Below are 268,316 nucleotides of genomic sequence, written 5' to 3'. Positions count from 1 at the left end.
ACACTTTTTTTCTCAGTGTGGTACAAATTTGCATTATGCGGCTCAAAGCGTTTAGATTTATGATTTTTGCCCAGAATATCATAGAGGCTTTTATTATAAAATTATAGGACATAATTGCCAACATTTGACAGGTTAGATCGCTGCAAGCTTGCAGCGATCTAACCTGTCTAATGTTGGCAATTATGTCCTATAATTTTATAATAAAATAAGCATTATCATTTTCATTCTGTGCATGTTAACCCATTATTCAATTAACAGCCCATGCAGATTTTCAAAATCTATGTTTCAAAAGTAAACTTTGGCACTGCAAAAATGGGGGATGGGGGTTATCAAAGCTTCTCGAAATTAAGCTCCAGACCGGTTATGCACTGCTTAAATGATCACAGAACAGTTATTTTCCAACAAGACCATGCCTGCTGACAACTAACATAAAAAGGGTTTTCATAAATAACTTAAACTGAGAGTGAAGTATGATGGCACTCATCTGCAATTCAAATGGAGATCAAACTCCCTTTCATCTCTGACTGAGGAGATGAGATTCTCACCTGAGAATAGAGATTCTGCCACATTCATTTACAATGGCCTAGATAAGGCAATGAAGCCACTCTTACTGTGGTGAAGTCATTATATGGGTATCCATATTCATGTGATGCACATATAAGGATTAAATGCATGGACATGGATGGAGGGTTTCAGGATGGTTTTCAGTAAAATGATAAATGCTGCTATACATTCACAGCAGGGGTAGTCGGAAAACTACACAAAGACAATAAGGAGAAAACAAATGTTTATTTAATCCGATTATCATGTTTTTATTAATGAATGTAGACTTTTATTCTAAAAATGTATCTTCTTAACTTTTATTAAAGGAAGAAACACTTTTCTCATAGTGTTTTGGAAATGTATCAATTAAATTGGTTGTATCTTTCATATTTCGCTTTTTCAAAAGAACCAAAACAGTGGCATCTAACAATTACACGTTTTCTACTGTTTGAGTAAAATGTAACAAACAAGTGTGCAATGAGAAAATTCCTGATGCTGTACAACAACAAAAAATCACACAAAAAAACAACAATATGAAATCATATTTATATTGGAGAACACTCAAGTTAAAAGAGTTAATAAAAGCGCATCAGTTAGGCATGGCATTTTTTGTGAGCATCTAAGTTCATAACTTGTGTTTGTCTGCACGCGACTCTAGATCTAAGTCAATCTTGCTGTCGCGTCTGGTTGAGTGTTGAAGGATTAAGAAAAGAGTCAAATCTTTTTGTTAATCTGGTGGTTTATAAAGAGAGAGGGGGAGAAATTACAATTCAGTCAATTTCCTGTCAGCAAATTTTATTTCAAGGAAGAAAAAACAACATTATAATTATCATCTGTGAACTAGTCAACCCAGACATGTAAACAATTTTACATTATTTTATTGTTATTCACATAATATTAATATTATTAATATTTGTTAAATACAATTTAAAATATAAATGTTAAATAATTTCAAATACATGTTTATATTACATGTTTAATTTAAATAAGCACATTTTATATGGATATGTTTTAATATGTGTGCATGTGCTGCAAAGCTAACTGAATTTTGAGAGTGGAAGAAAGACAACCTTAATACAAACACTTTGCATGACAGCCATATAAACAATATGTCCGTGGACTTTATACTGTGCAAACTGTAAATTCTATCCCCTAACCATAAACCTACCCATGACATTTCCATAAACATAATTTATAGCAATAGCCAATAATGCATTGTGTGTCAAAATAAATGTTTCTTTTATGCCAAAAATAATCATGATATTAATCATGCTGATTCGTTGATGATTACCTGTGAGATTAATTTACACCAACAGGTCACTGACATTAAAGCTACACTGTGTGATATTTTCCCCCATCTAGCGGTGCAAAGGTATATGACCATCCAGTGAATAATAGTTTCTGTTCCTCTCAATTCTGATTTAGTTTTAACTCCTACGGTGGCCGATTTTGTCCAAGATTAACATGGCAATCCCCCTCTTCACATTCGACACTGTGCCATCGAGTGTTAAAATGCAAAAGGCGAAGCTTGAATTTACAGGTATGTCCCTCTTTGGCTAATGTACTTTCAAGATGGAGGGGCAACATGGCGACCAGCATTCGAACCCCTCACCCGTATGTATTTTCAATGGCATATTATAAACTTACCAGAATACTTAATTACTTTAAAGAAGTAAATATACATTAATGATCACATATATTTTTGAAAGAACTATGTGTTTTTAGCTAAGAATAAACTAAAAAAGTTACAGTGTAGCTTTAAATAAATCTCATGTTCCATGAAGATATTTGGTACATTTCTTACAGTAAATATATATAAAAAATATATAATTTTTGCATTGCTAAGGACTTCATTTGGACAACTTTAAAGGCGATTTTCTCAATATTTATTATTCTTTCATAGGTTCACTCCAGAGGCTGTTAAGGAGCTCCGCATTACCACTGATTTGGCCTTGCGGGCTACTAAACACACTGCGCGTGCGGTGGGACGCTCGATGGCTGGATTAGTCGCGGCTGAACGCCATCTTTGGATGAACCTTACTGAGATTCGTGACAAGGAGAAGGTTTTCCTTTTCGACGCGCCTGTTTCTCAGGAGGGTTTTATTTGGCGAGGCCGTCAACACTGTGGTTGAGAAATTCAGAGCAGCCAAGTCTCAGTCAGCGGCTTTCAGGCAGTTTATGCCTAGGAGAAATAGGGAATCTTCTAGTACCTCTTCTTCTCAGCCCAGAGAGCGTCCCCCGTTTAAAAGAGAGTTTCTCTCCGAAAGTAGGAGTGACCAGAGTCATCTCCCACCTACCACGTTTTGGGGAGCTCGTGGTCAGCCCCTTTCCGCGACAGAGACCTCATCGGCGCCTGCAGATGAAGCGACCTGGCAGTAAGCCTGCCGCTCCCGCTTCGCCGATTCGTTCCTGACCCTCATTTATTCGGGGCTGGGTCAGACCACGCAAGCGTTTCTGCCCGCCCCCAGGGCGCTCTCCCCATCACACTCACCACCAGTGCGTCTCGAGGGGCGGGGTCGGCTCAACCTCTCACCACTCCCACACCAGGGAATGGAGACGCTTCAGGCTTTCTCCCCCTGAGCCCATCTAAGCCTATTTCCACCACCCGTATTTTCGGAGACACGGCCCGTTCTCTCCAGCAGGTGGCAGACCTTTCGTTTCCCATCAAGGTCATCGCAGCCTCCTCGCCGCATATGGACACAGTCGGTTCTCCGTTGCAGCCGGACGATCCCTCCACGGAGTCTCAGACTGGCAACCTAAGTTAGGTATGCCCACTACACCTCTCTACTCCTCTTCCTCTGTCTCAGTTCATCCAACAGTGGGAACGTCTTCCAGGTGTGTCACCCTGGGTACTTCGCACGATTCGACTGGGTTACACACTGCAGTTTTGCCGCAACCCCCCCTGTTTCAGTGGGGTCATCCATACTGTAGTGAACAGCGCCTCAGAGGCTTCTGTTCTACAGGAGGAGCTGTCCTCCCTCCTTCTCAAAGGAGCGATAGAGGAAGTCCCGCCAACAGATGTAGAGCGAGGATTTTTCAGCCGATACTTCTTGCTCCCCAAGAAAGACGGCGGTCTGCTGCCCATATTAGACCTCCAATGGCTGAATTTTTCCCTCCTCAGAGGGAGGTTCAAGATGTTGACGCTGAAGTCTATCATAGCCCAGATTCATGCAGGTGACTGGTTCGTGTCGATAGACCTGAAGGATGCAAATTTTCATATTCAGGTCGTTCAGTGACACAGGAAGTTCCTCGGGTTTGCCTTCGGAGAGAAGGTTTTCCAGTACAGGGTGTTCCCCTTCGGCCTTGCTCTGGCGCCAAGGACTTTCACGAAGTGTGTGGATGCTGCACTGGCCCCGCAGAGGCTCCAGGGCATCCGCATACTCAACTACCTGGACAACTGGCTCTTGTTATCCCAGTCTAGGGAGATGGTGATAGCTCACAGGGATTCTGTGCTTCATCTCGTCCGTTCCCTTGGCCTAAGAGTGAACACCGCCAAGAGTGTGTTCTTACCATACCAACAGACCACCTTTTTGGGGGTCTGTCTGGATTCATTTCTACCAGCAGAAAAGCTGGAGACCATCGCTAAAAAGCCAGAGCCCCCTCTACAAGGAAGCTTTACTCTTCCAAGTGGAAGGATTTACAGGCATGGTGTTTGGCCCACAATAGAAGTCCAGTCAACTGCCCTATTGGTTCAGTTCTGGAGTTTCTGCAGAATAAGTTTACAGCTGGGGCGGCGGCTACTACACTCAGAGTGTATGTAGTGGCTATCGCCGCTCATAGGGAGCTGGATGAGACAGCTTTGGAAAAGTATTCTTTAGTCTCATCCTTTATGAGAGGGGTTAAGCGCCTTAGGCCAGTTCGCTCCCCTGGTGTACCCTTGTGGGACCTATCTATCGTCCTGGAGGGTTTGACTAGTGCTCCCTTTGAGCCGTTGGAGTTAGCTCCTGAGCGGGTTCTGACTCTTAAGGTGGCTCTTTTATTGGCTCTAACTTCTTTGAAGTGAGTGGGGGACTTGCAAGCCCTCTCTGTTAGCGAGTCTTGCTTGGATTTTGCTCCCGGGGTATGTGCCCAAGGTTTTGTCCACATCCTTCTGCTCGCAGGTCACCATCCTCCATTCTTTTCACCCTCCGCCTTTTACGTCCCCGGAGGACGAGAGGTTGCATTTGCTCTACCCCCTTAGGGCATTTAAGCTGTATGTTGATTGTCGGGTGGTTGGAGGAAGTCTAACCAGTTGCTGGTGTGTTTCGGAGCCGGCCGCCGTGGGCTTGCCGCATCGAAGCAGAGAATTTCACACAGGGTGACGGAGGCTATCTCTTTACCTTATGAGGCATGCAGAGTTCCTTCACCTCTGGGCGTTAGAGCACACTCTACTAGGGGTGTGGCCTCTTCTCAGGCACTCTCCAAGAGGGCTCTCTTGGAGGACATTTGTGTTGCGGCAGGATGGAATAAGATGGCAATCTGTCCCCAAAAGATGGCAATATCCCAAATTCTTGTCCATGTCCACTTTTTGGAACAAACTAGTTTGTTTTTGTGAAATGTGGGGACATTCCATAGGCACAATATAAAAACTGTAGTTTCACTGCCCCTACCCCTAAACCTACCCATCACAGGAAACATTCTGCATTTTTACTTTCTCAAAAAGAAAAAAAGAAAAGAAAAAACTCACCCTGCATGATTTATAAGCCTTTTGAAAAATGGGGACATGGCCCATGTCCTCATATTTCACCCTCTCCATGTAATACGTCATACCCATATCATTATACACATTTGTGTCCTCATATTTCACGAAAACATGCCCACACACACACACACACACACACACACACACACACACACACACACACACACACACACACACACACACAGTTGCATTATAAGATGTTTAATATCACCAGATATTTTCAATCATTACATTCTTTCAAACCTACAGTGTAACAGAATGTATGCAGATAAAGCCAGTATAGCCATATGTGTATGTGATTTTAGGGGTTAAGTCTAGGAAACATTCTGGATTAGAATACACCATGTGACAGAGCACACAATCAGACTGATTCCAAGATGACATCTAAGATATAGGGATTTCCTTCAGATATTTCAGAGGATGCGTGACATTAACTGCTTGGTATACTGTTCTCTTTGGTGTGGTGCTTCTATCTGGCATTTTTTTGTAATCTTATAAATTCTAATTGTCACAATATATTATCTAATGAACTAGATTTGTTAGATGACCAAATTCCTTTTTAAATAAATCTTCAGCAAAGCAGCTTTAAGACTTTGCAAATCAGCCAAAGAGCAAAAATACTAAGTGGCAAAGAAGAACAGCTTATCTATCTGTCATATTGACATGATTTACAATATTGCCAAAGTGTGCCTAGTTTATTAACACATTACATCATTTAAATATATATTTTTTAAATGTATAAATGATAAATAAATATATTATTAAACGTTAGGTTATTTACAAAAAAATCTGTACTATACAGTTTGGCAATATTTTAAATGGCAGTAGTGCAGAAGATCTGTCTATCCAGAGAACTGAGATTTCACCAAAAGAAAGAAATGAAGGCAGCTGGCCTCTCTCTGTGAGAACATGGGTAGAGAATCTTTCTGACTGAAGTCCTGATGTCAAGCAATCTGAGACTTCAGCAAATCTCTCAACATCCCTCAGACTAAAAATAACCTCAAAATACATTAAAGCCACCAGCAACCCACTCACACCAAAGAGGTCAGATACGCAATACTGATCTTCACTGGCTGACATCTGTGTAAAAAACAAAAACAAAACAGAAAGCTGTTTGAATTAACTGATGTGATTGATGTAACTTTCCTCTTACTACTCTATAACCTGACAAATAAAATACCCAAAACGTTTAAGTCATTTTCTAATTAAAAGCGGACCAAATCTGTAATGCGTAATCTTTGTTGCTGAGATGTCTGAAATGTGATCTTGGCAAAAACACAGTGAGTTTTGTAGAAAAATCAAATGTCAAATCTAAGTCTGTTTATAAAATCCATCATCAGACACATCATTACGCATGTGATCAAAGACACAGTGAGGAAATCTAACTTATTTTTATTACACATGCTGTATGAAACTCTTACTTGTCTGGTTGGACTGTTGTAGCACTTTTTTTTGTGGCTTTACTACACAATTAAAACATTCCAGAACTAAAAACAACATCTTTTTTGAGTGTTTGTCTGGTTTTTGAGAAGGGAATCTGTGTCATTTCCTTCTCAAAAGAGGGAATGTACACTGTAAAAAAATATTTAAAATAAAAGTTACCTGGAAATTTTGAGTTCATCGAAATTAAAATTTTGAGTTACAGTTTTTTTTATTCGCTTTGGTACTATTTTCACAAGCAAGGTGTACATTTTTAAACTTATAGTACTACAGATCATCAAAAGGTCTTTTTTTTCTCCAAAAATGTCAGCATATTTTCAATTGTGTCAGTACAATACACAAAACCACAAAGTGTCCTTTTCACTACACATAAAAGTTTCATCTACATAAATGTTTCATTCACAGTAACCACCTTTCATGTCCCTGACAAAAGTCTTGTCGCTTATCTATTTTGTAGAAATACCTGATATTAACCTGACTTTTAATTAATCAATTGGTGTTAGAAATAGCTCATATGAAAAGCTAAAACCCTCCCAAATGATGTTTAATGCACTGAAATAAATAATTTTCACAGAAGAAATATTTATCATTTAATCAAGACGGAAAGGTCAAATTTTGGCAAGACAAAAGTTTTGTCGCCTATACAGAAATGTAACAAATTTACTGCAAATACAAAAATATGTCAGCAAATTAAGTTGTGGTGCTGTAAGATCCAAATTTAATATCTTGTATGACTTCCATGAGCTTGAAGGACTGCATCCATGCGGTTTGGCAAGGATGCATACAATTTATTGATGAAGTCATCAGGAATAGCTAAGAAAGCAGTCTTGCATGCCTCCCAGAGTTCATCAATATTCTTTGGTTTCGTCTTCCATGCGTCCTCTTTCATCCTACCCCACATATGCTCAATGATGTTCTGGTGACTGGGCTGGCCAATCCTGGAGCATCTTGATCTTCTTCGCCTTGAGGGACTTTGATGTGGAGATGGAAGTATGCGATGGAGCACCGTCCTGCTGCAGAATTTGGCCTTTTTTATGGTTGGGAATATAAGAGGTAGCTAAGATTTCTTGGTATTTTAGACTGTTGATGTTGCCTTCCACCCTGCAGATCTCTCGCACACCCCCATACTGGATGTAACCCCAGACCATGATTTTTCCGCCACCAAACTTCACTGTTTTCCGGGTGAATCTCGGATCCATTCAGGCTTCAGTAGGTCTCCTGCAATATTTGTGGTGACTGTGGTGTAATTCAACAGAAGAATCATCTGAAAATCCACCTTCTGCCACTTTTCCAGCTTCCATCCTTTTAGCAGGCTGTGGGCCTTGGCAAATGCCACACGGTTTTTCAATTGTCTTTTGTTTAGTGCAGGCTTCTGGGCACTGATTCGACCATGGAGGCCATTTCGAGACAGAATCCTACAAACTGTTCTGGTTGACACAGGGACTTCAGATGACCAGGTCTCGTGGAGCTCTGCTGCAGTGGAAAATTGGCTGGCCTTGGATTTTCGAGCCAACAAACGGTCCTCTCGAGCAGTTGTCTTGCGGGGTTTGCCTGACCTGGGCTTGTCAAAAACATCTCCAGTCTCTTCAAATCTTTTTTTAATCCTCTGTACTTGATGTTGAGACACATTGAAGGTGTCTGCCACATCAGCAGTGGATCTGTTCTTCAGCCTCTTGATAATCAAAACTTTAGTCTCAGGGTGAATCTTAGGCATGTTTGCAGAGGTCTAGTTGCAGTTGATGTGAAGGTCTAGCGTACTGGGGTTCTTTTTATACACACTTGAGACCTAATTGATCCATTATTAGTCACAGGTGAAGCTCATATGACAAGGCGACAACACTTATGTCTTTGCAAAAATTGACTCAATGGGCTTTACCAAGCTGTGAATATTAGAATACTTTTTGAAAGTTTAGTTTTTCACTGAAACATTATCACAAAAACTGGTGGGATTAAAATGAGCCATTTCTTGTAAAAAAATCTTGATTAGAAATATATTTCAGCGGCACTTTAGGTCAATTTGTACACAAGCGACAAGACTTTTGTCAGGGACTGTAAATCTCTTACAAACTTTTGATTTGCATCTCTTCTCATTCAGTTTAATACATTTATCTATTATTTAACCCAACTGATTGTAATGGTTAATCAGTGAATCATTTGGTACAAATATAAATTTCTTTAGATATTGATTCTATAGACGTATATAAGCCATATGGATATGCCATCCGATATGGATGACCATATAATTATTTTTACATTATAAGATATTTATTTTAGATTATAACCACTATGTTCAAAGTGTGTGTGTGTGTGACCTAGAAAACTCTATTGTGGGGACAAAATGTCCCTATAAAGATGGCAATAGGCCTATCCTAAATCCTTACTTGCGTAGACATTTTTGGCTCCCCATGAGAAAACAAGCTTATAGATATAAATGTTTTTTTTTTTTTCCCTATATGTATTCCTTGAAAGATAGTGAACCAGACATGTGAGTAAATGTGTGTGTGTGTGCAGAATAGAGTATAAGGGATGGATAAGACGGATGGAATCAAATACAGCATTTTACATTACAGTATATGCCATGTGATACTGTAAACAGATTACCATGGTAGAGGCTGCCACATTACTGTAACCCGCCCTTATAAAGTTCAGCTACTGTAGATTCAGTCATATGGCACAGTGGAAACATTTACTCTAGCAGCAAACTTTGCTCTATACCCTGGAACGAACCTCATAGCTGTGTCATAACTTTATCACACCTTTTGATAACACACTAAATAGATACTATTACAAACATTATGGATTAAATTTCATAAGTTAGGTAATGTAAGCATATTTTCTTATGTGGCATCTATAGCCTGTGTTACTGTAATTAATTCCACATCGAGTGTGATTTGAAACATTGCATTGTTTACAATGCATTGTTTACTTTTTACAGTGTACTGTAGGGGAGAGTGGGGTAAAATGAGCCATTTTTACGTATGTGGTCCTCAAGATAAGAGAAAATTAGGCAGACGTACAGTGAAAGTCTAAAGTAATTTCAGGGTGTTTGCTATCATTTTAAATGATCGGAAGGCATCTGTGATAAAGGGTTATAAAAATATGCCTTCTTATAAAAAAAAGTGCCAACTGGGACTATCAGAAAAGGATTTGGTTTACTTGCACATTGTTATATAAAAAAAAACTCAAGCTAAAAAAAAAAAATTACAAACAAAAATGTTTAATGTAATATTACATTATATTTTATACAATTTATAGATTTAACTTGTCACAATTCATCAGTGTGAGTGCCCGTGATCACCACCAGAGGGCACTCCACCCCGGACTGTCACTCCATCACAAACTACATTACCCATAATCCTAGGACTCATTAGCACTTACTGTTTACACCTGTGTCTCATCACCTCATTACCTCTGCCTATATATGCCTGGTTTTCTCTGTCATTCATTGTGAAGTCTTGTTTAGTGTCACAACTGCATTTCTGAGCGTTTCCCTGGTTTCATGTCTCTTGGTCTTTGATTTCTTGCCTTCTCTGTGGATTACCCTTTTGCCTCTGTCCCTTGTTTTGTTTGCCTGAATGAACTGCCTACCTGTGTATGACCTTTTGCCTGTTTTATGGACTACGACTTTGGATTACCCTTTAATAAATACTGCGCTTGGATCTTCAACCTTCTGTCTCAGAGCAGTTCGTTACAGAAGACTTCGCCACCATGGATCCAGCAGTATGTCTCGTCCGTCTATGCCAGGGAACTCACTCACTCGAGGACCACATCATAAACTTTCTGAGCATTGCAAACTTCACCAACCTCCCGGACTTTATGTTGATTGACTTTTTTTGCTATGGACTCAACAAACAGTTGCAAAGCAAACTCGTCCGTGATGGTCCTCGAGGGTCCCTGGCTGAGTTCCTTGATTATGCCCTTCAGGTAAGCGGCTCTGCTTTCACAGTGGGTGTCATGGAGGAGGATCGTGACTGCAGCTGTGTCCCAATTCAAGGGCTGCGTCCTCTGAAGGCTGTGTCCTTCGAAGTGCACGGCCGACGCGGCCTTCAAAGGACGCACCGAGACTTGTTTACAGTGGAAGGTATAGCGGATTGCGTCACCACGGCGCGACGAAGGCCGTCCCAATTCAAACGTCCTTCGAAGGCTCCTTCAAAATAACGCCTGCAAATGCGACCTTCTTTTCCCGTGAAACGAAGGATACTCGGATGGATGCTTCGCAGCCTTGCCAACCCCAGAATTCATTGCGCGCCGCGACGTCAGATTTTTTTTAAAAGAAAGCCAGATTACACATAAATGCAACGTAAGCATAGGGATTCAATTTACCCCAGTAGCTTTATCTAATGGTAAATAAATAAAAAATGCAATAAATATTCAAATGTCAACTAATATGTAACCAACATGCCAGTTTATGTAGTTTATACTCTTATGTACATAAATGGACGGAAGTGAACATCTTTAGTTGTTTTGTTGTTAGGCAGTTCAGTTTGTTACTGCTACTCTTCAACGGCAGCTGTCACAGTTGCTAAACATTACAAATGCTGCAACAAAATATATTTACTCTGTATTTGAGTTTAATCTTCATCTCAGAGGCAAATATTGTAGTTCAATAAAAAACTGACTTTTTATACATGGATATTAGATTTTGATATTGTTTTAAAAATATGAACATTATAGAATCCAAAAATAAAATGCACTAAAATATGTCTCAAGATCCGGGATAGGAACCATTGGTCCTGGAGGGCCGCTGTCCTGCAGAGTTCAGCTCATAGAACAGTTATGCATGTTAAAATATGTTATGGTTTGATTTTGAGGATGTAAGTTCATTTAATTTATTCATCACTCTTTCTGAAAACATCTAAGCGACATGGCAGCAGTCGACTGAGTCGGCACTGCAAACCTGTTGGACAGGTGGAAATATGCGCTGATCCCAGATGATGTCCCGCTGACAAAGGCTTTACCAGGGTCTCTATTGTGCAGCCCATCCAGGATCTCCACCCTGCTCAATAATAGTCTACATAAAACCCTTTCTTCCATTATTTTTTATGTACAGTTCATTTAACATTTTATTTAGTTTTTCCCATCTTAAACGTAACTTGTCTTGTAAATACTTGTAAACAAGTACTGTAAATAATTTTTTTTTAGAACAATTTATTGTTTCATTTACAAATTAATTGACATGACAAAAATAAATGTAGCCAACAGAATAATTGATTTCATTTACAAAACTTGCATGACAAATATGTAAACAATTTATTGGTTTCATTAAAAAAAATAATTTGCATTACAAAAATAAACAATGCAGAGAAATAACTTTTTATTTACAAATAAAAGCTGAAGTCCCTCTGAAATGGGCCTAGCGACACCCATGGTCCTCAGGGGTGAAGGCCATGAGGACAGGGGGGTTAGAATGCCTGTCCCAACACCTCATTCATGAGGACAAACCATGGCCAAGTTTTTCACTCCCTCACCTGTCCCAGGACACTTGCAATCCTAATGCAGAGAAAATAAACATTCCTGTTAAAAACAACAAACACAACAGCAATACATGTCAGAAAAGATGTGTCTATTAACTTGCATACATGTATTTTTTTTAGTTGTCCCAATTTTTTTTGTATACCTGCAAGGCAGGGGTGGAATTTTAAATATGATGCAGCTATACATTTTGTATGTATTATACATGTATACAAAATACTCCAGAAATCATATTTCTAGATACTCAAATTTGGTTAAAACATTTGTAGACACAGCTTTTATGATAGACTATTGTTATCAACTGGATAAGGAGGGGTATAAGTAAGGGATAATGTACATCCAGCCTGTTGTTATCGCAGAATAAACCCAGACAGAGTGATCAGTGTCAATCCACACTGGCCGGGTTTTTCGGCCGGGTAAATAAATACTAATTTGCTGCTCTTATTTTAATAAAGCTGTCTGTTAACTGCTCCATAAAACAAAACAAAATATTACATCAGTTCACCTAAGGATAAAGCCGCAGTGGTAACGCAGGCGTCAAGTTCACGTTAAGAAATAAAGACCCCAGGTTTTTAACACGTTTCGTTGGTTATTTGAGTAAATTAAAACACAATACTTACATTTATATTTGTATTCCTCTGCCGTGGGATGGGCTAGGCTGCGAAGAATCCGTTCTGGTTCTATCCTTCGCGTTCCGGGGAGATAGGGTTGCCAGGTCTCTGCAACAAAACTAACCCAAAACTCCCAATACAATTTTCTCCATTGAGCGGCCAAATTCTCCCCTGAATTTGTGCGTTTGGGGATGGTGGAGCGCCGAAATCGTACTTACAGGGTTGAAAATCAACCCGTGGAAATATTTTCTTTACCCGCAACAACAACATAAAAGTATCCCAATTCGGCGTGAAAACCGCGGACTTGGCAACACTGACGGCAGGCCGCATTAGAAGGCTCCTTCGAATTGGGACAGCCTCGTCGCTCTGCGGTGACGCAATCGGCCTTCAAATGCGGCCTTAGGAGGATGCAGCCCCCAAATTGGGACACAGCCTGCTTCACTGCATCCGTCGAGCCGCTGTCCTCTGACAAGATGGCCGCTGAGCCTGTGTCTTTGGACAAGTCAGCAGACCTTCCAGAGCCTGGTGTCGTCTCAGCAGACCTTCCAGAACCTGGTGTCGTCTCAGCAGACCTTCCAGAGCCTCGTGTCGTCTCAGCAGACCTTCCAGAGCCTCGTGTCGTCTCAGCAGACCTTCCAGAGCCTTGTGTCGTCTCAGCAGACCTTCCAGAGCCTTGTGTCGTCTCAGCAGACTTTACAGAGCCTCGTGTCGTCTCAGCAGACCTTCCAGAGCCTCGTGTCGTCTCCGCAGACCTTCCAGAGCCTGGAGTCGTCTCAGCAGATCTTCCAGAGCCTCGTGTCGTCTCAGCGGACCTTTCAGAGCCTGGTGTCGTCTCAGCGGACCTTCCAGAGCCTCATGTCAACTCAGCAGATCTTCCAGAACCTCCAGCCACTGACCAAAGTCCAGAGAGGGCTGCGACCCGTGCGCCGGTTCCAGAGAGGGTTCCGGTCCGTGCGCCGGTTCCAGAGAGGACTCCGCCTCCTGCGCCGGTTCCAGAGAGGACTCCGCCTCCTGCGCCGGTTCCAGAGAGGACTCCGCCTCCTGCGCCGGTTCCAGAGAGGACTCCGCCTCCTGCCCCGAGTCCAGAGAGGACTCCGCCTCCTGCCCCGAGTCCAGAGAGGACTCCGCCTCCTGCCCCGAGTCCAGAGAGGACTCCGCCTCCTGCCCCGAGTCCAGAGAGGACTCCGCCTCCTGCCCCGAGTCCAGAGAGGACTCCGCCTCCTGCCCCGAGTCCAGAGAGGACTCCGCCTCCTGCCCCGAGTCCAGAGAGGACTCCGCCTCCTGCCCCGAGTCCAGAGAGGACTCCGCCTCCTGCCCCGAGTCCAGAGAGGACTCTGGCTGGACCACCTGCTCTGCCGTGGGGGTCTTCAACCTCACCTGCGCTGCTGTGGTGGTCATCTGTGCCGCCGTATGGGTCTTCAACCTCACCTGCCCTGCTGTGGTGGTCATCTGCTCCGCCGTGGGAGTCTTCAAGACCGTCTGCTCTGTTGTGGTGGTCATCTGCTCCGCCGTGGGGGTCTTCAAGACCACCTGCGCTGCTGTGGTGGTCGTCTGCTCCGCCATGGGGGGCTTCAAGACCGTCTGCTCTACTGTGGTGGTTGTCTGCTCTGCCGTGGGGGTCTTCAAGACCGCCGGCTCCGCTCCGGTTGCCTGCGCCACCCTGGTCATCTGCCCGGTCTGCGCCACCCTGGTCATCTACGGGGCCAGCTCCATTCTGGCCTCCTGCTCTGCCTGAATCTCCAGGCTCTCTTCCACTACATGGGCCTGGCCCTCCATCCCGCCCCCATGTCTGCCTCCGCTCCACCTCCCTCCTGGACCATTTTAGGAGCGTCTGGAAGCCGCTCCTTTGAGGGGGGGCTATGTCACAATTCACCAGTGTGAGTGCCCGTGATCACCACCAGAGGGCACTCCACCCCGGACTGTCACTCCATCACAAACTACATTACCCATAATCCTAGGACTCATTAGCACTTACTGTTTACACCTGTGTCTCATCACCTCATTACCTCTGCCTATATATGCCTGGTTTTCTCTGTCATTCATTGCGAAGTCTTGTTTAGTGTCACAACTGCATTTCTGAGCGTTTCCCTGGTTTCATGTCTCTTGGTCTTTGATTTCTTGCCTTCTCTGTGGATTACCCTTTTGCCTCTGTCCCTTGTTTTGTTTGCCTGAATGAACTGCCTACCTGTGTATGACCTTTTGCCTGTTTTATGGACTACGACTTTGGATTACCCTTTAATAAATACTGCGCTTGGATCTTCAACCTTCTGTCTCAGAGCAGTTCGTTACATAACTAAACTTATTAAATTTAATAATAAGGGGGCTCACTTTGCCCCATTGCTGCCATTTTTGACAACCACTAGCTAGCCAAATCAGGCTAATATTTAGCTTAATGATTTGCATGGTTTTATATATTGCTAAATCCCCAATATGGATCATAAATATTTTTAGAACTGAACAAATTTGCTTTGATGTAACATTCATAGCCATTACAAGGCAAAAACTGTTTTTTAAAGTGAATGGGTGCCTTGCAGTCCTCTCATGTGCTTCTCTCTTTCACGTCGGTCAGAAATGATGGGTGGTTCCAAAATACATGGTCACATAAAAAAGTATGCCAGAGGAGGTGGATCAGCTTACCCACTGACTGATCTTACCCCTCTCCCTATATCTAAGTGGTGAGAAGACAATTTCAGAATAGCAAAACAGGAATCCAAATTACATATCGTAAAGCATAAACACACTAGAACTCCAACTTTGCTATACTGTTTTTCCTCTAAAACTCATGTTTAATCATCCCTTATTTCTGTGGCAATAGCTACAAAAAAAGAAAAAAAAGAAAAAGCATGAACATGTTGTGAAAGACAAAGAATCAAAATGAAGGGATTGAGTCTTAAGAGTGATAACAGCTTCTTCTCTCTGTCTCTAACACTCATTACACAAGCAGATAGTTCTCACAGCTCCGCAATTACGACTTCAGCTTTACAATTACTGCTAACAGCTGCCATCGTCTACAGCAAAACAACAAGCAAACAGACAAAAACAAGAGACAGATGGTATGTGGTACCCAGACTATTGAAAGGCAAGATATAAATAAAAAAAATTTTTTGTACATAAACATTTAAAATGACACACTGATTCAAATAAAATAAATAAATGTTGAGGCAAAAAATAAATACATAAAATATTCTAGATTCTTTATTTTCAGGCTTACATCAGAAATTGTCCTAAACTCTGTCTCCATCTTGTGGACATGTATTGGCCAAAAGTGATATCCGGAGGGGATATTTGTTTTTAATGACCTAGAAGATCATTTACGGATGATCTAATACACTTTATTATATGCATAAAACAAAAAACCCACAAGAAAACAATCAGTTATCAATATTGCTAATAATATTTATGTTTAATAATTTTGTTGGTCCTTTTTTAATCTGACAGATTTTTTACAGCAACAGACGCATGCTGTTTGTGTGTGTGTGTGTGTGTGTGTGTGTGTGTTTTCTATATAGGTGGGGACTTCAACCAGGGAATAAGCTTATAAATCGTACTTTATTCGTTTTTTTTTACACTACATATAATTAATATTATGAATACCCCACATCAAAAACACAATGCATGATATTTTCCCACCTCAGGCATTAAAGGCCTTTTAAAAAATTTCAGGGATTTGTGTGTGTGTGTGCGTTTTCCTTTCCAATTTAAACACCTTTTATACTCAACCCCATAAAAGACCAAATGAAATTGGTTTAAAAAGGCTTTAAATAAAAAAAAGTTTTATATTATTTTGCTTAAGGGGAAGACAGTAGCCTACGGTATATGACTATAATATGCCTCAATATAAATAAAAAGTATGATGCTACTTACCAACTTCTGCACCACGGTTAAAGAGACCGGAATTATGTAATTTCTTGTAAATTATGTCACACATGGGTGGAGTAAAAACTATTTTGTGCGGAGATGGTCAGGGCCATGATGACAAAATGCTCTACAATATAAATAAAACATTATTTTATTATAAAAAGGATTAAAATGCAATAATTATTTTTATTCATAATGAACGCACCAAAATATTGTGATTTACCATTTAGCTAATTTAGGTGAACCACCCCTTTAAAAAGTCCGAGGGACTGAAATATCACCGAATCCCTGGAATGAACAATTATTAGCCTACGTCTATGAAGAGTCCCCACGAAGATAGTAGACCAGACATTATTAGTGTGTGAAAACATACGACTCTAAATGTCTGGGAATTATATCGAACAGTTTGTGAAGTCAAAGGGGCAGAAAATGAAAATAGTTCCACATTTTATAACGAAATCCGTGACGTGCTGAAAGAGGGCGGGCAGGGAGTGTCTGTGGAGGACGCACACATTTCCGACAGCCCCTGTTGAAATTTACGGAGTCATTCAGGGTTAACATGTCTGGTTCATTTAAACGACTCGGTTCTTTTCAATGAACTGGTTCAAAACGGTTCGTTTGAGTCATACCTCTCGCGGAAGTTGTTTTTATTTTTATGTAAATTTGTCGTTAAATACAGTGTGCGAATTATCCTTTGACTTTCATAAGACGTCGGGTTTTTTAAGGACTTTTTATGTCAGGTAATTTTCACAGTGGGCCTACTTCTTTATTTTATTTTATTTTTCAGTTTTATTTATTTTATTTTATTAATTTACTTATTTATTTATTGTTGTTGATTGTTTTTTAATTCTGTAGCACTTTGCGATTTTGTTTAATATAAAGTGCATTATAAATAAAATTTATTATTATTATTATTGCAGTGACTAACAAACACTTTGAGAATCGGCTCAATCGAATCATTAAAAAGAATTGGTTCAAAAGAGCAATTCATTTGGAAACTGTACATCTTCGAGTTTTCCTCCCATTGCACAGTCAGTCTCACCATCCTTGATCCTGCATCTGTTCGCGTCTACACTCATTCACAGTTCAAAAAAGGTGGGTTTATGTTGTACTTAATTGACCATTTGCAACGCATGCATACTTTGCAATGTTTGCAACGTGTTAGTTGGTTAAAGATAAAGAAATATCATGTTTATCGGTACTCTCAGTAGGACTCTGCTTTGTCCCTCTGTCCTAGATCTGATGCCACGTCAATGGCGAAAATTATTACGGGTTTTAACTCCACCGTTGTGTTTCAGGGTTTATTATTTTTAAAACTTCATTTGACAGTGCAAGTTGCTTTAAAACTCTTTTCAAGAGTGTGGTCCCCAGATGAGACCCGTGTTCAAAGAACTTCAGTAGCTGGAAGGTGTGGCTGAGAATAATAAAGTTTTGCTCTTAAATTTACTGTTACCTATTTTAAAATACGTAAATGTTAGAATTCAGAGAAGCTTTATATTTAATGTCTCCAGTATGCAACATTAAAACAGCTCTTTGTGCTTTTAATCGCATAAATGCCTAGGAAGCGGTTCATATCCATCAGTGCGCTTGTGGCTCTTTCCTACTTTCTGGCCAATAAAACCACAAGAGAACATGATGTTCTGATGTCTAAAACTTAAATGTTAACCCATGCTGGTCCCCAAGTTTAGCATTATAGTCCAATACTTTAAATCCCACTGTTTAAATGTTTGTAACTTCAAAATACTATAAACGAAACAAGAGTAGTTATGATACTTGTTATTCAGTTGGTTTTTGATGTGCATTAAATAATGATTCATTCTGCGTTGATGTTTAACCTAAATATGTAAAACACCACAACCCCATGATAATACCTACATTTTAATAAGTTATCCAAATTGTGACCAACCATTCCTGATTTAGTTGGGGGGAAAAATGATTTATCATGTAATTAATTTACTCATGTTATTCCAGCTAAGGCCACTTCTTGTGGCCCATTTTGTTCACGCTCTTCTTAAACAATTGTTGATTTAAACTAATTGTTAGTTAACAAGTTAACCCTAAAATCGTGTGAAAATCTCTCCAGTCTATATTATGGTGCGAAACCATCATTAAAATTATTGTGTGTGTGAGCTTGCTTTAATAACTGTGATGTATACCTCTATTGCAAGGGGGCAGAATGGGAGCGAAGCTCAGTCGGAAGAAGAGTGAAGTAGGGATAGGAGCAGAGACAACAGGTCCAGCTGTAGAGGACACACCTGTGGCTGAGAATGCAGAGCAGAATTGTTCTGAAGTTGAGGTTCCAGACAGCAAGCCTGCAGAAGAGGCAGCAGCAGCGGAGAAGCCTACCTCTTCTACCAGTGTCCTGCAGACCATTACACAGGCTGTTGGAGAAACGGTCAATGTAGTCACTGAACAGATTGCTGCACCCGTGGAAGATGTTGTAAACAAAGGCATAGAAGCAGTGGAGTCCGCATTGGCATCCGTCAGCCTGATTGGAAAGGAACCCGGCACTCCAGGGCAAGAACCTGTAGCTGATCTTGATGCTTCTGAAGTTCTTCAAGAACCCAGCCTCTTGGATGACCTGCTGAAATCTCCAATCTCCGAAGGCCTCATTACTGGAGTCACAGTGGCAAGTGAAGACATGACCAATGAGATGGTGGAAGACAGAATTAGTAATCCTGTACCTGCCAAGAACAGGGATTTGTTGGAATGTCTGGATAAGGTGGAGACGCCCTCATTGGACCTCCTGGATTGTAAACTGACCCATGAATCCACAATTCCAAACTCGGATCCTTCATTCACTTTGGAAGATATGGGACAGAATGCAGTTGACAATGTCAACCTTATATAAATCACTACACTCACCTCTAGAAAACAGTAGTAGCTGGATGATCATTAGGTACAAGTATGTCAGAACAACATTCAAGAAATAAATGAACAAATCAATGTTTTTTTCCCCGCTGAGGATATAGCCATAAAACAGGGTGTGTCTCATTCAGATTTAAACTGGGGTATATATTTTATTTTGAATTTGTATCTTAGAAAAAAACTTTTATAATCAGAATAATTAAGTTGGCTGGACAAATCTTTATTTAGATGTTTGGTTTAAAAGGCCTTGATGTTTTAAGGTTTACAGACAGATGGTAAATTCAGAATTTTGCATAACCCTCTCATGTAGTTGAAAGTTACAAGCAATACCCCAGTACAGAATAAGGAAATGAGCCAGCTGCCACCTCAGATGTCTAACAAACTTTACTAATGTTATGCCTACCAATTTGTTGACAAGCAGCAAAGCCATCTGATATTTTTAGCAGAGGGAAATAATGTACATCAAACCAATGTTTGTAGTAATGGAAAATAAAGACTGTAACACATCACAAAAACGTTCTTCCTTGATGTCTTTATACTAGAAATGCATTTAATCAAATTTGTGGTATGCATTCATCTCTTCAAACATCTGAACACAACATCAAGATGAGTGCAGTCTGTGAAAATAAACTGACGCAACATTACCGCAATGCTGCTGAGTATAGACCAAACTCAGCATAGAAGTGTATGGAACTATCCCAAAGCACAGGAGTTTCCCGGGAAGTTTCTGGGAAGATAACATGCACTATCTCTCTCTTACACACTCATCTTAGAGTTTTCTCAGAGAAGCTTCTGGGGAGAGGGGCAACATTCTTTCCAGAGAAAAGTGGTCTCATGGGACACTTTTTTTTCTTTGAGGTTAACTTTCTGGCTCTCATCCTAAGAAACTTTAGTTTCATAAATAAACATCTGAGTTTTCTGTACTTAGCGTGTAACACAGTTTATGATTAAATATTAAGCTGCTTTTGCTTGCTGGACTATCAAGGAAATGCCATGCCTCATTATCCTTGTATAACAGAGCTTTGTTAACTTCAGCCATAACAGGATGAATACAGATGACATGGACACTGGGGAATCTAGTTGCACAATGTAAACTTTATACAAATATGTGACTTCTATGCAAATCAAGTGGATTTGACTGAAAACAAATAAACAGGTAACTGTTACCTATAACTTATTTTTCAAACAAACTGAATGGAAAAAATAAATGTATATGAAACAAAAAATGTCCATGTAATGCAAACAATGTTCAATTTTCTAATGCACCATCTTGTTGTATATTAAAATAAGGGCAAATCTATACAAGCCAACAACAAAAACATCCAATACATTACTCTATTCAAATAAGACATAAATAGTGAAAATTATTATATATCTAATGGCAGAAAATGACTTTTTGGGGTTTATCTGGTGATGTTTTTATACGTCTCCTGCAGACAGATCTACACCCTGTGCTTTGGCTTTCTGTCAGTAAGAGAGAGAGAGAGAGAGATACAAATCAGGATTCTAAAAGAGCACTATTGGGGAAATGAAACAGGAAGCATGAATATAATATTTGCACTTCTTCTCACAATATACAGGCTAGATAACTCCATAGCCCTGAAGGTACCAGCACTGCAATAAAACTACCATTACATGTATTTGGAATATTTATTTCACATAAGGTTATGTGACGATTATGTGTATGTGTTATGTGCAGTGTTGGGGTGTAACTAGTTACATCCAATTATTTACTTATGAAAGTAAAAAGACTAGGATATGTTGAATAATATTAATTATAGTTTGATGTGCACGGTGCCTCGTGCCATTTAAAGTCCATTTAGTAAAGCGATGCTATTTTGATGCTTTTGATTGTTTCTCTTGTTTATATTTCCAGGGCTATTTTTTACATTTGCATAATTGTTTGAATTTGCAGGTTAACCGTACCTGGAAATTTAGAAACATAATCAAATGTAATGTTACATTACTTTAATAAAGTAAAATAGTTACACTACTTATTACATTTTCAGTTTGCTAACTTGCAATCTGTAACCTATTACATTACCAAAGTAACCTTTACAACACTGGGAATTAAGCACCCCTCCCATTTCTTATTACTGTAATGCGAATCATCCTATTGAAAGCGAGGGTTTTCATTGATTAAAGTCATGCTAAAATAAATACAGTATAACAGTTTGTTTTGCATTACAGTAATAAGAATGAGGGTATTAATTTTGCATTGCACTAAAGAAGCTTAGGAATGCCACAATGCAAAACATTGTAATCATCCCAAAAGACTTCTTTATGCACAATATACCAATTTTTTTCTTTTCATTTTGGGGTAAAATATTATGTTAATGTTTCTCGAAAGGCTTAGTAAAATTGATATCATATGTTCCAGTATTCAGAAAACCAATCTTCACTATTTGCTCATGTCATGCCTGCATGTGATGGTACTTCTTGGCCAGGTCTACATTGTTACGTCTGGGCTGGAAGGGATACTTCCAGAGGATGGCGTTCCAGGAGTGACCAAACCTTTTCACACCCATTTCGAGGTAGCGCAACTCGTCAGCAGACCAGTTCTGCCTCTCTCTGTGTCTGCCAGAAGACTAAACGAGAAAACGATTACAAATTATGGAATAAATGTGGACTAAAGATGATCAGCATTATGCACAAATATGAACTTTGCCTGTTCATACAGTAACTGCTGTAAGAGCCTGGAGCCCTCCCCCGACAGCACGCCAAATACGCATAATCTTTACTCTATTTAATTTGATGTAAGTGTGAAATCTAGAAACATCTGAACTCGCTCTTGGCATGTAATCCGAGATGACAGTTAATTATCCAAGTATTGCCTTAATTTACACATCTTTCCCATCACTGCCTCTTCCCCCTCTCCTCTATAATTCACTAATAGGTAATTTAAACAAGTATTATACGGTAGTATACAGGTTTGGAATCATTTGAAACATCAAGCAAAAGGTAACAAAGATTTTAAGAGTTTAATAATATTTTGCTTATTGTGGTGGGTGTCCCCTGCCAATTGGTCGTTACCTCCTGTCCTCAATAAGGTGTAAATTACAGGCCTATAAGGCTTGATAAATGCAAATTCCCATTGTAAACTCATGTCTTTGTTATTTAAGAGATGTTGCAGGAGGGTCAGGGCATGATTCTGTAACCAGATCATGCATTATGTATCCTATTTCCTTGAGGACAGGTATGCATTTCCTACACTTTACTTCTGAGCATTTGATGTTATGTATCAATTATCTTTGAATTGATTATCTTTGAATTGATTATGTAATTGGCATGATACTTTTACCTCATTAATAATACATTGTTACATTGATTTAGTCAGGCTTACTCTGGAATTATTAAAGGGGTGGTAAAACACATTCTTTCGAAGGCCTGATTGTGTTTGTGGGGTGTACATGCTTCGTTTAAAAAAAAAAAAAAGCATTATTTTTCATATATTTTACCTTTATTCTACACTGCTTTGTCCCTTCTTGTAAAAACGGTCTGATGGTTTCAGGGTTCTATTAAGCCGGTCCCTCAAAAATATGCAGTGGGCTCAGATTGGTTAGCTGGCCCAGTGTGTGATTCGCTAACTGCCTAGTGCACGTGTTTTGGAAACCCCTTACCTTTACCGGACGTAAAGACTGCGGATCTATAGTGATCGCTACTGAATGGCACCTTTTGTATTTTTAGAACGATTAACTTATAGCCAAATATCTGTCGCAAGAAATATTAACCCAAAACGAACACTAAATATTGGCTTTACTATAGTACCCAAATCAAACACGGAAACATGTTTAGCATGCCTGTAGATAAACAAGCATGTAGATAAACAATACACAAAAGCTCTAATCAAAGAATAATTTTACACTAATTTCAAGTTCGCTGTTGAGATTTTTAAAAGTTTGTAACAATAGGTGTTTGTCGGATAACGTTAAGAGCATTTAACAAACTGGTTTGCAGAGCCAAACAGCGTTGTCATTTGTTTACTTCCTTGCTACAATGTACAATTAACAATATGAACTATTACAGGAAAACACATTGACGAAAAATCAATCATACTTACAGGTTGTGTCCATTTTTAAAGTTGGAACTGCTCCAACTTTCAGGACAAGCCATTGTTTGAATCCTGCATTGAACTCGCAAAGATTGTGGAAGTAAAATTCGCAGCACAGAGAGCAAGATTTGGGTAATAAATATGAGGGACAGAGTTAAAAATAAATTAACCATTGATCCCTAATTCCCCCATCCCTAGGAAGGCTGAACAAAATGGACCAGCAATCCGGATGATAATAACGTTTCGTCAGCATTGCGGCAACAACACTCCACAGCAATAAAAAATGGCCTCACCCCCCTTATTTAATATTCTCAGAGTAGGGGTTTATGTAAATATTGGGGCGGGTGATGTCAGCAACCCTGGAGGAAAAGGCTGTAGTTCCCTAACGGCCGTTTGCTGTAGTCCTTACAAATTGCCTTTGATTTAAACTTTGAATGTTGAAATTTTGCAGATGTTGTTTATGCTTAAACAATAACACAATTACACACTAGCTAAAGTTAGAAAAGTGAAATTATGTTTTACCACACCTTTAACTCTAGTAGATTACCTTAAATCAATAACACTGTAAAACTATGCTCAGATTAGTAGCGGACTAGAGCACAGTTCTGAGTGAAGCAGAGGGGCGCACCAGACTGATGTTTTAGAGCTCCAACTAACACATTGGCATCAGTTACGTATACTTAGACTGTAGAGGTTAGTAGACCAAATGGGTCTTCCGTTTAGAGCAACAAAAAGTGGTTTGACCAATCTAAATAGAGTGACCCTCAACTCCTGGTTACTGTAATATTATTCTCATTACATGTACATGGGAAACCACAACATGATTTAGTAAAGTTACAATTAGAGGAAGTTAAGTTGGTTTCTTGTTCATTGCCTCTTATTAGATATAGTATTGCATTAATTAAGTGGGTTCAGATCTAAGAGGACTGAAGAAAAAAGATTCTAGAATTATCAACGTGGAGCACGGGCATCTAGGATGTCAGTTAATCGCCTCTGTCTAATGACCAAGACTGATGGGTTATGTGATAGAGATTGTGATCCGGCGGGTGCGAGACTCAAAGTGTTATTGAGATCCGGATGAAGGGGTATCATTTCAATAAAGATTTATTAAAAACGTAGTTATATGATACAAATGACCAAATAACCAATGGGCATTCTAACCTAAATTTGAGGTCATGATAAAATGGAGTCAGATAAAAGTAAATTATAATTAAATTACTTTGCCCCACTGAAAAGACCGTATGCACAGAAACCTTAACCGGCTAATTGCAAGCCGTCATTGGGATGTTCGGGCGTATTTACTGCTTAGTAAATATTATAACTGTTTCAGTGGAATAGCAAGTTATGGAATTTAGCAGTTTCTTTGATTCTGCTCAGAATATTATGACAAAAATAAACCTATAGAATGTATGACCGCCAGAACATCTAAAATGGCATAGGATGTTCCAGGTTCAATGCAGGTTAAGTTAGTGTAAAATCATGGTATAATCCTTTCACCTAATTCTAACAGTACCATACATTTTTTGGGAGGCAGTATTCTGAGGATTTCTTCCGATGTCTGTGATCCATGTTCTTTTGCTTGTCTGGGCCTAAGAGAAAATAAAACAAGAATAATCAAGGCAGCAAATTGAATAATAGAACCAAAGCATTCAAAACGTGTCCATGCCGGCAAAAGCAATACAAATGGTAAGAATCGCACAGGACAGCAGGGAGGTATATTGATCTTTAGAATGATTTAACGGGCAGACTGTGAAACTGCACACAGTACTGAACCCTGAACTAGTAACCTGAAGAACAAATACATACTGTTCTTTAGCAGGACTATATCAGGACTACTTTCTATCACCATGAAGGACATTCGCCCCACCAACTCTTGAGAAGGACAAAACACTTTGTGTGTACTGTGTGCATTGGCAGACTGGAACACACTTATCTTTGTTAAAATTAAACATTGTGTGGACTTCAAAGTCATGATCCTGTTAGTGCAACAGAGTGTGTGCTTGTGTCTGGTCATATCCTTGTATCCCTAACGACTTTGTTCTGGGATACAGAACAGACTAGTCTCCATAGTAACAGCTCAATAACTAGAGATCAGAACCCCCAGGGAGCCATAATCTAGTTAGCCATCTTACCTACACATATGCTCCAACTATTCGTCTTTTTATTTCTCTCACACACATATACTCCTTTGTCTAAATAATAGTCAAAATCTTTATCATTTACTTGTTACATTTATGCATCAAGAAGACTATTAGTATAAATGAATAAAATACAAATTTAAAATAATAATACAATATAATTATATTTTACATTTAAAGGGGCTATATTTAAGAATTTTTATGTATGAATCACTTTTTTATTATCAATGTGAGCAGCTTGTAAAGAAAACTAAAAAAACAAGACTTTCCTAGACTTACTAGGTTATCTATAAAAGCCTGTGGACTGATTTTTATGTGAAGGACTTGGAACATTTATGAAGGAAAAAAGGGATGTGTGATTCCGAGATGAAAAAAAATGCTTATACAATGATCAGGATAATGCCGAAAGAGATATTCTTTATTGTAATGTTGATGTTTTAAAGAAAATAATCCCATAATTTACTCCCCCTCAAGCCATCCTATAGGTGTATATGAGCATTATATGGCAGCCCAAAATTTGAAGCCCAAAAAAGTGCATCCTTTCATTATAAAAGTAATCCATACGGCACCATACGACGCAATGTGTTTGTGTAGGAAAAATAACCATATTTAAAATTTTATAAAGTAAAACATCTAGCTTCTGTCAGACCAACTTCCATATTCAACCTACAAAGTAAGTATATCTTGCCTATGTTATACGTCGTGCCAATTATGCTCTTTTTCATAAGTTTTATATGGAAGGTAAATAATTTTTAATATAACTCATAATTCATCAATGTATAAGAAGAATGTTATATACACCTAGGATGGCTTGAGGGTGAATCATGGTGTAATTTTCATTTTTGGGTGATCTCTTTAATGCAAAGAAAAATGATTAATTCCAACTATATTTTGTTATTGAAAGGAAAGTGTGCAGCACACATTTACATTCATCTAAATGTCACATTTTAAAAATAAAATGTAAATTATCCATCAAGATCCTTCAAGGATGCACATAAAAAAATGTTTTAACTTAAATTTAATTTAAATAAACAGAAATTTCCAGCGGAAATAAACATGGCTCTTTAGAATACTTGAATCTGATTGGTCAATTGGAGCATTGTTTGGTAAAATACTTTTGCATAATGGCCGCTAAACTGTAAATTTGTTAATTTTTCATTGGGGTCCTGATCACTCTTTCCAGACTTGCGATATGACTGGATGATGGTACGTTACCATTTACTTGACAATTATAATGAGAACATCTCTAGAAAGTCAAGTGAGCAAGTTTTGAGGTTATGGGAAAGAAGCCACATAGGAACAACTGAACAGCACTCAGAGACCACAACTCGGCAATGGAAGGAATGGAATAAGTGAGACTGAGGGAAAAAGGACACAAAGGGAAAAACGAGAGTAAAGATGGAAATACATTTTAACAGAATAGACTAAAGTGGAAAGCACAGGAGAGTCTTGTGTTACAGAACAGAATCTTATTCAATATTACAACCCAGTTCTTTGCATGCACTCACAGCGTTTATCAAACTTTAGAGCAGTTTGCAGATGTTTATAGTGGCACAGATATTATGAATGCCCCACATCCCTTAACTCTAAATTCCACTGCCCTCTTCATCAAACTCAAAGTGACTGAGACACATCTACAGTAAGAACTACAATCCATTTTTATCCAGAACACTTATCTTACCATATGTTTCACATGGCCTTCTCAAAGGTGTGAGCCTAAAACCTAAAGAAAGAAACCGAATTACAGAGCAGAAAGGAAACACAAAACACACAAAAAAGGCCAATATACCATGTGTATGTAAAATATAAATAGATAATCAGAATAATAGGTATAAAAATATAAATTATAACATTTGTCGTTTTGGAAGAAAGCATCTGCTAAATTGATAAATATAACTAATGAGGGTGTGTTTTGTTCTCCAGGTCTTGTTCTATCAAAGCTACTTTCTAAACATTTTAGGTAGGTGCACATTCCTCCACAATCCCAAAGACATTGTGAAAGACGGACTCTTACATCTGTCTGATGGTGGCTGACTCAATCTGTATTTTTCCCTGTTGCTCCTCTTATTATCCCCATTAGTGGGTGTGCTTTGATCTCTGTTTTGGCCGTGTGTGCTGATGTGAGCATGTGTTAAAATGTGACTAGTCTTCTCTAACTGCTGGCTTCTCTTGAATCGATCCTCAGCCTCTTGTAGCACCAAGTGAAAGTCACACTGAAACCTGCAGCTACGCAACACACCGCCAAATGAACGACTGTCCATCTCATTCATATGTTTCACACAACCTGGGAGAGGGAAAAGGTGCATGTGTGTGAATGTGACAGCATGGATAAAATTAATATGATGCGAGACAAAAAGAGAGTACTAAAGAACCAGAAAGTGGCAGAATGTATTGCCTTTATTATCAAATGTGCCGTTTGCATTTATACACACGCACCTGCACAGCGTAGATTGCTGGGTTTAGTGGGAGAGGGCGGCTTCAGAAACCGGTTAATTTCTCTGTCTAACAGCTCAGAGCACAGAGACATTTCATCTGAAAGCAGCATAAATTAATTATCTAAAACATCAAATGAACAGCAAATAATAACTAATAATAACTTGATTACTAAAATAAATCTGTAGGAAATCTGTAGGTTTTCTGTGATTTAGCACAAAGAGAGCATGATGATTTACCATCTGAGAGAGTGTGCGTGCACTGGTTTCTCTTCATGGGATCAGGATGTCTGAAAATATCTGGGCTGAAACCCAAGAAAAATAAAACAGAGAGAGAAATGTCACTCCCTCAAGGAGGAAAAATTTACTGACTGTCTTGAAAAGTCATTTTTTTTTTTTTTTTTTTTTTTTTTTTCTTGAAAAGTCATTGACATGAAATGCTTTATGTGAATCTGGATTAAATGTGAGCATTCTAATCATGAATAAAACAACTAGGAATGAGGAAAGCAAGAATAAGTCATACTGTACTACATGTACCACATTTTCTGACCACAAGTTAACAAAATTTTTTTTAAAGATATTGATTTGAATGATTTAGTTAGTCAAATAACATGTAATGAAACAGTGTATCAACTAAAACCAATTAGCAAAACTCTAATTAATTTTACCCCTGTGTATCTCTGCCGTCCCTACTGCAGTGCTGGATACGTTTAGGATCTGAGTCTAAATTCATCATCTTTAATCTCTTCGCCACTCTGTCAGACTTCCTCTCCATGTCTCTCTTTTTCTCATCTCTCTCTCTCTTTGTCTGCTGGTTATCACTCCTCTCATTCTCTCTCATTTGTTCATGCACTCTTTCTTTGCCCCTTTCCCAGATAGAGCCTTCGAAGGGAATGACAGGACTCAAACACTCTTCAGAGCTGACACACTGCTGCTCACATACACAAACACACAATTTTTTGTTGTTAAAACTGCTGATCCAGAATGCTAAATACTATTTACACATTATTATTAGTTGTATGTGTATGTGATTCTCACCAAGCTCTCTTGGTTGTACAGTATTTCCTTTGTGATTGGATGTTCTCGGTTTCCTGCAGGAGTTGTGAGCAACTCATCACATACTCGATGGTAACCTTTGACCTTTCGCATCACAGAACCCTCCCACATTGCCTCATTACATTCCAGAGATGAGGCCGACCTCTGCATGCTGTGCTGCTGGCTTTCAATAGCTCGTTCCCACAGTTTCACACCCATCTGAGAATCGAGATACAAAATTAGGCTGAAAAAGTTAAGAGTAAGAATGCATTCATAGCACAATGTTCCTTTACTTTGAAATGTAAGCATGCTTGAGTAAAAATTTAAAAACTAAAGGGCTTTGTGGACTCTGAAATGCTCTTAGTCACATTTTGTATTTTGTGTCATAAGAATTGGTTAAAGCAATTTGGACAAAAGAATGGTCTTGTGATAAAGCTTAAAAAGGTATCTTAACAGATGCATCATCTTAACTTGGGCACACAATAGCCGTGCAAACTGGTGAAATTATATACATTCACAAATACCTTTTTCTCTAGATCCTGTATTCTATGGAGGATTTCTTCAGCTGACTGCCAGTGTCTCTCTATGTCAGATTCCTGCAGATCCATGTTGGACATGCCTGGGCCTAATGATTCAGCTAAGTGGGAAAGGAAAATAAATGTCAAATCCTTATGAACCAAAGTTTAAGAGAAGCAGGACATTAAAGACCCTCTGTGATAAAAATCAAGTTTTTAATGTTGTTTATATGTCTGTGTGATGTTACAAGGCAGTTGTCTTACTATGAGATGGCAAACAGGAACATAGTTTGTGTAACATTAGCAACCTTATTAGTGGCTTGATAACATAAACAAGCCAAAGGCTATTCTACTACTGTTATGTGTGGACTTTTATTCAAATTCTGAATGGATTATATTGCCTAGAACGCACGCAGACAGCTCCCCTTATAACCACTAAAAAGCTGTCACTCATCTAATTTTTGCAATCTCACAAAGTTTCATAATTTTCATTGAAGGTGTCTTCACTGCACAATGAATATCTTATTTACATTGTGTCTACACTTGTTAATGAGAGGATTCATGAGTGTGCAGAACTTGGTACTGAACAAAAACTGGTGTTTTGACTGGTGAGTGGATTCTGACTAATTTAAACACCCCGATTGGTCACTGCGTTTAAGAGATTACCAAAAATATCTGTTATTGGCTACATTGCTCACCGCTGCAAAAACAGTAAAGTAATAGTAAATAAAAACATTAGTCGTTCTCCAGAGCGCAAACACAAATATGTACAGGAGCATTCACCAAATCTGTTTAGTCAATATTATATTATGACAGTATCAACCGAGGGTGCTCTTGCTTTCATAGCTCCCTCAAACACCCCCACAGAACCGGACCTAATTATTTTTCCATCTCTACTAGCTAACTACAGCCATATAGTGTGAACATGTAAAAAAAACAAAAAAAAAAAAAAACTCACTGATTCTTTTGCAGGTGTGCAGAACGAACACAGCTGCCTTTCTGACCTCTTCATCACTGCCCTCAGTAAGCAGCGAAATCATAATTGGCAAACCTCCAGCCGACAACAACTGAGATTGATGCTCTACTGCATAGACAGAGAACAGACAGAATAATTACAACAATATACAAGATTTGCATTTCCCGAAGGAAATGGCAGTGCTTGAAAGGAGGCAAAACAAACTGCTATACACTGCTATAGTGGTGTCTTAACAAATACTGTCAGTGTAAGTTTAATTATTTGCAGTGTTAAAGAGTTAGTTCACCCAAAAATATTTGGTATTTGTTTATATTTAAATAACTGCTTTGCTTCAGAAGGCCTTTATTAACCTCTTGGAGTCATATGGATTACTTTTATGATGGATGAATGCATTTTTTGGGTCTTCAAAAATATATATATAATTCTAAAAGAAAGTTGTATACACCTAGGTTTGAGTGTACATTTTCATATCATTATTTCATATCATTTTTGGGTGAACTTAACTATAAGTATATACATAACAATAACTACGTTAGCATCAACACCAATGCACAATATTGTTCTGTTTATTCCAAGCACACACTACAGATTTGTCATCTGTCACTTTAAATGCTCAAGCTCTTTAAAGCAGGATACATTCTGATTGGCTGTTTTATTGGATATCTGGATGTGGGTAATGGGGAACAAGAGTACACAATATTAATTTACTAGTGTATACTACCGACATGGTAACAATAAAAAGCTGGTTTAAATTTGGCATTAGTTTGCCAAAAGTTGCTTAGTTTGCTTAAAGTTTAACCTTCAAGTGCATTGGGCTACACTGCAGAAATTTGTTGAGAATGATAATAAAGTAACAGGAATTTGAATCTGGAGTTCACTTTGCAAGCACTAATATACTGGAGCTTTGCTCATGCATGAGCTGAATGCAACCCTGATTCCCAATCTGCATACTGCCATATAGAACGGTAGATTAAGATTGGTCTATCACAAATTATAATATTATCATTATAGTAATTTAAAGGTTCCCAGACAGAGTTGTTTCTGATAAGTTATTGAAGTAGGCATCAGGGCAATCCCACACACAAGAGGTTTGATATGTTGTATGAATCATCAAAAAGCAATTTCATGACGTCCCAATGCCTGCTCTTACTACATACTTAAAAATACTTTTTAATTTTTTTGTTGCAAAGCATATTATTTTTGTACTCGTAGAAGAATGTATTTTACCCACACACTCACCACATGCATCCGTGAGGTGTCCAATCGTCAGCACCACGGCAAGCTGGTCTTGTTGGTCAAGGTTTGGGCTGGACAAAAGACACAACAGCCCTGGAATAACCCTCAACTCTGATAAAGAGGACACCAACTGCTCTGAGAAAGAAAGGGAAAATAGAGGAATCAGGAGGATTTAAAACAACCCAATATGGTTCTCTTGGGGTGTGCATGCATTACTCTTACCATTGTTGGAGATGCAGGCAGACAGTGTTTTAATGATAACCGTGGCCATCTTACAAGCAGCAGCATTGTGTGCCGACTGAGACAAAACTCTGCTAAGAGTGTCTGAGAGTGAATTCAGGCCTCCCACTGACACAAAATACTCCTGAGCACAAGCTGAAAAACACATATTCACATGAGATGGGAAAATTAGCACATACGGCGCCATTATGTGTTATTTTGTGCTCACAGTTGTTTGCCACAGTCATGCCAATGAATGAGCATATAGGCTGTGCCAGCTCGTTCCTAGGCAATGCCACTTCCTGCAGCCAGGTCTTCACCAGGGGAAACACATGCATACATATGTTCTGATTCTCCTCTGTCACAAACAAATACATTAAAATATTGTGAAATTGTTCATTTGCATGTATGCAGAAAAATCTCTCTCAATCTTCATAACCGTTTGGGGTTTCATGATGGTAAATGGGTAGAGAATGGATAGAGAACATAACCATACCATTCTGAGGGTTGTTGACACAGCCACAGAGAGCACTAGACACGGTGGCCCACAACTGCAGCTGCTCATAAGAGTCATTAGGATCTGGAAAACTATGCCTGAAAAGTGGCATAAGAAAGAAAAACTGAATTCTAGTCCTGTCGAGCAACTAAGGAGTATTTAAGTGAGTTTCCAGATGTTTATCTGGACTTCTGTGAATCACTTTAACAAACACTAGACAGTGTTTGAAATGTTCCTCTTCCACACCAAGTAGGGGAGTGTATTGCATTTTGTTTGGGAATGTTTTCATTTATCCAGGACATTGTCTTGGCGACTTAAAAGGATAGATCACCAAATATATGAAATACTCCCCCTCATTTTTTTCCAAACCTGCATTACTTTCTCTTATGAGGAACACAACATTAAATATATTGAAAAAACTTTTTTTTGTCCATACAAATTTTCATTATATTGATGGACCAAAAAAAAATCTTATGATGGTGAATAAATGTTGACAGGATTTATATTTTTGGCTAATCAATCCCCAGTTTACTTTCCATTGATGATGCTTTGCCATTCAGGATGGCTTCATTCTTGACATTTATTATTATCAACATATTGTGAAGTATTCTCCACAGGATTTTCCTCAATATAGGTGTTAATTGGTATAAAACTGTTTTAACATTATGCAGATGGCCTTCTACACTTCACTTATTACTTGTTCACAGTTTCGCTGTAATGCCATTCAGGCGATCATGTGACATCACAGATTTAAATGTAAAGGTATTAAAGATATGAAATAATGGCAGATAACAATGCATACCTAAACAAACTAAGCAAGGTTTCGATACACCTTGAGGTCTTAGCAAGAGTCTGTCCACATCCTGGAACACAAAACACAGATACACAAACCATTTGTGAACTGTCAACCTGTGAATGATGGTGAATCCATCATGGATTATGGTGAATCTTACTGTTGTTGGCAACCAATACAGACAGCATGTACACCGCTACTCTTTTCTCCGTAAGTGGCATTTTCTGTTCCAAATGCTGCGCTAAGTCACGAAATGTCTCCTCTCTGCACAGTATCTGTTTACAGCTCTCTGTAGGGAGAAAATCCATACAGTTAAATATTATATATAAATATATAATACTATATATATATATATATATATATATATATATATATATATATATATATATATATATATATATATATTGCTGGGGAAAAAATGTATTGTGATTAATCGTATCGAAAATAAAAGTTTGTATCTACTGTGTATATCTTTCGTATATAATATATACATATTTTTCTTAAATATATACATGTATGTGTTTATTTATATATACATAATAATTATACACAGCACACACACACACACACACACACACACACACACACACACATATATATATATATATATATATATATATACACAAACACACACACACTGCTACATACCTTGCAATTCAGCTAAGGATGCAAGTGTAAATAGAGCTGTCTCTTTAACTTGAGAGAATGTGCTAGACTTTGACAGGTTATAGATGAAGGAAATTCCTCCTATTTCTCTGAAGAACTCCACATACTGATCTGATACGGAGAAATCATTAAATACAATCAAAAGTGTTGTTAAAGCCAGATATTTTCATGTTTGTTTGAGGCAGGTCATATTTTTGTGTAAATCATACCATTTTGTTTGCAGATTGAGATGATAGTGAGAAGCGCTTGTTTCTGTGAGCCAGGCCATTTCATCTGGTATTTCAGACATTCCAGTAACAGACGCAAATCTGTCTTGGTTGCTAAAAACGTGAACACAGTTGAATAATTTAGCTTGCACAGCAAAATACAATAGATGGGTACTATGCAATAAAACACAATATAATATAAAAATATGTTGCCACTTACAGCATTTTAACAGAAAACAAACCATAGACGGTAACTAAAACATTTTACTAATAACCTCAAAAAAATTCATTAGTCATTAAAACATTAACGTTACATAATTATTTACAGATCAATAGTGCCCACAAGTATCCAATACATTTTATTTAGAAATGCATTTGTCAGCTGCATAGGGACTTGACTGCCTGAGATCTATCTATGTTATGTCATTGTGTTTGCTAATGTTGTTAATGAAAGTTATCATATTGTTTTATAAAATTAAACTTATATTCTGTTATGATATGATGCTGACCTTCCATTTTTCATTTTATTGGACTCCTCCTTTTCACCAGTGCGTTCAAGGTGTCACTATATATCCTGCAAAACAAATATAACAATGCAAAAAATACAAAAGTTGTTAGAATATGGTTAACATAAGAGTAAGTAAATAGTAATAAATAAAAGTAAAAAATATTTTTTCAACTTCACTGGACGCCACAATACGTACGTTACTTGAAGTGTTTTTGTCGCTTACATCATAACGTATCCACGGACGACGACCCTAAAGAATTTTTTATGTTTTATTAATGTTGATTAGTCTAGAGGGGTTAAAATCCTTCTGGTCACGCATTAATTTTACTTATTGATTAACGACATTTCAACGGAAGAAAATCATATTCCCGCTCTATGCTTTTTTTTAATCACGTGATTTGAGAAAACCACATAATTCATAAAATCGCATTGATTTATTTTTATATTATTTATTTTGGACGCATATGTATGTGTATATACGTTTAGTTATGAAAATACAGTGTTTAAAAACGAAAGAAAAAGAGTGAATCTGTGAAATTTTGAGAACACACAGGACTGTAGGGGGCGATGGGAGCTGCATTGTTGCAACCTGCTGCGATGGAACTGAAAACCAGAAGAAGATCTCTCGGAGAGCGGTGTCAGGTATGTCTTTTTGACTCAGCATTTCAATAATATAAGCTGCTCTTTGAGACAATTGTTTCTTTGACAGTTCCAGCATATGTATTAAATTACACAAATCTGCAGACAAACATAATTTAAATGTAAAAATAACCATCATATTTGCCGGCATGCTAGCTTGTAAAGCTAGTTTCACTGTAAAATCATGGTTTAGAAGTACACTGTGTTTATACGTAGGCCTATATAGATTTTATTTGGTGGATGTTAGATTTATAACATTACAGACATATCTATAGTTTTAAGGTCTTGCTTGATTTAAGAGTTGGAATAGTAACTGTGTTGTGTATTGATTTTCATAATCATTGTTGGTTACTTTACTGACGTGAGCCTGTAAAACCTCTATTTCTGCACCTATGCACAACGTATTGCTATTAATTTATTGTGATTTCAATTTAAAACTGTATGTTACCAAATACTGAGATCTCACATTGTGTTTTCCCAGATGCTGGTGTAGACTGCTTCAATCACTGCATCCAGGCAGTAATGTCTGGCTATTTGCATTCAAGACTTCTCTTTTACACTGGCGGACGACTTCTGTCCCGTTTCTCTGCAGCCGGCCAGCATGTTTTACCTGATACACTGTCTAGAACCTGTCTGTTCTCTTCCCAAGCCCAGAGCTTCTCCTCTCGTAGTGGTCGATCAGATGGAAGCTCAGGACAGGAAGGAGAGAACGCGCTGTGCACTCCAAGACATGAAATGAACTTCCAGTTGAGCCGGCTGCAGATCAATGCTATTTTGCGTGCTAACGAGCAGTCTGTTCGTATTCCAGAATTTGATGGCCGTGGTGGTCCTAGTCCAGTTCTGAGGTTTGAGAGTAACCAGCTCTCAGCCAACACTCCATTAGAGGACCGACGCAGCAGCGCCCACTGCTTGCAGACTCGTGGCATGCTTTTTGGTGTGTTTGATGGACATGGCGGACATGCGTGTGCTCAAGCGGTCAGCGAGCGCCTGCCTTATTACATTGCTGTTGCGATGATGGCAGAGTCTGTCCTGGAGGATCTAGAGGCCGCCATGGAAACCTTACGACCCGTGCCGCCCATCCTGCAGTGGTATAAGCACCATAATGACTACAACTACAGGGAGTCAGCAGCCCTCTACGTCAATCATTTGCGTGTTTACTGGCAGGAGCTTTTGGCAAGTGAAGAACACGGGGACGGCATGCGCCCTGCTGATGCTCTCAGCTATGCATTCCAGCGACTGGACACGGATCTTTCCCTTGAGGCACAAGTGCACCTCGCAAATGACTTGATGCGGAACACGGCCATCCAGGCCGCCTTCGCTGGTTGCACAGCTTGTGTGGCTTACATTGGACTAGGGGGTGTGCATGTTGCAAATGCAGGAGACTGCCGGGCAGTGTTGGGTGTCCAGGAGGATGACGGGAGCTGGAGCGCTCTTCCACTCACACAAGACCACAACGCTGCCAATGTAACCGAGCTCGAGCGGATATGGCAGCAGCACCCGCCCAGTGAACGGCAAACTGTAATCGTAGATGACAGGCTGCTCGGGGTTCTGATGCCACTGCGTGCGTTTGGTGATGTGCGCTTTAAGTGGAGTCGTGAGCTACAGCAGAGTGTTCTAGAGAATGAAGACTCAGATTTAGAAGCGTTGAATCTTTATCAGTATGCTCCACCTAATTATCTCACCCCACCTTACTTGGAGGCCACACCAGAAGTCACTTACCATAAGTTACGGCCACAGGACCGATTTTTGATTTTGGCTTCTGATGGTCTCTGGGACGAGATGAGCAATGATGAGGCAGTCAGGCTTGTGGCAGAACATATGACAGGTATTCATCTGCAGGCTCCGGTTTCAGCCAGCCAGCTCAACTTAGGACAAATGCAGCAGCTGCTGTTGCGGCGACGGGCCAGGGCAACACCCGCTTTGGATTTAAATGGAGCCACACACTTGATTCGCCATGCCCTGGGCACAAACGAGTATGGGGAGATGGACCAGGAGAGACTGGCAACCATGCTGGCTTTGCCTAGTGATTTAGCACGCATGTACCGTGATGACATCACTGCCACCGTGATTTACTTGAACCCAAACTTCAACAAAACTAATAACTAATAAAGAACAACATTAAAAATATATATATAAAATTTATATAATATAATATATAAATTCAGCTGTGAATTTTTTGAATGCATTTTTATGCATTTAAAAAATGTATCAGTGTCTACAGGGTGACTTTAATTTGAGTTTATGACATATTTTTGCATTTTGTTTTGGAAAAATATGAATGCAAACAAGGGTAGAATTCTGTGACTCATTTTAAACGAAACTAGGTTAAAAATGTGAAGGTACATTAGATAAAGTCTTTATCTGTCCATGTAGTTGAGGCACTAATCAAAAGCATCTCTGAAATTTAATGCTGTTTTCCTTATACCTCACATCTTTTTATGTCTCTGATTAGTGTAAATGTGTTCTTTTTAGGTTTTTTTTTTATATTTTATGTCTAAAATCTTTCATTATATCTGTTCAAGTAAGTGGTCTTTGAAGTGAATTTTTCACAACAGTAGAGTTGGAATAATAGAATTGTTGTGCAAGCCTGAAAATAACATGAATTTGCTTTATTTGTTTCTAGGATGTCATGGCTTATGATATGAAGACATTTTCACTTTGCACTTTGTAGTGAATGTAGGTTGTGTCAAAGTACCACAACAAAATTCTTGGCAATGGTTAAACTGATAATATTTAAAGTGCAAAGTATGAAGGTCATAGGGGCCAGTTTTATGGAAAGTTTTATTATACGTTACATTTTATGTCAACATTACATCTACTTGGAAGTGTATTTCAAAATCACTTTGCTTGAGAAATTTTTTTATTTGTGTTTTACATGGTTTATGTAGATTTATGAAGTAAAATGCACCATATTTTGTTATTTTTGTCTATTGTTATATTGACAGACTTCAGAGACTTACCTTTTGGAAATTTTGAAATGGGATAATATATTTTCACTGCATAATTTTGTCTTTGTATTTTTATGATATATTATTGTTATATTCAGCCTATCTGGTAATTAAAACATGTTTAATCCAAATTATCTCATTAATCTTTTGGTATTTCAGAATGGCACAAAGAAAGAAGCAACCACAGCCTCTTTAAGTCATGTTGTTGTGTCTGAGCATGGAAATATTGTGTTATGCCTGATAAGAACAAGGTTATTCAATAATATGCAAAAACACCTCAAAATGATTAATATAATCATTTACACTTTAGTGTAACTGACCAATTATATATATATATATATATATATATATATATATATATATATATATATACATATATAATTATTATTATTTGATTTTACTTATTGTTGTAATGCATGGCTGAATGTTGTCTTTGTAATTTTTGTGTGTAAAAGATATCAAAACAACAATAAAAATTTATTAAAAAATGAATATATAAAATATAAAGTAGTAGTAAAATATACATTTTACTCTACGTTATAAATTCTGTAGTTATTAGTATCTTGAAATGACATTTGAAGTCAGCTGTGTAGATTTTTATTTTTAATGAGATTGAGAATTAAGCTGAATGCTTAACCCAATGTATTGTTACATAACAACTAATAATAATAAATAATAATAGATTTTATTTATAACGCACTTTTCATTCCAAAGAATCTCAAAGTGCAAGAATCTCAAAGTGCAAAATCTAATGATAGACATGCATGATAATAGGTACATTTATGTAAGTATTATTGTTTAAATTTGCGCAAATATTATGTAAATACCGTAAATACCCAAGTACACCTGGCTGCAGCCTGCAGATCGAGGCGGGGCTGCATTTCATAACGCCGTTGATCATCTGGCCAGTGGCCACCGGAGGGCTCTGCGGAGCGACCTGAGCTGATGCTCTGCGCATGCGCGGAGCACCCGCGGAAATTCAAACGCTTGACTGACTTGAGCTCAGCTGACAGACGTTTGAAAACTCCACCAACTCTTGACACGGTTTTTTGTTTACTGAGGTAAGAGAAATATATTTTAGCAATAAAACCGACAAAAAATACTTAATATATTTAAATGCACACCATAGCTTTTACTTTTTACTACTCCGACCATTTTGGGTTTCGTATTTTCAACAATGTTCAACAACGATTGCTTGCTAGCAGTGCATTGGCCTTGTACACTCGCGATATATGAAAAACATATTTTCGATTTTTTTAGATTTATCCGTAATCGATTATGAACAGCAACTGTCGTAGTTTATTGTTGTTGGTATGAAGATTTGAAGTTAAACTAATAAATTGTTGTACAGGCGCTATGTAAACAAAGTTAGTAACGTAACACTTCTGAATTTTTCGAATTTCATATAAAAAAAACTTGCCTAGCTTTTAGATACAGCTGATTTATGAGTTTTGCCAATGTTGTTTTTAGGAATTCTCTTGGAGTTGCTCCATATATGTATATATTTTTGGGGGGCGGAAAGTTCTAAAGTATAATTTTACTTTTGTTAACTTTCGTTGAACTTAAAGCTGTTTTTCTACTGTCAGGTGAAAAGATGGAAAATCAGAAGAGACAAAGAGATCCACTGGAAGAAAACACTTCAACCTCTAGTGGTAAGACTAGTGTTAACCTCACACCTCCTTCACACTATACACACAAACTGGTCTAATGCCTACCTAGACAGCATTTTTGAGTATATTTATTTATTAATTGTTGAGACATCTAATTTGTCAGCTTGTTCATTCATTTGCAGCTTAGCTTTATTGTTTATATACACAGATTATGTGACATTGTCAGTTTAACCATTAGGCTACAAAATGTTTTTCAGAACTTGAAAATGTGTTGAAGAAAAGGCGGTTGGCAGCAGGGGGAGAGGAGAACCTGGACCCCACGAAATCCCCTGCCAGGACACGCTTGAGATTGGCAGAGCTAGAGGTGAAACCAGACACTCCAGCCATATCCTCCATCCGCTCCAGGGTCCAGCAACTCAGCCAGAGACGAGATGGTAAGATTTTAGATTTATCCTTTTGTAAAAACACTCTGCCAACTTACAAATACTTTAACTTTTACATTTTGTTTTCTTCAGTTTTTCATGTCAAACCCCATGTCTTTTAACTTGCAAGTTGATATTTCATTTCTAAATAATTTAGCTTGAAAATAGTTGATTTTGTTTTATACGTCTTATGTAGAATCATTAAGTAAAACGGTTTTTACTTCTTACATTTGTTATTTGTTCTGTTCAGCAGAAATTTGGGAATGGATACTATATTTAGAATGTTATTTTTTTATGATGCCAATCCTCTGATTATTAAAAGATGTTTAATCCAAATTATCTTTCTTGTTGATCTTTTGATATTTCAGAATGGCGCACAAAAAAAGCAAACAGTCATTGATCGTGTTAGTTGTTCTTTTCGATAATAGCATGTTTTCTATAAATCTAATATACATTCCTTTCTATAAATCTAACACTTAAGAACTGTATGGCCCTAAATTATTTTATTGAATAATTAAGTATTATAATGCTCTTTGTATTTTGAGTGCATAGACGCTATCTGTTTTAAAAGGAAATTTGCCCCACTACAAGACTATTTAAAGGAACTGCAAAATAATAAGTAAATAACAATTGTGGTGTGGAAATGGTGACCAGTTAAATCTACAAAATGCACTTTCCTTTAAATGTGAATTAAAATGTAAAATCTTGATCTAGGAAAAAAGTAAAAAAAATGCCAATGTTATTTATCAACTACCATTTGTTCTCTTTTTATAACGCATGCTCATTTTATTGCCTCATTGTGTTTAGAACTGTGCTGTTGATATGCTCTTAAGTATGTTTTGTAATATATTTTTTCAAAATTTAGTAATAATTTGTCCTTTTTCTGTTTGGTGAGGTGGGACTGGATTAGTCCAGCGCTGCCTGTCTGACCCCGGGTCTGAGGGTTGCACCGACGGCATGACCTCAGCAATCTGTCACATTGGTGAGTATTTTCTTACACACTGGCTTCATTTCAACTGCTTCTTCATTTACTGCATTATGTCAAAGATGCTCTTTATTTGTGGCTATATTTCTAAATGTGTATTTTTGTGAAAGGCGAGGGAGAGTTTAGCTCTCGCCTGCAACGCTTCAAAACTCCTACTCCTCTGAACAGCCCTGGTCGCTCCACCCCCTGCACACGCAATCTCTCCAGCTTTGTGCATGGCATCCAACAGCAGCTGAACGCTGCAGTGACACCCAGCAGTAAAGAGGCCTCCCGTATCCGCCAGGTAGATCTGTTCCACCCACCTTTTCTGACTATTCAACCCTTCAGAAACAAATCAGAAAAAAAGAGCAGGCTCTGTATCGTTTGTTACTAAGACCATCTCTCTCTTATGCAGGCACGTGAGGATGAGTTGCGTTTATTGAAGGTTCAGCCAGTGGCAGACAACATGTGGTTGAAGAGGAGTCTGTCTGACTCTTCCCTTACTGAGGTGAGCCAATCAGGTTATGATGTTTTTGTGCTCCTTGTAGAATCTTGTCTTGTTCTTGGGTATTTAGAAGTTTAGAACAAAAGTAAGTAATCTCCATTTTCCCAGAGGGCATCTCCATCTACATCCTCTCCCTGGGTTTACAGGAAAACTCGAAAACTCCAGTGGCCTCCATTACAGCCCGGGAGTGTGAGCATGTATTTGAGACATATCGTTGAAGTGTATTTGATTTTTCGGTTTCTATTTTAGTTGTTTTATCTTTCTTTTTTTCACCCTTGGTTTTGATATTCATCTTCATGTATTTGCTAATGGTCACTGGGGCAGAGGGATTTTTTGCACAAACTCACTTGGGGAGAGCAGAGTTTTGTGCTTTTACATTTCGCACTGTTTAATCTGTGAATCTAGGGTAAAACCTAGTGTCAACTTCTGTTTGTTCTTCAGGAAGAGCTAAAGGGAACTGAATTCAGCTCCTGTGAAGGTGACAGTAAGGTATTTGATGGAAGTCTGGACACCACACCTCCATGTACTGTGGACATCCGTTTCCCCAATGAAGAACTTTATACTTCAACAGGTAAATGTGTTTCCTAGAATTTGTTGGATTTAATTTAACCTACCATATTTGTCATATTTGCCACATTTATTTCTTTAACAGAAGCTGGGTCTTTGAGCACCTCCGCCCTAATTGACAAGATGTTTGAGGATGTCCTACAGCATGCAGAAAATGAAGATAAAGGAGAAGATGGAAATAAGGAAGAGGAGGTGGAAAAAGATGAGAACAATTCATCACAGACTGAAAAGGAAGACACAACAGAACTGGACACAGTTGAAATGGAAGACGAACCAGAACCGCTGACAGTCACATTAAATGAGGAGCATCTTGACCACAGTGAGATGTGTGAAGAGAGTGTAGAAACTCCTGATGCCAGTTCTGCAATGGATGAAGAGAAGGAGCTCCAGTCGGTTGACCATGGTGAAGGAGAAATGGAAGGGAAACAGGGGATTGCTCACATGGGTGCTGAAGACGACTTTCTAACCCTGCCGCCCAGCTGTATCCTCTCTCCTCTTAGCAAATCTGTGGAGGCTGTCGTCACACCACTGGTATACTGGCCTGGTTTCACATATTTTAATTGTTCATGTAGTGACAGCCAATGAATGGAATAGATTGCATTATGTTCTGTGTGTATTCAGTCTATTAATTTGGCTATATATTTTGTAGCCTATAAAACCCAAGATATTGTCAGTGTTTTCATCAATATGCCTTCTAGCATAATTAGGCCACTTTCCATATGAAATCCCTGGCAATGTTTTGCATCTTTTTTCCCTTGTGTAGATGAGAAATCCAAATATGCAGATACATGCCACTTACAGTTACAGTGTAAGAATGTATTAGATTATAGAGATATAAAAGCATTAGATGGTTGACGAGACCTTTTTTTATTGTTCCTACAGAAGATTGAAATCACTATGTCTGAGCCATCAGTCAAACCACCCTCACCTGAAGAAATGACAGCTAGTCCATCTGAAAATGTTCCACCTTTATACAGGTATGCCTTACTTGAAAGAAGAACCTAATTGTGTTAATCCAGCTTGGTTTTTAGAAATGGTAATGCATGATGCCTACTAGTTTTTCTTACATTATAATACACACCAATTTTCAGAAGTTTGCATTTGTAAGTTAAAAAAAATATCTTCTGCTCACCAGGGGTGCATTTATTTGAGAAGAAATCTGTCAGTCACTGGCATTTAACCTTTTAAATCACATACACATTACCTTATGATTGACAGTTTTTTTTCCTACTTATGATTGACAGCATTGACGCCTACCGCTTACAGAGGAAGATCCATCCTCCCTCTACTCAGAGCTTAACCCCTGGAGTTCAGAAGCAGGTTCAAGAGAAGACCTGTTCAAAAAAGCCCATCAATATCAAGGAGAGAATTAAGGTTTGAAAAGATAATTAATTAATTTCTCAACTTGTAGAGATATTTATTCTGGGGTATTTTAAGAGATTTCAAGCATGCAGGATTTGATGCAGGTGATTGTATTTGGTCCATTTAAGGCTTTAAATGAGGAGGCAGCCAAGTTGCAGACAATCATCACACAGACTCTGCAAGCTCTGAGCTGCTGCAGTGACGAGGAACATGGGAAGGGTTCCCAGCAGGAGGCTGAGGCTGAGAAACTTTTGCTTGTCTCTAGTAAGTACAGTAGTGGAAAAGCTTGAACCTTCTAGGGAACATTCTCTTATTTGTCTCTAATCCGTCCCCGTAATGCAGATGAGAAGCGAGCAGCTTTACTGGCAGAGGTCAGCAGGCTGAGAGAGGGTGAGTCTGGAGAACCAGAGTCTCAGAATGCAACTCCCCAGCCCTGCAGGGGCACTGTCAGCATCAGCAGCATCCAGCTGCCCCTCAAGGTGGAGTTTGTGTGCTCTGCTCGCACAGGTGAGTGTTAATGCATATTTATTAATGGGAGTAGTTGATTGCACAAGGTCAGTGTTTACATACAATTTGTTATTGCTGCTGTCTCTATAAAGGCCGTCCAACGCACTACTTCTTCGTTTTGATCCGTTATGGCCCATGTAACATTGTTGCGACACCTTTGGCTACAGCTGCAGATGCTCAAAATGGAGACACCATCTCATTTTCGACTTCCATCACACTGTGAGTGCATACATTACTCTGCTGCTTCTTTAAAAATATGTCAGTTTAAAATGGCCCTGTGTTTTTGGAAGAAGGCTTTTAAATAAAAGAGTAGTGATTTAAAATGGTTTTAATATTTGCTTCCACAGACAAGACATTCGCTCCAGTTTTGAGATTGATGTTGAGGTCTACAGTTTGGTAGGTACACCACATAAACGACCAAAAACGTTATTTTTAGGGCTGCAGCAATCAATTATTTTAGTAATTGATTCAATTTCAGCAATAATTTTCTTTTTTTGAAAAGGAAACAAATTAGTTGTTCATTTTCATCTTATTTTCTCTTTTATATTTAGTATTGCTCTTTAATAAAGAAAAAGTACTTCTTATCCGATTACACGATTAATCAGTAGCATGCACGTGCCACGAAAGTGGCTCCCTGAGGCATGAAAATTTCTCCCCATATTAAAGCTAGTTGTAACCATCTCTCTCTATCTGTGCTTGAATGAAAAAAATGGTCTCTATTTGCACTTTGGACACTGAGTACTTTAATTATGGTTATTGTTTGCACTTTATATGTATGATCAATTAGTAGGAAGGAGTTCAGTTAGGAGGTCAAAAGAAGCTCATGTGCAGTTCTAAGGTCTGAAGAGACAATCATACAGGAAAGAATACAGCACTGTTGTCTTTTACTGTATATGATAATTCATATTAAGAAAGTAGAAATTAAATGACATTCATTATAAGATGATTAGTTAAAACATTTGAATTGCAAACATTTGAAAAATATGTAAAAATCTCGTCTTGTCTCGTTCTCATGAACCCGATCTTGTGTCTTGTCTCGTGAGAAAAGGGTCTCGTCACACCCCTACTGAAAACTAAACCTGCATTAAATTGCCGTATTCAAAATTCAAATACAAATATATAAATAAAAAAGCATACTGTTTAAAAGGGTATACACAGTACAACCTAAACCTACAAGTAAGCAAGTACATTTTATTTATATAGCACATTTAATAAGTTAAATGTTAAGAAAAGTTAAGAGTTAAGAAAAAATACAGACTAAAACAATAAAGATAGAATAAATAAAAAAACAACAACATGAAAAACAATAAATAAATAAATCGAACAAGCAAACAGTCAGACAGAAGTATAATACTATTAAAATGCTAGAGAAAAAAGGTTTTCAATTTTGCTTTAAAAGTAGTAATGGAAGGTGCAAGATAGTGTTGTCAAAAGCATCAACCACGATACCAAATAGATACTGAAATGTTAAAAATGTGACGCTTTGAGCGCTGTTGAGCTGAAATCGTAAACACCTCTGACTGGTCAAACACGGCAGTGGTTTGAAAGAACACGAAAGGGTTTGAAAGGGTTTTGAAAGCAGGAGCGTTTGAAAGCACAAGCAAGCATCAACCAGTGGACAGGTAGGCTAAAAGACTCCTCCATTCAAACGCTCTTCCACCTCCATTCAAGCCTTGTCTGAAGATCTTAATGATCTCGATGACGACTGTGGAGTAAGAAGATCTTTAAGACCTTAAAGATAATAATAATGCCTAAACATTCTAAGCATTTATGTTGTGCAACTTTGAAGTTTTAGCTTCAGCTCAGGCATGACCTAAGCCTTTACTGTCTTCTGAAGGCTTTGTAGCTTTTGCAAGAAGCAAAAAATATTGGACAGGAAGAGGAACAAGAACAAGAGTAGAGATGCGTGGATACAGCACACGGAGGAGTAACCAAAGTGAGCGAGAGATGTTTGTATATTCCGATAAAGTAGTAGGCCTACATCGCACATACAGATCTATAGTTTGACTTTGAGCTAATAATTCATTAAAGTAACACAGTTTGTTTTATTAAGTTAAGAGCTATAAATATGATTAAAGTGTGAGTTTTAAATTAGGCAAATCAATGAAGCAGGAGTGGTGCACATCATGCGCACACAACAGTTACAGTTTGTTCTGCTATTTGTTGCGCTTCGCTTTGAGAACATTTGAATGGTGTATTTCGGAGAATTATATATCAAGTATATAAAGTCCATTACATTTTACATACACATCACAATGACAGTTATGCATGTGCAAACTCCATTAATGCTGATTGCTTTGTGTTTGGAGTTGCTCGTATCTCTTTAGCTGACCCATGAACTGTTGCAAATAAAACTGAAATGTTCAGCATCGCATCCTGAAGCTCAACTCACAGTCTTCATTTAAAGATAGCAAGACTTATATTACCAGTGTTGATGCCGCACTCTCACATTGCGGTCTTTGATCTTGAAATGAGCTGAAAACGAAAGTTGAATGACACGCATTGTTGGCTTTTTTACCGTTAAATGAGAGTTCCGCGTCTTTATTAAAATCAACACATTAATGATTTATCTCTCATCCACTTGCAATGTTTGGAATGTTTTTATTACATTAACTTCTTGACCCGCAGATATATAACCGCAATCCGCACATACTCTTGAGTCAATACAAAAAATGTATTTCTGCAACATTACCTTGTGTAGTTAAATGGACTAAACGAAGATGATCTAGTTTTCATTAAATTGAAAGGAAATAGCCTGTCCTGCAAACTCTTTTTGTTTTTGTTTTATTGTTTCTCCCTCAAGCTTTTGCTCAATTTTTTCTATTTTAGAATAGTTCATAATAAGTTGTTATTGTGCATGTGTATTTCTGTTTTATAGTCCAGTACTCAGAGTAGTACCTGCAGCGTTAATACTCAACAGTTCCGCAGCTCAACAAAGTCAAGGGTATGTACATTTTCACACATATTGAGCGAGCAGAGTGTTTTTATAATTTTATCTATGCATAGCTGCAACTATGTTTGTGTTTGTAGGTGACACCCAAGAAGATTCTCCACAGCATCACAGTATGTATCTCTCCATGATCTCCTCATGAAACATGTATTTTCTGTTATTGTTATAATGTTTATAAAATTACTCTTTTTGAATTCACATAATTTAATTCAAAGTTACAACTTCCATAAGAATACTTTCAAACACAATTCAGAAAATAATTCTGCTTATGTTTTGTGAATGAGGTACAATGTGTTTAAATTAGATATGTGCCAGTATCACTTTTCATGTTGTGATTAATTGCTGAAGCTTTTATCACGGTATACACAATGTTAAAATAAGTTTACAAAAAAGTGTTGTCATACTATAACAGGTTTAATAACTTTCTTATAACAAAAAGAACTGAACATTTTAAATGCAATAAAGCAAAACACAAAAATGTATAAAGTAAACAAATATTTAAAGATGTCATGAACTAGATTTTTAAAGAGGGTGCTTTTTGGCGCCTCCTGCTTTTTTCACGTCAGTTTGGGTGACTTGTGCAGATCCGAAGAGTTTTTTATTTGGGGGATTGGGAGGTGAAAATATAAACTGATTACAGTTTCACCAACAGTAATTCTGTATTGCCTCCACTAATCTCAAATGTCTGCAAAACAGGCGCCACCTGAGATTTGTTTACAAACGATTCCGCTGTGATTTGAAGCGAACACACAAATGTCTTCCCCACGTCATCTAGAACTTCATTAAAGTTCAACCACTCATTCCTAATATTAGGATCCGAAGGAAGCTTATGCAGCGACTGTGTTCTTTCACAACCAGGAATAGTGCAATATCTTGCTATCTTCTTCGCAGCTCCATGAGTCTGTGGGTGGGGCTACAGAATTAGACGCGCTGTATAGGCGGTGTTTCGTTGTTCGATGATGACGTAAAGATGCGCACAGAATGGTTTTCTGAGCCTGGTGTCTATAAAAAGTCCTTGACTAACAAGGATGTTTTCAGCTCTGAAACTTACAGAATTTTCTTATATTACGATGACCTTTTATATATCAAAAGCTCAAGGGAAAGTTGATTTCTCAATTCATCACCCCTTTAAAACAGATTAAACTGCAAAAGAATTATAAAAAACAATAGTAAACACTTTACAATAAGGGCCTCACAATTTAAAGAATTAACAAAGAGCGAATAGCTCATTTTTTACAAGTTATTCTTTTTTGATAACATTAGTTAAAAAAGCAACTGTTAGTGTTAGCTCAGGTAAATTAAACAATAGTTACAACTTTTGGTTTTATTAATGTGCTGCTCATGTATACGTGTATACTCTTACGTGTTCATTTTAAATGGTTGTGGGTAAAGCATTATTAAAATGCATACTAAAAATCCGAGCAATTCTTAATCATTATTCACAGTATTTTGAAATGCCCACGATAATATAGTGCATGTTCACTTCTGTGATCAATCGTAATACCCTATACATCAAAACATGTCTAGTTTAAATTTGTAGGAAATTTGTAATTGAAAAGCTGTTGAATGATAGGCAACCTAAGCTAATCCAAATGTCTCTTTTTGTTTTCCTAGAAATCTAACCAGAGTGTGACGTGTAAGTATTTAACCAAGCTCCTCATTTAGTCATTGGTTGATTGGTGGTATCAGATATTGATATTTCTTTTCTGTCCGTTATAGCTGCTACTCTGCCTGGTCTAAGTGCCCAACGCTCCAGTAACTTTACATTAGTGGGCTCTCACAAGATCACCTTGAATTCATTGGGACAGAGCAAGTTTCCTCTGGACAAGGTATTCATACAGCAATACTGGGTTCACATTAGAGAGAAAAAGGAGATGAAGTGTTTGTGTGTTGTTGTCCTCACTTTTTTTTAAGCACTTGTTGTATCACACAATTCTTGAATTTCTCTTAAATTCTTCTCACTTTTTTTTTAAAGGAGCACTCCACTTGTTTGAAATTAGGCTTCTTTTGCAAGTCTCTTAGAGTTAAACTGTTCAGTTTTACATTTTTTGAATCCATTCAGCCGTTCACTGTATCTGGCGGTATCACTGTTAGCATAGCTTAGTATACATCATTGAATCATATTAGACCATCAGCATCAGGGCTCAAAAAAATGACCAAAGACTTTTAATATTTTTCCTATTTAAAACTTTACTATTCTGTATTTACATTGTGTACTAAAACCAATGGAAAATTAAAAGTTGCCTCTTCTTTTTTAGACCGTTATAGCTAGGAACTATTTTTCTTATTCCTGCTAGGAACTTTGCAGCCATCATGGATGTAGTGGCTCAGTGATATTACACAGCGCCTGAAATTAGGCGAACTTCCGTCAGCATAACCAGCGTGATGATCTGCTTGCACAGAGAGCGTGCCTTGTAACCATGGAGATGTTTGTGAGAGACGATTCAGAAGATATTTACTTTGGTGCAGATCCCGAACCGTATCTATTTGAATCGGAATAACAGTTACACTGAATGTGAGCTTTTGAAATGTGAACGAGAAAGTGTGGCGGAACAGACTGAGGCAGAAGGGACGAGGAAAGCAGATTCAAACTGGTGAGTCAGAGAAGAGTCAATATTCAAGGAAAAATGGTCCGACATGGATTTGGTCTTTCAACCTTTTGATTTTGACTAACGTAATATATGAATGAAATATGCTAAGACGGTGCTGCTTATTATGAAGAAAGAAGGAGTGCGCACGCTCTGCTCCACTCAGTTTACATGCACCCTGTCATCTACATCACTCATAAATCACAAACAACTGATCAAATAATAGCCTGACAAGCCAGACCCACATCAAGAGGTTTGGTCTGGAAACTTACCATTGACAGGGCTCAATTCGAGAGGCAGGATAAATGGTTGTCTTTCAAGCTCCCACTTCACGCAATAAGATAGCGCTACAACCAACCAGAGCAACGTGAAGCGGAGCTAGTTGAAGCTAGTAAACATGTGAAGATTAAACTTTTGCTGTATCTGGTTGGCAAAACTTCAAACACATCTTACCTTTTTAAGAATCACTTCAGTGCCGTTCTTTGTACTTTTCTCAAAGAAAACCTTACCTCCAAGTCTTCCAGAGTCGCGGCCAAAGCTGATTCGAAAGACCGCCATTCGCCAGCTTTTGTGTTTGCTAGTAGCACACAAGAGCAACTCTGCTGTCATTATGTAGGGCACCGCCCACTGATTCTATACACGATGTGATTGGCCTGACAGAGTTTGGTTTTTACAGCTCAGAAGTCTATAGAGAGGCTAGACGACACTTGCGTCATTTGCATTTGCTGCTGCTAGGGTGCGTCTAGATTTCTAGGCTAATCAAATAAGGCTTAGATGGGACAAATTTTTGGGGCGGCCACCAAATAATTTTCAATGCAGGAGACGTGCTCCAATGCCTCGGCACAGAACTTAACATCACTAATGTAGTATTTTGTACCATAGAAACTGTGTAGACAAACAATACCAGCAATTCCACATTCTATTTTAATCAAACTATACACTACTCCACCAGAATTCTACTACAAAACTACTAACGTTATATACTGTATAAACCAAATTGCATTCACAGGTAACGTTAGCTAAAGACAACAGCAGTGCTTTTTTTAATCTGGTCGTTCAAGCTAACAGAAAATTGTTATACTTGCAGCCATGAGAGACTTCGCCCTGTCTGGCCATATTCTTTAGACGCCGTACCGTGGTAACACTGTCAATGTTTTCCAAATAGTCATCTGGTCCCAAATGCTTTGAGCAAACACGCAGTTTCTTGTTTGAATCTACCGGTGTTCAGAGCAGTCAACCACTGATTCTTTCGTTACTTGATTTTCGTTGGTTTTCTGTGAAACATGATGGTAGAATACACCTTCGGCTCACTATCACAGCTCTTTACAACACAGAACCATGGCTAATCGCACAGTAAATCCACAACATAATTTGCCGGCTTCAACTCTGCATTATCTATAACGACACAAACTTAGTGCCGGTTGCATTGGAAGTTTTCTATCTGAGGACTACCGTCAAGCGTTGCGTAATATCATCACACCGCTGAACCCATGGTACGACCGCAAAGTTCCATGATTACTACGCAGGAATCAGAAAATAGTTCCTATCTGTATCGGTTTAAAAATCTAAACTTTTAATTTTCAGTTGGTCTTAGTACACAATGTAACTACAGAATAGTCAAGTTTTAAATAGGAAAAATATTATCTTTGAAAAAATAAAGGTCATTTTTGAAAGGGATGCTAAAAGTGCTACCGCTAGATACAGAGATCGGCTGAATGGATTCAAAAATGGTAAAACTCAACTGTTTAATCAATCAATCAACTTTATTTATATAGCGCTTTTACAATGACAATTGTTTCAGAGCAGCTTCACAGTGTTGAACAGGACAATTTTGCAAAAGATTTTGATTTGGCTGTACAGTCGTTCTGGAGAAAAGTGATGTTATCAGCTTATTTTAATTTATCATATAGCGACAATGTTGGCAGAATAGTATTATAATTTAAACAATTAAATAAGAACTAATTCATTAATTTAATTTGGATATTTAGTTGAAAACTTAGATTGAAATTTAAGTGTCCCCAACTGAGCAAGCCAAGCCAAAGGCGACAGTGGCAAGGAACCAAAACTCCATCAGGGCTTGATGGAGAAAAATAAACCGTGGGAGAAGCCACCCTCAGTCGGGGTTAACAAACAGTGTATGATTATTATTCTGGCAACCTTACAGGACAGAAATCATATTAGATCGGAATATTCAAAATTTCTGGGTATCACACAAGAGACAGGTTTATTGAGGATGGCACATCGATTACACAAGAATATGAATATTTGAAAGATCGGAGTTGTCGCGCCGGATACGGGTTTATTATTTTTAACTCTAAGGGACTTGAAAAATTAGCTTTTTCCTTAAGTAAATAAATATTGCATACAATTTTTCACTTCAGGCATTAACTAGGGCATCAGTAGTTGAACAGTGTATTGAGGTTTTGTCTTGTTTGCACTGTGGTGGGAGTTGTGGTGATGTAACTGGGTCTCTGTCCATCTCTCCTGTTTCTCTCCACTCAGATGAAATTTGAAGGCAAAATCAGGCGACTCCTTGGAGATGAGTTTCAGGAAAAGGTGTCACTCTTTTCACCTTAGCCTCAGTTTCTGGTTTAGTGGGCATTGCTCTTTTTCTGTGTTTGTGTGTGACAGTAAAATGCTGGGCATTTTATGCATCTGTTTGCTATTAGTGAATGTCCTGACCTTGTCAGGTTTGTTTTAATTTGGGACAAATTAAACTAATATCCCACGACATATTCCTTCTTTGAATCTCAAATCTTTTGAATCTTTGTTTTATTACCGATATATCAGGGAATTTTATTTTCCGGTCCTGGAAAATTAACTATAATTTTTTTCTAGTTCTCTGTTGTAAAAAAAAATTCACTGGCTAAATGGGTTGAGCAAAACTGGTTTGTAAGCCATAGTGATGCCCCAGTTGTGAGCAAACTGTGATTCATTAGATTTAGTTTAATTGTTTTCAGAAATGTAGTTCAAATGAATGTTCTTTGATATTTGATTATTGTTAAAAAAATGTAAAATTTTCTTAAAGCTGCACTGTAATGGGGTTATATTACTAAAAATATTTTAATTTGACCAGTATTTCTGTTTTACATGGCCATCTGTTGTTTTCTTTTTCCTGTGTCGTGACTAACCCATTTGTTGTTTTTTTGGTAGGTTCCCTTCCTCTCTCCTCTAGAGGGACACATCTATCTGCGGCTACATAGTGAGAGCCACTCCAATATCCAGCATCAAGGTTTTTTGGTAGGTTGGTGTATATTATGTGTCCCAGAACCTGACTGATAGCTCTTGTCTAACGTATAGGTACTCCCTTGATTTCCATGCAAGCAAAAGTGTGAGGATACAGTTGGCAGTACATATTTACTAAAGAAGATATGTGAAATACGTGAGCAGTTTATCTTCATATTCTGATCCATTTGAATGCAAGTTTTTAATTGAAAGATCGGTTTGGGCAGCTTTAGAAATGAGAATATTCAGTGTGTGGCATAGTATAGCTGCATCTGGTCTCAAAAAGCAGTAGTCTTGCATAGCCAGTACATAATTTTGGGATTTGCTTTATTGTTATTTGAATGTCTTGTAATGTGCTGTGAAATGTATGCTGCTATTATTTTCCTTTTCCTATTGTAGACCATGTTTGAGGATGTGAGTGGCTTTGGAGCCTGGCAGAGGTTCTTCTTCCTTCTGGAAGGAGGACACCTGCTTTATTGGAACAACCCTAATGAGATGGGTGACAAGGTGGGTTTGTGCGGTTATGGTTGAATGTAATGCGTGTCCTTTCTACTCATTAATGTATTTTATCATCTCTTCTTTCAGCCAGCTGATGGCAGTCTCTCTCTCTATGGCTTCTGCAATGTCAGGCCTGTGGAGCGAGAGTGCTGTGCACGGCCACACACATTTGAGTTAGTAGAGACTGACACCCTTCAGCAAGAAAACAACCAGATCTTGAAGAAGTAATGCATACTCTTTCAACAAGCTTTGTATTGTTACAATGTGGATAGTATGTACATGTTACTAATTCTCTGTGTTAGCTTGGCAGAGAGATTCACATTTATTTGTCAGCAGAAGACTTTTGAGAGCCCCAGTGTTTTACTGAAAACTGCAAATAATACTTTTGCATTTTTTGTATCCCTGCCCACGGACAGTCAGATCAACTGATGTTTTTCAGATTTTCTGCCACAGTGTTCTTTCCATATGTATGATTCTTTGCAGCCTTTAGCCACTGCTTGCAACACGCTGGATCCTTAGCTGGAAACCAAAAGTTACTCGCTCCCACCAAGCATTTAGTTTTTGAATTTCTACTCCCCGTGAAGAATACAAATCAACATATCAAAGTTTACTAAAAAGTATTTCCTACTATATTCATAGCACACTGGCAACATGTGTCTTTAATGGCAACATGCCGAGTGCATTATGGGTGTCAGAAGTTTTCTTACCCATTTTGCCAGCAAATTACCAGTTTAATGCAATGGTTCAGCCAGAAATTAATTTTCTTTCACAAAGGAGAAATGTCATGCTCTTTTCCATAGTGATCATGTTTGTAGAGATTTAAAAAAAGATATTCATGCTAAATCAGAAGTGAAAAGGGGTTTGTTCGAATGAGCTTCAAATTTTTGTATTCAGTCCTGAAATATTTCTTTATCCCTTTACACAGGTTTATAATTCAATTTGTATGTAAATTATATTTTGCTGTGCAGGTGCTGGTTTTCAGCAGACACACGAGAAGAGAGGTCTGACTGGATGGAGAAACTGAATCAAACCTTACTGGACTCTCTTACCTGGAACAGGAAACCTGCTTCCAACGATAACCGGGCCAGCACATCCTCTAACACCGGGACCTCTCGTGAGAGCATTCTGTAACACAACAAAAATGTAAAACCTCACCATGTAACACTAAGAAAGGAGATCTCTGAGAAGATCATATGTGGCACTAAAAACAAAATACATGAAGAGCTTCTGAGAATAAGCTTGTGGGCAGCCAAAACAGTACTGTTTTACGTAATAGTGTATCGTAATCTACATATTTACATGTGCGTGTTCTACTGCTTTACTAGAGGCATACAGAACAGTGGCATATTAGTTAAGATTTCTGATCCATCTACTATATATTACTTTATTATATATTCTTTAAGGATGGATAGATTTGCCATTGCAATCAATTTTCAGGTAAGCCATGTAGTAAGAGCAGTCCAGTTTATATGTATGAGGTAAGTCTCTGAAGTGCCTATTTGAATGTTTATTTATCTCCTGCCTTATTCAGACAATTGCTCATTATTGAATGAAAGTTTTACATTTTAATGCTATAATCAGTTTCAGGTTATGCTCCTGTATTAGGGTGTCCTTAATTACACTAAATTATATGTTTATAGCATTAGTTGGGAAGCACTTCTTGTCTGCCTTCTAAAGCTTTTTTATGTTTTTGCTTTTTCATTTACTCTGGAAACAATTTATATGATTGTCATACTGACTGTCATTTGGAAGGGAGAATAGTTTTTATTTGAATGTACAATATATGAAGTATGTCATGAATCATATAGTTTATGATTTTTCTGGGATTATAGTTTCATAGTATACCTCCATATGACTTGATTTTTGAAAAACATTTACAGTTGTATACTTCAAAAATGATTTTGGGATTACCTGGCCATGCATTGTGTCTACTGAGGTGTACATTAAATTTTAGGAGACAGTCTGGCCAGTATAAATGAAACCATTGAGTTTATACTCTAATCTGATGGTTTTATGGGGTTCTTCGGTTCAAATCTGAAATGTGCAAATGTAGAATAACACTACTGAGCTATCAGTCTGAAAATGTTGTATGATAATTTACCATGCTTGCTGGGGAAGTGAGCAAGGAATGACCCTGTGACTTTTTTGAGGTTTATTTGAAGCTTCTGATTGTTTTGAGAATGAAGAGTTGCAACTCTAGGGACTGTGAGACTGTTAGGAAATGTTTCTGTGCCATGTATGTGTTTTTGCCAAGGGTCTTGTATGCTATTGCTGTTAAACTATATAAAACTGTATGAAATATCCTGGTAAAGGTACTATAAAGTAAATATGGCTGATAAAGCCTGAAGTGTTAGTTTTTCCTTTGAGCCTAAATTGAATCTTTTGTTTTATTTTTTATTGAACAATAACACCGCAGTGGTCACAGCATCTCACAAAAATGCTAAAATTAGCTTTCAATGTCTAGACGTATACAAGCCGGAAAAAACAATGAAAAGGAAAAAAATACATGTCATAATGATTAAATAACTGTCACAGGTAATATATCAACTGAAATAAAGAGATATAGTAATCATTGATTGAACATCTTTAAGAAAGTTCCAAAGAGAGGACAAAGTACACCAGAAAGCATCTGATCTTTTATGGAGGTCCCAAGTTGGCCTTTCTAGTGGTAAGAGTGGAGGCCTGACTTAACCACTCATTTACTGAAGGTACCCGAGGGGATGACCATAATATTAGTATACTTTTTTTTTTGTGCTAATAACGAACAAAAGTTCAATACACATTCTTTATCGTTGTCAAGACAAAAACCAATTATATAGTTCAGAAGGTATGTCTTTGGAGATGGAGCAACAGATTTTTATTATAATTTTCTAAATCTCTTTCCTATTCTTTGTTTAATGTGCTTTTTTGTTTGACACACACACATAATTGTTCGTTTAGGCATAGCGAGTCATGTGGAATCACACGGCGTAGACATACACAACATATTCTTCAGTTTCCTCTCAGTCCAGGTGTTTGGTGACCAACAGTAAGTAAATAGTTGTTCTCCAGTATGTACGGTTTTGTAATTGATTAGCTAAAATTTAACATCCTATTAATCTGTCTCCTTTCTACTGTAATTCATGGTAGTGACTGCATGTTTATGTGGTGCCCCTTCAACATTGTTTACTTACATATTAATTATTGAACAGTTTTATAAAGTCTTGACCAGATGCACTGCTGTCAGTGCTATTTACAGTATATGGAGCATCTCCATAAACAAAAATTCTCATGAACTAATTTTTCCATGACATAGCAGCACTTTTGTCTGTTCATTGCCCAAGGCTTGAAGTATAAAAACCCTGCAAACAATCTGCAATTTATTATATAAACATAATACTAATAATAATTTATTGTCATTGTTATGATACAAGATTACACTAGAGCATCAATCAATTTTATGGAGTGCAAGAGATCAGCAATGGCACATTTTATAAACAGGGCAAAACGATATAACACAAGGGATAGGGTATATGAGCTGAAGAACCGCAAATAACCAGGAAAATTAAATTTACAGTTGTTGCGATTGTTGGATAATAATCATAGAAGACAAATTAAGTGAATGGAGTGGGAGAACAGCTTATTCAGTACTCTGGGAATAGAGGCTATTGGCCATTCTGGTAGCTCTGGCTTGAAGAGACCTGTATCTCCTCTCCGATGGAAGCAGGCAGAAAAAGCTGTGTGCTGGATGGAACCGGTCTCATGATGTTGTGTGTCCTGCGCAGGATTTTATAATAAACATTCTCCATGGATGTAGTTTATCGAAGGTGTCACTGAACTGTTCCATGCAATACCTGCATATACTAGGCCTACTTCATGGCTGTCATCTGTCGTGAACCTCATTGTCCTCTGATGTTTTGCTTACAGCACCTTCTCATAAACATGCAAATGCGGACACATACTGAGATCAGACTTTACAGCACAGCTACTGTTGAAAATTAGAACGAAAGATACATGGAGAAAGGGTATATTTCACATATGTTTTATTACTTTATTACATTGTGATCATGAAGGGATATACTTGTGTTTTCTCTCTGGTGAGTGTTCTTTAATTCATTTATTTATTTCTTATATTGTTTTTGTATGCATGTTGTGACGACGACACCATCATCTGTGTATTTCTGTCTGGAAAAGTTAAGTCCAGATAATGGAATTTATATTTTGGAGTTTAATTAAAAGGAAATATTTTACATGTACTGTTTTATATGGAAACTATTTTTATTACTGAGTCATGTCATTATTTTTAAATGAATTGCTGTGTGAGTGTATAACTCCTTAAATTGAGTTAAGTCTACAGATTTTATTACAGACTGGAGAGAAAATGAATGCATCAGAATTAATATAGTATTCTGTGTTTTAACTTAAATATAGGAATTGTATGCAACCTGATTCATGTGAAAAGTCATGAATTGTCTGATTACTTGATTTTTTTAAAAGTTATTATTATTTGAATTCACATACAAAAAAATGATGCATGCTCATCTGTTTTAACAGGTGATATTCACATTCACAATCCAAGGAAAAATTCTTCTAGAGTATTTAGGAGCCATTCAACATGGACAGTTTGTGCTTGACAAGAGAAACAGCCTGCTTTTGCAGGTATATGAATTACACCGATATATTTACAAACCTTTTTTTTCTGATTTCCCTTATTATTTCTAAAAGTATTTAGTAGTTCCAAAAAGTTGTTGGATGTTCATTGCAAAAACGAGTGGTATATCTGCCATTACATATAACCTGTACAAAAATAAATAATAATAATAATAATTGTGGATTCAAGTCAGTTTCTTGTTCATAGTAGTAAGTGTAGTTCATAATCATCCCATCAAATATGAAAATGTTTTACCAATGCATTGTTTCAAAATAAGATGTTTCAAAATACATTTTAATCATAATTTTGAATAGTATATCTATTGGCATATAATTTTAAACCTAACAAACATTTTGAAATTAAGGCAACTTGATGTATTTTGGATTTTAAAATGCAACTAAAGAGTTCTTTTAACTATTGTACTGTAGTTCAAAATCTTTTTAAATGTTTTCATATGTGGTTATTCTCTTTACATTTCTGTCATTCAGAATAGCACAATTCCAGAGACCCGTGATGTCTTGATGTGGGTCTTTCCAAAGCCATATAATGGTATGATCAGAAGAAAGAGGGATTGGTTGATTCCCCCGATCAGCATTTCAGAAAATGACAAAGGCCCATTCCCAAAGCAAGTGGTGAAGGTGTATCTCTCTTTGTGTCCTTTTTGCTTTGTATACTATTTTTAATTTGCATATTATTGTCCTCTTTGCTCTGTCTTTGTTTTAACATTCCAAAAAATATGTTTTTTTGTGTGTTATTTTGCTTCACAGATGAAGTCCACCGCTGGTGATTCCATGAAAATGGTTTATGAAATAACAGGTGCTGGAGCCGACCAGCCGCCCGAAGGCCTTTTCAAAGTAGAAAAATATTCAGGCATGTTGTTGGTCACCAAATACCTGGACAGAGAGGAAACTGAAGAATATGTTGTGAGTGACCTTTCATAATCTAAGAACCTGTATCTCAAGCATAACATGTTAAGACAGTTTGAGTTAGTGTGTAACTTTATATATATATTAAAAAAAATGTTTAAGTTTATGTGTGTGCACTTGGGCAGCTCACAATTCATGCCTCAGCAGAAGATCAAGACTACACTGAAACCCCTATCCAACTCACCATAAAAGTGCTTGACCAAAATGACCACAAACCCTCCTGTACCCAAAATCCTTTTATGGGAGAGGTCATGGAAAGGGCAAAACAAAGTAGGATATGAAGATTCTTCTATCCATCTCACAAATGTATTCAATAACTAAACGTTTGTATCAAGTTAAAATAACACAAAAAAAAATGTTTTATACAGACGTGCCTCTCATACAAGTGACAGCAGATGATCTGGATGATCCTGATACTTTAAACGCCATTGTGCGTTACAAACTGGTGAGACAGAAACCCAACGATGCAGTGTTCAACATTGACCCATCAAATGGAGTCATCAGTCTGGCCTCTATGAGCATTTTGGACAGAGAGGTACTAAAACTTAAAGGGTTGGTTTACCCAAAATTTTAATTTCTCTCCCTCATGTCGTTCCAAACCCATAAGACCAATAAAAAAACTAAAATAACGACTTTCATCTCTTCCGTGTCAGTCTCTAAAAAGTACTAAAAATACTAAAACTGAAATAAAAATGTATAATAAAATAATTAAAAATGGATAAAATAGTAAAATGAAAATATACAAATAACACATTTATACATAGTTAAAGCTGCAGTCCATAATGCTGGGTACACACCAAAATATTTTTTACATCTTATAAGATTTTCAAAATGTGATAGACCACAAACATGAGGACAAATAATCCTAAATTGAACCGTTTTGCTCCTATAGTGTGTGGTGTGCCATGATGTGACATAGACAGCACACCACACACAAACAGATTTTAAACCAGTGTCTCGAACTGTAAATACAGGAAATCTCGCGAGACTTCAGGCCGGTGACACACTGCAAGTGTGACGCGCGTCTCAGGCACTGATTGAGCCACGCTGAAAACACGTGCATGCTAGAAATAGAACAGATGCCTATTTTTCACTCAACATGAAAGCGTGTTGGAAGCATTTCCAGGCAAAATAGAATACCCTGCAAAAAATGCTCTTTTTACTTAGTAATTTTGTCTTGTTTTCAGTCTAAAGATTTAAACATTCTTAAATCAAGATGCATTTACTAGATAAGTAAAACGACATAAGATATTTGTTCTTGTTTTGTTGTAAATAAAATCAAAATGAAGTCAGTTTTTGCTTAAATTTTGGCAAATGATCTGCCAATGGGGTGAGAAAAATAATCTAGTTGAAATCTGGTTTCTTGTTTTCGTCCCAAACAGAAATAAGATTTTGCTCACCCCCCTGGCAGATCATTTAGCTTGTTTTAAGCAAAAACTCACTTCATTTTGATATTTTTTCCCAGAAAACAAGGAAAAATATCTTATGTCATTTTACTTATCTTGTAAATACATCTTGATTTAAGAATTTTCATATATTTGAACTGGACACAAGCAAAAATACTAAATAAGAAGAGCATGTTGAATATTTACGATTCGCGATCGGGACGGCTCTGATGTTCTTTCGAGCAGATTCGGACACTCTTAACACACTTTACACCACAGGAAATTCTGATAAGATAATCTCTAGAACCATCATGATAATGGGGACCGAGCTAGGATTGTCGGAAGGTAGGAAATCGGGCCAAAATAATTTGATAAACAGAACTGCCGGAGCTACTTCTCTGTTTATGTCTATGGCGAGTAACGCAGTGACTTTGCTCCTCCGCAGCCTACCAGACCGCTCTGAAATAGTCCCAATATAAACACTTATCATAAGTGTACCATAATGATTCAGGGTAAAACAAAAACACAGTTTGGAAAATGGATTCATGTTGTACATTCTCATTATATAATTTTTGTAAATTTTCAAGACAAAAAAGTTATGGACAGCAGCTTTAACAAAATAAAAATGTAAATCTCTCATTAATTAATTAAATTCATGCAATCTTACAGCACTACTTTATTTCACTTAAGAATTCATTCTAGATCTAGAACCTAAAAGTACTGTTATTTTCTGGTATATACTGTACATTCAGGCAGATTTTTATCTATCTTTTTTTTTTACCAGATTATTATCTTTGTCCATGCTGCCAAATAATTTTAATAGCATGGCCATTCAAAACCAGAGGGTCTACCATATGCACAGTAAAGTGATCACCAACAGTCTAAAGAGAATGTAAACATGCAGGCCAAAAATTAGGCTCAAAGACCAGAGATAAATGGGTCAGATGAAGGAGACATCCAAAATGTGTACTGTTGGTGTGCCTCCATGAACCGAGTCGGGAAACATTGTATTAAACAGTTGTTTTATAACCATCATCTGAACATATCTGTCTCTGTCGCCATCCCTATGGTAACAGACTCATGATGTGTATACGCTGGCTGTTGAGGCGGCAGATATGGATGGTCGCGGTCTTTCTTCCACCTGTACTGTCATCATCAAAATCACTGATATCAATGATCACGCACCTAAGTTCAGCAAAAGAAAGGCGAGTCAATTGTTATTTTGGCTTTAAACTTTCCAACTTTAAACTTCCACTTTTATTTTCCAAACATCTGGCATTGAGTGCTTATGAAGTGCCTGTTTGTGTGTTTTGGCAGTTTTCTAGCACAGTACAAGAAAATAGGGTTGGGGAAATTGTTGCAAGGTTGGTTGTCACCGATAGAGACGAGCCTTTAACTGCAAACTCGATGGCGAAGTTTACCATCGTCCAGGGCAACGAGGAAGGGTACTTCAACATCAGCACGGGCCCCAGCAGGATGGAGGGAATTATCACAACATTAAAAGTGAATATACCCACATACAAAACTAAATATATGCTGAGAGAAAATTCTCGTGGTGCCCCCCTCAGCACTTGGTGCCCAATTTAAAACAAAGTTTTAAAAGTAAAAGTCAACTACAGCAAACACTAATCGCCATGATATGTGACTCTACTTGTTAACAGCAGGTGTTCATCATTAATTGTCAATCACGACTCAATCATTTAATTATCTTATTAACTTTAACACTGCTTCAAAGTTATTTTAACACACTTGAGTGTGGAGTTTGCTGTGTAGGCAAAATGATATGAGAAAGGAGAAATGCAATTACTTAATGGAAATTGTACTTATTTTTTTCTCATAAATATGCTTGTAACCAATTGCCTTAATATATAATTGTACTTGTAATTGCTTATTTATCATGCAGATATACTAATTAGAATATTACATGGCCAAAATATGTATCATGATGCACCAGTATTCCTGGTCTAGGAAGAATACAAATGAGTAATGGTCATTTTAAGGACCTGACGGTCGCCATTTTGAAAATGGGGACTTTCTTGGAGTCAAACTTTTGTAAACTTTTAGTATGTTTTTAAGTACATTTAATACTATTGTAAACCACTGAGAAACCTTTTGTTAGATTTTTTTAGGGTCTGTAATAATTTTATTTATATATTTTGGAAAGAAATTAATTGTATTCACCAAGGATGCATTAAATTGATCAAAAGTCACAGTAAAAGGTTTATTTTTCAGGTAAATGCTGTTCATTTGAACTATTCATCAAAGTTGAACTTTTTTCTACATTTATAATAATAAATGTTTTTTGAGCAGCAAATCAGCATATTAGAATGATTTTTCAATGATCATGTGAAGACTGGAATAATGACTGCTAAAATTTATTTTTATTAAATCAATGCAGCCTTAAAAAAAAGTAATAAATATTATTAACCCTAAACATTTTGGGTCAGCGTGCAGCCTTCTAGTGATGATGATTTTTTTTTTTGGAGCCCTAGAAAATAAAATCCAGTTGTCCATGTATTTTTAGGGTCTGGACTTCGAGCAGGCCAACAATTTCTCTCTGCTGGTAGTGGTAGAGAATGAGGTTCCTTTTGCTGTTCCTTTGCCCACCTCCACTTCTACCGCTACCGTCACCATCACTGTGCAGGATGTAAACGAGCCGCCTGTCTTTGAGCCTGCAGAGAAATTGATCGAAGTTCATGAGGACCTTGTGGTGGGCAGCACCATCCAAAAATTCACAGCTAAAGACCCAGACACTGCTAGAGAGCAGAAATTAAGGTTTTGCCTGCATGATACACAAAACAGCACAATTCTACGGTGTCATATTATGAAACCCCCATTTTTTTGTATTTATCTATCGTATTTATCATGTGACCTACTACCATGACCAAATTTGTAATAATGTCCGTTGATTTTTCAATGTTGAAATAATGCTAAATGTTTGTTTTAAAAAAGTTAACAATATATGAACAAACTTAGAACAAATTTAATATCAACATTGATCCACTTCGTTAAATTAAAACTAATTTCAACAGTGATTCAACCTTGATACCTGATGTTGATTCAGTAAACATTGAAATGCTGGATGTCTGGGTATAGTTATTTTATTTTGAATTAATAATTGAATTAATAATTTGAATTAATCATTTGTTTGTGCAACTAAACCTGTTTTTATTTATCACAAATTGCCTTTACAATAAAGTACTGTGGTGGCACCATTTTAACAGTGGTACTTTGATGTATATGGTATTGAATGATTCACATTTTCATAAATTTTTTAATTATTTATAATTTATCATTTATGCACCACTTTTTCTGTCATGCTCATTTTTTTTTTTTTTTTTTTTTTTGATACTAGATATAAGTTGCTGCATGATTTTGCAAAATGGCTGGAGATCTCAGAGGACACTGGACTCATCAGAATCAGGAGCTCACTGGACAGAGAGGCCTTGTTTATAAAAGATGGACAGTACACAGTCTTAGTAGTTGCATACGACAATGGTAATTTAATAAAATATCTAGATGTTTAAAGACTTGGATAGTTGAAATGAAAAATGAAACCCAAAAAGGAAATTTCTGACATTTAAATGACCTTTAAATGAAATGTATGTAAGATTGTTGCCAAAACTGGTACTGCAATCACTTTCAAATGACTGTAGAGAGGTGTATCCCCTCCCCCTTGACTCGAGGTTGCCAGATCTTGCAGGATCCAGCAGGAACATTTGTAGATCTGCAGCTGTGGTAACTAGAAACACAACATGTCAACAGTTGAAGGCTACAACAAAAAATTTACTGGACTACTGTTGTCAGTGATATAAGTATTTGAAATGAACATGATTTCTTAAAGTCTAGTGACAAATCACGGCCATTTTATTATAAATTGAAATACAATTCTTACATACAGTTCTTTTAAATGCTAGTCTGTGTTCTTCATCCACCTGGATGAGAAGAAACGCTTTATTTCATTATCTGTTCAATTTGACTAAACTTTTTTTATTCTTTACTTCTGAGTGACAGGCGTAAGGGATGATTACACAGAATCCGGTTTTGCTCTTAAATACACATACATACTCCAGAGCCACGGCACTGATGGCACGACAGTCGTCCAGATGTCTTTCTAACACTTGTTTATATAGAAAAAGAGATAAAACATAACTTTTTATTAACAGCTCAGACTGAGCTTTTTGATTGACCCAAATCAGACTTCTTGCGTCAGACTTTACGTTCTGACCCTGTGCTCATACCGGTGATCCTGTTCTTTGTATACACACAGCATCTTCCCAGTAATTTACAGGTTGTAACATTCTCCGAGTCTGAAATAAGTTGAGGAGTTACACACTCAAAAAATACTTGCTCTATTAAAGAATCAACATTTTTTGATGCAAGGACTCGCTCACAATCTCGTGAGAGTTTGTTTCAGGGTCAGACACCTATACACGTTAAGACAACATCCAATAGGGTAAAACAAAAAAAAGGATCAACAATACATATGCAACAATAATTTAAACAACCTACCCCTTAGTGTACCAATTTATGTGGCAATGCTACAAGGTAATGTTACTACTTATACTGGGAAATTGCCAGAACCGATTTGCCAGTTTTTTGAAAAGTCATGTTCACATAGGATCGATCTCTTGAAGGTGTCCTAGAATGATTTGAAACAATATGTTAAATTGTTCTCTGATATCTACATAGAGGGAATGTGGCTTATTTAAGGGCAAAAATGGTCCTGATACAGTTTTACAGGTCCATTTACAACCCTATAAATTGTCCCTATAGGATGTAATGCTCTGTTTTTGCCCTATTTGGAAGAGTCATGAATATTAATGTTGAGCTCTGCTCTGATTGGCTTAATTCAGCAGCTCACAGCAGTTCAGTTGTTCAGCGAAGAGGCTCGTGAGTCCTGACCATCCTGACAGAACACAGACCGACTGAATGACACTTTAAGCAGAACATCTCAAATGGAGATAAAATGCAGCCTACTTGTTTATTGGTGTTTTCAGATCATCCATGCACGAGAAAGAGCTTGTGTTTGTGCGGTTGCCAGATTTCAATCATATCAAATCCCCCAAACAGAGCTTTTCTGTGAAAAAAGCGTATGCTATCCAATGTTTTACCTAAACATGTCCAATCTAGCAACCATATGCACGGGAGCTCTCATGGGCGGATGATCTGAAAACACCAATAAACAAGCTATGGAAGGTCGTTTCAGCATAAAAACGTTCCAACGTTACTCGTCGTATTTATATTTTTACTAGTAACAATACAATTAAAGAGCTCTATAATTTAATTTGTACTAGTAACAATTACAATTATAGAGCTCTATAATTCAATTTTTACTAGTAACAATTATAATTATAGAGCTCTCTAATTGTATTATTACTAGTAATAATTATGATTAGAGAGCTCTACAATTCATTTATTACTAGTCATATGTCCCCATTGACTTCCATTCATTTTTAATTATAGAGCTCTGTAATTCAATTGTTACTAGTATAACAATTACAATTGTAGAGCTCTCTAATTGAATTCTTACTAGTAACAATTGGGATTATAGAGCTCTGTAATTCAATTGTTACTAGTAACAATTACGATTAGAGAGCTCTCTAATTGAATTCTTACTAGTAACAATTGAATTACAGAGCTCTTCAAATGATTTATTACTAGTAAAAATACACATTAAGGATATGTGTAATTGTAGAGCTCTATAATCGAATTACAGAGCTCTCTAATTGAATTGTTACTAGTAAGAATTCAATTAGAGAGCTCTCTAATCGTAATTGTTACTAGTAACAATTGAATTACAGAGCTCTATAATCCCAATTGTTACTAGTAAGAATTCAATTAGAGAGCTCTACAATTGTAATTTTTACTAGTAACAATTCAATTAGAGAGCTCTATAATCCCAATTGTTACTAGTAACAATTGAATTACAGAGCTCTATAATTAAAAATGAATGGAAGTCAATGGAGACATATGACTAGTAATAAATGAATTGTAGAGCTCTCTAATTGGAATTGTTACTAGTAATAATACAATTAGAGAGCTCTACAATCATAATTGTTACTAGTAAAAATTGAATTATAGAGCTCTATAATTGTAATTGTTACTAGTACAAATTAAATTATAGAGCTCTTTAATTGAATTGTTACTAGTAAAAATATAATTACGACGAGTAAGGCTGGAACGTTTTTATGCTGAAACGGCCTCCCATAACAAGCTGCATTTAAGTCGTTTTAACTTATATGGTAGAAAAGGTGATGTTTGCTACAATGATCGAGTGAACGATCTGTAACGTATCTACGGTTGTATTTTGTAATACAAAATAATATTAACCTTTGTCATTAGACACACTATTTAGTTTTGTATGGTACTTGGAGTTTCCTATTGTTACTGTACTGGCATCTTGCGTCATTTTTTTGCGCATCGCCCCACAATGCGGTCTCTAAGAAACTTTCAGTTTAATCAGAAATTGTTTAAACAGCTAGTCAATAAGTGGATAAATCACTAGTTACTGCTTGCAGGAATACAGTTGCCCCTTTCTTCAGTTTAAGATGCCGAGCGAAGATTTCTTGAAATGGGCCGAACAAATGAACGATTTGTTGTGGTATTCGATTATAATAAACCTCAACCATGACTGTTGACATATGACAACAGTCCCCTGCACAGCCTAAACATGACGTGTGTCATGAGAGCTGCCATTTTTGCTATCCTCGAGTGTCTTTACCTGCAGTCTCAATGATTCGGCTTCGTCAGTTCGGCCTGACAATGAACATGTTTGGACAGATGCAAATGTTGGGGGCGTGCATATAAATGATCCCCAAAGCTTCCGTCACGGTTGGCGTTATGTTGAAAAGCACTTATTTTTCCGTGGTGTTTTTGATTCACGAGATTTACATAAGAAGTTAGGAGGCAATAGACTCACAGTATGTGATATCCATGTACTGAACTCTTATTATTTCACTATGGCAAGGTTAATTCAATTTTTCATTCTAGGACACCTTTAATAGTAATTTACCAGTAAGGACTGGAAAGAAGCAGGGTAGATTTTGTGCTCAACATTTCCCTGTGTGTTCTACAGAAGAAGGTCAAAAATGAATAATAAATGACAGAATTTTACTCTTCTCTTTTTTTTTTAAACTGCACACTTCATAAATTAGTCTGACCAAGGCATCAAGCTTCAATTTGTTGCAATGTATTTCTTTCTGTAGATGATGAGCCAGCCACAGGAACAGGCACATTAGTGATCACGCTTTTGGATGTTAATGACAACGCTCCAGCGCTGGAGCAGGGCAGAGTCCCAATATGTTCTACAGAACCAAAGCCCATTTGTTTGACCATCACAGATCCGGATGGGCCAGAAAACGGCCCACCATTCATCACAGAGCTACATAAAGAATATCAAAGCAACTGGACCATCATCAGCAACCCCAGTAAGAGAACTAACATCAAGTATTGTTCATCTGTTTTAAGTAAATTAGATATCTCACACTGTTCTCAATTCTCAGGCTGTGCGGTGTGGTTGAGACCACTCAGACGTTTGGCTCTTGGCGAACACAGCCTTCTGTTGCGTGTGTACGACTCTAAGATGTTATTTCAGGACAGTTCTATCATAGTGGAGGTGTGTGACTGTAAAGGTGATGATGTTACCTGCTCCAGCAGTGTGTATGCTGCTAACATCGCCATCCTGTCCCTCTATGTTTTAGCAGCTATCTTATGCATTCTTGGTAAGCAAACAACCCATAAATAGGGGTTTACAAACAAGAACATTTTGAATATAGATGTATAAACCTAAATATGACACTTTAATGCCTTAATATATTTGCAAATCTTTTTGTAACCTACCATTTAAGTTAAAGGTTTATTTATTTATTTATTTTGCATAAGAGTTCCTCACCAAGGTTGCATTTATTTAATCAAACATATGGTACAACAATAATGTTGTGAAATATAATTACAATTTAAAGAACTGCTTTGTACTTTAATATATTATAAATATGTGCTGGGCAATCAATTAATCGCATCCAAAATAAAAGTTAGTTTTTACATAATCTATGTGTAATATACATATAATTATTATGTGTATATAAATACACAAGTATGTATATATTTAAGAAATATTTGCATGCTACACTGTATATATAATTTATATATAAATAGATATATTTTTTATAAAACTATAAAAATGTTCTTAAATATATACATGCATATATTATGTAAACAAACTTTTATTTTGGATTAATTGGATTTTGATGCAATTCATCACAATACATTTTTCTCCAGCACTAATATAAATATTTCTTCTTTTTTTAGTGCTGCTGCTGTTTCTTTACCTGAAGAGAAGGTGTGGGAGAAAGTCGGAACAGTTTAGCCAGAAACAAGAAGACAGGGACAATATTTTGTGTTACAATGAGGAAGGAGGCGGCGAACAGGACCAGGTGCACATGGACTTTCTAATGTCATGTTCAATGAATCCACTGAAGCGATTTATTATTATTAAGCCTTACTGTACTCTGTGTTTTTGTTGTGTATGTACATGTGTTTGTTACAGGACTATGATATCATGCTGTTGTGCAGGGGACCAGAGATTTTCTCTACAGATATTGCCCCACCACCCTTGCATACGGTCTTCTATCGCCAACATCCAGAGGAAAATGAAGATATTGGACACTTCATTTACGAAGTATGTATAGTAAGAGTGTTTGTGTGTATATGTTAATGAGAGCCACCATGATTTCTACAAGTTAATAATACTTGTTGTCTCTGGAACAACGGAAAAGAATAGGGGTCGGACCAACAAAAGATTCAATGACACATCCATAACAGAATCACCATCATCATCATGATCATGAGTTAAATGCACATTTAATATATTGGATTCTGTGTTTCTGTAGAATCTGTGCACAGCTGATGATGACCACTATGTGGCGCCGTATGACTCCGTGCTAGTGTTTGCTCATGAGGGTGAGGGATCTGAAGCTGGATCTCTCAGCTCTCTACAGTCGTCCATCAGCGATGGAGATCAGGACTTCCAGTATCTGCAGAACTGGGGATCTCAGTTCAGGAGACTGGCTGACATGTATGCTGTAGGAGATGATGAGTGATATATGTCCTCATATGTTTATATGTATGTTTTTATAAGTGAGTGTAAAATCTGTTACCAAATATGCTGTAATGCATTAATGCATTCTGTCAGTAAAATTATACCTTTAGCTTGTTACATATGACACTGAAGCTTCAAAGTGTGTATCTAGTGCAAATTGTCATGAAGCTCTAGCCTAGAAATTAAGACACACCCTAGCGGCAGCAAATCTAATCTGCCCGCGAGTATCGTCTAGCAACTCTCAATACACTTCTGAGCTGTAAACGCCAAACTCTGGTCGGGCCAATCACATCGAGTATAGAGTCGGTGGGCGGGTCTTAACATAATGACGGCCGAGTTGCGCTTGCGTGTTTCTAGTAAACACAGAAACTGGCGAACGGCGGTCTTTCGAATCAGCTTTGACCACGACTCTGGAAGACTTTGAGTTAAGCTTTTCTCTGAAAAAAGAACAAAGAACAGCACTGAAGTCATTCTTAAAGGGATAGTTCACTTTGAAATTAAATTTTGATATGTTTTAGCTTACCTCATGGGCATCCGAGATGTAGGAGTATTTGTTTCCCCAGTAGTTTCAATTTTGATCATTTTAGGTCAAACCGTTCTTGTCTGTGCCTCACATAATGCGGGTCTATGGTCACCACCTCAAAGAGCATACACAGAGAAGTCCAAATTAACAGATTTGTGCCAGAACGCGCGAATGTCACAACAGGAAACATGCACGTGCGCCCTCGGATCAGTCGGACGTAGTGGTGTACAAGAGGTAAAAACTATATAAATACGTTTTGTTTTCTCACACAAACCGCTCGTTTCGTGTCTTAGGCCATCAGTGTGTACTTACTAAGGGGGATTGTTTAATTTGGACTTCTCTGTGTATGCTCTTTGAGGTGGTGACCATAGACCGGCATTATGTGAGGCACAGACAAGAAGGGTTTGACCTAAAATGATCAAAATTGAAACTGCTGGGGAAACAAATTGTAACGAAGTTTGTAGCTGGGAAGGAAGGAGGCGGGAACCGACGAACGTTTCACAACTTTATTCAAAATAAATAAACAAAACGAAAGTAAAACCGCACTAAATACCCACTAAATAAAACGTGGGCAGCCCCTCACGGACGACTGCCCACATAAACATAATAAACCATAAACAAAACTCAACATAAAGTCCAGGCCTGGTCCTCTCTCGTCTTCCGCAGCCCTTACTCCTCCTTTTATGCTCCCGTCACATGGCCGCGAGACGAGACCGGTGTGCCATGCAGCTGGCACTTGTCAACACTAATCACCGGCCCGCTCTCGCGGTCCCTCGCCCCGCTGCCTGTCACACCACATAAATACTCCTACATCTACATGCCCATGAGGTAAGCTAAAACATATCAAAATTTAATTTCAAAGTGAACTATCCCTTTAATAAGGGAAGTTGTGTTCTGAGTTTTGCCGACCGGATACAGCGAAAGTTTAATCTTCCAACTAGCTCTTCTTCACTTTCATTGCTCTGGTTGGTTGTAGCGCTATCCTATTGCATGCTCACCGTGCAGAGGGAGTTTTACTTTGCGTTTTTGAGTGTTTGAATGCAGACTAAAATGCCTGTTTGAGCTGTTTTAACTCAAAGCAACTTGCACTGGCATACACTCAAAAAAATAACTCATTGGACAAACTAAATTTAAAAAAAAAATTTTTTTTTATTAAAGCTGGAGTAAGGAGTTTTTAGAAAACGTTGACATAGCCTGAAAATTTGAACAAGCAAAGCTCACAGGTCACTCCCCCTTGCTCTCTGCTGCTCTACAGCCCTCCCTTCACAGCTCCTCCCCATCACACCGGAGCCTGCCGTGAACCCGCAGGGCCACCGATGACGGATAAACAGTTATGGCACATTCACTGGTACAGACGAAACATCAACAATATGATTTACATTGACTATGGCCTGCCTATACGTTGACTATAAACTTGGTCCTCAAAACATCACGTATTTTGCAATACATGTAATGTAACTATATGACGTTGCACTATTTTTATAATTAATAAATAGCTAGTATTATAACGATAACTGGCGTTACAGTATGCAAGTAATTATTCTATCAATATGTAATGCTAAATAAGGTTTGCTAATACATTATTCCAGCAACATGACAAGCCAGTGAATTAGTAAGTTTCAATAGTTGCTTTGCACAGTGCGTGACATTTTATCTCTATGTTATGCAGCTACAGTTTTTTTGGCACTGAGTCAATGGGCTCCAACGAGGAATTCACACCGACAGCGACTTCGAGGAGCTAAAATAATAACTTATCTTAGTTGTGTAGTTCTTAAAAAATGAAACAAATCAAGCAGGGATACTTATTTGTCAAGCAGAAATGTGGCTAACTCTGTATCGGTTTTAAAAAAAAAAATTAAGATGCGTAGGTTAGGTTAGCTCCCTCTACCGCTCCAATATTTACCCTTGTTTTATTTTGGGCACTATCTAAATATTTATTTTTGTCTTTTTTTATCATCTTCAGCTGTCAGTTTAATTCATCAATATACACAATTTACATAATGATCAAGAAAAGACTGGTATTACTCCTGACATTATAGATCACTGAGTGCCCACAGCCTAAACCTAGGTGCCACTCTTCTGCATAATGATAACTGCAAAACTTAAAAAACATTAAACTTTGCTAAATTTCCAACATAACTGAAAATTCAACACTAACATTAACTAGCAATATATTTAATTTTACTGAAAAACACATAAAATTACACTTTAATCCATGGCTGTTCGAAACAAAAATCTATCTACATCGTCAATAGTGTAGGGGTAAGAAAAAGTTTTGATGCAAATCAGCCTGAGGTTCGAATATTTTTCATAAAAATAAGATATATTCGAAAAGTGGAAATAATGCATCTAACGTGTGTTTAATAATAAAGTGGTCAGAGGTAGGTGAGCAGACGTGCTGAATCAGAGATGGTAAATGTGAGTGGGTCGAATATCATTGGTCTTAAAAAGTGAGTGGGTCATACAATATAACACATACAATGGTTCTGACACCCATGCTTTAATCCCTAAATTTACTCTCCTAATGCGGTCCCTTGCAAAGCATGCTGGGAACTAGAGAGCCACTGCCCAGTTAGTCATGTCAACAAAAATTATTCACAATTTAAACACGTATGAATTAAGTCAACTTCAGTTCTGTTACTTTAGCTCATTTTAATTATTTCAATGTATCTTAAACAAATTATTTCAGTGTATCTTAAAATATGTCAGTGCCATTGTTGATTTTCAAGATGCACACCAGGAATGTTTTTTTTTTAAAGACATGTTTATAAACGGTATACTTATATATATATATATATAGAGAGAGAGAGAGAGAGAGAGAGAGAGAGAGAGAGAGAGAGAGAGAGAGAGAGAGAGAGAGAGAGAGAGAGAGAGAGAGAGAGAGAGAGAGAGAGAGAGAGAGAGAGCTGTAATTTTGAGCGTTCTTCCATAGTGACGAGCTGTTGTACCCCTAAAGAGAATATTTTTGTGCTGTGTTCCTGGCAGTATAGATTTCATTCAGAAAGAATAATACAAGATTTGGGGATAGTGCTACAGGTATCTTGTTTTTTTTCTTTTCTTCTTCCATTCCTTACAATAGTGTAGGATGCAGTTTGCAGACATTTTATATTTGTGTTATGCAACTGAAGCTGTTGAACTGACTATAAGACAAGCACGTGGTCTTTAATTATTTATTTTCAATTGTTGTTCACTCAAGATTTTACTTTTAATACAGTAATTTCTCATTATTACTATGTTGTATTTGCCATTGCTTTTTTCTAGTATATAAAAAAAAAATACAGAATGTTTAACTATCAGTAAACACAGATTTAGCAATAGTTTACCCGTCATTGACGCCCAACAAACTCAATAAAACTGATTACATGAAACGTGTATGCTCATTTTTGTTTATTTTAATTCTAAAAATATAGCTTTTATAAAGCTTACATTAACAACAAGATTCATAAAAACAATATGAAGCTATGACACTAAACAACCTTTGACCAGATTCTGGCTAATCACAGATCAGGACTCTCCCTGTTGGGCGGGCTTTAAGAAAGAGACCCTGAGAAAGAACTTTGACCCTGTGTTTCACGAAGACGGATGTGATTCTGTATACTTCATTGTTTGTTGTTTTGGACTGATTTAAAAAGGTGTTTCCTATACAATGCCTGGGATTCCAGAGGTAAGTTACGAATTATTTCATTTGGGATGACTTGTTTGTCAATAGCTGCCACCATAGACTATAGTATTATATTTTATGTTGCCAGGCATGACTGTAAATGCTATGATGTACTTCTCTAGATGTGTGTTTTGACCAATCGAATAATTACACAACAAAAATTCAAAATTATTTTCGGAATTTTAACCATATAGCCAATCCATTTGTTGCCATGGTTACTCGTGATGTCACTTCTTTTGTCCCAGATAACTCAGAACATGTTCCAGGAGGGACTGCATCAGGTGTTTGTTAAGGAACGCCCTCTGCCCAGCCAAATTCTAGCTGCCGACTCCTTAACTGGAGAGCTGGTGGAGGATAGACTGGTCCGTTGGTTTGGGACAGTGGTCAACACCCGCCTCCTTCTATCTGGGGTAACAAAAATCTAGTTTAACTGCACACAATAAAACTCCAAAACTGATTGCATGAAACATGTATGCTCATCTTTGAAGGTTAATAAAGTATTAGACTATCCAGAAAAGCATACCAGGCCACATTTCTACAATATATTATAGTATGTGTACTGTCAATAGTATGCTCATTTTTCTGTATTATATAAAATCCCTGGATGACTTACTACTTGGCAAAATAATACACACACATGCATCCCTTCCAAGTTTTGATGAAGAACTTCACCTTTTATTTTCAGTTTGACTAGGATTAGGATTTCAGTTTGACTAAAACTTTACATTTGATAAATGATAGCTGTATCAACAGTGATATTTATCTTTTATCATTTATCTTTTTCTTGACTCATTATTTGATTGGACTGTCAAAAAGATAACCATGAACACCACTCAATTTATTAAACATGCATAACTGCTTCACATCCACAAAATACCAATTTTAGGCAGTCTGTAATTCCTTTTTGTTCCTCTGTCTTTTTTGTTTTTAGGTTGTTCAGATTTTCAGCGCTGTCTCCTGTATTCTCTCCACCTTCTCTTATACTTGTTTGACTTTCAGCTGTTCTGCATCTTTGACAGCTCCAGTATGGTGTGGCCTGTTCGTAAGTGCTCAAATTAACACTTCTGGTTCCCAAATTTGATTTGATCAGAAAATCAGAACAAAGCAATTATAAATATGATGTGCTAGAGTTACTAATTAGTTGTTTTTTAAATATCTGTCTGTATTATATTCATGTTTATGTCTCAGTATGTAGCTACCGGGTCACTTGCAATTGATGTCCAGAGAAAACCCAAAAAAATGAAAGTAAGTTTTGTCTATTAATGACCTTAATGAGTTTCCATCTTAGCCAGCTAAAATGACCCAAAAAGTATATAAGCATACTTCATTAATCAAGACACATTACTGTTTGCCTACCTTTTGAATTTTTTTTAATGCTTTATCAGTTTTATGTGACAAACATCTTTATATAAAATATTTTGTTTAATGGGCTAGTTCTGTCATTTATTAGTCACCCTAATGTCATTCGACACCCGAATTTTAAGACCTTTGTTCATCTTCAGAACATAAATGAAGATATTTTTGTTGAAATCCGATGGCTCAGAAAGCCCCCCATTGGCAGTAAAGACATTTCCTCTCTTTCAAGACCCACAAAAGGTACTAAGACGTCGAAGTCCATCCAGTCTGAAGACGTTACAAAGTCCATCTTACTACAGTGGCTCTACAATAATTTTATGAAGCAACGAGAATAGTTTTTGTGTGCCACCAGCTTAGTGAAGCTTCGAAATGTTATGAATCAGTGTATCGAATCAGCGGTTCGGATTGCCAAAGTCACGTAATTTCACCAGTTTGGCGGTTTGACACGCGATCCGAATCATGAATCGATATGCTGATTTATAAATCTCCGAAGCTTGTGAAAAAGTGTTTTGATTTAATTTCGCTGTTGTTGTTTTTTCGCACAAAAATTATTCTCAATAATTTGCTTCATCAAATTATTCTATAACCACTATCGTGAGATGGGTTTTTTAACAACATCTTTAGTATTTTTATGGGTCTTGAGACAAGAAATGACATTGATGCCAATGGAGGCCTTTCCGAGCCATCGGATTTCAACAAAATATCTTAATTTGTGTTCTGAAGATGAACGGAGGTCTTACGGGTCTGGAACGGCATGAGGGTGAGTAATTAATGACAGAATTTTCATTTTTGGGTGAACTAACCCTTTAAAGTGTGTTTGTGCTCTTTTTTAATTAAATGTCAGATGTTTTGTTGTCTGATGACATTCAGATATTTTTGTCCAAATCAAATGTTTAGGCAGTATACTACATATACTATATACTTGTTTAGTTTGGGACAACTGAATGTGTATGTTCCAACATTTACAATCAGTACATTTAATCCTTTAGCAGACGCTTTTGTCCAAAATGAGTAAATAAGGAGAATAGAAACAGTTAAACCAACAAAAGAGCAACAATATCTAAGTGCTTTGCCTAGTCCCAGTTAGTTTAACATAGTATACGTAGCAAGTTTTTTGTTTTTTAAAATGAATAGAAATAGAATAGAATAGAAAGTGTTAGCACTGATGGGTCAAGTGTTGACAAAAAAGATGCGTCTTTAGCTGTTTCTTGAAAATTATTGAGTTTGGTAGGTCATTCCACCAGCAGGGTACAGTCAATGTAAAGGTCCATGGAAGTGATTTTGTGCCTTTTTGGGATGGCATCTCAAGGCGGAAGGCAAGCTTCAGGAGGGTGCATAAGTCTAGTGAGTTTAGGTATGAGTTCAGGCAACCAGTGCACATTTATCATGAGAGGTGTGAAAAAAAGTAACCTCGCTGCAGCATTCTGGATCAGTTGCAGCGGTTTGACCTTACAGGATAGAAGGCCTGCCAAGTGAGCATTACAACAGTCCAGTCTGGATAGAACAAGAGCTTGGACAAGGAGTTGTTTAGCAGCATGCTCCGATAGGAAAGGCCTGATTTCCCCCATGTTGTCTAAGGCAAATATGCAAGACCTTGCAGTTTTGTGGTCTGTGAAGTTTAGCTTATCAAGGTTCCTGGCTGTCCGGGAAGGAGTTATGGTTGATAAGCCTAGATGAATGTAGAAGTTTTTATGAAGCGTTGGATTGGCCAAAACCACAAGCAGTTCTGTCTTGGCAACATGTCATATGTTAACATTATTATATAGTATTTCATAACAAATCACATAGGCTGCTTGTTTGAGTAATATGAGATCTTTGCTGTGTTGTAGGTCATGGCTCTGATGGGCCTGAACATCTTCGGCTTGCTGTTTGCATTTTGTTCTTTTTTCACATTCTTCATGAAATCCTCTCAACTTGACAAAGCCACCCCTCAGCAGGTATGAATACAGAGACACTGACACTCAATAATAAGCCATTGGCAAACCACTGGAAATGAGTTCATGTCTCTCCATCTGTCTCTCTCTCTCTCTCTCTTTCTGTCAGCGCATTGGTGTGCATATACTAAAGGGCAGTGGTGTAGTGTCCATCCTCCAGTGTATGTTTGCAGCAATGTACATACTTTTTCTTATTTGGAGAGGTATGAAGTCCTACAGCGCCTCCTACAGAAAGGACTACATCAGCGTAATGCAGGTACAGTATTCAGACCTTTAAACATCAAAATATGCTTTTATAAATGCAATTGTAAAGGTTATTTTATGATTAATGCAATATCTGACTCTGTGTGTCTTAGAACTCAGAAGAACATACAGATCCACTACTGGAAAATGAACAGTTCAGCATTTGAACTGTCAGTGTGTGAAATCAAGAAATATATGCAAGCAAATTTATGGCTTTTTATATTTTATCAAGAGAATTAAAACATTTTTTTAGCATTTGCAACCCAGTTTACTATGACAAATAACAGTGATATAACAAACACCTGAATATACAGTATATATATAGCATACCTCCATCTGTTGAATACAATATAGCATCTATAAGTTATATCTAACGTATAATTTATATACATTAATTACATATGCATGTAATTTGTGAGGATCAATGATTTTGTATATTTATATTTTTATGTGCAATTATATGTGGATATTAAATTGTGTCTTAAGATGTGTTTCTTTTGCCATCGCTGAAAGTCTGCAAAGAAGATACTAGTTCTATATTTTGTGGTCAGACTTGAGCATGGTTAATTACTTAGAGGGTTAGTTCAGCCAAAAATGAAATGTATGTCATTAATGACTCACCCTAATGTCGTTCCACACCCGTAAGACCTTCGTTCATCTTCGAACACAGTTTAAGATATTTTACATTTTAGTCCCAGAGCATATGCAGTCTATACACACTTTACTGTCCATGTCCAGAAAGGGAATAAAAACATCATCAAAGTAGTCCATATGTGACATCAGTGGGTTAATTAGAATCTCTTGAAGCATCGAAAAAACATTTTGGTCCAAAAATAACAAAAACTACGACTTTATTCAGCATTGTCTTCTCTTCCGTGTTCCTCAAATAAAGATTCAAACGGTTATGAATCAGTGAATCGATCAATGGTTCGGATCGCCATTGTCACGTGATTTTAACAGTTTGGATCGCGTGTCAAACTGCTAAAATCAAGTGACATTGGCGATCCGAATCATTGATCGATTCACTGATTCATAACCGTTTGAATCTTTATTTGATGATTGAACACAAACAAGGAATAGAAGACAATGCAGAATAAAGTCGTAGTTTTTGATATTTTTGGACCAAAATGTATTTTCGATGCTTCAAGAGATTCTAATCAACTAACTGATGTCACATATGGACTACTTTGATTATGTTTTTATTCCCTTTTTGGACATGGACAGTAAAGTGTGCATAGATTGCATTTGCTCTGGGACTAAAATATAAAATATCTTAAACTGTGTTTGAGATTTATTTAGATTTATTTGAAAAATACAGTTTCAGGTTCCTAAAGCGCTGAATCCGTGTGGACGAAATGCTGATACGATACAAAATGTTTACGTATACTGCTAAACACGTCTCTGTGTGGACGGGGGCTAAGACTTCTCTCTATTCCTTAGTAAAAGTTAGTCTCAGCAGCTTTGTAAATAGGTTTTAAGAGAAAACTCTTACCTAAGAAATTTTACTGCTATTTACTCTTAGTGCTAAGATAAAATGTTCCGTGAATACGGCCCTTGGTCTACATTATTTGCTGTTTCAAACAGAAACAGAAGCTACATTGTTAATGCGGTTTCATGTTTTCTTTAATACAGTTTTTACATCTTTAATACATTAATACAACCTCTGCCCACAAACACATACATGCATACATACACACAAATAAAAGCAAACTGCTGAATATTTGAAGGTGCAAATGCTCACACGTACAGACAGCTTCACTTCTTTGTTAATTCAGCTTCCACATCCTCTTCAGATTTAAGGGCGTGCCATTGGGCGATGGGTCGTCTTGGATTGGCTAACATATCTGACCAATGGCGCTGCTCCGTTCCAGAGCTATTCAGTCCAAGGAAAACCTTTCCAATGGCATCATTCTTACCAATTTTGTCGTAGTCCAACACAGTCACCACAACCTGTATTTTCTATAAGGAGACAGAAGACTAGTCAAAAACCATCAATGTGTTGTTTCACAAGACTCACACACAGACATTTAAAATCATTTAAAGATGAACAGAACTCCACCTGAATCTGCTCAGATGGAACTTCAAAACTAAATGATTCGTTGTAATATGGGTTCAGTGTGTTTTTCTTAATTGTGGTTTTCTTTTTCTTCAGTCTTTTGCCATTCTGCGTCAGGTGGATTTTTACATATGGGTCTGTAGAACAGAAATAATATAATATCTGAATCAGTGAACTAGGTGGAAAGATATTTCAGACCTGTGATCTTTATATAATGTGTCAGTATATAATTGGGCACTTTTTCACCCACCTGAGAGACCACCCACATCCATTTTTTTGAGGTTTTTGGCCTCCAGAACGACAACCGTCAGCTTTCCAGCTGTAGGTACATAGCGCAGAGACAGGCAAATATCACCTAACCGCTCATGCTGTTGAGTCAACAACAAACAGTCAGTTATTATTTCACTCATCCTGAAATACACATTTCTGCATAATTCAACAAAGAATCAAAAATATATATAAAATATATGCAAAAGTCTATAAGCAATTTTAGTAACCTTGCCAACGTCATTACATTTTATAAGTGATGTCGAGAGGGGATATTGGCTTCAACAAAAAATATGAGAATTATTATTTTATTATTTTATATGAGGGAAGAACAAAACACTGAACTTGGTTACAGTATCTTTTATATACCTGACTAAATAATTTTGCAAAATAAGGTAAACTACAGCTACAGGTTTTATTTTACTGTGCCAAAAAAGCATAGAGAAAGAAAAAGGTCACAAAAAGCATACATTGTCTACAACTGTCACGTTTGATCTGTGTTTGTGTTTTGAGTTTCTGAGTTTAGTTTTGTACAGTTTCCAGTTAATTTTCCTGTGTTCATGCTTCCATTGTCACACCATGGTTTTTGATTTGCCAATTTCTATGGTGATTCTTTGCGTGCATTATCAGCCTCTGCATGTTTTTCTGAGCAGCTCTGAATCAACGGGTCAAGTTGCACTTCTAAAAGTGTGTGGAGTGGATGTTACATCAGTGCGGATCCCCCACACCATTCATTGGAAAGAGTGAGGAGGATCCGTAAAAGCTAGCGCCCGCAGCTTTGTGCCTGTGTATTTATTGCCCTGTGTTTTGTTATTTTCTTTGTCAGATCTTGTCATGTATTAGAGGTTGTTTTGATTACCATTTTTTATTTCCTAATACTCTGAGAAGAGTGGTTTGATTCATTTTTAGTAGCCAATGAATACAGTATGTTATTCTTACTGTTTTCTTTAAACCAGTGTGCTCCAAAACAATGACAATTTGCATTTAAAAGATATAAACATGAACAAAAGTTAGTTTCTCACTTCTGCCAATATGTATCAGTGATTTTCTGTCCAATCAAATGCTCTCTAGAATCTACAGTATCCCGCCCCCAAAAATAAATGCTGAAGTAATGATTTGCCATTTTCTATATGGTGAATGGCACATAGTCCACTACACAGGGGATGGGAAACGATTCAGTGGAAGTATGCTTTCTATTGGGGCGAATGAAGTCTGGTTTTGTGTGAAGCGCCGCAGTTTGCACACAATCTGCTCTGATCCAGAGAAACGATAGCGCAGAGTGGATCATAACCAAATCAAACTCGTACCTCCTCTTTTTCAGCTTTCTGCAGATCTCTCCACTCCTCTGTAAGATGACTAAAGTCAACCTTACTCATCTGCACCTTCACGTCCCCAATAGCATCATGTTTGGAGAAACGGTCAAAGTCATACACTGTCATGACCAGCGTCTTTCCACCAAGCTCTGCATATGGAACCTGCAGACAATGTCAGGGTCTCATAAATATCTGATATTAATGAAATTAAATGCAATATAGTAATAAGTAAGCAAGTTTAAGGTTATGGTCCTTTCGGAAAATCATTTTGCATCTGTGGCACCCTTCAGTCAACAATAGCAGGCATGAACTGGTATGAACAAACATAAACAAATTACAACACAACACTGATCATTACACAATACATATATAGACCCCAACATCGCTCTTTTGTGCTATTGTCCACAAAACACATTTGTAATTGTTAATTTTTATGCTGTGACCGCTAACATTCTTGCTATCAAAGAGTAAGTGGATATTTAGAGTTACCTTAAAAGTGAAGTGCTCGTTAAAAGTCGGATCGAGTGTTTTTCGGTGAACTTTTGTCTCAAACTTTTTCTTCTTGTCAGGGAGGAGGTAGACTTTCACATATGGATCCGAAGTGCCACTCATATCCATAGCAGCAAGACCTTTTGCCTGAATCACACCCACAATTAACTGAACAAGAAATAAAGAAAGTCATATTTTTTACAAACTATTCAATTTTCATTTAAAAATAAACTTCTCGGCTCCAACATTAAAAGTCCAATGCCTAAGCAAGTTTCTCTCATTAATATGGGTATTGATGAATGAATTAACGGTGGTCATTGATTTGTATTCATACCGCACTGTCAGTGAAGTTGTAGTCAAGGGTATAGAGAAGCTTTCCCAATTTTTTAGTCTCTTTAGACTCCGAATCCTCTTCTTTGGGGTCAGAATCAATGCCGTGATGGACAGCCTATAAATACAATCATTCAAATGCCATCATTAACACACACACATTTACTTATTTTAATTAGAAAATACTCTAAAAAGAGTAATATATATTACAATTTCTATTTGAATATATTTTATGCAACTTATTCCTGCAAAGCTGAATTTTCAACATCATTACTCCAGTGTCACATGATCCTTCAGAAAGCCTATGCTGATTTTGGTGCTCAAGAAACATTTATTATTATTATTATTATTATTATTATTATTATTATTATTAATGTTAAAAACAGTTTATGCTGCTTAATATTTTGTGTAAATATTCTTTTAATTCTTTGATATATAGAATGTTCGAAAGTCATTAATTATGTGAAATAGAAATATTTTAGAAGATTCCCTCTCATATATAACAGTTTGTTTAATAATACCTCTTCTCTCACGCTTGACATATTGATGGTGTTCTTTTCATTTTTTTCTTTCCCACCCTTATCTTTTTTCTTCTTAAATATCATCTTTCTGCAGAAACACAGGCAGCAGCTGAATGTGATGAGCACTATGAGGAAGCCTAAGGCCACCACAGCCCAAGATGGTACTGAAACACACACACACACACACACACACACACAGAGAGAGAGAGAGAGAGAGAGAGAGAGAGAGAGAGAGAGAGAGAGAGAGAGAGAGAGAGAGAGAGAGATTACAATAAATACAGAGCTGAGTGAGTGTTTATTATGTTTGTGAGAGAGAGAAAGCCTGTGTGTGTACTCACATGGGACTTTATGAAGCTCATTCAGAAACTTGCTTCTGATGCTATGGGCCAAACTCTCTGCAGTTGTAGGCTGAACAGCAGTAGGTGGAGAACTCGTAGGTCCAGGTCCCTTTGATACATTCTGTGCTGGAGATGCTGGAGATAAGGAAGGACCAGCCAGTAGAACATTGCCCTCATGCATTCTAAATCCAAGCAACAGAGAGTTGCATTATCTGAAGAGTTGCATGCGACTTTATAAAGTTTTTAATTCCCTTATGACCTTTGGCATTTGCATAGTGATCGTAATGCTGATGAATCAGAAGATCATTATAAGGTGTAAAGTCAAAGACAGGTTCACATTCAGCGCACACAGCAGGTGACATTATGCTCCTTAACCTTGGATTATTTTGAGAAATGCTGAGTAGGAATGTATTGATTTTCTCTCTATTTACAGTGAAATGAGACACAGAAAGCCAGTGACACTGATACTCCTAGATGCACTGCTGAGTCAAACTTATACCTGAATATGCAGGACAAATAATAATAAACATGCATATGCACTACACAATATACCAACAAATCCCTCTAATATTTGCAAACCTCAGAGGCATTCATTTATAGAAGAATTTATTCAAAGCATCATATAGTTTATGCAAAAATACATGCAGAACCTGGGACACAACATGTTCTATAACGTACATAAAAGTTCACTATTAAATGTAATCTAAGGATCGTATAATCGCACACAAAATTTAAGGAGGAACAACACTTACCTGCTGCTCTGGTTTGAGAAGTGCACTCGGACTGGCAGTTTATCTGAACTAGTTTAGAGCAAGGACAGAAAATTAAAGACTGAAAAAAAAAGATAATGAAGGAGAGATGTTTTGTGCGTCTTAGAGACACTTTTTTAAAAGAAAGAAAATATTAAGATGATTGACTGACCTCTACAAGAGAGAAAATGAGAGCGAGAGACCGACTGTAAGAAGCATCCGATTGGCAAGCTGTCCAGCAGTGGGTGGAACCATATGTACAACATTATGACAAAGGTTATAACCGTGGATGTAGAAACGATGTAAAATTTATGGGTCACATAAAGCAATATTTCCTCATTTCTAAATGTCATAATTTCCAACAGTCTGTCAGTCACACTCCAAATAGACCTGTAAATGTTTTAATTGCAGTAGCATAATAAGAAAATATTTGTATACTATATTTTGAGGAAGTATAGCCAGATGGAATTCAGCTTGTTTCTGCCACAGAATAAAAACAGGTAATTGTTTGTGACTTTTTATCTCTCGAGTCAGACTTTAACTCACTTGTTGATTTTTATCACTGTAGTTTTCGAATTGCGAGATATAAACATGAAATTCTGAGCTTTTGTCTCGCAATTCCGAGTTTATGAATCACACTTCACATTTTTTTCCATCAGAATTGTATGGATTCATTGTTCATTGATCCATTCAGGTTCCCCAAAGAACATTTAAGTGTAACATTCTTATTTACATAAAATATAATAATTTACAATTAAATATATACATACATAAATACATACACACATATTATTATTATTATTATTATTATTATTATTATTATTATTATTATTATTATTATTATTTTATGTAAAGAACTTTTGTGCAGTGGTTAAAGGTTATCCAAGGAACAATAAGTACCTTTATTTTAAAGACTGTAACAAACTGTGAGGAATTCCTCACAATTACCAATGGCGAGGAACCAACTTCCTCACAAGTCACAATTAACTTTTTTTTTTTTTCTTCTTCTCCTTGGCTAAAAGCTTCCAAAAATATATCATATTTTCCCTTTTGCATAGAAATGGTTTGATAAAGAGCATATCATTGAAGTACAATCATTTACTCATTACCTCTTTGTGTGTTTAAATAATCATATTTTAATGGTAGTAAAATCCACTGGTTATTATTATATTCATTACAGTTCTAGCAGTAGGCTTTCAAAATTTAAATGTTTATTTAACAGATTCTGGTATAACAGTTTTTTTTTTTTTTACTGAAAATATGAAATGTGCCAGTTTGTAAGGAACATATCAAATCATTTATATGCGAAAGGAAGCATGATGCAATATATTTAAAATGTTTACTTTTATTAATTTCAAATAGCATTAATCTTGTATTACAGCTGTCTGTCCGATAGGTGTCAGTATATTCCAACTATGCTGGAATGACAAAAATAACACATGGTAGAAGAAGAGCGTCGCCTGGATACTGCATGAAGCTTAAGGATGCTCATCAGATTAGAAGGTTTTTATCATTTTAAGATCATTTTAAACAGGTTAAAGTGATCGTTTTTGTAAATTTCCTGACACTTAAATTGATATTAATCTTCTCTTATTTTTTTATTCGGTTTAAGTTTTAAGATTCGATCACGACATGAAGTTTTGGGTTTGTTTTGTTTCAGTAGATTGGCTTCTTGTTTTTCTGTTTCTTCTGTATATTCAGTTGTGTTATAGATATATCACTGAACTCGTTGGCGCCTTGTGCATCTGTCTGTTTTACAAATGTGCTACTGTTTAAAGATAAATGCTGTCAAGTTTGCTTGTTCATTAGAAATATGATTTATCATTTGTGTCTTTCCGTATATATTAGTCTATGTTGCTGTGAGGTGCTTGATGATTTTACTTAGATGCATTTTCTTCGTTAGTGTCACCGATGTTTTTGTTGTGTCGCGTGCAGATGCTCGAGGAGTGTGTGTCTGTGCTCGGAGCGCTGGAGTGTGTCGTCCGGCGCTGTCTCGGTCCAGACGGTGGAAGTGTGCTGTTGACTCGAGACACAGGAGAAACACTCATCACCAGGCATGGACAACGAGTTCTCTGCGCCCTACAGCTGGAGCACCCGGTGGCCAGGTATACTCTCTTTTAAAAGTAAAACAATTAAAATGTATTGCTTATAACTGAGTGGGGTATGCTTTTGTTTGATGGGTCATATTGCAATCTAACCGTTATGAGCAATAACGTTACAGGTTTTTTTTTACATACCTTTTTTATTTTCAATTTTAATGTATTTTTAAATGTAAAGCATTCCTGTGGTGGCAAAGCTGAATTTTCAGCATCATTACTCCAGTCTTCAGAGTCTCATGACCCTTCAGAAATCATTCTAATATGATGCTTTGCTGCTCAAGAAACATTTCTTATTATTATCAATGCTGAAAACAGTTGTGCTGTTAAATTTTTGAAAAAATCATGATACATTTTTTTCCAGGATTATTTGATGAATAGAAGGTTCAAAAGAACAGATTTAGATGGATTAATTAAATAGATTAACAATAATAGATTTTACTGTCATTTGATTATTTTAATGAATCCCTACTTATTAAAAGTATTTAAAAATCTATCTATCTATCTATCTATCTATCTATCTATCTATCTATCTATCTATCTATCTATCTATCGTTCTGTCTGTCTTCTAGAGATAAATAGAATTAGATAAATTAGAAGTAATAAAATATTATTAAATGTAGGGTTTTAGGGCAAATGAAAGTGTCATGTGAAGGCCAATTATGGTAAACCATACACCATACGTAATTTGTCCTCTGCATTTAATCCATCCAAATTAGTGCACTGCATACACATTAGGACTAGTGAGTAGTAAACACACACACTGCAAACCATGGACACACACAAGGGGACCTCAGTGTCATTTCCTGCTGGCGTTGAGAATCAAAACTGAAACCTTCAGGTTACCGGTCTGACTCTCTAACCATTAGGCCTCTAAATCAACCTAGAGGGAAACGAACAATTCTGACATTCTGACGGTTTATTTTTATTATGAATTATAATATGACGATGATGTAGATTTATTTAGTATATTTTTGTTGTCATTGTTCTTTAGGATGGTGTTGGACTGCATGTGTGCACATGCTAAAGCTACTGGAGACGGCACAAAGTCATTTATTCTCCTGCTGGCCGCACTTTTACGAGGAATTCAGAACTCTGCTCATATGCACCGCAAAGGATCTTGGACTGGGCCTGGCCTTCAAAATCTTGCTAATCGCCTTCTTGCTGTCAGCCGGAAAGAGTTGGATGATGCCATAATACACAAAATTACCCCATATGTCTCATTATACTGTAGTCACCATAGTTACAAACTGGAGGGTTGCATCCTTGATTTGTTGATTGGCGGGTATATTTCTGGAAGAGTGGCGATTGGCCAGGCTGATATACTGAAACGAGTCCTGTGTGAGTTCTACCACAAAGTCTGTCAAGATCAAGACATAATTGAAACAATCTCATTCATACATTCGCACTTCTCTTTACTGCATACGCCAGTGACAGGACTTCCTGTTGGCGCCTCAGAGGTGATCGAAGGCTTGGTTGTGACTCGTGATTGGTCGGTGTGGACTGAACTGCAAGGACCAGTAAAAGCACTCATTTTATATGAGAGTTTTGGGCCTTCTTTTGTTGACAACATATCCGTATCCATTCAGCAAGACTGGCTGCACCGTACAGAGAGCATCATGAAGCAAAAGTTATTGATTTTATTAGACTTACAGGTGCATGTTCTGCTCTCATCCGTGAAGCAGCCAGAAAGTGTGGTGCAGTGGGCTCGACTGAATCACATCGCTCTACTTGAGTTTGTCGACTCTGCCCAGCTGGACTTCCTTTCCAACATTAGTGCAGCAGAAACACTCTCTCATCCACCTCTTCAACACCTTGTGAAGCTAAAGTACTGTAGAAGTGTGCTACTTGGTGGGCATCGCTATGCCTGTCTGGGAACGTTTTCACATACACACACACTTGTTCTTTGTGCACCAGCACCAGGATTGCTTGACCAGACTGTGTGTGTGAGCCAAGGTGTGTTTGCAATGCTGCAGCATCTGTCTCGGATACATGACAGCTTTAATAAACAGTTTCAAAGCTCTGTTCTGGCTGCCGACCAATCAAAGAGTCCTTCTTTGGACCAATCACAAAGCACGCTTTCAACTCAAGACCTGTGGGGTGGAATTATGCGCGCAGGTGGAGTGCTTCCTGTTGGTGGCATGTTTGAGTTCTTGCTACATGATTTCCTCCTGAACGAACGTAACTGTGGTGACCCAGAGTGCTGTAGACTGCTGGCAGAGGCTTTGTTGTGTGTGCCTAGAGCTTTATACTCTCACAATCAAAGATGCTTCTTGAATATCCAGACATCTTTCTTAAGCGATCTTAAGCAATCGGACCGCGCCAAACTGCAAGGGTCAGAACTGCCGGACTTAAAGTTTGGGCTCGGATTTAGTGAGCCACCGTGTCTAGAGTCGGTCAGTGGTAAACAGCAGCTTGTTGTTTCTGTGTTGCAGTGTTTGCACAGACTCTTAAGCGTAGGGGCTATTTTACACACCCGCTCTCCATTACGCACCGGCGCACAAACACACTCTGACGATGATGAGGAAGAGGAGGAAGCAACCCTGAGCTCTCAAAAGCCACTCAAAGAACAGTTGCATAAGCCGTACTGAACCTCCAAGCCTATAATATGTGTAATTTCTATACACTGCTGTTTAAACGTAGTGGCCCCAAAAAAGTAATGGATGCTTAAGTCATTCTTGCATTACATACAGTCTTGTTCAAAATAATAGCAGTACAATGTGACTAACCAGAATAATCAAGGTTTTTCGTTTATTTTTTTATTGCTACGTAGCAAACAAGTTACCAGTAGGTTCAGTAGATTCTCAAAACAAATGAGACCCAGCATTCATGATATGCACGCTCTTAAGGCTGTGCAATTGGGCAATTAGTTGAATTAGTTGAAAGGGGTGTGTTCAAAAACATAGCAGTGTGGCATTCAATCACTGAGGTCATCAATTTTGTGAAGAAACAGGTGTGAATCAGGTGGCCCCTATTTAAGGATGAAGCCAACACTTGTTGAACATGCATTTGAAAGCTGAGGAAAATGGGTCGTTCAAGACATTGTTCAGAAGAACAGCGTACTTTGATTAAAAAGTTGATTAGAGAGGGGAAAACCTATAAAGAGGTGCAAAAAATGATAGGCTGTTCAGCTAAAATGATCTCCAATGCCTTAAAATGGAGAGCAAAACCAGAGAGACGTGGAAGAAAACGGAAGACAACCATCAAAATGGATAGAAGAATAACCAGAATGGCAAAGGCTCAGCCAATGATCACCTCCAGGATGATCAAAGACAGTCTGGAGTTACCTGTAAGTACTGTGACAGTTAGAAGACGTCTGTGTGAAGCTAATCTATTTTCAAGAATCCCCCGCAAAGTCCCTCTGTTAAAAAAAAGGCATGTGCAGAAGAGGTTACAATTTGCCAAAGAACACATCAACTGGCCTAAAGAGAAATGGAGGAACATTTTGTGGACTGATGAGAGTAAAATTGTTCTTTTTGGGTCCAAGGGCCACAGGCAGTTTGTGAGACGACCCCCAAACTCTGAATTCAAGCCACAGTACACAGTGAAGACAGTGAAGCATGGAGGTGAGAGCATCATGATATGGGCATGTTTCTCCTACTATGGTGTTGGGCCTATTTATCGCATACCAGGGATCATGGATCAGTTTGCATATGTTAAAATACTTGAAGAGGTCATGTTGCCCTATGCTGAAGAGGACATGCCCTTGAAATGGTTGTTTCAACAAGACAATGACCCAAAACACACTAGTAAACGGGCAAAGTCTTGGTTCCAAACCAACAAAATTAATGTTATGGAGTGGCCAGCCCAATCTCCAGACCTTAATCCAATTGAGAACTTGTGGGGTGATATCAAAAATGCTGTTTCTGAAGCAAAACCAAGAAATGTGAATGAATTGTGGAATGTTGTTAAAGAATCATGGAGTGGAATAACAGCTGAGAGGTGCCACAAGTTGGTTGACTCCATGCCACACAGATGTCAAGTAATTTTAAAAAACTGTGGTCATACAACTAAATATTAGTTTAGTGATTCACAGGATTGCTAAATCCCAGAAAAAAAAAATGTTTGTACAAAATAGTTTTGAGTTTGTACAGTCAAAGGTAGACACTGCTATTTTTTTGAACACACCCCTTTCAACTCATTGCCCAATTGCGCAGCCTTAAGAGCGTGCATATCATGAATGCTGGGTCTTGTTTGTTTTCTGACAATCTACTGAACCTACTGGTAACTTGTTTGCCACGTAGCAATAAAAAATATACTAAAAACCTTGATTATTCTGGTTAGTCACATTTCACTGCTATTATTTTGAACAATACTGTACTTTAAAAATAATATCTTGTTAACCTACTGGTCCTGTCACTGATTATATGTACGAGTAGATGCAAAAGTTTGTCAAAATTGATTTATATATTAGACAGATGTGGTCAGAGCCATGATGTTGTGTGTCTTAGATGTCTCAATAGATGTCCAGCCGGTCCCAGAAGTCACAGAAATGATCCCTGTCCCCGTGTTGTGGGTGTGACTGTAAAGTCAGGTTCAGGATGGGCCAGCCCTCTGAAGCCGTGTACCGTGGCCAAACAGCAAGCCTCTGCTTTCTGCAGAAACTCGTCTGTTCACTTCGAGAATTTGGGTCTCCCGTGTGGGCAAACGCTCCCCAGTAGCACGCCATTCGATTGGCCAGAAGGCTCTCTTGAGGTGTAAGTGTGAAGTTAGTGCTGGGGGCGGAGTCAAACAGAAAGGGAAGCTCCGCCCCATGGCAGGTATGATTGTAGCAGAATGGAAGCCCAGCCCATATGTTGGGATCAGATGGAGCGTGGTCAAATACATACAACCAAACAGATCCGCCAACACTTACTCCAGAACGAGCAGACCATCGAGCCGGACACAGAAACACATAATCTGTCACAATCTGCAAAAAAAGCCCCGAAATTATAAGAACTCATAATGTCTAATCTCTGTCTTATGCTGTTCCTCTTGCAGTTGTTTATCTATGTAGAATGCTGAAGTCTTACTTGTGAAAGCATTACTCGTCTGTCCTGGTTTCGGTAGAAAGGAATGTATTTGTGCAGAATTCTGAACGCATGTTGCTTAAAAATGGCGACAGTATACAGCACACATTCCAGCACTGACACGGACTGGTTGAAAACGCCGTACACAAAGGTCAAGCCCTCCTCAGAGGTTGTACCTACAGTGCAGACCAGACAAAAACACACAAAGGTAAAAAATGCAAATCTCATAAAATATCCCGGGTTAAATTCAAGGTTAGCTTTGGTTATATTTGTCCCATAGCAGTTATAGTCACTCTAAAAAATGCTGGGTTAAAAACAACCCAAGTTGGGTTGAAAATGGACAAACTCAGAAATTGGGTTGTTTGAACCCAGTGAATGGACCCTTTCAAACAACCCAATTTCTGAGTTTGTCCATTTTTAACCCAGCATTTTTTAGAGTGTTCTAAATTAATAAAGATCTATGTGTCACAGCTTAACTTGTATTCAAACTAGAATATGCTGATGATGTTGTTAGAGTTTATGTAGAAAGTATCAGAAACCTAGTATAACAGGCTTGTAACTCTGCCAGTTGCCTGTTTGGAAGGCTGTAATTGGCTGTTCCTGGATAAGCTCTCCATCAATGAATGGCCCCCATGTCTCAAATACCTCGAGGAAATGGAAGGGGTTGATGATCTTAGAACCTTCAAAAGACAAAATTAGATTGTAATTGAATTATTTCAGTGTTTGTATATGTCTGATGTCTTATATTTTTGTCTGATGTATGCATTTATTACATGGCTCCCTGGAATTCATGATTCTAATTGACCAATCTGGATACTATGCATTACATTTTTATATAATGCTCACTAAATTGTTAATTTGAATGTCAACCCAGAAAAAAAAAAAAATCACACTATATGCTTTTGTTCACATGATAAATAATTTCAGCATAAATTAACATAAACATGTATTTATTTATTTATTTGTCAAATAGCTGTAGAGGGATAAATAAAATAAACCCAATCAGGGTGATACAACCCCCATAATTTTGTGTCTGTATTTAACCTGTATGAGTCAGTGTTATTTCAATATTATACTAATATTTAATAATATTTTGAATTAGCTAGTCACACCTATATTACAATCTAGACGTCTCCAGAAAGGTCAAAAATTTCACCTGAAATTGGACAGGGGAGCTCTAGGCTGCACTCAAGGGGTGCTCTTGTTTAAAGGAAGTGTATGTAAGAATCACTTGTGTATCCTCTCTCCCCCTCCCCCCTGACTCGAGGTTGCCAGATAAGCTGCAGGAACGTTTGTAGCTGAATCTGTGGTAACTAGAGCAGAGCTAGCAACCCAGATGCTGAAACACTACTGACTTTGTGATTGGTCGATAGGTGGAGGGTGGAGCTTCAGAATACAACATGTCAACATCAACATCAGTTGAGGGCTGCAACAACAACCTTTAAATGACAATATCCTTCGCCGGACTACTTTTGTCAGTGATATAAGTATTTGAAATTAACATGATTTCTTAAAGGGTTACTTCAGCGATTAGCATATGGCTTTCTATCAGTAGAAACCCTGGAGTATATTCGAATGATCGCGCTCCCGCCTCTCATATCCCCCTGAGAAGAGAGATTTATGCATTTTATTTCTGGAAAAATTAATCCGGTGACGCAAATATCGTCGATTTGCATCATCGGTAAAATGTTAGGCCAGACGGCAAAGACTACAGTCAGCAGAGCTGACTACTGCCGCGAGCGTGGACGCGTTTACCTCAGCTCTCATCACAAGAGCTCATTCAGCTCATCACGATGCTTGTAATCTGACTCCTGCTGCGTTTGTGCTGACACTTCCTCAGCGGCTAAATCGCAATATATTGAACAGACACTTTCAGTTTTTAATTGTAGTGTCTGTTCTCTAACTGAACTGATTTTATGAAGATGAACATGGTGGTGGGAAAGTAAAAGTGATTCAGTAGCGGTGGCTTTGGGAGTGGCCTCACAGGGCAGCAAAGCATTCTGGGAATTGTAATCTTTCATGCCCAGGAGACAAAAATAAATTTTCTGTCTTTTCTCAGTCTAGAAAGAACCAAATTCAAAAATAATTTCACATTTCTACTACATTAATTACCCAGTTTAAATACAGATTCATCTTCCCAGCGCTGAAGTACCCCTTTAATGTCTAGTTACATTTTATGATTAATTGAAATACATTTCTTACATACAGTTCCTTTAATTTGGTCCTTGACCTTCGGGTTAACCTCGGGTTCACTTCCCCACTTCAGTGGATCACTTTATCCAGGAACCTGGCTTAATCCAGGAATCTGACTACCGATAATATGTTCCAAACTAACAACACAGAGTTCAACCATCATGGATCAAATTATGGAAACTATTAGCTAAAATTAAAGAAGTTTTCATATTTTAAACATTATAATATTACATTTAAAATTTATTTTAAGTATTTTTTTTTTTTCAAATGGTTTTAGTATTAGTTAACCCTTCTTTAACCAAGGCAACATTTCTAATATTTTATATTTTAAATTATTTCAATTTTATTTCAATGAATGAAATGGATTTTTAATCGTTTTATTTAACAACACTGATGTAAGTACGTATACCTGATTTAACCTGGGCGTTGAGTACAACATGTGAACTGAGAGAGCGCAGGCAGGGAAGATCAAATGCTGAGCAATTAGTTTGTTTAGCAAAATCCCAGCCCAATTTCACAGCATCCCATCTACAACATAAACAACATTATTATCATCATTTCTGTATCATTTCAGGAGGCTATGGCTCTGTTGCAAAACAGTGATTTTGCCAAGTAAGACATGTTCCTGGAACAACATATTTTATTGATCCCGGAACAAAATTTCCAACAACCGACAACTTATCCCTAAAATCAGAGGGAAATGATAGGTGAATAATGCTGGCATAGAAGCAGCTAACCCTTGTTGCCAGCCTAAACTGTAAACTTGTCCTCTCAAATCTGTTTGGTTGGTTGGACTTAGTGAAATCAGGGTCCAGTTGCATACACATAGCCAATATTGTCTTAAGTAGGCCTACTAGTATGACCAACTAGCAGTTAGTCAAGGGGCAATCAGTCTTACTTTTTGGCATGAACAAGTTTAAAGAAACAAATGTGATGACTAACTTGTAAGACTATGGAGCTGGCCCTCAAGTTCACTGTTCCAAAACCTAGTAAAAAGTACAGCAGAACTGACACAACCCCTAAGTGCTATTATTTAATAATTCATTAAACAGAGTTTCTTGGTAGTTAATACTAGTTACTAGAGTGTTGATATTGTGTTACTCATTTGTTTCTGTGTAGTTATTCATTGATGAAAGAACTGTATTATAACCCAACATTTAATTGTCAAATTCATTGGCTCCAGGCAGCTGACAAAGTTTTGGGAAAGAGGTTAAGAGTGTTTTATGTGTGCTTTACCTGGTTTTCAGTGGTAAAGAGAATGGTAAACTCTGTATGGCTGCATGTCTAAACAAAGACTCACTGCTCTCCATCATCAGATGAAGACACACTGATTGGGCTCCAGCACTCTCGCCAAACAGTGTAACCTACACACATGCGAATATATATACAGTAATTAGATGTTCACACTGTCGTCATTCATCCTCCCCCATGCGCTCTGATACCTTATTTGGGTTTCCTCCAAAAGCAGCAATGTTTTCTTGGACCCAGCGCAATGCTGCCTGCTGGTCTAGAATCCCATAATTCCCCACAGCAGAGCTGTCGGGATCTTTGCCTGTGACTAAGAAGCCAAATGCACCTAAACATTGACCACAACATCTTACAAACTTGCTCATTCAGATGTCAGCACATACAACAATATGGAAATTGAAATGCTTTTTCACTAACCAAGACGATATTCCATGTTTACAACCACTGTGTTGCTATAATTACTGATGAAGCGGCCATCGTACAGAGGTTTAGAGGCAGAACCAGCAATAAAGTCACCGCCATGAATCCACACCATCACTGGTAGGGCTGTTACTATCGGCAACGACAGGTTGACGGTCACAGGTACAAACACATTTAGATATAGGCAGTCCTCGCTAACCTGTGTACAGTAAATGCAGATTCACATTCACACCAGCAGTAAGAATCATTTCTTAGATTGATACACACACCCATTAATGTGTGTTATTATGTGGTTGCTAAAGTGTGTTTCTTAGAATTTTGGGATGTGGTTGCGAAGGCATTGCTAGATTGTTGTCAGGGTGTTATGTTGTTGCGAAAGTGTTCTGAGTGTTTCTTCGAATTTGAAAATGTGGTTGCTAGGGCATTGCTAGATTGTTGTCAGGGTGTTGCAGTGTGGTTGCTAAAGTGTTCTAATTGTTTTTAGCATGTTGTATTGTGGTTGCTAGGGCATTGCTAGATTGTTCTCAGGGCATTGCTATGTGTTCTGAGTTTTAGCATGTTGGAATGTGATTGCTAGCTCATTGCTAGATTGTTGTCAGGATGCGTGTTTGATAAAATGTTCGGAGAGTTTTTAGCATGTTCAAGTGTGGTTTCTAATCAGTAGTAAAAAGTTTTTTGATTGTTTTTAGCAGGCTGAAGTGTGATTGCTAAAGCATTTTTAGATTGTTTACAGGTTTTTTTTTTTTGCTATGTGGTTGCTAAAGTGTTCTGAGTGTTTCTTAGCATGTTGGAATTTGGTTGCTAGGGCATTGAAAAATTGTTGCCAGGGTGTTGCTATGTGGTTGCTTAAGTGTTTTGGCTGATTTTTGCATGTTGGAATATGGTTGCTAGGGCATTGCTAGATTGTTGCTAGGGCATAGCAATGCGGTTGCTAAAGTTTTTTTGACTGGTTTTAGCATGTTGCAGTGTGGTATCCAGGGCATTAATGGATTATTGTCAGGGTTTGCTATGTGGTTGCTAAAGTGTTCTGAGTGTTTCTTAGCATGTTGTAGTGTGATTTCTAGGTAGGCTAGTTGCTATGCTATTGCTGACAAGCTCTGAGTGTTTCTTAGCATTTTGCAATATGGTTGCTAGGGTACTGCTAGATGGATGTTAACAGGCGCAAGTCATTAGAGCTTATATTCGGGTCCCTATATGTCCATATTGCACAAACAGTGCAGAATGAATGACATAATTAAGTTCAATCATTAAAAAAAAAAACTTTAACCTTAAACATGATCACCTTTACCACTGAATATTTTGTGGGTGCACCATGCATTCCTTCATGGCATTGAAAATATGTATGTGATGCATACTATAATTGCATAATTATTATAATTTACTGTATTTCATTTTTAATAGGTGGATGGTTTTAAGATGTGTCATGATTAGAATGTTGCATACCTTTGGAGGACACATCCTAGAGAACTCTCCAGCACACACCTGCATGCACGCGGGACGGGGAAATGTGGCATCATACGTGTACGACCAAGGTGACACAGGTGAAGGAGGAGTCCAGCGTTTATCTCCCACAGGAGGGTCAGCATACGGAATGCCATAAAACACGTAAGCTTTGTCCAAAGTACGGCCTCGAACTCGCCCAAGATGTGTGATGACCACTGGATCTTCACTAGCCGTGTCATCAGGGCCATCAGAGGTATGATCCAGTGAATTAATTATGCATTCACCATCACATCCCACTTTTTTCAAGTCCTCAGTAATATCTATCTCAGGTTCCTTGTGTACAATATTATCATCATCACAGTTCATTTCATTACATGCAGTACTGGTTGTTATGGAATCAGCTGCTGAATGCATGTCACTTGATTCAGCCACGGTGTTTCTTGAAAAATCATCAGCATTATCATAAAATGTTATGCTCTTGAGCAAGTTTAAAGACTCATCTAGAAAAATATCATCCAAGCTCTCATGTATTTCCTTTTGTTCAGTGTTTGGTATGTTAAACATCATGGTCCGAGTCCCAGTTGTGTGCACAGAAAAGCCTTTTTGTTGAGTTTCACTTTCTTGTTTTCCTCTGACAATTGCCATACGTGAAATTAGCATAACCACAATCAATGTACCATAAAACATCATGATGGCCTTTCAAGACCAGATGAAGATTCCGAGAGCCTATCAAGATATAGTTAGTTTACTCAGTAAATTATAGTTCGTTTAGTTCCACTCACTTCAACAGATAAATCTCAGCTGCCCAGATCCACAAAGATGCTTGCAGAAAGTTTTATGCTGTAGATTCCCAGGTTTTGCCGTCTGTAACTGTCATATCTTAAATCCAGGAGTTGCATGTAAGTTAGAGGAATCGGACTCTGTCTTGCACGCCTGTTGATTTTCACGTGACATCAATGAGTTAAAATTTCACAAACATTTCTTTCAGTCTCTCTCACACACAAGAGCGCTTTTGTGAAGCAAATCAGATTACAGGCAGTGAGAGGTCAGGATACGGCAAATGCACAGCTGTAAACTTTTGTTTTGTATATTTTTATACCATGGTCTGTTTAAATACTCGATTCTGATTGGCTGGAAGGTGTGCAGTAAAAGTCAGTTTGATTACAGTTCGAAATTAATCCGCCACTATAAACATAAGTAACCAAAAACGAAATTTCAAACTGTTTAAAAAAAATAAAAATAAAATAAAGAGTACCTTGTCACTGTCAGTGTTGCCTGTCATTCATAAATCATTTTAATAAATCCATTTAATAATCATTAGAGGGGGGGTGAAACACAACCTCACACAGTCTCAGTTTCAGTCAATCTCATGTCAATCTTGAGTAGCCTACCTATAGAGTTGTATTGCATCCTTCATATCTCCGAAAAGTCTTTAGTTTTATTATATTTATAAAAGAAATATGACCTGTGCCGAGTCTTTCCGGAAAAAACCGAGCGCCTGGAGGCATATCGTGTGGGCGGAGCTAAAGAATGACGACGCAAAAGCGGTGACGTCCTCAAGCGTGGAGATTGGAGAAACCCATGGCTATCCATCTCAGCTAAATAGATATATGATCCAGAATCACATTCGGAGGCTGAAATAAATTGAACAGGAGAAACAGCAACAGCAGGACGTCCGTCTCTGTGGTATGTACTGTATTTAGTGGCCTGTCAACATTTGTGTGTGTTTACTCACAGTTTATGAGGACATGATTCGGTTTATGGACTATTGTATGCGACTAAACCTTAGCAGTAGCAAGCAAAACGGTTTTGCTCGTCAGACTAGTGTAACGTTATACATAGAACAACGGACTGTTAGCCCATTTGAATGACGAAGCACGCGATCGTGTCGTTTACTGATGTTTACTCACGTGACGATAGCCAAACAGCATAGACATTTAAAGCAGTTTTACTCACCGGCTGCTTCCAAAGCAGGACCGAACCATTATCGCTGGGACCGCTCCGTCAAAAACACACTTCTTTGGTATGATTTGGTGAAGTCCTGACAGCAGTGAACGGTGGAGATCCACTTTGCGACGCGACTGAAGCGATGTTGTGAAGCTTCCCGTCATTTCTCCGTTCAAATCCTTCCGGGAATGCTGTGCTGAAGCGTTGAAGTCGCTTGATGTCACCCATAGGAATAAAGTGGAGCGCGGCACGCGACATAAGTGTTCACGGACGAGTGGATCTGCAGCTGAGCGAGTGTTTACGGGCGTGCATTTCCTCTCTCGCTCTAGTCACGCACGCGCGAATGCGAGCGAGCCCATACGGCCCATACAAGGACCTTCCGCTCTATTAACGTCGAGCCGAGCCATACTCGAAAAAAAACTCCCCGAAAACTTGTGAGAAACCGGAAGGAGTATTTTTAACACAGAAATACTCCATCAAACACCCAATATTAGTTTTTTAAAACTTTGTCTATGTTTAGGATGGGAATCCAAGTCTTTAACAGTGTAAAAAGCTCAGTATGCATGAAACAGCATTTCACCCCCCCCTTTAATGACATAAATTTCATTTTTGGGTGAACAAAACCTTTAAGTATTTAGCGAACATGTAGCCTATAGGCCAACGAGGGCACGCATCTCTCTCTCTCTCTCTCTCTCTCTGATCTTTCTCTTTCAGTTCTCTCTCTCTTTTTATAATGAATTTAAATAAATGTGATAATTTGTTCATATAAAAACATTTTAATGGCTCTATTTAAAGCGGAAACAACCGTCATTTTAACCCATCTGATAAAAATTACATTGTAAACATCAGTTACAGCTTTAACTTGTTTTTAACTTGGCAAATAACCAAGGTATAAGCAGGATAATCCATGGCTAGCCATGCATTAAATGATTATATACAACATAATCACATAGCCTTCAAGGGTTAGTTCACCCAAAATGAAAATTCTGTCATTAATGTTATATTTATATAATTTTAATAATTTTATGAAGCAACGAGGATAGTTTTTGTGCGCAAAAAAAAACCTAAATAACGACTTATATAGTGATGGGCCGATTTTAAAACAAAGCTTCAAACCATTATGAATCAGCGTATCGATTCATGATTTGGATTGCATGTGAAACCATCAATGAGTTATGCATATAACTACTGTTTCCAGAAGAAGGGAAACGAGGTTCAACATATGACTACGGGATATCGCGCTCATCTGCTTTATGTACGCCTAAAAGGCCGTTTTCGCATGACGACGTGGCCGGTGTCACCTGCCCACAGCATATAAATGCTGTTGTATGGTAAATAGTAAATAGACTGCATTTATATAACACTTTTAACAGACCCTTTGGCCATCCAAAGCGCTTTACATTTTTGTCTCACATTCACCGACAGCAATGTTAGCCATATAAGATGCCATCCAACTTGTCGAGAGCAGTTGGGGTTAGGCGTCTTGCTCATGGACACCTCAACACTTGGTCAGGTGGAACCGGGGATCGAGCCATCAACCTTCTGATTTGTAGACAACCTACATGGACCACTGAGCCACTGCCAGCCCTGTTCCTATGTTCAGTCCAGCTCTTCACCAAGCCCCGACTACACGGGGCCCAGAGGTGTTGTACCTCATTTCCCTCCTTCTGGGAACAGTATTTATATGCATAACTTAACATTCCCATTCAGTCGGTTCACTCGGTACAACACATGACTATGGGACATATATTCACGCCCCGCCAACCTTGCAAAAAGCCTTGCGTACAACTTGCAAATGGCACAAGCACAAAGCAAGTTTTTACAGGGCAGGCTACTCGAACGTGAGTGTACTACCAACATGCCTTTAGGCTTATACGCCACATTTGGGCGCAAAACCACCAAGCACAGCTTGGGAGCCACCAAACGTGCTTCACTGATACAAGTACCAATGACAAGACAGCATCCTTATATTCAAGGATTCTAAAGGCTCAAACAGAGGTTTACACCTAGCCCCCAGACCTACCATCAGGTCATGACGGCACCATTACAGTTTGTAACGAGCCTAAAAACGGAGACCTTACCTCCAGGTATACTTTGTATGTCCACGATCTGCGCACCATCCGCGTGATGTCATTCTTGTCAACAGGAGGGTCTACAGTGCGCATACCACACCGTATGAGTGACTTGCACAAAGAAGCACACATTCCGAATGGATCTGTACCTAAGCCGAAAACATCCCATCAGCATGCAGCCCAACTTTTGAGACTGGACGGAAAGTGTGCATACAACAACGCATGTGCAAAAACAACAGAAGTGACAGAAGAGTCACAACAATTATACTGCACGTGTATAGAACTTGGCCATCCACGCTCATTCAATTGAGCGTGAGACACGTCTGGATGTGGAAAATAAATTATACCCGGGCCTTCATGGCCAAAAGAGTATACTTTGAAAAGCTCACACTCTCAACTGTGTGCGAGATGGAATGGAACGCGAGAGCTCCTCGACAGTCCATGAACTGTCTGTGTGATGTAATTATCATCAGTAATGATTATCAGAAGTGGTGCACATACAACCGCACATGTGCGAGTGACATGAATTATGTAGCACGTTCACTATGTACTACCATACACTCAAAGTGCTATACACTTATGTCAGAGGTCTTTTCAACCACCTCTTTCAGCAGTGTACAGCAGCCTCTTGGATGATGCGACGGCAGCCACAGTACATATAATGGTACACTTTGAAAACTCACGGTCTCGACTGTGCTCAAAACGGAGTGAAAGAATGTAGTAAGCCTTGAACCTTTTAAAGGAATCAAAAATGCACACTTAAGCGCAGCACCATTAATGCCCATGTGAAAACCGAAATAGTCACCCAATAAACTTCCAGTATGGAATGGGAGTGATTTCCTTCGGAGAAGAAATCAGTATTCCCTCAATCAGGCACTGATACAGATCTTTACATGCACCAAACTTGAAACATGCACTACTTTGACATAACATAGTGTGCTTCAGAATGCAAGCACCCTGTTTTGTAGCTATAATCAGATTCTCCCTCTCTCAACATGTAGGTCCTGGAGACCACAGTTCTGATTAAGGGTACAGAATCTGCATCCTGCCTGGGACAGCAGGTCCCTGCGTTGGGGAAGACACCATGATGTCCCTACCGGCAGTGACATGATACTCGCGTACCTGTCTTTGCCAACCAGCGAGGGGCCACCAAAATCAGTGACAGACCCTCCTGAACCACTCTGTCGAGAGTGGGCTGTCAGTTCCACTGGGGGAAACACGTACAGTATAGTGTTGGGCCATACTTGCGACAGGGCATCAACTCCCAGCGGGGCGCTGCTGTCTATTGAGAAGTGGACAGTGCGTGTTCTACTCAGGCGCTAAAAGATCTACCTCGGCTCTGCCTAACCGAGCCCAGATCTGCGCCACTATTCAAGGGTGCAGGCGCCACTCTCTGACTCATGGTCCCCCTCTGGATAGTAGGTCCGCTCCAATATTCATATGGCCTGGGACATACACTGCCTGGAGAGACGGTCAATGCTCGCTGGCCCATATCAGGAGCATTCGTGTCAGTTGCAACAGAGGAAGAGAGCAAGTATCTCCCTGTCTGGGAGGTATCTGTTTATAAACGACAATGCTAAATAAATTCGTAATTTTTGTTATTTTTGGACCAAAATGTATTGTCGACGCTTCAAGAGAGTCTAACTAACCAACTGATGTCACATATGGACTACTTTGATGATGTTTTCATTACCTTCTGGACGTGGACAGCAAGTGGGCATACACTTACATTCAAAGGACAGAAAGGTCTCGGACTAAATCTAAAAATATCTTAAACTGTGTTCTAAGGATGAACAGAGGTCTTACGGGTGTGGAACGACATTGGGGTGATCTTGTATGCCTTTTCCTTCAACAAGAAAAACCACTGAGGGTTATCTTGTGAATGTGGCCTAAGTTTGAACATTTTGTTTTGAGAAAACTTATTAGCCTTTAGTTAGCATAGCTAAACTTGTTGCTAAAAAAGCTTTCTCTTTAGCCTTAATTTCAACAAGAATCACCACTGTGGGCTTCCCTTGCGAAAATGTGGCGTGATGGTGTTCTAGCAGCACGGTGAAGAGCTGAAGAACAAAGGAACTGACACATAACGGCACTTATATGCTGTGGGCAGGTGACCCTGCCCACGTCGTCATGCGTCATTGGCCTTTTAGGCGTGAATAAAGGTGTCTTCAGCAGATGGCGCTAGAGCGTGATATCCCATAGTCATGTGTTGTACCGAGTGAACCGACTGAATGGGAACTGGTGAAATCACTTGACTTCGGTGATCCGAATCAATACCCGGTTTGAAGCTTTGTTTTGAAATCGGCCCATCACTATATAAGTCGTTATTTAGTTTTCAGTTTTTTTTTTTTTTTGCACATGAAAACTATTGTCGTCCTTTCATAAAATGATTGTAGAGCCACTGTAGTGAGATGGCCTTTTTAACGACGTCTTTAGTGCCTTTTATGGGTCTTGAGAGAGGAAATGACATTGGTGTCAATGAAGGCCTGTCTGAGCCATCGGATTACAACAAAAATATCTTCATTTGTGTTCCGAAGTTGAACGGATGTCTTAGGGGTGTCAAACGACATGAGGGTGAGTAATTAATGACAGAATTTTCATTTTTGGGTGAACTAACCCTTTAATAATACACACACGCACGCACGCACGCACGCACGCACACACACACACACGTATTTGTTTCCTTTGTTTTTTTAAAATAATGATGTAGATGTGTACACTCATATATTCCTTATGTAAAAGAAAGATTGTATTGATTTTTAGATGAGTACACCAACTTGACCACCTTGATCATCATTCTAAGGATAGTGCACCCAAAAATAAAAATTTTGTCATCATTTACTCTCAAGTTGTTCCAAACCTGCTAGTTTCTTTCTTCTGCTTAACACAAAAGAAGATATTTTAAAGAATGTCAGTAATCAAACAGTTGATAGGATCCATTGACTTCCATATTATTTTTATTTATTTATTTGGAAGTCAATGGGCACCACTAAATGTTTGATGACCCATATTCTTCAAAATATATTCTATTGTGCTCAGCAGAAAACATAAATTCATACTGGTTTGAAACAACACGAGGGTGAGGTAAATCATTGTTGGGTGAACTATGCTTTTAAATAACTTAAAACATTCAGGTATAAACAAATGATGACTCTTTAAAGAACTTTACTCATTGATTTTAAATAAGATTCTTAACAGATTTCTTATGTTCTTCACCTCTGACACCCTTAGGTAATTAACCTAGGTGTATGGACATCCAAAAAAAAAAAAGAAAAAAAGAATGACACATTACTCGTTCACTAAGAGACCACTGCTGATTGATTACTGAGAAAAATAAACTACTTCAAAACATAATTCGTAACTTGTGACTCATAGCTGTTCTCACTCACGGCCTACAGTGTGCTATACGTACACCCGTTTCCATGGTTACTGTAAAATCATCAAGAATGCGTCGTGACTACATTGGTAATATGTGTGTGAAACACACAACAACAACTCTCAGCCTCTATACAGATGTGTATCTTTACAGCACTATTACACACAGTCAGTCATATTCACGCTTCATAATCCTGAGAGGTTGTAACACACTCTAGAAATGACATCACAGAAGACAACCAGTAAGAGTATAAAATAACCCAAGTTTATTCAACAAGCACTTTTATGATTGCCCATCCAGAAGTAAAATGAAAATTCCACTTTTTTTTTTCCAATTCATTTGTAGACCTTACAGATTTACACACAGCAGGAAAAGGAACTATATATATATATATATATATATATATATATATATATATATATATATATATATATATATATATATATATATATATATATGATCATATTTCAGTGATTACTAATTTAATATCTAACCGTATAAATGATTCAAGATTAAGGTTCAAGTTTGAGACATTAGATAACACAGGATGACATTAATGTGTTACATAAAAGTGCCAGCAAACTCCTAGTAAACACAGTCCAAGATTAGTCAGCCAATAGGAAATACTGAGGGCTGAAGAGGGCGGGCCATAGTCCCACCCAGGGAACCAATCATACCCTGTGAAGAGAGACATTAAGATGTAGGTTTGAAAGACATCATACTGGTAGATGAAAGTGTAGTTTTCAAACTGACTTCATAAAATTACACAAATTAGTCAATTTAAGTAAGATCAGGCAGATATAGAGTAGCTCTTTTTACAGTAAATGAAGGCATTTTTTCATCTTATATGGTGGCACTTTACAATGAGGTCTCATTTGTTAACATTAGTTGATATATTTACTAACATGAACTAACAATGAACAATATATTGTTTACAGTATTTATTCATCCTTTGTTAATGTTAGTTAATAAAAAAATACTTCCGGACATTTTTTGTTCATGTTAGTTCACAGTGCATTAACTAATGTTAACAAATACTGTAATAATGCATTAGTAAACATTGAAATTAACATAAACTAAACTGAATAAATGCTGTGGAATCCTTTGTATGTTCGTGTTACCAACAGTTCTCCCATGACAACTCTCGGAGTGTTTGGCATGGTAATGTTGGCAATGTTGATATGTTTGGTCTTGGTGGAATAGATCTGCTACACTGCTGCTTCAGAGCAAGTATGAAATTGTTACTGCCAATACATACATGATACGCTGCAGTGAGCAAGTAAGACATGCTGCTGCTGTACAATAGAACATTCATGAATTACCTGTAGCAGATCAATACAGGTGGAGCTGGGGAAGGTGGAGGGTTTCTGAAAGCGCGCTGCACTGCTAAAGCAAATGTTACCCGAGTATTTGAAGGTTGAGCATGCAAACTCATTGGCTACTGATATAGCAGGAACCAATCAGCTGTGCCCTAAAGATGACGATGTGATAACGAGCAGGTAGTTAATGGACCTATTAACCTGCGCCATCTAGAGAACATAACTTTGTATTAGTTAACTTATGTTAACTATATGTTAACTAATGAAACCTTATTGTAAAGTGTTACCACACACACACACACACACACACACACACACACACACACGCACGTACGTATTTACTTTATATAGCCTATGTACTATACAAACAGTATATATATATATATATATATATATATATATATATATATATATATATATATATATATATATATATATATATATTCAGACATGTTCCTATAAACTGCGTTTGCTGCTGTGTGGTAGTTATTGTAATGTGTCATTGTGAATGCTCTTACTACAGACGTTGTCTCGGCAGCTCACTGATCCACAACCGCTGCAAGCCCCACCTGGTATATATGGAGTAACACCATGAACTTGTCCTCTGCAATAAAGCATGTTAGAACAACATTACTATACATCTCCACAAGTGGCAGTGGCAGACATTGATATTTTGACATGTGCTGTACTTTATTATACCAATGCAACAATAAACCAACCTACATTTTTATATTTGTAGCTATATTTGTACCCCCCATCCCCACCCTTGCATCCCATCCTTGCAAATGAAAAACGATGAAGTCTTACTTACGTATCGCCATAGTTGCACACAAAGATAGTGGATTCTGGGTGAGTGGAGTAGTTTTCGATTCCTTTAGAGCACACATTTACAGCACAGCCCAGCTTGTAGCTTGTAGACCACATTAACTAAAACATACAATACATGTACAAATACACAAGGCTGATAAGTAGAAACACATTTTCAGTGCTGTAAATGTTTCACATACAAAACTGTAATTATGTTAACGAACATACCTGTGCATAGTGTCCGCACATCCGTGAGCAGTTGTTGTTATTTTTGAGTGAGTACACTCCTTCTTTGTTCCATCTGTGTATGGCGTTCTCCACTGAGAATGCTGAAAACGGAGCCCCCAGCCAAATGTTCTCGCCCATCCATCCGAACGGCGGGTGCCCGAAATGTGCCAGTCCAGGATGATGAGAGGACTTGCAGTGTCTTGCCCGGTCTCTGGCACCTTTGGCTAATTCATTGTCCCAGGACTGTAGACAAACACATCCACACAACAATAGTGCAATAGTATTACAATATGATATGATTTAAGATATGATTGGCAGGATTACATGAACAAAATTACTCAACTTTAGAATCATTTAGAAAGAGATTCGTCCCAGAACTTTTGCTCCTGGAAGTTTGGTTATTGCTGAAATATTAACTTTGATTTTGAATAAATTGATAAACTGATCAATTAAAAAATGAATAACACATGTAAAATGATTATTGATGTTAATATCTGAGAATATGCCTGTGAATCGCTTTCAGAACCCTCTTCATGCACAAACAAGACCCTTTGTTGTCTCTTCATTCTTTTATTACTTAGAAAAATGCAACCCAGATCAATACACACACACACACACACACACACACACACACACACACACACACACACACACACACACACACACACACACACACACACACACACACACACACACACACACACACAAAAGGGAGCCTTTTCTTTCCACTCATACAAAAACATCTCTCCATTGCCATGACAACCAGAAGGATGGTTGTACATATTTGCTATATTCTTAAACCAAACACTCTTGGACAAAAACAAGAGAACATGCTGTTTAGCATGATGCCATTTTGATATCACCATTAGTATTTAAAATGATTTCACACACAATAAACTAAATACAGACAAATGATAATGAACATGAGTAAACAAGATCGAGTAAACAACATGCTTAAAAAAGCTGCGCAAATAATTATAAACACATACACGTTTTGAGGAATGATTAATTTAAACCCATGTGAAAAAATGTACTATTAAATGCATTAAAAATGCACTTGATTATGTTTTAGTAGCTATTTATTGTATTTAGAGTATTGTTATTTTAGTATTGTGTATTTACAATACAAATACAGCCATACTATATGCATTATAGTACGTATTTTCCACCTGGGACGAAACAGGACCGATGCATCAAATACCTGCGCCCTGAACACCTGTCTTACCATGGAGCGCGCACTGACCGCAGCTGGAGTGATGCGCGAGCGTTGCGTGTTATGCGCCTGCACACACCTGCGGATGAACTCCGGTTCCGTTATTCCCGGCAAGAGCGCCAGAACGCCGACGGAGCCGTAGAGAAGAACCGATATCCTTAAGAGAAGACCGCCGAGAGAGTCCATGGCAGGAGACTGTCCTGAGCCGCGATGCTTCGCTCTAGATAAATGAGTCAATGGAGCATCACTGCAGGAGACGCGCTGACCTGTGCGTCATGGTGCCGTGGATTTGCCCACTCTCTCTCCCTCTCTGTCTGTCGATCTCACTCTCTCTCTATATAGGCTATGTGTCTATCTGTCTGTCTTCGTACAGGGGCTTTTTAAAGGACCGATACAGAACCACCCACCATGTCACGAAAAAATTTAATGCGCGGGGCTCTTTGTCTTCATCTCTCACGCATAAGTTCTCGCGCCCGCGCACACACGCGCGCGCACACATACGTTATGTCCAAATGTAAAATAAACTATGCTGCAAAAATGACCGTTTTGTCATATTTAGCCAGTGTATAATTAGAATGTCTAATTTAATTTAAAATGCATTTAGAGTTAGTTTATTTATTTTAGAAGTCAGTTGAGCAAAAGTTCATCCTAAAGTAGCCTCACAGTGCTTCACTTTTCCTACATTTTATGTTACAGCATTATTACAAAATGGATTAAATTATTTTCCGTACAGTTCAAACAATACCCCATAATGACAACGTGAAGTTTGTTTGAAACCTTTAAAAATGTATTAAAAATTAAAAATGAGAGAAAGAAGAAAATCACGTCACAATAAGGGAGGGTCAAGCTTGGCACACCTATTTTTGGGCAGTTTCTCCCATTCTTTTTTGCAGGACCTCTGGATGATCAGTGGATGATCGGTGGAAACAGGATGCACCTGAGCTCAATTTTCGAGCGTCATGGCAAAGCCTGTGAATGCTTATGTAGGCTACATGTGATTTTTCATTTATTTATTTATTTTAATACATTTGCAAAGATTTCAAACAAACTTTCATGTCATGATGGGGTATTGTTTATAGAATTATGCAGTAAATAATTAATTTAATCCATTTTGGGATAACGCTGTAAAATAACAAAATGAGGAAAAAAGTGGTGTGATACTGTGATACTGTGTACTGTAGGCCTTGCCTATATATTTTATGTTCATTTATTTAAGATTAAATCGGATATTTAAAAGAGTATTTACTATAACATTTTTTTGTGTCTTCCAAGTTTGATGCCTTTTTGTATGCTATATTTTATGATTTGTGATTATATTTAAATTTAAAATAATGTGTGTATAAAAATGGGATACACAGAATCAAGTTATTCTATACATTTGTGTAACTAATTACATTTCAAAATTTGGTATTATTAATTGTTAATGGTACTGTTATTATCCTTATACTAATTGTGTTTATACAGGCGTTTATACACTGTCAGTTGTGATCTTGTGATCTTAATACATTTATTAGGGTATTTGTGTGTAGGGGAGAGTGGGGTTGGTTGGCACACTTTTCACTCTCTGTAATATTTCTCAGTCATGCTATATGTTAAACAAGTCTAACCACTGAAAGGTTAAGATCTCAGCTAATCAACATTTGATGTTCACAAATGATTCCTTTTTTTTAATTATTCATCATTAAAGTCATGTTGTGCACTTGTGCCAACCAGCCCCAGTATGGGGGTAGGTTGGCACATGCAACGGGGTTGGTTGGCACAGATGCTAGTTACAAAGAAGGAGGCGACGAATATAAAGACCTTGAGCATTAATTCACACATTCAAGCAAAATATCTGCTTAGTGTGCTGAATGGTATTTTGATGTCCTTTGCTGTGCTCCTAATACTTTTTTTTAAAGATTAATATGCTTAATCTGTGCTGGTGTCTTTCCTCCGTCTATTGTTCTTAAATATTTTCTGACTGTTTTGAGTTCTAAAAGAAAATTATTTAATACATAAGTTTATGTTCATGATAATTTAACATACATTCCAGATAAAAAAATTAAAGTATAATTATATTTATAAACATACACCATATAATATATGGTTGGCACATGTGTCAATAGTGTCAACCAACCCCACCCATATTTGGACACACCTCTTTACTCAAATGATGTTATAGCTCATCAGAGACTTTTAAATATCATATTAAAATATAGATGATTCCTATCTCTATAAGCTGAACTCCTTACATTTTATATATCTCTAAATATCATAATTATATAGGCTAATGTATTAAGTGTGTGGGGGGGGGGCGTTTTTTGTTTTGTTTTGACACTGTAAAATAGAAAAGTTGTCCTCAGCTCAATAGTTAATGACAGTTGGATGATTTTAGTAAATGGATGGCAGTCATTTTAATGTTATATTTTTGTGGCAGCACCCTTTAGTTTACTGGAATCACCCAGCATAGGCATATATATATATATATATATATATATATATATATATATATATATATATATATATATATATATATATATATATATATATATATATATATATATATATATATAATTTATTTATTTATTTTATTTATTTATATATATATATATATATATATATATATATATATATATATATATATATTTTTTTTTTTTTTTTTTTTTTTTTTTTTTTGGGATATTAGTGCTAGGGATTATAGACTTCATTACCCACAATCCTTTAACGATGCAGTCACGCTGCCATCGTGCGTGTGTTCTGCACATAGGTTCTGCATGGTGTTCTGTGTTTGGTTTGTAATCTCCACAGCAACGTGAGCGCGGAAGTGAAAACTGTCTTAAACTGTTAATTTTGTACAACTATAGTAGGCTATTTACATATACATAAATATAGTATACACAGTACCACTAATAATGAAAGCAAACGTGAAATCTTCACCCTTACATAAAAGCGTGCAACAGGTAAGTGCGCAATGCCTGTAATGTATGACTTTTAACTCCAAAATGTGTTAAGCGTTGTTAATTATGTTTGCATGCATATTTGTATTGAAGTCCAAGATAACTGGAGCAGACCGCGGGCCGAGGCCAGCAGAGTAAGTTAAGAGAACTAAGATAAGTTTGCAAACACATATTGATTGTTAAGAGTTGTTAATTATTAATGAATTAATTAATTATTATTGAATTATATGTATTATTACGTTATTTATTGATTCAATATCGCTCCCAGAGTTCCAGTGCTAAAGTTAGAGACCCTGCAAGACACGGAGGAGGAGGTGGGATAACAAAACATAATTCTGTGTAGATTATGCTAATAGAGGAGAAGCAGGTCTAATACTATTGTACATGTAATTTTTACAGCATCTTGCCATTATTCCAAAGGATGCTGCTATGAAGATTGCCACAGGAGATCTGTCAGCCATGAGTTGGGGCTCTTCAGCCTCTACACAGTCAAAGCAGGTGCTCATTCAAAATTACCTTAAAGGAACAGTTCACCCAAAAATCTAATTCTGTCACATGCTTTTTACTTGTACTTGTAGTTTTTTTCTCAGTGCAATTACAAGGAACGAGGCTTTGCAAATTCCTTACATAAAGCCAACATGTATTTTTCCCATCAGAAAAATTAAATAAAAAAATGCAGGCAGCAATGATTTAAGCATTTTTGCTTTTCCCTCCCAGTGTTGTTCGACCAAGATGAAAGACTCCATTAAAAATCCCGTCCCTGCTGTGGATCATGGAGAATCACCACAGCTGAGCCACAGAGTTCAGGCACAGATAAGTCCACTGTACAGTCACGAACCAAACCTGGATTCATCCATCTTCATCTCTAAAAACACAGCACAACCCATCTACAACCAGTCCAACACTGTACGGCCCAACAGCAAGATGGTGGATGCGGTAAGATTGGATGCACGACACCTATTCAATCAAATAAGAAAAAAAAGAGATTTTCTTATACTGCAAATTCAGGTTCTTCAACATTGAAATAAGCACAGTAGTAAAGTTGGATCATCTATCCATCAATGTCATCCATCTATCTTCTGCAGTTCGTGGGAAGCTGGATCATTTGCACATTATAAGCAAAAATATACAGCTCTCTATGCCATTAACAGTCTTTCTGAAATGAATAGTCAGTTAATGTTGAAAAATGGTCAAAAAGTTTGGAAATATTCATTTTTTTTTATGTTTTTGAAAGAAATTGCTTATGCTCATCAAGACTGCATTTATTTAATCAAAATGTTGTTAAAGCTACACTGTGTGATATTTTCCCCCATCTAGCGGTGTAAAGGTATATGACCATCCAGTGAATTATAGTTTCTGTTCCACTTAAAGCAGCACTAGGTAACTTTTCAACCTTCATAATATATTTTTTAAGACTCTTGTGATGATAAATCGACTTACAATAGGTTGAATGACACGTCTGCCATAGCTTGATGGGGTCTGTATCGTTTTTAATCGTACTTTTAAACTTCGGGTTTTCGGGTAGTAACCCGAGAAAAAAAAAGAACTACAAAATTCGACTGCTTTACGGCATATACGTCACTTCCACCAACACACACACTTCCTTACATTCGGACGTGCGAGCCCAACTTTGTTCGTCGGATAATATAGTCATGTCCGAAGCAGCAGAGACAAATAAGAAAGAAAAGGTTTTGTTGGAGGAAAGCAATAAGAGGAAATGAAAAAGTGATGTGATTAAAGGCAGGACGAGAATCAACATGTGACCAGCGACATCGGCGTGAGCTGAAGGAGGCGTGCCCGACCGATGCTGTCCTGCTTGTTATGGTGATTACCTACCACTCAAACATTGAACTGAAGTATCATATAGATTCTGTAAAACGGTAACCAATAGACTACTATAATGACGCTGGCTTGTAAACGTGAGCATCGTGATTATTTGGCGTTTGAAAAAAATAAAACCCATGAAATTATATTCATAAGACATGCTGAAACATGCCACTGACTGTAACGTTACCTGGGATGAAGACATTTCACACGCGACGCCAGAAGAACTCTGAACTCCTCCTGCAGTGTTCAGGGGAACTGTTAGTGCTGCACCGACCCGCGGGACGCTTTTATGAAGTTATTTGGCCCGCACCGCACCGTATATATTTTTACAACCCGCCGCGCACCCGTGACCATTAAATAGACATACGGGGTCCGCGGGTTATGAGACGACCCACGCATCACTAGTTCAGGGCTATCAGGGTTGTCATGTCAACAAATGCATGCGTGATGGCATCCCCTGTTGTAGGATGACAGCTCTTACGACAGTAGTTGAGGACATTATTTTTTCCAAACTGTAGGGGGACCGAGAGCAAAAGTAGCCAAGTGCGGCTTTAATTCTGATTTCGTTTGAACTCCTACGGTGGCCGATTTAGTCCAAGATTAACATGGCAATCCCCCTCTTCACATTCCACACGGCCATCAAGTGTTAAAATGCGAAAGGCAAAGCTTGAATTTACGGGTATGTCCCTCTTTGGCTAATGTACTTTCAAGATGGAGGGGCAACATGGCGACCAGCATTCGAACCCCTCACCCGTATGTATTTTCAGTGGCATAATTTAAACTTACCAGAATACTTTATTACTTGAAAGAAGTAAATATACATTAATGATCACATATATTTTTGAAATAACTAAGTGTTTTTAGCTAAAAATAAACTAAAAAAGTTACACAGTATAGCTTTAAATATTACAATTTAATTTAAGGATTTTCTATTTTAATATACTTTAATATAAAATATATTTATGTGATGCAAAACTGAATTTTCAGCATCTTTAGTCCAGTCTTCAGTGTCCTTCATGAATATGACTGCAGATTCTGGAGAAATCATTCTAATATGATGATTTATTATCAATGTTTGAAACAGGTCTGCTGCTTAATATTTTTTTATAATGTGATCATTTTTTCAGTATTCTTTGATGAATAAAAAAGAACAGCATTTATTTTAAATAGTAATTTGTGTAACAATATACACTACCGTTCACGTGTTGGGGGTCAGTCAGTTCTGTTTTTTGAAAGAAGTTAATACTTTTATTCAGCAAGGATGTGCTAAATTAATAACAATTGATAATACATATTTCTATTGTTAAAGAAGATTTCTATTTTGAATAAATGCTGTTCTTTTTAACTGTTTATTCATCAATGAATCCTGAAAAAAGTATCACAGGTTCCAAAAACATCTCATAAAAACTCAGTATATTAGAATGATTTGTGAGAGATCATGAGCCTGAAGACTGGAGTAATGGCCGATGAAAATTCAGCTTTGCATCACAGAAATAAATCATATTTTAAATTATATTCAAATAGAAAGCCATTGTTTTAAAATGTAATATTATTTCAAAGTATTAATGTTTTCTGTATTTTTGATCAAATGAATGTAGGCTTGATGAGCATATTCTTTAAAATAAAATAAAATAAATAATGTTTCTAAACCTTTGGCCAGCACTGTTTTTATTGTTATTGTTATTATTATTATTATTATCGTTCACTCATTTATTATGTTTTCACACAAAAGCAATTTACTTTGGCAATTATGGGCAATTAATAAATTCAGGCCAAACATTTTCTGGCTCATGTTTTTGATCAGAGTTTATTGTCTCCCCCTGGAGGAGGGTGTTTGTTAAGCTTCAGAAGTCCTATGTGAGCATGTAATGTGATTGGAAGATATATTTATGCGTTTGTGAGTAGGAGGGGCTTACAGAGGAGAGGAAACTGCAAGCAGTAATTGAGCAGGTTATGGTGGACCAGCTGTCGAGGTCAGTATCTCTCTCTCTCTCTCTCTCTCTCTCTCTCTCTCTCTCTCTCTCTCTCTCTCTCTCTCTCTCTCTCTCTCTCTCTCTCTCTCTCTCTCTCTCCCTCTCTTTCATTTTTTGTCAGTCTGTGGTTAGTGATAACATCGTGAGGGCTCTCTGATGCTCACGCAGGGCTGTCATTAGCGATCCGGAACAGAATGCTGTGTCTGTCAGTCCTACGAGTGTCCCACCACGCTACAGGAGAACTCTTCACCACACTGAGTAAAACCCACACACATACATGACTCAGATACAAAACACACTCTTTCTCCCCTTCTGTCTCATACTCATGGGTTTGGAGAAGGTCACAGCAGTTATCCCCCCACTTATATTTTTATTTTTATATTTATTTTTGTATTATTATTCATAAATAGAGGTTTTTGCTAAGGAAAGCACCACTATTATTATCTATTATTGCTCAGCCGCACAGCCCCATGTTAGTGTGCAAAGGAAAAAACAACACTCAGAACACCATCACAATCACATAGCAATGCCTTTGCAACAACCCACAAGCACAGTAATCGTGATGGTGAGTTTGGCAAGAATAACTCACATTATCTTCAGAAAATAAAACAAATCTATTTTCATAAAATAAATATTTTAGTTAGAAATATTGTTGACTCTTAAAACAAATTGTTTGGGATGTTCCACGTTTGTAAGTGATTTTAGAAAAGTGGTTCTCAACCTGACTAAAGGCTCCCTGTTGTATCTCAATATTTGAATAATTGAAATATGCCCCGTCTTCGGCGCAATAATTCCGATCTTTCATGTATTCATACTCTTGTGTAATCGACGCCCCATCCTAAATAAATCTGTCTCTTCCGTGATACCCTGAAATTTTAAATATTCCAATCTAATATGATTTCCGACCTGTAAGGTTGCCAGAATAATAATCTTACATGGTGTGTTAATAGGCCAGAGGAGAACTGGCACCCCGACTGAGTCTGGTTTCTCCCAAGGTTTATTTTTCTCCATCATGCCCCGATGGAGTTTTGGTTCCTTGCCACTGTCGCCTTTGGGTTGGCTTGCTCAGTTGGGGACACAAAAAATATGATTAAAGTTATTCAACTTATTATACAAATAAAATGTATGAATTAGGTCTTATTTAATTCTATAAACTATAATACTATTCTGCCAACATTGTCGCTATATGATAAATTAAAATAAGCTGATAACATCACTGTTTTCTCCAGTACGACTGTACAGCCAAATCTAATTTTGTCGCAATATTATCCTGTTTGACACTGTGAAGCTGCTTTGACACAATCGTGATTGTAAAAGCGCTATATAAATAAAGTTGATTGATTGATTGATTGAAGGAAAAAAAAAAAATTATGATTGATTTTAATGCTTTATATAAAAGCATCTGCCAAATCAGGGTTTCCCTGACTAAAGTTTGTGAACTGGGTTCAAGAGTTGATGTAAAGCTAATAATTAAAAAGTTATTGATATTACATTTTAGTTTCTAGCAGCATTCTAGATAGATAATTTTTTTTTTTTTTTTTTTTTTTTTTTTTTTATTATAGATTGTGATATAAGGATGTCAAACAAGTCCGTGATTTTTGTTTTATTGTGAAGTAGTTCACCAGCTAAAATGTTGTTTAAAAACCACTGCTTTAAATATTTACATTTATTCTTTTAGTAAAGGGATTCACAAACTTTATTGGTCGTCTGAGACAGTAGAGAGTAGTGCTCTGCAGAGCAGCTTGTCCATTTAGGGCTACTGTAGAAATATGACAAAATATTTCAAAATAATGACTTCACTGTAAGTGACCCACGGTATAGATAGAGACAGACGGACGGACGGACGGACGGGTAGATAGATAGATAGATAGATAGATAGATAGATAGATAGATAGATAGATAGATAGACAGACAGACAGACAGACAGATAGACAGATAGATAGATAGATAGATAGATAGATAGATAGATAGATAGATAGATAGATAGATAGATAGATAGATAGATAGATAGATAGATAGATAGAGGTTCATTATGTAAAGTCTTTACACCACTGAAAACAGAGTTATGTATATTGGATTTATATCAATAGATCCTCATAAATATTACACTGCACCTTTAAGTTAAAATCTGTCACCTCTGCATATTTTTTTTATAAATCTTTGATAAAAATGATTGTCAAGGTTTTGTTTTGTGCCTACAGGGTAAAAACTCGGATGTCTTTAACGGAGAACACCTTATCCAACAAGCTCTGTTTTCAAGCCAGGATTTTATCAAGGTAGTTATACTATTGTAATGGAGATGAAGTTATTTTTTGTGTTTTATTTTGTAATGCGCATGTGTTTGATTATATAGGTGTGGACGTGAGGCTTGCCGAAAACTGATTGGCTTCTTTTTCACGTGTGACCAAACACTGACCGTGTACGAACACCGACATTTTGGGAAAAACAGGTCAGGCTATGGATGCTTTGCATTTATACAACACATCACATAGTTTCCCTCCACGTTTAGGTGTTTAAAAAACGAATGTTAATCAAAACTCTTTCAGATGGAACGCATTGCCCTTTATCACTCGTGATGTGTATTTGAACAGAGGGAGGCCGTACTGCCTGCAGGACATCTCACAGGTTCGACACTTCATCTTTCACACACTCACCGAATAATATTAATTCATTAACACTCTGCCTTCATCCCCCAGGGTGCCGAGCTTCATTTCTGTACAGACGGCCCACACCTCCCCCAAAGTCTGAGACAGCAGCCGTTCCTGACCCTCAGAGTTACTGATGTGGATGACACAGCCAAGAGAGTTCTGCTGTATGTGCCACTCACACACACGCACACATGTACACAAGTGCGCAAGTTAAAGTACTAAGTGTTTCTTTTGCACAGAACTCAGTATGGAGAAGGTCTACATTGTCTCTCTGAAGAGGAAATCAATGATCGAAACACTTTAAAGGCAATTCAAGGTTAATGCTAAACACAAGCATTAGCTTTTGCACACAGACATTTTTTTCAAATAGATTCAAATAAACATTCATCCACCCACTTATAATGTGTCATTTTTTTATGTTAAACTTTTCATTTTAATCAAATTATTTACATGTTAATTCCATTCACTACTGTCAGTCAGTAAGGTTTTTTGTAAATGTTTTTGAAAGTTATGCTCACCAATGGTGCATTTAATTAAACAAAAAATACAGTAATTTTGTAATATAAACAATACTATTGTGAAATATTACTAAAATTTCAAATACAATTTTAATGACTACAATTTTATAATATATTTTATAAATGTCATTTATTCCTGTGAACATTACTCCATTCTTCAATGTCACATGATCCATCAGGAATAGTGTCTGTGGAAATTGTGATTTTTATTTCAGGATTCTTTAAAGAATAGAAAGTTTTTTTTTTTTTTTAAATAGTGTTTATTAGAAAACTTTTGAAACATTATAAATGTCTTAACTGTCACTTTTGATCAATTTAATGCATCATTGCTGAATAAAGTCTTTAAAAAAAATCTTACTGACCCCAAACAAAAATAAATAACATACATATCAAATAAATAAACATGTTAAAAATCTATATATCTATTGCATATCATTGACACTGGCCAACAATCCACTTTGATATCACATTTTTTTATATGCCCAGCTGAGTTAAAAACCTTTAAAAAGCTGTATTGAGTTACCTGAAATTACACACATCACCTTAAAGTGAACCTTGTACTTTTGATGGCAGGTTGATAATTAACCAGTCACAGTAAATGTTTTTGCAGGTGAAGTGCGTGATCGGCTGAGGGGATGTGCGATTAAAACCCTAATCAATCTAGGAAGAGATCTGCAGAGTTTGGATATAAAGATTGATAGTGTTCAGCAAAAAGTGATGGAGCAACTGTGCCTTACTCAGCAGGTAAAGAGAAAAAAAATCTCATAAAACATCTTTAAAAAGGTAAAAGCTAAATTTGAAGCAAGTCGATATTTACATGTTATTAAGGATTATCTATCTATCTATCTATCTATCTATCCATCTATCTATCTATCTATCTATCTATCTATCTATCTATCTATCTATCTATCTATCTATCTATCTATCTATCTATCTATCTATCTATCTATCTATCTATCTATCTATCTATCTATCTATCTATCTATCTATCTATCTATCTATCTATCTATCTATCTATCTATCTATCTATCTATCTATCTATCTATCTATCTATCTGAACATACTGTAGGAAAGCACCAGGCATGTTGATGTAGTAGAACATAATGTGAGTGCTGAGCCGTTACATTAGCGTGTGCCGTGTGTGACAGGACTTCGAGGCGGTGTGGAGGATTGTGAGTCGGCGTGCAGAGAGGCGGGTGCACCCCGCTGACGTGATGCGTGCCGTTACCGGGGAGATAAGCGAGAACAGAAAAGCCATTTTCCTGAAGGTAACACAGACCTGCCGGACTGCTTTCGTCCTCCAGAGGTCGCTGTTGAGCTCTGTGAGTTATTGGCCATTTGCTAATGTTTCTATCTTTCCCCCCTTTTTTAGGTTTATGTAAAGCTTGACCCAAATAAAACCGGCTTCATCCTCCTGAGTGATATTGAAAAATTCTATAGAGGCAAACAAAAGTCTGACGCAGCACACGGTGAGCCACAGATCATTTCGTCTCTTGCTCACAGGCAGCAGCTATTGTAGTCGTGTTTATTCAGTGTCGGTCAATATTCATGACAAACATTGAGCGTTGGGTGTGGTACATCAGTATTCATTTCCAGAAAAGCTATACAGAGTTTACTTTACAGATAGGCTACGTATAAAGGCAATGAGTAAAATATAAAAAAAATAACTTGCTGCATGGGCCACATGGATGACTGATGTTTATGAAGATATTACTGTATAATTTTTACTTTGACAGAAACCGGTCCAAACCCTGACATTCTGGCCTTCGTACGTGAAGCAGGAAAGGTCACCAAGACTGTGTCCTATGCTGAGTTTGAGGACTTTTACGAGGGTTTAAGTATTGAAATCCCCAATGACGAAGAATACATCAACAATCTGAGAGCTACCTGGGGTATCTGAGACTATTTGCCTAGTTTATTGACACGTTTTTGAATATGAGTAAATATTGAGCTTTTATGTACTGTACACAGTAATGTTTGTTTATAGGTTTTGTTGCAGCTTAATGTAAAGTATATTTATATTACTCCTCATTATTAGTAACCATTCATGTTCCAAAATTTGACTTTTGAATTGACAAAATGCATTAGCTTCGACAACATGGTGTGTGTATATATAGTGTTGTATATTGCACAGTGTATACTACTACTTAAAATAATGGAGTCAGTACTTTATTTATTAAGAAATTAATACTTTTTATTCAGCTAGAATGCATCACATTATCAAAATTCACGGTTTCCAAAAATATTAAGCAAATCTAATAATGTATAATAATAACAGTTGGTTTTTGATCCTAAAATCATCATATTAGAATGATTTCTGAAGGATCATGTGACACTGAAGACTGGAGTAATGATGCTGAAAATTCAGCATTGCATCACAGGAATAAAATACATTTTGTTTAAGTGTTATTTATAATTGCAGTAATATTTCACAATATTAATGTTTCTATTGTATTTTTGATCAAACAAATGCAACCTTGGCGAGCAGAAGAGACATCATGTGGAAAGTTTGAACTACTGCTTGGATTGGCACATACTAACAAGATTTATTTATTAATGTTTAAAATATTTTGTATTGTTTTTATTGATCTAGTCTGTCTGTACATATACAAACCTTAATATGAAAGGCTATGTGAATCATGTGTCCAATATGGACATATATGCATGCATGGCATTAAACGGCTATTTGTGTCTATATGTAGAAGTTGTCCCTCTGTGTCAATGGCCATTAGACAGCCCATTCCCAGATCCATTAGAGTATGTGTGTGTGTAGTTTTCCTCAGAGCCATCCTCATCCTCTTCTTCATCACTGCGCTCATCACCCTTTAGCTAGAGAGAAAGAGAATTAATATTGTGCATTATATTAGTGTGAATGTATGTGCTTTTTTACCCTCTAACAAAAATGATCTAAATGGGAATATCAAAACAAAATGTCCATAAAGGAAAAAGTTAAATGTAAAAAAAATAGCAGAAAAAATGCTGTGATCACTATTTCTTGTAAATTGAATTGAATAAAATGTTTTATTTTTCTATTGGTGCTGTTTAATAAATAAAAAAAAAACCTCCTTTACCATAGTAAAATCAATGAAATGTACATCCTCCTTTGGTATATTGCTTTCTCATTTGAAGAACAATGAATACTCACATTGCCGAAGAGAAACTTTTTGACCATGCGGAGGATCAGGGAGGCCCAGAACACGTGCAATAACAGCAGCACCACAAGCATGACGTTAAAGAAATAATAGCCGAAAAAGGGTTCAAACTGGTCCAGTGGATACACCCACGTACAATGGATCAGCCTGCACACACGACACAGACACACAATGTAACAAATGTAACCCTAAAATCTCTCACACATTTACCTCCATCCACACACTTACCAGAAAGGGAAGATGATGAGTCTGGTTACCATGAAGACCAGAGCGAACACCACAAATATACTGTTGCAGGTCGTCTCCCATCCAGCGTAGTTAAACATCTTAGCAGACTTAGAAAAAACAGATCAACAAAAACCTTTAAAACACCCTTTTTTTTGATGGATATAAATCTGAAAAGAACAGTTTGTTTTTAGAAATAAATACATAAAATGTAGCTGGCTTTATTTTTTGGGTGATCTTTTAAGATATGTTGGACTTTTCTTTCACCATCTCTCTCTCTCTCTCTCTCTCTCTCTCTCTCACCTCGAGCAGGACATCTGATGTGTCATGCACCAGCATGACCAGTGTGCCAATGCGGATGTAGTTCGCACACCAGGAGAAGGACAGCAGAGTTAAAGTGGCCCAATGATGCACCAACTGCTCCTTAAAGTCCTACATTTAGACACAGAGAGAGAAATAGAGCTCTATGACCCACGACAGACATATATCTTAGCCCTTGTGCGCCATTTAAAAAAAGTCAATAAAAAAAAAATATCTTGGGAGCACAGACTTAAATTTGGGCTTATTTTAAACAAGACCCTTGGCAGATTACTGTTGAAGTATAAAAGTTTAGAAAGTAAAACCAAAAAAAGTAATAGAGGTTTAAGTTTATGAATATTATTTATGAATATAAATTTATATAAAATATATATTTTATGAAACATGTTAAAACGGCCAGAAATGCAAAGCCATAAATCTAAACAAGTTGTGTTCTAAATTTGAGGGTGATATTATTTCTCAAACATTACAAGCAAACAAAAAACATGTATTACACACATACAAACCACACTCTGACATCCAACACACCCACACAATTATAGCTGCATAATTTACCTAATTGACTCTATAATATGCAGAAGCAGAAAACAGGGATAAATTGAGTCTTTGCTTTATAGGCCAAACCTGATAAAATGACACCATCTGGTCATTTTAAAAAATGGTAGAAATGTTAATTTTGAAGCCTTGCCAACAGAATGAAAGCCTATTAACAAAGATTGCATAATTTTATAGTTACATGGCCCTGGGATTTAAAATGGCAGTTTTATTGGATTTCAATGGGGGATTTTGTTTCTAAAAGGTCCTGAGAGAAACTATTTTGTGTACCTAGTGCAACATATATATGTTTTAAAAGAAATGAGGGTAAAATAATACAATTCCAATAAAAATACACACCTGTGCCAAAATGTATGCAGTTATTAATAATAAAAAACAACAACAACCAAGAGAATACAAAAATGTCCATAATTTTGCACAAGTGTTAAGATATGGCAGCTTTAAATTCGTCATATATTATCAGTCAATTACAAATTCCATAAAATTTCTCCAAAAGCATATTATTTTAATAAATTACATTGCATTCCATTTATTAAACCTTAATGCATTGAACTGCATGAATTATTGTATTATAATGACCTGTGTAAAGTAACTTGCTGTTTGTGTTGTGACATTAATAGCTGTGCTACCTGCAGGCTATTGATTTGTGTATGACCTTGATGTGACCTTACTGATTACACCTTACACATAATCTTTTCATTTAAACAGACAGTGAAATACTAATAACTGATGAGGTGAGATGGCAATAATAAAAGTGGTGTATCCTTACCTTCCGTTTAACATCTGCAGCGACACTGAACAGTAAAGAACCGTAAAAACTCATCTCAATGATGTAATACCAGTATTGAGAGTCCAGCAGTGACTGTACACACACACACACACACACACACACACACACACACACACACACACAAACGCACACACACAGAAACGCACAAAAAAAAAAAAAAAACATTTTTAAAAACCAACCGCCATACAAACATGCCTGCACAAACACAACCCTCCCGGAACAACATACAAATATCCAGACTGCTTTTCACTTTGCCATGTGAAGGTAGTGTTTTTCTTCCATAAGTTACACTTACTTGTTTGGGAAATCCTGCCCACACTTCTCGTAGATCATAAAACCATGGTTTCTGTTGCACAAACAATATAATTCACAATTTATTTGTTCTTATAACCAAATAATACCATTAAATAAAATAAACACAAAAAGATTTCAGAGTGTATAAGCGGTGCTGGTAAGTCACATGATGACAACATGGCAGATGAAGTATGTCCACATTACATCCATGTTACACACATTCATTTTACATTGAACATACCTTTTAGTGGTCGTGAAGTAATTATTTATTCAAAATAAGTACCTACTCAAGAGAATATGTGATTTCAGACGCAGCCCTTGACAGTGTCAGAAATCCCACCCCGTACCCTTAAACAGTATCTGAAATAGAATACTTCCCTAATATATAGCATGTGAAAAACAGTAAGAAAAACATAGTAGATGCAAAGTACCCAGATAACTTGCTTCTTCCAGCGAGATTCTGAAGTGAGTATACATGGACACTTTACCATCCCATAGGGCCACGGGAGAGGATTCATAAATGTAAGTTAAGGGGACACAACTGACGCTGGTAGGTCACATGACAGCAGGGTTGCCAGGTTTTCACAACAAAACCCGTCCAATTGCAACTTAAAACTAGCCCAAAACAAGCCTAATCGCATTCCCTGGTAAAAATTGCATTCCAGGAGGTAAAATATATGTTTTTTGGCAGGGTTCCCAGCTAAAATTAGCATAAATATCACATAATTCGGGCCACTTCAACCCGTGGACATGAAAAACAGCCAGTGCGGCAACAATGTTAAAGTAGCCCAATTAGCGGTTATTGAATACTAAGTATTGAATTTCATTCATACTCCTCACATTACTATACAGAATGCACTTCTTCAATGGTCGAAGTAAATTAAAATACAAATTTAGTACCAACTTGGGATGTAGGGTAACAAGTGGTGAATCACTTAATTCACTCACCCATTTTTTTTTTTTTTTTTGAAACACTGATTGATTTACTGTGCGTTGTTCAGAGATGTGTTGATTTGCTTTGGCTCCGTCTGGAAAAAGTTCCATCATTGGACCAAAAAGACTCAAATTAGCTGGCATTATATTGTGTCTAAGATGTAAGTTACTCAATATCAAAGGTGCACTATGTAGGATTTTTGCAGTAAAATATCCTAAAACCACTAGGCCAGTGTTATATATTTTGTTCAGTTGAGTTGTTACAATATCCTAAATGTTTCCAACCATTTGTAAATTGTGAGAAAATCTCATCAGCAATCTTTGTTGCATTATATGCCAACGGTGACTGTTAAAAAATGGGAAAAAGCACTTGTGTTTTTTGATCAAAGCTTGCACGGCTGCAACTCAATTTGAAGATAACTTAATAGATTGTAATTCTTCAAACACGTTTTACTTTTGGTTCCTTAACTTTTAAGGCCCATTCATTTCCAGAGATACAGGATCGCAATCTGGTTCTATTAGTAAATTGGTACACATTTTCAATGGTCTTATATTTTCTGAACAACAAAATGTTGAAACTAGCATTGTTGTTGTTTTTTTTGTTTTGTTTTTTGTCATCCCAATTGAATATGCCTGTCTAAATGTGCCATCAATACTATTGTGTATAATTATTAAATGTATCTCAATATCCTTCTATATTCTCATTCTTAATAAACTTTTATTTTGTAACCTTAATTTTATAGGCCCTATATGGTCCAGTCCCATAGATATAATGTGGCTCCATGATCAAATTATTGAATATTTATTTTCTACACCAAGGGATATTAAATATCATTAACCTCTTTTCAAAATGATAAACTTGAAAGTTATTTTTTGTCTTTTTTTTTTTTTTGTCAGAAAGATACATAGATAGCATATACAATTTTAAAGCATATAACTGAACGTCTTTGAAATTTCAGCCAATAAAACATTTTGGCACAATGGCACACATTTTTTTTAACTAAATGTTGTTGCAACCGTGTATGAATAAATTAAAATGTATATTTTTCAATTAAACGTTTGAATAATGAGTGAAATAAATAATAATGAAAGGGATTTACCGTTAGCGCGCGAGCCACGCGCTGTGAAGCGGGAGCGACCAGCCGACACCGGCAGAGGATTCTGATGGGTCTTAAAGCCTTCCTCAAACGACTATGTCTGCAAATCAGACGATGATTTGTCTCAAAGAAATTATTAATTCTCAATTTAGCACATATGCCTGAAAATACGGGACAAACTGCGTTCGGTATGTGTTTCATATGGAATGCGTCATTGATGCCTTAAATACAGGACGATTTCATATTATACGGAATGGTTAGCAACCCTATCTGTGTTACCCTCTTTTTCCCTCGTTTTTTCAGAAACGCTTTACTCTTAGCAGTGTGCACCAAGTGTCACAGCAGCCGCTGGGCGAACGCACAGAGTAACATCATAACATCATTTTCAACACACCTAAATGTATCTAATATGATAAACAGAGCTGCGTTACCTCATACTCATGACCGGAAAAGCGGAAATGGCGCCCACAACTGTGTCCTGTAATAATAAAAGTCCCGTTGCTCACGAGCCGCGTGTTGCGTAACAATCACTCCCGTGGCCTTGTTCAGCTCCCTCAACAATCGGTCCTGCTCTGCTTTATACTACATTAACGTTAATAACCGCATTCATGAACATGATTTCTGCCCGAGCCCTGCCCGCAATTCTTTTCAACCGGCTGTGAGTTGAAGACCACAAGTCCCAAGATTCTGAGCTCAAACTTGGCGTCATCAAACTACGCCTTTGTTTTGAATAGACGACCTCTCACACTGGGTTGCACCTTAGCACACAATATATTATTTAATTATAGGTTCTTCAAAACAAAACAAAAATGATTTCTGTGTTCTTAAAAGCGTAAAAACCATTAACAAGAGTCTACCCAAAAATTTCTAAGATAATATAAACTCTAGATATAGCTATATGGAATTTTATGCCAAAGTTGAATATATAAGAATACATAATTATGATGTTTTTCTTAACAAGTACATTTTAATGTGTTTAGGTGTGTGCAGGGCCTGTCCATGCCTGTTATTGTGCCCATTTGTGAATCTTTCTATCAGACTGGAGCTGTTCACAGGTGGGAAAATGTTATTAATTACCCCTTAGGCATTTCTCACAAACACACATGCTGATTCAAGGTCTCTCCTGAAAATCTCTGCATGTGTTGTAACACACAGACACATAGAGACACACACACACTTACAAGCAGCTGTTTGGAGGTCATTCAAATGTTCAGACACATTCAGCAAAAAAACACTTACATTATATAAAGCCAACACACCTCCGAAAGACGAACACAGGTAAAAGGCAAACCGCCAACTACAGAAAAGGAAATACTTGTTCATAACAACGTTCATACACGTTTGAAAAAAAGAAAGGGTCAAATATGGTAAAACACGAATGAGCCAATTATGAAAGTTTGTTTAGTGTGTGTAAATATACCTGGCTTCTTTGAATTTCTTTAGTATTCCGGGTCTGTCTTGGTTCCTCCGTATGCGGAACCAGCGCTCCACCTGCCTTTCCGACCAGCCCAACTTTTTACACACACCTTTAATATCTGCCTAAGTACATGACATACACAAACATTCGTAGACACATAAACTTCATATGTCAGTATGTGCCGGCCTTACATGTACTGTACCAGTGAACAGAACATATTTTTCTATGAATGATTCTTTACTTTATTGAAGCCTGTTTATATATAATGCATTACAAAGGATTTCTTAATCTAATCTAAAGGTATTTGTAATGTCTATAAAATACATATTGTAATATAGATATATTAAATATTATATATTTTCATAACTCAAGTACAATTATAATACATTATGGTATGTACCTACACATGGGCACACCTTTAAGTGAAAGTGAGAAAAAGTGAAATTGTAGGCCTGGAATTTTTTTGTCCTTTGCATTCAACCCATCCAAGTTAGTCCACACACATTAGAAGCAGTGAGTAGTGAACAAACACACACACACTGCAAACTGTAGACACACACACCCAGAGCAGTGGGCAGCCATTTTTTTGCTGTGCCGCCCAGGGGAGAGATTGGGGCTTAGATGATTTGCTCAAGGGCACTTTAGTCATTTCCTGCTCGTATTGAGAATCAAATCCTTCAGGTTACCAGTCTGACTCTTAGGCCACGAATGCCAAAAGAATCGAATGTATTTTAAAACATTTAGGTTTAATCATGTTATAAAACTTTACACTTTACACTTTTTTTTTTATGTTCAAGGCTTTGTTATAATGCATGACCAATACTGTTACAATAATTAATGAGAACGTTTAACTTATACGTTATATTATTATACTTATACACAAAACTTAATTTCTTATATTTTTGTTTCTGATTTTGGGGTGAAATGTGATCTGTTCCAGATTAAATGCATTTAAAAAGCATTATATACAGTTGCAAGAAAAAAAGTGAGCTGCTTGCAAGATCTGTGAAAATGTGAATAATTTTAACAAAATAACAGAGATCACACAAAATGCATTTAATTTTTTTATTTTGTTCTGTCCTGAATAAGATATTTTACATAAAAGATGTTTACATTTAGTCCACAAGACAAAAACATTTATTAAAATGACCCTGTTCAAAAGTTTATGAACCATATATTCTTAAAGGGATACTTCACCGTTTTTTCAAATTAAACTATGTTATTCCCTTAACTAAAACAAGTTGATACATCCCTCTCTCGTCTGAGTGCGTGCACTTAATCACTCTGACGCGCGGTGACGATCTGATAGCATTCAGCTTAGCCCACTAAGCCCAGTTCATTCACTATGGTACCAAACAGAGATCAAGTTAGAAGCGACCAAACACCTCCACGGTTTCCCTATTTAAATGCAGTTACAAGAATAGTTGAACAGCCTAGTATGGTGACATAAAATAAAATGTGGTGCTTTTCTAAGCGGATTAAAAAAGAGAAATATAATGTATGACGGAATAGCACTTCTGAGTGTACTTTGACTCTGCGCAGTAAAAAGTCCCGGCTAAAACATCCTCCCTCACATCTCCCCCTCCCTCTCTCATTTCTGTCAATAGGGAGCAGGGGGAGATGTGAGGGAGGATGTTTCAGAATTTTTTTTTGTCTTGTGGACTAAATGTAAAAAAAAAAATGATAGCCTAGAAATCTAGACGCACCCTAGCGGCAGCAAATCTAATCTGCCGTGAGTATCGTCTAGCAACTCTCAATACACTTCTGAGCTGTAATCGCCAAACACTGGTCGGGCCAATCACATTGAGTATAGAGTCGTTAGATGGGGCTTAACATAACGACAGCCGAGTTGTGCTTGCGTACTACTAGTAAACACAGAAGCTGGCGAATGGCGGTCTTTCGAATCAGCTTTGACCGCGACTCTGGAAGACTTGGAGTTAAGCTTTTCTCTGAGAAAAGAAAAAAAGAACGGCACTGAAGTCATTCTTAAGAAGGGAAGATGTGTTCTGAGTTTTGCCGACCGGATACGGCGTAAGTTGAATCTATCAACGAGCTCCGCTTCACGTTGCTCTGGTTGGTTGTAGCGCTATCCTATCACGTGCAGAGGGAGTTTGAAAGACAACCGTTTATTGCGCCCCTCGGATTGAGCCCTGTCAATGGTGAGTTTCCAGACCAAACATCTTGGTGGGTCTGGCTTGTCAGGCTAGGAAAATATCTAAAATATTTAGGACTAGACTGTGTAAATCCAGCCTGATCTGCCAGCGATTTGATTTCCCCCTGCAACTCAGTCTGGAAACCTGTACATTCATTTCTACTGGTTCTGTTACACTTTTGAAGGAACAAATCACAGACTGGCTATTGTCGGATTTAACATGATGACGGATAGAGAAGCGATGGGTCGTTGCTTGTTTATCATGCCTCTTGTGGTCTGATTGGTTGAAGGACTATCCAATGGCATACAGAGTCTTTCGAATAATGCTTGTTGATCACTAGTGGTGTCCCAAGTAAGAATTTACACATTCAAATCAGAATTGTCGAATCTTTTTATGGTCGACCGATAGTCGAATCATCTATGTGTGTGTGAATGGTTTGGGAGGGGCATGACACTAGTCAGCAGGAGGGTAAAACTATTTTATTTTCCTTTGCACACTGCACACAGCAACAACTTTTAATAAAGCGACCAAAACTGCCTGCCAACTGACAGACAAACTGACAATGGCTTTCTAATTTAAGTTTAAATAAAAGGTAATGTGGTGAATAAACATTCGTAAACCGTTTTCTCATAACATGTTAAAGCCGACTTCTGAGTAGAGCTGCACGATGGGTGCATCTTGTAGCACTGGGTGAAATCCATATGTACATTGACAATTTGAGGGAAATAAAATATATATTTTAATATAAAACCTTGAAATGGAGCTCTGTGGCACAGCAGGATTTTAAACAACTTCCTAAGTCGCCGCGGATAGGCACCGAATGCCGCCAGCGGTGTGTGTAGACCATAGACACCGTGACGTCATGGGCGTAGTGTCCGTGACGTCATCCATAGGATTCCGATAAGCGGTTCTGAAGCTTAAAGTAGGGACGAGCTGGGCGTTGCCATCTTGCGAGCGAGTCATCGCGTGTCACTTCTGGATAACAGAAAATGGGCAAAAAGGTGGGATTTGGGCGGAGCTTAGGTGACGCAATGACTATAGAAAGCGGATAAATGGCTATCCCCCTGTCACTCAAAGTGGCCACGCCCCATAATTATGCAGAACTTTAAGGCTTTATATAATGTAAACAAATGAGTTATAAAAAATTCACCCCCCTCCCAGTTGTCATGAAGGTCAAAATTAGCTGTATAGGCCAAAACCACAATTTGTACCAGGCTGTAAACATGTTTTTTTCTCCTGTAAAGTTGGGAATTTTAACATGGGGCTCAATAAGATTCTGCTCCCTTCTGGAGCCTGTCTCTAGTGGCCAGTCGATGAATTGCAGTTTACATTACTTCCGTGTGGCTTCAAGAGAGATCGCGGGAGGTTGCCGCTTGGTGTAGACTCATTAAATGTGTTCAAATTTTAAAGGTGCCTTAAAGGGGTCGCACACCGGACACAAAGCTCAGCGCCACGCCACGTTTTTAAAATATCGAGCACCCCCATATTGCCAAAATGGTATGATCCTTGTTTTTCTAACACCCGCATAGAATCTTCCACTATTCGGGGCCACCCCTATGATCACGCCTCTTGTGCAGTGGAATACAGAAAAATACAGAGCAGACTCCTCAGACCAATGTTCAATCTTAAATTGAGCTTGGTCTGGTGATAGCCAGACAAATTCAGGACAGCACTAAATAAATAAAATATAATTTTTGTATGATCTCTCTTATTTTGTTAAAATTATTCACATTTTCACAGATTCTGCAAGCAGTTCACTTACTTTTCCTTGCAACTGTATCCAGGCTTCAAATAATCAGATCACTATTCAAGTCTTGTGTTTGGGATGTTACCTGTGTTGGATGTTTAGAGTGTGTTTTGTAGTATTTTTCCAGCACTGGGTTGTGTGACGCCCTCTTGCGTATGTTGTCTCTAACCCCAAGAGCCTCAGCGAGTGGCACCGCGATCAGCCTATTGAATGAGGGGAAGGCAGTGAAGGCACAAAGAGTGATGCCTTCTCCTGCTGTTAACCAGAAACCGTTCACTGCACTTCAACAATTATAAGAACATATGATGCATATGTTGTGTTCTGAATGCAGGTGTTCCCAACAAGCTTCTTAATTAGCTTAAGCAGTAAAGCTCCCTTGGCCAACTGGCTTTACCAGCTCAGTTTTGCTTATGAACAGCATGGATGTATGAGTCAACCAGCAAATCAGCAAAAAAACAGCATATATATTAATATGCTGATGTAAGCTGTTTTATTCAATAACATTTGGCTTGTGTGTGGGTGTGTATGTGTGTGTACCTTTCATATAATGCCCTTAAACCTAGCAGCAGTACTGCTACAGGTAGAGTGATGTACAAGTGGGACACACGGGCGTAGACACACCCCTCACTGTCCAGTAGGTCCGCCCACGTCACCGGCCTCGGCAACCACAGCCGATCCCACCAAAACCACTCACTGAGCATCGCCTTGTGAAAAACACAGTAACATCATGTACATTTATTCATTTAGCAGAAAGAATGAAGAAAAGAGAAAACTGGAGGTTGTAAAGCAATAGCCATTGTACATAATCAACCATTTGCTTTGGAATGATATGCATTGAGAAAAGAGCCATTTGAGTCCATTTTACCATGCTATTGTAGTATAATGCTGTAGCTTCTGTAATAGGATACCCCCCCTCCCTGACAAAAGACAAAAATGAACACAGACACCTGCTGAATTTTCTGGAACATTCTGAGCATTTAAACAGGTTTTCTAGTTTCTAGGTTTTTCTACTAATGAAATGTGACGTGTTTAACAGTGTCAGAAATATTAGAGTGAGACTATGTTAATGAGAGACGAGCAAATACTCAAATCTACAATAACATGCAGAAAGAATGTGAAAAAGAGTTTGAAACATTTGAACAGCTTTAAGTAAAGACTAGTTAAGTTATTATGAGTCTGTTAAGTGTCAGTGGGAGCATCCAACTGCAGTACGAACCTGAACATAAAGTAATTCAGACTCACTTTTAAGTCAAAGTGTCCCAGTCTGGAAAATTCAAAAGCAGCATTTTGTTGGAGCAGTAGCTCAAGTTACTTTATGTATTCTTATAGTGACTGTTTATGGTTACCATGACAGACAGACACACATAACATGACAAAGACTTAGACAAATGCATCCATACCTTCTTTTCCCTCAGATTTGTCCTTTTTCTTGGTTTTACACACCTCTCTCCTCCTCTGTTCCCTTCTGTTGTAATTCAGTTCTCACACACACCTTTAAGCTGATGAGTTTCCTAGTCCAGATGAATCCGCTAGGAACTAACAGAACAAACAAACTCTCTCTCTCTCCTACACACACACACACACACACACTTTCACCGCATACCTCAACCCCCCCACAAAGAGCTCATTGAACCGCCTGAAAATGTGTCTTGAAAGAGGGCCAGAGAACTAGATATGTGGGAGGGGCCACAACCACCTCAGGTAGCGCCAAAGAAAGGCTGTTAAAGAGAGAGGCAATGAACCTTGAAATATTGCATGCCCTAAACACGTTAATAACTCACAGGGTGAATATGAGAAATGTTCTGTTTGTTACTTACTTCCAGTTAGTGTTTTAGTTCTTATTTACATGGCAGATATGCTTTTGTTCAAAGCGACTTACAGTTCAAGTTCAGTTCAAGCTATATGTGGTTTGTTTTGGTTTTAATCAGTGTGCGCAGCATTCCCTGAGAGTTGAACCTGTGACCTTGGCATTGCTAAGGTCATGCTGGAGGAATTACAGGAAAACACCGCTATCGGTTCTCGGTAACTTGTAATTGATTTAGTAGCCTACTACGAATGCATAGCGGTACTTATACTAGTTGAAATCCTACAGGAATGTGTGATTCCTGCTAGATCATAATTTTGAAACTATTTATCATACCTGGAAACTATTTAAAATGATACTAATGGAATATACAGGACACCAACACAAAACATATATTTTAGAAAACTAGTTTGAGCTGACGAAATGCACATTAAAATGAATTGAACAATTTCGGGGGGGGGGTATTTAAACTCATATAGCGCCACCTGTAGGATTATTTTAACTGTACATATTAGCAATAATACATTTATAATGCAATGCTAATCAAAGTATACCAATCAAAAGATCTTAAAGTGTGTAAAGAATTTCTTTGCAGTTTCTATCACAATTTGGAACCAATCCAAATGTTGGGATTCACTTCAAAATGATGGTCACTTGACTTTAACACATTCTGTTGACATTAGTCACATTGACACATTAGTAGACTGGTAGCACTAGTAGTAGCACTAATATGCACTAATTCATGCTTAACTAATGCACAGATAATCATTAGAGTTAATGTATTACTAATGGTAAACTAATCCATGTATTAATGATTACTGCATCAGCAACTAATGAAGATTATACATGATTAATAGATTAAGTAATCATTAAATTGTTATTAGTTAAATATGTCATAATGTATTAATTTCTTATAACATATTATATTAACTAATAATTTAAATAATGTGTTAATTACCACAACGGGTCAAAGCCATGCATTTCAACTTCCAGTTGTCTGCTTAATCATTAGCTAATGATTTACAAAGGTGTCATTATGTTTTATTAGCATTAGCATTAAACTAATTTATTAAGTCAGGGGTCCCCAATCTCAGTTCTGGAGGGCCACTGTCCTGCACAGTTTTGCTCCAACCCAAATCAAACACACCTGAAACAGCTAATCAATGCCTGATTCTATTTTCCTTAACTTTTTTTACTAGTGGAAAAGTCCTGTATGTGGTAATACAGTACAGAAGAAATATTTTCTCACTGTAATATTGTAAAGGTGTATGAATCACTGGCTCCACCTGTGCTCACCAGTCTGTGCGTGACTAGATCCTGATTCCTGGTCCTAGGCCTTTGTCTCACTGGTGTCCCAGCCCTCATTGTTATTTGGCATAGGTTTGCTGTCTCCATCTAGTGGTGGTCAACAATACAGCATTTAGTGGGGCAGTAAACAACACAGGGTCAAGATTTTGTCGGTAGCCTATCAAGTTAGCTCTTGCTGGTAGATGCCTTAAATACAGCATTACAAAGGCTAGATATTTCTTAAAGATATTTATTTGTACCAGGAGGCTCCAGTAACTATGCAATCCATATCTTAGAGATAAAAAGCAAAAAACAGAAACTTCTTCCTTTAAACTTTTTATTATGAACAGTATTTTTTTCATTATAATATCAAAATATTTCAAAGTTTCTCAACATTTCTAGAAATACTGTAACGTGGACATGAATGTTCAATGTGAATGCTGGTTTGTAACCGTTCTTAGCTAATGGATCCCTGGTAGCGCAATGCATATCATACACACCTGCCACTCAACAGAGTTTAATACACAGTGGCCATGCCCACACTGCAGCGAACTCCAGTTGTCACTCCAGTTGTTTTAATAGTTCACCCCAAAAAGTTTAAATTTGAATGACATACAACCATACGGTCGTATGGACTACTTTTATTGTGCTTTTGGTACTGTTTAGATTTTATAAAGTATAATAAATAGGTTAACTATTCACTTTCATTTTATCAATCAACAGAATTTCTTATTTTGTGTTCCAGGAATGAAAGAAAATATTGGTTGGAGCGACATTAGGGTGAGTAAATGATGACATAATTTTCATTTTGGATGAACTAATCCCTTAATCCAAATCTGTACACACAGAGTTTTGTTATTAGTGACAACTAATGATGTATAAAAAAACAACCAGATGCTAGTATTATTTAAAATATAAAACATCAAACAGGCTAAAATACTTCTTTGTTACAGCTGTGAGATGCCAACTATTGCTTGTTTTTGGTAGCAGGATTTACACCTGCATTCTGTACAACAAATGGAATGATCATTTAGCAATTGATTCCCGAAAATAAATGCGGATAATGCTTTAAAAACCTGGCAGTGTGCACGTGGCCAGTGTGCATTCATACCTTTTTCTTGGATGATTGGGTCTAAATCCCTGAAAACCTCTTCACAGTGAATATAGCATGCTTTACATTAGCTTTAGCTGTGCTAGCATAGTGCTAAATGGGATTTATGTAAAACACTACAGTGTATTTGCAATGTACAGTGTAATTGGCTTTGTGAATCCATTTCAACATCACAGTTTTATCATGTCATGAGCATGCTAACCGCCAAGCTACATGCTAACTTGTCATGTGGATGAGACACTACAGATATTGCCACCAAAGACAAAAAGACAATTCCACAAACAAGTTTGCTCATTTTGAAGCTGAATTATTATGTTAAGAAGTTCACATTTAGTTATTATTCTGGTTAAGTACATGTTAACAACACTATGAAATGAAAGTTCCACTTGCTGAGTAACAAATCAGTATGGACTGCAAAGCCCTTTGGCCCATATTCCTAATCCTCTCTCTCTCCTCACCAGTTGTGGTTGAAGATTTGGATGCGATTTGGTGTGTGTATGTCTGTACAAGTGTTTATGTGTGAAAGAGAGAATGGCAAGTCACAGTATAAGACAATGTTTAAGAGTCATCAAGCCATCTCAAATGGCTCTAGAAGAATGACAGAATATCCAGAATGCACAAGCTGGATTGGTTGCACTCGGTCCTCCAATATTAACTTGATGATTCTGTGCAAAAGGAGTCCCCTTTGTCAATCAACCGAAGTAGCATATCTCGGTAGCAACCAAGTGAACCCCTACCAAGCCATCAACAATTGAATATATCCGGAGTTACAGAAGATGCTTGTTCATTTATCAATGAGAGTCAAAGGTGAGTTGTTGATGGCATGGGTTGCCTGGCACTGATAGTGATCGGATGCAAGGTGCTGAAGAGGTGGAGTGTTTCTCCACTTCGGCTTGTCACACTCATACAGGAGTGTTACTTTTGAGATCACTGGGTGAAGGTGGGATCTGTTGACTGAGGTGTGTGAAGGTGGTGGAATGGCTAGGTCTGGTTGACGTCTCCTCTGGAGTTTCTGAGCCTCTATACTTTAGAGGAAGAGTCTGGCATCGGCCCTTAACTTTCGAGCCTGGATCATGAGGGGGAAGCCCTTTCATTGAGCTTCCCATCAGCTCAGGTTTGGAGGGAGGCCGTGCTAGTCCTGTTGACTGGCTGCCCACGAGCTCCGGTTTTGAAGGAGGACGTGGCAAGACTGCTGAAAGGCCGCTAGAAAGCTCTGGTCTGGATGGCGGGCGAGGAAGTGCTATCGAAGGGCCACACGTGAACTCTGAATTCAGTGAATCCGAGACAGATGTTTGGCTTCCAGAGCGCTTGGTTGAAGACAGTGTTTTGGGAACATTCCGGGTGAGTTCGCAAGGAGATGGAGGAACTTTCTGGTCGAGATGTGTGAATGTGGTGGAGTGGCTGGGTCTGGTTGCATGCTCTTCGGCTTCAGGAGCTCCAGGCCTTGGTGGAAGTGTTCGACAACGGCTCTTAGCCTTCCAAATTGGGTCTCGAGGGGGCGGTCCATTCGAGTCAAACTCCTGGTGTCGTGGTAGTGAGCTGGTTTTGATGGATTGAATGGACTGGCTTGCTGATGATGGTGCTGTGGGTGATTCCTCTTGACAGGCCATCTTAGACAGGGACTCTGAAGTTGTAATGAGACTTTCACAGGTCAAATGTCGAGGTTTATCATCAGGCAGATCACTGGTGGATGCTATGGGTTCCTCATCTGATTTTTCCTCAAGCTGTTCCTCCTCCTCACTGGTCACTGGAAGTTCTTTCAGCTCTTCATCTGGCTGGTTTAACATTATTCCACTGCAGACAGGCAGCTCCTCCTGTGATCCTTCTTCTAAACCCTTGATTACTACATCATTGTTGGTAGTCATCAGTGGGTGCGACTGAGTGGATTGCTTATTTGTCTCCTCTGAAAGCAGAAGATCCATCAGGAGTGTTTTCTCTCTCTTCAGCTGCTCCTTTAGCGAACGAGGCACGTCTGGGACCAACCATGCCACCAGCATGCTGAGGAACATGGCCAAGTTCTACAACACAACAACATACACAATCAAACATCCAGTCCACTATTATAGGAATATTTTGTGTTAAATACAACTTAAGCTCTAAGTCATTTTGATTGGTTTCTCAGTTTGCAAGAACATAAGAAATGCACTTACAGTGGAAGTCTGTTAGACGCAATAAAGTTATTGCGTCTAACAGACGCAAAGTTATTGCGTCTAATCATGAAATTAAAATGGACAATTTTTGGTTTAACCTTAAAGGGTTAGTTCACCCAAAAATGAAATTTATGTCATTAAGGACTCACCCTAATGTCGTTCAACACCCATAAGAGATATAGACCCATAAGTGACATCAGTTGGTTAATTAGAATCTTTTTTTGTTATCTTTGGACCAAAATGTATTTTCGATGAGATATATAAGAGATTCTAATTAACTACCGTAAATCTTCTAATATTGGCCTGTATTCCATTAGCGGCCGGGTCTCCAACATTGGCCGGTCTCGCTGTCACCGAAGGTAAATAAAGGCCGGTCTCTAATAGCGGCCGGGGCTATTATTAGAACCAACGTTTTTCTGGATGGGCCCCAACATCAGGGGCGTAGCCAGCGGACGGGGCTGACGGGCAAAGGCCTGCCCACTAAGATGACAGACCCCTCAGTTTATTATACAAATATAATAATATTTGTTAATTAACAGCTGTTTAAATGATTTTAAATTAATTACAAAATCATCTCAAATACTGGAATAAATAAAAATAGTTTTTTACAGTCTATTTTTTTTTTTTTTTTGCATGATGTTTGATTGACAGCTGTGTTAAGGCAATAGGCTGTCTCGTGTATGTGACGCGGCTCGCGCCCGTGACTTCATGAAGTGTGTTAACCTATTTACTTAGCCTGTAATTTGCAGTTGTATGAGAGAAACAGCAGCGATGCAAAATTCTATAAAAAGGACCTTAAAAAAAATCGCGTTGACTTGGGAGAGAACCCATCCATCAGGCCGCAAGTAAGGTTAAGACTTTTTCTGCGCGAGGATGACAGACGCGCAGTGGAACATGAGGAGGAAGAAGAGGAGCTGTACAATAATGAACTTGTAGAGGCTGGCGCGAGTGATGAGGACTTTGCAGGGAGAGATGAAGAGGAGGAGGAAACTGAGGAGGACGAGGATTAAACAGAATTGGAGGGGTTTTTTTATACTTCAAACCAAACGAGACAGGAATGGTTAAACTTTGGAGCGGTAAGGTGTCTGTTGCCTTTTGTAATGAATCAATAACCTAATTATCACTGTGTATGGTTAAGTGTTTACAATGCACTTCTGGTAGCCTATGTTTGCTACTTATTTGTTACCATATTTCTACACTGGAATTTAGCCTGAATTACCGGTATTTGTCGTTAATGTTCTGTATGCATACCCTAATGTTATGCTAACTGTACGTTTTTAATAAATGAACCTAGTATTTTATAGGTTGAAATAGATGCAAAATCTCATTTTTATTCATTCTACTGGTAGTTTGATTTGCTCAAATAGAAATTGAGGCCTGCCTCTAATTCTGGCATCCTTTCAATAAAGGCCTGGACCACGATGCGCTCGAGTAAAATAAAGGCCCGGGCATATATTGGAGGATTTACGGTAACTGATGTCACATATGGACTACTTTGATGATGTTTGTATTCCCTTTCTGGACATGGACAGTATAGTGTGCTTACACTTGTATACGCTCTTGGACTAAAATATAAAATATCTTAAACTGTGTTATGAAGATGAACGGAGGTCTTACGGGTGTGGAACAACATTAGGGTGATTCATTAATGACATAAATTTCATTTTTGGGTGAACTAACCCTTTAATGACACAGAAAGCAGGCAGGCTATTTTAGGCTGCTGACACTTTAAGGCTGAATGCAATATATTGAATCCAATATATTAACACACATCCATTTACATCAGTTAACACATAGCAGGCTGTGTTTACTATTATATTCGCCAAGATGGCTATTTTGCCATACTTTTATGTGTATTTGTCCGTTCAAGAGCAAGAGGAGTATTCGTGCGCTTTCTCTGCGCGCGCTATCGATGAAGCGTCATATGCCTCACCCCAAAAGCATTGCTCGCAATCTCAAGTTTAAGGCGGTAGTGCAAAACAATCAATCACCATACAGTGATGGCTTTGATGCTTTGCTGTAAAAACTGTGTACACAGAAACAGAAAGGACAATGTATATTATATTTCTTCATAAGCACAGACGTTATGAAATACACAGAAAGAAAATATTGAAAAATCTCTATACACAATCGTCCAGCCTAGGGTGAAGTCAATATGTAACAACAGCTCAGTGCTTGTTAATTACAAAACACAAACGTTTAAGAATAAAGGAGGTTGCCCTTGTATGTCTTATGCATAAAACAATGATGCCTTTATTCTTAATCATCTGTGTTTCGCAGGGATAGTTCACCCCAAAATGAAAATTTGGTGTTTTTCTGCTTACCCCCAGGGCATCCAAGAAGTAGTTGTTACATAAACACAAAATAAGATTTTTAACTCCAATAGTTGTTTGTATAATGCATATCAATGGGGTCTTATTAGAATACGAAGTAATTACTAATTGTTTATACATAAAAATAAAAAAAAACTGAACATTTTGCCAAATTTGGTCTGTTAGAGTTTGACACATTTATGTTAATGTGCATATTATCATCAGAAAATTCTATTCATTAAAAATCATATGGCATTTTAGTAATATTAATAAGCTAATAAAAGCATTTTTATCATAAGACAATAACAAAGAAAGTTAACACTTTAACATTATTTTTTAAAAATACTATTAGCTGGTATTTGTCCATGTGCATATGGAATTTTAAAATAATCATGTCCATCTGTCAATCACGGGTAAATAGGCCACTGCTGTTTTTGTCCACCTATATTTTTAATACTTCAGCTTTATTTTAATCTCCTATCAGTAGTTCAAAAGGGGTATATTAGACAGCTTGAGTCCCCTCATTGCGAACAGAAAGCTAAATCTGTTTACCTTTATCATGCAAAGATTATATGGACATATGAACACGTGCAAAAGCTTTAGGGATACTTATATCATGGCTCTTCCTGGTATCATCGCATGGATATCATGTAAAAGATATCAGGATGACATGACCATGACATTCGTTAAAAAATTTTGCACAGGCAAGACTACTTTTTTTTCATCGTAGAGAAAGCTTAAGTTGTATTTAACCCACAATATTCCTTGAAAAACAATAAAAGCAGTAGCAAAAACTGACCTGGAAAAAAATAACAAAAGCCAGGCGTGCAGCAAGCACAGACCAGTACTGCTTAGAAAGCTGGTAAGACTCGGGAGACCATGGTGGATCTCGATAGTCTTTGTACCTATGAAGATGAGGAAACGTTGAGGAGAGAGAACGATATCAGGTAATATAGGTGTGTAGAGTTCACATGAGGATGTGTGTGCATGTGTGTTGGATTATCATCATGGCTATCAAAATCCAGTGTTCTGTATTTTGCGTACGTGAGTTTTTGTTGTAGGTGGCTATTGTAGATGGCTATTGTAGATGGCTATAAAAAAATAAAAAAATAAATAAAAAAAACCTTGTGTAATGTGCTAATTAATTGAGACTTCTTACAGCTCTTACAGGTTGTTGGCCTTGTTTGTTTCGTTGCTTCTATTGCTCTCCCCTTTTTTGTAAGTCGCTTTGGATAAAAGTGTCTGCTAAATGATTAAATGTAAATGTAAATGTGTTGTGCGTACCTGCAAATACGGAGTTGTCTATCAAAATCTGTGTCATGCGGGGCAGTACCAGGTGTAAAGTTGCCTGTATTGAAATAAGCCAGTGTGTGGTTGGTAAAACCATGCATGGTGCCTGTCTCACTGTACAAATACTGATACACCATCCGAGGAATGAACTCCGATGTAAAGGAGATCACAAATGCCTTGAGGGAATAAAGATAGAAAGAGGAAAAGCACCTTAAAATCTATGCATGCAATGAAATAAATCATATTAAACACCACCAGCAACTAAATATAATTTTATTCACCATCAGTCACAATCTCTGTATCTCTGTCTTAACACTCACATTTGTAATGACAGCAAACTTGCTGATTCCGCTCAAGATGTTGTACCATATGCCTGTGAAAAGAAAGATACATTTGCATCAGTGTGAAGTAGAATGAATAACAGTCATATTAAGTGTAACCATGAGTAAGTCTGTACATATTTACTGCTACATTACATACCAATCTCTTTAGCACTGACTGCATCAGGTCGGCGTATTTCAGTGACGAATTTTGCCGCATCTAGTCGGATTTCAATGATGTTATTAAGCAGAGCGAAGACCGGTGCCAGCGGGAAGGAGGCCACAAAGAGTGTGACAAATCCATACTGAATAACTGCAGACAAACAAACACATACATCAATGATCCATGTCCTTAATCAAACCGGTTTCCTCAAAGTCATCAAAGGCATCTTCAAACACCATCGCTAAATCTCTTCTAATGAACTAATAATAGTAAGTATAGAGCAAGTGTTGGCATACAACATTTTTAGATTTCTTGGTAATCATTGTGCCACTATGGCTTCCCATACAGCTGTGTGACTAGTGTGTAAAGTATAAGTAACATATTTTGCCTTGCAGAAGTGGTGGTGGTGGTGGGGGTGGGGGGTAATATTGTAATATTACAATACATGTAATATTCCTCTCTCTTTGTTACAAACGGTTTCTGACCACTGCCAGATTCTCTGTTACAGCCCGAAGGTATTTATTTCTAGATGCATCAAGATTCAAAAGCTTTTTTCTTTTTTTAACCAAAGCTACATTTTGGCAGAAAGTAAAGCAATGGAAAATTGTCAGGTAGCCTAGAAATCTAGACGCACCCTAGCGGCAGCAAATCTAATCTGCCCGCGAGTATCGTCTGGCAACTCTAAATACACTTCTGAGCTGTAAACGCCAAAGTCTGGTCGGGCCAGTCACATCATGTATAGAGTCGGTGGGCGGGGCTTAAAATAATGACGGCCGAGTTGCGCTTGTGTGCTACTAGTAAACACAGAAACTGGCGAACGGCGGTCTTTCGAGTCAGTTTTGACCACGACTCTGGAAGACTTGGAGTTAAGCTTTTCTCTGAGAAAAGAACAAAGAACGGCACTGAAGTCATTCTTAAGAAGGGAAGATGTGTTCTGAGTTTTTCTGAGTTTATTCTGTCAACTAGCTCTGCTTCACCTTCGTTGCTCTGGTTGGTTGTAGCGCTATCCTATCGCGTGCAGAGGGAGTTTAAAAAGACAACCGTTTATCCCACCCCTCGGATTGAGCCCTCTCAATGGTGAGTTTCCAGACCAAACATCTTGATGTGGGTCTGGCTTGTCAGGCTACTTATCAGGTATAGTGTTGCAAAATATACCGCCACTAAAAAGGTATCGCAATACCCTTAAAATATGTGATTTCTCATTTTACTAGTACCAGTACTTTAAGAATATTTTGTTGTATGAATATCTGAACATGCAAAAAAAGCATTCTTTTTTTTATCAACATTTGAATGTGATATACAAAAAACTAAAAAGCAACAGTTTGAGCAAAAAGAAGAGAAAATCATGTTTTTTGTCAAATACTATGTCTGGATCGGATTCACAGCGGTGATCAAAACATAGATGTAATAGATCGAGTCCAACACCCCAAAAGCTTCACAGTCCTTTATCTTCTCCTGGGCCGACATTTAATTCGGTAACATTAGGCAGTTTTCATTTATATGATGTTTAATGTTGATGATCGCATTATTTTACGATATTTATGATATGGCATGGTATGCTTTGATCCGGATATTCAGTACTCTTTCAGAAGATGTTTCACAGCACTACCTACCACATACCATATACAGTGAAAACGCCGTAAAATTCCTTGAATGGCGGGAAAAAAGATAACAAGAGCTGCATTTCCTGAGTTTCATCAATGTGCGACAGCAGGGCACTGCTAAAAATTATTGGCACATTACAGTGCTAAAGAAATATACATGAATGAGAATAAGCTAGACACATGCTTGAAGTTAAAAAGAGTTATTCAGAGCAATAAGCCTAAAAAATAACTCAATGCAGTACTCACACACTATCACACACCTGAAGAATGAAATTAAAATGTTGGTCTTCACTGCATATGCTTGCAGTAGTCATTGACACACAGAATCCGCTTCGTGCCACTCTACCTGTTAACCAACTACAGAGTTAATCTGATTTACATTTATTTACATCTGTCATGGACCTTATCAACTTGATACTGTTTCTCCTCTATCAAGTTGAGTCTATGGTCTCCCATCCACCATGATCATTCCTTGAGTATCACAAAGCTTAAGGCCTATTTACACCAACACAAATGGGTTTGTTTTTTGTATGCAAATTGACTGTTCAGACTAATGCATAAAAAAACAGACTGGCTGAATGAAAATGTGCAGATCGATCCCTATACAGGGCAGAAGCAACAACTTCTAAGCCAACATCTCTCACTATGAAAATGGGGGAATGGATTTCAAAAGCTGGAGTACTCGCCATCGGATTCTGCCCCCCATGTTTCTTATACAGTAAGGTTCTAATATTTATCAAGCTGATACTGGTTAAGATCCATCCAACAGTTCAATGAGCAGTGTGCGTGGCGGCATAACAGGAAATACTAACCTAAGGGAAAACAATGGGAACAGACTTTGACAGAACACCTGTTCTGGATTCTTCCTCTGCTATTCATGGGGTGTGTCTCAATCAGCTTCCTAGTTCAGTAGTCCGGATACTGCTCAGGACACAAGTAAACGGGCTGACTTCCTGATCAGTGCCCTGACTACTGAACTAGGAGGCTGATTGAGACGCACCCATGGTTGCTTATGGTGGGTACACTGCACGATTGCACTCACCGACAGTTTTGTGGAAACTGCAGACAAGTACCCGAAAATCAGAGGCAAATCAGTGCTCATTCATTGGTGTTTGATCAAAGACTCAACCTGAGAGAACCAACCTTAGCGTCATTGCGTCACTAATCCTGTGAGCTATTTAGCATTCTAAATATCTGAACCTTTTTATGGCACAGAGTCCTGCAGTGTAAAATTAGTTTTGCCTGAAATAACATTTGCGACGACCTACAGCTAATGAAAGAGCAAAATACAGGGCAAGGGAAAGTTCAGGGGGAGAACATCAGCAAGTATGGCTTTTTCAAGCAACCACTCCTTCATATTCTTGTTTTTTGCACAGACAACTTGAAATCGCAAGCTTCTTGCGGGCTATCATTGTACAGCAGTTAAATGGTTCCCCAGACAGTTGTGTGGTGTGAGAAAAACAGCAATCTGACGACTTTAAAAATCGTGCTGTGTGTACCTGGCATTAGCAAAATAATTCCCTTAATCATCTTTTTTTAACAGCAGCAGCTCTGGGCATGTGACTGAAACTGCAGATCTTATTGGTTGGGCAGTGTTTTCACAGTGTGATAGCATGCAAATGTTTGTTGCAATCAAAATAGATCAATTTACACATTACATTTTTTTAAAATTTTTAACAACATTGCTGTAGTGTGAAGAAGTCTTTAGTTTAAAGCTGTCTATTTTTAAACCAATTAAAATGTTAATAAATAAAAGCAGTTACTCTAGCAATATATTTTTAATAAAAATTTAGACTAAGCTTCTTATTGTGTGTTCATACTTGGCATGTTTGGTTAGACTAAAACAAACCCTGGTGCGATTGCTCTGTTAGTGTCTTGAAGGACACAATGCTGAAGTGGACAGAATACTCAAGCATGCCTGTTTAAATCGCAATGTTGCCCATCACAGTTCGGTACAGGCATCAGAACCACGTCTCCTTGCAGTATACCTTTGTTTGTGTGAGTGTGACCAAGGGATTCCTGCTGCTGTTTTAACTCCTTTACAAATTTTATAAGCTCTTCATGAGTTCTCAGCTGGTCAAAATACCATAAGTAGGCTACGCACATACAAGAGGGAATTTAGCCCAGCACAGTATTGTTTTGGATGTTCGGTAAGTTACGCTGACAAATATACGTAATAAAAGCCAACCAATCAGGTTGTGAACATATTCCAATGCCTATAGGTTAAGTGTTAAAACATAAGTAAAATGTGACTGCTAAGCAGACCAGGGATAAAAAAAAAATTGGTCCAGACCAAACAAAGCAAGCAAACTGAACTGTGTGAACACACCCTTAGGTGGGGACACACTGCAAGCGTGGCGTGAGCGTCTCGGCTGCGTCGCATGTTCATTTTTATTTTCGTCTCCCATGTTAGCAGGTTGGAGCTTGCACACTGCCTGCGTGACAACCACGGCTTGAGGAAAACGCATGCATGCTAGAAATAGAAGAGATGCCTATTTTTGAGGGAGAAGCAGCTACCGGAATGATTTTCTCAATCACAGGGCTCGTAAACGTCTTTATCAAACAAACACTATGATTTATGTATTTTTCCTCCACCTGCGATTAATTGGACTATTATTTTTATATTACACATAGCCCGCAAGATCGGACGATATAAGCGCCACCCTTCAGATGTCAACTTGAGATAGAGAGAGACAAGCAAAACGATCTATAACAATGCAATACTTTCACATATAAAACACGTTTTACTCACATCAGTGTGTTGCACCATTTCTGTCGGATCCAAATCCAGCATCGACCGGAGATAAGTTTACAAACGATTCTGCAGTGAAATGAAGTGAACATGTCTTCCCCATGATCCCGCAGTGAAATGAAGTGAACATGTCTTCCCCACGTGAGCTTTAAAATAAAGTTCAACCACTCATTCCTAATATTAGGATCCGAAGGAAGCTTATGCAGCGACTGTGTTCTTCCACAACCAGGAATAGCGCAATATCTTGCTATCTTCCTCTGCATGTTTATTGTTGTTGACCTGCTAGCACGAGCCCTCCATGAGTCGGTGGACGAGGCTACTGGATTAGACGCACTGTATAGGCAGTGTTTCGTCGCGCAATGATGTAAGAATGAAGCACAGGACCGTTTGCTGAGGCTGGTGTCTATAAAAGCTTTTCTTTGACTAACAAGGAAGTTTTCAGCTCTGAAACTTACAGGATATTCTTATATTAACATGATCTTTTATATATCAAAGGCTCAAGGGGAAGTTGATTTCTCAATTCATCATAATTTTAATAATAAAAAACAACAATTATCGATTTTGAAATATTGCACCTGTCAATACAGAATGAAATATTCTGTAGCCTATTTAGCCAATAAATACCTTAGATAAGTATGGTCAATAGGCTACTGCCGACGTTGTTTTGCTGTATCGGTAGGCTACATATATTTATATTTAACATGAAGTATAGGTCTTCCCTGTACATCAATAGCAGCAGCAGCGCCATGTGAGACACACTTCTGGTGTGCAAAGAGAGAAAGCGCGGCTGACACGCAACAGAAACACCACGCTCACGCCATGCTTGCAGTGTGTCTCCGGCCTTGGTTGTCCAGGCTACTAACAGCTATGTGACAATTCAGAGTAAAAACAATGTTAAGTCTGATTGGACAGTAGCGCCCAGAGTAGAGGTACATTATGATGATGTGACCTCAAAACAAACACTGACAAAGCCAACTAAACTGCATTGTGTGGCAACTATAAAGGAATGTGTATAATTATTTTTTCTTTTGGTTGACTTTGAGCGACAACAATGTCATTAGCTATGTACCAAGCACAAGACATGCTGCTTAATATCTCTAGGATGCACAGCATTTAAAACAAGTAAAATAATGAAAGCGATCATGTGGTTCCAGCGAAGTTCGAGCATGTGGTACTCACCCATCTCCATGTACTCTGGGCTTAAACCCTCATATGGCTCCAGATCATAGTCCAAATCCCAGCGCTGCGGCTCTCGTTTGGAGTCTTTGTCCTCCTCATCTGCAGATCCATCTTTCTCCTCCTTGTACGTGCGATACATCTTCTTCAGCTTCCTGTAATGTCAAGCAGAATGCCACCTAAGCTGTGTCATTTTAAACCAACACTTCCTCCTGTACTCAATATTCACTGCTTTGGTAATGTTAAACAGTTTTGAGAATTAAAATTTAATTTAACAAGAGACTCCAGGGGCTTCCTTTAACAGGACATTGCGGAATCAAAGAAAATGAGCCACAGGGAAGACTTTGTGTTTGTGTGCAGTATGTGTGTGTAAAACACTTACGGAATGGCAATTTCAAACACATTATTCTGAATAAGCTGCTTCCCCAGCATAATGATTCCCAGCTGAATACACACTTCAATAAGACAGCCACCTGGAGAACACTAGACCAAAAACACATGTATATGCAAATAGTTAGTTATGTTACGCTAAAACACTGAAGTCAAATATATTGTTGTTTTAATGATTACCTCTTCCATGCGGAAATCCTTAAAGACATAAACATAGTCACCAGGACGACCGGCAAACCTAAATTAGCACACCAGAGTTATGATAGATGTTTTAAAATGTTCTCTGGATTAAACTATGCAAACCCAGAAATTCAGCATTTTGGTTTTAGACACTAATGCCACACACACTACACGACGACAAACTACACTGTGCACTACAACTCAAACACTATATAGACATAAAACACAACATGTAACACACAGACACCACAAAATAAGTTGTTATAGAACTGTAATTCACAGCTGGAAATTTATTAATAAAATATGTTAATATTATATTAATATATAATAAATATTAATATTATAAAAATAATTTTGATTAAAAAAAGATTTAATTTAAATGCACAGCATGAGACTCATATACAATAATTATCTTAAAAGAGCAGGACATATATATATATATTGTCAAAAATCTAAATAAAATTGTATGATTTCTCTATATAAAATGTTATTATGAAACAAATGCTCACTGCAGTGATATGTACAATGTAAACATTCTCAACAATGCATTACACAGGACAGACACAAGACTACAGAATACAGTATAAACACACAACACTACAGTAAAACAAACACTACAATATACAATTAACACAATACTACAGTAAGCACACACAACACTGCAACCCACTGGACATGACAAACAGTAAGTAAGTACATTATAATAATCCAATTATCATAGCTCACAACAGAGACAGAATGTCACATTAGTTTGGGTGGGATGCTAATGGGATGCCATTTTACCTGCCCTTAAAGAAGGCCACATAGAAGACAGGTGCAAATGAATTCATGCTCTTCAGCAAAAAAGCTTTCAAGATCACATGCTCCTCAAATGTCGCTTCAGTCTTTGGAATCTCTGCAAGTGCATCATTAACATCATATATTTATAGTAATCATCATCGGCAATGCATAATTTTATCCTTTTTAGAATCAGTAGATTTTTTTTTTCAAATGCAACATGTTTTTATATTGTTGTTGTGCAAACACACACACATATACACACACACCAAGCTCTGTAATCCAGGCCGCTATAGCACCGTAGATCTCATCCAGCACCAGAACCACCAGTAAGTTGATGATGACAGCAGTGGTTGTCACGGTAACACGCACATTAGCCTTGGCCTCGTGATCAGGGTTCATTGACATAACAGCAAACACAATGATGCGGTAGAGAATCACTCCAGACACTGCAGAGAATGTGACCCCTACCTGAGAAAACAGATAAATAAGAATTTTGACAATATAAAAACAGTAATGAGACACTTAGGAAAGGCTCTTATTAGGAAAGGTACCCACCATAAGGAGGATAGAGGATATGTTGATGCAATATCCTGGCAGCCGGTCCGTCCATGACAAAGACTCTGAGGCAAGCTACAAGAACAACATCATGTTACTCCATATGCTCACCATATCAGACTCGCTACTCGGAGAAAACTATACATGAATTAAAATTTTGCCTGATTTTGATAAGCAATGCATATTGTTATGTTACGTTAATAACCAATATGATGGCCCATACTATAAATATATGCTATTTTCCACCCTTTTTTAACAGAACATCAATGTTCACACTAAGAGCCAGATTTACTAAAAGGGGGCAAATTAGCGAGAGCTGACAATCCCATAAAAGCACAGATGGGAGTGGAAAGTTCTGCATGTGATCTACTGACGACACGCAAATTAAAGAACACAGACGCAGCCGGATCATTTGCATAATGACCAACGCAATCTACCGAGAGCAGCACAAATTAGCCTCTGGCTTAAGACAGTGGCGTAGCTAGCCATAATTCTATTTTTGAGGGGTCTCATCTAAAAATGAGGGGGGCGCAATCAATCAATCATCTACCTACCTACCTACCTACCTACCTACCTACCTACCTACCTACCTACCTACCTACCTACCTACCTACCTACCTACCTACCTACCTACCTATCTATCTATCTATCTATCTATCTATCTATCTATCTATCTATCTATCTATCTATCTATCTATCTATCTATCTATCTATCTGTCTATCTATCTATCTGTCTGTCTGTCTGTCTGTCTGTCTATATTAGGGGTGTTCCAATACCACTTTTTCAAGAACAGGTCTGATACCAACAATTTTATTTTTACTACGATACCTGTATTTTCATAACCTTTTTAATATATGACTAACATTTGGCAGAGGAACCAAAAAAAAGAAGAATATGAATCAAATGCATTGGTTTAGCAAATAGAGGAAAAACAGCAGTTATCTGCTCGCATCCAACATACTGGTACAAAAACATTTTATTTTCAACTGTTTAAGTTCACTTAAGATAATAACTGACTATATTTCACAAGGATACTTGCTTATTTGGGCATTTAGACATAATTATGTCTTTGTTTCATTATGGCTTTAATATTTTAAAAACAGGTGACAAGTACTGGACATCTGTGTTGTGGCTAATGAGCATTTGTCAGGGTATGAGCCACAAACACAATCTTAAGTTCATGAAGTTTTTTAGTCATAATATTAGTCATCACCTGGTCAAGCTGTACAGGACTAGGACTGTCAAATAATACAAAGAGAATGCATCTCACCCAATATATTGGCCTCATTTCAGTTACATTTCCATGTTAGGCTATGTAGTTTTAATTAGTATTTTTTTTATTTATTGTATTAACAACTCAGCTGTATGTGGACACTTTTTTTGAGTAGAAATGCATAGTGCATTTTTTGTTGCAATTAAACGCCCATAGTCCGCTAATTCAGTTCAATCATCAAACATTTGTATGACTTGCCAGTGACTTGCTTGACCCAAGCTATGACTTGACTTGGTTGCCACAATAAATTACTTGGACTTGCTTGAGACTTGAAGGTTAAGACTTGAGATTTGCACATGTGTGACTTACTCCCACCTCTGACATTATTACAGAAAGGCAGTACAGTAAACAAGACGGTTTCTGTGCGGAAAAATTTGAATAGTGAATTGAAATGAGTTCTCTCTCTAATGTCTTCTTGAGCTTTACCAGACAAATTTAAACAAAATTATGTAAAAATGACCATCTAGGCAAGTATCCTTGTGAAATATAGTCAGTTATTATCTTAAGTGAACTTAAAGAGTTGAAAAGAAAACATGTTTGTACAAGTATGTTGGATACGAGCAGATAACTGCTGTATTTTTCCTTAATGTTAATCTAAAAACAAAAGACAGAGAAAATCCTTCCCTGCTCTTGACTGGTTGAGACTTGCTGGGGCAGCTCTAAATATTCACTGTGCTATTAAATTAAAGATAAAAGATGATAGAGCAATAATATAAACAGAGAAAGTAACAGTAGCTCCTATAAATTTTGGCAGGCATACTTACATGAAAATAACTGAAGGAAAGGCATGAAAATAACTGAAGGAAATATCCATTTGCTAAACCGACGCATTTGATTCATATTTTTTAGGTTCAACTGCAAAATATTAGTAATAAATTAAAAAGGCAACAAAAATACAGGTATCGCACTAAAAATAAAAGTATTTGATGCATTAAATGAATTATGCAAGGTGATTTACTAAGGTTCGCACTTGTCAAATTACTGGTATATGCGCCATTATTTACCGCCCAAATAAAGCATGTTTTAAACAAGGGGCGTAGCTAGGAGGGGGCCTGGGTGGGCCTCGTTTACCCACCACAAATGTGACTTGTGACTTTACACACCACAAACCTTATTAAATCACCTTGCATGATTCATTAAAATACTCTCCCCCTATAAGTTTTGCGTCTGAAAGGAAAACTCCTATAAATGCATATGCAATATGGTCAGCCGCAAAAATGACCACGCCTTTTTTAGCACAAGTTTTTCATCACGTCTCAGGATTTAGTAAATCCTGGCAGTATTTTTTAAACGCCAAAAGAGAGTTTGCGCTGGTGTAATCTGATTGAGCTCTTTAAAGCAGAATGGATTCTGATTGGCTCTCAATGCTTTTTGGCTGTCAAAAATGTTTCTGAAAGTGATTCCAATGGTATTGTTCCTCTGTGGAGTTACTGTTATAGTTGTGATTTGGACTTCCCTATTTTTTCATAGAATTAGGATTATTAAAATGTTATAGTTATCATTATTATCATCATTAAAGCTCTCATCCTTGGTGTGAAAGGGCCTTAAGACCGGTTATTGTATTCTTCTAAATGGTGAAAGAAAAAGAAAAACATTGATTAAAAATGTTATGTTAGGACATGAGATTAAATTAACATTTATTTTAGCAATATTTACTTAAATTTAATTTAAAACATTTACAAAAGTGCAACATCAACAACAATGACACAGATCTTTAAAAATATGCTAATAATACCATTACAAATTTGGCTTCCGATATATGGCGTAGTTGGCTATAGTTTAAAAAGTAACGCAGTTAAATATTGGTTTAAAAAAACGGAAGTAACTTTTCAGATTTTGATTAAAGCTTACCATGCAAAAACTATTTTTTTTCTGTGGATTAACTTGCACAGATTCATTGTTCACCCTAAGACATGTAATGTATGCTAACAAAGTAAATAGTGGCAATTTTGATTTCACAAGGACTTTAAAGGGTTAATTCACCCGCAATTTTAATTCTGTCATTAATCAGTCACCCTTATGTCATTCCAAACCCGTAAAACCTTTGTTACTCTTCGGAACACAAATGAAGATATATTTGATGAAATCCGAGAGCTTGAAGATGTTCTGAAGATGAACGAAGGTCTTACAGGTTTGGAACTAGATGAGCGTGAGTAATTAATGACAGAATTTTCATTTTTGGGTAAACTAACCCTTTAATGTGAGTAAGGGTGATTTGATTAAAGTGCACGCTGAAGTTAATGCAGAGCACAGATCCACCTCCCACCCCCCTCACACGCATGAAATCTGAATTAAAAACACTACACTCTCTCAGGTACACGCACATAAACAGTGAACATGTGTCTTTGATTAGAGGAAGGACGCCACTCTAACTCGCGTGTTTTAATCCAGCTCTGACTCTAATCCTGTATAATCTAGTGTGGAATACCCAGAGAGGTAATCTGCTTTGAGTGCCGTGTGTAGTAAGCGTGTATGCCAGAGATAGTGTTTGAGCATATACGTGTGTTGTGTGTATGCGGCATAGGCCTGACACTACGTACAAGGGCACAATGACAGTAACAAAAATCCACAAAATCACATCAAGTGAAATTGCGACCAAACTGCTCATTTCAGATGGGAAAAACAAGTCAACAACAGTCTCTCTGTTGGACTGTGTAATTTATTATCTAATTAATTAAATTGTCAGAAAGAAGAAGAAAAAGATAAGAGAGTGCTAATGCGGGATGAGATAAGGGGAAAGACGGATGAGCTAGGTGGGCAGGTGGGGTCTGATGGAGGCCGCGCAGTGACCGCTCAGTGACCACTCGGTGACTAAAAGCTGAGAACTAACTGCATTATCCCTGAAGCCCCGCCTCTTCTGGTTAAGTTGATTAGCTTGCTCTCTCCTAAGCAAAACATTAAACTCTCAAATTATCTCCCCCCTCCTCACCGGTGACTGGCCTCCTTTAGCAGACAGTAGCTTCTCTCTTCCTTTGTCATCTGTTCCTGCATCCGGCTAGAACACAAAGCAGAGATTAAAAACACACACACTCATTCTCTCACATCTACTTGGAAATATTTGTGTGGTATTCCAAGTATTTCAGCTCACTCTCACACACACGCACACACACGCGCACACACGCACGTTGGTCTATGTGGTTTACAGGGACTCTCCATAGGCGTAATGATTTTTATACTGTACAAACCGTATTTTCTATCCCCTTACCCTGCCCCTTGCCCCTAAACCTACCCATCACAGGAAACATTCTGCATTTTTACTTTCTCAAAAAAAAAACTCATCCTGTATGATTTATAAGCCTTTTGAAAGAGTGGGGACCGCTGGCTGGTCCCCACAATGTAGGTGATCTCAGGATTTACTATCCTTATGGGGACATTTGGTCCCCACAATGTAATATAAACAAGGGCACACACACACACACACACATACACACTTTTTATGTACAGTTCGTGTTATTTTAAATAACATCACTAAAGCAAATAACTTCAGCTTATTCTAAGGAAGTCCCACTTTCAAATGGTGCTTGATAGTGACTCCCATGCTTTATTAGACTTTTCTTGATACTTTTTTACCATTCTAATTGGATGCAATCATTTAAAGAAACATGTACTGAACATGGGGCTTAAGAAAACTTTCCGTTGCCATTCTGTAGAGGGTTAAGAATCAAATTATTTGTAAAAAACAAAACAAAAACAAAAATAAATCAGTAGGTTTCTATACACTAAAATCAGAGATGACATCTGCATGATATCGGGAATAAGACATGGAGAAATCATGGAAATTTGTTTTATCATGAATATAATTTTTTTCCTATAATTATACTAAGCTCAGAAATGCATTGCTTTCTGTGAGTACAATCTTTATAAAATCATTTATTTATGAAAAGTGGGAAAATCATGGATTAATTAATTGGTCGAAATGTGTGGGGACCTTGTACTTCTGTACGTAATAGTGCAGTTTACCTCTTCCTTCTTCTTATTCTTTGCCGCCTTCTCTTGTTTCTTAAGAAGAAAGTCCTCGTATGCTGGTCGTAGCTCATTCTGAGATTTAAACACACAAATATAAATGTCAAGTTTTGGGATAAAGGACTAAAAAAAAAACACCAAATCCAACATCAGTTCATCAGACAAGCATAAGCAAAGCAGTCTCCATAGAAACAGGATTCACAAACATGCACAAAAAGAAATAATTATCTTGGTTCCGCATTAAATCACTTTCTTGTCTTGAGGCGAAGATGCCGATATGGCACTAAACTGCAAGTTCATTAAAAAGCACGTAACCAGCAGGGTTTTTCTGGTTTAATATGCAAACCCACTGCTGTACACTCAATCTGTTAGAGCACCATCCTGTACAAGAGCGGTATATAGTTGTATGTTCAAAACACAATGCTTAAAATGATATATTTATAACATAAAATGTGTGTCAGGTGACAGGTAGCATTTTCAATGTTACAAATAAGGTTGTGATTATCTGGCAAGTACATTGTGGTCAGGATTATCATGTCATTGAGGTTAATGGTATAAAATCACGGTAAAGGATTCGTTGGCACACAGGTTACTACAAAGTTAATCCATTGTAAATCTCTCCTCCTCCGATGAATTCAGGGTTGATTCATCAAACAGCATCACCATAGACTCAGATGCAAAATTGATCCTCCCGCTGCGCAGAAAATCGCAAACGGGAGATGCGGCGAAGATGAAGTGGTGGGGGAAGTGTGAAGGACGTGGTGAAAATATGGTGTGCGTTTGAGCGTGTCGGGAACAATATAGAAACAGGGACAGAAAGAAAGAGAGCAAAAGATAGGTTTACCTCAGCCCTTTCCTATTGGTAAGCATGAAAGCAAAGAAAACATGGAGTTAGACACATATTTACAGTGCTTAATATGCAGTATAATTGAACTTCATTAAGCCTGATGCTAATGATCTCCATGGAGCCCTGTCCTTCATTCACTCAGCTCAATGCTTTAAGCAGAACACAATCTTATTACTCACACATATTCTATCACACACACATACATGCCATCCTCTCCCACCACTTACACAGTACACACACTTCAAACTGAATCAGCTACCAGGTGAACAGTTCAGACCCTCATGAACAATAAAAGCTAGAATTTTCATAAAGCTAAATGAAGACCAGGTCAGCCAGTGTGAGGGTCTGTTGGAGTTGCATTAGAGAGAATTGGCTATTATATTATAAACTGTGTCACAACAAGTTTATGTTGATGTTCATGGGTGAGATTCTGGAGTGTTTTTTAAGAGGGCGGCTATTGAAGGCTGTGCTTAAAAATGATTACTCCACAGTTAAGAGTTGATGCTAGACATGACATGAACCATGTTGCTTCAAGTGGCTAATTGGTTTTATAAAACTGCACCAAAAGCATTAAGATATAAGACACTCGATTTTCAATAAATATTTTAAGACCCTATGGAATCCAAATGAAAATGATATCGCTTTTAGCTCGTGCCTGTTATTTTTGAGGATGACGTTATCTGCTTTTGATGCTCATCTCTGATGATAAATGGTGACAAAGGGGGCTTTCACACTGGAGGAACCTTTTCATAGTTCCTAGAACTATTGGCGGAAGTACCCAGATTTTGGCGTGTTCACACTGCAGGAACTATGAACCCTTTTGGGGAGTACTAGTCACATTAGGGTCTAAGCCAGCACAATAGGAACTACCAGTGGCGTAAGTGTACGTTGATTGGCCCGAACACAAGTGAAACACCAGCACCCACCATTTTTTATATTTACTCCAGAAACGAACTCTTCGAACATAGAAAACAGTGATAAATTGAGCTCTTAACCCCTGCGTACCAATTCGCATACTAAACATACTAAATAGTATTCGAAATAAGAATTAGTATGTCTCAAATCAGAGTATGTTGAAAAGAGTATGCCAAAGATACCCGGATGGTTTACTATTTCCTGTCAGAATTCGAAGTACAGATCGACGCACACTTTAACAGCTGATATTGCTCACAACCCATTGCGAGTTTGATGTGATTTTGATTAGAAATACAAACTAAAAAACTACAAACACGATGGATTTGCAAGTCAGACGGTTAAGTAGAGAGGTTTAATAAAGGGGTTTGAGTGATCATTTATCAGTATTTAGCCTGACAAAAAGATATTTATTCAGTGTTGTCCACATTATATTTCACCTGCAGCAGCATTGTGAACTTTTGTAATGACACGTTTGGCCATTAACTTTTAAATGCATCATTATATTTAAACTGCAAACACATGAGGAGAGTCTCTGCATTAAAGACCCACGAATGACAGATCAATGAGCGGCTACATTTCTCTCCGATATGGTAGGAAATTAATCTGAATTTGGAGGATTTGAACTGTGATGATGATTGACAGGGCAGTTTAAACTGTGATGAGATGCACGTAACTAAGCAACAGAGTCCGTTAAAGATGACAAAGTAGTATGTCCCAAAACTTGCATACTCTTCTGCTACACACTCAAAAGTATATACTTTTTGTTCACAAAAAGAGTACATAATTTTAGGACATAGTATAAGTAGGCGAACTGGAACGCGGCAAACCTTTATGCTTAAGAAAAAAATCGGAGGCTCTGACATTCTCAACGCTGTCAAAAAAAAAGGTTGGTTGTGCCGTCAAAATAAAAGTCACAACAACAACAACAAGCATGCAACCAGGAAAATGGCCTGAGAACTAATTGGCCCTAAGGGAACATTTAATTCTCAGGCAACCTGGTGGTTATTTCCTATAACTAAGTTCCAAGAACTACTCAGTGTGAAAGCCCCAAAAGTTCCCTTTTAGGAGATAGTAGCATGCAAAAGTTTGGGTTCAGTAATATTATTATTTTTTTTTAAAGAAATTAATACTTTCATTCAGCAAATACGCATTAAATTGATTGTTAAAAAATGCTTAAAATGCTTCTAAAATGCTTTGGATTTTACTCACCTCATCATCTTCCATGCCGGTAAGATCCCAGCTGTGCTGTAGACATCGCTGCCTCCTCTTCCAGTGTTCTAGAAACACTGCCGCTAAACACACACACACACACACACAATTATCTATTCCTCTTTAAACCACTATTTCTCTTCTTAATATATTATAAATGTACAGTTTATCGCAGTAAACACACTACATATTCATATAGCTCATACCCCAGAGGGACATAAAGATGGCGAAGCCCACAGTGGCATGGTTATCAAACAGATAGCTGGCACGTGCAGTACTGCAGATACTGCTCAGCTGCCAGTAATCACACACACGATCACATAGAGGACACATGGTGAAATTAAGACGCTCATCACACATCTCTTGACTGAAAAAAAAAGATAAATGAATTATTGATTATATAATAAAAATCACCTTAATACATCAACACCTAATGTTTTACAAGTTACACTTGTGCTTCACAAATTTCAGAAAATGAGTTTTTTGCTTTCTGAACCCTTTTTTTCTTGTAAGGTTGTTTACCTTTGTTTAATTTGAATTTAAATGTAAATTCCAAAATACATATTTTAGAGTTAGATTAGCTTATAATAAGAAAAGCTGATTTCAACAGTAAGCCTCCACAAAGAAAATAGCTTAATAGACACTATCAATAAAGACTAAAATTATGATTTAGGGTTAGGGGACAGGAAACAAAAGTATATGTGAATGTGTTTGTGAATGTGTTTACCTGGGCACATTGGTGTCTACGGTGAGGCAACCGTATAGGAATACTGCGACTCCTAAAGCCGAGGCAGGAATCAGCAGCTGTGTGTACACACCCAACCAGGCAAAATACAGGCCAATCTTCTCTCCAAAGTACTTCCTGTTGAATACAGGTAAACGCATTACCAAACTGTCACAAAAAAAAAGGTAAACAACCACTGAACACCAACACATACATAATGTTTTGTGCCATTGAGTTTTACACATCCCCCATCACTTACATGTTAATTTATTTAAATATTTTGATTATGCTTTCAGCAACTAATAAACACGCCCATTTTGCCATATTAAAGTACATTCTGGAGTTTCTCCCCCATATTCAGTTTAGAAAATGTGAATCAGTATGCAGACTCCATGTGAGCCGACTGATAAGTGATGCATTTACCAAGTAATCTTCCTATTGTACTGTCAAAGACATGCTGTCTGCAGTTCACAGCATGCATACTGGGCACGTATTTAATATATGTGATATCCAGATGGCATATTAAATTCACCAGATGCAATTCATATTCCATTTCAGCTTCAGTTTCTATTTGTAGGCCATTTAATAATGTTTTATTATCCTGAAAATGTAATCATCCATACTTGTTTGATGAGCTTTCACTTTGTGAATAGTTTGCTTTGAAGGTGTAGTTTGAAGGGAATTTAATCTGCCCGCGAGTGTCGTCTAGCAACTCTCAATACCCTTCTGAGCTATATTCCCCTAACTCTTGTCGTGCCAATCTCATTGGCCCTCATTTATCAAAAGTGCGTACACCAAATTTCCAGCGTACACCTTGCGTACACCCAAACCCACGGTAACTTTGAGATTTATCAATATGGACGTTGGCGTACGGCACGCTCAAATCCTACGCCAGCTCAGGAGGTGGTGTACGCACGTTTGTGTTAGTGTGAAAATGCGCAGAAAAACAATTCCTAACACCACAAAACGCACTGACAAGATATGCTATATTATGACCCACTGTTAAAAACCACAACAACAACATTCAGTGTTTATTTTTGTGCAACATGAACGTCAATGTTTAATTTTTGTGACTTTACCAAAGCGTTTGATTTTTAGGCATATATGTTCCTCCAGTCGCGAGCCTGCATGTGCGCTTTATCTGACGTTTCAGGCCCGCCTGGCCCGGCAGCTGCACACGGACTGGGACTAAAATAATTCAGACTGACAAAATAATAAAAATGACCTTCTTCTTTTAAATAATAATAAAATCAATAAAAACGACATTCTTCTTCTAAATAACAAGCGTTATTAAGAATAATAATCATAATAATAATAAGAAGAATCTTACAAATTGTAATGTAATTATTAATGTGAATGAAAGGTACTCCACATCACATCATCATCACTATTGTACACCCCAATACATGTGCCGTGATACGAAATTAAATGCTATTTTTTTCAAAACGTGCTGTAAAATAATGCAGTGATGGTAATTATCATCCAAACAGCTTTAAATTGCTGGAGTGCGCTTCTCAACCCCCACACTATTAACAGTACTCGTTATTTGTGTCCATATTTTGTTTTTGTAGGTGCCTTTAATTCCACTCTTTAAACTCCCAAATAAAACAATTTCAGGTTTTTTTTCCACTTCCCTGGTGATCTCGATGGTCGCGTCTCAATCATCTCAATAGTTCAGTAGTCAGAGCACTGATCAGGGAGTCAGCCCATTGACTTATGTCCTAATCAGTGCCCTGACTAGTGGACTAGTGAGATGATTGAGCGTGCCCGATCTCCACGTCGGAGAAGTTTCGCTTCTTTGCCGTCTTCTGTTTGTCCATGGCGTAAAATGAGGGCGTGGGGGAGGCGGAGACTTTAATATATAGGGGCGTGTTATTCTAATGACGATCGTTTTCAGCCGCCGCATTTATCAAGGGCAAGTATTGCGTACACCTGGATTGCAGAGGTACGCACAGCTTCATAAATCAGGCGATGAGAGGAGTGTAAGCATAATCTTACGCCAACATATACACCAGTTTCTACGCAAGATTGATAAATGAGGGCCATTGTGTATAGAGTCGGTGGGCGGGGCCATAATGACAATGGCCGAGTTGCGTTTGCGTGCTTCTAGTAAACACAGAAACTGGCGAACGGCGGTCTTTCGAATCAGCTTTGACCGCGACTCTGGAAGACTTTGAGTTAAGCTTTTCTCTGAGAAAAGAACAAAGAACGGCACTGAAGTCATTCTTAAGAAGGGAAGATGTGTTCGGAGTTTTGCTGACCGGATACGGCGAATGTTTAATCTATCAACAAGCTCTGCTTCACCTTCGTTGCTCTGGTTGGTTGTAGCTCTGTCCTATCGTGTGCAGAGGGAGTTTGAAAGACAACTGTTTATCCCGCCCCTCGAATTGAGCCCTGTCAATGGTGAGTTTCCAGACCAAACATCTTGATGTGGGTCTGGCTTGTCAGGCTAGTAGTTTGAAGTATGCAGTTTCTGTGACACTAGTGGAACCTACTGTAGTATAATTACAAAAATAAAGCATATTTTGCAAACGCCCTGTTCGCGCACATATCTCAACAAGTAAAATTAGGCTAAATTTAATAAAATAACCAACATATTAGGAATACTTTTAGTTGTGTTGCTATGTGTCATGAGTAAGTAATTGATTAGGAAAAAACTAAGAGCGTCAAGAGCGAACTTTATTTATTAATAATAAAGCACCAGGTGGGATTTTTTTTACAACTATTTGAAGCGGACAACATTAGACACAAAGTAACCTTTATGAACTGGTACATTTGTCTTTCTGAGTGGGCGCATGACGATGCTGTATGGTATTGAAGTGTCCGTTGTTGTTCGCTTTGAGGTGTTCATGCCCTGTTTAATCTTTAAAAGAGCACAATTTGTTTTGCTCTTCAGTACCCGAAGCTGAATGTATTTCCCATGCACCCATGTAACGCATATCAGTCAGTGCTCCCACTGTGGCGAAACACCCTCTGGCAACGCCTGCTGCAGTAGCCACACCCCAAACTCTTACTACAGGTTGAGCTGGAAAGAGACAGATCTGAACAGAACGTTCTCAATTTCTGTTTCCATTCACCTATTTTTATCCGATAAGAAAACGTGCATAAACTACGATGAAAAACACATTTACAGAATAAATTCCTAAATGTGCATAATTCACAAGTTCACACTTACATATAATTAAATAGAGTAAAGGTTATACGTAGTTGCCGTGCTGTCCGGGCGGAGGGCTCAGAGTTTGGAATTTGTCTCGAACCCAGATAACCAGGTTGGGATAGGAATAGTTAGGACTCAAGAGATAGAGATGAAAAGGAAAATGTTAACAAACAGAGGTAAGTCTGCTGTATATACCTCTTATCTTGTTAATTGAAGGCGCAACTCTTGTGTTAATTAGGTGAATTATCAAAACCTGCTCCTCCTGGACTTAGCTGGACTTACTTGCGGACAGCGTTGCACAGCATCTGAAATGTTTTATCCATTCTGAAATGCCTTAGCCAAAGTCTATAATAATTAGCTTTTTGTTACATTTATATAGTGCTTTTCAAGGCAATCAAAGCACTTTACATTGAAGGGGGGAATCTCCTTAACCACCACCAATGTGCAGCATCCACCTGGATGATGCGACGGCAGCCATATTGCGCCAGAACGCCAACCACACACCAGCTGATTGGTGGAGAGAAGAAGATGAAGCCAATCAGGATAAATGGGGGTGATAAGGAGGACATGATGGACAGAGGCCAATGGGCAAATTTGGGTAGGATGCCGGGGTACACCCCTACTCTTTTTCCAAAGGACATCCTGGGATTTCTAGTGACCACAGAGAGTCAGGACCTCGGTTTAACATGTGATCCGAAGGACGGTGCTCTTTGACAGTATAGTGTCCCCATCACTATACTGGGGTGTTATGATCCGCACAGACCACAGGGTGAGCGCCCCCTGCTTGCCTCACTAACTCCTCTACCAGAAGCAACCTAGTTTTCCCAGTTGGTCTCCCATCTAGGTACTGACCAGGCTCAGCCCTGCTTAGCTTCAGTGGGAAACCAGTCTTGGGCTACAGGGTGATATGGCAGCTGGCCATAGTCAATAATTACCTTCCAGAACTACCTTAAACGTCAGTGTTCCCAAACAAAAGGCATCTGCCTCTGAATACAAAATAACATGACAGGACAAAATGTTGTGTTTCGTCAGCATGCTCTAAAGGGGGCAATTCATTCATGATGTATATGAAAAAAGACCCACAGTGGATTCTGCTATTGCATCAACTTGCTTTTTTTAATATATATATTTGCAGGCAGTTTATCAGGAAGTGAATTGTCATAATTGTTCTCTAAAGCCTTATTCGGACCGTAATTGACGTAAGTGTTTTTCTTCTCTTTCTCTTTTGAGCGGCGATGAAAGATTATTCTTGTAAATACTTTCCAGCATTTCCGTAATAAAAGTGTAGGCTATAGATCTTTAAAATGCATCCAAATTACAGCAAAACGCAACGATATGGTGCTCTGCAGTGGTCAAAAAGGATATAAACAGTTCTTGAAAACTCACTCCACACGACCTTGGTGTTTGTCAAAAAACAGTACGTAATTCAGCTAGGGATTTTTCCACGGGTGGTGGGAGAAAAGCATTGACATTTTGGATTCGGATGGAAATAAAATCATAGACTAGCCCCTGTCAATTATAAAAATACCTTACCCCATGAGAAACAATTATTGTCCGAATAGGGCTTAAGTCTCGCTGGATTGGCACAGTGCTTTCTTCACAAAGTAATTCCAAATTTGGACACAAATGGTAAATGGACTGCATTTATATAGCGTTTTCAACAGATCCTATGGCCATCCAAAGCACTTTACATATTCCCTCACATTCACCCATTCATTTACTTATTCATACAACGATGGCGATGTCAGCCATGTAAGGCACCATCCAGCTTGTCGGGAGCAGCTGGGGTTAGGTGTCTTGCTCATGGACAACCCCGACATTTGGTCAGGTGGAACTGGGGACCGAACCACCAACCTTCCGGTTTGTAGACAATATACATGAAGCCACATCCGCCCCAAACAAGTTAAATTGGCAACTTTGGATGGAAACATAGCTAATAAATGTCTCAATGGGAAATAAACCCCTGAAAGGCATACTAATGGTAGTCAATTAACAATAAACAGTGTTAAGAGAGTATTTTAACTTAAAAAAATCTTAAATTTTAAAGGGATAGTTCATCCAAAAATGAAAATTCTCTCATAATTTACTCGCCCTCATGTTGTTCCAAACCTGTATGAGCTTTTTCCCCCCGCTGAACACAAAAGAAGATTTTTGGAAGAATGTTTGTAACCAAGCAGATAGAACAACCATTCACTACCATAGTAGGGGGAAATACTATGTGAATCGTTGTTCTCTCTGGTTTGTTACAAACATTCTTCAAAATATCTTCTTTTGTGTTCAGCAGAACAAAGAAACAGGTTTGGAACAACATGAAGGTGAGTAAATGATGACAGAATTTTCATTTTTGGGTGAACTATCCCTTTAAGTAGGCATTTTGGGATAGGCAATGGGATTTTTTTTCCAGGTTTTTCATCACCTACCAGGTGAAAATCTTAAAAAGGCACTGACAAGTGACACATCTCTCCTTAAGGGGCCATATGCTTTGAGGCAGAACTATTAATAGCTGTCCGCAAAAATACACACAAATACGACAGTTCACATGAAGGGAAACCAGACAATAACCATCTGCGTACTGAATGAAAGACTCTAAACTGAAAGAAAAACTTTCACAGAACCAGATGGTAGTGAAGTTTATCATTTCTGATACCTGATAAGGTCCATTGGCTGAAATTTGTAGAAAGCTCCATAATTGGCCCATTCCTCATGCAACATCTGCAATACAAATATCACGCAAATATCACTCTGTTATATTAACTGTTCAGCCTTTCTATTACAAAACCAATATCATTTGCATCTTTTTAGACATAGACCTACACTCAAATACATATCTTACAGGAATAAGCGGCTTATTGCCATTTTATCAGTCAAAAGAAATATTATCCTAAATGCCACAGAACTCACCTGTCTGTCATTGCGATGATCTCTATCTTCTGAGCTGTCAAAGTCTCCCTATAGCAATGAAAATATACACAGAAACTCTACCCAAACCTCATCACACATTTAAACTGAACTAACAGACAAAATACATATCAGCTTCACCTAAACTAGGCAAAACGTCACACTTACATCATGTAGAGGGAAGGCAGAATCATAAACCCCTTTGGCGAGCAGTGACGAAATGCCTGAGACAGTAATGAGAGAGAATTTCAATATCTGTAGTCAAAATATTTAATGAAATCAACTAAATGTCCGTAGAACAATCCAATATATAGTATAAATCAATAATGGTTGGTTAAAATTGTTGCACTTGCATCTCCAGGAACATACCCATATTTTGACAGGTCTGTGTGCAGGCTGTGCGCCTCAGAATTTCATAAACCTGAGGACAACACAAAAATACAATATCGTTCAAAATTCAGGGCTGTAATAATTGTTCAAGGTTTTTGAAAAGGTCTCTTCTGCTCACTAAGGCTGCATTTATTTAATCAAAATACAGCATAAAACAGAGATATTGTGGAATTTTATAACAATTTAAAATGACTTCCCTATTTAGTAGATTTTTAAATGTAATTTATTCTTCAGATATCATTCTAATATTCTGCTAAGGAAACAGATTACAGTTGTGGTGCTTAATATGTGTCAACATTTTTGACACATTTATTTCAGTATGCTTTGATAAATAGAAAGTTCAAAAGTACAGCCTTTATTTGAAATGGAAATCTTTAATATTATATACTGTAATATTATAGATGTCTTTACTGTGTTTTTTGATCAATTTAATGCAACCTTGATGAATAAAAAAATTATTAAAAAGAAAAAAGATAAAACGTTTGAATATAAGTGTAAATTCAATAAAATAAAGAATTGCAAACATACATAAATACAAGAGTTTACCCAGAGAAAATGAAAGTCCAATTTTGTCCTATCATGGCTATTCTTTCAATATAATGAAGGGTGAATGAGGATTGGACCAACTGACAAAAAATGACCGTAAAAGGGCCTATATGACTCGATCGGTATGGTTTTATGATACTTTTATGGTGCTTTTCTGTCATTTTTGAAGCTTGAAAGCTCCAGTCCCCAATTCTTGTAACTGTACAGGGAGAAAAATGGGTCATTCAAAATGTCTCCCTTTGTGTGTTTTGAATGACACAATGGTGAGTAAATTACATCCTTTCCATTTCTGGGTTCGATACTCACAATTCGACCTCGTATTGCATTGCTGAACAAGCTGTCTTTTGACTTTATATCAAATCTGCAAAACAAAAGAAAAACAATTAGGCCAATGTGTGGGTTTGCCATTTGAGAATGTGCTTTTATGATAGTCTGGCTGTCTGCAAGCGCTGGCACACACAGGTGTAGCTTGTCTCTGCTGAACGGTTGGGATAGGACACGTGTGCGTGGGTTCTGGGGCTCTGGTACACCCGGCTGGAATGGCTGATTGATCTTCGCCCAAAACGAGCTTATTACGCCCATGAGCCCCGTCTTCTCTTTCAGTCGATACGTCTGGAAAAACAAGCATAAGGGAGCTGAAATTAAAGAGAGATTAATCCATTTATATCCAGAGCTTAAGACAGACGAGACACTACTAAGAGTTGAGACTAGGGTCAAATGACGTGAAACCACAAGTGTAGATTGGGGATATCTTGTTTTGCAAACAGAAGCATATGTAGGATGTGGGTCCATATGTTTCAATAGCTAATCCACCATTATCTGATTATATCATTCAATACAACTCACAACCTCAAAGGACAAATCATTATTTCAGGATGAAAGCCAAATCTAAATATATGGGGGGGATGCATCGCTAACAATAATCTTAGTATACGGCCTATATGACAAATGTCCCTTGCAGGAATTTGAAAACATTTTACAAGTAATCGGCTTGTTGACTGTATAATCAGATCAGATTTTCTTTCTCTGCAGTGTTCAGACTTTGAGAATTGACTTTTGGCATTACAACTGCTCTTAGACCGTGCCAACCCGGAGCACTTACAAAGACGATCATGGAGCCAAAGCTCTTAACACCAAAAAAACATGACACTCTTGGGCTGTGCCAGTCGCCATAGTTGAGGTGACTGTGAAGTCTGTGCAGCTCAGATTGACACACCAGTGAAACATTCTCATAGGGAAGAGAACTGTTTCTTATCATTGACATTAGCTTATTAGTCAATGCAATACGCAGTAAAATGTCAAGTCATAAATTATACATGCATGTATATGTATATGAAACAAGGTAACAATGATAAGGTTTCAATGAAAGGATAACATTTGCTCTAATGGTTTGGTGTTCAACGTGTTATGTTCACCAATGCAATGTGAAATATTCTAACATTGGACCTATACTGGAAGTGATCAAGCGTTCCAGCATGACTGCTTGAATCTGTCAGAACAGGCCAATCAGCAGTCAACTAGAAGTGAGAGTTCAGCAACAGTATAATGGATCAAATTTCATATTCTACTTTTTTTTAATATATTGGTTTAAAAACTAACACTGCATATATTAAAACAGCAAAATTATTTCAAAATAATTAGAAACAAAAGATTATTTAAATTAGTCGACATATCATAAACTGGCCTTAATTAGTTATTATTAAATGTAATATTAATTAAATATATAAATACATTTGTGATCATCAATTGAAAATATTTGTGAATAAATACACTACTGTTCAAAAGTTTGGGGTCGGTAATTTTAAAAATATATATTTTTTGTGAAAGTTTTCATAAGGCTGCATTTTTAATCAACAACAACCAGAAAAGTTATATTGTGAAATATTACCATTTAAAATGTTCTGATTTAATATATTTAAACATTTCATTAATTCCTTCCTTTTTATTGATTTTTATTTAAAAATAATAATAATTAAATGGCAATTATTTTGATGGCAATGCTGAATTTTCAGCATCATTACTCCAGTCTTCATTGTCACATGATCCTTCAGAAATCATTCTAGCATGCTGCTTTGCTGCTCAATAAACATTTATTATTATCAATTTTAAAATGGTTTTGCTGATTAATATTTTTGTGCAAATTGTGATACTTTTTTTTCAGGATTCTCTGATGAATGGAAAGTTCAAAAGAACAGCATTTAACCAATATTATAAATGTCTTTTCGGTCAATTCTGATTAATTTAAGGCCTCCTCGCTGAATAAAGGTATTAAAAAATCCTTACTGATCCCAAACTTTAGAACAATAGTGTAATTTATCTACAATGGATTGGGAAAAATAAAGTGTCTGGAATAGCTGTGCAATGTGACAAAAAAAAGCATCCCTCCAACTGTCGACCGATGGACCTGTGTCGACAGATTGGTTGATTATAATGGGATCTTTTACGTTTTGATGCGTCACAATTCAGCAATCAGATCTATCAGATCAGTTCAAAACCTTAGCAAAGCAAGGTTGTGGTTTTGATTACCAGTGAAAAACATATAATCTGCATCAGATAAAATGTTCTGTCAAACGCCTACATGTTTTCTGTGGGCCTGTTTGAGAGACATATGTAAAGATACACTCGTGTCACGATTTAATACAAACTGCAATACTGAACTCTCAATAGGCCAGGGGAGAACTGGCCCCCCGACTGAGCCGACTGAGTTTCTCCCAAGGTTTTTTTTTTCTCTCTCCATTCTGTCATCTGATGGAGCTTGTGTTCCTTGCCACTGTTGCCTCTGGGGTCTGAGTGCATTGACACCTTTGCATGAGAACTGAACTGAGCTGGACGAGGACATTTGTTTTCTCCAGAGCTGTTGTATATATATATATATATAAACTAACTAAATGAATAATATTTTTACAACAGCAAAGATTCAACTTACTTAAGCTGGGCAATGACTGTTTTCTTCTAGAGCTGCTGTAGAGCCAAAACAAACTTTGTTGCATTATTTTCCTGTTATCACTGTAAAGCTGCTTTGAAACAATCTGTACTGTAAAAAGCGCTAAATAAATAAAGGTGATTTGACTTGATAATACAATACTATAGAAATATTTTGAGCCAAAATAAAGAAGAGGTTTTTATTATTAAAATATTATTATTTTATTATTATCAAGACCCATAAATATTCCCCCCTTGCATTATTATACATTTTATATATAGCATAGCAGTTTAATGTAGTAATGACACTAAAACTTTTTTTTTGGAATCATAGTACTTTTTAATGCAGGTATTTGTTGGATCTCTTACACAGACAAACCGCGCGCACAAACTCTCCCGGTGCTCGTTATGACCCGCCTCTCCCACTATTAATGCACTATACATATAAAAATCATACAACTGAAACTAAATGTGATATGTTAAAATTATGTGTGCACTTTCACTTTAAGGATTGCCATTCCAGCGTGTGCACTTCAGATTATCAATACAATCAGTTACAGTTCTACTCGCAAGAAAGCTTGTCAGAATGACTCTTCCTAAACTGTAAATGGTTAGTTCATCCAAATATTTAAATTCTGCTGTTGTTTTTGCACATCATGGAAGCATTTGAACGTCTGTGTTTGCTACAGTATGTGTGTCGTTGTAAATCTCTTCATCATACAAAGCCAATGTGTCTCTTCAGAAGACTTGGATTTTAATTGATAATTTTTTTTACAATGTCTTTATGACATTTTTGGGATCTTTTAAGTTTTAGAGAAATGGACTTTAAATGGAAGGAAAGAAATCTCTCAGGTATAAAAATATCATGATTTGCGTTTGGAAGTCTAATGAAATTCTTATAGGTTTAAAACAACATGTGTGTGTTAGTAAGCTAAGTCTTGGATAAAACAAACTCTACATCACAAATCATATTGTTTATGTCAATGATACTGAAATTGCTGCTTCAATATACCTGTATATATCCTAATTAAATTAATAATCAAAGCCTTAATCAATATATATCCTCCTTTCTCATTATCATGATTTTTTTTTATTATGATTTCCAGTTATGATTTTGCTTAAGAGAACCACTGATTGTTGTTTTCTTAAGTGTGTATTTGGTTTCTGAGGAGGGGCTGAGTGTCTGGCTTAGAGATTTGTGATGTGTCACTAAACAGCTAATAGCAACGAGTTGTCGTGTGTTTGGATTTTGGAGGTATCACACGTGCCAGGATTGCAGAAACAGTGCGTGCTCACTTAGTCTGGCTACCAGATATAAAATATAGATTTGTCTTTCATTTAATTTATAATATTTTATTAATTTTATATTTCCTTTTGCTGAAACACTAGAGAATCAAGATGCATTTTGCCTGTACTATTGTCTGTATCTCAGTGAGAGAAAGCACTGTTGAATCTCTATCAGTATGTTTTGGGAAACATTCTGGTCAGAACTGGAGCTTAATCAGCTCCAACCATGGAGAAACTGTGTATCTTTGTATGTGTTAATTCGGGGGTGAAAGCGTCAACACATGATCTATGGACACGTGCATCTGATTAACTGACGATGTGTGGAAATTTACCATGACTGTCCATTTTCTCTGAGCCAATCAGAATCATCCACATTGCAATAATGACGTGGCTAGACCTTAAAAACAGTATAACTGTTGGGACAATTGTATATACAGGGAGATGGGGAGAAGGGGAATGCGGCTTCTGAACAAACAAACTGGCTTCTGCTGATGTAGACTGTAAACTATTCTTTAGTACATCTTTCTTTAATTAATTGCACTCCTGACTCTTGGTCTTCATTTTCCATAACTGGTCTTGGGTCATAAACTGTTAAAGGTGCACTATGTAGTATTTTTGCAGTAAAATATCCAAAAACCACTAGGTCGGTGTTATATATTTTGTTCAATTGTACCTACAATATCCCAAATGTTTCTAACTAACAATATCCCAAATGTCATATCTGCGCTACCCTCGGTTTCGGGTTTTATTCTGCAGGAGCGCTTTACTCTTAGCAGTGTGAACAAGTGAACGCACAGAGTAACGTCATAACATAATTTTAAACCAAGGTTATTATAGTTTCGCTTTTTTAAATTAGTTTTTATTTTATTATCGTTTTCAATTTTTCTACAAATTTCAGTTTAGTTTTAGTTAGTTTTACAAATGGTTTTGCTAGTTTTAGTTTAGTTTTTATTTTGCAAATACATTTCTATTTAGTTTTTATTTATTTAGTTTCAGTTTTAGTTTTAGTAATTATAGTTTAGCAGAGTTACCATAATGAAGCGTAGAGACCAAATCAAGGTTTTTAATTTCAGCAAAGTTTAATTAACAGATTAGAGTTTAATCTTACTAAACATCCTTAAGTGAAATAACTTAATAAACAAGCATTATTGTTTAAACCCAGGACGGTCTTACAAAACATGCATAAAGTTGGGTCTTCTTCTTTGAGCAAAAAAGCTTGAGTCAAACTATGACCTATACAAACAACGATCTGGAGATTAAAAATGAAAGAAATTATATTTTGATATTAAAAAATTATATTTGATATTTTTGACATAGGCTAATACTCAGAGGATCTATCTTAAAGAACAAAATAGATGCAACGTCAAATATAAAAGTAAAAATTATAAATTCCAGACAAACTCACTCATAGCAGATGAAATATTGTTAAACAATTAAAAGCTTATTTTAATTTCTTCAGTAGTACAATGTAGGCTAGCAGTTTTGCTCTGTGTGTGTGTGTGTGTGTGTGTGTGTGTGAGTGTGTGTGTGTGTGTGTGTGTGTGTACATGTTTTTCTAGCCTGGTGAGGACTTCAACCTGAATGCACACAAACTCATGGGGACTCGTGTCACCGTGGGGACCTAAATTGAGGTCCCCATGGGTACAAAAGCTTATAAATCATACATAATGAGTTCTATTGAAAATGTAAAAGTGTAGAAAGTTTCCTGTGATGGGTAGGTTTAGGGGCAGGGGCAGTGTAGGGGGATAGAATATGGTTTGTATGGTATAAAAACCATTACGTCTATATGGCAAGTCCCCACAAAGATAGTGCACCAGACATGTGTGTGTGCGTGTGTGTTTGTTGTGCTATAATTGTAAAGGGGACCAATGTCCTCACTTATCTAGTAAAATATTATGATAACTGACTAATAAGGACATTTGACTGGTCCTCACTAGTTAAAAAGGCTTATAAATCGGCCAAAACATGTCTTTATTTAAATCTATTGTTTTGCACGGTCTTGGGATGGGTAGGTTTAGGGATAGGGGTTGGGTTAGGAGATATAAAATATCATTAACCAATAAAATCAATGGAAGTCCTTACAATGTCCTCACTTATATAGTGAAACAAACCTGTGTGTGTGTGTCCTGGTATTCCCTACTTTGTGGGGAAATGTCTCCACACAGATAATAATATTATTAGTAGTAAATGATTATGATAACACCTTTGAGCCTGTCAATATTATGCAAACATGAAATCTCAAACGCACAGGAGGCTAGTAACGTTATTTGCTAATATAGTTGCTGACTTTTGCGCCTGCATCTCTCGTCACGTAAGAAACGGCATTCTAAAACAGTGAGCTTAAAAGAAGTTCAACGTGCATCTCACCTTGTGTTATTTCCCATTTCACTGCCACGGACGCATTGATTCTTTGTGAACTGCCGTTTAGGACTGGCGATGTGTTGACTGTCTGCACGCTTCCGTCAGGGCAGCGGTTAATCTCCTCCTCAGATCAATTCACGCGCAGTTGCGCAATAGACACTCCCTCAACCGCCACAGTCAGATTCTCCACCACATTAAAGAGAGCTTATTAATAACGAAAACGAATATTTATTTTTGCTAATTATTATTTTATTTCAGTTAGTTTTTTAGTAAGAGTAGTTAGTTTCGTTTAGTTTTAGTTTTTTATTTATTCAGATTTTTAAATTTTATTTCAGTTTACGAAAATGTTTTTTGACCAATAGTTTTAGTCTTAGTTTCAGTTTTCGTTTACGAAAATAACCTTGTTTTAAACACACATAAATGTATCTAATATGATAAACAGAGCTGCATTACCTCATAATCATAACCGGAAGAGCGGATCAGTGCAGGCGCCCGGGGAATGTGTCCCATTCCGTCATAATAAAAGTCCCGGTGTTCGCGAGCCGTGTGTTTGTTTAACAATCGCTCCAGCAGCTGTGCTCAGGTCCACAACCCTCGGCCCTGCTCTGCTTTAGACTACAGTAACGTTAATAACCGCATGCATGAACGTGATTTCTGCCCGAGTCCTATTTTCCATCGGCTGTGAGGTGCAGACCACATGTCCCAAGATGCTGTGCTCAAACTTTGCGTCATCAAACTACACATTTGTTTTGAATAGGCACTCTCTAGCGGATGGAAAGTTGCATAGTGCACCTTTAACCCCTAAAAATACATCTGATTTTTTTATCCCGCGATATCAATATATTACGATGCATTGTTACACCCCATAAATTATACATTACATGCTGCATCACAGCTTTATATTTTATTCTCAAATTATTCTCAAATTCTTCTTTTTATGTGGTTGTTTCCCCCTTTAGAATGGCTTTCTATTAGAATGATTTATAGTGACTCACCTTTTTAGTGGGCACTCTGATCTTAAGAAGTTCTGCCTCACGACTGAGAACAGACCAGGGAACATGAAGACGAGTAAACCGGACTGTCCTCATCTTGAAAGAAAATGAAAGAAAGAATCGGCATATGTTTAAAGAGTAAAGCATAAATTATAATGCATGAATAATGCAGTTCATGTCATTTAGATTTGCAGGATGCAACTGAAAATTTAGTTCAAGATAAGGTGATTTGGCAGTCTTGATTAACACAAGCAGAGGTGCAAACACACACACACACACACACACACACACACACACACAAAGACACACACACACACACACACACACACACACACACACACACACACACACACACACACACAGTCTATAAGAAGCAGCTGTTACTAAAATGGTCTTATTCAGCGTGGATGAGTGACACACACTCACACATACACATACACACACACACACACACACACACACACCTCTGGCAATGAGGATCAACCATAATCTGCCTTTGGGATGGAGACAGCAGCACTCAAATTTAATCCACACCAGCATAACACAACTGATCTACCACCATCACACCACCAACAATCAAAAATACACCCACGTCACAGCTTCCATTCAGGATTTTGCTCTTATCATTCAATCTTTATGCTAAAATGAACCCTGGACTCCTGGAGCCAATTAGATCTACACAGACTTAAAACATAGGAACATGCCTTTATAGTTTAGAATTGATTATAGTTAGTTGAGCAATAAGCAACATTCAAAAATCACTAGCAGCGTGGTAGTGTTTGTTTGTTTTTATTTTAATTTATGCTGATTAATAAATAACAATATGTTCAGGCAGATGTTCAGTTTTTATTGACTCATTCGTCATTATTTTTATGGAAATTAAAACAAAAAAATAATGGTCCTAAAATGGGCTTTATTTTATTTATGCAAAATAAAATATATATAATTAAAATATCAGAACATTTCTTCCCATAAATGTACCCATGTACCCTATTTTAAGGTGTAATCAAACCTGCATAATAATAGAAAGAACTATATTTGGTTTCATGAGGGTATTTCCTGAGTATTAGCTAGTTTTGTGGAAAAAAGCTGTACGAGTCAACCAATTTACTCCTATTTAGAAATACTAAACTCTCCCTGCTTCAACTTGGGAAAATCCATGAAGCAAGGGGAAGAGATCATCACTTTTGACAACTACAGTTGTGCCTTTTGCAAATATCTTGCCTTGGGGCAATCACTGCAGGAAAGCGAACACAAAGCTTTTTGGCAGCTGTTAACTAGTATTAGAAGATGCTGCATTGCTTGAAAATGAAAACTATCTCACCCTTTAAAACAAGACAGACGTTTCTCAGTGTGGGAGGCTTTGGGGTTTTCTAAACTGGGTCTTCACTTCTTAAGTTCCAAGGTCACCTTGGGAATCTTTTGATTGTGCTCATTCTGTTAATTTTGCACTCAAAACTGAGCTCATCCCCGATTATTCACGGCTCAAGATATGAGATGATGATACATTAATATATTTATAAGGAAATTTATATAAATACATGCATCTCCAGACAAGAACAGGCATAGGCTATTTTCAGAATTCTACGGCATACTACTATGCTACTCTTTTGCAATCTGTGTATTGTCTGGCCTATGTTTGTAAAAACATAAAAAATCCTATAATACACTTCAACTTCCATAAACTTATGATAAATAAACTCCAATGCACTGCATGGTTTTACCTTTTTCTTGACTTGCTATTTGATCAGAGTAGACTACTTCAATTAAGACATTTTACACAAGATGGATATTTAATAAAATAAAAATAACCTGAGAAATGACATACACTACTTTTCAAAAGTTTAGTTATTTAAAAAAAAGAAAGAAATGAACACATTTATTCACCAAAGATGCATTAAATTGGTCAAAAAAGACAGTGTCGACATTTAAAATGTAAAGATATTTATCATTTATAATTTCTATTTCAAATAAATGTTCTTTTAAAATCCAAATGAGCATACTAGTATGATTTCTGAAGGATCTTATCACATGGATAAATTACATTCTTAAAGGGTTAGTTCACCCAAAAATGAAAATTCTGTCATTAATTACTTACCCTCATGTTGTTCGACACCGGTAAGACCTCCGTTCATCTTCGGAACCCAAATTAAAATATTTCTGCTGAAATCTGATGGCTCAGAAAGGCCACAATGTCCTTTTATGAAGCAACGAGAATATTTTTTGAGTGCAAAAAACAACAACCCAAATATGACTTATACAGTGATGGCAGATTTTAAAACACCCCTTTGTAAAGCTTCGAACCGTTATGAACCAGTGTATCGAATCATGAAACGGTACACTGATTCATTAAGCTCCTAAGCTTCAGGAAGGGGTGTTTTGAAATAGGCCATTACTATACAAGTCGTTATTTTTATTTTTTTTTGTCAAAACTATTTTCGTCGCTTCATAAAAGGATTGTAGAACCACTGTAGTGAGATGGGCTTTGTAACAACGTCTTTAATGCCTTTTATGAATATTGAAAGAGGAAATTACATTGTGGACAATGGAGGCTTTTCTGACCCATCGGATTTCAACACTAATATCTTAATTTGTCACACATCAAGATGTTTGGTCTGAAAACTCACCATTGACAGGGCTCAATCCGAGGGGCGGGATAAACGGATGTCTTTCAAACTCTCTCTGCACGCTATAGGATAGAGCTACAACCAACCAGAGCACCGTGAATCGGAGCTCGTTGATAGATTAAACTTTCACCATATCCGGTCGGCAAAACTCAGAACACATCTCCCCTTCTTAAAAATGACTTCAGTGCCGTTCTTTGTTCTTTTCTCAGAGAAAAGCTTAACTCCCAAGTCTTCCAGAGTCGTCGCATCGAATCAGTCAAAGCTGATTCAAAAGACCGCCGTCCGACAACCTCTGTGTTTACTAGAAGCACGCAAGCGCAACTCTGCTCTCACTATGTTAAGCCCCACCGACCGACTCTATACACGATGTGATTGGCCCGACCAGAGTTTGGTTTTTACAGCTCAGAAGTGTATTGAGAGTTGCTAGACGACACTCCCGGCAGATTAGATTTGCTGCTGCTAGGGTGCGTCTAAATTTCTAGGCTACTTAATTTGTGTTTCCAAAGATGAACTCAAAGTCTTAAGGGTCTGGAACGGCATGAGGGTGACTAATTAATGACAGAATTTTCATTTTTGGGTGAACTAACCCATTAAATATATGATTTGTTTAAATTCTAACTTTAATTGTAACAATATTTCACAATATTACTGTTTTTGCTGTATTTTATTTAAGTATCTGAGATCATATAATAGAATAGACAAAAATAGACAAAATAGCATACTACTGTTTTAAATGTTGTATAATGCATCTGTTTCACGTACTATTTAAAAATTAAACATAGTAGTCAGCATACTGTGTAGTATTCCATTCTGAACATAAACATAGACACACACTGTACACACAAACCTCTTTGTCATGTTCAATCTCCAAGCCTTCCTCCTGAAGTCCTCTTTCAAATTCCTCCCTGATTTTATCTTTTAGTCCATCAGCGGGTTCCGTCCCAAGCCCCGCCTCCAGCACCACCTCCGAAATTTCGCCCTTCGTACTCCTGCGTGACGGGGTGGGGCTTTGAGACGGCACGTTACCATTAGAGACAACAGAGAGGCGGTGTTGGAGCTGACGTCTCTTGCAGTGATAAACAAGAACGTAGTCCACTCTTCTGTGGCCGTCTGCAAAACACAGCCCTCCTCCTGGACCAGGGCCTGGCTCCACCTGGAAACACACACAAGCATCTCAGTACCATCTAGACACATCTGCATGGCTCCACAGAGAAAGACAGTGCATTACAGATTCCTGGAGCTCTCTCAAAGCTGCATAGCATATAGTTGGCAGTTTCAACAAAAAACTGAGGATCTGGGTCATCCACTGATTGGCTGGTTGTTCAAAGCAGTCGGTGGTTTCAGTCATACACACGTTTGATTAGAATTCTGCTTCTGAGGAAGGTGCATAACTAGGACGGTCCCTGTGGTTAGCAAATTAATGGATAGGTGTGTCGGCTGAAATTGTCACTTGTGGTTTTCATAATGTTCTCTCGACACTACAGAAACATCCCCAAGAATATTATGTGCAGAATATATAAGATTATATATTTTCCCCAAAATGAAAAGGAAAACTTTTATGTTTGATTCATTTTCCAAAAAGACATTGTCAGACTGATTTATGCAGATCAGATTTTTTTGAATATTAAATTTTAATGATAAAAGCACAAAATGTATCATTAAAAAGTCTTCAATCAGTTTTCAGTTTTAAAGGGTTAGTTCACCCAAAAATTAAATTTATGTCATTAATGACTCACCCTAATTTCGTTTCACACCCGTAAGACCTCCGTTCATCATCGGAACACAGTTTAAGACATTTAATATTTTAGTCAGAAAGCGTATCTAAGTGTATGCACACTATACTGTCCATGTCCAGAAAGGGAATAAAAACATCATCAAAGTAGTCCATATGTGACATCAGTTAGTTGATTAAAATCTCTTAAAGCATTGAAAATAATTTTTAGTCCAAAAATAGCAAAAAACTACTAATTTATTCATATTCGTTATTTGAGGTTTGAAAACAAACGCGGAAGAGAAGACAATGCTGAATAAAGTCGTAGTTTTTGATATTTTTGGACCAACATATGGACTACTTTGATTATGTTTTTATTCCCTTTCTGGACATGGACAGTATAGTGTGCATACACTTAGATACGCTCTTGGACTAAATATAAAATATCTTAAACTGTGTTCTGAAGATGAACGGAGGTCTTACGGGTGTGGAACAACATTAGGGTAAGTCATTAATGACATAAATTTCATTTTGGGGTGAACTCACCTTTTAAGGTTGTAATATTTACCAGTGTCTATGGGAGCATTTTCTTACATAAGCTAAAGAACTTTAAAATAATGATAGTTAATTGGAATATGAATGCTGTGAAAGAACACATATAGGCTAACAGCTGGGCAAATCTGCTGAGAATATTAATCTGATCTCATTTAGCAGATGTTTTGTATTCAATGTGATACAATAAAAGCATATTGCATGTTGGGATCTAGGGAAGTACGTTCCTTCAATGATGAATGAACTCTGGAATCTAACTGTAACTGTCCAGTAGTGATATTGCTTTTTCAATGCTTTATGAGGATGTTTTTTTCCCTGTGGGTCCAACAATCTTTGTGTGACCAGCCAACAACTGAAAAACATCTTGTGACACCTTAAAGGGATAGTTCACCCCAAAATTTTAATTATCCCATGATTTACTCACCCTCAAGCAATCCTAGGTGTACAAGTTTTTCTTCTTTCAGACAAACAAAATCAGAGTTATATTAAAAAATATAATTGCTTTTCCAAGCTTTATAATGGTAGAAATGGCACTTTCCCCCACACCCAGAGGGTTAATAAAGGCCTTCTGAAGCAACGCATTTTGTAAGAAAAAAATATATATCCATATTTAACTTTATAAACTCAAATAACTAGCTTCTGGCAGACGGCCTACTCAAGTCGACTTCGCTTCAGAAGGTCTTTATTATTCCCCTGGATATCTTTTATGATAAATGGATGGGTGCACTTTTTGGGAATTCAAAATCAGGAACGCCATTCACTGCCATTATAAAGCTTGGAAGAGCCAGGATATTGTAAATATATCTCAGATTGTGTTCGTCTGAAAGAACGATGTTATATATGATCATTTTTGGGTGAACTATCCCTTTAAGTCAATTATGAAGTGTTTTAAAAGGCCTTTCTATGATAAAAAACAAAATGTCATGATAATTCCTGCATTAGACAACAGGATCCACGCACCGTGTCCTCTGCAATGTCGTTGGCATCGTGCCCACTGCTTGCCATGCCCTGCTGGCCCAGTTCAGAGATATCTCGGGCAAGACAGCGGAGTTTCTCACTCTGCATCGAAGAGGAATCACTTCTCATGACAGAAACACGCATGCGCTCAGGAGCCCCGTTCCAATTTTCTGTAAGAGAAAGAGATATTCACTAGTTAGTTAATAGTTAATTATTGTATATTGCCATTTTAAATATTTTCTTTTAAATCACAATGTATTTATATATATATATATATATATATATATATATATATATATATATATATATATATGTATGTGTGTGTGTGTGTGTGTGTGTGGGCATGTTTTTGTGACATATGAGGACACAAATGTGTATAATGACATCGGTATGACATAGGTATTACAAGGAGTAGGGGAAATATGAGGACATTGGCCATGTTCCCACTTTTCAAAAGGCTTATAAATCATACTTTTTTTTAGAAAGTAAAAATGCAAAATGTTTCCTGTGATGGGTAGGGGCAGGGGCAGTGTAAGGGGATAGAACAGTATAAAAACCATTACGCCTATGGAATGTCCCTATATGTCACAAAAACAAACGTGTGTGTGGGTGTGGGTGTGTGTGTGTGTGTGTGTGTGTGTGTGTGCGTGTGAGAGAGAGAGCGAGCGAGTGAGTGTATGAGTGTGTGTGTGTGAGTGAGAGAGAGAGAGAGAGAGAGAGAGAGAGAGAGAGAGAGAGAGAGAGAGAGAGAGAGAGAGAGAGAGAATGCAGCTATTTAAAAGTAGATGCGAAAGCCTTTTCAGCACCAAGGACAGCGACATAATTGAAGGATGTGCGTCAATGCTCAAGACCTAAACATGACTCTGATTACAGAAACAGTGCCATTATACAACTCTATTCTTTAAAAAATATGCTCACACCAGACTAAAGCGTCACTTAAATATGCCTCATGCCCTCAGGTAAACAAACACAGGGATTCATGACTCTTAAGAGAAAGCTAAGCGCATTTACACCACCTGACCAAACCATGCATCACACCACAGTCTATTTGCTTTCCTTCCCTGTTCTTTCATGTCAAATCACAGTTTACATTATGTCGTCAATGTAAAAAAGAAAGAAAATAGAAAAAGAAATCAAAGTGCATTTGATTTCTTAAACACATGGCGTCAGTTGGCGCTTGAAATAGCTCCAGCTTATTGCCCCGCTAATTATACAAACCCCCTCCGAGACACTGAGCCTTTTCTTTGTTTTCTAAAGCAAAAAGATAAATTCTTACACAATTAATGACATCAATGAGTGGTAAACTGTGACAGCCTGTCTGAATGAGCAAATAATGGCGCGCGCCTTAGTGATTTCACTGCAATTAACATGAACGACCAGTTTGGTGCCCCTTAAATGTTCAGTTTTAATCAGATCACACAAAACTGGCTATAAATGCATGATTAAATGAAATAACAAGCATGCATCTTTAACAGTTAAATATCAAGCGATCATGAAACTAGCCAATTTGTTGAAGTGACATTTTCATAGATGCAGTGAATTCATTTTCGTTTGGGCTCAGAGAAACCAATGCGCGCGCGCGCAAAACAACATCAACATGAGTGCCAGGGCTAGTACTCACCCGTGGCAGAGGGCGACCTGTTCAGTGCCATGTTCATGTCCCCGGTGAGATGGTGGACAATCCGCTCGCGGCCCCGCGCAGCTTAACGCGCTCGTGCTGCTGCCGTTAATTCCGTGGAGCACTCGAGACGCTCAAACTTCCAGCGAGAGTCGGACACAGCGCGCGTGCACCGAGAGAACGGTGACAGCCGACACTCCCCCCTCCCCCTCACACGGTCTCTTTTATACACAAAGGCTAAATGTAAGAGTGCAAGTCCAAACATGCGAAATCTTACATGTTTTCTTGAAAAAATAACTTGTAATATGTTATGATCAACAATTAAATAAGAAATAAAGTAATTGTTCACCCAACAATGATCTTACCTCATGTTGTTCCAAACCTTCTTTACTTAATTTCTTAAGTTAAACACAAACGGAGATGGAAATCAGAAGCGACATCTGTGAGGGCATTAATGATTCACACAACCGATTCATTAAAAATACCGATTTGACAAAGTTTCGTGTTCTTATTAAAATTACAAATCTGCATATATAATAATACTACTCCAAAATAGCGCATTTCCTCAGTCAGTCAGCTTGAATCGTTAAATCGGTTCGTTTACGAGCGAGATTACTTGTTTTTTTCAATTTTCGAATGAAAAGTCGTGTTCAGTATGCCCCTCCATTCAAAACAACTACAACTTCTGAGTAATTTACTTCTCGACCTTTGATTTTTTTAGGACATACGTTTTTTAAACTGCTTTCAAATTGAACTTGCAAAATTTGAAAACATTCCGTACAAGGTATATCCGCCATCTTGACATGCCCTTTGACCCATGAGTTCAATTGACTTTTCATGTAGGCTAAGGATACTATCACCAACCGTAAACATAATTTACTCAAGTATACAGTTTAACCACAAGTATTTTTTATTGCCATTTACACCACTTGCACTAAGAAAAACACAAGTGGCAAATTTTTTGTTGAAAATCAGCTCTTTGGCTTGTATGGCATTATGGTATACAGGAGCCTATCTTATAATTAGAATGTTATCAAAAAGTTGATTTATTTCAATAATTCCAATCAAAAAGTGAAAACTGTATATTATATTCATTCACATTACACAGACTGGTTTATATCAAATGTTTATTTCTTTTAATTTTGATTATTATAACTGACAACTAATGACAATCCCAAATTTATTATCTTAGAAAGTTATAATATAACTTAAGACCAATTTAAATAAAGGATTTTTAGAAATCTTGGCCACCTGAAAAGTATGAACATGAAAAGTATGAGCATGTACAGCACTCAATACTAGTTGGGGCTCCTTTTGCCTGAATTACTGTAGCAATTTGGCGTGGTCAGCAGCAGGAAGCATGAAGTGCACTAAAACGTCCTGGTATTTGGCTGCATTGACTTTGGACCTCAGAAAACACAGTGGACCATCATCTACCACATCTTTTCCCACCCTTCGCCTCTTTATTAATGTGCTTGGACACAGAGCTCTGTGAACAGCCAGCCTCTTTCGTAATGACCTTTTGTGTCTTGCCCTCCTTGTGCAAGGTGTCAATGGTCGTCTTTTGGAGAACTGTCAATCAGCAGTCTTCCCCATGATTGTGTAGCCTACAGAACTAGACTAAGAGACCATTTAAATGCCTTTGCAAGTGTTTTGAGTTAATTACCTGATTAGAGTGTGGCACCAGGTTTCTTCAAAATTTTACCTTTTCACAATATTCAAATTTTCTGAGATACTGAATTTGGGATATTCCTTAGTTGTCAGTTAAAAACATCAACATTAAAATAAATAAGCATTTGAAATATATCAGTTTGTGTGTAATGAATGAATATAATATACAATTTTCAATTTTTTAATGGAATTAGTGAAATAAATAAACTTTTTGACGATATTCTAAGTATATGACCAGCACCTGTATATGGGTGAATACCTCAGAATCAGCAGATCCTATTTAAATACGGCATATTCATACATACTTATTTAATATTCTTCTTTTGTGTCCATATACAAGGGGTTTTCAAACTTTATGATGCCAAGGACCCCGAATATAATAATAAAAAAAAAAATTTGTATGAAAAAACATTTAAACTGTTAGAATTTTTTTTCCCAAACTTAAATTTGGCTATGCTTAATGTTGGATGTATAAATTTGAAGAACATTTTCAATTAAAAATGATTTGTATAAGCATTTTTTACAATAAATGTTTAACTTACAGACTGCATTAAGAATACTGCCTTAAATGAGCAAGATAAAATGGACTATAGTGAAAATAACTCCAAGCAAACATATACATTTCATTAAAAAGTATGTACAGCAAGAAAAGAGTGAAACATTTAAGAGTGAAAAAAATGGTATGTTCTGTAAAATTTAGCTTTGTCTTTTTATTCTCTGAAAATTTCTGGGGACCCCAGTTTGAAAACTCCTGCCATATACTACCGAACACGTGGGAATGACGTGGCAATCTTAGAGATGTAGAGGAAGACATGGAATAGAGAGCATTAGTATGGGCTACTTTTATAACACTTTGGAGATTCAGCTAAATTTCTCTTTTTGTATTTTATGGAATAAAGTCATACAGTAGGCATATTGGAACAACATAAGTAAATAATGACATACATTTAGTTTTTGCTAAACTATTGTATTCCCATACGCATTATATAATGAAATCATACTTGTTAATGATATTCATTGTGAACGGAGTCTATAAAATAAAGAGTGTTGAGATACTGTTTTGACATTTAAACTGAGTCAGTAATAGTCTCTATGCTTTTTATGTCAAAACTGATTTGTAGCACATTGTCTGCTTGGATAAATCTGGGGTTATGTGCGTTGTTCAAAAGCACAGTGGCATTTTCTGGGGTCAACAGGATTAAACCTCAGAGACAACCACTACCTTACCTGCCTTAGCACACTTTACATCAGTGTTTATTCAGTCAATTCATTAACGAGAGAATATTAAATGGCCTAAATGAAAAACATCTGATGCTCTTGTACACAATGATTGCTAAGTAAATCCCATCAGAGAATGCACGCACTTTCATAATTACCTTCAAAACACATCATAATAATGCAGTGACTCACTGGGTTTAAAAAACATACTTTCTGACATGATTTTCAGATGATTTGAAGGTCATGGCAGCTGAAATTGAGATTAATCCTTTTATGCACATAACAAATTATTAATGTTTTCATTTGGTTACTAACCTCCCTAAGACATTTTAATCACATATTATACAATATTATAATGCCATATAAATATTGCGTATGAAAATGTGTAAAAAATGTAAAGTTCTACCTTATTATACTCAATATTTCATGAGGTCGAGAAGTGAATAACAAGTCTTTAAAGTGTGACTCATGTCCTCCAGATGTGTAAATTGTACTCTTCAACTCCCTTCACAACTAATTGACTGATCAGTATTCACCATGCACATGAACGCTCTCACACAAATGAGTTCAAGTGTTCAGAGCACCACCGAGTGGTCCAAGCCAAGTACTTGTTTAGCCTGGCTCTTTACTGTAGTTTAGTCTAATAGACAGACATAAATTACAACCACACATAATAGTTGTTTATAAACAAGAATATATTTGTATGGAAAGATTGTTTAGTGGCAAAATGGCAATGCATTAGCTGAGATTATTGTTTATTGATTAATGATGTGTCCTTTATACACTGAAATTAAAACAGAAATGTACGATAAAGTGCTCCATTATCAGTTGTTACAAACTCTGAGCAACATACCTGTTGTAGATGCATATATGAAAGTGTATTGTGGCAGTTTTTCCCTAGTGTGTTATTTTATCAGGTTTGTGTGCCTGTTCTCAGTCGGTCGGACAGGCGTGCGACATGCAGTCACAGCCAGTGACAGCGAGGACTTGGTGGCGTGTTTGTGTGCCGTTAGCGCAGCGTAGAGAAACATTTATGGGCACCGTGCCTGTGGCTGAGCAACACACACACTCGCTCTCAACCTTGTGCTTGTCCAGAGAATACACAGACTTGCTGCTACACTTTCCCTGTGGGTGAGCGAGAAAGACAGATGGATCAATTATAAATATAGAGCGTCATGATATAGTTGCGAACTTCATGGCAGATAATATAAAAGTGCATCGCCTTGCCTCGCAGTAAGTGAGTTCTATCTTCTCTTCTGATTGGCAGTCGTCCACTCTAATGTAATTCAGATGACCCAAAGTTATTCTGCACTCTGGCTCGGTACCTAAACAGACACATAGTATGCACATGTTTAGATCAGACGGATAGAGTTTTTAAAACGAGCAGGGCTGCGTTTTCCTAAGGCATTGTGAGTCAAGTTAATCTGTTTAAGTTTACAATACTTTTGGGAAATGCAGTCCCGGTTGTTCTGAGTTTCATACTTACACATCTCACAGCAGGTGTCTCCAATCTGGCTTATTTTACCCTGCAGATAAAGGATACATAGTCTAGTCAAAGACATAGTTTTACTTCTATCATTGTGCATTTATTTAAAATGTAAATCATGTCAAACATAAATGTGACTTATTCATGTAGAATATATTCTGGTGTTTAGGGTTTGGTAGATTATGAATAAAGGAATAGGGTTTGTTATATGATAGTTTTATAATGTTGTTCTACACTGTAAAACCCAACTGTTAGGATAACTAATTTAAATTGAGGAAACCGGTTGCCTCTATACATTTAAAGGGATAGTTAACCCCAAAATGTCTTTGTTCTGTTGAATACAAAGGAAGATATTTGGACGAATGTTTGTAACCAAACAGATCTCGGCAGCCATTGACTACCATAATATTTTTCCCACACTATAGTAGTCAGTGGCTGCCGAGGTCTGCTTGGTTACAAAAAACTTCCTTTGTATTCAACAGAAAAAAGATATTTATACAGGTTTGTAACCCCTTGAGCGTGACTAAATGATGACAGAATTTTCAATTTTGGGTGAACTATCCCTTTAAGCTTAGAAACCAATAGTTCATAGTTACTGTGACCTTATTTCATTTGAGAATATTTCCTATAATATACAACAGTTAAACTATACACTTCATTTAAAGACTTTGTGCCACTGAATCTTCACTGTATGAATTAAAACCTATTAAATTTAGAAACATTAACAACCCTGTTTTATTGCTAACAATAGCACAACATGACAGAGTATTAAACACTAACAAATCTCACTCTTTTAATCTTGTGCAATAAAACAACATTTCATTTAAAAATGTACTCTCCTTAGAGTCTGAAGCAAAGCATGCTGGGAACTAGGAATCAGCTGTAACTCGTTCAGTTTGAGTTCTGCTTAATACAATCGGTTACTGAGTTCACATATATCTTTCTATTAAGTGCACTTTAAGTAATATTTATGTGTGTGTGTGTGTGTGTATGTGTACTTGTTTATATTACATTGTGAGGACAATATAATATAAACCTGAGATCACCTGCAACAGCCAGCCACAATGTAAATGGATTCATAAAAATAATAAATTCTTTTTGAAAATGAAAAAATGCAGAATGTTTCCTGTGATGGATAGGTTTAGGGGCGGGGCAGTGTAAGGGGATAGGGTGTACAGTTTGTACAGTATGAAATCCATTATGCCTATGGAAAGTCCCCACAATTCACAAAAACACAATGTGTGTCTGTGTGTGTGTGTGTGTGTGTGTGTATACCCCATGCTCCATACAGGTTTTTCGGTCAAACGGAGGGCACATTGTCACTAGAGTCTCCAGCACCAGTTCTTCATCCTTATTCACACTGCAGGTGTATTTAGTGCAGCCATCCGTACGCGTTGTATTTGCCTGAACACACACACATGTACACATTTATGACACTATCTAAAAAGCAATAGAACATCTGAAGCATTCGACTCATCAAGCATTAAAAGTGTTTTTTTATTAGCCTGCCAGTCACTTCACTTTCTGGTTTGGTTTAATATCATGTAGTTTTCTTCAGTTATTCATAAACAATTGCTTTATATATTTGTTTAATGAGTTGAAAGAAGTCTCACCAAGCCTATAGTTATTAAACCAAAAATACAGTAAAACTATAATATTTTAAAATATAATTATGCTGAATTTTCTTCATAATTACTCCAGTCACATGATCCTTCAGACATCATTCTAATTTGCTGATTTGCTGCTAAAGAAACATTTCTTATTATTATCTTCTTATTATTATGTTCAAAACAGTTAATATATTTGTATTTTGTAACTTTTATTAGTATTATTTGATGAATAGCAAGTTCAGCCTATATTTGTAGATATATTTTGTAACTTTTGAGCAATTTAATGGGTATTTGATGAAAAATAAATGAATAAAATAACCAGTAGTGTATATATTTCACGGGTGACTTTGAAATGTATAAAACAATTATTTCAAAGTGCCCATCTTAAGATGGCTAAACAGTTTCATTGGCACGCAGAGGTACTAATTGACGAGATTCAAATCTGTGTCTTCTAAACTGACTATACTGACTAAAGTTTGTGACTTTCACTTACTTTCAGAGTGACCAGCTGTCCATCAGGTCGTCGGATGCTACAAGAAGTTGGTACACAGCGACCGCAGCAAGCATTAGGTATTGGCTCCATTGTATATCCCTACAAAACAAAACAACACATATGACTGTACTCATATATTTAGGGCTTACGGTCATTTTAAAGCTCCATTTACTTTAAAATTAAGATTCTGCCATCATTTACTCATCCTTGTGTCATTTTAAAACCTTTCAAATTGAAAAACTCTCTCATCTTATTTGCATATTCAGATGTGACACATCATGACACACAAGGAATATGGCATTTGGGTTTGCTGAAATTAAACCCGGTGAATGAGATTTACATTAAGAGACTTTCTTTTTTTTCCAATTATGCTCTCCAAGCATGTGAAAAACATCTGCTTTTGTGCTCCATGGCAGAAAGAAAGCCATGCAGGTTTTGAACGACATGAGGGCGAGTAAATGATGACAGAATTGCCATTTTTCTGGGTGAACTATCCCTTTAATAATCTCCAGAGTGAGGGTATTACCTCTGAGCAGGGGGAACAGCTCATCTTCCTGCAAGAGAGCCGATAACTCCTCTTATCTCCCACACACTCGCAGTGTGTGCACACATCCACCATCACTCGCTCTCCAGCCTACTCACACACACAGAGCAAGACACCCCAAAGTCAATCTGTTATGCACCAAGACATCTGCACACGGCACATTAGTATTCTGTATGTTAACTCAACGTCTTTACCGCAATAACAGTTTGATTCAGCACGCAGGCATCCATTGGAACTGCAGAGAGGGAAAAAAGCATTAACATCTAAAGAAAGGAAAGAAATCGCAGAGAGCAGCAACGAACAAGCCGTATATGTATGCAAGGTCAAAAAAATTACACTTCAAACAAAAAATGGGAATAAAATTGGATTTGGAAAGTAAATGAATGCACTTAATATATAAAAAAACTAATATTAAGAAGTTTTATTTTAAAGGTCCCGTTCTTCGCGATTCCATCTTTCAAACTTTAGTTAGTCTGTAATGTTTCTGTTAGAGCATAAATAATACCTGTAAAATTATAAAGCACAAAGTTCAATGCCAAGCAAGATATTTTATTTAACAGAAGTTCCCTTTCAAAGCCTACAGCGAACGGCCGGTTTGGACTACAGCAGGAATTTTTGCCAGACCATAACTCAGTTACTACTGAGAATGGTCTGGTTTTAACCAGGCTACTGGATAAGAGATCTCAAGCTGAAATTCGATCAATCAGCTGTGAGCAAAGTGACACACCTCTGATGCAATAAATCACTCCCCTGTTTATACTCCAAATTAAAGGTGAAGACATAGCAAATTGTTTTTAAAGACTAAAGCACCTGGATTTTAACAATGCTTATTTATAATAACAATAATTATGAATGACTTCAACATAATTTATGTAATTATTATACCCTTAATCAATGAAATATCATGTATCATTTTAGTTAATCAATCATCAATAGGCACTTTGTTAAAATTAATATAAATAGCCTATATAAAGGTCATACAAATAAGCTTTAAGACCAATATAAGCAAAATAAAGCTATAAACTTACTACATGTGAGCTTAAATGTTCCATTCTCTTGAGATATCAACTAAACTAACTTCATAACTTTTACTTGCATTGGACATATATAAGATTTTACTTGCAGTTGTCCCCTTTCATAGACAGCACTTTTCTTCTTGGTTTGGTTTTGTCAACTCAAAACTTATCCTGTAACCCTGAGTTTGTTAAAATACCATCATGGTACAGGCCCCAGGTGTGGCATTAAAGGTAAGTTCATTTTGGACTGTGTTCGTTTGTGTGTGGAAGACAGGCTGTTTGTACCGCAGTGACAGGTCGGGCAGCAGTCATCTGCTGTATTGCACTGGAGCTCTGTGCCCAGTGGACAGCTTGGCGTGTCCATGAGATGGCAGGACGCGTTTGTATGCTGGATGAACACTTCCTCATTGACCTGTACGCATTCGCTCCACACACATCTGTTGTTTGGAGACACCCACTGCTCCCCGACCTGCACACATGTGAAGTCAAAGAGAATTTATTTCAGATCTTATCACATTCAAACCCAAACAGAGAGTAGAAGGAAAAAGATAAATACTCGCCTGTCTTAAATGGCCTCCTTCCACGCAGCTGGATTTACGGCAGTGGCCACAGCACTCGTCTTCTGAATGAGAGTATGTGGTTCCCTACATATACAAAATCAATTGGAAATCATTTTTACTTTGCTATAAATATCTGTAGACTTACTGTGCATGATTCATCACTGCATGTTATTGTATGGGAAAACGTATTTGGTTTCATTTTGTTTCATCAGAATGTAATAATGGTTTTCCTTTACATCCTGCAACAAATCCTTTCCTCGCAGGTCAAAATGACCCAAATCCTTTTTTTGGACGAGAAAGCTTATCTCATTTTATTATTGAATCATTCTTTTCATCTTTAAATTAATATATTTAAGCACACTTAGATTCAAAATAACTCTCCAACACACATGATAGACAGCTTAAAGAAACTGTATGTAAGAAACGGTGGTTACTTTAAATGTGCATATGCATTAGCTGGACCAGTCTGAGAATTATAGTATTTTGTGTGATTTAAAAGCAGTACAATACTATTGTAGCAAGATTTTATTTTTGATTTGAAATATGTTACTTAAGCATAACATTTTGATTTTTTTCATGACTGGAAATCACTGTCTGGGTTGTTACCAAGATATTCACCAAGTTGACTGGCATTTATTAAAGTTGTATTTTCTAAATGCACTGTTTTGATCTTACTGTGTATTCTTACATCGATATGTTTTTTGAGGGGTGGGGTTAATCTTCTAGTAAAACTAGACTTCTCACATCCATTTTTGAGTACAAGCCCACATCTCAAAATCCAATCAAAAACTGGTGTATAGAACCAAGTCCCTGCCCTTTTTTTCCTTTTCTTATTATTTTCGGATAACCCATTGCGATTTCACTCGGATGCACAATACAGAAGAAAAGATCCATCACTACTTTCATTTCATCATGACTTTTTAGGGACGTTAGTTTCATTCAATGCTGCATGAGTACAGACAAATGTAATACTTGAGGTTAGGAGAATGAGTAATATTAATGGATGCCTTAGAAAAAATTACATATAATATTATAGCCTGAAATTAATTAAATCAAGCCCATGTGAATATTCATACAGTATGTCACAATACAAAAGTTAAATGCACTGTAAATTTTGATACATGTTGTCTTTTAAAAAAGGACCTATTATTATTTTTCTTTAGTGTGTACCGGTAATGTTGCTGTTTGAGCATAAAAAATGTCGGTGAAGTTACAAAGCACAAAGTCACTCCAAAGGGAGTTATTCTCTAAATCAATAAGCTATGTTTCTGAACAGCCTTGAAACGCCTCGATTATAGTCTTTGAGTTTTCTTCAGGGAACGAACACATCACAATATCCCTCATTTAAAGTCCCCCCGCAGTTAATAATTGTATCCCTTTAAAGTCATCTTTGATGATCACAATGACATATTAAAGCATTTTCTTCCTGTGAAAATAATTTCTTCATGCCTTAAAACAGCTTGAATGTAACTCTACACCCTTGCAATAATATAATATATAACCGAACAGATTTGGTGAATGCTCTAGTATGTATTTGTGTTTGCGCTCTGGAGAATGTCAAATATTTCTCTTTACAATGTGTTTCTGCAGCGGTGAGCAATGTAGCCAATCACAGACATGTTTGTTGATTTTTTGAATGCAGTAACCAATCAGGGGTGTTTAATTTAGTCAGAATCCACTCACTGTAGTTTTTGTTTAGTCCCAAATTCTGAATGCTTGCGAATGTCACAAAGTAAATTAGAGATTCATTGTGCAGAGTGGACATCTTCATTGAATATAACGAAACTTTGTGAGATCGCAAAGGGGTGAGAAATTGTAAAGGGAGAGGTCTTTGCGTGCTTTCTATGCTATATATAATCATAGATTATAAAATAATATGGACGTAGTGTCCGTGATGTCACCCATAGGATTCTGAAAGGCAGTTTTGAAGCATAAAGTAGAGACTAGGGGTGACCCCGAATAGTCGAAGATTTGATGCATCGATATGCGGAGACGGATTCAACCACCAATCTCACAGTCAAATCTTCGCAGGTGTTATGAAATGAGGATCATACCATTTTGGCAATATGGGGGTGCTCAAATTTTTTGAAGACGTAGCGCGGCGCTGAGCTTCGCGTCCGATGTGCGACCCCTTTAAGGGCGCTCTGCTTCGCACCGCAAAGCGAAGCTCAGCGCTGTGCCTTTCAAATTCGAACACATTCAATGAGTGTACACACACCGGTGGCGGCATTCGGTGCCTGTCCGCGGTGGAGCCACAGACCGCCATTTCAAGGTTTTATATTAAATTCATATTATATTTCCCTCAAATCGTCAATGTACATACTGATTTCACCCTGTGCTACAAGATACACTCATCGTGCAGCTCTTCTGTCAGAAGTCGATTAAAAAATGAGCTTGCGTGTAATGTGCACGTCTGGTGGTGGTGAGAGATACCTGAGACGTGGCACTGAGCTTCACGTCTGGTGTGCGACGAAATCGGCTTAAGAACGTGCATGTAAACGCACTCAAAGTGTTCTTTTCCTCTCTAGGCAGGTATTTTTTTAAGGCTTATTTATTAAAAGTGTTCTTCTATATATTTGTGTGATGTTCTGTATTTCGATCGCAGCTTTAACATGTTTCGAAAAAACGGATTACGAATGTTTATCCACCACATACCTTTTATTTAAACCTAAATAAGAAAGCCATTGTCAGTTCGTCTGTCAGTTTTGTCGGCAGGCATTTTTGATCGCTTCATTAAAAGTTGTTGCTGTGTGCAGTGTGCAAAGAAAAATACAAATAGTTTTACCCTCCTGCTGACTAGTGTCATGCCCCTCCCAACCCATTCACACACACATAGATGATTCGACTATCGGTCGACCATAGAAAGATTCGACAATTCTGATTCGAATGTGTAAATCCTTAGTCGGGGACACCCTTAGTAGAGATGAGCTGGCCGTTGCCATCTTGGCAGCATCCTCATTGCGTGTCACGACCGGATAACAGAAAATGGTCAAAGAGGCGGGATGTGGGCGGAGCTGAGGTGATGCAATGGCTAACAGACAGCGGATAAATGGCTATTCACCTGTCAATTAAAGTGGCCACGCCCCATAATTATGCAGAACTTTAAGGCTTAATTTAAACGAATGAGTTATAAAAAATTCACTCCCCTCACAGTTGTCATGAAGGGCAAAATTAGCTGTATAGGCCAAAACCACAATTTGTACCAGGCTGTAAAAATGTTTTTTCTGCTGTAAAGTTGGGAATTTTAACATAGAAGTCAATGAGATTCTGTTCCCTTCTGGAGCCTGTTCCTAGTGGCCAGTCGAGGAATTGCAGTTTAAATTACTTCCGGATTGGCTTCAGCAGAAACTGGGGGAAGTTGCCGCTTGTATATAATCCATTCAGAATTAAATAAAAGCCGATGGGATTGGTTACAAGTTTGTGACGGTAGGAGAGAGGGGCAGTTTCAAACCGTGTTTTTGCGGCTGTCTTTGGTACATGCAGTTTTAATGAGAAAACATTCAGCAGCAATGGTGTTGACTGATGAATTTGCACATGGTTTGTCTTAAAGCATATTAAAAAACACCACATAGACATATAAACAATATTAAAACCTTGATTCTTTCAATAATTCATGGCAAAAACATACGGAAAAAAGGTGCGAGGCCTGGTTGAGTTGTATTAGTGGTTTGTTGAAACTTGCGGTTATTGTAAGGGCGTGATATTTTTCTCAAACTGGTTGCCCAATCACAACTCACTGGTCCAGCCGAACAATCAGAGCAACTTTCTCTTTTTGGAAGGTGGAGGCTCCATAGATAGAGGAACTAAACAAAGTGTTACCGACAGACAGTGGTGCAGCATGTATTAAGTATGTGTAAAATATGTATACACATTTTTGTTTTGTTTTTTTTCTTTCAAGCATGAAAACATATTCTAGTAGACCCTAAAACAAAATCATTTTAATATATTCAAAGTTCATAAAATTGAATGAAATCCATACAAAGCGAATATTATTCAAACTTAAAGACAGAAACGAAATTGTGTAGGACGCACCAGAGGACAGATCTGGTTGCAGACAGGGTCCACACACTGAGCGATGTGAAGGCCAGTCTGTCTGTCTGTTTGCTCCGTGCAGGCACAGGTTTTACACTTCTCATCCCACCTGCTGCCCACCTGGTACACCACAGCGTCCACCACACACACCTGCACATATAAATAGTCCATCACATGCTGATTGCAGAGTACACTCATCAGGGCATGGAGCTGCAAGGGCAAGCAAATAACACATGAGCAGCGAGAGCGCAAAGCGTGCCAACCTTATCAGGCGTGCAGGTGACCTCTATGCAGTTGCAATCGTTGGTGTTGGTATTCGTGATGTAACCTGGAGGGCATGTGCGGGTGATGTTCTGGCAGTCGCACACGCATTCATACGAATCGCAGCACTCTGACGGTTTGACAGACAGCTTCTTGTGTGCGGGGCAGGATGGTTTTGTTGTCACAGGACACTGATCCTTTTTACAAACTGAGAGAAGGCGGTGAAAGAGATAATGTCTACGAGATTGAAAACCATCTATGTGAAACGAACTGGAGTATGTGTGTATATGAGCTCTCACCACACTGGTAAACTGGCAGACAATCTCCAGGGTTTGTGAGGACGACACTGAGACCATGATCACAGAGAGGGGGATCTGACCGCTTACAGTTTGCATCACACACTACAAACACACACAGTACATCACAACACATTATTTTAGTATTGCCAATTTGCTATTAGATGTCATCATACCTGAGAGTATATGGGTAGTGAAAGTGTAATATATCCATGAAGACTTAAGGTTAAGATTTATAAGACTGTATAAGGGAAATGATATAACTATAATAATATAACAAAGTAAAGATCTACAATTTACACTTACTTGCATTCTACATTTGATCTACACCTGTGTGATTAAATAAATGTTAAAAGTGTAAATGCTCCAATCTCTAAACTAATATGCGTGCTTACCAATTGCATGTATAATAAATATGAAAGAATTAGAGAAATAGCATGCCCATATATATATTGGGTACTAGAGATGCACAATATATCGGGGCCATATTAGATATTGATATTAGTATTTAGCTGTATTTGTTGATATTAGAATGTTGGTGGCTATATTAAATTATTTACACAAATTTAAAAAAAATACTTTTACCAACATCTAGTGTTGATGGAGGACAGTAACTAAGTACATTTACTTGAGTACTGTACTTAAGTACACTTTTTGAGTATCTGTACTTTACTTGAGTATTATTTTTTCTGAAGAAGTTTTTACTCCACTACATTTCTATCAAGGTCCTCAAAGTCGAAAGTCATTTCTGTAGTAGCTTTGAAAGTCAGTGGATTATTTTTTTTCTTCTTTAAAAGGTGTTTGGTTTTTTTTGCAGAAAGCCTTTCAGGAATCACTCTTGTAGGGTCACGTGAAGTTCAATGATTTCACAGGATTTTTTGAGCACTGATTTATAGTTTATAGCAAAATGGAAGAAGACGGATGTCAAAATGTTAATTTTTTTCGAGATTTTTTTCACATAAACAAAGCTGATTATATCTTAAGTGAAGATAAACAGTTGGGAGAATATCAGATGTTTTCAGCCTTAAAGTGATAGCAGCTTTGTAAAGAGCTTTGTAACTTCATACAAGTATTTAAATTAGGTTAAGTTAGTCGTAGGCTAGCATAGTGTGTATTTATACAACAATAATACAAAATAATGTGTTGACATAAAGGAAATTTACTTTTGATACTTAAGTACTTTTATAAACAAATACTTCTGTACTTTTACTTAAGAAAAAAATCTGTTTTTACAACTTTTACTTGTAACGGAGTAATATTCGACCAGTAGTACTGTTACTTTTACTCAAGTAATGAAGTTGTGTACTTTGTCCACCTCCGGGATATACTGTGCAAAACATATGTTAGTGTAAACTGTGTGTATTTTGTGCAAACAGCACTGTGAAAAATGACTTGTATTGTAGAATTATAGTTTTTAGGGTAGAATTTTTTACTGTTCTCTTTAATTCAACTGTATACACTATAAATGTATTATGCGTGTTATGTCTCTTTCCATATATATATATTGAGAAACATAACACTAATAGAACAAATGTACAGTATATACAGTTGAATTATTTATATATATATATATAAATATAATAATAATACATTTTATTTATAAAGCACTTTACATTTTAAAGAAAATCTCAAAGTGCTAATTATAAAAAAATCTCAAAGTGAAAATCTCAAAGTTCTAATATATATATATATATATATATATATATATATATATATATATATATATATATATATATATATATACACATACTGTATCTGGATTCTCTTCTGTTCTGTGTGTATTATCAGCTCACCACACTCATATTCAGGGCAGCACTTGGATCCCATCTTCTCCTGGAGAACCTCACATTGTCCGCACTCTGGGGCTGTAGCACAGCAACAGTTGCCATGACAACACACATTGAGAAATCACTTCAAGAAATGGGGCTGTTAATCGTGTAGTGGACGAGAGTGACAGTGAGGGTGAATATATACACATTGTGTCTTTACCTTTAGCATTGCTGCAGGGTAAAGCAGTGCAGTTAATGCGCTGCTGATCCAGACACACACACAGAAGACAGGGGTTGTCCTCAGGATTCCAGCTTTCCATAAACTGAAACACACCAAGATCATGAGGCTGTTGTATGCTATACCACAGATCTGACAAAGGCTTATTGGTTGTATAAAGGTGGCAATAGCAATATCATAAAAGGCACTAATGTTTAATAAATGGTAAAATGAATATACCTGATAGGTTTTCCCATGGTGGTCCACACACTGACTGCAGGCCTCTTTGCCCACACACTTATCTCCCATCAACACGGACCCTTCAGGGCAGAAACAGCCCTCTGTGGGAGTGTTCAAGCACAGCGATCCATTGCCATTCATTAAACCATCACCCATCATGTCACCAGGACTGAACTGGCTTTGGCCGCACTGCTCCAAACATCCCGTTCGACAGGCAGTGTATTCCATAGAGTTTGAGCATGACATGGCTACACACACAGAAAAAAATACATGTAAAATTCATGTATTTGACACTTCTCTATTAAGTGTCAAACACAAAATTATTAACAATATGAAATGCAGTTCACAACATATTTAATTATGTTATACAACATTTCAGAGTGAAAAAGAGAACAGTAGGAAATATTGTGGGATGGGACTTGATTTTGTCCATCTGGACAATGTTTATATCATTGTTTAATATCTTTTTCCCCCACATGTGTGACTTGTTTCAGTCAGTACTAAGGAAAATTGGAGGAAAAGAGGTGAAGTTATAAAAAAAAATTATGAAGACCTTTTTAGAATAATGTACACTGATGAGTTGTTGCAACATAAAGTCTCAAATTACGATCATTATTTACTCATCTTCATGTTGTTCAAAACGTATGCTGTTTTTTTTTTTATGGAACACGAAACTGTCACATTTCACACACAAAAATGTCATCTGACTCTTGCCAAACAATTCACAGAGACAAAAATAACAACAACAAAAAACTCCAGAAAAGTTTTCCATAGGAGTTGTACAATAAGTCTTATGATTAATTATATTATGTGAAACAAACAAAAAATATTAATTTATTTAAAAATAATTTTTTAAATAGTATTTAAAAAAAAATACTATTTTAAAAAATCTTTTTAAATAAATTACAACTCTGCCAGAGGGGTGAAGATTATCAGATATCAGTAATTAATGACAAAAAAAAAATCTAATAAAAAAAATCAAACAAAGCTATGGTATGACTTCAAAAGACAATAGCTCAACAAGATTATATTTTTATGTTTTTTATTATCTTTTTTAGAGTTTGGTTAAAAGGTTTGTTCGTGATCATAACAGAATACCGGTTTTGAACAACATGAGGGTGGTTTATTCATTTTTGGGGGAATCGGTTTCTTTAATACAAGCCACTAGTTGTATAGCTCCCACATTAACTTTCTTTCAAGCTTAAGACTTTCATTACTGCACACAGACCTCGTATAATCCTCTTTTTCAGGCACACTGATCAAAGTACCACTATCTCACAGGCCTAGAGCCGCTGATCTGAGAGGGTCCTCATACGCTTCACTTCATGACTTATTAATCACAGAAAACTCACGGCAGAGGGTGGGCGTCCTCCAGTCCACACACACTCCCTGTTGACGGCACACTGTGCTGTAGGCGGTAACAAGGTCGCACACCGCATTAGGCTGGCAGGCCACACTCTGACAGATCTGCACATAGTCCTGCGGAGGGACCAGCGCGTGACAGCGGCCAAACACCTCAGAACTTAACACATCGCAGCCCTCCGCCCCGCCTACAGCACACGACACAACCTCCTGGTGCCGGACACACTCGCCCAGAGCCCATCCCTTCAGGTACACGTCAGGGTCTGTGGTCACACTTCCGTCAGATAACACTAGACCTGTTGGATCATTAGAGCAGGAACCTGAAAGAGAGATGGACAAGTTACTGTATGTACTTTAAACACACCATAGGTTGTTGAACTGGACTTTGAATAAGATTGACAAGAAGAGGAACTGCAATTTGCAACAAAATGTTAATTTGGACTGATCAATTTATTTCCTGCTATATATTTTATCAACTGATTACATTTTACTTTGTATTCAACTTATTTGAAAGAAAAACAAACAAAACATTATATGTATAATGTGTAATAACAGTATATGTACACTGTATATGTAATGAATATATATAGAATTTTGAGGAAGGTCAATTTTACTTTTAGATAAATTATATGATTAAAATTTAAATCTGTTTTGTTTGTTTATATATATATATATATATATATATATATATATATATATAGAGAGAGAGAGAGAGAGAGAGAGAGAGAGAGAGAGAGAGAGAGAGAGAGAGAGAGAGAGAGAGAGAGAGAGAGAGAATTTCTATCAATCTAAATAAATGAATTAACTGTTAAACTTTCTAACTATTAAACTAAATACAAATTTCTATAGATAGCATTAAATTATTAATAACATCTGATAGGGATACTCCATTTGTTCATGAATTATGAATAAATACAAAAAATGTGTTAACAAATGTTAAAACCCACAGAGTAATTATATGTCTGAATTTCATTTCATATAACCATTTCATAATTCTTCTTTAAAATAGAATTTTACACTTTTGCATCCTGAATTCTACCTCAAATCACTTTCAGGAACTGAACTGGCATTTGAAAATTAATTTTGAACACCACAGAACATTGATACAGGGGACTCAAAGTAATACTCTAAAAAGCAGTAATACTCTCACAAGCTAAACAATTTCAGACGTAAGCTTAAAGGGATGGTTCACCCTAAAATATATTTTTTTTATGTTTATCTGCTTACGTCCAGGGCATCCAAGATGTAGTTGTGTTTGTTTCTTCAGTAGAACACAAATGAAGATTTTTAACTCCAACCTTTGCTCGTATAATGCATGTCAATGGGGTGTATTTCTATGAGAGTAAAAAACACATAGACATACAAATCCATATTAAACCCTGTGGCACGTGGCAACACATTGATGTCTTAAGACACAAAATTATTGTTTTGTGTATTAGGACATCAATGTGTCGCCAAGTGTCACAAGGTTTAATATGGGTTTGTATGTCTAAGACACAAAACGATCGTTTGTGTGAGAAACCGAACAGTTTTTGTTATTTTGTTACCTCATATCAGACGAATCTTATCTAGTATTCCCCAGCGCCATTACTTCCATTGAATAAGGTCAAAATCCTGGCGCGATCATAAATATATTGACATAGATGCCTCATTCGACCGGGACTAATGACAGTAATGAGGAATCTAAATATATTTATATGATCGCGCCGATTTTGGCCTTATTCGACAGAAGTAATGGCATGGAAATACTAGATGAGATGAGGCAAAAATATGTCTGATATGAGGTAAAAAAATAACTAGGGCCGAGACTTGATTAAAAATTTTTATCTAATTAATTAGAGGCTTTGTAATTAATTAATCTAAATTAATCGCATTTTAATTGCAAATAAATATTTGACCTAAGAACAGTGAGAAGTAATTTTTCACATGGATTTTACCATTGAATAATGATTGAATACATAAGCTTAATTAACAAAATATTGTTTATTTATTTCAGTCCAGCAGACCAGCGCAATGTTTGCCATTAAGTGTAGCAAAAGCATATTTGTGATATTTGAGGCTCAATGTGCTGCGGTGATACGCAAATTCCTTGTTGTATAGCTTGCACACAACCATGCTCTTGTCGACGCTTCCTTCCTTTCGTTTTTTAAAACAAAATTTCCCATCCACAGGGGGCCAAGCAAAGCAGTCTCATCAGCTTCTTCGTTCATGTTCACTGGTTTGTTGTTGTCGTGACTCGTGAACGCTAGTTGGTGTTCCAGTATAATCGGTCCGTCGAAACTCATTCATTGAAAAAAGGTTCCGCGGTGCAAAAATAAGTGTGGTTAATATTATGTTATTTCTTTTTTGCGTAATTAATCTTAATTAACGCGTTAAAGTCCCGGCCCTAAAAAAAACATAAATACGGTTTCTCACAGAAAAGAAATCATTTCGTGTCTTAAGACATCAATGGTTCGCCACGAGCCACAGGGTTTAAAGGGGGGGTGAAACACTCAGTTTCAGTCAGTGTCATGTCAATCTTGAGTACCTATAGAGTAGCATTGCATCCTGCATATCTCCGAAAAGTCTTTATTTTTTTTATAATTATATAAGAAAGATGCGCTGTTCCGAGTCTTTCCGAAAAAAGCCGAGCGGGTGGGGGCGTATCGTGTGAGCGGAGCTAAATAATGACGTGTGCTCGCTGCTGCTATTGTGTTGAGTCGAGTGTGTCGTAAAGCTGTGTCATCCCTAACAGCGGGAAAAAAACTTTATTCAAAATAAAAATATGGCTTTTAATCAGATACAGCCATACATCTATGATCCGGAATCAGACCCAGAGGCTGCAGTTGAACAGGAGCAGCAGCAAAAACGACTAGAGCAGGACGTCTCTATGTGGTACAAGTTATACACTAACTATATAATATGCTTAGCGGCTTGTGTTATTTACATATTTATACTTGAATTATATCGTCGTATTTTTGTCTTTGAAGGTGTACATGTGGGAAGTGCAGTTGTGCACGTGTGTTTGTGTGTTTACGCGTGGTTTGTGTAGACAGTAAGCGGACTGGTTTTGCACGGCAGGTTAAGTTAGTGTTTACATAGAAAGACACGGAATAGTAGCGCATTTGAATGAAGAAGCGTGCTTATTTAGTTCAACATATTTCCCCCCTCTTTGTGTATTGTTGTTTGGAGTGCTTTTACAATACACAAACATAAAGTTACACATATAGTGGCCAGCTAAACAAATGTACACGCACTACACATCGCATGCTCCATTGATCAATTAACTATACGTGATCATGTTTGGGCTACTTGATGAGCATAGGCAAAAACACAGACATTTGAAGCAGTCTCACTCACCGCCTGCGGTTCTAACGTTGGGACTGCTCCATCATTCAGCATTAGGCGATCGGGAAAATCCGACGTCGAGCTGGGCCTTGTTTATGAAACAGTCGGCACCGAAATGCAGCGAACAGATATAAACTCAGTTGCTGATCCGGAAAAGCAAATTACATCCACTGTTGCCTTAACGCGGGGTTTTTGGGGAATCTGTGCAGGACTGTCTTGGTCTGGCAACCAAAAACGCACTTTTTTGGTGACATTGTAATTGTGCACATCACCTGTCCAGCATCCTACAAGCCAGCGCTTTGATGGGCGTAGCCTGTTACTTTCGCTCTCTCCCTCTCTCTCTCTCACGCGCTTCCGGTAGAATTGTCCGTAAGGCCCATACAAGGAAATTCCGCCCCCATTAATGTCAAAGGGGACGCATGATCTCAAAAAACTTGCCGAAACTTATGACTAACCGGAAGTAGTATTTTTGACAAAGAAATACTCCCATCAAACATCCACCTTAACTTTTGAAACTTTGTCTATGTTTAGTATGGGATTCCAAGTCTTTAACAGTGTAAAAAGATCAGTATGCATGAAACAGCATTTCACCCCCCCTTTAATATGGATTCGTATATATATATATATATATATATATATATATATATATATATATATATATATATATATATATATTGTATATGTATTTTTTACTCTCATAGTGGCTCTCATAGAAAAACATTAACATGCATTATATGACTAGCACAGTGCAACGGTTGGAGTTAAAAATCTTCATTTGTGTTCTACTGAAGAAACAAACACACCTACATCTTGGATGCCCTGGGGGGTAAGCAGATAAATGTCACATTTTCATTTTAGGGTGAACTATCCCTTTAAAGGAACTGTTTATGTTGTTTACCACATAAGCCAGTGGTGTTGGGTTTCATGGAGATGTCCACATTGATCATGAACTCATTGCTGTGGGGAGTGAAGGTGAGTGTGAAACCATGCTGCTCTGATCTCAGCTGGTGTAGTATTGCACCAATTTGTGTCACAGTCACTCCCTCGATTCTGAAAGGGACTGGGGTTAACACACCGCCCACAGTCACCTGAAATAAAGAGAAAATGTTGACTATCTGCTAACTTGGTAAGCTGTTTCACTTTGCATGCTTTTTCAGTGCCTCTACCTTCATGTCATCCTGTAGCACAACACTCATCCCGCCCTCCCTCAGCTCCAGGCTCTTCATGCAGATCTGATTGGGTGAGCTTTGACAGGCAGCCGTATGTAACACTAGCTCCGCCCCTCCTGTGCGAAGCACCAAATAGGAGCAAGCGGCTCTTAGCTTCAGAGCCGCACCGGAAAATGACACAACATGGCTTGTGGAGCTACCCATGCAACTACCTGAGGAAAGAAAATAAGCATGTTCAAGTTACAAGTTTACAGTATGTGCATTTCCATACATTAAAAAAAAAATGTATGCACAAACTGTATTAAAATGTATTATGTAAATGTATTAATTTATAATTTAGGGGTCGGCACACCAGCCACATGGTCTAAAAGGGTTGTCCCAATTCTCTTAATGAGTAATAGGTGTGTTTTTAGCGTAATGTGCAAATAATTAAACAGAGTCTCATCTCCCATTCCCTTTAAAAGCCAGTTGTGCTTGCACCATGGAGGGTTCGCTTTTACATGGTCGGAATATAGATACATTCAACTAGATGAGTCAGCACACCGCCCATGGGCTCACAAATGGGCGAAAATTCATTTGCTATTTAAACAACGTGGCACAGGATATAAAAATGATAATTGTGTCGGACTGAAAATTGCAGAAAACACTTGCGTCGCACCTGGTGCTGCATTGCACCAGGTGTATGATAGGGCCCAGAGTGTTACTGACAGACTGGAATGAGAGGTGCTGCAAATGTAAAATATGTGAAAAATACATGTGTGTGTTCATACAAGGGCAGGTCCAGGAACAGCCGCAGGTGTGATTGTAGCGGAGGGCCGGGAGGCTGTTTTTGCAGACGGGAGGCTCCATCTTCTCACAGTTGATGCGGTGGCTCTGCACCGTCACTGTGCCTGATGGGTTGCACAGCACCGAGTGACAGCCGTCTGACAACATCCATGTCTCACCAGGCTAATGGATGGAAATAGTCAGAATAGTTATTGCACAATTACATGCACAAACCAGAACTTCAGGAGCCTTTGTTAGTCTGCAGGTGCTACACGAATAATTGAAATAAAACCACGATCGCTATATGGCTTAGTTACTGTGACTGACTTAAATAAATATTGTGCTGCATGTTTCAGAGTGAAGTGTGGCACTGTGTTTTTTTTTACACAAGTTCATAATCCAGTTTTTTCTATGTCTTAGAAAGACTCTGGTAGCAGTAAATGCAGTTCCGCACAAACTCATCTCTGTATCTGCTCTTGGAAATGCAACATGCGCCAACCATCTTCCCAAACTTGTAAAGAGAAACATTTATAAACCAACTGTTGTCAACAAAAGAGAATCTTTAAGGGCCCTTATCCCTGTGCTTTTTCACCAAAATAAAAGGTTGATGATTTAATGTTTAAAAAATTAAAGCATCCATAAATATATGTATTTTAATTTTGTAGTTGTACTGTAAAATAAATGAATATATATATATATATATATATATATATATATATATATATATATATATATATATATATATATATATAGATATATAAATTAAATTCTTAAATATTTTTACTGTGAAATGTTACAAAAGTTTAGTGATTTAATTTAGTGATAATAATCATAATTATAAAAATAATGATTGCACAATACAATTATTTGTATTATTTTATAGTCATATTTTTATATAATCACAATTAATTTTTTACCCCAAATTGTGCAGCCCTAGATAAACAAAACATACTATGCAAGTAATAAACACAAACACAGCGAATTGCATTGCTAAATGTGGCGCAATAGGGGGCATTAGCATAAATTCTATGGTAATTTTTCTCATTATCATTGGTCATTTTGCCACGGCAGAGCAACAGTTTGAAGAGACTCTCCTGATGTGCAAGTCAGTTCAATTGATAACATTTATAACTAACTATCTGAAAATCACCACATCCTGTTTTAATGGTACAAACATTTCAATCTTAACTCTATCGCCCCCTAGAGTTCAGTGACTAGCTACTGCCATTGTCACCCAAAAATGCATATTCATCATGCAAGCTTGTAATGCATTGGCCAAGCATTCATGTTTGTGTATTTGCATAGAATATGTTTCTGGCCTAAAAGATCTAATGATCTCATCTGGTTAATGAGCAGCTCAACTTTCAAAAGGTTTCTGAGGGATGAAGTTATTGGCCAGGAATGCCTGATCCAGTGAAAGAGATTATGGATCTTAAGATCCAGTGAAATGGATTGGATTAGAGTTCCCGGAAAGCCTGCATCAGGAAGAACATTAGAAGCAGATGTTCCGAAAGTTTAGTTCTTTAATGGAAGTCTGATGGCATGAAGGGAATTTAGCATCCTACTAAAAACAGCTCACCTTCCGTTCATTCCCTTCATCATCCACACACACTCCAGGAGGACCCGCTGAGGGACATCATCATCATCATTAAAATCAAAATGCTTCATCAGTCCTGTTTTACTGTGTTATGTGTGTGTGAGTGTGTACACTTGAGTCTCACCCCTGCAGAGTTTGTCGGTGAACGATTGGTCGAGTGCAGCCATGGCGAGCAGGTACTCTGTGCTGCTCAGCCGAATGATGTTGTCCTCAGCGTGTGGACCCGTGAGCGTGCTCAGTTCAGTTTGGTCATATTGGTTACCCAGTCCAATGGGAAACACTGACACACCTGTTGCAATGAACACGTGTTTTTTAAAGTCATAATGTTATGAGAATAAAAACATAAAAGTTAAAATAATATTGTGTAAATAATAAAGTAGAAATATATTGAGAAAAGACTACAATAGAAATAGTGTGCAGACAGATTAATTGAAGAAATGGATGTGGTGCATTTAGTTAAATCACACTGTAGGATTTACCAGCAAAGAAATCATTGGTCTTTTGCAACATCAGCACCAAGTTATCAGTAATATAAGGACACTGCAGCAGTTATGTAGGAAATCGAATTTATTCTGAAGAAAGAATCAGACATTCAGGAAATTGCCTCTTTTGTGCAAGTCTGAAATAGCAATCGGTGGTCGACTCCACTTCACTTTGATGTTGCTTTCCTTATGACTTTATTCTCATAATATGATGACTATAATCCAATAACACTGACTTAAATCTCATAATGCTATGACTTCATTCTTAAAAATTTGACTTTTTATTCTCATAAAAGGCCTGTAAAAGGCCTTTTTTAGTTGTCTCTGTTTTCAAAAACTTTATAGCTCAAAATAAAAAAATGTTTTACATGCAGTTAAAGTACTGTATAATTGTTTTTTTTATGTCTCAGTCCATATATTTCCATTGCATTATTGTACATTTCTACACTTTTTTGTTTGTTTTACACTTTTCTAAGTTATGTAGTCATTGTGACATGCTGTCGATTACTACAGAATAATTTCGACTTCCTCATTCCTAACTTTACAGTTTAAATGAAACACTATGAAATGTTTTTGTTGTTGTTCAAAATGAACAAAATTTAAATAATGAGTCAATACATCATCAATCCTCTTTCCAAAACATATTTTGATGTTACCCTGATTCACTATTAAGTTTTAAGTTATAAAATTTGCTTCAGCTACTTTGGCGCCTGCATGGTGTGGATTAGTTGTCACGAGCGACAAAGTTTGACATGGAGCAGCTAAATATCAAACCTTAAAAAAATGCAAACTGAGGAGAGTTTGTTTGCAAAAAGAGAGCACGACAGAGCTCGTAATAAAACCAGAATCAACAGTGGCTTGGCTTGAGATGATGAGAACCGAGGGATTTGGAATACTGCAAGCGGTGGTATTTTTATTACTTAACAGGTGAGTAATGTGTTTTATTGAACAGATACATTTTCATATGTAGCTTTATAACAGAGTTAATAGTACAGAATAATATATTGTAAGAGGTCATTTCATTTTGGGTTGTTTTAACGCTGTGCTGGAATTTATATTCAAGGAAGAACCATGTTTAAATATTATTGGGTATAGCTACAGTAACATCTTCAACTAGTCAGCTGGAGATCATTTCCATCTAATCTGGTTATATCTCTTAAGCCTAGAATGTTTTATGAGCAGTAGGATAATCTCTTTCTCTCTTTTTTTAAACATATGTGCCTCATCTACCACCATTATCTAAAATTGGAGCTGACTCAGATCGGTACACTATTACATTTGTTTTCTCCTGGTGCAGTTGAAGTACTACATAAATCACACAATTTATTTAAATAATTTTCATTTGTTTTTTTTTAACAAAGTATTTATGCAGTTAAAGTGCTTAAACAAAAGCACAAATTGCACATTATTGCTTTAACAGTAGATCTGGAATATATTGCACCATAGACTTATATTGTATTGGTAAGTGCATTACTTTAAACAGGTTTTTTTGTTGTTGTTATTTGCTGGATTTGAGTTGAAATTACATTCAGTGGAAATTAACAATGTACCACAGATGCTGTTGATAGAGTTTAACTTGTATTGAACCGCGAATCCTAAGGACCACTTAAATGAGTGCATTGATAAAGCTATACAACCATTTCACCAACCAGCAGTCAGAGCCTCGTTTGCTGCTTCTTGCACAGAGTCTATTGACCTGTCAGTCACCACCATAACCACAGCTTTAGGGATGCCCATCCGTCCCCCACTGGTGGAGGAAACGGCTGTCTGCACGGCCAATCGCAGAGCAGCTCCTGCAGAGAAAGGGGAAAGAACGCCCACATGTAATGTAGTGTGGCATATGTTTTAACTGTCAGCTGTATCGAAGCTGCTGCGTCTTCACAGCATGTTTACCCAATCTTGGTGTATTGTCTGTTTTGCTGTGTAGGGTTTCTAAAAGCTTGAGAAGATTGTCTTCTGTCTGTTCATCTCTCCATGTGACCGCCACTGCTGATTTTTCCCCATACACTATCACTGCCACTTGTGTTTGATTGTGACCTGCAACACAGATAAGTGGAAGTCTAGAAGTATCAATTATAACAGACACACACAATGAAAAAAATCAATATTGTGGAGACTTACCGATATTTGTGCTCTTTATAATAGTTCTCATAAAGGTTTTCAAGTCTTCAAACTGGTGATCAGAAGAGGCTCTCAACAGGAAAAGCAAGTCCATGGGCTTTGAACAAGGCACTGAGCAAATATACACACACATATATACAATTACAAAGAGAGCATGCATGTATTCACTCCATACACATCTAGAGTATATATTGACTATCCTTGCATAGGCCTTAAGTAGTCTGGCTACCCAGGTTGTTTTAAAAGAGATAAATGTTACATATACTCTGTTCAAGGGAGTTTTTTTTACTAAGATGTTTGCTTAGGTGTTCTTTTTGATTGTTTGGCAGTTGATAGATAGTCAAACCAATTTTGTCATACACTACTGTCTAAAAAAATCCATAGTATAATATAGTACTAAAATATATAAGATACGTTGATATGTCATCTGAAATTAGCCATCTGACATTTTAATTAGAGTAAGGTGTTAACAGACTAATGTATAGCCTGTCATTTAGGAGTTCTTAATTTTAAACTAAAGTAGTACATCTGACAGGCTAGCACTATGCCACTGACAAATACAAATCCAATCATTTTGTGTACAACACCATGTTTCTGCATGATTTGCCAGCCAATTTTCACACCAATTAAGGGAAATACATCATTCCATTGTTGCGTACCAGTCACTCTCTCTGCTGCCTCCTTCTTCCTTTTATCTTTCATTCTTTGAAATTACATCAATCACACTCATTGTCAATGAAAAATCGGAGAACTGAGAGGAAAAAGACCTTGTGCAGTGAATAGACTGTGATGACAATTGAAAAGAAAGAATGTAGCAGGGCTGCTATTAAAGGGATAGCTCACCCAAAAATGAAAATTCTTCCTGTTTTGTTGAAAAGTTGTTCCAAACCAAAAGAAGATATTTTGAGGAATGGCGCTAACCAAACAGTTGATGGGTCCTGTTGACTTACAAAGTATGGAAGTCAATGGGCTTTAGAGTTTGGATTCTCTGCCCGAGCCCGAACCTGACCCGAACCGACCCGCGGGGCGGGTCTGGCCGAGATTTCTCGGCACTTTCCTCGGGCCGGGTAGGGCCGGACCCTTGATCAAGCATTTGTTTTTTTAATCATTAGCCTACTGGGCAGAAAGCTATGCTATAATCAGAAATTATATATATTTTTGCAGAGTAAGAACTAATACAACAATTAAGAAACAAATGTGTAGGCTACAAAGTTGCACAAGTCAGGATTACTGTAAAAATGCGTGTTAAACTCACAGCTCGTGCAGTGATGGAGCGCAGCATTCTAAACAGAAACGCTCTGTGCTAAGAGCTGCTCGCGTGAAGACTGCACTTTGCTTAATTAAATATCTTCTAATCGCTTCGTTTAAAAGTGGACATTTCAAGCTTTCTATATGCATATTTCACATGTCTGTGAGGCAAGTAGCCTGCTGAGTTTCGGTTTATTTATGAGACGCGCGCTCCAGTTCATGAGCAATGAAAGCGATCACTCACACGACTTCATGTCACGATTATAGTCTGGTATTTGCTTTTTATTTATTGAATCCAGGCAATTGGCCTAAGAAACCTTTTTTAAAATTAAGATACAATTTAAACAAAACGAAAGAAATGTTTTCTACAAAACAAAACGAAATATTAAACTAAATATAACCACCAAAATCATTTCTTTCCCACTCGCATCTTTTCACTTATCATAATCATATGAAATGTAAAAATAATATTATAATATTTAAACAACATTGTTTTCTGTTGTCTGTAAACAACAGAAAAAACACATAGTTTAATGGCTACAACAAAGTATGCTACAGATAAATGTCTGAGCTGGATTTGAGCAAACATCAGTTTACCGGTGAGCGGTTCATGAGCGCGCACCTGCAGATTATTGAGCGGAGTCAAGTCAACTTTATTTTATATCGCGCTTTTACAATGACGATTGTTTCAAAGCAGCTTCAAAGTGTTAAACATGAAAATATTGCAACAAAATTTGATTTGGCTGTACAGTCGCTGTGGAGAAAACAGCGATGTTATCAACTCATTTAAGTTTATCAATGTTAGTTTTACCATGAGTCTCACCAGTCCGCTTTGCGCATTACAGGCTCGTTCTCGTCAGAAAGCCCACATATTAAAAAATGGTCGGGTTTAAATCAGGCTCGGGCTCATAATTACAGTTAATGTGTCGGGCCGGGCTCGGACACAACGTGCACGGGCTCGGGTAGGGTTGGGCTTGATTTTTTGAGCCCGATCTAACCTCTAATGGAGTTTATCAACTGTTTGGTTACCGGTATTCCTTAAAATATCTTCTATTGTGTTCAGCAGAAGAACGAAATTCATTCATTCATGAGTAAATGGGGAAAGACATTTTATTTTTGGGTGAACTATCCCTTAAAACAAAAACAAAATTTAAATATGGTTTAGTGTGATTATCAAATCGCGAAGGCTGAGATGTAACTAAATAAATATATACACTGCATGTTTCAGAGTGAAGTGCACACTGTGTTCTTTTAAACACAAGCAGCTCATGATCCAGGGTTTTAGAGAGGTTCGGTTCACAGCAAATGTTACTCCACAGTAACTTATCTCTTCTTGAGTTTATGTCACTTATAACATGCATTATGCATGAATGTGAAATGCAACATTCACCATTCTAAGATTTGTAATGAAAAGCGCTTATAAACTGGCTGTTGTCAACTAAAAAGAGGCTTTAAGGCCTCCCTCTGGTTTTCCACCAAAGTTCAATAGTTTAGTGTTTGAAAATGCAGAAATAAAGACAAACATAAATTGTAGTATCGTAGTTTAACCGTTGCACTAAAAAAAAATTATTAGTAGTAGTTTATTTTTTCCGTAAATACTCAATTTAATTTATTTTACAATATTACAATAGTAATATTTCTTATTTTGTTTAATATTTTTATTTAGTAATGACTATTCATTTCTATTTAGATTTTCCCTACAAACAAGCATAGAGGCCTTTTTTATTGCATTTTAAATTGCAATCACAATTTTTATCATTTTTAAAATAGCAATTCAAATTTTTACCCCAAGCCCTAAAAAGTAGCAAGATGTGAAGAGAATTTGGCATTGTTGTATCTGACCTGATGGGGGCAGTGTTGCTCTCGGTGGTAATGTAGGCAGCAGAGGCCTCCTGATTGTTCTACTGATATTGATCAGCATGGGCCGCAGTCTCCTAAGGTCCGAGGGATTATCCAGCATGATTGGCTCGTCTGGGAAGCTCAACTTAGCAAGATCCTCGTATTGAATCTGTCCGCCGATCCCAATCGGATACACTTTTTTATGAGTGGAACTCGTGGGCCGCTGAATGACGTCAGTTGGAGGGCTCTGTGTTATAAGGAACACCATCTGGTCTGGTGTATTGCTTGGCGTGTCTGTAGTGACAGTCTCATAAACAGAACGGATTGCATGGCCTGTGTTGACCTCCGCACCTTCGGTCCAACGTAACTGTCGCATTCTCTGCAGCACCTGCTCCCTGTTCTGCAATTCCATGCGGCTGATTACCACGGTAACCGTGACTGAGTACTGCATCACCGTGATCCGTAGATTCTCCACCTCTTTCTGATCAAGTGAAGCGATAACATCGACCAAAGCATCACGTGTTTTATTGAAGCCCTCCTCACCCGCTGCATCTGAGCTTTCCAAAAGGAAGACAACCTCATATGTTGTTACTGTGGGCGGAGGAAATGTCGTACCAGGACTGGGGATGCTAGGAAAAGCAGTTACAATAAAAGCGGTTGGTGGAACCGTGGCGGCAGTGAGTTTATAGGTCGTGGTAGTTGTTGGAGTGACTGAAGTGGTGCCGGGCTTTCTGGTAGGGGGTTTCTTTGGGGGTTCAGGGTCCAGTCCCAAAGTGCAGAGGTAGTCTGTGACGGCCAGAGCCTCATCGTCTAGCTCTGTTGCGCTACTCACTATGTATGAGCGACTGCTGGGCGTGGCCTTCGTGATCTCATTAACCTGTGCCATGTTCACATCAGGCCCCAGAGCCACAGTGAGGATGGTGATGTCTTTTTTACGCAGCAGACGCTGAGTACTGCGCATGGGTCTAGGATTTGAGCTCGCCGTCAGCAATATAGCGACGCGCCCCGCATGCTCGCGCTTGTTTTTATCGTAAATGTAGACCGATAGATATTTTATTGCCTCGTCCATGAATGCGACATCACCACCACTGTAACGAATCTCACGCACTATCTTCTTAAACATCCATTTCTGCACCTGCATGTCATAACTTTTCACACCAGAGTGGAAGAGCAGAACTGTGGCGCGAGTGTGGGCGGAGCCCATTCGGAACCGCTCCACGACCCGGAGGATAAAGAGCTTAACTAAACTGAAGTCTTCTTCACTCAAAGCAGAGGAGCCGTCCACTAAGAAGGCCAGGTCCATCGCCCTATCACAAGCATCGGCTGGCACCGGGGTGGAAAACGGGAGTGGCGTAGGAGTGTTGCTGACAGTGGTTGGTGCTAGAGTGGAGGCCAAACCAGTTAGAGGGCATGGGCCGCACGTCAGCGTGTTGCTCTCACAGTGACTGAAAATATAAAAAACATGAGTTTTATATACCTAAAGATATATGAATCTCACAAAGCATATCTAGAACCTGTCCGACAATTTAAAAATAAATAAAAATAAGATAAAGCTAAATAGATATATTAACAAAACAAAAACTAATAAAATGATAAAATAACATAACTAAATGATTAAACTTAAAATTTAATCAAAGATTCATTTAAAATAAAATATATAAAATCTAATAAAATATTAATAAAATATATACTAAGTATGTAACATCTTATAAAACAATCTCTTAAGTTTTCCCTATTGTTTTAATTTCGAGGTTAAAGGACAACTGTGGTGAGAAATGACCCTAGGGGTAATTAACAGATGGTTACAGAGTAGATCGTTCTCTGGGATGCGTTTTCATGAAAATCGAATGTAAAGAGTTTTATCTCTAAAAACAGATTAGCTTATAGCGCTTGTCTATGGGCCTCACACTAACACGGCAGCATAATGAGGGTCCCTACATGTAAACCGAAGCATTGAGAACTTTGTAAGTGTACAAAGAGTTTAATAAGAAGATACTTTATAAACACAAGCTGTGTCTCATTTCAGAAGGCTGCGTCCTCAGGAGATCGCATTTGAAGGGTGCATACGTCATAAGGCCGTCTCATTTCAAAAAAGTGAGTAGGACACTTCAAATGCGACCTTCGAATGCGTCCTTCTTTCACAGGATTTCGGAGTGTGCATGAGGTGTAGCCTTCGCGGCTGGAGATAACCCATAATTCTTTGCGTCTCCGTTAACAACCGTCATATATATTTTTTTATATCATATGAAAAACTGCACCACTGCCAGATATACATGCGAGCGTAGGTGTGGTGTTTAAAATATAAGGTCAAGCTTGTTTTTATTCTTAAGCTCTATTACCTCAAACAGATAGTTGTGGTTAACAGGATTACAACGCTTTAGTGCTTTTTAAACGTTTAGAACAGTACATTGCTGTCAGGATAAGAAACATTTCATAGTAATTTTCAAGTTATAAATAATTTTCATTCATATAAACTGGCGTGAGAGCGCAACGAGGCTGAATGTGTTGGCATAGCTACATGATACTTCCTGTCTGTGTGTCCTACAAAGGACGTCTCTCTTAATTCTGATTGAGGACACTTCGTATACTGCATCCTACACAGGACGTGTCCTCCGGAGGATGCAGCCTTCGAAATTTAACGAAATGAGACGCAGCTACAGTGCATTACACGTTCACGGACAGGCGCCATCTTGGAAAACAGTCTTGACTCGTCGAGCTACGAGCGCTCTGCTAAGTGATAAACTGTGACTTGGAATCTCATATGGTCTGTTGTTTCCGGAAGAAAGCACTGAACGTGACAGAGAAAATAAATAAATAAAAATAAAAATGTCCATGTAATTACATTTCACAAACTTAATTCCTATCGACCAGCTCACTTAGCAGAGTGCTCGTAGACCGATTCGTCGAGACTGTTTTGCAAGATGGCGCCTGTCCGTAAATAAATCTTCTTATTAAACTGTTTGTACACATACAAAGTTCTCAATGCTTCGGTTTACATGTAGGGACCCTCATTATGCTACCGTGTTAGTGTGAGGCTATTATGAGCCTTGTTAGTGGTATCAACTAGCGATTTAATTTTACTACCCTGTGCCCCACAGACAAGTGTTATAAGCTAATCTGTTTTTAGAGATAAAACTCTTTACATTCTATTTTCATGAAAACGCATCCCAGAGAACGATCTACTCTGTAACCATCTGTTAATTACCTCTAGGTTCATTTCTCACCCGAGTTGTCCTTTAAATGTGGCCCAAAATGTATTTATGAGATTCTCCTACACGCTGCAAAGAGTAATGAGTGATGAAGATCAAAACAAAATGTGGCATAGCATACCATATCTGGCAAAGGTGAGGATCTTCACGGTTAAGGATAAACTGTTTTCCATGGGAGATTCTCTCTCCGTCGTGCACACACACCTGACACTCTGATGGTTCCACACACTTCCTCAGCACCTCATCTAAAACTTGCCCTGAAGGATTGAAGAAGACAGAACGTGTGAATGTGTGAATAAAAGTGAGATTGAAGTCTATGAAGTCAATTTACTTGTGGGTATCTGTGAATTGGTGCTACCTGGTGGGCAGACAGCATGGCATCCCTCCACACATGTGATGGGACACTTCAGAGGTTCAGGATGCTGGCAGGTGGGAGGGCAAGCGCTACCACAGGCGTTATATCTCCACTCACACTCCACCCCTGTGTCCTTATTCAGCTCCTCACAGCTCAGTGCTGTAAGTAAACAGTCATTCAGCACACACTTTTGTAAAGTTTGACTTTCTATACCCTTATTTCAGTGAATAATCTGCCTTAGTTTTTTTCAGGGAATAATCTGCCTTAACTTATGCTTTGCCAGTTACAGACTTAGTGCAGTTACAGATTTAGTGATTTTAGATTTAGATTTATACACCGATCAGGCATAATATTAACATTATCAGGTGAAGTAAATAACACTGATTATCTCTTTATCACGGCACCTGTTAGTGGGTGGGATATATTAGGCAGCAAGTGAACATTTTGTCCTTAAAGTTGATGCGTTAGAAGCAGGAAAAGGGCCAAATTGTGATGGCTAGACCCCTGTCTACTGCCGAAAGCGCATATGAGCATCAGAACTGGACCACAGAACAATTGAAGAAAGTGGCCTGGTCTAATGAATCATGCTTTCTTTTACATCACGTGGATGCCAGTGCGTGTGCGTCACCTACCTAGGGAACACATGGCACCAGGATGCCAACACAATATTAGGAAGGTGGTCATAAAGTTATACCTGATCGGTATATATATATTTATTTTTAAATAAATATTTATTATACTCATACTTTGGCTAGCATCAGTATTTTGTTGAGTATTCTCATAAGAACAGTCTTAAATGACGTCTTAAATGAACTTGTTGTAGGAAAATTGTTGCTCGTGACAGCGCGTCAGATGTGCGTTGTGTTCGGCAGCAGCAGATCTTAAAGTGACTGCAGCCAGTAGTGATATCTGTCATTCATGTTAATCAAAAAAAAAATGTAACAGAAATTAGTAGCTTTAATAAGGATTAATCTATATTTAATTAATCATTTATGCACTTAAGTCTGTAAAGTGTTTAAAAACTTTATTTAATGTCTGTAAGCTGTTAGATAGGTAGGAGGGCCACAGTTAATTTGACATTTATTATAATAGATTTATGTGACGATCGTTTTAAGTTCACTTAAAATTAAAGTTGTTTTTAAAGCCTAATAAATGTTGAAATTGATAGATTTCAAATATACAGTCATGTTGAATGTCTATCATTAATGTTTTCTTTTTTGTTTATTTAAATGTATTTCATAGTAGCAGTAGCCGTTTTAGTATCAGTGATACTGGCCTTCATTCCTCAAAAGATGCCATTACAACAAATATTTAAAATATCCATTAATTTGGAGATTAACTGTGAAATTTTTACAATATTAATATATATATATATATATATATATATATATATATATATATATATATATATATATATATTTTTTTTTTTTTTTTTTTATTATCATTAAATTAAAGGGTAATATTAACTGCCTGGAATAAATTAATTTCACCTTAATTTCACCTTACGTGCCTTGTTAGGGGTACAGTGCTGAAACTTACGGCACAAATCGTTTGACCTCCAGTTCACCAGCAACCCCTTCTGAGCACATTCATGAGCGTATGCGGCAATGGTGTTACAGAAACATGCACAGTCCCCGACCGATGGACATGAGCATGTGTCTTGAGTACAGATGTCCCAGTATGGCTCAGGGTCCACCTGATACAGTCAAGAGTAAAAAAGTTAAATAGTGTATGAAGTAATAAGAAAGCAGAGTAAGCACCACCTGTCAGTATATTGTCATAATTTAATTGTGACTATTGAGTATAAGTGCTACCAACCACAGCATTGCACTCCCTGAAGATGGTGCTGGTGAGAACACGGCAGGACTGTTCCACTGTCACCAGCTTCACCATGTCTGTGCTGCACTGAGACACAACCTGCATGCAGATCAAAATATGTCATCTCGGATCATTTCATGTCTCTATGTTTTGACTCGCTCTAGCAAAACACGGCCGTTCAGGCCGTTATGTCCATTAGCTCACCGGAACAGCGTCAGCACAGCTAGGTCGAACTTTCCATGAGTTGCCAAAGTCTGAAGCGTCCACCTCCATCTGGTTACTGCTGCTCAACAGATCGTTGTTCTGACTACCATCAAAATTTCCACAAAGGCCACAGACTTTCCCCTTAAACGCACACAAACTTATGTTAAGCGTATTCTTCATTTCTTTGTATACTCTAAGATAAGTAGTCTTAACCCATAATCCATATTGCAGACATGCTCAAAGGTAAAATAAAAATTGTAAATAATATTTTATCACAAGATGCAATGCATAGTCAGCTGATTTGACGCCGTGGATAGATCTGTGTATCCAAAATGAATAACGTAAACTTTAGAGGGTAAACGTGGAGCAACAAGGAAGTGCCTCATCAATATTTGGTCCGAGCATGTTTTGAAAATGCTAGAAAAAACGCACAACAAGCATACTTGGTTCTTCTCCTCAAAGGACCTGTGTTGCCCATTTGTCGGTACAGAGCTCTTCATGAGTTCTCAGCGGGTAAAAATAATGCCATATGTATACGCATAAAATGATCGCGTTTAATCCAGCACACAGCATTGTTCTGAATGTTCGGTAAGCAAGCTCCTACGTCATATAAGCCGACCAATCAGGTTGTGACCGTCTCCCTATGCCTTTGGTTCGGTAACTTTAGGTTCACTGTTAAAAATGCCAGTGTGAACGCTAAGCGTACCAGAACTATATGTTTTGTTTTTGTTTTTTGGTCTGGACCAAACTAACCGAACTACAAGTGTGAATGCACCCTCAGACTCCTTTAAGTGGACCAAGAGGTGAACCAAGTGAAAAAGGACCCAGTTCTCTTCACGTTCACACTGTCCTTGTCCCTGAAAGAGGACTCAGATCCCTTTCCATTGTAAACATGATGAGAACTGGGTCCTTTTTCACTTGGTTCACCTCTTGGTCCACTAAAGGTTCTTTAAAAAAGGACCCAAGTGTGAAAAACCCCCTTAAATGAGTTTTCTTTTCTGTTTATTTGGTACATTTGATAAACTCACTTTCATTCTAAAAGGTAAAAATAAATCAAATCAAATCAAATCAAATCAAATCAATGATTGATTTATCTTAAAATATTTGTCATATTTATGTTTATGTTTATATATCTGACTTTCTTTGGGGACATGCTTGAAGATAAAAATGAATCATAAATCATTGTTTACATAATATTTTATTTGACTCTAAAAACATACTCAAAGGTAAACATTTTTGTAAATATTATTTAACAACAAAAATGAAGTCGTCTATGGTATGTTGTCATTTAGATAGCTAGGTGCAGTAGTTGTGTGCGTTTTTAGTTGTAATTACCCTGTACTGTCCGTTGATCTGCAGTGAGATTCGGGTCCCTGTGTCCCAGGTGATGGAGATGTGTTTACCCAGAAGGACGATGTAATACTGTCCAGAACGCACAATCTCGACCTCTGTCTCTTTCAACACAGGCCTCATCATCCTCACCTAGAGAAAAGAAAGAAAGAAAGAAAGAAAGAAAGAAAGAAAGAAAGAAAGAAAGAAAGAAAGAAAGAAAGAAAGAAAGAAAGAAAGAAAGAAAGAAAGAAAGAAAGAAAGAAAGAAAGAAAGAAAGAAAAGGTCTATGCTTTTACTTCACACATGGATCATGATGCTCTGCCAAAAATATCTGTTGTTATACTGTGCATTTATTGACAACAGCATCCAAGACTGTAGCTAGTCACTTTCTAATGAGTTTTAGTGTTACCTTGCCATGTTCCATTGCAATCAGTCCTCCCATGTACAACACTGTGATGCTTTTACTGCAGCGGTAATTTGCGATCCCACAAGCGGAGTTCTCCACCAGAACCCTAAACGTGCCATCCAATCCATTACAGTAATCCTATTCAGACAGACACAGAAGAATGAGCAGAACCATGGATGAATTTGAGGGACAGAGAGAGCGAGAATATTGACTTTACCTGCGCTAGTACGTATTGGCAAGGTCCAGGAAACGAGAACTTCAGTCCATCAAAGCTGATGTAGTGCATCTCTCCTATCACACGACACACACCATCACACACACGCTGCGTACACTTCCACTGACGCTTCTCACAAACACTGGGAAAGAAAGGCAAATGTAATTGTAACACAATAATATGAATTATATTTGTCATCTGTAAAATTACATTACACCAGTGTCAGCCTGTAGAAGAGCCATGATTGGCTCACTTACCAGGTGTTGCAGTCCACATTAATGCTCTGTCCTGAGGCATAGGGGCGGTTGTTATGGTAACAAGGGCACTGGTCTTGTGTAATGCAGTCTTTTTTGTGTCGAACCTGCAAACAACCATACTTAATTAAACAATTCACTTTTTTATAGCCTAAAAAGTTTTATACTTTAAAAGCTGCATACGTAAAAGAAAAAAATATATAAAATGAGATTGAACTTATGTGTGTAGAAAAGTAACTATAATGATGTAGATACTATTAATGGTTTAAATAATTTTGCATATTTTAGTGGTGTTAAATTATTGACATTCCAATTTTGAAATCCCATAGTCAAGTAACCCCTAGCATCTATACTTTTACAAAAGATTTCTATTTCAAATAAAAGTTTAAATACAACATTCAACTGATAAAAGAATTATGAAAAAATATAATAATAAAAAAAACATAGTACACAACACAACTGAAAAATTTAGTTTTAATTTTTCCTGATGAGCAAATTAGCATATTATGATTTCTGAATGATCATGCGACACTGAAAACTGATGAAAATTCAGCCTTGCGTCACAGGAATAAATTACATTTGAAAATATATTAAAATAATAAAAACAAATTAAATCACATTTAAAAAAATCCCAAACTGTTATATGGTAGTGTTTTTACATTTTTCAAACGTATTTCTTCTGAAATATTTATGAAAACAGTAAAAAGTTGCGTAAGAAACATAAAGCTGATCTGAACTTACCAATCCTACTTGGTTCATGAACATTAATCAACTACTTTAATATAAACATAAATGATATTAAGTGTCAAACGGTTCGCTACAGCATTTCTTAGTGTTCGCTTACTGTTCCAGCTGGACACATGCAGCCAGACACACATCCCTGACTGACACACTCCAGGTCCAGATTCTGGCAGGTCTTAGCACACTCTATTCCAGCATCCCTTGCACTGTCACACTCAAACCGCTGCAGCGGAGGTGTACAAGAGATAGAGCGCCGCCCTACAGGTGAAACACACAGAAAAATAATTCATTATATGTTCTTGGCTAAGCCACAATATTTTGTCCACTTCACTTATGTCTCTTTTTGATTAAAGCGCAGTTGTGCTCCTTTACAACTGCACAGAGAGATGTAAGCGAGGAGAAATACCTCTTGAAGAAGAACGTTCGTCAAAGAAGAGGTCAGTCAGAGTAGATCCAGTGGCTTCGCTAGAAGTGCATTGCATGTTTCCACTCTCACATACACTAGACACAGAAAACAGCAATAACATTTAAAAAACTTTTTTTGACAGAAATCTATTATGCTAAAAAAAAATTAAATTTGCTAAAAAAAAAAGTAATATTGTGAAATTGTATTACAATTTAAAGTAACTGTTTTCTATTTGAATATAGTTTGAAATTGAATGTATTCATGCGATGCAAAGCTGAATTTTCTGCAGTCATTACTTCAGTCTTCAGTGTCACATAATTATAAAGTTCAAAAGAACAGCATTTTTTTTTTTTTATGTAAACCTCTTCACTGTCTATTTTTATCAATTTAAAATCATCCTTTTTAAAATGTTCTGACCCCAAGCTTTTGAATTAATTATTATTCTGGGTTAAGCTTAAGCCTAGTCACTGACTAAAATGCATGTTTGAGCTGTTTTAACTGTAAGCAACTTCCACTGACATATCTTAAAATATGTCAGTGCCATTGTTTTGTCTCAAGATGCACATCAGTAAAGCCGGGGACACACTGCAAGCATGCCCATGAGCGTGGCGTGTCCGTTTTTATTTCGGCTCCCATGTTAACAGGAGCTTGCACACTGCCTGCGTGACACACATGCATGCTAGAAATTGAAGAGACGCCTATTTTTCACGCGACACGCGAGCATGTTGGAAGGTTTTCCAGGCAAAATGGAATAGGAAAAGTTGTCATGTCATTTTGACACGAATACATAATAAATGACATTTTCATGTTTGAAAGTCTCTAGGTTAACATAAGTGCAGGTATAGGCTTAATTGTAATAATAAAAAAACTACATAAATAAAGATTTTTAAATATTGTACCTGTCAATACAGAACAAATATTCTGTAGCTTATTTTGCCGTCAGTAGTATGTGTGATCAATAGGCTACTGCTGACACAACGTCAGCAGTAGCCTATTGATCACACATACTACTGATGGCAGTCTTTGATGTATCAGAAGGCTATATTTATGTTTAACAGCAGCACCGTGTCAGACACGCTTCTGGTGTGCAAAGACAGAGAAAACGTCACGTAGGTATGCTCACGCCATTCTTGCAGCGTGTCTCCAGCCTAATGTTTTTTTTTGCCGTAAATAAAAGCTACTTAAATGTCCTAATTGAAATTAAAGGCCTAATCCTGGTTTAATTTAAGCCCTGTCTGTGAAACCGGGCCTTAATGTTTAATATGAGTCCCGATAGACACAAGCAGTTAACCAAACATCAAGCTATTAAAGTTTTACTGTATAGTAAAAAATAGTGTTTCTTTCCCCTGCTAACCAGATGGCATGATGGTCACCAATCATGTCGTTGGGCTCAAAGATCTCTCCGTTATGGTGGCACGAGCATTGTTCGGGCGGAACGCACTCCCCCGCGTCACTGAGGAAAAGTCCCTTGGGGCAGAAACAGCCTTCTTCACAGAACCCACCACAATCACTGTCAGGCAGCGATAGAGACCGACACGTCTGATTACACACGTTCCCACAAACCTCGTACACCTGGGCATCTGGACAGGTCAGTTCTGTTTGACCGACCAAAGACACACACACACACAAACACACACACGTTTCTATCATGATGGAGACTTTGCTTTAACTTTATACACATCTAGTGATATTTTCTATCCCCTAACCCTCAAATAAACATTTCTGCATTTTTATGTGCAATAAAACTTTACAACATGGGTGTACTAACATGTATTAATTCATGCTTAACTAATGCACAGATAATCATGAGTTAATGCATGACTAATGAAGAACTAAACCATTTATTAATGATTACTGCATCAGCAACTAATGAAGATTCTTTATGATTAATAGATAATAATAAGTAATTATAAAAATTGTTATTAGTTAAATGTAACATATATTAATTCCCATATAACATATTATATGAAATAATAGCATAAATTCATATGTTAATTACCACAATGGTTAAAGCCATGCATTTCAACTTCCAGTTGTCTGCTTTAATTAATCATGTGCTAATGTTTTGCAAAGGTATCATGTTATGACTTTACTTATTGAGGCAATTTACCCCCAATTTTAATTTACCCCCAATTTTTGTTGGGGGTAAATTAGTTTCTAAAAGAAGTTTGTTTTGTTTATTATTTTGGCCGTGTCTTGCCCCTGAAGCCAAACCCTTATTGTTTCCTTTGTAAAAAAATGTTATATAATTTTGAATTCTCTAGGTGTGGCCTCTCAACCTTTATTTCTGTTACGGCTGACCCCTAGAGGTCGTAACAGTTGCTGATGCAGTAATCAATAATAAATGGTTTAGTTCTTCATAAGTCACACATTAAATCATGATTTATACATATTAGTGCATTCATAAAAACCTTAGGTTTTTATGAACACATTATTTGGTATGTTTATTCAGCTGTTTTGCTGTCTTAACTGTTATGTCGAGTTTAAACCTACAGATGAGAATATTGCCTACCACAATATCCATGGCCCCTCCAGTTGATTAGCACTCCCTTGTCTGCGCAGGCGGCTGCATAGCTGTGGACGGCATCACACAGGCACTCTTGGCCATCTGCGCAGGAGCAGACATCATAGCGGCAGTTCTTTACATAAGGGTCAGGGCTGACCGCATCATGACAGGGTTCAAACTTCACAGAGAGCAGCACAGCACAGGCTTCTTCTGCGAAACGCACTGTAGACACACATACAAAACTGTCAGGTTGTTACCTGCAAGTCTATGTTGCCCTCTAGTGTTCAATGCATTTATAACTCATGACATCATCCATGCAAGCAGAGTGCATTCATAAATCTGTAACCACAACATCCCTGCCAATATTTAGATTTAAGTGGTCAATATGTTCTGTTTAATCCAGTTTATAAAAATGTAACATCTGTCCCCAAAAAGTTTTAATCACAACCTTGTGTGTGTGTGTACCTCTCTTGGGATTTAAGATACAGGGATCTGAGTGTTGCAATTGAACATCATCACAGTCTGCGTTCATCTTCCACGCGTTGCCGAATCCTTCAATGCGCGTCTCCACCAGCCCGCCCACTGTTAAGAAGTCGTCTCCTTGGTTACCATTATAATTACCGCACAGACCACACGTTTTCCCAGCATAGGCAGGGTTTAGCTGCAAACACACACACATACACACATATAGCCACATATCAGGTTTGCAGCATAGGGATATCTGATACATGTCCCAGACTCTACATTTCACAGACATACTCTATTATATGTACATAGAAATGATATGCATCATGTTGAGTGCATAAAGCTCCCAGCATTCTCTCACACACAACATGTGATCCATGCTGCTGGAAAATCCAGCTAAAACCAGTTTAAAGTGGTTGATTGTTTTACAAGATTTCTGGATGGTCGAAGCTAGTTGTTTGCTAATTAAAAAAACTGGTTTAGGGTATTTATTGAAGCTGCCATCTTTAAAAAATAAAAAAACATAAAACCTTAATCATAAAAATTTCAGTTATTATAAAAACAGTCCATTATTCTAATGTATTTTGGGGTGCAATAAATTAATTTATTCCAATGTAAATATATGACTAAAAATATTGGTCTGTTCCTCACACTAAGCAATCATATGGCTTCAAAAGATTTGAAATATGCCTCAGTTCATATTCATCTTCATTATGTGTCAAAAAAATTCAGTTGCACAGATAATGATCAATGTTATTTTAGTATTATTTACTGTATTTACTATTATAGTATTTATTCATATTTTAAAATAGCTTTTTTGTATCCGTTTTTATTTTAGTTCAGGTTAAATGCTTTTGTTATGTTTATTGGGTTTTTTAATATTTCAATTTAGCTTACATTTATTTACAGTTTTAGTCATTTTTGCACTTCAACTTAAACTCCTTTATTTCAAGGCAACATTTAATTGCATGTAACATTTTTAAGTTTAATTTGTTCACCTAATTATATTTGATTTCATTTCAGCTTCATTTTAATGACCAAAAACAGTTAACACAAGTTTTTCGTTTTAGTTTTAGATAACAATAACAGCATTGATGATGACACAATTTTCATTGGCAAATATTTTCTTTTCCACATAGTTTAGAGCTGGTAGAACTTGACCAAGTTGGTACACTGCAAAAAAAAAAATGTTTTACAACAACTTATTTCAGTCTCTTTACTTTAAAGGTTTACCTTTAATTTAATGTTTTACGTTCTGTATTTCTGTAATTATATTTATGATATTTAATAGCAATTTCTGATTGAATTTAAATGCTTTTTTTTTTTAAACCGTGTTCAGTGTATAGCCTGGTTTTTCCAGCATCACACACTCACCCTGAGCAAAACACGTCCTCTCCCATCCCAATCCAGATGTAGATCGTCACCGTAACGCAATCTTACAGACGACAACACCGTATTCTGGACTCTTAGGGGACCTACACACACACACACACATTACTGTTATGCTGCACTATGATTTGTACAGCAGAATCCTACACACACACACTCCCACACACACAAACACATTTCTGTTATGCTGTATATGATTTGTACAGCAGTATTACATTGCAGCTGTCATGTATTTGAAAAAAGGCATTGTATATGTTCTGTTTATGCATTGTGTGTAAGTTGCTACTTGACAGACCATTAATTAAGGGTGTTTTCACATCCATTCCACCCACAGAGACCACGCCCCCATGCTTGAGATGAACCGTCTGATTGGCCAGATCTCTGAATCTCAGTGTAATTGACCGTGTGCAGATTGCGTCTTGGTCATCTGCACACTTAAATCAGAAAAATACAACCATTAGCACACAAACTACCTGAACAAACAAGCACATGTGTATAAAATATATACAGAAGACTTCAGACCTGAGCAGTCTCAATGATGGCAGAAAAAGAGTTGCTCTGGCAGTCTTTAGCTAGGAGATACTGACAAATCCCACTGAAGGTGAAGAACTTATTGTCAAAGGTCTTATAATGGGACTGTCCTGTCACAAGACACTCCCCTAAGAAGAGACAGAGGAAAAAATCAATTTGAAAGCAATTTTTGCAGCAATGTTTGTTCATCTGGGCATTCAGAAATATTTAATGTCAACATTAAAACTGCATTTGCAAAACATTTTAGTGTTGAGCATCTAGAAATTGAGCTAGAATATTGTGTTAATTATTGGAAGGTTAATATATTTTTTTAAAGTAACAAGTTTACCAGGACATCCTTCGTTGGTACATTCCCATGATCCGTGGCGACAGATGCTAAAAGTGAAGGTGAGTTTAAGTAAATGTGTCCAGATATAGTAGCCGCACATATTTGAATACATTGTTTTGTAATGTGTGTGTGTGTGTGGGGGGGGGGGGGGGGGTGTCCCACCATGTGTTGCAGTCCTGTGATATAGAGGAACCAGGAGGGAAGCTACGTCCAGCATGCGTGCAGGAGCACTGAGAGACGTCAACACAACGATCTCCGTCCAACACCTTACCCACTGACACACACATTTCACAAATTCAACACTAAGCAGGAAAAGGTACACTATAAAAATTTTTTTTTTTTAAATGTGTCTTGTTTTTCAGTAAAAATATCTTGAGTATGTTATCCTTAAAAACTAGATTGACCACCATTCCATCAGATAATAAATCTAAAGCCTACACACACACACACACACACTCATTTATACACACACACACACACGTCTGGTTCACTATCTTTGTGGGGACTCTCCATAGGCGTAATGGTTTTTATACCGTACAAACTGTATTTTCTATCCCCCTACACTGCCCCTGCCCCTAAACCTACCCATCACAGGAAACATTCTGCATTTTTACTTTCTCAAAAAACTCTTTTGAAAAGTGGGGACCGCTGGCTGGTTGCCACAATGTAGGTGATCTCAGGTTTTACTATCCTTATGGGGACATTTGGTCCCCACAATGTAATATAAACAAGGGCACACATACACACACACACACACACACACATATATTTCATGTTTATTAGTATAAACTTTACTTATATCTTTTATTTGTTTGTTTGTTTTTAAACTACACTACCATTTCAAAGTTGAAATATGAGATTTTTTTATGTTTTTGAAATAAGGCTCTTATGCTCCCAAGGCTACATTTATTTGATCAAAAATACAGTAAAATCAATAATATTGTATACTGTAAAATATAGTGGAGATCAAAATTAGAGAACAATAAGTTTGAAGGATGATTAGCTGTGGGTATACCATTGTTCTGCTAACATGTTTTACAAAATACCAAGGTACTTCAACAAAACCTTTATTTTGTCAAAAACACAGTGTAATCAAAATTACAGAACAATAACCAATGCAGCACAAAAAAAAACATTACAACTAAAATGTGATGCTATTACAGCAGCATAATTGTATGTTGTTCTCTAATTTTGATCTCCACTATATATATATATATATATATATATATATATATATATATATATATATATATATATATAGTGGAGATCAAAATTAGAGAACAACATACAATTATGCTGCTGTAATATATATATATATATATATATATATATATATATATATATATATATATATATATATATATATATATATATATATATATATATATATATATATATATATATATATATTATATATAAATAATTCATTCCTAGTGAAAAAGATATATATATATATATATATATATATATATATATATATATATATATATATATATATATATATATATATATATATATATATATATATATATATATATATATATATATATATATATATATATATATATATATATATATATATATATATATATATATATATATATATATATATATATATATATATATATATATATATATATATATATATATATATTGAATAAAATATGAATATTAAAAAAGTATTAATTTCTTTCAAAGAAAAAAAATCTCACTGAGCCCAAACTTTTGAATGGTAGTGTATCATTTAGTTATTATTTAATATTAAAGCATTACCTTAGCTGACATTAAAAACCCACAAGAGAGAGGTCATAAACAGTACAATGAAGCAAAAAATGAAATCGAGGTCAATTGAATTTTTCTAGATTGGTTGACCAGTATCGCTCTTCTCACCTGGGCAGTTGCAGCCATCAACACACTCCTCCTTGCAGACTTCCTGGATGTTTACATTCTGACAGGACGTGGAGCAGGTCGGGGTGCAGTCACTGTACTCCATGCCAATGGGACACTTAGGGGCTGAGCAAATGGAAACATACATGTTTATATATACATAGTCAATATCAGATACGGAATATATTTATAGAAGTGTGAAAGTGAGATTACTCACAGCACTGGCTATGTACATGCCAGTTGGACAGTGTTACGCCGTGATTGGCACAGGTGCGGGCGTACTCCAGCATGGCCTGACACACACATTCATCTCCCGCACTGCAGTGACAGGCATCAGACTCACACACGGACACAAACGCAGCCGCATCCACGAGGTGAGCACAACGCAGGTAGAGTGCTGAGCTGCTCATGGCCTCACACCGTGACATCTGATCCTGAAACACACGCATACACACTTTGAAAAATCTATATGATAAAGCACACAGAATGGATTGAAGGTTGTTTTTGTTGTGCAGACAAGCATCTGACTTTTGCTGATTCTCCGGTGCTGTTGCAGCTCTGCGACGGGGGCAAGACGCGTTTACAGGGTTCATTTGCTCCTTTCATGGCCCAGGAATTTGCAAAGTCGTATGGATCATCTGTCAGAAAACCTAAATACACACATGTATAAATCTATGAATCTAATGAAGCCTGTCAAGAACATGGTCTGGTCATATTTTACTCCAAACTGTATATAAAACAATTGTAAAATGTTTGGCGTCTGAACGTTTAAAAAAAAAAATCATACTTTTATTCAGCAAGTTTCATCAAAGAATCCTGAAAAAAAAATTATCATGCTTTCCACAAAAATATTAAGCTGTTTTCAATGTTGATAAAAATAAGAAATGTTTCTTGGGCAGCAAATAAGCATATTCAAATTATTTCTGATTTTATTCATTTTAAGTGAACTATTGAAATATTTTATTATTTAATATAATTGTTCATATTTTTATTTTTAATTATTTGAATCAAAGAGTATTGATTGATTGATTGATTGATTGGTTGATTTTAATTATTTGTTACATTTTTATTTTGAGAGAGAGAGAGAGAGAGAGAGAGAGAGAGAGAGAGAGAGAGAGAGATGTTTGTATATACTGTAAAAAAGTAACCTGTTGCCTTAAAATTTTTAGTTTATTGAAATAAAAATTTTGAGTTGATACAATAAAGGAAATTGGTTTAATAAATAGAAACTCAAAATATATTGCATCTGCTTGTCACAAACGCCGGTGAAGATTCCACCGTCGGCCACCAGAGGTCGAACTCCCCAGAGTACTAACCTCATATCGGACTTCATTTCCCATACACCCTCTCTCTGGACTGATTACTGCACACCTGTTCTTAATCATCATGCCTACATAAACTCTGCTCACACACACATTCATTGCGAAGTCTTGTTTGCCCCGGCTACATTTCTGAGCGTTATTCCCTGTGTTTATTCCTGCCTGTGTTTGACTCTGCTTTGGATTCCTGTTTACGACCCTGTTCTGCCTGCCCTTGATCTTTGTTTGCCTGGACTCTGTTTCTTGCCTGTTTGCTGCCTGCCCTGACCATTTGCCTGTTATGACCACGATTGATGCCCTGTCTCTGATATTCCTGTTTGCCCTGGTTTACCGACCCACGCCTGCTTGTACTGTGAGTTTGTATTATTTTAATAAACTGCACATGGATCCCAATCTGCCTGAGTCCGTGTTACAGAAGACTTCGCCCCCCAAAGATCCAGCAGTTCTTATGCACTTCTCCCAGGAACCAACAGTACAAGCTAATCAACTCATGATCCACCAACAGCAACTTAGTTGTTTGACCAACACGGTGGAGGAACTGGTAAAGGCAGTCCAGAAACTTCATCAAACCCCAGCGGTCTCCAACACCTCAGTGCTGCAGCCTAATCAGGTAGTACCACCAACACCTGTGAACACGATAATAAGCAACCCTCACCTGGCGTTTCCTGAGAAGTTTGATGGCACTCCATCTAAATGTAAGGGCTTTCTCATGCAATGTTCAATGTTTTTAGCCCAACAGCCCTCTCTTTACTCTACTGATGCAGGCAAGATTTCCTTGATGTGTTCACTTCTCATGGGCAAAGCACTCGAGTGGGCAACGGCGGTCTGGGATAATCAAGCCTTAGAACAAGTCACGTACTCTCACTTCATTCAACGCTTACGCACTGTGTTCGAGCATTCTGAAGGAGGATGGAGCGCGGGGGAGCAATTGCTTGCATTACGTCAAGGGAACAGTACAGCTGTGGAATTCGCTCTCAACTTCCGCACACTGGCAGCGCAAACCATATGGGTGGATGACACATTGAAGACTTTGTTTCGCCAGGGTCTTAACTATGAACTACAGTCAGAACTCGCTTGCAGAGACGAAGATAAAACCCTAGATCAGTTCATCGAGCTGGCTATCCGCCTCGACAATCTCATTCGTTCACGGCGATGTCCAGGAAATTCACGATTTAATGGTCCATCAACCAATAACGAGGAACGCATGCAGGTCAGAAACTCTCACCTATCCACGGAGGAGCGGGATCACCGAGTCAATAATCACCTCTGTCTGTATTGTGGTCTCGCTGGACACTTTAAAGCTGACTGCCCGAGCCGACCTCCACAGACACAAGCCCGAAGGGTGAGTTTACTGATTTCTGCCATCTCTCAGAACAACTGTTTTGATCTACCCATTACCTTGACATATGAGACTAAGATGATACACACCAAAGCATTAGTCGATTCTGGGGCCGCAGGCAATTTCATTGATGAAGAGCTGGCACGGCAATATGGCATTCCTCTAACCCCCTGTAACTCTCCCTTGGCAGTGGCAGCGCTAGACGGGCGCCCTCTGGGGTCTGGTCATGTGCAATACACCACTGCCGAACTCAAGCTCCAAGTCGGCGTTCTTCACTCCGAACTCATCCGTCTCTACGTCATTCATTCTCCACACAACCCGGTCATTCTGGGCTTCCCATGGCTTCAAGAACACGACCCGCAGATATCCTGGCAAGAAAAACAGATCACCCGTTGGAGCGTCACCTGCCATGCCAAATGTCTACGCTCAACGCAACCACAACCCAGCAAAGCCACAGCCCTGATTAACGCCGTAAACACCATTCCAGGAGTCCCACTGGAGTATGCCGATCTCCTCGAGGCTTTCAGTAAGTCCAAAGCATCACAACTCCCACCGCATCGCAACAATGACTGTGGCATAGATCTCCTACCAGGAACCATGCCACCTAGAGGACGCATATTTCCACTTTCTGAGCCTGAGGATCGAGCCATGAAAGACTACATAAAGGAAGAGCTAGCAAAGGGTTTCATTCGACCATCCACGTCACCGGCTGCAGCCGGCTTCTTCTTCGTGGGAAAGAAGGATGGAGGTCTGAGACCTTGCATTGACTATCGTGGCCTTAATGATATTACAGTTAAATTCAGATACCCGCTACCTCTGGTCCCAGCGGCTCTAGAACAGTTGAGAACTGCCCGATTCTTCACCAAGCTCGATCTCCGCTCCGCCTACAATCTCATTCGTATCCGGGAGGGGGACGAGTGGAAGACAGCCTTCTCCGCAAGCAATGGGCACTATGAGTACCTCGTCATGCCCTTCGGGCTGTCCAATAGTCCTTCAGTGTTCCAATCCTTCATCAATGACATCTTCAGAGACATGCTCAATCAGTGCTTGGTGGTGTACATCGATGACATACTGATCTACTCAGACACCATGGAGGAACATGTTCAACAGGTCCGCACGGTTCTGCAGCGTCTGATTAAGCATCAGCTCTATGCCAAGGCTGAGAAATGTGAGTTCCATCAGTCTTCGGTGTCGTTTCTTGGGTACATCATCAGTCCGGAAGGAGTGGCGATGGACGAGAAGAAGGTTCAGGCAGTCCTGAGTTGGCCTCAACCTGCTACACTGAAGGAGCTTCAAAGGTTCCTGGGGTTCGCCAACTTCTACAGGAGATTCATCAGGAATTTCAGTTCAGTCGCTGCACCGCTCACGGCCATGACCAGAGGGGGAAACACCAAATTACGGTGGTCAACAGATGCTCTCCAGGCATTCAACACATTAAAGAGTCATTTCACTACCGCTCCCATTCTACACCATCCTGACCCACACTTGCCGTTTGTGGTAGAAGTAGATGCCTCCAACACCGGAATCGGTGCCATTCTCTCCCAACGACAAGGTAACCCACCTAAGATGTTTCCATGTGCTTACTTCTCCAGAAAACTCTCAACCGCTGAACAGAATTATGACGTGGGAAACCGTGAACTCCTGGCTATGAAGGCTGCGTTTGAGGAGTGGCGACATTGGCTGGAAGGAGCAAGACATCCGTTCCTAGTACTAACTGATCACCGGAATCTGGAGTATCTACGTTCAGCTAAACGATTGAATCCCAGGCAAGCCAGATGGGCACTTTTCTTCACTCGTTTCAATTTTACTATTACATATATCCCAGGTTCAAAGAACACCAAGGCAGACGCCCTATCCCGACAATTTGATCACTCCCCTCAAAACACTCAACAAGAGACCATCATCTCTCCCACCTTAGTCCTAGGCCCTGTTCAGTGGGATATTATGTCCGAGATCACGCAAGCACATGCACAGAATCCACCTCCTGCAGAATGCCCTAACGATCGAACATTCGTTCCACCAGAACTCAGGGAAAAGGTCATGCGCTGGGTTCACTCGGCCATGAGCTCCGGTCACCCAGGGATTACAACAACAACACGACTGATAAGAAATCGATTCTGGTGGGAGACACTACAGAATGACGTCACTAGATTCATCAACTTTTGCCACACATGTGCCACAGCCAAGACCCCGAGACAACTTCCAGCTGGACTACTGCAACCATTACCCATTCCCCAACGCCCTTGGTCACACATTGCCATTGACTTCGTCACAGACCTACCAATATCACAAGGTAACACCACCATATTAACGGTTGTTGACCGTTTTTCTAAAGGATGCCGACTGATTCCCCTGCCGAAGCTTCCCACAGCCTTTGAAACCGCTGAACACCTGCTCCACTACGTGTTCCGTTACTATGGACTTCCGGAGGACATTGTGTCAGATCGAGGATCCCAATTCACGTCAAGGGTATGGTCCGCTTTCTTTCGATTACTAAATGTGAATATAAGTCTCACCTCTGGCTATCACCCACAGTCCAACGGACAAACCGAGCGACTAAACCAAGAAATCTCCAAGTTCCTTCGCATGTACTGCCAGCAAAATCAGACAGATTGGAGTCGCTTCCTTCCCTGGGCAGAATACGCACAAAACTCAATCCTTAAACCTTCCACTAAACTCACGCCTTTCCAGTGCATCCTAGGATTCCAGCCGCCACTGTTTCCCTGGTCAGGAGAACCATCTGAAGTCCCCGCTGTAAACGATTGGTTCCAGCGCAGCGAAACTATCTGGAACCAGACTCACGTACACCTTCAACGAGCCATAAACAGGGTCAAGCAACAGGCTGATCGACATTGTCGTCCCCATCCAAACTACACACAAGGACAATGGGTATGGCTATCCACCCGGGACCTACGTCTACGACTCCCATGCAAAAAGCTCAGCCCCAGGTATGTGGGACCATTCAAAATTATCAAACAGATTAACCCAGTTGCATACCGTCTGGAATTACCTGCCACTTACCGCATCTCTCCCACTTTCCATGTGTCACTGTTGAAACCGGCCGGTGGTCCGAGGGTGGAGCAGGAGCCCGGCGAGGCAGGCCCCCCACCCATGATCGTGGAAGGCGAGGAGGCGTTTGCTGTGCGGGATTTGCTAGATTCCAGACGCCGGGGGCGCCAACTCCAATACCTGGTTGACTGGGAGGGGTACGGTCCGGAGGAGAGGTCCTGGGTCAACTCAGAGGACATTCTGGACCCCAACTTGATCAATGAATTCCATAGGACTCACCCGGAAAAACCGGCCCCGCGGCCGCGCGGAAGGCCCCGGCGTCGGATGTGCTCTCGCGTCAGGAGCCGCTCGCAGGGGGGGGGCTCTGTCACAAACGCCGGTGAAGATTCCACCGTCGGCCACCAGAGGTCGAACTCCCCAGAGTACTAACCTCATATCGGACTTCATTTCCCATACACCCTCTCTCTGGACTGATTACTGCACACCTGTTCTTAATCATCATGCCTACATAAACTCTGCTCACACACACATTCATTGCGAAGTCTTGTTTGCCCCGGCTACATTTCTGAGCGTTATTCCCTGTGTTTATTCCTGCCTGTGTTTGACTCTGCTTTGGATTCCTGTTTACGACCCTGTTCTGCCTGCCCTTGATCTTTGTTTGCCTGGACTCTGTTTCTTGCCTGTTTGCTGCCTGCCCTGACCATTTGCCTGTTATGACCACGATTGATGCCCTGTCTCTGATATTCCTGTTTGCCCTGGTTTACCGACCCACGCCTGCTTGTACTGTGAGTTTGTATTATTTTAATAAACTGCACATGGATCCCAATCTGCCTGAGTCCGTGTTACACTGACCCACATACAAATTTTTATAAATCATAAAAATAGCACAATTGGGCTTGTTTCACTGCGTCTTCACAAATAAAACGCACAATTACCCAATATGCTTACAAAATTGTTTAATAGTATTTTTAAAAAAAGGTTGTAGATTCTCAAAAATGTTCATTGTATTGACAAAAAAAAATTAATTTCAATGAACTGAAAATTTTAAGTCAACTAGGTAACTTATTTTTTTAAAGTATATATAGTATATAATGAACTCATTATATTCAAGAAATGGGTAAGGAGTGTGCTTAATTTTTATGAGCCGTGCTCAAAGTGGGCGGGTACACAGAACAGGTGTTGCGCCGAATTCCAACCCCCACCAAATTGTTACTCCCCTGGTATTGGTAGGTTTAGGGTTAGTTGTTGGGGAGGGGTCAGGAATATGGGTGGGGTTAGGATTAGGCAATCAGGGGTGCGTTTCCCAATACCATAGTGGCTAACTAAGTTAGCAACTTTGTTGGCTGCAATCCAATTTCCCATTGCCAACCAACTAAGGTGCTAACAGGTTAGCAACTATGGTGTGGAGAAACGCACCCTTAGGTAGTGATTTCAACGAGGGGGTAATGATTTGGCATGGGGTCGAAATTCGGCACAACACTGCACTTCTCACATCTTTGCAGAGGTGTGCCGAATTATGACCCCTGTCAGATTATTACCCCCAAGTATAGGTAGGTTTATGATTAGCTGTGGGGCTGTAGTTAGTATTAGGGGTGGGGTTAAAATTATGCAATACAGTACTGACTTCAACAAAGGGGGAAATACTTTAAAGGGGTCGAAATTATGCACAACACTGGTACTTTACCATTCAGATTCAAAGTATGCAGTGCAAGCAAGCAGGGCCATCATCAGTAGCAGGCCGGAAAGTGTTGACGAACCTTTTTTTTCAATGCCAACTAACCGTCAATCAAAATATACTTTTTATTTGAGATGGAATATGACCAGAACATATACAAACATGTTAACTTTCAGCTCTGTGGACACAAACAGTTTCCCAGGCTTTCTGTTGAACTCATGTGATAGACTTATCTTCTAAATTTATAAGTGCTGATAAGTGCACCATCATCTACAAAAGCTGTAATATGGACTGATGAAAGGACACAAACACTCTTTCTAAAGGCCCAAACATACACAAGCAAAACTCTGAAGAATTTTTGAACTTTCGAATGTTTTGTCTTCTGGATGAATACTGACGCCACCTATTTCCCCAGCTCGTATTAATCAGCATCCTGTCCGCTGCTTTTAAAACATAGTCTTACCGAAAGAGAGTTTGAGAGGTATGTTGTTGTGTTCATGCCTGCATTTGTGTCGCACCTTCTTGTGCGGTGTACTCATCCTCCACCAAAAAATTGTAGTTTCCACACAGGCCGCATGTACGGTTGCTGTGACGCTTGCCAAGCGTTAGTTGAATGTTATGCGAGGGGTCTATACGGATGGAGAACCCGAACTCTTCACTCCATAGTCGAATGTACCCCAGCTCAAATCCTGCGAACACAGAGCTCGATGCATATGGCAATGGGAGCCTAGAGGGGAAAAAATATATTGTTTTTCAAAGTTGTTTATAAGATTATTAGTGTATTTGTTACAAGAATTTCAGTCTTTCTACTAAAAGTAAAAAAAAAAAAATGTTTAATTGTAATTTCTTTGTAATTATTTGTAAAATTTAATCAAAATTGTTTGTAAGCAAATCCTACACTACACTTTCAGTGAAGAATCTTTTTTTCATATTCCGATTTTCAAAAAAATTGTAAATTTAGTTAATCCAGCAGAATCTTATGGGATTCTATTTAGGATTGATTCCATTGAAATTTCATTAGAAAGCCATAAGCATTTTCTTTTATATTTTGACCAAATTTTCACATGCCATAGAAGAACCAGTTTTTGGTTCCCCAAAGAAACCTTTCAATGAACTGTTCTTAAAAAGAAACATTTTGTTAGTTTGAGGAACATCTCAATAATCTAAAGAAACGTTTTCCACTATAAAGAACTATAAATGCCAATAAAGAGCCTTTGTTTTTTTAAGAGTGTAGGAAATGTACAGTTTGTACCTCTCTGCTCCTTGTGACAGCGTTCCATGAACAGAGAGGTGAAGCTCAAAGAAGTCTCCCAGAAACAAAGTCACTCCTTTCCTCTTTCCATGAGAGAAATCAGCTAGAAGTAAACACACAGACACAAGGCGGCATTTTATCATCTTGACATTGTATAAACTTTGCCATAGCTTGTTTAATTCATGAAAAACTCTGTGTCTCTCTGTGTGTGTGTGTGTGTGTGGGGGGGGGGGGGGGGTTACCCAGTATGGAGAAGCTTCTGTGTTGGCAGTCTCCCGCCAGCATGTAGCTGCAGTCTCCAGAGAACTCATAAATCACACCGTCAAATGTATGTATATGCTGCCGGCTAAACAGACTACAGCGACCAGATCCCTCGACAGACACAAAACCTACAGAACAAAGAGAGTAAGAGAGTTAAACGCTTGCACGCTAGCTTTTAATCAAAGTGGCATTTACCATTCAAAGGTTTGGAGTCTGTGAGATTTTTAATGTTTTTGAAGGAACCAAAGCTGTTTATTTGATTAAATATACAGTAAAAACAGTAATAATGTGAAATTTTGTATATTTTTATATATGAAGAGATGCAAAAGCCCCTAAATCCGTCTGATGTTTTTCTTTAAAATAAGGATTTTTGTCAGAGCATTCACTTATCCATAACTCATTTTTGACACCGAAGTGGCTTTTAGAGGCTTTTGCATCTGAAATATATATATATATATATATATATATATATATATATATATATATATATATATATATATAAAATGTTATTTATTCCCATGGCGCAAAGCTGAATTTCCAGCATTAATGCTCCCGTCTTCAGTTTCTAATATGCTGATTTACTGTTCATGAAACATTTCTTTTTAAACAGTATTTTGGTTAATTTTATTTTACTGAAACCATGAAGTCTTAACTGTTACTTTTGATCTATTTAATGCATCCTTGTTGGATAAATGTATTAATTTATTTTAAAAAAAAATCAAACCAACATACAGGAGGAAATGCTAACAGGTACAATCGCACACAAAAATGCTCAACTCTAACCTGAAACATTTAAGACGATAACCCAAAGGATTCTGCTCCATCCTTTCCAACTGCACGGCTCCATCTGATCAAAGAAAAAGAAGAAATCATGAAAGACATGTCCTCAACCACCATAGAAAGCACACAGTAGGTAATGCATTACAATACCCCTTTTTTAAACTGTCCATCAACAATAGTGAGCACATGAGGGTTACATTTAATGGACAAATAGTGGCATAAGTTCAGCTGGAAGTGAGAAACAAAGCAGTCATCTCTGAGCCCCTACAAATCTGTCAGAGAGTTTTAGACAAGTCCACATAGATGGCACAGAAAGAATGCTATTATTCTTAAGCATTAACTTAGAATGGGGGGAAAAATAGTGTAATAGCCTATTCATAAACATGCATGCATAAAACATTACCTTAAAACACAATATAAACTGTTTCAGACTCGCTTATACAAGGATTTGCAATAATCAGACACATTGTAACAAATATTCAGGAAAAATATTTATATTCATTAGCACCTGTTACCTTTGACCTCTGACCTCTACCCAGCTGTAGGCTCCCAGCAACAGGTTCTCTGAAGCGCTTTGCTGTTCAATGTCTAACCTTCCCAGTGTCTCACAATTTTGAAGACATGACTGGAACCCAGTCTAGATGGGAACAACCGTTTTATAAGAACGAAAGAGGGAGGGATGGTGTGATTTCCGTTTTCAAACTCATTAAGAGTGGACAATAGGAGGAAGTCTGGGCATTAGAAAAACTGAAGGATTAGTCTGGCAGTGAAGACAGATAAGACAAACCAACAGAGGACATTAGTGCCAAGCCAAACAGCACACACACGCACACAAGCCGCAGCATGCAGCGAGTTCACAGCCTCTACGATATAACTCGTCTCTGACACTGATGGATTAACTGTTGGAAAAACCTCACGAACAACAGCATATTCAGAGCATGTTAACATGAACTCCATGCATCATTAATATACTGTTCCTTTCCGGCTACCTTTCTTTATTGACCCCTAATTCGCTGCCAAAAACATGGAGAAAACAACATTGCTTCAGGACCCACAATGTACATTACATTTGACATTAGGGTTAGCTAATGTCTTTCCCCACGTAAGAACTCCGTTCATCTTCAGAACACAGTTTAAGATATGTTATATTAATATTTAGTCCGACAGCGTATTTAAGCGTATGCACACTATACTGTCCATGTCCAGAAAGGGAATAAAAACATAATCAAAGTAGTCCATATGTGCCATCAGTTAGTTGATTAGAATCTCTTGAAGCATCGAAAATACATTTTGGTCCAAAAATAACAAAAACTACGACTTTATTCAGCATTGTCTTCTCTTCCGCGTTTGTTTTCAAACCTCAAATAAAGATTCAAACGGTTATGAATCAGCGCATTGATTCATGATTCGGATCGCCAATGTCACGTGATTTGAATCAAATGAATCAATGAATGAATGCTTCAAGAGATTCTAATTAACATATGCTCTTGGACTAAATATTAAATATCTTAAACTGTGTTCCGATGATGAACGGATGTCTTACGGGTGTGGAACGACATTAGGGTGAGTCATTAATGATATAAATTTCATTTTTGGGTGAACTAATCCTTTAAGTGGCAACCCAACACAGTGCTGAAAAAGTCAAACTAAGGTAAACAAATACCATATAAGCAGAACAAGAAGCTAATAAAATGGACTGAATTGGAAACTTCAGAAACAAAAACAAAAGTTTGATTTACTTGTGAACCCAAGTTTTGTTATTTTGCCAATGCAACAGTTTTTATTTTCATTTATTTTTTTACTTTATTTAGTAGCCTATATCATGAAACTTGGCCATGCAGGTATCTGTGTAATTTTGCTAGCTTAACCCAAGTGAAAGGTTGAATTTGTGGCAAAATACAAAGTGAATGGATGCTTGTGTTTTTTACATAAATAAAAAGCTCAAAGGCATTATACTTATCTTACTCCATCAGATACACAGATGTGTGTGGATGCATGCAATTTTACTGATGCAACACTTTATTATGAATTCATGTGTGTGGGAATTGAGTTAATGAAAGCTGCTGGTGCGCCACATATTAGAATTGTATCCTTAGGCTATATTAAAGCCAGAATTTATGTGCATAAACTAAGAAATATATTTCTCAGGGTTATTTATGCACTTACCTTTCTGACTAAGCTGCAGTCTGTGGCCCAATGAGAAATTTCACGCGGTTCACACTTACAAATTATCAGTAAAAAAGTATGTGTATTTACTATTTTGGGCTCCAAGCTCAGAATTTGGCCCAAACCCAGAGTACTCCCTGTGTATCTCAGTAATCAAGCGAGTGTGAGGAGACGGGGTGGCGGAGGGATGCAGAGGAACATAGACGAGTCAGCTGTGTGTAGGACTCCTCTTGTACAGGCAATTTAAACATGTTCCTTCCTAACTTTGTAAATAAAACATAATTTAAACGTTCATGGTGGTTAAATATTATTACAATTATAAATAGGCTATATATATATATATAAAATTTGTCACTTTTCTTATTTTTACTATAATTAGCCGGTTTCTGCGTTGAGAAGAATAGGTGAAGAATATGCAGGATCTAATCTGAAATGTTGCTGTAATGCTATTTTGTAATGTTTTTATTTTTATTTTTTAAAGATCATTTCAGAATAATTTTATACTGAAAGAGAACTGTTTTTCCGTATAGAATTAAATTAATTATAAAAAAAATATTTTATAATATTTCACTTACACAAAGGGAGCAGGTCCTATTAACACCCGCATATGTTAAGATAAGACATGAACGTTCACATGATATGTTATGCAACTCTAAAATGCCTGAGAACAAATCAATGATCAGTGGAAGAACCTCTGGGCTCTGCTCTGACTGGGTGACGTCATTCCATCATGACGTAATTCGCAAAGAATAAGGACCGCGGGGATGCTGCGATAAAAAAAAAGAGATAAACCCCAACGAGCATAATTAAATAAAGCGTATGTACGATCTTCCATTTCCCTCCAAAAATAGCAACTGGGTCGATGCAAAAAGTGGTTGACCTTTGGCACGTTCGATTTTGCCATACAGCAAACGATTGCAAAGTTGATCCTTGACAGGAGGAATGAGACCGTGAGTTTGTGTCTGTCCTGAGTTGTTCGTGCGCGCGCTCCATTCACTCAGTCCCTACGCGCACTTAAAGTCACACAGCCGCACGCGCGAGCCGCCTGCGAGACACTGGGACACGGACGCTGCTCGCGTGATCTTTACTCTTTCATTCAGTATTGTGTGAGGACGGACTGCTGTGATGGCGGCGTTGACCGGGGGAGAAATGTGCGTCAAGTATCTGATGTTCGCCTTCAATTTCATATTCTGGGTGAGTGAGCGAGCGTGCGTTTAATGATTAATGTGTGCAGAGGTTGGCTTGCGTGCGGGACGTTGTTTTATTATAACTCGCGGTTTTCCCTTAAATATTCAGTGATAAATGCGTGTGCACAGCGTAGCCTACCTTTTAGATTCCTAGTTAGTTTAGACTGTAATTAATGACGTAGAAATGTCCGTGTGAATCCATGCAACGAGATTGCACCCATTTGGCTGACCTAATTGTAAGATTTTCAGCTCTAATTTCAGGACCATGGTAGTGCAGTTAAAATACTGCGTGTTTGTGAGAGATTCAGTGTGTGTGTGTGTGTGTGTGTGTGTGTAGCGGGACAAGCGCTGAATTTTGAGTGTTTCCTTTGACTCCTCTCTGTTCGTGTGTCAGCTGTTCTCTCTCACGGCTATACAGGTGCATTCTTGCTGGTACTGTCCGATTCGTGAACATCGTTCATTTGAACTGATTCCTTGTAATGGCTCTTTCGAATCGATTCGCCGAGCGTTTCTGATCGAGCTGTTCGAATTTGCATAAAAATCTTATTTCTTAGTCTATTTTCTCTCTCTCTCTCTCTCTCTCTCTCTCTCTCTCTCTCTCTCTCTCTCTCTCTCTCTCTCTCTCTCTCTCTCTCTCTCTCTCTCTCTCTCTCATATGTATATGTATATATATATATATATATATATATATATATATATATATATATATATATATATATACACACTCACTCCGAGAGTACCGTGTAACGTTACTCTCATGGAGTATTGATTGGGCCTAAATCCAATTTTTGTGTGACTGCTGCACTTTAATGTTTAATCGGGTATGCCCGTTTAAACATCCTGTTTCATAATCTATTTTTTTAATAATTTCATACATAATCAAAAAGATTGGAGCTTTTTTGTATTCACATCTAAAAAATGTTTTATAATTTTGCACCAGTATAAAAATGGATGCAAAGAGAGACTATTTACTCTCACTCTGGAGTCCTGCAAACAGATCAAAGTTTTGATGTTTTCACGGTGTTCCACATGTTATGGGGAAGCAGACCTACAAATAGTTGCCTATTCACATTAAAGATAGGGTAGGCAATTTTCAGAGCGGCTAATAGCAAGTTGCATGAATGCACACAGAGTTTGCAAAGTATCACAAGAAGACGCCGGTTAAACTAACGTCTCAAAGCACACACATTACTACAATAATAATAATAATAATAATGTAAACAACTTAAACAGCACTGACCTGTATCACCTGACTGCTGCAGGTTGACGTTGATAGGTTTTGCTACTGGTAATGGCAAAATGAGGCTTCCTAAACCACTGAGACCTCGCAGCCCATTGCTTCACCAAAAGGTTCGTTACCTGAAGCTTCATTAATCAGTACTTAATAGTGCTAGCAATCATGAGCCAATAACTTATAGCAGATAATTTGTTCATTGCCTGGGTATACAATATAATATTTATCTTTCTCTGTCTGACTTTACTAGCACAAAGACAACTGTCAGACACACTGTTAATTATTTATTTATTTATATCATAGACCGTAAAAAAATATGGACGACTCGACATCATCCGTTTCCGCTTGCCATATTTGAAGCTTTCAGGCGGGAGTGCACGGCGCTGACATCTTGGGACCGAGTCTGCGCAGTAGCGATTTCGGGACCGGAGTTGCGCAGTAGAGCGCAGGAAGTAGAGCAGGAAGGACAGCTGCGAAATCAAAAGCCCGCCCACACTCTCGCAGATGCAGAACAATTAATTATGTTGGTGTGAAATAAACAGTTATGGAAATGTAGAAATTAAAGCTAAAGCTCCAATCTGCTCCCAAAAATTCTGAAAAAAGTCCGTTAGTGCCTCAGTGACAACTTCACTCAGAGAAGCCGTCAGTCTCAGCTGTCAATCATGACGTCACACCCCCTGTTTTTAAAGCATCAGATAACTAACTAAAACTAAACTTATTTTAAAAACGAACACTTGAAATGAAATCATCGTGATGATAACTGCCTTCAATGACATAAACTAACTTTGGGGGGGAAATATTTGAAGTGTAATTTTATTATTTAGTTTGCCTCGCGTCCATTAGAAAACACAGAGGGGCGGCTATACTGGGACCGGTCACCGGGGGAAAAAAATTAACTACTTCCACTGACGATATAGATTTAGACCACTTAATTTAGTGATTGCTTTCAGGATGTGCAGAGATTTTCAACCAGCATAACAAAAATGTTTTTGGAACAAATCACCTACCCTGCCCTAAAACAAAATCACCCTTAATGTAGTGATGGGTTCATTGAAGTGAACCATTCACTAAATGAGTCACTAATTCTTCAACGTTTGTGAACCCTGAGCCGTATGGTGTGTGCGTGTGTGTATCCAGCCCCGAGGGTTTATGTGAGCACGCGCCCTAGATTGTCTTTAATCTGCGGGCCTATTTATAGAGTATGATAATCTCATGGACAAACTCACTGTAAACTGCATTTGTTGCTCTATGTAAATATTACTTAATATCTGCATTATTTAACACCTCTACAGTGGGTGATATGACTAAATTCTTATTTCATGATAACTACATATTTATCTCAATATGGTTAATTTGTGTTTTTATCTCATTTGTTATTAAAAATAAGATAAAAAATAAGCAAATTACAAACGATAGGACAAATACAATATAACAATAATAATTAAACAAATTTTGTTTTTCAGGTACAATAGGTTTATTTAACATGTAGAATTAGTACAGAAATGTAATGATCAAATGCAAAAATAAAATGTTGAAAAATAAGTTATGTTTTTTTTTATTCACATTAATGACTCGGAGCAGCAGGTATATAGCAAGTCTAAGCTCCAGGGGTAATGAAAATATTTATCTTGAATTCTGGAAACTAGCATGTATAAACCTTAATTAAACATTTTAACAATCAATTCAAAAATGAATTTATACTATTATAAATATAATATTATGCTGTAGCGACATTGGACCAGCGTTTTGGAAGATGGATGGATGATTCAGCTGCGTCTCTGGCCGTTGAGTGTACATTGAGTGCACTCAATAACCAGAGGTGTCAAAAGTACTCGCATTCATTACTCAAGTGGAAGTATAGATACTAGGGTTTAAAAATACTTCTGTAGAAGTTGAAGTATCAACTCAAGGTTTTTACTTAATTAAAAGTGTAAAAGTACTGGTTTCAAAACTACTTAAAGTATAAAAGTAAAAGTAATGTAAGGAAAAAAAATGCCATTAAAGACAAAAGCTTAGGCCACACCACAGGGGCCTGTAGTGCACTACCCCACCTCCTCAAAAAAACATTTTTCTAAAGGCCATAATGACTATAATGTTATATTCAAATGTTAATGTTGAAAAATTTGGGAGGCACTGGCTACCTGTTTCAGCCGCATATATACCCATTGAAAATGAATGCATTTTAGTACAATGGAAATATACCATTATGTGTACTTTCCTTTTTTTTGTACACGCTACAAATTGTGAATAAAAAAGGAATACAATAATTTACAAATCTCATAAACTTATAATTTTATTCACAATAGAACATAGATAACATATTAATTGGCCCAGTTTGGATTTTATGAGAGCTTCCCAACTTTTCTGAAATTGGGTTTGTAGTATCATTTGTACTTAATTTAATTTAAGGTAATTTTTATTCAGAATTATTATTAAAAAAATATTGGCAATGGTTATTTAAAATTCACAGTAAAAAAAAATAGGCTTCTTTTTTAATAATAATAAAAATTAAAAAAAACATTTATTTTGTTTTTGGGGTGAAATATCACCCAAGAAAACTTAGAACTGAATGCAGTGGTAACTGACACCTGGAAGTACTGAGAGCACAACACACACACTCACATACTACCTGTAAGCTCCTCCCACCGATGCATGGTGTATTGCACAACACAGACATTTTTCAGTTTCAGTTTTGTCAAACAAAGGGAGGAAGTGTGCAACGGACAAACAACACGTCTGTTTGCAAAGTCCTTAGAAGCTTGTGCAGGTGGACACATAGACACTGCTAACAGTCTGTTGCCCTGTTCAGCTTGGAAAGAATCAAAATGGGGGTTGATGGATGTCCAAAATGTATAAAATACGCCATGTTTATCTTGAACTCTGTGTTCTGGGTAGGTGCACTTTCATATTTGTGTGTGGTTGTGTAAAAAAAGCAGCAGCATTTATTTGTGAAAGTTAGTGTTGTGTTTTTATGTACAGTTTGTGTGTGGAAAGGGGTTAGAGTGAAGTGGGGTTGCTTTAAGGGTGTTTAGCTAAGCGTTGGCCTGGAGATTTGGAACAGATAGTCTTTCGAACAAAAGATCTGGGGCAAAGAAAATAAACCAAAAGAGTAGGACATGAACTCTGAAACATGAAACCATTAGATTAATCTTAGTGAGCAGGACTAGAGATAAAAATAAGTCACATGATAGGAACATGGCAAACGTCTGTGATATTTCACAACAGGCAGCATATTTTTAAAAGCAGTATTAGTAGTAGTATGTAGTATGTTGTAGTAGTATAAGTAGTAGTAGTACTAAGTTTTTTTATGCCCGTAGGAAGAGTAAGTTTGTAGCATATTCAAACAGACATTTAAAACAAATAAATAATAATAATCAATACTAGAAGAAGAATTTTAATATGTTATTGCTTGGGGGATACAAAAAAACCTGTTTTTCATGCTTCGCAGAACACAATACCAACAGCCAGATGGCAGTAATTCGAATATCTCGTTCACAATGATGTTAGCTTCATTCAGCACTCTCTTTGTGTATACTCTCTACTTGCTAACCAAAATCCCAACAGTTGCTTGTCATTGTTACTACTTTTCTTAAAGGGGTGATGAATTGAGAAATCAACTTTCCCTTGAGCTTTTGACATATAAAAGGTCATGGTAATTTAAGAATATCCTCTAAGTTTCAGAGCTGAAAACTTCATTGTTAGGCCGGAGACACATTGCAAGCGTGGCGTTTCTGTTGCGTGTCATCCGCGAGGCGGCTGCGTGGCGTTTTCTCTGTCTTTGCACACCAGAAGCGTGTCTGATGTGGCGCTGCTGCTGCTATTAATGTACAGGGAAGCCCTATACTTAATGTTAAATATAAATATATTGCCTATTGATACAGCAAAGACAACGTCAGCATTAGCCTATTGACCGTACATATCTATGGTATTGCCGGCAAAATAGGCTACATAATATTTCGTTATGTATTGACAGGTTTAATATTTCAAAATCGATAATTAATTTGTTTTTTATTATTACAATTAGGCCTATATCTGCATTTATGTTATCCTACAGACTTTCAAACATGAAAATGTCATTTATTCGTGTCAAAATGGCATATAAACATCTTTTCATATTCTATTTTGCCTGGAAACGCTTCCAACATGCTTGCATGTCGCGTGAATAAAAGGCGTCTCTTCTATTTGAAGCACAGGTTTTCCACGCGGCTCGAACTGCGCGTGGGACGCAGGCAGTATGCAAGCTCTAACCGGTTAACATGGGAGCCTAACTAAAAACGGACACGCCATGCAGCCGAGACGCTCACGACACGTTTGCAGTGTGTCCCCGGCCTTAGTCAAAGAAAAGCTGTTTTAGACATCAGGCTAAGCAAACGGTCCTATGCTTCATACTTACATCATTGCACGACGAAAAACCGCCTCTACAGTGCGTCTAATCCAGTATCCTTGCTGGATAATATTAATAAACATGCAGAGGAAGATAGCAAGATGTTGCGCTATTCCTGTTTGTGGAAGAACACAGTCACTGCATAAGCTTCCTTCGGATCCTAATATTAGGAATGTGTGGTTAAACTTTATTTTTAATGAAGTTCCAGCTCACGTGGGGAAGACATGTTCACTTCAGTTCACTGCGGAATCGTTTGTAAACAAATCTCTAGTTGATGCTGGATTTGGATCTGACAGGAATGGTGCAACACACTTATGTGAGTAAAACGTGTTTTTATATGTGATAGTATTGCATTGTTATAGATTGTTTTGCTTATCTGTTCATGTCTAACTGAACATACCTTTAGCACGCTGGACTCAGACACGTATGGGCCAGGGCTCGCAAAGCCCGGCAGGCCGATGAATCTCATTATATTCCGTTCTTGTTCTGCTATTCTCTCTCTCAAGTTGACATCTGAAGGGTGGCGCGTGCACGCACGTGTATGTGTGCGTGCGGTTCTCGCTTATATCGCCCGTTCTTGCGGGCTATGTGTAATATAAAAATAATAGTCCAATCAATCGCGGGTGAATTACAAATAAATCATTGTGTTTGTTGATAAAGACGTTTACGAGCCCTGTGATCGAGAGAATCATTCCGGTTGCCACTTCTCCCTCTATCTCTCCTCTCCCTGAACAGAAAGGGGAGCTTAAGCTCATTTAATATGCAAATCTTATCCAATCCTAGCCGTGGGCGTTTACTTCCAAGTCTCCAGTGCGGCACGCCCATCAAAACCCAGCGTTTTGGAGAGAGCCTCAAAACCAGTGTAGAAAATAGCAATAAAAAAGTAATAAAATTACTTTTACTAGTTATGATGTTTTTGAATGTAAAAACCACACGACACATCATTAGTTGACCTCAGACAACAGTATAAAAAAATTAAAAAAACAGTTCATGACACCTTTAACGGTGCACTAAGTAATATTGAAAGCTAGTGGATGAAATGGGTACTGCAGTTCAAATTCAGAATATTGGAGAGGGTTGTTTTTTTGGCCCCCATCCTCCTCAGACTTGATGCTCACTCGGGTTGCCAGATTAAGAACGTTAAGCCCTCCCCTTGAATGCAGATCATAGACAGTAAAAGAAATGGACACAGCGACAAAGTGAAATCTGAATCACATTGTTTAAATGTTTTGTCCCGTTGCTTTTGGCTCACTATGGGCTTCTCCCCATTCTTCTCCCTTGACTTTATCGGACTTTGTCTCCACGTCCCCCATTGCCTGCGAGCGTCTCCTCCTGTCTGTACGGTAATTTCTCAACTGTGCGACAGAGTCACGTTGGTTATGACGCAATCGTTAGCCTATTATAACAAAAACAGCTTCTACAGGGCGATAGTGTAAGCTAAGGTAATGGAGCCTTTTATACATTGTCGTGTTTCTTTAGAAATAAACAATGGACATATGGAATCCATAAACGCCTTAGATGTAAAGTTATCACTGTCAAAGTGACGCAAAAATGAATGGGAGTCAATGGGATGCTAACAGCAGGTGATGGCTTGGTTAGCAATGGCCGCCCCTGTGGGTGGTACGCTTTCCGGGTGCTAGATTAAGCCTAGTTCAGACAGTACGATTTTCAATCTCGTCGGGTCACTGCTCTTTTCACACTGCATGACTATCTGGGGTATCATTCAGTCACTGCTGTGTTCACACTGACCGATGGTTTGGCAACAGAGGAGTTCACACTGCATGACTGAACAAGAGGAAGAATCGCTGACAACTCTCTCTCTCTCTCTGGTGCGCAAACTACGTTTCCCAACTACACGTGTGATGTGACAAGTAAACAACACGAGACCACATGTGCGTCAGACCGAAGTTCTCACGCGAGACTTGCAATTGTTATTAAAAATGAAAAACTGCACAACGTTTGCTTTAAATTGTATGTGCCCTTATTTGTGGAGAAAAAGAAAAAAATGTGCTGCTGCTGCGGCTGGATGTGCAAATGTTTGGGCTTTGTTTCTGTTCTGATAGAATTGTAAATATATTAAAATACTGATATTCTGGTCTATAACTCCTCCCTGAACCTCCCGCTGCCCTGTATCTCACGCTCTCATTGGCTGTAGGTCATCGCTGATGTAATTTTTCAGTCAGAACACATTTCACACAGCAGCCTTTACACAAACTGTAAATTGAGTTGATTAATCCACGTTTTAATATGCTCCCATTCATAGAGATTTTTACATGGATGCCGAGGCTGTTTAGGTCTGGTAGAATCTACGTTCTACGATCCACAATGTTTTCTGCCAATTGGCAACACGGGGTGTCAATACTATTGGGTAAATTGTCAGTGGGTTGGATCACACAGACCAAAACAAAAACAAACAAGGACAAGGAACACGCATTTCAAAGTAGAATAACTGGCTGTAGTATTGTTTTTCAGAGAAACATATGAACTTAGCATGTTTCCTGAATATCAAACATATTATGGTATTTTTATGTTTTGGTATAGTGAAAAAATTACATACAGCACCTTTAATGATTTCGTCTAAGTCTCTGAAGCATTACCATACCAGCAACTCCCACAGTATGTCATAACACTTTTAATAAAAGTCAAGCCCCATAAAACATCAAAAGCAGTCTGCTGTGGACATTAAAATACAATAATTTATTTTAGAAATGATTTATGATTTGTGGTGCCCTTGAACGCATTTTAAGCTGGCCTGACATTATTAAGCTGCAGTCATTTTAGGTCAAGTGAACAGATGTTGAAAATGATCACAAGTTAAAAATACTGCTAATATTTTTTTGGTAAAAGAAGGAAGCAAGCAGTTTTTTTTATTTTTTTTATGTGACAGGTAAATGTAGCCCTGAGTAGGAAGTAAAAACAGCAACTGAAAAACATGCACACTGTATATGACACAAGATCTGCTAAGGGGTAATTAAATGTAAAAAATAATCTTTTATTGGAAAATTAAACACCATTTGATCAAACTGTGATAATTGCTATTGAAGATGGTGATCAAACTACATTTTATAAAAATCACTTGTTTAAGTTTAAAATATATATTACATCAGCATATGAGTCACATTGGACGACTACAAGTACTTATCACAAGATAAAAATAATAATAATAATTTAACAGTTCATCTAGTGCCAAACTTGTGAAAGAAAGATCAGTCAACAATGTCGGAATGAGAATAGGTGATGTCTGATTGCCTGGAACTCACCGGGGTCTGAAGTGAGACATTTAATTTGGGACATTCCCACATCCAATATCATCTGGAACGCAGCATTATTTTACGGAATAATGTTTGTGTTGTGGCTTAAATAAATTGCATATTACTCAGAGACATGTCTGGCTTCTTAAAATTTTTACTTTTAGCTGTCGCAAATTTGTTATCTTTTGAAAATCAAGTAAGATATTTTACCAGGAAAGGATTTTTTATGCACAAAGTTGTTTTTATTGTCTGTACTTTTAGCTAAAAAATAGTTTATATTTAAAAACATTTAAATTCAAATCCTGTTGTAGTAATAGTGAAAAATCACTTTTCAAAACGCTTGCTCCATTAGCAGATTTTGACTCATATCGCATCTCATGTCTAACAGATTGGTAGAACTTCTGCCAGTTTTATTTGGATTCTGTCATGAAATTTTGCTTGCTGGTGTGATCTGTACAATCTCAGATCAGATAAAACGATGGATAGTCTGTGCTATTGAGTTTTACTAAGCTAGTACACATTAGTAAACTGGTAGACATTATTACATTATTTTTGCACCTCCAGTTTCTGTTGTTTTGTCCTCTATGATGAATCAAGCAAAGTGGGCAAGATTGGACTGGTTAATACTGCCAGTTCAACCCTGCTAGTATAAAAATAGCCATGCATTTTAACAGAAATGTACATTTTTGCAAGCTAAATATGAATACAAAATATTTGATTGTTAGTTTTATTTTTGTTTACTTTATAATTGATATATTACGTTTATCATTTAGTATGTTTAATAATTCCAATGTTATTTATTTTGATTGTTTTTGCAAGCCATCTATAAATCTTTTTTTAATTTATAATTTATGTAATAATTTTTTTATAAATTGTATATTTCTTAATTGATTTTAATTTAATTTTACTTACATTTTTGCAATGGACAGTTACTAGTGAAAGGTACTAGGTAATCAGCCAGGATGTAATTTTACCTTGGCAGTAATTATCCTCATGGCGAATGAATGGGAATGTTAACAGATGGCTTTTCAATCACCTTGATTTAAGCCAACAACCTTTCTGAGATCATTTAGCACCATACAGTACTTGTGGTGTTTGAGCTGTTTCTTTATATTGTTAAAGGAATCTTTTGATAGAGCTGTTGGTGTGTATTTTAGTCAGTCTGTAGGCATTTAATTTTTAGTGAAATGCCAGAGTGAATCAGGGTGAATTACATTTTAATTTACCCTGATTCACCCTGGAATTTCACTAAAATTATGATCCAAGTTATTCAACTAAATATACAAATAAAAGTAATTAATTAGGTCTTATTTAATTTTATAAACTATAATACTGATCTGCCAACATTATCACTACATGATAAATTAAAATAAGCTGATAACATCACTGTTTTCTCCAGAACGACTGTACAGCCAAATCTAATTTTGTTGCAATATTGTCCTGTTTAACACTGTGAAGCTGCTTTGAAACAATTGTCATTGTAAAAGCGCTATATAAATAAAGTTGAATGATTGATTGATTGATTGATTGATTGAATTATTCACAAGTCTTTGACCTGAATGTCTTTTTTGGTTTCATTGCAGATTGCAGGCACAGGCGTCTTGGCTATTGGACTTTGGCTGAGGCTTGATCCCAAGACTAAAAGCTTGTTTGAAGGAGAGAACTCGCCTTATGTCTTCTACACAGGTCAGTAGTTGTCTTTTAACATGCCTGCTGCATATGAAGATCAACTGATAAAAGCGAAGTGTGTGTTTTGTAGGTGTGTACATCTTAATTGCGGCCGGTGCGCTGATGATGGTTGTGGGTTTTTTTGGATGCTGCGGTGCCATCCAGGAATCCCCGTGCATGCTGGGATTGGTAATTCCCACATTGTGCATCTTTTCTTCTCAAATATCAATTAGTATTATTATGAGGTGATCAACTTTAATGTTTGAATGTGTTTTTCCTGTAGTTCTTCTTCTTTCTTTTGGTCATATTTGCGGTTGAGGTGGCTGCTGGAATTTGGGGCTTTTCCAACCAGACAAAGGTGGCTGTCCCAAACGCTCAGTGCACGCATACCCAAACACACAGACAGTGCTCCAAATTTATGTTAATATCTTTGTGGCCATAGGTTACTGAAGATATAACAAATTTCTACAGAGAAACATACAAAAATTATCAAGACACCAAACAGGAAGCTCTGAAAAAAACCCTCCATCTCATCCAGCATGGGGTAAGATATCTTCCCTTTCTCCTTATTTCTCAGAGATATTTCACATAATTGCGACTTGTGAACACCAACTGCTATTTCTGTAGCGCTCATCATAACAACCTGGGAGATGTAAACATCCTCAGAAAGCGCTTGCTGTTTTTATGTGCTGTATGCATCAGATGGCACCTCGCACACTAATTATTCTTAGCTTGTGGATTTTGAAGCCTTACTCATTTGAGATGACATCTGTTCCTCATCTCTCAGCTGAACTGCTGTGGACCGTCAGGAAACATCCCGGATGTTCTTGAAGAAACCTGCCCCAGAAAGGAGGGGCTTGATGTTCTCATTACAAAGGTAACAGTTTACAGATCCTAATTTATTATAACTTCTATATAGACACAACTGATAACTTAGTTTTTAACTGATTAATTGGACAAATCCATGTAAGTATAAAATGCAGAACTAAATGAAAATGCCTAAATGTTAGATATACGGAAATAAAAGGATAAATAAAAATAAAAATACCGTAAATGTATATAGAAACAAAAATGCATAAATTACCACATTTTAGTATTTACACAGTCATATTTACAGATAAGAGTACTGCAATAGTCAAAATTAAAGTGTCTAAATATTTGTCAGTGGTATTTGTATACTATTATAGTATTTTTAATAATCTAAATCGGCTTTTATAGTCATATATTCATAGTCATGCTTTTTGTATTAGGGCGCACTCCCTAGGGGCAAAGGGCCCTATTGCTTTCCCAAGGTTATTTTTTTTACTTTTTTTTATTTAACCTTACGGGCACTTTTGGATTGTAGGAGGGGCTCAGTAGCGGCTAGTTTTACCTACAATTGACAAACTCTGTAGTTGTTTTAACAACTACTCCAAAGGGCTTGATACGATTCACACCAAACTTTTTTCAGCATAATGCCAGTATATTGATTTGCGATTACAGGAATTGGATATCTTGAACAGTGTTGCCATGGTGAGGGATTAAAGGAATGACAAAAAGGGAAACTGGAAGAGTCTCATATCTTCTAAATAATAAATTATACAATTAATTAAAATACAAGAGTAATTTTACACTCTTGATGGTTTGGAGCTTAACCTTTTCATTGCTGTGTGCTTTGGCCTGCATTAAAGGGTTAGTTCACCCAAAAATGAAAATTAGCCCATGATTTCCTCGCCCTCAAGTCATCCTTGGTGTATTGTGTATATGACATTCTTTTTCTATCAATTTGAATAATAAAATAGTCATACAACCAGTTTATTTGTAGTGCACTGACAACATTGTTTTATGTCATTTAGTTTAAAAATAAGGTTAATGAAAATATAAAAAGGTCTTAATATAAATTTTCTGGCTTACACAATTTTGACAAATGATAATTTCACACTCATTTGACATTGACCTATGTGGCTGAGAACGGTGTTTTCAGACACAATGACTCTCTTACTGTATTGCTTTCAGGGGCCTTGCTAGACCCCTTTTACTGGGGCACGTGCCCCAGTATAAATCTGCTGTACCCCAGTAAAATCTCAAGCTTGAATTTTAACATTTTTTATACTTGTCATTGTCAATGTATTTAGATTTGATCTGTATGCAACGTAACCAAATCAACGCAGTTTAACAGAAAACCGAAAACAAACACAATGTAGGCTACACTGCAGTGCACACACTAGTTAGTTATTAAAAACATAATGTAAAGTGTTTATCTAGGTGTCAGCTATGATGCACACCTTTTACATTTTTGATATTTATTAAAATAAACTGTTAAATCGTGTAAATATAGTGGTTTTCTCTTAGAATATTTATGCTCTTAAAGGGTTACTTCAGCGATTAGCATATGGCTTTGTATCAGTAGAAACCCTGGAGTATATTCAAATGATTGTGCTTTCCCCCCTCATATCCCCCTGAGACAAGAGATTTATGCATTTTATTTCTGGAAAAATTCCTCCTATGATGCAAATTGACGATTTTTGCATCATAGGAGGAATGTTTCCCCAAAGGCTAAAGACTACAGCCAGCAGAGGGAGCCATTACCGCATGTTTTTAATCTGCGCATGGGGGATGGGAGATAACACTCAGCTTGCAGGGAGAGCTCAGCTCAGCTACAGGCACTAATTTAAACGGAGCTATGGTGAGCAATGTAAGTGTTTTAACTTCTCAAATTAATTTCTATGAAAGTTAAGCTTGCAAAGGCATGAACTGAAACGCGCCAGACTGAACTCGCGTTGTGAATGTATGCCGCGAGTGTAGTCGCGATTACCTCAGCTCTCATCACTCGTGCAGTTAGTGCTCAGTGCTGTCTGTGAGACTCGCGCGATGACTCACTCATTATATTGAACAGGCACGTTCAGTTTTTAATTGTAGTGTCTTCTCTAACTCAGTCGCAGTAATCAAGTTGGTGGCGTTGGGAATGGCCTCACAGGGCAGCGATGCATTCTGGGAATTGTAGTCTTTCATCCCCATGGGACAAAAATAAATTTTCTGTCTTTTCTCAGTCTAGAAGACACGAAATTCAAAAATAATTTCACATTTCTACTGCATTGATGAGCCAGTTTAAATACAGATTCATCTTCCCAGCGCTGAAGTACCCCTTTAATTTTAGTTGTTGTCATAAAATGACTGGTTTCTTGATATGTTGTAATTGTAAATTCTTGAAAAATATTTAATTAGTCATTATTATCATTGTGCAATGTAAGTTAGAAGAATGCAAATCTGCAAGAAAGTTCTCCTCAGTTGTATTATTTCCATATACAGTATGCTGAAAATGTAAAGTATCAGAGTTTAACATACATTTATTTATCGGTGGCGCTCTGCCACAATATCAACACTGACTGCCACAAATTGATATCAGAGCTCGATAAGGTTTTGTGTCCTCATCAAATAGAATGTCTGTTTGCGCTGTACAAAGAGAAGTGCGCGATCAGCTCCGCATCTCAGTTAACCAATATCATCCAACTGCGGCCACAAATGGGCGTCATCGTGCTGGTGGGGGTTACCGTTTTTTGCAGACTGGAACGCCCCTTTTCTTCACCTCTTCTGCTGAACTGCTGGCTGTCAACATCCGGATTAATACGTTCAACATTCGCTAGTTAGTTTTTCCTCAAACAGAAGCTTCAAAATAAGATCTAGCATCTTGCGACATGACATCATGACTTTGCGTAAACATACATGCCACTTCCTAAAGCCAAGTGGCGTGCTATCTGTGCACATTTTGAGCTATCCGCGTGTATGTCTACGCCGTGTGATTCCACGTAAATCTACGCCTAAACTAACCATTGTGTGTGTGTGTGTGTGTGTGTGTGTGTGTGCGTGTGTACACACAATGTAAATGGATTTATAAACGTACTAAATTATGTTTTTTGAAAATGTAAAAATGCAATTTCATATCTGCACAGTTGTCCATTACTGCATTTTACTGGATTTGTAATGAGCGTTTGTAAACATATTTTCCACCAAAATAAATGCTCAAATGCAGTTTACATTAAAATAAAAACTCACTCATTTATTTCCAGTGCATTCATTTTACAATATATTGCTATTACTCTCATAGGATTTATATTATTATTATTATTATATCTATTATGGAGTGTAAGAGTCCCTTTAAAGTTGAGGTTCAAGTCAAAAAAGTTTAGACTTTTTTTTGCTCAATTTGCACACTGAATATACGTGAATATACGTTCGAGCTCTGAATTTTGAACTCTTAAAGTGCACCAAATTAATGAATTTAACATTAAAATGCACAAAACTTTTCCTCCAGGGGGGCATGCCCCCGAACCCCCCCTAAAGGGACAGAGGTCCACCCACAGTTTCACTAAATCCTATGGGAAATACTGAGTATGTAGAAAATACTTAGATCAATATTTTTTAGAAATAGGCCTATTAATATCTCTACATGTTTACATCCCCCAGTACTTGTTTCAGTGTACAAATATTGGGTTAAGCAAAAGACACCGTGTATAGTGCATTGTGTGGCACACTTTTTGCTTTCAAAAAAAAAAAAAATAATGAGGGGCCTGTGCCCCGGTAGAGCTTTATGACTAGCAACGCCCCTGTTTTGGATGTATATTAGACATGATCAAAATCACTTGTGTCATGGTTTAGATGTTATTTTATTTATTTTTTGTTGTTTAAAATGTTGAATATTCTGGCACAACTAACTGGTACACTGTCTCCAACTGATCATTTGATCTCACACTGCCTCTATGTGTGTGAGAGAGTCAAGTTTACACTCTTGATAGTTTAGATCTTAACCCTTTCTTTGCTGTGTGGTTATGCTTGCATTACAGAATATGGAATCTCTTAAGACTTACCATCTATCAGTTTTAATGGCAAACTAAAGGCATAGAACCAGTTAATTTGTAGGTTACTGGCAACATTTTTCTATAATTAGTTTATTAATAAGGTTAAGAAAAGCTGCAAATTATAACTTCACTCATTTTAAGTGACCCATGACATCCTATAACCTGAAATTCATCTAATTTTAAATGATCTCATGGATTTAGATATTGTTAATGAGTTTAATAATTTGTTAACAATAACAACGATATTTACCAAAGCTTAGACACGAAACTGAATTAATTTTAAATTGGTAGATTTACTACTTTGGTAGACACATCTACAGGTTTTAGATTCTTTTATGCAGCAAGTATGATTGTGGAGTGCATTTCAGCAGCTTAGCTCAGATTTAATGCACTGGAAATGTTTCTAACCTGAGGGACCCTGTTTGCGGCTCAGCTTGAATGAGTCAGTGAAACACTTTCCTCTGCCAGCAGAAGGTCAAGTAAGAGGTCATCAAAGCATAGTAGTCACCATTCAGAATATTGAGAAGGGTTTAAGAAGTTCAAGTAAAGATAGATATCAAGGATAAATATACAACATTAAAGGGTTAGTTCACCCAATAATGAAAATTCTGTCGTTAATTACTCACCCTCATGTCGTTTGCCACCGTAAGACCTCCGTTCATCTTCGGAACACAAATGAAGATATCTTTGTTGTAATCCAATGGCTCAGAAACTTTGTTTTTGAATTCGGCCCATCACTATATAAGTCGTTATTTTGTTTTTTTGCTATTCTCGTCACTTCATAAAATGATTGTAGAGCCACTGTAGTGAGATGGGCTTTGTAACAACGTCTTTAGTTCCTTTTATGGGTCTTGAGAGAGGAAATGACATTGGTGTCAATGAAGGCCTTTCTGAGCCATCGGATTTCAACAAAAATATCTTCATTTGTGTTCCGAAGATGAACGTGGGGTCTTATGAGTGTCGAACTACATTAGGGTGAGTAATTAATGAGAGAAATGTAATATTTGGGTGAACTAACCCTTTAATAAATGATAAATCCATTCTACCTTTTGCACCTATTACAAATCTAATTTTTTATGTTCAGAGCTGCCCTGATGCCATCGATGAAGTTTTCAACTCCAAACTTCATATTATTGGAGGAGTTGGAATCGGCATTGGAGTGATCATGGTAAATTTTATTTAGTTCTCTGTGTTGTTTTATTTTTTTTAAACTTGTTCAGCATTTTGTCCTCTTAGAAAATCTACAATTTATAACTGTGGTGTATATCTTTACCAGCTTGATTTTAATATTATATCAAATAAAAAATGCATTATTTTGTATATATATATATATATATATATATATATATATATATATATATATATATATATATATATATATATATATATATATATATATATATATATATAAATTATTTGTATTTTTTAAAAATGCTGTTCTTTTGAACTTCTGGGTTTTGAATCCGGGTTTCCGCAAAGATATTAACTATCTTTAGATAATAATAATAATTTCTCAAGGATTGTTTGACACTGAAGACTGGACTAATGATGATAAATTCAGCTTTAACACCACAGGAAAAAATTACATTTTAATACATTTAAGTAGAAAAAATCTTATTTTAAATTGTAATAAGATTTCACATTTTTTACAGTGTTTTTGATCAAATAAATGCAGCCTTGGTGAGCAAAAGAGATTTCTTTCAAAAACATTTTTAAAAAATCATACTGACCCCAAAGTTCTGAATAGGTGTGTGTTTGCATTTCCTTTTGGTAATGTGAATAGTAAAATTACACACTGCAGATTTAAATGGAGAAAAAGTATATGTTTCTTAGTACCATGATTATAATTTGATCATGATGTTTTTTGAAAACACTGTTACGTACACATGTATGTCTCATTGAAGGAATTTTTTCTCTGTGTGCACAGATCTTCGGCATGATCTTCAGTATGATGTTGTGCTGTGCCATCCGGAAAACCCGGGAGATTGTGTGAGGGTCTCGTTGCTTGGGAAACTGCCAGTATATTTGTGTTGCATGATGTCTATCACAAAGCACTGTCTTGAACATGACCTCATCAGCTAAGAGCCAGATAGATCACAGCGTCAAGCACACAATCTGTACACGTCTCTGATTGACTGGAATTCACTCTTTTTTCCTTAGTGCAGCTGTATCACTGGTTCAGTCACGAGTAATGAGAAGGGTTGGTTTAGCATTCCAAGCCCATTTGAAAAGGCCTTTTATTAAGTCTGACTTTTTATATTTTTTTATCGTTCATAATAGATTTTAAAGATTAACCATTGTTTGCTTTATTGTACTTGCAGTAATGCTTGATATTAATTGTTCTGAACTTTTGTAATGTTTTGTTTTTGATTTGTGAATAGGGTCGATTGATTTTACCCACACTGGTGCATATGGCTCAAATAAAAGCCAAATTATTCATGAATTTTGTAGTGAGATTTTGTTGTTGTTGGCGTATCCAGGATGAAGTTTGTTTGTATGGATCTGTTACATAACAGCGATCAGTGTTTCACTCAACAGGCTGATAAGAGTCCATGTGAACTGGGGGGATGGCCAAAACAAACTTCATCCAGTTTCCCATAATCACAGCATTGACTCATGGTCACTCCATTATGTGACCTTCTACAAACTCTGTTTCCTCAATCTTGTTTGTATCATTTTCTAATTCTGTTCCCCTCTTCCCACCATTCCTGTTTGCCTTACTTAGTCTCAATTAGGCAGAAATTTGGCAAAACCACAATAGAGCCAAGTTTGTACTTTGAAGAAAAAAAAAGTTGTATAATTATAAACGTTACCTCTATCTCTTGACTTTGATTGCCTGTAATGTGTTTCTCAAACACAACACTGACAACACTGTGAAAAAAAAAGTTTATCTGCATAATAAGTGACACTATGACTCACCAACAAACCCAAACAGATCAAGCCAACAAAGAGATCAGAGAGTTTGAAATCATATTACAGCACGCAGAGGCACACCCACCAAAAAAACATTTCCTTGAATTTGATCAAAGTCTCTCATAAAAATCTATGTGTATCTAGTATTCAATCACTTGAATCCATAAAGACATTTTAACTAAATTAGACCTTTTAATGATCTTTTGCTGGGTTCGTCACATTATCCTGACTGGTAATATGAGAGCGGACACGGCTGCCAGGGATGCGCTTAACCTGGAAATATCTGACTGTTAAATACCACCTTCTTACTTCTTCTTCAGACCATAATGAGTGGCAGAATGAATGGGATGAATAAAAAAATAAATAACCTCTATGTAATAAAAACCCAGTATAAATAGAAGTGTCTTCCATAGTCTGTAACTTGTTTTTGGTTAAAAATGATCCAAATTCAACTTTTGAGCAAGTACATAACCAGCCAGTGTTCAAAACTATTCTGTCAATAATTACTTACCCTAATTTCGTTCGACACCCGTAAGACCTCCGTTCATCTTCGGAACACAAATGAAGATATCTTTGTTGAAATCCGATGGCTCAGAAAGACCTTCATTGACACCAATGTCATTTCCTCTCTCAAGACCCATAAAAGGCACTAAAGACGTCGTTACAAAGCCCATCTTACTACAGTGGCTCTACGATCATTTTATGAAGCAAATAAAATAGTCTTTTTGTGCAAAAAAACAACGAAATAACGACATATAGTGATGGGCCGATTTCAAAATAAAGTTTAGAACGGTTATGAATCAGTGATTCGGATCGCCAATGTCACGTGACTTCAGCAGTTTGACACGCGATCCGAATCATGAATCGGCTGATTCATAACCGTTCGAAACAGTTTTGAAATCGGCCCATCACTATATAAGTCGTTATTTCATTGTTTTTTTGCGAACAAAAACTATTTTATTCGCTTCATAAAATTATTGTAGAGCCAAGTGAGATGGGCTTTGTAACGGCGTCTTTAGTGCCTTTTATGGGTCTTGAGAGAGGAAATGGCATTGATGTCAATGAAGGCTTGTCTGAGCCATCAGATTTCAACAAAGATATCTTCTGTTTGGTTTCTGAAGATGAACGGAGGTCTAACGGGTGTTGAACGACATTAGGGAATTTTCATTTTTGGGTGAATTAACCCTTGAATTACTGTATACACACCAGTACGTGACTGACAGCAAACCGTTACTGCACACACTCCTCAAAACAGTAACGTTAGATTCATCCCCGCTGAGGAGCTGTGCCGATTCACAACTCATTTATAGATGATAATTCCGCTGCAATTGCAGATTTTAAACAGAGATGGTGAAAAAGAGGTAAAACTTACAGACTGCAGATTTAAAAACAAGACATGACCAACCAAGTCTTCACTAGGTGCCGAGTGGGTCACTCAAGACTCACACACGGGTTTCTATTGACCAAGTTCCTCCTTAATGTCTCTTATTTCAGTTTCATTTGACTGTTAAACATATTCTGTTGGACTGTAATTTTGAACTTAATCCGAACCATTTTTACATATTTTAGAATTAATCACCCAAATGTATTTATATTATTATAATACAATTTTTATTGATTGTGATATTGACCTGCCATGCAAATAGCCCTGATTCTAACATGGAGTTATCAACTTTATCCTCAGAGAAACCACATACATTTTTAGTCATTATGCAAAATTTAGTGGTGACAAATATTTAGTTATGTAACTAAATGTTTGTCACCACTAAATGTTGCATAATGACTATAAATCTCATCTGAAGGCCCGCACGAAATAATATATTTTGAAGAATAATCAAGTAATCAAAAAGTTAATGGATCACACTTCCACATGGAGAACAAAAATGGAAGTCCCCATCAACTGTTTAGTTCCCCATATCCTCCTGGGACCCAGGAATAGACTTGTTCACGGTACTGGACATTATATTTTAGTGAATTCCTCTGACATCATACATGTCTGGATGTCCTGTAAAGAGCACCTTCAGGGCTTTGCAGATATACCAAATGTTTGGAGGTTTCACCAGGCAACAACTTCTTCTTGCTCTTTAAAAACGGCTGACATTAATGTTAAGCACTCTTATGGAAATATGATAATATTTTGATTCCTTTTCAAATTGTTTGTTATAAATCAACATCTCAGGGAAAATATTATGGGGTTACAAAACAGGGCATTGATTTCATAAATGTCCACTGTAGTGGACACCGAGACTTAAATCATGTTTATCAGGCATATCAGGAGACACAACAAGTGAATAGGGAAAGAATTTGCATATCAATATTCCTATAAAATATTAGATATTATTATGAAAATATTGCCAAATATTGCTCCCATTGTTACACTTCTTTTTTTCCATTACATGTTGCTCTAAGAATACATTCATATGGAAATTAGATGCAGATACATTGTAATAAATGGGAAAATCCAAGTATGAACATTTTACCCACATATTGTAAAAAGAAAATGGTATATTATCAATGCATTCCGTTATATCTTTAATAACATAGTTCAGAATCACACGTAAACAAAGTTTGTTTAAAAACCTAAAAATTCATTGGTGAATTGAAAATAAATGCTATTGTTTTTGCCTATACATGCAATTTCATGTCATTTAGTTTTGTTAACTACAGAGACATATCGTAACATAAAATAATAAAATAATAAAATAAAGTTTTATACACACACACACACACGCACGCACGCACACACACACACACACACACACAACATTTGTTTCTTATGCTCTAAACAATGTAATGATGTGAAAAATATACTAAATTAAAAAAACTTTTTTTTCTGGGCTTTTGTGTTCAGCAAGAAAGAAATGTATACAGGTTTGGAACAACATAGTAAAGTAACATAGTAAGTGACAATTAAACATTTAGTGTGAACTTTTTGTACTATTAAGTATGTACAAATATTGTACTAAATACAAAAATTAAATAAAAACAAATTACAGCAATAATAGACTATAGAGAGAGTATTTACAGTGTAATAATCATCACTGCTATTCCCTAAAGATTTTTTTCATACATGCCATTTGATATAACATGAACTTTGTTGCCCCCCGGTGGTCTTCATGATGAATAATTTTGAACCAGAGACAAATCAACAAACTTTATAACCCAACAACAAACTTTACAATACACTTATACTTTGTGCTGAAAAGGTCTTACACCTAATGTATTTCAGATGCTCATCAATTAGAGATAGACCTTTGAGTTCCTGATGAGTCTTAGCAATACCGACTCTCTGACGTCTAAAGTGAATGAGCTCCATTACACTTTTAAAAGGTTTGATCGGTTTACATCTGTAGCCTATACTTAAACTGAGATGGAGGAAGTGTGTTATAGTGTGTAAAGATCTCATCACCCACTTCAGTACAATACTGAGCAGATGCTGGGTCTATTTGACGTTTGACTCCACTGTTGTTTGCATGTGATTTGGGACAGTCTATGCATCAGGACCAATCCTCTGATGGTACAGGTGGGCTTCCATTTTCATTCTGTTTCCTAAGAAAAAGGGAAAGTCAAGAAAATTTGCATGCTCATAACCTCGCAATCTAAAAGATTTGTTAATGGATTTTATTTATTTATTTTTTATGCAGGCTCTCTTTAGTAGATAAAAAGGTGTATTGTCCAATTTAAAAATCAAATCTGATAAGGAGTATTATATTTTATTTAATATTTTTAATCATTATTTAATACAAATATTTTATACATATACGTATAGATTATCACAGAGCAAAGAGCAGAGGAAAACTCCAAAGGTAAATGCAACTCTACATTTCTATTATATTTATTTACTGTATATTCAGTTTTTTTTTTTAGTTTTTTAAATTTTTTTTACAATTAACCAATTAATAAAAATAAAGTACAACATGTATAAATTAATATATGTATACATCTCTGATTTTATTATTTTTTTATATTTATTGACACATTTTCTTTCTTTCATCATATGTATTTGACATGTATTTTTAAATATATTTTATTCGTTTTTATTAATGTATTATTTTTTTTATTATTATTAGTAAAGTAAATGACAGAAAAGAAAACTCTTCTAGAGATTTCTGTACTTTACAATGCATTTCTCCTTTAGTATGTTTCTTGTTGTGCATTAGAATAGCCACTAACGTCATGCATGACTGACCACAGAAGCTCCGTGTGCAAACACACCAACTAGAGGATGCAACGCTCCTGTCACACATGAAGCAGAAACTATCTATGCTGTTTCTCGTGTAGAGGATGTTCTGATCATCTTATTAAGGGATGAGACCCGGGATTCGGGGAGTCTCTGGAGACCCCGGGCGACCTGCTTTTCTGCAATGAACATGGGACTGACCGCTGCCTGGCCACCGACTGCTTCTTTACCAACAAGAGTCTCTCAGATGGGACCCTGATCAGTGGAGATGGAGGATTTCACGATGTCTCTAATGATTTCTGTGCTTTTCAAATGCTCCGATCAGTGGCTATATTAAGGCTTTGAATAAGGTCAGCAATGAATAGCTTTATTCTCAGCATCATATCTTAGTGACAAGAGGTAACCGCTTCTTTTCATTGCACTTTTCTTTTCTTGGACTGTTTTAACTTGCACAGGATTTGTATGAAATCAATGCAAAGTGGATTTTTGTGGAAATCCTTCTCTGGCTGACCTGATTTCACTGCTGTGCTCCCTTTTGCAGAGCTGCATGTGCTTTTGATGAAGGGGGAAAGCAGAGGACACTGGGCTTACGTTTCTAAATGTAGTGTGCTCAGCTAAAAGTTCAAATATGGCTGAAATTCCGGAAGACCCCCTGGTATTGTTGGAGATCCTGGAGGTGTTAGGTGCATGCCATGGGAGCGTGTTGTATCCAGACATTTGCGTTTATCTGAGTGGACGCTTCAGCCTGCAGCCGCTTCTAGAATTACGGAGTCTCTTATACTCCACCGCCTGTAGAGACCCCTGCTTTCCTGCCACGCTCTTCCGAGAGCGCCTTCACCCGCCCTGCAGCAACCGGCTCTCAGCGGCCGCAGATGTTGTCTCACTGTTCAACCTCCTCATGCACACCCGCATGGCACCTACAAACGCTCAGAACCTTCGGTCGTTGACGCCCTGTCAGGTCTGTGGGAAGGAACTTGTGCGTTATGACTGGCCGGCCGCCTTACACGTCACAGTAGGAGGGACCACCTCTGAGGACTGTAAATATGAGAACCTCCCTTGTGAAGCATTCAGTCATAATAGGGAGGCTTCACACGCTTGGACCACCTCCGCATTGGTTGCTCAGTCTCACTCACACTTGCACAACCGGGACAGCATGCAGAACGTGCATTCTGGGGACGTTTCCAGCGATACGGTCAATCAGGAGGCAGGCAACATGCCGGCGACCAATCAGGGAGCCCGCGTCGCTCGTTCCTGCTCTCAGAAGAGGAGTGCATTTAAAGATGGGATCCTCAAGGTACCGCTTATGTCCACGGAAGGTGACGGCCAGTCAGATCAAAGCCCAGACGGACCAAGATTGGATGGTGAGGACCTGCTTTACATCACCCAAAATAACCCCTATCCAGACCCTGCGACATATGCGAACAACCACCACACGTCCAACCCGGCATCACGTGTGCAATGTCTGCATGATAATTTGTATGTTAATTCAAATGCGCCTGATCCAGATGCACGTGATGCGTATGCTGACGCCACTGACCCGTATGACCCCCAGACTCAGTGGCGTCAGGCAAAGCATGAGAGTTTGGATGAGCTCCAGACATCCACATACTTTGGCCCTACAGTCTCCAACCAAAATCACCAAACTCCGGTCCTTCAAGTCAAGAGCCACAGCTTGGACATCGACAGCAGGACGTCGGATGAAAGACCTGAGCCTGAAACGACTGGGCTGCAGAAACCCAGATCCGAGCGGTCCGTTTTAGAGAGGTCTGGTTCGCGAAAACCAGGATCTGTTAAAATTAGCTTCGACGGGTCAAGCTTTGACATTCCCGGCTTCGATCCTCAGATTGTCAACTCGGTGCGGGATACCTTCAAGCGGCTGAGCGGCATGAGTTTGGATGCATGGTACGACTGGTCACCGAGCTTTGATGGCGCGATTAGCGTTGGCACCCAGACAGAACCTGCAGATCGCCGTGCTTTACGAAGCCTCATGCTTGGCGATAAACTCTCCATTGACAACCCTGACATTGGCGAAGACGACATCAGTGCCATCTTCCGTTTCCTAGATGACATTAGCATGTGTGGCTCCATGGCAGTGTTGCCAGGGGAAGGAGGCGGGGCCCAGGAAGGGGGCGGGGGCGGTTTGCCAGAGAGGCGTGAACGTTTGGGAAAGTTACGGAGGTTGTTTCACTCCTTGGAGGCACCTGAGGAGGGTGTGAGATGGGGTGTGGGACGCCTGCTCCAAAGGGTCACGGAACTGGAGCAACAGCTAGAGCCAATCGCGGAATTACGCGAGCAGCTGTCCCTTGTGCTCTCCACGCTGGACCGACTGGAACAGCGGGACCAGGTCGCATGCCCTCACACGCATCAAATGATCATACAACCACAGCTCGCAGCACGGCCTAACATACAGCAACAGCAGGGGTCTCCGATGACCAATCCAGGAACAAAGGGTGTCAATGAGGAAGCAGCAAAGCGTAGACGTCTGTTTGTACGCAGGCCCTCCAGGAGCCACACGGAGAGCAGTGGGTCTGAAGCCCAGAGAGAGTGGAGCATCAGCTTCAGCAAGGAGCCACACATACAGCCTGCTAAGGTAACAGGACAAGAAATATCTCTAGCACTTTATTTTACAGTCCTGTCCCCCATGTACATACTATTCACTTAAAGGGTTAGTTCGCCCAAAAATGAAAATTCTGTCAATAATTACTTACCTTAATGTAGTTCGACACCCGTAAGACCTCCGTTCATCTTCGGAACACAAATGAAGATATTTTTGTTTAAATCCGATGGCTCAGACAGGCCTTCATTGACACCAATGTCATTTCCTCTCTCAAGACCCATAAAAGGCACTAAAGACGTAGTTTAAAAGTCCATCTCAATGAGTGGCTCTACAATAATTTTATGAAGTGACGAGAATAGTTTTTGTGCGAAATAACGACATATATAGAGTGATGGGCCGATTTCAAAACAAAGATTCAAACGGTTATGAATCAGCGTATCGATTCATGATTCGGATCGTCAATGGCACGTGATTTCAGCATATCCGAATCATGAATCGATACGCTGGTTCATAAACTTTCGAAACTTTGTTTTGAAATCGGCCCATCAATATATGTCTCTTTTTTTTTTTTTTTGGCTCTCAAAAACTGTTCTTATCGCCTTCATGAAAATATTGTAGAGCCACTGTAGTGAGATGGGCTTTGTAACGACGTCTTTAGTGCCTTTTATGGGTCTTGAGAGAGGAAATGACATTGGTGTCAATGAAGGCCTTTCTGAGCCATCGGATTTCAACAAAAATATCTTCATTTGTGTTCCGAAGATGAACGGAGGTCTTATGAGTGTCGCACGACATGAGGGTGAGTAATTTATTACATAATTTTCATTTTGGGGTGAACTAACCCTTTAATGTAGTAATTGCAATAACTGGGTAATAACTTGGTACTAACCCTGTACCCCTAAACCTAACCTTAACCCATGTATTTACCTTATATTACCCAGTACTTCACACATATTTTTTTGCACATACTTTAAAATAAAGTGCAACCAAAATATCTGCTGAGACAACAAATGTAAGTGGGGTGCAACTATCTGGTACTTTTTATAATGTTTAAAAATATATATTTTAAAAGTAAAAAGTCATACTTTAAATGGTCTGTAAGTGAGTTATTGCATAAACAATCTACTTAAATCACTGACATATGTGTGAGAAATCATACTTGTCTTTGTGACAGAACTAGACTCTTCATGATACAATATTTATGGAAAATATAAGAAAAATATTAATAGTATGCTATAATGAAAATAAAAGTCAGAAAGCATATATCATTCTAAAAGTTTTGTATCCAATTGGAATACTAGAATACTATACGAATACTATCAGATGTTCTGTGCTTGTCATTCATTTTGTGCATATGGGGAGGGTTTGGGGTAATTATGGTAAGCAAAATGGCTGAGATGAAATCACTTACATCACCTTTGAAGATTTAAGCATTTTTTCTAGGTCGCAAAAACCCAGAAAGAAATGTGCATTTCTGCATAGTTCCGAAGTCAATGGTTCTTTTAAATAGGTTAACTGCCTGAAATAATGTTAACACAAGCTTGAGATAATTTAACATAAAATACACAAGTAATACCCCAACAGTTGAATCACTGATGTTGTCAGTTCATTAAACGTCATCACGCCGGACAGGACAACTCGTCTGCTCATTAATACGCATCTTGTTGTATTCTAATTTAAACTTCCCAACTTGTAGACTGGTTTATAGCCTAACTTTAGCTTGAAAAGATTATCTTGATGAAAAAAACATGAAAGAATAATACACTTTTACTGGTCGCAGAGCTTAATTTCCACAATAATCCAAAAGCCAATGGGGAAAAAAATATGATGGGTATTTGTGGAGGGAACCAGGGTAATGCTAATTTCCGGGTTCTCCTAAAAAAAATTGTGTCATCCCTGAAGCATATTGAAGCATAAGTTCCACATTCTCAAATCAATCTTGAGAACATGCTCAACAGGTTCATGGAACTGGAGCATGGAGTGCTGCTGTAAATAAGGCAACATTTTTAAATAAACCTTATCATGCAGAAAATAATACAATTCTATTAATTTAGATAAGAATGCAATGGTATGCATTTTCACTAGTGGTCTCCTTTGGACCCCCTGTAAGGGTGAATCGTTGGTCATATTATGAATCTTTTGTGGCTCCTCAGTTGGATCATTTAGGTGGAGTGTATAAAAGAGAGGTTCCCGTAGCTCATGAAGTGACGGGCTTTCATCTCATGCCACCTGAGATCCAGAATGCACCGCGCCGCACATCAGTCCAGAGCACTGCCCAGCATCTGACTGACCGCCCCAAAGTGACCTGGAGCCAATCAGACTTAACACCTCTGGACCTTCAGGTAACATCTCCAAATGTAATGTTTTGAGTGAAACTTTCTAAATCTGTATTTTTCTGCTGTGCATTTTTGCAGCGGTCAAATTGGCCCAAAATAAAATATCTTTACTAGATTTTTCCAAAGTATAATTTGAGATACAAGAGAGGTTCAAAGCATGGGTAAGTAGGTGATATCTTCCAAGGTCTTGAAGAGGCCTGTGGAACAAATCTGGGTTTAATAATGGGTTATTTTTTAAAAATTACTTTTATACATCATTGATGTGTTTGGGACCCTTAACATAAAATCAATCTTAAAGGGTTAGTTCACCCAAAAATGAAAATTCTGTCAATAATTACTTACCTTAATGTAGTTCGGCACCTGTAAGATCTCCGTTCATCTTCGGAACACAAATGAAGATATTTTTGTTGAAATCCGATGGCTCAGAAAGGCCTTCATTGACACCAATGTCATTTCCTTTCTCAAGACCCATAAAAGGCACTAAAGACGTCGTTACAAAGCCCATCATACATTTTTGCGCACAAAAACTATTCTCATCGCTTCATACATTTTTTGTAGAATCACTGTAATGAGATGGGCTTTGTAACAACGTCTTTAGTGCCTTTATGGGTCTTGAGAGAGTAAATGCCAATTGGTGCCAATGAAGGCATTTCTGAGCCATCAGAACAAAAATAAAATTTCAACAAAAATATCTTAATTTTTGTTCTGAAGATGAACGGATCAAAGAAATGAATGGAGGTGTTACGGGTGTTGATCGGCATTAGGGTAAGTAATTAATGAGAGAATTTTAATTTTGGGGTGAACTAACCCTTTAACAAAACAGAAGATTGTTGTGCAGTTAAACCAACATTTATAAACTGATAATTTCTGATTATATTTTGCAGGCTCCTGAGTCTTTGGAGTTCTGGACGGATGAGTTTTACACGCCAGCCTCCGACACGCTCCTGCGCCGTTCGTATTCGTACACCCGTTGCAACAGGAACCAGGCGTTCCGCATCGCTGCCCTCAGCCTCACTGCCACAATCATCCTTATCCTCATCATCGTCATTCCAATCAGCACCATGTAACGTACATGCAGTCACATGACATGCCTAAAGCTACTTTGAGTGGTACAATACGTGTTTATTAGGTAAGATTATAAAGCTTTGAATGAAAGCATGATTTCTTCATGAAGCCAATTCAACACGCATGGCAGACTGTAAAACCTATGCAAAACAGGCTTCATTTTAAAAACATTTCCTTTCCATGGAGTTTCCCAACCTTTAAGTTTGTTTTTGGGAATTTTAGCCCACTCTCAGTTAAATGCTTATTCAGCAGTTTAGGGATTCAGGACATTCCGGTATACCCTCTTTGTTGATGGATATTAGGGAGTTCCCATTAGTCTAATGTAATTCTGCTGAAACCTGAAACGGCATCCGCTCGCTCACACAGCCGCACACGTTTCTCTCTCCCCACACCTCTGCTTTCTCTCTCCAATTAAATGCTTGGATAATTCATTCATAGTGGCACATCTACATGCAACTGCTCTTAAAATCTGCAAAATGTCCTCATATGTGGGGGAAATGCTGAGGTATGAGCGATACAAGTCTTATCTCTGTTCTTGTTTGATGCATATTCCTCATTAATGACCTGGATTTGTGGTCAACAAACACGTTACGAACGAAACGTAACATCCTCCCTCACAAAAGCTTAAAAGAAAAGGAAAATGAGCCTCCAGAGATCCAGAATGGATGCATGATGGTGGATCAATACCAGCACACATTTTCAATTTGCTGAACAACAGCACTAAACTTTTAATGGGCTGTGATGGGACTGAGTAAGTGAGGGAGGGGAGAGACCAAGAGAAAGGGAGACTTTGTCCTCTTTTATTGAGCCTGAGGGTTTCTGAGTCCTACTTCTGTCTGCTGCAGCTGATTAATGAGAAAAGCCTCTGATTTACTCAGGTAAAAGAGTTTCCAATAGGAATTAATCAGACTTTAGCTTCAGCCAACTCGTGGTTTGAGCCAAGATACTGTAATTCATCTTGCACCACTTGTTACGGACTACAGAATGATGATACCTCAAAGGGTGCTATAACTTCTCTAAATGATTGGATTTACGATAAAGGATTGATCCGTGTCGATTACTGAGTATATCTCAGGCCCGGAAACAACCACCCAGGAATGCTTTGGCGACCACACACAACACAGACCACCTATAGCAATGCTTATACAGCACAGAATCATCTAAATACTGTAATGTGAAGACAGTTGAATGAGATGTCCTATAAGGAGGCAATGTTGGAAAAGTTTTGACTTGTGTTTTTTTAGAAATAGCCTATTGATTTCTCTCCAGAATCATTTTTGTTCAATTTATAGGTTTCATATTATGGTATAATTGTATGAACACCTTTATATTTCTTGATAGGGAGTCCTTATTTTTCAGGGCATCTTTGACTGTGAATATATACCTTTGTCTCTTATTTTGTCTTCATAAAGCTGTTTTTGGTTATTCAATGGGACCATGTCTTGTGTGGTTTCTTTCAGCATTTAATCAAACGGACACATGCATACAGTAGGTGGAGCAGGTGGATCATGACAGTGGTAATATTTGATTCAAATAAGTTTTTCCTGTAATAATATCAGCAATACTTTGCACAATGCTACTTCCTGCTTTTCCCACTGGAGTTTTAATATTTCAGAGCACAGCTCTCATAAACGTGTATTATCTATTTATGATCTGTCAGTTCCGTTATTGACGTAAAAGCACTTAACCGCACTTACACACATAGTCTTTCAAGCTCAAACGAGCCTTCCTTCTAATGTAGTTTATCTAAAATCTCCACCGACCTTTTCTCTCTGCATTCAGTACACATTGTGAAAGTGAGTGGTTTCATATCTGATAATGCTGCAAGATTCATTATTTAAGACGCATATTGATGCCATTGAAAAGTACGCTAATTTAATTAGAAAATCCAATAAAATGCTTTTCCATATAATAGATATTAATAAGAATATATGATACATTAAAAAGTGTTATTGGGTGATAATTGTGTTTTATTTATTTTTTGTTTGATGCATAGAAATAGGGGATTTCTATACTTCAGCTTATTTAATATCAAATATTTAAGTTTTTTTTCTTATTAAAGACATGCCATATATGCATGTATCATCTGTGCAACACAATATTTAGTGATACTGGTGTTCTTAAAATGTTGTCATAACAGAACTTAATTTGAATACTGGTATTGATATTTGATTGGTCAAATTGAAAAAATGTGGGTCTGATTAACACTCAAGTGTGAGAAAGTCTGAAAGAAAACTTGATGAGTGTAAGTAAGTGCTTAAGTCTATTGAAATTGTAAAGGGTTACATTCAAATACAAAGTATTTCAATATTTATTTGTATTCATTTTGTTCATGGGATAATTTATATTGTATGCAAGTTTCTTTTTTATAATCTCTAAACAAAATCAAGTTTTAGTACTGTCCCAAAACTCATTAGATAAAATGGGACTGCGTAGCATTCGGCTAAAGTGGAGACCCTATTAAAGGGTTACTTCACCGCTTTTTCATATTCAGCTATGTTATTCCCTTAACTAAAACAAGTTGATACACACCTCTCTCGTCTCAGTGCCTGCTCTTAATCTCTCTGACGTGCGGTGACGATCTGATAGCATTTAGTTTAGCTCACTAAGCCCAGTTCATTCACTATGGTTTCTAATCGGATTAAAAAGACTTTTTACTGCGCAGAGCCAAAGTACTCTCAGAAGTGCTATTCCGCCATACATTGTAGTTCTCCTTTTTAATCCGATTAGAAAAGCGCCACGTTTTATTTTGTCACCATTCTTGATCGTTCAGCTATTCGTGTAACTGTATTTAAATAGGGAAACCGTGGAGGTGTTTGGTCGCTTCTAACTTGATCTCTGTTTGGTACCATAGTAAATGAACTGGGCTTATAGGGCTAAGCTAAATGCTATCAGATCGTCACCGTGCGTCAGTGCGATTAAGAGCACGCACTAAGACGAGAGAGGTGTGTATCAACTCGTTTTAGTTAAAGGTCTACTGAAATCAAAATTTTAGTTTTTTAGCTTTTAGTATGACTGTGTTAGCCTTAAAGTTATAAGCTGGTATGTTCCAAAACGATGACAAAATTTGCATTTAGGAGATATAAGCATTCAAAATTTACAGTCTCCCACTTCCGTTAAAACGAATCTCAGATTTTGGTGACATCATCGCAGACTTCACTTTCTCGTCAAATTTTCTGTCCAATCAAAATGCGCTCTAGAATCTAAAGCCCGCCCCCTTACACTGCTGAAGCTGCTGCTGAAATCGGTCAGGAGTTGTTAACACAGATTTACTAATTTCTACATGGTGAAAGGCACATAGCACACTATATATGTGATACGAAACTATTCAGTGTAAATATGCTTTCATTTGAGGCGAATAAAGTCTGTTTTCGCGTTAGTTTCACACACCGCAGCAGCGCACACACCCCAACGG

At 37.6% G+C, this 268,316-nt stretch overlaps 16 protein-coding genes across 27 annotated transcripts; 9 read left to right on the top strand and 7 right to left on the bottom strand.

The window, feature by feature from the left end:
- The first annotated feature begins 17,603 nt into the window (after positions 1-17,603).
- Positions 17,604-19,988, top strand: si:dkey-238c7.16 (uncharacterized protein LOC559078 homolog). The gene is made up of 2 exons (XM_067420054.1): positions 17,604-17,700; positions 18,774-19,988. Exon 2 carries the CDS (start codon positions 18,782-18,784, stop codon positions 19,454-19,456), a length of 675 nt encoding a protein of 224 aa, XP_067276155.1. The 5' UTR covers positions 17,604-17,700; positions 18,774-18,781; the 3' UTR covers positions 19,457-19,988.
- A 560-nt stretch (positions 19,989-20,548) lies between these two features.
- On the bottom strand, positions 20,549-34,810 carry terb1 (telomere repeat binding bouquet formation protein 1). 3 transcript variants are annotated; one of them, XM_067420052.1, is made up of 19 exons: positions 34,746-34,810; positions 34,240-34,350; positions 34,013-34,141; positions 33,525-33,653; positions 33,374-33,434; positions 32,572-32,669; positions 32,305-32,433; positions 32,079-32,231; positions 31,860-31,991; positions 30,603-30,728; positions 29,654-29,766; positions 29,133-29,348; positions 28,763-29,025; positions 28,335-28,399; positions 28,099-28,194; positions 27,344-27,385; positions 25,043-25,113; positions 21,894-22,061; positions 20,549-20,937 (listed from the first exon to the last, which is right to left on the bottom strand). In XM_067420052.1, the coding sequence occupies exons 1-19, from the start codon at positions 34,750-34,752 to the stop codon at positions 20,893-20,895; spliced, it is 2,154 nt and encodes a 717-aa protein (XP_067276153.1). In that variant the 5' UTR covers positions 34,753-34,810; the 3' UTR covers positions 20,549-20,892. The 3 variants fall into 3 exon arrangements, with proteins under 3 accessions (XP_067276153.1, XP_067276154.1, XP_067276152.1); XM_067420051.1 differs by lacking the exons at positions 20,549-20,937; positions 21,894-22,061; positions 25,043-25,113; positions 27,344-27,385 and adding an exon at positions 27,444-27,946; XM_067420053.1 differs by lacking the exons at positions 20,549-20,937; positions 21,894-22,061; positions 25,043-25,113; positions 27,344-27,385; positions 32,305-32,433 and adding an exon at positions 27,443-27,946.
- Positions 34,811-35,320: 510 nt separating this feature from the next.
- On the top strand, positions 35,321-38,605 carry pdp2 (putative pyruvate dehydrogenase phosphatase isoenzyme 2). The gene is made up of 2 exons (XM_067419635.1): positions 35,321-35,386; positions 35,865-38,605. Exon 2 carries the CDS (start codon positions 35,906-35,908, stop codon positions 37,487-37,489), a length of 1,584 nt encoding a protein of 527 aa, XP_067275736.1. The 5' UTR covers positions 35,321-35,386; positions 35,865-35,905; the 3' UTR covers positions 37,490-38,605.
- Positions 38,606-39,259: 654 nt separating this feature from the next.
- Positions 39,260-55,676, top strand: anln2 (anillin, actin binding protein 2). 3 transcript variants are annotated; one of them, XM_067420047.1, is made up of 24 exons: positions 39,260-39,392; positions 39,919-39,983; positions 40,199-40,375; positions 41,259-41,345; positions 41,459-41,631; positions 41,743-41,835; positions 41,941-42,021; positions 42,274-42,403; positions 42,485-42,930; positions 43,282-43,376; positions 43,644-43,773; positions 43,890-44,025; positions 44,104-44,268; positions 44,361-44,487; positions 44,616-44,664; positions 47,147-47,212; positions 47,299-47,331; positions 48,833-48,854; positions 48,938-49,047; positions 52,309-52,362; positions 52,960-53,046; positions 53,431-53,538; positions 53,617-53,753; positions 54,498-55,676. In XM_067420047.1, the coding sequence occupies exons 1-24, from the start codon at positions 39,277-39,279 to the stop codon at positions 54,658-54,660; spliced, it is 2,850 nt and encodes a 949-aa protein (XP_067276148.1). In that variant the 5' UTR covers positions 39,260-39,276; the 3' UTR covers positions 54,661-55,676. The 3 variants fall into 3 exon arrangements, with proteins under 3 accessions (XP_067276148.1, XP_067276151.1, XP_067276150.1); XM_067420050.1 differs by lacking the exon at positions 41,941-42,021; XM_067420049.1 differs by lacking the exon at positions 52,309-52,362.
- Positions 55,677-57,130: 1,454 nt separating this feature from the next.
- LOC137043243 (B-cadherin-like) lies at positions 57,131-70,406 on the top strand. The gene is made up of 15 exons (XM_067419434.1): positions 57,131-57,265; positions 58,063-58,167; positions 58,648-58,797; positions 58,927-59,082; positions 59,211-59,355; positions 59,454-59,620; positions 61,547-61,675; positions 61,788-61,973; positions 62,995-63,245; positions 63,826-63,968; positions 67,679-67,900; positions 67,976-68,194; positions 68,781-68,905; positions 69,019-69,150; positions 69,362-70,406. The coding sequence occupies exons 1-15, from the start codon at positions 57,131-57,133 to the stop codon at positions 69,569-69,571; spliced, it is 2,475 nt and encodes an 824-aa protein (XP_067275535.1). The 3' UTR covers positions 69,572-70,406.
- Positions 70,407-73,433: 3,027 nt separating this feature from the next.
- On the top strand, positions 73,434-77,699 carry si:dkey-30c15.13 (uncharacterized protein LOC558731 homolog). The gene is made up of 7 exons (XM_067419828.1): positions 73,434-73,757; positions 74,000-74,164; positions 74,686-74,796; positions 74,943-74,999; positions 76,940-77,047; positions 77,154-77,300; positions 77,401-77,699. Exons 1-7 carry the CDS (start codon positions 73,740-73,742, stop codon positions 77,452-77,454), a joined length of 660 nt encoding a protein of 219 aa, XP_067275929.1. The 5' UTR covers positions 73,434-73,739; the 3' UTR covers positions 77,455-77,699.
- Positions 77,700-78,663: 964 nt separating this feature from the next.
- syt1b (synaptotagmin Ib) lies at positions 78,664-83,580 on the bottom strand. The gene is made up of 10 exons (XM_067419633.1): positions 83,523-83,580; positions 83,354-83,401; positions 82,602-82,783; positions 82,264-82,427; positions 81,747-81,860; positions 81,413-81,580; positions 80,918-81,085; positions 79,594-79,711; positions 79,347-79,480; positions 78,664-79,246 (listed from the first exon to the last, which is right to left on the bottom strand). The coding sequence occupies exons 3-10, from the start codon at positions 82,780-82,782 to the stop codon at positions 79,043-79,045; spliced, it is 1,251 nt and encodes a 416-aa protein (XP_067275734.1). The 5' UTR covers position 82,783; positions 83,354-83,401; positions 83,523-83,580; the 3' UTR covers positions 78,664-79,042.
- A 1,217-nt stretch (positions 83,581-84,797) lies between these two features.
- bbs10 (Bardet-Biedl syndrome 10) lies at positions 84,798-88,231 on the top strand. The gene is made up of 3 exons (XM_067419632.1): positions 84,798-84,853; positions 85,286-85,455; positions 86,441-88,231. The coding sequence occupies exons 2-3, from the start codon at positions 85,286-85,288 to the stop codon at positions 88,035-88,037; spliced, it is 1,767 nt and encodes a 588-aa protein (XP_067275733.1). The 5' UTR covers positions 84,798-84,853; the 3' UTR covers positions 88,038-88,231.
- Positions 88,232-89,705: 1,474 nt separating this feature from the next.
- Positions 89,706-96,819, bottom strand: si:dkey-30c15.17 (cAMP-regulated D2 protein). Its single transcript, XM_067419631.1, has 8 exons — positions 95,760-96,819; positions 94,314-94,515; positions 94,091-94,224; positions 93,885-94,012; positions 93,058-93,176; positions 90,995-91,135; positions 90,459-90,631; positions 89,706-90,355 (listed from the first exon to the last, which is right to left on the bottom strand). The coding sequence occupies exons 1-8, from the start codon at positions 96,447-96,449 to the stop codon at positions 89,903-89,905; spliced, it is 2,040 nt and encodes a 679-aa protein (XP_067275732.1). The 5' UTR covers positions 96,450-96,819; the 3' UTR covers positions 89,706-89,902.
- A 6,574-nt stretch (positions 96,820-103,393) lies between these two features.
- Positions 103,394-107,212, bottom strand: glipr1b (GLI pathogenesis-related 1b). Of its 2 annotated transcripts, XR_010898459.1 has the most exons (6): positions 106,731-107,212; positions 105,506-105,748; positions 105,282-105,397; positions 104,989-105,074; positions 103,610-103,829; positions 103,394-103,545 (listed from the first exon to the last, which is right to left on the bottom strand). XR_010898459.1 is itself a non-coding variant. In XM_067419630.1 (5 exons), exons 1-5 carry the CDS (start codon positions 106,902-106,904, stop codon positions 103,705-103,707), a joined length of 744 nt encoding a protein of 247 aa, XP_067275731.1. In that variant the 5' UTR covers positions 106,905-107,212; the 3' UTR covers positions 103,595-103,704. The 2 variants fall into 2 exon arrangements, 1 of the variants encoding a protein (XP_067275731.1); XM_067419630.1 differs by lacking the exon at positions 103,394-103,545 and having other exon boundaries at positions 103,595-103,829.
- A 2,214-nt stretch (positions 107,213-109,426) lies between these two features.
- On the top strand, positions 109,427-120,446 carry caps2 (calcyphosine 2). Of its 3 annotated transcripts, XM_067420041.1 has the most exons (17): positions 109,427-109,657; positions 109,748-109,788; positions 109,923-109,968; positions 110,054-110,152; positions 110,372-110,590; positions 113,387-113,454; positions 113,623-113,712; positions 115,656-115,730; positions 115,808-115,903; positions 116,001-116,079; positions 116,151-116,266; positions 116,342-116,418; positions 117,231-117,364; positions 117,769-117,888; positions 117,993-118,089; positions 118,357-118,512; positions 120,310-120,446. In XM_067420041.1, exons 1-17 carry the CDS (start codon positions 109,610-109,612, stop codon positions 120,336-120,338), a joined length of 1,590 nt encoding a protein of 529 aa, XP_067276142.1. In that variant the 5' UTR covers positions 109,427-109,609; the 3' UTR covers positions 120,339-120,446. The 3 variants fall into 3 exon arrangements, with proteins under 3 accessions (XP_067276142.1, XP_067276144.1, XP_067276143.1); XM_067420043.1 differs by lacking the exon at positions 113,623-113,712; XM_067420042.1 differs by lacking the exon at positions 120,310-120,446 and having other exon boundaries at positions 118,357-118,540.
- Positions 119,308-130,874, bottom strand: cers3b (ceramide synthase 3b). Of its 3 annotated transcripts, XM_067420045.1 has the most exons (12): positions 130,702-130,874; positions 130,544-130,565; positions 129,839-130,005; positions 129,387-129,504; positions 125,405-125,523; positions 125,224-125,281; positions 121,956-122,006; positions 121,640-121,732; positions 120,301-120,429; positions 120,001-120,107; positions 119,766-119,919; positions 119,308-119,449 (listed from the first exon to the last, which is right to left on the bottom strand). In XM_067420045.1, exons 3-12 carry the CDS (start codon positions 130,000-130,002, stop codon positions 119,339-119,341), a joined length of 1,104 nt encoding a protein of 367 aa, XP_067276146.1. In that variant the 5' UTR covers positions 130,003-130,005; positions 130,544-130,565; positions 130,702-130,874; the 3' UTR covers positions 119,308-119,338. The 3 variants fall into 3 exon arrangements, with proteins under 3 accessions (XP_067276146.1, XP_067276145.1, XP_067276147.1); XM_067420044.1 differs by lacking the exon at positions 130,544-130,565; XM_067420046.1 differs by lacking the exons at positions 130,544-130,565; positions 130,702-130,874 and having other exon boundaries at positions 129,387-129,556; positions 129,839-129,944.
- A 1,873-nt stretch (positions 130,875-132,747) lies between these two features.
- ano2a (anoctamin 2a) lies at positions 132,748-178,320 on the bottom strand. Of its 2 annotated transcripts, XM_067420039.1 has the most exons (27): positions 178,129-178,320; positions 176,511-176,677; positions 174,135-174,440; positions 170,664-170,756; positions 163,559-163,710; positions 163,405-163,459; positions 162,532-162,583; positions 162,331-162,386; positions 162,166-162,213; positions 161,912-161,976; positions 156,111-156,245; positions 155,590-155,750; positions 155,384-155,466; positions 153,257-153,268; positions 152,410-152,487; positions 151,379-151,444; positions 147,176-147,250; positions 146,887-147,088; positions 146,624-146,735; positions 145,841-145,898; positions 145,653-145,753; positions 145,274-145,425; positions 139,736-139,888; positions 139,576-139,628; positions 139,250-139,431; positions 138,765-138,870; positions 132,748-135,521 (listed from the first exon to the last, which is right to left on the bottom strand). In XM_067420039.1, the coding sequence occupies exons 1-27, from the start codon at positions 178,163-178,165 to the stop codon at positions 134,406-134,408; spliced, it is 3,876 nt and encodes a 1,291-aa protein (XP_067276140.1). In that variant the 5' UTR covers positions 178,166-178,320; the 3' UTR covers positions 132,748-134,405. The 2 variants fall into 2 exon arrangements, with proteins under 2 accessions (XP_067276140.1, XP_067276141.1); XM_067420040.1 differs by lacking the exon at positions 153,257-153,268.
- Positions 178,321-181,690: 3,370 nt separating this feature from the next.
- vwf (von Willebrand factor) lies at positions 181,691-233,765 on the bottom strand. Its single transcript, XM_067420038.1, has 52 exons — positions 233,644-233,765; positions 233,132-233,195; positions 232,330-232,476; positions 232,088-232,190; positions 231,354-231,562; positions 224,022-224,143; positions 223,711-223,927; positions 223,497-223,619; positions 221,769-221,880; positions 221,607-221,653; positions 221,270-221,406; positions 221,043-221,181; positions 220,733-220,833; positions 219,359-219,554; positions 218,900-219,115; positions 217,742-217,982; positions 216,388-216,482; positions 216,085-216,239; positions 215,244-215,347; positions 214,990-215,128; positions 214,776-214,910; positions 214,370-214,516; positions 213,035-213,175; positions 212,831-212,929; positions 212,552-212,708; positions 211,016-211,171; positions 210,779-210,914; positions 207,452-208,893; positions 204,362-204,472; positions 204,134-204,277; positions 203,890-204,033; positions 201,883-202,047; positions 201,741-201,787; positions 200,167-200,344; positions 199,394-199,608; positions 199,126-199,315; positions 194,891-195,220; positions 193,539-193,786; positions 193,302-193,404; positions 193,106-193,177; positions 191,316-191,417; positions 191,019-191,224; positions 190,756-190,905; positions 186,724-186,807; positions 186,449-186,632; positions 185,342-185,382; positions 185,130-185,237; positions 184,604-184,702; positions 183,776-183,904; positions 182,501-182,540; positions 182,242-182,339; positions 181,691-182,139 (listed from the first exon to the last, which is right to left on the bottom strand). Exons 2-52 carry the CDS (start codon positions 233,193-233,195, stop codon positions 181,948-181,950), a joined length of 8,460 nt encoding a protein of 2,819 aa, XP_067276139.1. The 5' UTR covers positions 233,644-233,765; the 3' UTR covers positions 181,691-181,947.
- Positions 233,766-236,051: 2,286 nt separating this feature from the next.
- cd9a (CD9 molecule a) lies at positions 236,052-254,296 on the top strand. Of its 2 annotated transcripts, none has more exons than XM_067420036.1 (8): positions 236,052-236,488; positions 246,934-247,036; positions 247,110-247,207; positions 247,302-247,376; positions 247,461-247,562; positions 247,806-247,895; positions 252,938-253,021; positions 253,781-254,296. In XM_067420036.1, exons 1-8 carry the CDS (start codon positions 236,420-236,422, stop codon positions 253,844-253,846), a joined length of 687 nt encoding a protein of 228 aa, XP_067276137.1. In that variant the 5' UTR covers positions 236,052-236,419; the 3' UTR covers positions 253,847-254,296. The 2 variants fall into 2 exon arrangements, with proteins under 2 accessions (XP_067276137.1, XP_067276138.1); XM_067420037.1 differs by lacking the exon at positions 236,052-236,488 and adding an exon at positions 240,406-240,606.
- Positions 254,297-258,980: 4,684 nt separating this feature from the next.
- si:dkey-88e18.8 (major intrinsically disordered Notch2-binding receptor 1) lies at positions 258,981-266,845 on the top strand. The gene is made up of 4 exons (XM_067419626.1): positions 258,981-259,345; positions 259,488-261,536; positions 263,654-263,842; positions 264,721-266,845. Exons 2-4 carry the CDS (start codon positions 259,575-259,577, stop codon positions 264,901-264,903), a joined length of 2,334 nt encoding a protein of 777 aa, XP_067275727.1. The 5' UTR covers positions 258,981-259,345; positions 259,488-259,574; the 3' UTR covers positions 264,904-266,845.
- Positions 266,846-268,316: the final 1,471 nt, after the last annotated feature.

The sequence above is a fragment of the Pseudorasbora parva genome, chromosome 16 (genome assembly GCF_024679245.1).
Source record: "Pseudorasbora parva isolate DD20220531a chromosome 16, ASM2467924v1, whole genome shotgun sequence".
In the NCBI taxonomy this organism is placed as follows: Eukaryota; Metazoa; Chordata; class Actinopteri; order Cypriniformes; family Gobionidae; genus Pseudorasbora; species Pseudorasbora parva.
The sequence above is the reverse complement of the archived record's forward strand: the minus strand, read 5'-3'. Positions and strand labels throughout refer to the sequence as shown.

What these genes read in the sequence shown, in the direction of transcription:
- si:dkey-238c7.16 (XM_067420054.1), top strand. Translation starts at nt 18,782, where the DNA reads ATGGGAGCGAAGCTCAGTCGGAAGAAGAGTGAAGTAGGGATAGGAGCA.
- terb1 (XM_067420051.1), bottom strand. An exon ending in CTCAATCTGCAAACAAAATG is followed by an intron (nt 34,142 to 34,239) that starts GTATGATTTACA and finishes TCTCCGTATCAG; the next exon opens with ATCAGTATGTGGAGTTCTTC. An exon ending in TACAGGATCTAGAGAAAAAG is followed by an intron (nt 29,349 to 29,653) that starts GTATTTGTGAAT and finishes CTCGATTCTCAG; the next exon opens with ATGGGTGTGAAACTGTGGGA.
- pdp2 (XM_067419635.1), top strand. Translation starts at nt 35,906, where the DNA reads ATGTCTGGCTATTTGCATTCAAGACTTCTCTTTTACACTGGCGGACGA.
- anln2 (XM_067420047.1), top strand. Translation starts at nt 39,277, where the DNA reads ATGCTCTGCGCATGCGCGGAGCACCCGCGGAAATTCAAACGCTTGACT. An exon ending in ACGGTTTTTTGTTTACTGAG is followed by an intron (nt 39,393 to 39,918) that starts GTAAGAGAAATA and finishes TCTACTGTCAGG; the next exon opens with TGAAAAGATGGAAAATCAGA. An exon ending in GAGATGAGTTTCAGGAAAAG is followed by an intron (nt 52,363 to 52,959) that starts GTGTCACTCTTT and finishes TTTTTTTGGTAG; the next exon opens with GTTCCCTTCCTCTCTCCTCT.
- LOC137043243 (XM_067419434.1), top strand. Translation starts at nt 57,131, where the DNA reads ATGGAGTGGGAGAACAGCTTATTCAGTACTCTGGGAATAGAGGCTATT. An exon ending in CTAAGTTCAGCAAAAGAAAG is followed by an intron (nt 61,676 to 61,787) that starts GCGAGTCAATTG and finishes GTGTTTTGGCAG; the next exon opens with TTTTCTAGCACAGTACAAGA. An exon ending in GACCATCATCAGCAACCCCA is followed by an intron (nt 67,901 to 67,975) that starts GTAAGAGAACTA and finishes CTCAATTCTCAG; the next exon opens with GCTGTGCGGTGTGGTTGAGA.
- si:dkey-30c15.13 (XM_067419828.1), top strand. An exon ending in CAGTATGGTGTGGCCTGTTC is followed by an intron (nt 74,797 to 74,942) that starts GTAAGTGCTCAA and finishes TTTATGTCTCAG; the next exon opens with TATGTAGCTACCGGGTCACT. An exon ending in ACTACATCAGCGTAATGCAG is followed by an intron (nt 77,301 to 77,400) that starts GTACAGTATTCA and finishes TGTGTGTCTTAG; the next exon opens with AACTCAGAAGAACATACAGA.
- syt1b (XM_067419633.1), bottom strand. Translation starts at nt 82,782, where the DNA reads ATGCATGAGGGCAATGTTCTACTGGCTGGTCCTTCCTTATCTCCAGCA. An exon ending in TGTCAAGCGTGAGAGAAGAG is followed by an intron (nt 81,861 to 82,263) that starts GTATTATTAAAC and finishes TTGTATTTATAG; the next exon opens with GCTGTCCATCACGGCATTGA. An exon ending in TTCCATCTGAGCAGATTCAG is followed by an intron (nt 79,247 to 79,346) that starts GTGGAGTTCTGT and finishes GTCTCCTTATAG; the next exon opens with AAAATACAGGTTGTGGTGAC.
- bbs10 (XM_067419632.1), top strand. Translation starts at nt 85,286, where the DNA reads ATGCTCGAGGAGTGTGTGTCTGTGCTCGGAGCGCTGGAGTGTGTCGTC. An exon ending in CTGGAGCACCCGGTGGCCAG is followed by an intron (nt 85,456 to 86,440) that starts GTATACTCTCTT and finishes ATTGTTCTTTAG; the next exon opens with GATGGTGTTGGACTGCATGT.
- si:dkey-30c15.17 (XM_067419631.1), bottom strand. Translation starts at nt 96,449, where the DNA reads ATGATGTTTTATGGTACATTGATTGTGGTTATGCTAATTTCACGTATG. An exon ending in TCTTTACCACTGAAAACCAG is followed by an intron (nt 93,177 to 93,884) that starts GTAAAGCACACA and finishes TTTATGTTGTAG; the next exon opens with ATGGGATGCTGTGAAATTGG. An exon ending in GACGAGTAATGCTTTCACAA is followed by an intron (nt 90,356 to 90,458) that starts GTAAGACTTCAG and finishes CTTTTTTTGCAG; the next exon opens with ATTGTGACAGATTATGTGTT.
- glipr1b (XM_067419630.1), bottom strand. Translation starts at nt 106,904, where the DNA reads ATGGACTCTCTCGGCGGTCTTCTCTTAAGGATATCGGTTCTTCTCTAC. An exon ending in TGTGCGGACACTATGCACAG is followed by an intron (nt 105,398 to 105,505) that starts GTATGTTCGTTA and finishes TGTATGTTTTAG; the next exon opens with TTAATGTGGTCTACAAGCTA. An exon ending in GTGTGCAACTATGGCGATAC is followed by an intron (nt 105,075 to 105,281) that starts GTAAGTAAGACT and finishes GCTTTATTGCAG; the next exon opens with AGGACAAGTTCATGGTGTTA.
- caps2 (XM_067420041.1), top strand. Translation starts at nt 109,610, where the DNA reads ATGAAAGCAAACGTGAAATCTTCACCCTTACATAAAAGCGTGCAACAG. An exon ending in GCCTGCAGGACATCTCACAG is followed by an intron (nt 116,080 to 116,150) that starts GTTCGACACTTC and finishes TTCATCCCCCAG; the next exon opens with GGTGCCGAGCTTCATTTCTG. An exon ending in CAATCTGAGAGCTACCTGGG is followed by an intron (nt 118,513 to 120,309) that starts GTATCTGAGACT and finishes CACCTCGAGCAG; the next exon opens with GACATCTGATGTGTCATGCA.
- cers3b (XM_067420045.1), bottom strand. Translation starts at nt 130,002, where the DNA reads ATGCTCAGTGAGTGGTTTTGGTGGGATCGGCTGTGGTTGCCGAGGCCG. An exon ending in TTAAGGGCATTATATGAAAG is followed by an intron (nt 129,505 to 129,838) that starts GTACACACACAT and finishes CTCATTCAATAG; the next exon opens with GCTGATCGCGGTGCCACTCG. An exon ending in CTCATCATCTTCCCTTTCTG is followed by an intron (nt 119,920 to 120,000) that starts GTAAGTGTGTGG and finishes TCGTGTGTGCAG; the next exon opens with GCTGATCCATTGTACGTGGG.
- ano2a (XM_067420039.1), bottom strand. Translation starts at nt 178,165, where the DNA reads ATGAACATGGCACTGAACAGGTCGCCCTCTGCCACGG. An exon ending in CATCTTTATGTCCCTCTGGG is followed by an intron (nt 155,467 to 155,589) that starts GTATGAGCTATA and finishes GTGTGTGTTTAG; the next exon opens with CGGCAGTGTTTCTAGAACAC. An exon ending in CTAAAGGAGGCCAGTCACCG is followed by an intron (nt 147,251 to 151,378) that starts GTGAGGAGGGGG and finishes TTGTTCTTGTAG; the next exon opens with CTTGCCTCAGAGTCTTTGTC.
- vwf (XM_067420038.1), bottom strand. Translation starts at nt 233,195, where the DNA reads ATGGAGCCGTGCAGTTGGAAAGGATGGAGCAGAATCCTTTGGGTTATC. An exon ending in TCAGGGAGTGCAATGCTGTG is followed by an intron (nt 212,709 to 212,830) that starts GTTGGTAGCACT and finishes TGACTGTATCAG; the next exon opens with GTGGACCCTGAGCCATACTG. An exon ending in TGCTACAGGATGACATGAAG is followed by an intron (nt 199,316 to 199,393) that starts GTAGAGGCACTG and finishes TCTTTATTTCAG; the next exon opens with GTGACTGTGGGCGGTGTGTT.
- cd9a (XM_067420036.1), top strand. Translation starts at nt 236,420, where the DNA reads ATGGCGGCGTTGACCGGGGGAGAAATGTGCGTCAAGTATCTGATGTTC. An exon ending in CCCCGTGCATGCTGGGATTG is followed by an intron (nt 247,208 to 247,301) that starts GTAATTCCCACA and finishes TTTTTCCTGTAG; the next exon opens with TTCTTCTTCTTTCTTTTGGT. An exon ending in TCCATCTCATCCAGCATGGG is followed by an intron (nt 247,563 to 247,805) that starts GTAAGATATCTT and finishes CTCATCTCTCAG; the next exon opens with CTGAACTGCTGTGGACCGTC.
- si:dkey-88e18.8 (XM_067419626.1), top strand. Translation starts at nt 259,575, where the DNA reads ATGGCTGAAATTCCGGAAGACCCCCTGGTATTGTTGGAGATCCTGGAG. An exon ending in CACACATACAGCCTGCTAAG is followed by an intron (nt 261,537 to 263,653) that starts GTAACAGGACAA and finishes GTGGCTCCTCAG; the next exon opens with TTGGATCATTTAGGTGGAGT. An exon ending in TAACACCTCTGGACCTTCAG is followed by an intron (nt 263,843 to 264,720) that starts GTAACATCTCCA and finishes TATATTTTGCAG; the next exon opens with GCTCCTGAGTCTTTGGAGTT.